The following is a 250,834-nucleotide window of genomic DNA, read 5'->3' on the forward strand; positions in this document are numbered from 1 at the left end:
AAGAATCTGCCTGCCAATGCAGGGGACACAGGTTTGAGCCCTGGTCCGGGAAGATCCCACATGCCCTGGAGCAACTAAGCCTGTGCGCCACAACTACTGAGCCTGCGCTCAAGAGCCCGCGAGCCACAGCTACTGAAGCCCATGTACCACAACTACTGAAGCCCGCACGCCTAGAGCCTGTGCTCTGCAACAAGAGAAGCCACCACAATGAGAAGTATGCACACCGCAACGAAGAGTAGCCCCCGCTCACTGCAACTAGAGAAAGCCCGCGCACAGCAACGAAGACCCAACGCAGCCAAAGATAAATAAATAAATCTATTAAAAAAATAAAAGAAAACCATTACAGTTAGGACAGGAATTCTGAGAGAAGAGATCAGAGATATAGAGGCAAGAACGGCACAGACATTCAGGACCTGGAAGCATAAGGAGTAAGACAAGAAAATTAGCCAGAAGGATGAGTCTTGAGAAGTATAATAATGTTTTATTTCTAGATCTTTGGGGGCCCCTAATTCATGTCTTCTTAGCTCAGGGAGAACAACTCTGCCTCTCCAAGAGCTGAGCTCCCTCAGTTAGGGTCCCTTCCTTTGTTATCAACTTTCCTCTTCAATTTTGCTTGTAATAATCCCGCCTACAAAAGAATGTCCTATTCTTATACGGGACTATTTCCTTTGGAGGCACATTTAAGAAGGAAGCTATGATTTCCAAAGAACCGAAGGCAAACATCCTGGCGGTAGAATTGTTAAAAATAAAATAAAACCAGAAAAAAACAAAACAAAAACCTCTGACTGGCTCGTGGATGCTTTCCCATATAGTCACCAATCTCCTGTAGCTCTTCCTTCCTTCATTTGTTCATTTAGCACACATTTTCCCAGGCTCTTTTCTATATCAAGCACTATTCTAGAAATGATCCAGCATCGGTGAATAAGACAGCCCTTCCCCTTGAGAAATTTAGTCTAGAGGAAGATAGACTGACACACAGATACTTAAAAGGAGAGTGTGGTGAGAGCACAGAAGAAGAACACTGTATTCATTTCCTAGGGCTGCTGCAGCCAAGTACTGAAAGCTGGGCCGCTTAACACAGCAGAAATTTATTGTCTCACAGTTCTGGAGGCTAGAGGTCCAGACTCAAGGTGTTAGCCAAGCCATGCTCCCTTGAAGCCAGTGGGGGAAAATTCTTCTTTTTCTCCTCCTACCTTCTGGTGCTTTGCTAGCAATCTTTGGCATTCCTTAGCCAGTGTATGCATCACTCCAATCCTCTGTGTTCACATGGCATACTCCCTGTGTATCTCTGTCTTCACATGGCCGTCTTCTTATAAGGACACCAGTCATACAGGATGGGGTCCCACCCTCCTCCAGTAAGACCTCATTTTAACTTAACTAATTACATCTTCAGTGACCCTAATTTCCTAATAAGATAGCATTCTAAGGTACTAGGGGTTAAGATGTCAACACATCTTTTTTGGAGGGAACACAATTCATCTTGCATCAGGTACCTAACTCTTCCTAGGTATATCACGAAGTTTCCTAGAGGTGTGATTGAACTAAGTTTTGATTCCAGAAAATCAAGTAAGAGTGAGCCAAAAGGGTGATTTAGGGGAAGACATTCTTGCGAGGAAATAACGTTAGAAGGGGCATAAATGTACAGAAGGCGCATGAACAGACCAGGGAAGTGTGAAGAGTTTCCTGCAGCTATAGAATAGAATATTCAGAAATAAAGTAGTAATTATGGACATGAGAAGTGCTTGCATCAGATAGTGACAGGCACTAAGATGTGTAGACTTTTTCCTAGTGTCGATGAGATGCTGTGTTTTACTTAAGGACTTGTGACTTACCGCTCTGACCACAGAAAAATGGGGCCCTTGGCTGTTAGTGTGATACAGGAAGAGGAAAGTGGCAGATGGCTCTTTCTCTGTGGCTGAAATGGACTCCTATGGCCCTCCTTCAGTAGAGTGGGCCTGGACATCATCTCTGGACTTCCCAATAAGATACAAATCCCAAAGGAAACAGACTCTGTCTTATTCATCTCTATGTTCCCAGTTCTCTGCACAACAGTTGGTGCAACACAGTGCATGCTGAACTTAGATGGGCTGAGTGAATGGATAGATAGTAAGGTATGTTTAGGGCATGAAGACTTTGAGCAGGCCCTGTTGGCCAAGTAATATACCTAGACTCATGCCATTTACTGGTCCTTGGCAGGTAATAAGGGAAGACTCACAGAAATCTCCTTTAGTAGTCCAGGTTTACTATAAGGCTATGTGGGGAAGTAAAGTAACAGGAGAGCACATGGTAGCAGCAGCTCAATTATTCTGAGTCCAGGAATGCCAGGACTGTGATGCCCAGAGAGGGAGAAAGGGATAATTAAGGAAATAAGTTGAGCTCTCCTCAGTGTCTGCGTGTCCCTAAGTTTGCATTTCCCAAGAAAGGATCTGATTAGGTCTCTTCACCAACATCTGAAATGAAGCATCCCACTGGGTTTTTTTTTTTTTTTTTTTTTGGCTGCGTTGAGTCTTTGCTCCTGCACGCAGGCTTTCTCTAGTTGTGGCGAGCGGGGGCTACTCTTCGTTGTGGTGCGCGGGCATCTCATTGCGGTGGCTTCTCTTGTTGAGGAGCATGGGCTCTAGGCGCAAGGGCTTCAGTAGTTGTGGCTCGCGGGCTCGGTAGTTGTGGCTCGAGGGCTCAAGAGCACAAGCTCAGTAGTTGTGGCGCATGGGCTTAGTTGATCCGCAGCATGTGGGATCTTCCCAGACCAGGGCTCGAATCCGTGTCCCCTGCATTGGCAGGCAGATTCTTAACCACTGTGCCACCAAGGAAGTCCCCCACTGGGGTTGTGTCCCAGGCCCTTTAGAGGGGACTGATGTCCTTCACACATAACCTATACAAGGTCTCCTCTGACCATTGGCGCAATCAACTCCACTGTTGAGCTATAGTTTTTAGATAAAGCCTTAATTATAACTTTAGGGGGAATGAACCACCATCATCAAAAAGGGACAGTGGGCCAAGCAGACCCTTAAATAAATGCAATGTACAAACTTTATTTTACAAAAGTAACAGGTAAAGTCAAACAGGCTTTATATCAAGTCAAACTTACATGAAGAGAAAAACTGACTAGAAGAAAATTTATCTTAAACACCTTACAGTAACCTACTTGCATTTAACTGAGCCCTGTTGCTGTGAAGAATATAGCTCACACACAGGTATGGATGAATAATTTGTACATCTTTCAAGCATTCACTGAATACTATCTTATATACACATGTAGATTAATATGAGAAAGATTTAACTGCCGATCCCTAGATATACTTCTTTTTTGTTGATCTTTTGGAGGGGTGGTCTGAAGAGAAGAACAGGTGGTCCTCACTCATGAATCATGTAATGACTCCAGCCTGAACTCTTCGGATACCAAGTCTCCTGCACTCTTCTCTACTTCAGACATCAGATGGGTAGTGGGTATTTGTTTGGAAAGTTCTCTGGGTAATGTGACGTACTGGTACTTGCAGTGTTTGTCAAAGGACAAGTCTGAGCTGTCAGCGAGTTGCATGTCCACCTTGGGCCAAGGCAACAATTGGACTGCCAGACACTTGTTTTTAAGACCCTTCTTCAGAATAAGCAATTGACTGTATCAGAATGAGATGGTCTGGGTCAGAAATTCCATGGCCCTTGAGGATCCTGCCATTTCTTCAGCATGTGCCTTGTACAGGCTTATGCATATTTTATAGACTGCCTTTCATACTTTTCCTCACACATGAGCCTCATCTATCTCCCCAACCACACTGGGTGATCAAAAGGTTATGAACCTTGCAGTCAGGTAAGGGTGAGTAAGAGTCCCTCCATGGCACTTTACAGACGTGTACATTGTTTAGTTATTCACTTTCTTCTTAACTGCTCAGTCCTCATCTGCAGAAGACGAAATCATGTTTCTTTCCACTTTTTTGGGGAAATATTGTATCAGTCAAGGTTCTCCGGAGAAACAAAACCAATTATATATATTTATTTATTACAGGGATTGGCTCACTTGATTTTGGAGGCCGAGAAGTCCCATGATCTACTGACTGCACACTGGAGACCAAGAAGGAAGATAGTGTAATTCAGTCCAAGTCTAAAGGCCTGAGGATCAGGAGGCTGATGGTATGAATCTGAGTCCCAGTCTAAAGGCCCAGGAACCAGGAGCACCGATAACTGAGGGCAGGAGAAGATGGATGTCCCAGCTCAGGCAGAGAGAGCAAAGTGGCCCATCCTGCACCTTTTTGTTCTCTTCAGGTGCTCAGCACACTGGATGATGTCCACCTGCATTGGTGAGGACGATCTTCTTTACTCTGTCTACTGATCCAAATGCTAATATCTCCCAGAAACACCCTCACAGACACGCCCAGAAGTGTTTTACAGGTTATCTGGGCATCCCTTAACCCAGTCAAGTTGACACATAAAATGTATCATCACAAACATTAAATTAGAAAATGGCGTGAAAGGCTAGGGCCATGATCATTTTCTTTCTCATTTCCTTAAGAGCATAGATGATTCACAAGAGTTCTTTGCAATCATTTTCCCAGAACCGGCATCAGAGCAGACACCCACAGTCTGCTTATAAACGAACTAAAAGCAATTCAGATACATTTCCACAAGAGAATATCTTACAAAGTGTTAATGAATATTACAGCACAACAACACTGAGAAACAAATGCAAAACAGTACAAATTGTTAAGTGTTCAATAAACTGGCACTGCCTTCAGAATATGGGAGAGGAACACATAATTAGTTTCTACCTAACTTTGAAAATGCTGCAGGCCTCTGCAGTTTACTAGACCAGCTGCTTTGTCAGGGTCCTTTTTACCCCTCCATTGATCTTCTCAGCCACTTCCCCCCCACACATATCCCCCAGCCAAAGGATGAGTTATCCAACAGCAAGGTGTGTGGAGGAGGAGAGAGTCTAGAAGGAAGTTAATCTCAGTCCTGGCTATTAAACCTGCCACATCACCTCTTCTAGGAAGCCTGGCTTCATAATGCAGCTCATATTTTTTTTAATTGAAGTACGGTTGATTTACAATGTTTCAGGTGTACAGCAAAGTGATTCAGTTATATATATATAACTGAAGAAATATATATATACATATATATATTCTTTTTCAGATTTCTTTCCATCATAGGTTATTATAAGATATTGAACATAGTTCCCTGTGCTATACAGTAGGTCCTTGTTGTTTATCTATTTTATATATAGTAGTGTGTATATTTTAATCCCAAACTCCTAATTTATCCCTGCCCCCCTTTCCCCTTTGGTAACCATAAGTTTGTTTTCTATGTGTGTGAGTCTATTTCTGTTTTGTAAATAAGTTCATGTGTATCATATTTTTAGATTCCACATATAAGTGATATCATATGATCTTTGTCTTTATTCAGTGTCCTTTTGATGTGATCTTAGCAAGTTAAATCAGAAATGGGAGAAGAGTGATCATAAAGTTCATAGCCCTTAACTCACAGATGAGGCCCAGAGAGGTGCTGTGATTTGCTAGAGGTCACGGGGTGAGTTATTGACAAATTCAGAACTGAAACCCAAGTCCTTTGGCTTCCAGCCAGTGTTTTTTTTCTTAATTAAACTTTGTTGACATGGTTTGCCTATGTTTGTTTGGGACCCCTCTGAAAGCAAATATTGCCTCTCTCTGTTCTTTTTCTGTTATTCCTCTAATGTTCTACAAAAAGTAGGACAATCATATTTGTATAGTCCAAATTGAGACACTTTTGAGAATGAAAACGAGGTATTGCTAATAATTAAGCATGATGCATACTGGTGAATGAGCTTTATTTTACTGAAGTTCTGTTTTTCTTTTATAAATTTTTCTAGGGTGTTCCTGCCCTTCAAGGAGCTTCTGTTCCCAGTCACCATAACCCCAGGGAACAGGGATAGGAGCTCTTTCAGACCAAAGTCCTTCTGTAAACCCACATTTGCTCTTTCTCTATCTCTCTCTGTCTCTTTCTGTCTCTGTCCCTGTCTCTCTCTTACACATACACACACACGCACACGCCTGCTGTGGAACACACCTTGGGCACCAGAAAGATACCTACATCTTAGACTAATTTGGTGCAGAAGAGAGGAAAACACCCCAGATAAGCAAGGGGGACTAGATAGAGTGGTTCTGGATAAAGACAGAGGGAAGAACTAACTTCACCACTTCTTTTTCCCTATTTTGAGCCATTCTTCTTTCTCCTTTCTGCATTCTAAACGAACTCCCTGGGTGCATTCTTTAACATCTCACTTCACTCTTTCCTCTTGCCATGAACATATACACTTTGCAACATATTTAATTCAATTGCTTGTACAGTGTTATAAGCATTTTAAAGGCATAAGCTCCTTGAGGCCTGGAACAAAGATATTTGTTTTGAGTAAAGAATCTTCAACAAGAACCTCTCACTGGAAGAGAAAAATAGGATTTCTGTCATAGCAGGAGGAATCTAGGACAGGTTGCAACCAAGGTAGAACATCCTGACTTTAAACTTCAGGAGATTATTCCTGAGAACACTTGTGAAATTAAATTTTCTAGTTTTTAAACAATTTTCTCATTTTTATGTAAACAATAATATCACGTAATTGGAAAGAAACTTGTCAGTCCAATTCTCCACTAGATCCTTAGTGCCTGCAACAGTGTCTGACCATCCTAGCTGCTTAGTAAAAGTTTATGAAATGATGTCAGGTCGTCCTGCCAATAATGCGGGATTCTTGAGATAAACGCTCACAGTTCGGCCCAACACGTGTAATAAATGTACTAAGTTTTGTGCTACAGAGAAGACATTGAAAGTAAGATAAGTGTCGACATGAGGAGAGCACACATTGTGCAGGAGAAATGAACAAACAGCATGGATTGCGATAATGCAGCATATGACAATAGTGCTATGATAGAGGTTTAAAAAAAAAGGCTTCTTTCACTTACTGGAAGGACAGGCTGATTCAGTCTTGGAAGGAAAATCATTAAGGAGGTGGCATGCACTAGAAAAATGAATGGGTTTTTAACAGAGAGTGAAAATTATTTGTTGGGAGGCAGAATAATCTAATCTGAATATAATTTGGATATGAATAAGGGTTGTAGGAGATGAAGGAGGGAGCATGGGAAGATCAGGGTATTTGAGGAAAAGCAAAGAAGCCAGGGATCCTGGAGGAGAGTGTGCAAGGTAAAGAGGATCCAAGGTCAGGTCAGAGAGGTAATAGGACAGGGAGGAGGGAAGGATGTGTAAGTCACTGGAAGGACTTTATGAGGAAAGTGTGAAGCTGTTAGACGCTTTTGCGCAAATACTGGAGATAATTCTCACTTCACTGCTATGCTGAGAACAGACTATCAGGGATCAGGGATGTAAACAGGGGGACCAGTCAGGAGACTATGACAATAACCCAGATAGAGATGATGATGACTCAGACCAGGGTAGCAGCAGAACTGGTGGGATTCTTGTTGTTGTTTTTTTTGTAAGGCTTTTTATTTGTGGTGTATCATACAAACAGAAAAATGCACACATAGTAAATGTAGAACTCAAGGATTTTTTTTTTTAACAAAGTGAACTTACTTGTGTAATACCCACCCAGATCAAGATATAAAACGTTACCAGCACCTCGGAAGCATCTCTCTGTGCCCCTTCCCAAGTATTATCTCCCCCAAAGTAACTCCTACTCTGACTTCTATCATGAGATTAATTTGACTCTATTTGAACTTCATATGAACAGAATCACACAGTAGACACGCTTGTGTGTCTGGAATCTTTCATTCATTATACTTGTGACAAGCATCCATGTTTTACATGTAGCAGTACTGTATAGTACTTCATTTATTCATTTTATTTTACTCTATCGTAGGTAGACATTTGGGTTGTTTTACCATGGAGATATTATGAATAATGCTGCTGTGAACATTTGTATACCTGTCCTTTAGTGCGCACTATGTTGGCATTTCTGTTGGGTTTTTACCTAAAAGAGGAATTGCTCAGTCAGAGGGTGTGGCTTTAGTAAATTCTGCCAAAAAGTTTTCCAAAGAGTTTTTACCAATTTAAAGAACTGGTGGGATTCTGAATACACTTGGAAGGTTGAACCAACAAAACCTTGCTGATTAATTGGAAAAGAGAAAGAGACTGCACAGGAATGACCTTAAGTTCTTTGGCCAGAGCCCTCAGAGAGAGGGTTATTTTTTGCCAGTGGCAACTGAGATGTGGAAGCCTGGAGGAGAAGATTTAGGGAGAGATAAGCACTCAGCTTCAGACAAGTTAAGCTTGAGATGTCTCTGAGTCATCTCTTGGTGGTATCAAGCTGGCAGTCGGGTATATGGGTCCGGCGTCCAGGGGGTGGTCTGGGCTGAAGATACATACTCGGGCATCACCACTTATTGCAAAGATGGCTTTAGAGTATAATCATATAGAGTTAGATGCAGGACATTAGTATTAGCTGAGTTAGTATAGACTCAGAAAAGTAAATTATAGATGGAAGTTACAAAGCATTGGGATTTCAAAGTCTGTGTTTTGAACCACAATGTTGAATTGCTTTCAAAATGATTATATGTTCTCTGTGCCCTAATGATGTGGAATGTATCTCAAGAAACCTGAAGGGACTGTATTAAAATTATACAATTGACTAATAACTTATCTTAAACTGGTAAAACATAACATTTTTACTACAAAAAATAAAGAAAATAAAAATCAAACACAGCTTACTGCCTAAGGGATAACCAAAATCTGTTGTATTTCTTTCTTGACTTTTTTTCTTAGAATATTTGAAAATGCTGGATTCCACCAAAATTCTATCAAAATAGCCTGTTTATAAAGCAAAGCTTAATTTTTTGCTTTCCATGGCAAGGGAGATCACTATCTTGTCAGAGTCTTAAGAAAGTTTTTTTGTTTTGTTTTGTTTTTATAGAGGGACGGGGGTGGGTGTCGACGTATAATGTGGAGATGTAGTTTAAGAAGGAAGTTTCAATGTGAGGTGTGCAGATGATTAGATAAAGATAATGATATAATAGTTTAGGATTGAGAAAGAAAGCAAGGCAAGGATTATGAAGTGAGAATTTTGAAGTCTTGGATGGTAAACAGTCATTTGATACTATCATTCAATGTACATTTAAAAGTTAGTTTTTTTTTTTGAGCAGAGTTCCTGAAATAAACAGTAAAGTATTTGAAACTATTTCCCTCCTGGGCAAGAGCTTCCTGAACAGGGAAGTCAGGTTAATGTTTACAGTAAGCCGTATGGGTGTAGAAAGTCTTCAGTTCTTAGCATACGTTGCAGGTAACTGAGATCACATTGTGTAGAAAATTTTGTATATTATGTTCTTTTTATTTACTTTCTGCCATTTTTCTATGTCTTCAAAATCTGCTGTAAACACCAGGTAAAAGCTGCGAAGTTTTATTTCACAAATTTACCTAAATTGAATTATTCTGCTGAGCCTAACTGAGTTATTTCCTGTTTTAACTTATATAAATAGCACAGGGATGAATTTACTTATACACAGAGATATTTCTGATTTGAGATTGTTTCCTTTAGATAGATCATTTGAGGTGAAATTATGGAAGATCAAAGAATTGTAGTCGCATCTTAACACGAATGTGGCTTTTTGGTTTTGTTGTGGTTCTTTCCAGATAAGCTCCAATCACGTCGGTCAAGCCATCTCAGTGGGCAACCTCATTCAAGTTCACTCTGCCTATGGGTATTTTATCTCTTTTTCCCCCATGCACAAAATAGTTTAGATTTTCTGCCAAGGGAGAAAAAAAATGAGGCAGATATTTAGAGCTCTCTGTATATATGAGCTTGCTCTTTATTCTCTATAGCTCCAAACTGTCAGAATTTTAAAAGCTAGTGCAATCATGCAACACATTTACCAGGAACAAGTTATTGAATTATCAACCCTCATCAAAAATGGTAAAATAAGTAAATCTGCTGATTTTCCTCAGCAATCACAAACAAAACAAAACAAAACATCTTAGGGTTTCACTTAAACAAATAAAAATAAACCCCTGTGAGTTTACTTATACACAGTATATAAAATAGGTTATGTGGCGCTTTAGAGAAAAATGCACATAAATGCCCAGTTCCCAGTTGGTGCTGCGTTAATGGGAATACAAATGAAAGTCATGTCTGTCTGTCCGCCTAAAGGCACAGCTCAAATTCCACCTCCTACTGGAAGCATTCCCCTGAGCCACAAGACACCGTCTAGAGGCCTAGAGCCCATTTTGCACTCAACATCTTTTTCCTTGATTAAAGTTACCCATATGTGTGAAGAGCCTCCGTTAGACTACGAATCCCTGGAGTCCCTGGAGTGTTCCTATTTCGTTCACGTTTGTGTCTCCAGCACCTTATAGGATTTGAACAAAGAGATATTTGTTGAATGAGATATAATTTTGGATTATCTGCCGTTTGGGATTTTCCACACCATTGCTCCCTACTGTCAATGTTCCTAATCCTGAATTTACAGATAACCCAAGATAGTGTTAGATCAGCAAGTCTTAATTATACAGCATCAGGCATCCCAGTAGGAGAGAGGGCGCAAAGCAACTTCACTGGACCATACTTTCTCACTGATTTCTGTGACTTCAAAGGCTTTCCCTGAGGGGATGGTGGGAATCAGGTTGAGTGAGGGTGGGGGAAAGCAGGGAAAAGAAAACCCTCAAGTGAGGGCTGAGATGGGAAGAGGTGGGGTAAGGGAAGTTTGCCTAAATCTTCCGCAGCTCCCTTAGAAATTGCCCCTGGGAAGGGGAAGGGGGAGGGGAGGGGGTGATGGCTGGAAGCCAGGGAGGGGATGGTGAAAGGCTGACAGATGGAGTGCTCCCTTTGAGGGCTCTCTAAGGACCAACCGTTGCAAAGCTACACAATGTACAGAAGTAAATCAAATTGAGGAACATGTGCACTAAAGAAGGGGAAAGATGGGAGGGGGAAGAGGGCACACAGTAGAGAGGGGGCTGAGAGAGTGAAATGGAGACCCTCTCAGAGCCTGAAGAAGAGGGAGCAGAGCTGGTTAGGGAGAGAAAAAGGAAAAGGAAGCCAAGTCTTGGGAGGCTACTGTTTATCTGGAACAGTTGGGGGGTAAGGGGTAAGATACAGACAGGGAGGGTCATACAGCCACACTATCCCAAGACCTCAGGACACTCGGATGGGCATTTCAATTATTCTCAAATTTACGAAAGACTAAATTTTCAAGACCACCAATGGGTAACTGGGGTGGGGAGAGGGGAAGCAATATCTAGAGAAGGACTCCATCAGCATCCTAAATAATAGGTGGCAACTCTCCCCATGAATTATTGTGGGAGGTTCCTAGAGGAAAGCACAGTGGTTGGTTTTAGCCTGGCCTCAGCTGGTACCCACGGAAAATATTCAGAGCCTTAATTTGGCCTTTAAAGATGTTAAATCCCTTCTAGCCTAGGGGAATAAACAGCTCCCACCCTTAAAGCTGGATTTGGGCTTCTAACTCCTAGATTCATCTGGTGGGAGGAGTGGGGGCTGGCTATCAAGAGGCTGAGCCTGGGGATATTTTTTCATGGGGTCACTGGATGGGGTAGAGAGAGGTTTAGTCTTTGTCTTTGCTTTTTAACCTCTCCTCTCTCACCTCCCCTTTCTCAATTCTCATTTTCATCATCTTTTATTTATAAAGCCCCCACCCGCCAATATCTCCACACCCCTCCAACTCCCCTCATCATGATCCTTTTGAGCCTGGGGAAGGTGTGGGAGTCTTTACCTCTTTGATGGTGGAGTAAACTAAAACGAACAGGGAGAATTAAGGTCCTCAAGTCCAGGAATGAGCAAGTTTGGAGCTTCAATGTAGAGTGTGTGTAGAGTGACCAAACAGTGTACATTAAAGCTGGGATATTTTTAAATGTGAAAAGAGTGCTAAAAATAATTAACTGGTATTAATTGTTCTACATCAGGTGCAAATGGTGACTGTACTAGCAAACTAGAATTTATGGTCACCCTGGATAGGAATAAATTGGCATGTAACCCTATAGTTGTGTTTTGCCTCTGTGTGAGTGTGTGTGTGCACATGTATGTGTCTGAGGGGAGGGCAAGGGTGGGATGTTTAACTTGTCACAGAGAATCCCTCTTTTGTGGTAACTACCTAGGACTGTTACTTCCCTTTATCTAACCAAAATGACTCCTTGGAGGAGGTGGAGTATTAACTTATTCCATTTTTATTCAAATCATCCTCTTGGTGTTTAAGGATTAAAAGGATAAAATAATAATAAAAATAAACAAAAGGGACATAGCAATAAGCAGGCTTTCAAAGTACAGCATTCATTTCCTGGCTGTGTGATCTTGGGCAAGCTACTTGTCCTTTCTGTTTTGTTTGCTGATATATCCCCAGTGTCTACTGCATGTAAGAAGCAGTCAAATACTTATTGAAGGCATGAATTACGGGATCTCATTTTCCTCATCTGTTAAAAAAAAAGTGATAACAATAGCTCCCATGCCAAAGAGTTGTGGCAATTAAATGAAGTAATGTAGGTAAAACTCTCAATTCAAGGTGAACATTCAGAAAATGCTGGCTGCAAGTATTTCTAAAGGAGATAATATATGCAGACTACTGATGCAACAACGGTATGGTACAGACACTTTGCAAATGTGTTTCCTCCTTTATTCCTACCCTTTCCCCACACTATAATTCTGGTATCTTAAAATACTCACCTTTGAACCCCCAAAGGGCTTCTGTATTTATGTATTCTCTGTGTTACCTGATTCCCTGCCTTCCCAGCTCATACCAGGAATTGAAGTGTCAAGAAATAAAGGTCATTTTAGAGGAGAGAATAGGAGAGCAGGAGGAAGGGAAAAATGTCTGAGAAGTTCAGACAGACTTTTGTGGTTGAAAACCATTTATTGTAGAAGCAGAATGCCAGAGGTTGGGAACTGGGCTATGTGGCTGTTTCCTGTATTCTTTTGGTATTTTCCCTTCAAATTAGTGGGAGAAAGAGAAAATTCCACCTGGAAGATGAGTTCCCGGCTGGTGAGTATACAGCCTGCTTCTACAGCTAGCTTCTACAATGGTCTTCTTTCAATGCTCTGGTTGGCTCAAAGGTTTTATGTTTTATTTTCATAAGACAGGTTATTCTCTCTGCTCTGAATTCATAAAATACTGTCTGAGAGCATGAGATCTGGGACAGAGTGGGGCTCAGAGAAGGCCAGTTGAGTGAGGAGTATCCCTTCTATTGTAGGAGCTTCTAGGGACCAAGATGCGACCATCTCCTCATATTGCATTATCAGTTGTAGCGCTAAAAAGTCTCTCCTGAAATTGAATCTCAGGCAAGTGTATTGTGGGCAAAACATGATTCTTCTGAACACGTCCTGAACAATGGGGAACAAGATGAGAATGTCTTTCTGCCAGGTGCTTCAGTCTGAGACAGCAGAGAGGTCACTGTTAATCATTTTACTTTGTGTCCCTCCTGGAGCATCCAGGGGATAGATTCTGGATGCTTAGTGAACTATCAGTTATCTGCTTCAGGAAGGCAATATGGTGTAGTGGACTATTTGTATCCAAATCCCAGTACCATCATTTAGTACGCCATCACTTCCGGTGTGACCTTGGGCAAGTGATTTAACCTTTATGTATTTGATCAGTTTATTTATAAAACAGAGATAACAGTAATAATAATAATAATACCTCATAAAGCTGTTGTGATGATAAAAATAATACATGCAAAGCACTTAGCCTCTAACACATGCTAAATGTTTCATAGGGACTAGCTATAATTACTACAGTTAGTAATTAGTTTTTTCTCATTGACTTCTACCCACTCAATTGATGGATGCTTAGGAGAGGTGACATGATTGGAGCACTGGCCTAGTGGAGCAGACCACTGAAAGCTACTGTGGATGCAAGGGGACTGTCTCCGTAATGGTGCAGTGTCCACTTAGAGTAACTGAGCTTTGGCTGTGATCTGAGACTGCCAAGGGCAATGCTTTCCTTGGTCCTCCCAGAAGACCTGGTGTTATTCATCTCATTACCCTAGTTTTCTTCCAGTAGTATAAATTAAGGCTGGATTCTTAGGAAACCTCCACTGCCCCCACCAGATATTTCTCAGGGCTTGATTGAAGCCTCTTAAATGCAACTTAAAGTTTGCTGCTAAGACCAGGCAAATGTTCCTGGGGCTGAGTGTATGAGGGCAGAGTTGATGGGAACTAGTGAAGCAATCTTTTCATGGAATAGTCATACCACCATATACTCCAGAGTCTGGGGTTGGGGGGCGGCTATAAGATCCTTCAGAAAAATAAGTTTGGCTATTAGTGGGGAATGGGATTTTAAAGATAGCATGTTTTAACATCAATTTTACTTTCACAAGTTATATATGAATACATTATACTTGTCTAAAAAGAAAATCTTTTTTTGATACTTGCCTGACCTCAATCTATTTTATCTCAGTCCTGAGATATTCTGAAAAGAAGACTCACTGTTACCAGTTTGTGTATATCTATTATTTAATGTATGTGTGTACATATTAAAAGTTAAGTGTAACTACAGCATGGCTGAACCTTGAAAGCATGGTCTCACTGAAAGAAACCAGACACGACAGGCCACATATTGAATGATTCTATTTCTATGAAATGACCCAAAGAGGTAAATCCTTGGAGACAGAAAGCAGAGCAGTGGTGACCAGGGACTGGGGTGACAGGAATGAGGAATGACTGCTTATGGGGGGGTGGGATTATCTCTTGTGTTGATGAAAATGTTCTAAAATTGGTTCTGGCGTTGGTTGCACAAGTCTGTGAATATACTAAAAACCACTGAATTGTGTACTTTAAATGGGAGAATTGTGTGATATATTATCTCAATAAAGTGGTTTATAAAAAAAAAAGTTAAGTGTATCATGTTGAACCTATATTTCTAAAAATCATTTTACACTTTCCCCCACAGCATGTTAATACATAAAGTACATTTCTTTTTAGTATATATACACCAGCTCATGCAAATTAAATAGTATTCCGTTATTTAGCTAAACCATTGGTTATGTAACATATTCATAAAGTACTTTTTCGCTATTAAAAACAATACTACAGGGGCTTCCCTGGTGGCGCAGTGGTTGAGAATCTGCCTGCCAATGCAGGTGACACGGGTTCGAGCCCTGGTCTGGGAAGATCCCACATGCCGCGGAGCAACTAGGCCCGTGAGCCACAATTACTGAGCCTGCGCGTCTGGAGCCTGTGCTCTGCAACGAGAGGCCGCGATAGTGAGAGGCCCGCGCACCGCGATGAAGAGTGGCCCCCACTTGCCACAACTAGAGAAAGCCCTCGCACAAGAAGACCCAACACAGCCATAAATAAATAAATAAGTAAATAATTAAAAAAAAAAAACAATACTACAATGAACATCTGTAGTCCATACACGGTTCCTTGGGCACATATGTAATTATGTTGGACATGGAGAGGGATTCCCTGGTGGTCCAATGGTTAGGACTCCGTGCTCTCACTGCTGAGGGCCTGGGTTCAATCCCTAGTTGGAGAACTAAAATCCCACAAGCCACGCAGTGTGGCCCCCCAAAATAATAAAAAAAATCAAAATAAATAAAAGTAGACTACATAAAAAAAGGAAGACATGGAGAAGTGGAGTTTTTGAAATATATATTTATATAATTTGATTTTCTACCTCTGCCACTATACTGAAAGTTGGTTAAGAATGAGAAATTTTAATTCAGAAATGAGAGCCCAGAAATAAACCCATGCATATATGGACAACTAATTTATGATAAAGGAGCAACGAACATACAATGGAGGAATGATAGTCTCTTCAATAAATGGTGTTGGGAAAAATAGACAGCCACATGCAAAAAAAAAAAAAAGAAAAGAAAAGAAAAGAAAAGAAAAAGAAAGTAGACCACTATCTCACACCATACACAAAAATTAACTCAAAATGGATTAAAGACTTGAATGTAAGACCTGACATCATAAAACACCAGGAAACATAGGCAGTATGCCCTTTGACATCAGTCTTAGCAATAACATAACTGATATGTCTCCTCAGGCACGGGAAACAAAATAAAAAAGAAACAAATGGGGTAAGTCAAACAAAAAACTTTTGCACAGCAAAGGAAACCATCAACAAAATGAAAAGACAGTCTACTGAATGGGAGAAGATATTTGCAAATGATATGTCTGATAAGGGGTTAATATCCAAAATACATAAAGAACTTATACAACTCAACAACAGCAAAAAAAAAAAAGATTAAAAATGGGTGGAGGGCAGAATAGACATTTTTCCAAAGAAGACATACAGATGGCCAAAAGGTACATGAAAAGCTGTTCAGTATCACTAACTATTAAGGAAATGCAAATCAAAACCACAATAAGATATTACCAAAAAGGTCTACACATAACAAATGTTGGCGAGGATGTGGAGAAAAGGATATGGGAGGCAGATGGTACAGAGCTTTCAAAGGTGCAGAAATTTCCCAACAGATTACAACGAATGGAAGTACTTTTTTGTAGTTGGAATGAGTCACTCTGTATGCCCTGTGGATGCTCAAATGTACAGGCCTTGAATGAATGTGTGGGAGAAGGTTGAGTCAAATGTTCTTCCCAAAAGAGACAAGGAATCTGGGGAGTCCCAAGAATAGGGTACACCCAAGACTATTACTTGGTTTCTAGATCCACTTTTTTTTTAATTTTTACAATTTATTTATTTGGCTGTGCCAGGTCTTAGCTGTGGCATGCAGGATCTTCATTGCAGAGTACAGGATCTTTTAGTTGTGGTGTGCGGAGTCTTTAGTTGCGGCATGTGAACTCTTAGTTGGGGCATGTGGGACCTAGTTCCCTGACCAGGGATCAAACCCAGGCCCCCTGCATTGGGAGCGTGGAGTGTTAGCCACTGGACAACCAGGGAAGTCGTCTAGATCCACTTTTGTCACTAACTTTGTTACCTTATTAAAACTTGGGGACACAGACTGCACACTTTTGAATGGGCTAGTGTTATTCACCCTCAAAGGGGAATTGTAACATTTAACTGTCATCATCGCTGAATGGAAGAGCTGGAAGGAAGCCAAGAGATCATAATCCAACCTGGTTATTGACTAGTGACATGAGGCCCAGAGAGCTTAGATCACTCATCATGGCTACACAATTAGAGGCAGAACAAGGTTTAAGAACGCAGGTTTCCTTACTCCCAAGCTTTTTTCACCCCACTGCATCACAGTGTGAAAGAATGAAGGACTTTGCAGTTGTAAGGGAGGGTTATTCAATTTCCCAGTTTCTAGACTGTTCAGAAACTCAACTGAAACCTCTGTTTTACCCCAGTCTTTATTCAGTAGAGAGTCATGTCACAAATCACTTTGCTCCAACCTGTTTCACAATTATTTTTTGACCCCGTACCACTTCCCTACTGCAGCACTGAGCTTCTTGAGATCAGGGACTGTGCTTCCTTTACCTTCTGCCCCCATCCCTAGACCACCCCAACCCTGTACTAGTCTTTGGAGAATAGCTTTAAGATCTGCTCAAGTTTTACCCGGAATATGGGCAGCCTGAATTCTCCCTTTCTGGAAGTTCACTGTCCTACTCTCCACAGTCCCTAATTTATGGCTCCAGACTCCGTTTGTTGGTGGTGTTGGTTTTAATTCAGCAAAAGCTAGCCGTCTCCCGAGGGAAGGTGAGAAGGAAGGACATCTGGGGATCTTTCAGAACAGGGTATGTGGCTTGCAGCTCAGCACCCTGGGGCCTAATGTCAGGCATTGGTCCCTGGTCCTCAGTGTCTGGTCGAAGAAGGCAGTTTCCAGCCCCCTTAGGGGCCCTGCAGGCTGGTCCCCTTTGGGGGTCGGGATCACTGGGAATACTAATTAATTCATTAGTGGGGTTGATGGATTATCAAGCTGTCTCCTGGCAGAGGGGCCTTGGGGGAGGGGGGAAGGTAACAGATTGCTGCCCATAAATCTGCCTGTTGCCTCGCTTCTCTCTGCTTCAATGGCTCCCAGCGTCAGGCCTGTGGGCCCGCAACTGAGCGCTGGTTGCGTTTTCTCCGCCCAGCAGATGGTTGTTAACAGGTTAGCTCAGAGCTTTACAAAAAGCGGCAGAGAAAGAAGGAAGGGCTGGGGATTGGCCCTCTGGCCCAAGAACCGTGTTGGGGGAGGAGAAGTTGTACAACCGCCTTGTATTCTGCCCCCACCCCTTGCTCCTGCTGACAGCATCACCACCCCTCCCCCACCCCCGCCCCTTTCTGCTCTCTCCGAGTTGAATAGCCAACCGTATAACCGTCCAGGAGCTGTGATGAGGGTGACCCTGATGAAACCGATTCCACTCCTCCCTCCGAAAAAGGCAACCCTTAAAGAAAATTTAAGAGTTTGCCCTCTTGGACGCCCTACCGAGGCTGCACGCGCAGGCACACACACTACACACAATCGAACGTGTTTTGAGAGCTAATCCTATTGTGTCCAGTCCCTTACATCTGTCAGAGAAAGCAAGGAGCCCCACAGAATGTTCTGTCCCCACCCTCATCTTTGTCTCAATATGTTCACCTTTCTGCTAATCCACTACTCCTCTCTGCCCTCTGAACATTTCACCGGCAGGATCCTAACACCACCAGTATCATCAACTCTCAAACATCCATGGAGGTCGCTTCAAAGGCACAAACAGGGGATCGATCCATCCTATACATACTCAGTGCAGCTGTGTTCTAAACACAAATTACTCCATAGATAAATCTCCTCTGGCTGAGCTGTAGATTCTGATTTGGTTTTTAGAAATCCACCATTCCTAGCATGTGTAATTTAATGACTCTGAAAATGAAGTTTATTTTGCTGAGCGGATATTTCCTGGATAGGGATGCAAAAAAGATTGGTAAAAGCTCAGAGATTTTCCTATGAACTGAAAAAAAGTATTAATTTCTATTTTCTGGTTTTCTGGGAAGGACAAGAGTCACATGACACCTATATCAGAATTTTTTTTAAAATTAACTATTTTAAACCTAAGGTATTCCTTTCAACTTTATTGGCAGTAAACTATCTTTTGTTTTAACCTTTTGCACATTTCCTTACAACAAGGCATATTTACAACTCTTCATCTCTATCACACACATGTGCTTACATTGGTAAAGTGATTTCCAAAAAGCCTGGAGGATTGCCTTCAAGTCAATTTCAAAAAGAGGTTGAGCTTGGACCCAGAATCCTGTCTTGCTATTGATGGAAAAAACTTAAGTGATTAGGTCATTTTACAGATGTGAAAATTGATGCCAGAAGTAGAGTTGAACTATTAAAGATCATGCAGCCAATTGCTTATCCAAGCACCCTTCCCTTCCCTCCTCAGAATCACTAGAAGATTGCAAAATCCTTTACACCTTAAAAAGAACTCACAATTATGTATTTGATCTTGGTAAATTTTTACACAAGGTAGTATTCCAAATTTGACAATCTCTACAATGAAGATTCCACACTTTGACTTGGTAGCCTGGTCCACAGATAGCTATCTGTCATAAAGCATATACATGTATTTTCTTTAAATCTTTCCAGATGTAGTTTTCTTTTTTCTCTTCTAGCAATTTAATCTTACTTCAAAATGCCCCAGGAGTTTTAGGAATTATTTGACCCTTCTTTCCTTCCAAGTTCATTACCAATCAGGAGAACTTTTTCTACCTGAATGCTTAATGATATATTTTTGAAAAACAATAGCGAATTCCAATTTGTAATTTGGGGAGTTAAGTGTCCTCAGAATAAAAGATTTCATTCATTTGCTTTTTGTTTTTAAAATTTCAAACAAACAGAAAAGTTGAAAAAACAGTACAATAAATATAGATATAGCTTTGTCTATATTAAAATGAAAGGGTTTTAAATGGGAATATTTGACAGGTTAGAAAGAAGGGAGAGAAAGATTCTTCTTCCTTCTACTTTTAGAGTTTGGAAGTTTTAAAGCCAAAGACCCCCATCCACATGTGTAAGGTAACAGTCAGTCATGTCGTGTCGTGGGCATGTATCTTTCTCATTCTTTGACTCTTCAGACGTGGACCAATATTTTTATTTGCCCTTATTAGCTCTTATTAGCTCTTATTACCTCTCAACTTCAGCAACTCTCCTCCCATATTCCCCTTCTACCAACCTCTATCCCCATTTAAACCAACCAACCAACCAACAAACAAACGAATGGCTAAGCAGGACCTGACCAGAGGAACCCTTTGAAGTGGGCGTGTCTTTCAGCTGTGGAAAGGGAGGAGTTAGACTGCGGGCAGTATCACCCCTCCCTGGACAGCTGGGAAAGCAATCAAAACTGCTGCAACTCGAGCCTCCGGCCAGAGCGGCGCAGGAGCTGCCCAGAGGCTGTGGTCCTGAAAGCTCCACTCCAGGGAACTAACCAGGGAGAGGAGGTACTGAAGACCAACTAAACCAGCTGCATCAGCCCAAGGCGTCCTGGAGGAGCATACAGAACTCCAAGGAAGGAGTAGAAAACATAGCAGTCAGAGGAACCAGACCCGGGGGCATTCCTAAGGGGCAGTGGCCGGGTTTAACATGGATCGCTAAAAGCACCTCCTCCTATGATCTGGATGGTCAGGGAGACTTGGCTTCTCTGAGTCTCCTCCAGGACACAGATTCACAGAGTTCACGCCAGGGATTGCCACTGACAGAGGTGAGCCAGCGGATGGGGTGGTATGGGGACTCCTAAAGTTTCTGTGGGTAGTTCCTGCAGACCTAGAGGAGTAGTTGGTGTGAGGTAAGTCTCTTCTGGGCTAAATAAGGAGGGAGCAGGATTTCGGAAACTTGAATAGAGAAGCAGAGTCAGAACACTTAGGGACAGATATTAAAATTGTAATAATGTCACTAATTCCCATAGCACCTATCACTCAAAGTGAAACCCAGATACTCTCAATCATTTTTATAAAATAGAGATTACAAATTATACTCCCATTGCTGTCAAGCCCGTTCTTCCATTTTATTAATGCTGAAGAAAAGGACCAAAAAGTTTAACTGCTTTCCTGAGGTGGCTTACCAAATATGTTGAAAGAATTGACCTAATCCACCACTCTGCTTACAGTTTTTTTGGCTCTGCAAAGAGTGAAGGGGGTGGGGTGCGGAGGGAAATGAAAATAGAAAAGGGAATGAGAAAAGATGTTGGAAAGCCATGGGGCATATTCTCACCATTGCCCCCATTTGCTCTGCTAAAAATCCTTAGACATTTGGCATCAGTGGTGGGACCTTTCCTTTTCCTCAGCTCTTTCAGATGGGAAATCAGAAGAGAAAGATTGTCCATATATATTTTTGCCTCCTCTGCCTCTCATCATTCACCCACCCCTAAAAATGTGTTCAGAAAAATAATAATAAATGTAAAATGCCTCCCTCATTTTTTGACAGAGGGACCAGAGATGAAATGCTGAAGAACAAGGAGGGAAAACTGAAGGATTGAGTAACTTCTGTTTGCAAAGTTCACCATTAGGATCTGAGGCTATGAAAACTAAAGTATGACATGTCTATGCTGGATAAGGGGTGTGTGCGTGTGTGTGTGTGTGTGTGTGTGTGTGTACAGGTATTAATCAACAAGGAAAGTGGAGCGTGTAAAAGTCTGAATAGGAAGAGCACAGAACAGCCTAATGACTGTTTCCAGGCAGCACAACTTATGAGCACCCTGGTCTGCATTCTGTCTTCAGTGCAAAGACTTTGTAAATCCAAGCAAGGCATTCAGTCTCTCTGATCCTTAGATTCCCTAGAAACTGGTCTGAATAGTCCCCTTCCTGTTGTATGTAGGATTTAGTCATAGGATCAGGAGGTGAAGTTAGTGCAATCAGCTTTTAAGAGGAAAGACACTGTCTAATCACCACAGACACACACGCAAAAGCTCCTTACTCACTTATTCATCAATTGAAACTTCTCCACAACAACTCAAAAATTAGTAAAAGTGTAGGACGAATTCCAGGACAGCCCCACACAGTAGTAATGCCCAATGACCTCAGCCCTAGTGATGAAAGTATTGGGTCGCCGTAATCATTGCCTCAGCAAACATTTTTTCTAGAACAGATTTTTTTAAAAATGAAAAATATGTGGAAAAAAATTTTGAATTTGAGAGAATCGGCTAAACTTAAAATTTCACAGAAGGATCCTAAAGAAAGGGGAAAATTCTGTTATAAAGTGTAGCTACATAAGGAAATCCAAATTCCAAGATTAAAAAATAAAATGAGCTTTATAGGATCAGAATGTGTTTGGGGGTTGCAGGGGGGCCTGTATTGTGTCTCCAGAGCCAGTACTCATTGACTTTTGTCATACTGGAATGTGCTTCATGTATATTTTGAGAGCTAATTTCTTTTCTAGGAATTGCGGAAACCTAAAAATGGTGTATCAGGATACTTTGTGCAATAGTGCTATAGACTTGCCCATACAGCTTCTATCAAACAATTGCCAACCCCTACATTTACATAATAACTTTACAAAGTACTTGCTTTCATAAAAGCTTCTAAATGAGACATGAAAGACAAAAATATTATTTCCATTTTGCCCCAAGGGTAAAATAATTAAAATAATTTTTCTGTGCTCATATAGTAAGAGAGTGATGGAACAGAGTTTCAGTTTCATGCTTCTTTCAATACACCTCTGAGCTGGTTCATTAACAGGCTGAGATCCATGGTAGAAATGGGTACCTGTTCTAGACAGAGCCAAGTTGGTTTCCTTGATCAAAACTCAGAAGTGCATCACACATACTTTCAACTCTCAAATCGAAAACTGGATGTTTATCTTTTTTTATTTTCCTTCTGCTAACTTTTTAATGCATTGAAGATATTTAGGTGGAAAAAGTCAAAGGAAAGATTTTTTTCTTTATCTTTGAGGAGTCCTAGCTTTTACTTCTATTTGAGAGACTCTTCATTTTTCTCCTCTGAGCTCTGGCTCCTGATTCTGGTAGGAAAATCTTATCCCCAATATTGTTTAATCAGAGACAAAAGGAAAAATGTCCAAGTGCCAAGCATGGTCTGTAATCCACCAGAAACTTCATGACCCTGAAAATTCATGTGACTGAGGAGGAGTCCAGCCAACTGCTGTCTCCCAGTTATAAAACAGGATGCAAGAGGCTAACTTCCTTCTGGAATATGGTGGAAGAGTTTTAGTCAACCCAGTAGAGGCAGCTGATAGAGCTCTGTTTCCTCATCCTTTGTAACAGAACAGGAGCTTTCATATTTAATTTCATTAGGAGGTTGGGGGAGTGGGTTTATCAGGGAATTTTTTGAAATGGCTGTTGAGATGGAGCCATTGGCTCTTACTGGCATAAAATCAACATTAAACATAGAGTGTAATTACACCTATTTTGTCCACTTGGCCAGAAAAACTCATGGTGAACTTTAGGAACAAAACACCTAACACTTACATGGCATTTATGATGTCTGGCACTATTCAAAGTCTTTAAATGTATTAGTTCAGTTTATGCTCACAATAATCTGGTGAGGTAGGGCTATGATTATTCCTATTTTAAAGAGGAGGAGACTGAGGCACAGAAAGATTATGAAACTTGCCTAAGGTCACATACCTAGTAAGCAAATGAGCTGAAATTTGAACTCAGGTAATCTGACTCCAGGGTCTGTGCTGTCTAGCCACACTGGGGAAAAGGGAAGGTTATTAGGCAATTATCAGATGATCTTCTGAGCCAATCAGAGGAGGTTCCATACAGATAAGAGACACAGTAATTAATACAGCCTCCTTTTATTATTCACCCATGAGAAATAATTTTTATTTTTGAATAAGCAAATGTGTGAATGAGTTAGATAAGAAAACCCAAGACTAAACAGAAGACTAATAAATATATGGACAGTGTTTTATAGCATTTAAAGTTTACAAAACCCTTTCTCATATTTTTGACTTGCAAAACCACATAAAATATATTGTCTCCCTATTTTATCAAAGAGGAAATGAAAGATCAGAGAGCTGATATAATGTGTTTGAGACCAACAACCAGGAATAAAAAGAATTGGGATTAGAATGTGCATTATTCCAGCTTCTATGCTTTTGAAACTACACTACATATTCATGGGATTCCCTCAGAGCTAATGGACCAGTACCTATGGGAAAAGAGAAAGTTAAACTGGAGCCATCTACATCCTTTCCATGGTTAGTAAGAGAACAAAGATGAAAACTGGTTGCCTTTTATATTGTTTTAGCCAAAGTCATTTGGTTCTTTTCCTTTATACCTGCTGTAAATCTGATTTGAAAGCAGCTCTTTGACTCTTACAGAAACCATTACATTGCGTTAAAGGCAAAGGGTAGTCTACTCTGTTCTCTTAATCCCACTTCGTGATAGACGTGAGGATTGACAGAGCTTGGCTAGTGTCCAGAGGTACGGAGGTGGGGATGATAAAAAAGCTCAAATGCAGAGGCTAGGTTGGTATTCAGTTTCAGGGGCAATTCAGGGGACTCTCCTTTCCTCTCCTGCTATCCTTTCCATGCATGTACGTACGACCCAGTGATAATGATGATGATGAAGAGGAGATGAGAGAAACAGAAGGAAGAGGCAAAGGAGAAGGAAACAGAGTAAAACAGGAGGGGGGGGGAATAAATGAATGAAAGCAACAAGAAAACAATTTGAAAGAGGAAGGAATCCTGGAATATGAGAGTTAAAAAGCAGAGAACACTTAAACTAGCCTCCCTTTGGATGAGGATCGTTTCCTGGTGACTTGCTCTACTGATCCACATCTCCTGAAGCCAGAGTGCCTTTCTTTCTTCCCCATAGCTGTGATGGAGAAAAAAAGGAGAAAAAAAAGCATAAAACCTAGTATTTGGAATCAGAAGAACTGGTGTTATGTCCTGCTCTACCTGCTGTATGTCTTAGCATTTCCAGCACTTAATTTACCTGACCTGCAGTGACCTCGACTATAAAATGAGCATAACAATCCCCTTTTCCCTTAAAGTTTTGCTCTAAGACTACACAAATGTTATTATAATGACGTGTGGAACATTAGGTTTCCCAAGCCCACTCCATCCTCTTTGGCCTCAGAGTGCACCTGCCTCTGAAAGGTCTGTGTTACTTTAACAGAAAGTTAATTAGGTCTTTCACCCTCCCTCTGGATATCTGCCTGCGTTAGAAGTGCAGCTCAGCACACAAGCTCCATCATCCATATTAAAAGTGGGATTTTCTGACTTGGCCTGGCTAGCCAGTTGACCAATAGGTTCCAATGTGTGTTTTCAATCAAGCTGCTTACCCAGGAAGCCTTATTAAGTGAGTAAGTCAAGCTGACATGATTTCCGTGCTGATTAACATGAACCTAGGCTGTTTTTGCAATGCAGTCACATTAATTATTTATAGGAGGTAAATGAGGTTACAAGGAAAACAAGCTCAGATTACCAGAAACAAGTCAAATCATATATTTATATTTTTAAAAGCTATGTACTAATTCCTGCATTCATTGATTTGAGGCTCAAGCCTCAAGGATCAAAAAACATTTATCATGCTCTCCCCTTTCTGATATACAAAGGTGACGGAGGGTTTAACATTTCGAAGACTAGCTGGTGGAACTGGGATGCCCCAATGGAGTTTATTAGATACTTTTATTTGGTAAATTGTATACCTATGAATCTCTCAACAAATCTCAAAACAATTCAGGCTCTTCCAGAATTGAATGCAAAATATTGACTAAACCACCAGTCTCTTTTGGTTTTCAAATAAGTTTTACAATTGCAAATTTTTCATAGAAAATTCTGACTAAAGAGTATCTGTTAGGCAAGTGAGTTAGTCAGACTATTTGCATGTTTGTCTGAAATAGTCTGCGCTATGTTTGCAGTCACTATGTTCTGTGAAGTTTAAAATCTGTTCCAGATTTTCCATTTTTAATGAAATCTTATAATAGTTGCACTAAAATAATCTTAAATAGGTTTGGCAGACTTCTGGCTTGTAATTCGAGCTGCTGCTGTATTCTTGTCTGAGGGTGTGAGATGCATGTTCAATGAAGAGTTCTCACTTTTAACGTATGGGTGGATTTGAAAGATAACCAGTGGTGACCGCCTCTCTTTTCCTGATCCTTTCTAGACACCATGTTACTAACACCTCTAACACCTCTAACACTAGACAGACCACAAGGCGCTTACTGAAAAACAAAACGCTCTTCTGGTGATGGTGAGAGAAATATTTCATGATCATGTTGTGTACCAGCAGAGTCAGTAGGAAACAAGGGATGTTATGAGTCAGATGTGTGTCTCTAAATAGAGATTGAGTAGTCCTTTGGAGAACATGTACAAAGTCTGAATGACCTCATTACAGTTTTTCACTTATTTTGTGGTATAGTTATATAACAGTTTTCTTATGTTATTGTTTGATATTCTTTTAACATTTTGCAATATTACAATTATTGTTTACATATTATTTAATTATAACTACTTTAGCATCTTCTTTCCCTTTCAGAAGTTTCTCTATTTGGACGATAATTTATATGCTCACCTTAGCTATTTCCTTTTATGATCTGAATTCTGGGAAGAAAGAAAAACATGTTTTGAGTGGTATATCAGTTATTTTTACATAAAATATCCATGAGATAAAGAACCTGAGAATAAAAAGAGTTGGGTATTGACTCTGCAATGAATAATCAAGTCAATTTCCTTTTCCTATAGTTTATTTTCTTATAAATGCTATAATTAAGTGAGTGTCCTGGGCATTTATCTGAGTTTAGATTAGTTATTTATAATGGAGAACTTGGGTTAGATAATTATAAGTTGAATTCCAATACAAATTCTGTGCTTTACGTCTAAGACACAAAAAGAAAATTTAGTTTTAAATCAAGTCAGATGTTCACAGGCACTAACCATTGCTGTTTCCTTTTCCAGAGTCTGGAAATGGCAAAAACTTATGTGAAACCCAAGGAGATGACAGAGTTGGTGAACACACCATCTTGGATGGACAAAGGTCCGGCTTCTCAGAATGAGATAAAGGAGGAGGAGAGAAGACCAGCTGCTTATGGGATGCTTGGCAGCTTAGCTGAAGAGCATGACAGTATTGAGGAGGAAGAAGAGGAGGAAGAAGATGGGGAAAAGCCTAAGAGAAGAGGTCCCAAGAAAAAGAAGATGACGAAAGCTCGCCTTGAGAGATTCAGGGCTCGAAGAGTCAAGGCTAATGCTAGGGAACGGACCCGGATGCACGGCCTGAACGATGCCCTGGACAACCTGAGGAGGGTCATGCCGTGCTACTCTAAGACCCAAAAGCTCTCCAAGATAGAGACTCTTAGACTGGCCAGGAACTATATTTGGGCGTTGTCTGAGGTCCTAGAAACTGGACAGACACCTGAAGGGAAGGGCTTTGTGGAGATGCTCTGTAAAGGGCTCTCTCAGCCCACAAGCAACCTGGTGGCTGGATGCCTCCAGTTGGGCTCTCAGTCTGTCCTCCTGGAGAAGTGTGAGGAGAAATCTCCTATTTGTGACTCTGCCATCTCTGTCCACAACTTCAACTATCAGTCTCCTGGGCTCCCCAGCCCTCCTTATGGCCATATGGAAACACATCTTATTAATCTCAAACCCCCAGTATTCAAGAATTTGGGAGAATCATCCTTTGGGAGCCACCCACCTGACTGCAGTACACCACCTTATGAGGGCGCACTTACTCCACCCCTGAGCATCAGTGGGAACTTCTCCTTGAAGCAAGATGGCTCCCCTGACCTGGATAAATCCTACAGTTTCATGCCACATTACCCCTCTGCTAGTCTAAGCTCAGGGCATGTACATTCAACTCCCTTTCAGGCTGGTACCCCCCGCTATGATGTTCCCATAGATATGTCCTATGATTCCTACCCCCATCATGGCATCGGGGCCCAACTCAATACAATCTTCACTGATTAGGGCAGTCAGACCAGCATTTCAGAGGAAGATGTGGAGACATTTCCCATAACTCAAATGGTTGAGCTGAAGACTCAGTGACCTTAATGGAACCCTATAGATACATATCAAACAAACATATCAAACAAAATAGTCCCAGTCTGTTTACACCTTCCTACACCTGTCTCTCTTTTCTCATCAACTTCTCATGTTGTATTGATTCCTTTATTTAGGGTCTTAAAGTGAAATTATCTGACTCTTTACAATCATGTGAAAATAGAACAGAAGCCCTGGATCCTATCTTAGTGGTGCCAAAAACTCACTGAATGATCTATGCCAATTAATTTTTCATTTCTGGCCTCTGTTTAATTACTGGTAAAATCAGTCAATTGTTCTAAGTCTAGATAATTTCTAAAGTCCTTCATAGTTCTGAAATTCTGTGACTTTGGTGATCACTCCTATAAACTTCTTGAAAGTGGAAGGATTGAGGAGTAATAGGAAATGGACACCGTGCGTGGAATGATCAAATGGAATTGCCAAAGGAGCACCAGTTGCGTGTCTCTCGGGGACTTGATGATAGGACTTCTTTGCATTTATCTAAAAGTAGCTTCCAGAGGCTAACATTCTAACTTGGCTGTCACTGTGAATAATGTTCTTTAGGAGATTAGCTCTATTTCTTGTTGGGCTGAAAGCTGAACATATCTTCCATAGTAATTTGAGAACCATAATAGAGATCTCATACCAACTTGATTCTTGATGACATTTCAAAAGCACTTTTTTCAGTACTAGAGGTGGGGCAAGCAAGTCACTGAAACCTCAGACTCCTACAACCAATGGGACTTGGAGAAGTCATCTAGACCATTTCATGGCCTTCATAACCTGAGGGCCCTGGAAATTCTGATGAAGCTCAGGTACTTCTATTGGAATCAGCAAAAAACCCAGGCCACATTCAAGAGCAATAAAATGGCTGTTGGATACTACCTAACCATCGTTTGGGGACTCTCTCCAGCTCACACCCGCCCATGGGAAAACCACTAGGTTTTCCTTGGCAAGATGAATTTCATTTGGTTAAGAAAAAAATGGTTAAAACCACTAGCTTTTGTCTACACATATTTTCTAGAAGCACAAGCCCCAATCGATTTATTGACCAAACTTGAGTTTTTCCAACATACATAAAATTCTTTATCTCATTCCCACTTTATCTCATTCCCACTCTTCCTCACTTCTAAAATATGTTATTACATATTGTAGATAACATTTCAAGTGACCAGACTTAGGGATGCAGAAATCAAATCCAAGGTCAGTGAATGCTTTTACCAATTTATGTCTTCACCACAGGTTTATCCTGATTTGCAGGATGTTTATTTTTCTTCATGTAACTCTTCTTTCCTTTATATCAGCAGTAATTTTGTCAAGTTTATTTTTTTCCAGAGAAATGTGATCTGAGAAATTTCACTGTCCTGTTCAATCTGCCAGGACAATTATTTAAAGCAAACCAAAAGCCTAAATGGTTTACATGATAGTGGATCACATCCTGCTGCTGCCAGAGAGGATAAGTTTAGGAAGCAGGCAGGGTACACAAATAGGGCCAATGAATAAAACTGATAAGGCAGATTAGTATGTCATTTTCTACAGCTTAGCTATCCCCTAAAACCTGCCAAACTATTTGTGTATCTTGACTTTCTTTACCCTCTTATTATCTCCTTACAGTCTAAGTCATTTTCTTTCCATTTTGCTTGCAGCACTAATCCTGCTGTTTTTGTACCCTTGGTTTGTAAATCCACTTGAAAGTATCCTTGAAGAGAGCTCTTAAACCCCATAAGCCACCAAAGTGGTTCCCCTCACCACGATTTGCCCTAGAGGGAATAGACAAGTAAAATGATTTATGAAGCCCTCCTATGTGCTTTCTGAGTCTATACTGGCACTTACCTTCCTGAGAGGCTATGGGGGGATCTATCCTTGAAGCTAGCATTTTGTGGCATTTAAGTTTGTAGATAATGAATGTTGTCTGAATTATTTATTAGTTATTATTTATTTAATTTATTTCTCCATTCCATGCAAATTCCTTGGGTTCTAAACATGTGCTTGCAAACCCACCCTAAGACTTCATTTGGAAAGTAGCTCATAATTTTGCTAGAAATTCCTGAGTTTTGGGGTGAGGGCAAAGGAGGAAGTTAGTGCAGAGTTATCTATAATAATTTCATAAAAAGCAGCAATAATTTGAATGGCTATGCAAGGTAATATTTTTAGATTTTTTTCCTTCACTCTAAGATGAGCCAGTTATTTTTTGGGAATCTGTTGTTTATGCTTTTGGGGAGTATGGTACCCATGAACCAGTGTGGGATTGTTCAGAGAGACTTTATAATTGAATAAAATTTGGAAATGCAGTGTAATTGGAAAGAACCTACTCTCCAACCCCAGATGGTCTTTTTCTTCTGGGGCCTTTATCCAATAATGCAAAGCAATTGCTTAAACATTTTGTAAAAAAAAGTTTTCCCTCTTTTCCTAGCAGAAATAAAGCTGTGAGTCTTCTTAGACATTGTGTTGCATTGTCAGTCTTCAAAGTTTTTCTTCACTCTCACCTATTAATTTTCTTTGACTCTAAATCATGCGAGCAGCAGCAGAGTACAGGCTGGCCTGTCAGGAGGATTTACACATCCCATATTTCAACTGATCTTGACAGAAGACTTGAAAGGTCCAAACCAAGTAGCTACAAGCCTAGATGCACTCTGCTACTCACATAATCAACCACGCAATTGAGAAAAAAACAAATCTAGGGCTTTGAGCATTCTAAGCCATCAAACAGGTAACTTAGATGACTTACAGAGAGGTGGACCACAGGAAGATGAACAATTATCCAAAATTTAGGTGGGCCTACCAACTCTTCAAAAAATTATGAAGCATGTTTTTTGGCAATAGCTCCAGCTCATGATTTTTTTCCTTCAGATTTCTCCAGTTAAAATTTTCCAGGGTCCCTTTTTACATGCATAAACTGCTGATGACAAAGAAATAATAATGATGATGATGATAAAAATAAACTTTAATAAAATATTACTGGTTAATCAAGGGAGAGAATTTGTTTAAAATAGCTAAGAAACAAACATTACAGAATGAAAGTCATTCTCCCACCCCATCCTCCATCTGTCCAGTACCCACTCTCCAACTAGAAACCACTTTTTAATTTTTAGTTTACTAGTTACCAGAGATCGTTTATGCATATATAAGAGAATATTAGGTACATTAGGTACAAATATGAAGTTAGATTATCCTCTCCTTTTTTCTTCTGTTTTTGGTAGCATAATATAACACGTTTCTGCATACTTTATTTCAACACATACGTTTGAGTAGTTTCATATATCATCAAACTTTCTTAATTCTTTGTTATAGCTAGTTAACATTTTAAGTAAAAAAAACCATAATGTATGATATTAAATTATAAAATTCGGATTTTTCCAATTTTTTGCAATACTGAATGAATAATAATGTACGCATCATTTGATGCTTATTAAGAGAACATTTAGCAAAGAATATTCTAGAGGAATACAGAGAAACTGCCAGATACCAGCCACAATCACATCTAGCTGTTAGAAATGCTTACTATGTACTGTCACTTTTCTAGGTGATTTACATGTATTCCTTCAATCTAAAACAGTCCCTCTAAGGGAGACACTGTTATCAGCCTCATTTTACAAATTATGAAGCTAAGGCATAGAGTAACCTGTTCAAGCTCACACTGCTAGTGAATGGTAGAGCCAGGATTTGAACTAGATGATTTATCCAAAAGGTTTGGTTGTTTGGCTGCTTGGCTGGTAGGTACATAATGTTGTCATATCTACAAAAGGCTAGAGCTGGTGGAAGAGGAGGTACTTTCTGACACCCCTCAAATTGTCCATATGACATATGGCACCCTGTTGTATCTGTGACCCAGGCTGGCCCATACCCAAGGTCTGAAATGGAACCTGAGAAAAGACTCTCTTTCCATTGACAAAAGCTCAGCTTTCAATTGTACATTGTCTACGTAGATATAGGTTGGCTCACAGATCAATGCTTTGTTTCTTGAAAGTGCCCATCTTTCCGAGGGCTTAAATCCATTTCATGGCTGTCATCTTATATATCTTTAGAGTTTTAGAAAGAAAGCTTTAACAGGGAATTATCGATATGAAAATAATAAAATCTTTTACAACATAGGAGCAGTCTATCTTCAAGATTATTTTTTTCTGTCTATCTAACTTCAGAGTATAGTTTGGTGCATTAATTGCAAGCATTGGCTTTAGGATCTAATAAATGATATTTTAGTTATGTAACTTACTAGTTGAATAACCTTTATTAAATTGATTACCTTGCAAAACCCTCAGTTCCCTCAAATTTAAAAGGGCAATAATAGCAATGACTTCCTCATAGGGTCATTCTGATGAATTAATTGAGATAACATGTCCAAAGCACATATTTAATAAATGGTATTTATTACCATTCATGTTACTATTCATTATTCTTTGATTACTCTCACACTGACTTTTCTCTTTGTCTCTAATAATATGACTAGGGAGTGCTGATGGTGACTGCAGTAGGTTTATTTAAGGAGTCCATAGAGATCTTTAGTTAAGAGGGTTGAATCAGACAGACTTGGGTTTGAAGCTAATGGGCTGAGTTCAAAGCTAACCAGGCAATTTATTTAACATCTCTGTGTCTCAAGTTCCTTCTTGACAAAAAGGGCATAAAAATTCCACCGAATTCATAGAGTTGATATGAGAATTAGAAGTGATGATAATGCCAATGAAGGGTTTATCTCAGGTTCTGGCACAAAGGAAGTAATATACTATTATTATTCTTATTGTTATTGTTATTGTTATTATTGGGAGTAGACGGGAAGAGATGAGGAAATTGAGAACAAGAAAGCAGAAAAGATCCTTTGAATTTATACAGTTGATCATTGAGTGGGGCCGATATCAAAAGCCAAGCCTTTTGACTAGTACTCCTTACGCTGGAATGTGCTGTTTTCTAACTCATCAGAGGGACACCTTTAACAGAAATCCTCAAAGGCAAATTTCCTGAATTTGGGAAATAGGAAGCATTGTATTTTTCTTTCTTTTCTAGAAATTGGCCTGGAGCTAAAAGAAGACTTGTGGTAGCATTTTGCTGTCATCTGACCTAAGACGATGTAGGAAAGGAATACTATTATCTCACAAATACATAGTACTATGTATTTCTTTTCAATTCAATTTTGCAAATAGTTGCGGAGCACTTCTTCTGGGCCAGGCACTAAGCCAAGGGCTGCGAATACACAAATGAATACATGACTGTGCTTTGTAAGTTTATAGTTCGACAGAGTATACATTAATAAAGCATTTCTACCCAGTTATCATTCAGTGTTGACAGCAAGGTGAGGCAAGAAGTTCAAGTATTATAGATGCTGTTTAACAGAGGAGGAAGCTGATACTCAGAGACATTTACTGATTAGCTAGGTCAAGCAATTAGTTAGAAGTTAAGTCAAAGACTATCTGATTACAATGTTTTGTTGGTTTGCTTGTTTTAGATAAGTAAAGTCCTGCTTTATTTGTGGTTAAATAAAACACATTTTCTGGGATGAGGTTAATGGATTATTATGACAATTTTGGGTAACTTACTGGTTGAATAACCTTGGTTAAATTAATTAACCCCTCAAAGCCTCAGTTGCTTTGCTAAAATGGCTAAAATGAATTACTACAAATATGAAATAAAGCAAAGAAAATTGTAGCCAAGGTCCGGTTCAGATGCATAGTAACCAGGGAAGTAGTTGATCATAAAATCAAAGGAATCCCATTATGGCTGTCATAATACATAAGAAAATAAAATGTTTGACCAATACCTCAAATGTGTGTTAAGTAAATGAATTAACTTGCTAAATGTGAACTGAAGAAAATTTTAGAAAATAATGGCTAAAGCCTCAAGGAAAGGAAGAAGAAATTGCTGTTTATTGGGCATCTAAACCAGGTATAAGTCCCAAAGTAAAGTTCTTAATGTTAAGTCAGTCTTCAAAATAAACCATTTGAAGGAGGTTCCAGATATTGTAAAAACCTATTTACACATTGTAGAAATGTGTAAATAAATATGACACCACGGCAAGTCATATAAACTCTGAGCTTTTGTTTTCTCATCCATAGGATAAGACGACCGTGCCATTAGAAACCTGAAGTTGCTCTCATCTTAATGTTTTTATGAGCAGTAAATGTCCATTTTCTCTGACCGATTACACATATTTTGAAAAAAAAGAGTGAATGATGATTGAATAAAAGATAATAGATGAAGAAAAAGTGGACTACAAAGCATAAAATCAAGGGGGTGCTTTGTGTGGTTTCCTAATTACTAGTCAGCTATCTTAAGAAACTGGGTGCCTTCAATTTATCAATTTAGACGGCAATTTTCTAGGCCATGAACTTATTCTCTAGCGATAACCGCCACAACATGTCTGGCAAGCCCGTAATCTACATTTAGCTAAAGTAAACTTATCAAAGATCAAATTGAGAAATTGTGTTATTCCTAGAGTTGTGCCCTTCCCCCCTACTCTGCCCCTTAAGTGGGAAAGAATAGGAAGATGTTGATCATGTTGTTTACTTGATTGCAAATACAGCATGTTCTCTGTTATCCATATGGGTAATTCATGTTGTAGATGACTGAAGAAAAATATTTCATATGAAGCTTGTTTCTCCATGCCAGTTTTATATTCCTAGTTTTTGGTGTGTGTGTGTGTGTGTATGTGTGTGTGTGGTGTGGCGTGTGTACACACACATATTCATGTATCTATATTTAAACAAACATATCAAGGTATGTATGTATATATGTGCATATATATTTGAAGGTATGTGTATACATATATTTTAATTGAAGTATAGTAGGTTTACAATGTTGTGTTATTTCAGATGTATAGCCAAATGATTCAGTTATATGTATGTGTGTGTGTGTATATATATATATATATATATATATATATATATACTTTTTCAGATTCTTTTCCATTACAGGTTATTACAAGATATTGAATATAGTCCCCTGTGCTATACAGTAGGTCCTTGTTGTTTATCTATTTTATATATAGTAGTATGTGTATGTTAATCGCAAACTCCTAATTTATCCCTCCCCTGCAAAGGTACATATATTTAACACGTATAGATTATTACATGTTGAAAACACACACACACACACACACACACACACACACACACACACACGCCTTTGAATGTACTCTGAAGTCAAATGGAACACTTTTTGGATCATTAAATTTTTTGGCAAGTCTATAGCCTGAGTCTTTCCTTCATTAACATAATGCTACTAGTAACTGAGCTAGGTTAGACACGGAAGAGAGGAGGCCGGCCGAGGCAGAGAGGCAGGAGGCTCTAGCGTTTCCCGCTGGACCTGGAGGGGCAGCCGGATAAAGGTAAGTGCTCTCTCCTCCTCTGAGAGCTGGCCTCTGAGCTGATGCAGATCCAGGGCAGGCGGGCACGTGGCTGCCCTCAGAGGGCCGGGCACAGGCGCAAGCTGCTCGGGGACTCCTGGGGCAGACGCTCCCCTGGCTCCTGCTCAGCCCACTGCTGCCAGCCGGCGGCTTCCCTCCTGCCAGACCCCTGGGCATGCTGATGGGAATGGCACAATTACCTAATCCCTGCCCAGGGAGATCTAGGACACATGCAGACAGATGGAGGAGCAGGGGGATTCAGAACTGTTCAGGATTGGAGGAGCAAAGGAGAAAAGCGCTGGGAGAGGTTTGCCTAATGGGCCAGACTTGAAAGGAGGTTCTAAAGTCTCCTTGTCTCCAAGCAGCTCCCGGGCAAGCTGTTTTCTCACCTGAACAGAAGCTCTGGAAGGAAGGACCTTGGCCTTCCCCTCACTGCTGGCAAATACGCTGAGAAAAGGCATTGACCCACAATGTCTGGGTTTCCAGAAGGAAGAGGAAGGATAGATGGGTATGGAAAGAAACAGAATCTGGGAGAGTCAGAGCTCCAGGAAGGCCCACTGAGAGAGGCTGACAGAGTCAGAGATACAGAGATCAAGACAGCAGTGCAAGCGCTCACCGTGTTTCCTTCCTTACTTCTTCCCTCACGCATTCTCACCCTCACTGCCCACTTAGGGCCCTCAGAATCTATCTGTCTGGACTCCTGCGACAGTGTTCTTTTAAACTTCCAATCTTTTTGCACGCAATGTTTCTTTTCTTCATGAATCCATCCTGATTGACTGACCACCTTAAAGTAAAGCCACAACCATGTCATTTCTTTGGTCAAAACCCTGCACTGGTTCTTCAACCACTATAGAATGAAGTCCAAGATTCCCAAGCCTAACATTTAAAGCCCGTGCACCACAACTGGTCTTGGTCTACATTTATATATCACTAATGATATATATATATATATATGTATCACCCCATTCCCCCCACCTTCTTACCCTCCTACCTATACATCTGTGTTGCCTCTCTGGATTACTGCTCCTGTAATCAACATGAAGTGAAGTTGCTCCCCTGCCTTTGTTCCTGGCAATGCCTTTCTCCAGAGTGCTCTCTCCTCCATCTTCACTTGCTGAAATTGTATTTATCCTTCAAAGCCTAATTGAAATTCGTCCTTCATAAAGCCTTTACCAGATATCCCTATAATAATTAGGACCACCTTCTTTATTTTATATTTATTTATTTATATGTATTTTATTTATATTATTGCCTCCTTCTTTCTTTATATTTATTTAATTATTGCCTCCTTCTTTTTGAAGTTTAGAGAATCATGATAATTGATCCTACAAGTGAAGTTACTGTTTCCACTTATGTCTCCTTTACCATTTAAAAGCTTGAGAAGAGAGGCTGTTTTATCCTCTTGCACTGCTCCCGGTGCAGTCCTTTCCATACAGTAAGGAGAAGGTAAAGCAAATTTTTTTTCGGAGCACGTGAACACGTGCTGGGAATTGTGAAGGTAACTTTACATTCCCATGAACTCATACAACTTTGGGAAAAAAACTTTTTTTCTTTTTCCGTTTTACAGATGATCAAAAGGAGGTTCAGATAATGTCCAAGTCTACTCAGCTCATAAGAAGGAAGTAATGACCTGTTGTCAGAGTGATTTTTGCACAGTAGATGTGTCAATGAAAAAGACTGTAAACATTTCCTGAGTTTTGTCTCCTCAATGTCCATTATGCTAAAGAACAAAAACTTGACTATAAAAAATTTATTTAGACAAAGCCAGACAGGCTGGTTGAAATAATATGGAGTTAAATACAAAGACCAATAAAAGCTATTGAAGGAGTAGAGTTTTAAAAGCAAACAAAACCAGAGGAACAGAAAAAGGGCCAACATATAGGCTAAGTGAGACAGAGAGAAGGGAAGGAGACAGAGGAAGTCTAAATGAACAGAATAAAGGCAAGATAAAAGGCGCGTGCGTGCAATTTCCTCAAGTGGGACATCTCAAGTATTTTTAGATGTTGTCCCAGAGGACCTGGGGTCTCCATGGAGTTGGGGAGGTAGGTCCACTTCAGGAAACAGCCAGCTGCTGCCTCTGTTGTGCCTCAGGTAGGAGCATGTGTATTGATTCCTGCTGCACAAAAGGCTGGGCACCACCACGATCTCCACCAAGCCTCCCTGAAGATAGTCCCCGGTTACGTCTTCAGAGCAATAGAAATATCACCACAATAAATCGTTCTGGAGAAGAGCAAAGACTACAGGTCTCCCAAGTCCCCCCATTCACCAGAAGACTTATGTCACAACATGAAAGTTTCCTTTTGGTCATTGGATATATCTTCTTTTTTTTTTTTTTTTTAATAAATTTATTTATTTTATTTATTTATTTTTGGCTACATTGGGTTTTCGTTGCCGCGCGCGGGCTTTCACTAGTTGTGGCGAGCGGGGGCTATATTTCGTTGCGGTGCACGGGCTTCTCATTGCAGTGGCTTCTCTTGTTGCGGAGCACGGGCTCTAGGTGCGTGGGCTTCAGTAGTTGTGGCATGCAGGCTCAGTAGTTGTGGCACTCAGGCTTAGTTGCTCCGCGGCATATGGGATCTTCCCGGGCCAGGGCTCGAACCCCTGTCCCCTGCATTGACAGGCAGATTCTTAACCACTGTGCCACCAGGGAAGCCCTGGATATATCTTCTTTAATGACAAGGTACAGCGAACAAAAAATGGTTTACCGATGATGTGGGTGGATCAACTTCTCTAGCTCACAGAGCCATTGAAATCTCACGATTTGTTTTGGGTTTGTGATCTGGACAAACTCTACGTGAATGCCTGGCTTCCCACATACTGTAATTGACTTTGGACAAGATTCATAAACTCCTAGAGCTTCAAAATCTTTATCTGCAAAATGATGACAATATCTTGCAAGATTTCTGTGACATTAAATATAATGATTACCTTACACGTATCATGAGGCCTGGCACATTATTAGTGATCAATAAGTGGTACTTTGTCATAGTCATCATCATCAACATCATTCCCTCCTACGCAGGTGCGACCTCCATCACATTGGGCTGATGGAAAGAGAGACCAAAGAAGAGGCAGAGAAATGAGAAAAGGGGACCCGTGGGGGTACAAGTAGTACTGGGTGATGACTGAAGCCATCAGAAGGAATTACTGGCTTGCAGTCTGTAGTGTGTGACTCAGCTGGAGCCTGAGTACAAAGGGTCCCTAAGCAGAAGCATCAGGGACAGACAGGGGGCAGCTGACACCGTGTCCACCGTTGGCACAGTCCGACAAGATTTTCAAGGATAAGTGAAAAAAATGCAGTCCTGAGAGGGAGCACCGCTGAACCATGCTGCCCTGTTTTGGGGCAGCAGCTGCAAGCAGGGATAGCAGCTGCAGTTGTTCTCAGCAGCCTGGATTCCCAGGGAAAGTGGGCATCAGGCAAAGCAAAAGGGGGGAGAGATTAAGCGTGGGGCAATGCTCTGGGTTCCCAGGATGGGACATTCCATTGCACAGAAATAAGGGGCTTGTGGTGACAAGGAAAGGGTGCTCTGAATGTGAAATGATGCTCAGTGTTGACAGCAGGCTGATAGATCTTTGGAGAGAGCTAGACTGGGGGTCAAGAACTTTCTAACCATTTCTGCTCCTAGACTGTTGCATAAACATGAGCAGATAATAATCATAACAGCTAATATTAATTGAGTGCTAACCAGGTGCCAGGCAATGTGCTTCATTTTTTACATATATGAAATAATGTGATTCCTAGTACGATACTACGAAATCGGTGCTAGCACTGTCTGCATTTTACAGATGAAAATCTGAGGCACAGAGTGGGTAAAGCAGCTCTACCGGTTCACATAACAAGCAAGTGACAGATCTGAGATTTAACCCAAACGGTTTGGCACCTGAGCTTGCATTTTTATCCACCACTCTCTACCAGCACTGTCCAATAGAACTGTCTGCAATGAGGGAAATGTCCTATAACATCAAGCACTTGAAATGTGGCTGGTGAAACTGAGGAACTAAATTTTTAAATTTATTTAAGTATAATTAATTTAAATTTATATAGCCTCATATGGTTAGGTCCTATACAATGGATAGCACAGATTTATATTATCTCTCTAAGGAGACAGATCTCTATCATTTTCAGTTATTATTTTTTTCCATCTAAAAATTTGGGGTTTGTACACAGGGATGGAAAATATGTGAAGTGATTTCCACCACTTCCTCCATGCCTGCCCATATGGATGTCATTAATCAAGCAGGACTCTCTTTCTTACTGAACCTGGACCTTCCTCAGAATCCATCACAACACAAGACTCTAAGCAGTCGCTGTGAAGGACTTAGACTCTTCATTTGATAAGAAAGGGGTCTCCATCTCTGGACCCTAAACAGTGTCCAAGGAAAGTACTAGGTTTAGGCACTGGAGGGAAAGAAGACATCTCTTCCAGCTCTTTGCATTCCAGCAGCACTGGTTTCTTTCCTCACCATCAGTTGTACCCACACCAAATTGCTTTTCACCCACATAACATCTTTCCCAACCCTTAAGCCTAAATCTGGGCTGCCCATCATTTGCAGTGCACTCAAATATTTAACTGGTTTTCTCTGAAGACCTGATCCAAGTCAGTGTTTGCTGTACTGGATGTCTATTGTCTTATCAGCAAATATGAATGGAGACAAAGGAACACTTTTTTTTTTCCTAAATATATTTCTGAAGAAGTCCTCTACCAGAATCCATGGTGCATCTCTGCATAAAAGAGAGAGATTGGCAGATCAAAGACAAGGGAGATGCTATTTCTTGCAAACGCAAGGGAAGTAACAGCTCTCCAGATAGTTCTCCAGCTAGAATTTTTGTTTTGAGCCTTGAAATCACCTGAATAACCTACCCTTGGCATCAGCCTGAGCCTCTGGAAACTCCAAGGCCTTATTTGACAGGTTATTTTCCTAGTTGATTCCTAACCAACTTATTCTCTCTTTGCCGAATGATCTTCCAGCTCCCCTGCCTTCCCTTGGTCTTTTGCCTGACAAACTCCTACTTACATTCAAGATGCAGCTCGGATGTCACGTGCCCCGGGAAGCTTTTTTGATCCTGCTCCTAACACACACAGCTCCCAGGCTGGACGAGGTTCCCCTGCTCTGTGAGCTAATAGCTCCTCTGCTCACTCCCACAGTGTTACCCTCCCACCTCTATGGAACATCTAAGTCACTCTGCTGTGCTCCTGTGCTCCTAAATCCATCTCCCCTGAAGACTGTTGGCTCATCAATAGTAGGAAGATAAATTACAAACCTCTGTCCCTAGCACCTCGCAAAGAGCTTGATATATGGCAAGAGTTAATACATACTCACTGAGTGGACAGAAGAATAAATGACTGAGCTAGAGAGAAGATCAGACTCACGTGGTAGAGGAGATCAGTGCTACTGACAGACCAACCCCAAGGTCAGGAGCAAGGGAGCCTGTTCCCTGGCCAAGCTGACCTCTTCTGTTCTGAACAGAATAATCAAGGACAGACTCTCTCTTCCTCGTTCCCTGACACCCCCATAAAATTCCAGTCATTCTAATTTTATCCTCACATTTGCCTCCCCCCTTCCAGCCCCCAATCCTGCACAGTTCCAAAACACTTGGCTTCTCTCTCCCTCTGCCCCAATTGTTCCTCTTTCTATAGCATCGGAATCTCATTGTCATGCCTGCCCTATTCCCTCCTGACCTCTCAACCGCCCATTGTTAGATGTCAGGAGGGCCCGGGTGGCAGCTGGGCCCCAGCAGGGCAGACCTGGTGTCCCCGGGGCATCCCTGGCAGGTGCTGGAATACTCAACAGCCGGGCCTGATGTCACCACCCCCATCCTCTTCTGTAGGTTCCCCGCCCCCTCCCACCAGCTCCAACCCCCTTTCTCAGGAACTGTTAGAGACTGAATGGTCAGCATGGCCAGGTAGAGGCTTAATCAAAGAAAACAGTTTGATTTTTTCTCTGAAAAAACTTCAGGCCTGTCCTCTGGGCTATTTGTACTCTTGTGCATATCTTTACTCAGTCAGACCTCCTGTGTGCTATTAGCCTAGGTACTATTAGCTGAAAGCATCCCCAAATACCAGATTCCAACTCTGAACGTTTTTGGTTACCTCTGTCTGCAAAACTCTCACTACCACATCTTCTGAGACCATCAAATGTTGGTTCAGTCATTCAAAGCTATACTCAGTGCTAATCTTACAAGATAGCCTCTCCCAATTCCAGCGTCTCTCTTCCCTTCTGTGGCCCCTTCAAGCACCTTGATGTTCCTCTGCCACATCCTGGGTCCACTGTTTCCTCACTGTAGACAGTAGTATGCGGGGTATATCCAACAAACCTAGTTCAGTGCTTGACACATAGGAACTAAATACTATGTACCAGTTATAATCCAGTTATGAAGTTTACCCTCATAACTTCATTTAGCTTGAGTCTCACAATAACCCACTGCAGGGATATTATCATCCCCATTTTACAGATTAGGAAGCTGAGACTCTGCACTTATCATTTGCCCATAGTTATACAGCCTGTTGGTGATAGAACCAAGGCTTGGTTTTTGTGGTCTTACATTACATGATTTTCTACTTAAGTTCATTAAATATTCAATTAAATTTTATTGATGGAATTGTTAAGGTCTAGTGATAACACAGATGCCAGGGACACAGACCGAATAGGAGAATAGAGAGGTTCATATATTAGGAAGAATTTTCCCAGTTTTAAGAGGGAATACTGTTTATCTTCCTGAATGCCAAGAAAGGAAAAGGAAATTCCTATTTACATGGGCTTGGATTAAGTAGACCTCTAAGAAGGTAGAGAGATGTATGGAAAGATCAGTTTTAAAATTCTTTCACTTCCTCATTTAAATTCTTTGTAACCATGTCTTATCCTCACCTCCAATGACATCGATACCAATGCCAAGTAATAAATGACACTCATACTCAGCAAGAGAGCTTTTCCATTAAATAGAAACTCTGTGCACTTTATTTTGTCCTACCTTCATCTTACCCTTTACACCCTGCACTCTGAAGTCTGTAGGCCTTCGTATTTGGCAAAGGTGATACTCACTAACATGGATTTAATCCCTGAAGTGTGTCTGGTTTATAAGCTGTTCACTCCAAGCCTCCTCAAGGCACTAATGTGTGTGATTAAGATCGTTAGTCGGGATTCAACTCTAAACTTTCAGTCTTGGTTGGAGACTTAGTTATCCTTCTCCTCACCTCGCTCTTTCACCAGAGGATTCTGGCTGATTCATTAAGGTGTGGGGCATGTGAACAAAGGAGGTTTCTGCTGGAAATGAAGAAGATGAGACATCGAGCGCGGTGGTTCTCTTCCAGTTCCCAACAAAGAGGACTGTGGGGTCTTAGTCTCACCTGCATATTCATGTTTGTTCAAGGAGGTAGTGACGCAATTAATAGGGTAATTCCTCAATAATTTGTTCTCTGGGGAAGGCTGTTGCCTCACTTGGGGCTTCCGCAGTTAAATGTTCAGATTCCACTTTTGCATTTGAATCATTCCCAGAGCTGGGAAACAGACAACTTGTTGAGTCCCTGGGGCAAGAGAATAGTTTTTTAAAGACAGGTGATAGCTGGAAGCTAGTGATTCTGGTCAGAGGACATATAAACCCTTCACAGCTAGGAGCTGCTCCCCTGCCAATGCCTTGCCACCCCCTTAGGTCTTGAAGTATAGCTCTCCTCCCAGATACTCCCCATTCCTACACCAGCATATTGTAGATAAATGTAGTTTTGTAAACCAAGTTATGTTTTTAATAAGTGGCAGTTAATTTGTCACTTGAATGACTAAGGTATTGGAAAAATTTTTAAACGCAGAATCTTCTAAAGCCAACCTTCCTTATTTTCCTCTTTTGTTCCTTTCTTAAAAGAGTAATTACACATTGAGGCTTCATTAAAATGAGTCAGACCTTTATATATGTAATTATTCTGACATGGCTTTCTAATTTTTAAAACTTCTGTTATCAACAATTAGTGATGCCGGTTGTATGCATATCATTGTCCATTGCTTCAGTTTCCATATTGGAAAATAGCGGGGGGATGAGTCTCTGTTCCTCCATACCAAAGAAGACTAGCCCAATAATCATTGTGCATTCTTCTAGAGAAGGGGAAGGATGCTTTTCTAGACAGCCAGGGATGATCTTTATACTAGGGATGGACAGCTAGTTAGATCAGGGAAAATGTCTGAGGTTCAGAGAAAAGATTGTGGTGCTGTTTCCAGCTGCCCTTCTGCTTCCAAACAACCAACTCACCTGTATCCATAATATTCATATTACATTTTGATTTCTAGCATGCAAGAGATGGATTCTTATGATCCATGTTAATTAGTATGTAGCAACAACTAACAACAGTGTTTGACATTACCAGCCATCTTCACAGTATTTGATACCTATTAGGTGTTCAACAGTATTTTTTGAATTAATGGATTATATGGTTAATTTTTAGTTCTATTCAAATACATTTTTCATTGATGCAATGCTCCCTCCTTTCCTATTTATTTTACCCTCACGATAACTCTGAAAGATAGGCAATGGATATGGGCTATTCAACTATCAGCCCTGAGTACTGCCTGGCACATGATTCTTCTGGCACATGGTGAGTTCTTTTCTGTCCTGGATGGCACACTGTAGTGTATGAGCTGATCAAACCAATAGCATCACTAAAATGCCAGTTTTTTCCCCTCTAAAAGGCCTCATTTTTTTCTCTAGGACATGTATAAAATGTATAAAATGAAGGTAGAGGAGATTACTTCATATCCCTCTGCAATCATCCTCCTAGAAATCATTCCTCAGGATTATGTTCTCTTCCCAGCTCATCCCAGTTTTGCAATGGGGCATCTCTCATTTTATGGGACTCATGGATATGACCTGATGCTGTTCCTGAAGATTGATATCAGAGAGCATGTAAATTGTCACAGGCTATACTCTCTTCTACTCTTGAGTATCTTCCTCCTAAAGCCACCCCCTGAAGACTTAGGTAAATTAAAATCTATATAATATTAGAGAAAAAAATTGAAATTATCCTCTACAAATGAGTGTTCTTATAGGCCACGGGAAAAATACTCCAAAGCACGTCATCAAATGCCCCCTTCTCAATGTTCCTAGTTTCTAAACTCATTCCCTGGAGAGAGGGGCTGCCTTCCCTGGCCTAGGCAAAGGGAGAGAACATGATCCGTATTGAATACCACGCCAATTGACTGTACTACTCTCCGGAAAACTTTGCTATTGATTTGCTTTGCAGAGCTTTTATAGAGTTTACTTTACAAGACGTAAACTACTTCCTATCCACATTTTTCTGGGGGGGGAAATAAAAAAATGGGAAACTTCTGGGGAAGCATTTAGGTAAGGATGAGAAAAACAGGTTTCTTATGAAAGGACTACAGGCTGCATCCATCCTCTCAAAGCCAGTATAGATCCTCCTTTTCTAACTGCTTTAACAAAGAGACATTCTATTCTTCAGACAGATTCTAAAACTTCTGACTCACCAGTTGTGATTTCTTTTTTCCCCTGAAGCATATGCTAAACTTGCTCTTTATTTTCATGTTCAGCCATCTACTGAACACTGTAGGCTTTAGGCATACACAAATAATGATCAGTTTCCTGACACTGATGAACCACTATCCCCTCTGGCCTACTCCTTCTCTAATCCCCAATAATCAAAATGTCTGGCATGTGGTCTGTCTTCATCAAATCTTTGTTGCTAGGATGGTCACAGGATGGCTGGCATAGGTCTAAGTGCTGTGTCCTCCAAAATTCCACCCATAATCTGGAAGGAAATGGGTTGTGGGTAGGGAATAATGCTCTTCTTTACTTTCTTTTTCTCTTTTAAGGCATAAAAAGACAAATCCAGGAATCTACCCGGCAGAATTCCTTTTATGTTTCATTGGCTAGAATTGGATGATCTACCCATCCCGAGCTGGAAGACAGACTAGACCCTTGTATTTTTAACTCTGTGTCCCCTGAGGCAGACTCACATGATTGGGAACAAGGGGAAATGGGAGTAAAGACTGAGTAGGCAACCAACAGTATCTGCCAGAGTAACATTCAACCAAAGCTTGTGATGACTTTATAGTTTATAAAGGATAGTAAGTTTTTCATTTATGAATTTTTTTATTGAAGTATAGTTGATTCACAGTGTTGTGTTAGTTTCAGGTGTACAGCAAAGTGATTCAGTTGTACATATAAATGTATATATATAGTTATTCTTTTTCAGGTTCTTTTCCATTACAGGTTATTAAAAGATATTGAGGGCTTCCCTCGTGGCGCAGTGGTTGAGAATCTGCCTGTCAATGCAGGGGACACGGGTTCGAGCCCTGGTCTGGGAAGATCCCACATGCCGCGGAGCAGCTAGGCCCATGAGCCACAATTACTGAGCCTGTGCGTCTGGAGCCTGTGCTCTGCAACAAGAGAGGCCGTGATAGTGAGAGGCCTGCGCACCGCGATGAAGAGTGGCCCCCACTTGCCGCAACTAGAGAAAGCCCTCGCACAGAAACGAAGACCCAACACAGCCATAAATAAATAAAATAAAATTAAAAATAAAAAAAAAAAAAAGATATTGACTAGAGTTCCCTGTGCTATATACAGTAGGTCCTTGATGTTTATCTATTTTATAATAGTAGTGTGTATGTGTTAATCCCAAACTCCTAATTTATCCTTCTAGTAATTTGTTCATTTTATCAGGAGAATTATTTTTTTCACTTGGGAATTTTTTTACACGTACATTTTCATAAACTGTGTTAATTTGATCCATTGCTATTTAAATTATGTAGACTTTTCTATTAGGAAAAAAATGTCCTCAGAGACCTGGCTGTATTTTATTATCTTTGAAGTAAAATAAAAGTGGGCTAGTAAAACAAAAAGTGGTTATTGCAGACTTAAATCCGAACACAACTGGTTTCCTCAGCAGTTGCCCCGGGAAACAGATTGAATAAGACAGGGTAAAAGAAAAAGAGAGCTGTGAGCAGTGCCATCCATTTTCCAACACTGTTCTAGAAAGTGAAGTTCACTAGCTATGGACTGCAGAAAATTTTTTCTTCTTATGAAGATTGTGTTAACATCATCTCATTGCTGAAGTTCCTTAAATATTACGAAGAACAATTCACCAGTCAGATTTTAAACTTTACTTGGCACCGTGATGTATACTTTGTCTGGGTCTGGAGGCTTGAGTTCATTTAACACAATTCAGTGTTCTCTTATAGTCTTTTTTCCTGTTATGAACTTTAATTTCACCTTCAAACTTTTTATTTTTCTATACTTTCCAGACTGTAGTTCTTGGTGGAGCCATCAGGAGTGGCATTCTGCCTTCTCTCTGATACTTGTTAACATTACTACATCTTCACCAAGCAGTGTCTTCTTTATTTATATTCTTTCTCAAAACTTAGCTCATTCTCAGTCTCTTTTCTACATTTATGGTCTATATTTATGGCCATAATATTCTTTTGTGAACAAGCTTAACTATAGGTGCTTTATTCCAAATGCTATGTAGATTTCTTTTGCATTTTTTCAAAGGATTTTTATCATCATATTGTTTCTTTGTAAACCTAGAGAAGTGGAATTGAGGTTTGTACCCTTAGAATTAATACTTGTTCTGATACATATTAGATCTATAATCTTGGTTGAATCATTGGACATTTGTTTATCAGTTCAGTCTTTATAACTTGTTTTTTCTTTTTTTGATACTATAATGATTTGAGATCATTTTAAAGTTTTCCTTACAACTGTGTGGGCTTCTACGGTCTAGGATTTTACTCTTTATTGTAAACAATTCAAATACAAAAATGCGTAAAGTAAAAAGAAAAACTTATAATCCAATGCTCATTGCAGATAACTCGGGGGGCGGTGTGTGTGTGACTGTGTGTGTGTGTGTGTATGTGTGTGTGTGAAATCAAAAGCAATCTATACATAATGGTCTAGTATTTAGGGGAACTTTGTATTATTCTCTATTTCTAATGATGGCTTTAGGATTCCTCTTATTTGTTTTTTGGAGTCATTTTGTCTTATGTACCCTTATAGCCAACTTTCTTCTCCTCTCCCCTTTACTGACTGTCAATAATCATTTTCCCTTAGCTTCTGTGAGTTTACCTAGTTTAGGATTGCTGACTCAATTTTGGCTGGGGAGTTTGGGCTCTCTGACCCATGGTAATCCTTACCTGGTCTCTAGCTCTCCTTGGCCATGCCTAAGGTCTCAATCCTGGATCTCTCCCCTTCTATAGACAAGCCACTGCCTTACAGGTCTGATATGACAATGACTTCCCCAGGCAATAATACCCCACTTCCCATCCCCATCATGGGTTTCCCATGGGGGAACATATTGGGCATCTCAAGTAGTTTAGAGTCAGGGGATACCTTAGGGATAAAAAAACAGACACAGAGAGTTTAGGTTATTTATCAAGAGTCACAGATGTTATGAGTGGGAGAGCTGTGTCTAGACTGACGTTTCCAGGACTCTTCCCATGCAGGCCCTGCTGATCCTGAGTATATGTGGGCAGCAAGGTGAAGGGTAAAGGCAGCAGCGAGGATGCACTACAGTTACTAACGGAGCCTGTATGCTAGGTGTCTTCTGTCACGTTTACCTTTTGTTCTCATACTTTAACCAGGATATTTTAATTTAGGAATTCCAACATGCTTCACTTCTATAAAATGTATTTCCTTTTAAAAATATTTGTGTGTGTGTGTGTGTGTGTGTGTGTGTGTGTGTGTGTTTCATGGTAAGGGCTAGCATAAAATGAGAAAGCAGCTAAGCTAAGTCCTCTGACAAATAGAAAGTACCACACCAGATATAAGACTGGACAGACACAGAGGAGGTGAGATCAGGTGTGACTGCTGTTATGGTGAAGCCATGACTCACACCTTATGCTACATACGTCAAAGTAGACAGTGCTAGACTCACTGTGAATGTTTTCTGCACATTCAGGAAGAAAACTTAGTAAAACCAGAAAATTGGGGGCAGAGGGATGCTCATTTCTGTGAGATCAACTTTGGAGACTGTCATGGGTTCTGGCATTAGAACTCTTGGGTTTGAATCCTAGATCTGTCCTTTACTGTTTCTTTTTGGACCTTAAGCAAGTTATGTAATATTTCTGGGACTCAATTTTCTCATCTTTAAAATAGGTGTAATAATAGTACCTCCCTCAAAAGGCTATTATGGCAATTAATTTAACTAATGCATGTAACAGTTAGTTGGTGAACTATTGCTGTTATGACTCACAGCGGTGGTGAACAAAATAAAGGAGAATTTATCCTGATTCTATTGGAATCTTAGGAACTAATTATAAATCCCTTTATTTTACAGATTACAGCGCTGAATCCCAGAAAGGGGACATAATTTTTCCAAATTTATTCTGATAATTAATAATAGCATTAGCTCAGGGCATTTTTGTTACCTAATTCATTCTTTTATATAAATTAGAATAAGTTTGCTCTGAGAGACATGTCTCTGGGCAATTATCTTCCAAAGAAGGTCAGTCCTTTGAAGTAGGACCTATAAAATTGGGGACTTCTGTATTAAGTAAAGCAGCCCTCTCTGATTGAGTTCAACTGGCTAGTAAAACTCTTTCACCTTGCCCCTGAGTTTCTCATCTTTTCTTGAATTTAGATTAGATAATACATACTTTTTTTTTTTTTTAACGGCGTTCTGCCTAGGAATAAGAGAGATTTGAACAAGATCATGCAGGTCATCTCAGTCCTAGGTTGTTTGTGGATAACAGCCCATATAAACTTTTGATGCAAACCTGTAACAGAGCTGGAAGAGGACCAATCGGCTTAGAGACCCAAAGAAAGGAGTAAACATCACCCAAAGTCAGGGGATTTAGAACCAAATGTCCTCATTTCTAATTCACGTAAAGTCCTACCTTGTTCTCTGCCTTTTTACCTTGAACATCTTTGTTTACCTAGTTTCCATTCATAGGCTTCCTACTTGCTAGACTCTGGAATCAGATCTGGTAACAGTCAAGAACAATAACGGACTCTCTGTGTGTGTTTTCCATTGAGTTAAGCTGGTTGGGAACTTCTTCTGTTTGGGGTCATCTGATTGAAAATACTTAAAACTAAGTTTTCAAATACCTCTGTATTGCACCCAATTTCTTAGGAACATCAGTTTTCTGCTCTGTTCCTCAATGATCAAGTTTCTTTTCTGGGACTCCATTCCTCTGATAGTCACTGTGGCTCCAGAACTATTGCTAGACCCTGCCAAGGAGGTCCACCAGAACTGTGGAGCCAACTGAATGATTGTTAATTGAATATCCATAGATAATTTACCTACCCACCAATTCTACTTGTGTACACACTCTGGGACTTTGACTCAATTTAAAACTTAGTGTGCATGTGTATATATACATCTTGCTTGTTCTTTCTGCTGTAAATGAATGATCTTTTGAAGTCTACCCTATGGTTGTACTCATATTCCTGCTTACTGGTCCCTAAATAATCAGTTCCATCTGTCTTCCACAGTCCTACCTTTACCTTCACCTAATCTTATAGGTCTTTCTAGGTTCTTAGCCATTTTCCCCACTAATCTGATACTTCTGCTGGGTTTTTAATATCAAGTTATAAAATCTCATGGTCTTTCTATCCCTCATATGTAGGAGGTAGAAACCTAAGGCATCTGTGTAAGTTTTGGGGATAATTTGGAGAATTTCATGTTCCCACTGTGGATGATACAATGGTGTCTCTTTAAGAACCCCCGATCCCTGTTTATTTCTTTGTTTTGTTTCATTTTGTTTGTTTCTCCTTCTATTCTTATAATATTTGCTGTGCTAAAAAGTTCGTATTTGGACGTACTTGTTCTTATTTGCTGGCTCCTTTTGTGCTTACTTAAAGTAAGTTTAACAGATGAACACAACCTTTGTATACACAAAAATCTAATGGAGCTGTAAAATATTCCTCCCACATTCTCCTAAAATTAAATTCCTCTCAGTCACTTGGAAACCCAAGAGAGGAGGGAAGTTGGATCTTTCAAAGAAACTGGATTAGGAAAAAGAGAACAGTAGGTTGCATCCTCATATTGCCTTTAGGCTCTGTTGGCTCTAACTTTAAAACTACAACTTCAACTAGGAGGTGGTAGCATGGACATCAACATAGTGCTTCCCAGGAACTTCAGCTTCCACAGGTTCTGTGGAAGGGTCATATTTACAAAGTCATTGGTAAAGGAGGGCATCCCCTATCTCTCCACACTGTGCCCATTTTATACACAGGACTCCTTCAGCTCATCTCCAAATCTTACTCTAGTCCCTGAATTCTCTGTGAGGCAAACAACTTGAGGCCTATCCAAGACTGAGTTTAATGTTTTTATTTTGTGTGTGTGTGTGTGTGCTCTGTTTTCACCTAACCCTTAGGGAGCATGGTTTAGAACAGCTTGTTGTGTATACAGAGCCTTCTACACTTAGAACAAAATTAATTCTACCAGATGTTAATGAAAAGGTTGTTGTAACTCCTTTAGCATTTAGTTCCTCTCCTTGGATTAAGGTGAAGGCAGAGATATGGTTTATTATTATTTTTTCATATCTCTGTATTTCTCTGGTTCTAGCAAAAATCTGGTGCAGAGAAGTAATATGTAGTTTATGAATTCAGTAAACAATTGGTTAAGTGGGCTTTTAGGCATTGCCAATGGAGGCTAAGTGGAGAAAACCTTGGCCTGACCTCCAAAGCATCTGTCATAGATTATACCCACCATAACTGTATGCAACCTTATTTTGTAATAGAAAATAACCAAGCCAGAACTTAGATCAAAGCCTGATGCATCATAGATGTTTAATAAATGTTTGTTCAATCATAAGTTTGATTTGCATAGCAAATTTTAAACTCAAAGTAGGAGAAATGGAGTGGGCTGTAGCAAATGTGCTGAAGAGGTTGTCAAAGCAACAGTTGTATTGGACAAAGTTAAGCAGACAAGGAAGTTTTTATTCGAGGCTACTGTAATAGAGGAGAAAGGCCAGAACTCAGTCTGAACTCAATTCTGCTAAAACAAAGGGTGGGAGGGTTTTTAAACACTGGGGTGATCTAGTGGAAAAGTAGAGGGAGACATTAGGGGGAAGTCATAAGCCATCTGTTTGCTAATTAGCTTTATCCAAAGTAAAAATAAGCTCTTCATATCTCTAAGAAAATAGTTTTGCAACGTAGGGCAAGCAAGCCTCCCACTGAAGTAAGGCTCCTACCTTCTTCCAGGGACTGGGAAATAGGGGTACTATCTTCCTTGATGACTACATTTCAAAGAGATGGCTTCCAGGTCCTTAAGAAAGACAGTATTCAATGGTAAAACTAGGCAAGGGGCCGTTAAAAATTATATTTACATCTCAGAGGGCAGAAAAAGAATTTACAGTTATAAGTTTTCTAAAGAAAACACTAAGAAAATGGAGGTCAGGGGCCTAGGTTCAGGAAGAAGCCCGTCTAAACTTTAGTCAAGCAGATGGGAAAGTTAAAGCTGTCTTGTCAAGGTCTCAAATAAAACCCATGACTTAGTTGAACTTGCCCTGTTTTGAGTGTCAATCCTGCTGGCTTTTAGACACAGCTCCTTTTTAAGTCCTTTTGTAGCTCTGGCCATGTCACTTAACTTCTCTAAGCATTCTTTAGGACAGCCAAGAACCGCAGTAACTGTTCCAGCTCCTTCACCGGTCTATTGTGAGGATCTCATCCCACGGATCAGAGAATGCTTTGTAAATTAAAGTGTTGCACTGTTGTACTGGGAGGAGGGGGCTGAAATTATTCTATTTTCTTAAGATTTGGGAAGTCTGTGGCCCTATCTCAGAGCCCTCAAGTGTATTTTCTGCATTATGGGAATTTCTACCTGAGCCTTTGCTTGTGTCACTCATGAATCAGAGAAGTCACCTTGAGATCTCCTTGTCAAACCTCATAATTTTATGTGAGTGGAGACCTAGCTCTTTAACAAGGAAGGAACTTGCCCTTGGCCATACCTAAGTCATAGCAGAACCTAGGACTCCTGACTCTATTCACTGCACAATAATGTGTAAAATATTCACTGAAAAACTAAGCCTTTTCCCTCAGAAGCAGCTCTGAACGCCCCACTCTCTAGTAAGCCACCTTTACTACCCTCCAATCTTTGTCTGATTGCTGCTTTGACAATGTTAAATTGTTTCTGCTGCCAGTTATCCAAGGTTGCCTTTCCCGTGTCTCTGTGTCCCGCTGTGGCCTTGGATATCCAGAAACAGGGCAGACTGGCCACACAGAAATGGGATTGCTTTTCTGGGCTCTAGGACACTGATCTCTGCTTATCTGCCATGGTTTTCCCCTTCATCTCCCAGATGAGAGTGACGATTTGATGATTTGGAGGGCCTGATGAGAGAACTGCAGCAATCTGGACAGTGTGACCCCGAACTTGATCCCTATAGGCCCTGCAGGCTAATCCCTACCTCGGCTTTCCCGGTCCCCATCTCAGGAGGTCAGGCAGTGAGGTTGCTGATGTTGGTGTGGGAGCAGGATTTTGAGCTTCCCTCTCTGTCAGCTGGTGTCTGTTTTCACGACAGATGGTGGGTGGTGACGTGGCTCTATTGTCCTCCCTTGCCTGCCCTGGAGGGAGATTTCCTTTGCCAGCAAACGTGCTGTACTTCCAGAGGAAATAGCATCTGCCTCTGAGGACAGGTCCAGAAGGCATCCCTACTCTCTCTCCACCACATCCCTTGGCCTGAAAGTAACTCTTCACTCATTTAAGGCCCAAAGAGTAACCTGTTGTTCTCAATCAGCTTTCATGGCTGCAACAAAGGAACAAGTTTAACCTCCCAAAAGAGTCAATGAAGTTAGGTGTGAGGAGGGATTTTTTGAATGTAAGGGTTATTAGATATGACTCAATGAGCTCAAAAATTTCAAATTTGTTCATAATCAAACCTGCTTCTCTACTACATATTCTTCTTTTCTGATACTCTCTCCTCCTGTCCTAATACTGCTGTAGTTTCCCCTAAGATTGTTCAGAAGAATTTTTAATTTTAGATAGTGGAAAATGCGAAGTATTTTATGGAGAACTTTCAGAGAGCTCAGTAGTGCTTAAATTTTTGCACTCATCAGAATTGCTTGGTATGTGCTTGTGTGGAGTGGTGGGGGGAAGGTAGGAGAGCTTGCTAAGATGCCAATTTTAGGGCTAAAACCTTAGAGTCTTATTTAGTAGGCATGACTACTCTGGCATGTGTATTTTTGGTAAGAACAACAGTGACGATAAAGTTGAAAAATATTTCCTAGGGTTTCAGACTGAGGCTATTCATTTAGCGGATTAAAAAAGTATATTGAGGGAGAAGAAAATGGAGAAATGTTTGCAAGGCTTGTTGCTAATGGAGGATAGAGGGAAGAGGAAAGAGACACGTAGTTAAATAAGAGAAGAAAGAGGATTTTGCGAACTAAAGGGCTCAACCGCTTGTGAAAAAAGGAAGCCCTGGAGAGCTTAATTAAGATGAAGACTGAGGTGGAGGAATCTGGCAGTCCCCACCTAATGTAATATACTTAGGATGCAGAGCCATTTCAAAATAATACTATTAATGTTTTCTTTGGCTCAAACTAGAAAGAAAATGAGAACTGTCCTGGTTTATGGAAGATGCTGAGCTTAGGGCCTAAAACTTGGAACTCTACTTCAGGATCATGTAGATCATAGGGCTTTGAGATACCCCTGCTCTCACGCAGCTACTGGAATAATATTAATGAAAAAAAATAATTTATACTTACAGAGTGGTATAGTAGTTAGGATATCAGCTTTTAGTTACTGTATCAAATAAGTCCAAAATATTTGTGACTTAAGATAGAAGGTTATTTTTCCTTTACAAAAATTCTAGGAAGTGTGACCAAGAATAGTAGGGTAACCACACAGTTTTCAGGGACTCAGGATCCTTCTCTCTTGTTTTGCTGCCATCCTAAATGAGCAGCTTTAAAAAAAAATTATTTTATTGAAGTATAGTTGATGTACAATGTTATGTTAGCTTCTGGTGCACAGCAAAGTGATTCAGTTATACATATATCTAATAGTTTGCATCTGCTAATCCCAAACTCTCAATCCATCCCTCCCCCACCCCTCCTCCCCCTTGGCACCCACAAGTCTGTTCTCTATGTCTGTGAGTCTCTAAACATGCAGCTTTTATTCATCTCTAAGATGGTTACTCTTGCTTCTGCCATCATTGTCACATTCCAGCCAGAAGGAAGGACAGCGATGGTGGGGGGGTGTGGGTAGAGAGAAGAAAAGGTGGGCACAAGCTTGCTCTTGGAGAATGATCTGTAAGTTACATACACCAGTGACCTGAACTTAGTCACATGGCCATGCATAGCTGTGACGGATGTTGAGCCACATATGCCCAGCTTCACCTTATATTCTAGGTAAGGACAGAAAAACAGATATTGGTGAATTTCAGTGGCTTTTTTTTTCCCCACAAGCAGGTTATAGTTCCTAAAACGTAGCAAATGAATCATATCTCATTCTCAGTGTGAGACAAGTAACATGGTCAGTATCATTTTTCTTTTCAGATGAGAAACTAGGCATAAGTGACAAGTGGCTGATTTTGACTTTGAACTCAGACAAGTCTTTTGATTACAAGTTTCCTATTCTTTCCACTATGTTGGGATGTTTTCCATTAAAACAACGTAAAGGCAGAGCTTTTCTGACCTTTCTGATTGTATCCAGTAATTAATTACAACTTCTAACCCTCCAGACACCTTCTAATTCAGGCAACCCCTTTTACTCTCCTCCCTACCCCACCTCACACTCCCATCTCTCCAGACCCAGCTGGAGAGAGATTTCCAAGTCCTGCACTTCGAACTCAACAGCTGCCAGGAACCGGAGGGCTATATTTTGTGGTTATTTTAATACAGGTTTTGGGAGCAGCCTCTCAGTTTAATCCTTGGCAGATAAACTCACAGTAGAGAGATTGGGAGTTATTTACGAAGACTTGCTGGCTGTAGGAGATTGGACAGTTGTTAATCTTTTCAGCTGAGGTTGAGGGAGCCCATTTTCATCAGAATTTGTTCAGGAATAATCCTTTCTTTAAATTCTGGCCCAATTCCTCCAATAATTGCAATCAGGGCAGTGCTCTTTGGAAGACAGTATGTTAATACGGAGTTTAAAGGAATCAAATAGGCAGACTGAAATAGTCCCAGAAAAGAACCCAACAAGAGCTCTGTTTTTTGCTCTCGCATAATTTAAGGCTGCCATGGCGGAAGGGGTCTAACAACCACTGTGCTTCCACCTGTGTCTAGGGAGGACTTGTCTGAAGTTATGCCACATGTGACCCTGGGAAATGAAAACAAACTAAAGACCCTCATGACTCACTAGAGAATTTTACTCCAAGAAAGAACTTATAAAAGAAGGAAAGATTATGTTCAAACAAGTCTATAGTGGGGACTTCTTATGATAGTGTCACTGAGTAAATACATAATTATGTTTCCTTGGGGAAGAAGGTATCACTCAACTGTAAACCAAGAGACCAAGTATGTTAATTTGAAATCTTTCAGAAGCAGATGCCAAGATATGATTAGATCAGCAAGAGATTCTGGGGGGAGAAATGCCTATGAAGGATTAAGGGGACAGGGGAGAGAACAGGAGTAGGAAGAGAAATCCCTCAGATCTTGATGCAGGTCTGATACCTATGACAGGAGAGGGGAAGGAAGCAGGATTGTATAGGAAGAGACTCAGAATGCAGCATAGTTGTAAGAAAGTTTTGGCGGTGTTATTGGTGAGTCCCTGAGCCCAAACGGCCTGTTGGAGGAATCCTGCATATTGTAGGGCCTGTCTTGTGGTTAGTCATTAACAGGGAGACCACAGGGGTAACATGGCATCCATGGTGGTGGAGCTAGAGGGATGTCAGCCAGCTGTGCTCCTTGCAGTAGGTTCTTTTGCAGAAGATCCCAGTAGCTCATTTCCGTGGTCATCACACCTGGTTTCCCTGTTGTTTGGCTTGAGTAATTTCCTTCCCTATCTGGGCTTCAGTTTCCTCATTTATAGAACAAAATGGCCATGGCTAGATGATCTTTAAGTCCCATGCATCTCTTTCCACCTCTGATTTTACAGAACCTCAACCTTTAATCCCTAAAGGGTGGATGTGTGCATGTGTTGGGCAGGGGCGTGAGCTGGGAGAGGCTGGAGTGGAGAGAAATGTGTTAACGGCTGTGAGGAAAGATGGATCATTCTGTCAGGTATCTTCTTCCTGTCTCAGTCCTCTCCCTTTTCTGTTCTCTGTGCTCCAACCTGGGCGATGTCTGGGCTGGCCACAGCTTCAGCCTAATCTAATGTATCAGAGAGGTAATGAACTATAAAAGTGTGGATTCAATTACAATTAGAGGGGAGTTTTGTGTTGGCTGGAGTCTGCTGCTAGCCAGAGAATAGAAATGCGGGCTAGGTTGAAAGGCCCCATCTGTGCTAGCAGGGCCTGCCGTTAGGGGCTGGGCAAAACCTGATTGAACACAGTGAGGAAAGAACAGAATTCATATCAATGATTTTTTTTAAGGGAGAAAAGTATTTTTATTTTTATTCATTTATTTTTAACATCTTTATTGGAGTATAATTGCTTTACAATGTTGTGTTAGTTGCTGCTGTATAGCAAAGTGAATCAGCTATACGTATCCACGTATCCCCATATCCCCTCCTTCTTGTGTCTCCCTCCCACCCTCCCTATCCCACCCCTCTAGGTGGTCACAAAGCACTGAGCTGATCTCCCTGTGCTATGCAGCTGCTTCCCACTAGCTATCTATTTTACATTTGGTAGTGTATATATGTCCATGCCACTCTCTCACTTCGTCCCAGCTTACCCTTCCCCCTCCCCGTGTCCTCAAGTCCATTCTCTATGTCTGCGTCTTTATTCCTGTCCTGCCGCTAGGTTCATCAGAACCATAGAGAAAAGTATTTTTAGATTTTGTCTTTTTTCAGGACAAGACCAGAGGAAACAAAGTTTTCTTTGATTTTCTTACCCTAATTTCTCAGGTAGAGCCCAGGTATACCCAGAATCTTTATGGCTTTGACTCTCTTTTCTAAGACTCCTGAATCTTCGCCTCTCACCGTCTCTCTTCTCTTCCTAAGTGGTAAAGCTTTAGGCAATGGAATAGCCTGTCCTTTGGATTTCAAGAAAGATCTCATTCTGTTGGAACCCATACAAACTCTGCCAGAGAGCCTTAGAGACGTTCATTCTTCTTTTATTTCTTTTTTTCTTTTTTAAAATTTATATATTTAATTTATTTATTTTTGGCTGTGTTGGGTCTTCATTGCTGCGCCCGGGCTTTCTCTAGTTGCAGCGAGTGAGGGCTACTCTTTGTTGCAGTGCATGGGCTTCTCATTGCAGTGGCTTCTCTTGTTGTGGAGCACAGGCTCTAGGCGCGCGTGGGCTTCAGTAGCTGTGGCTCGCGGGCTCTACAGTCCAGGCTCAGTAGTTATGGTGTACGGGCTTAGTTGCTCCACAGCATGTGGGATCTTCCCGGACCAGGGATTGAACCCGTGTCCCCTGCATTGGCCAGCAGATTCTTAACCAGGGAAGTCCCCTTCCTTTATTTCTGTAATCCAAAATTGTACCCATCTTTCACAGTCTAGCCTTCTGGCATTTCCTAAGAATGTACCCTTAGAAGAATCTCAGAGAGTTGTGATCTGTTTTTCTCTCCTAAACCTCCATTACACAATGGAATTCTCCCAATGAAATCTATCCTAGTTTGCCTTGCATTAGAGACATTTGCTACTTGTTTTTGCTCATTTTTCTTCTTTACTGTGTTAAATCTCTTTGATTTCAGGGATTTTTTTCCCCCCACTAATCTCTATATCCTTTGCCCTGAGCCCATCTTTAATTAATGTATAATATTCATTAAATACAAGCTTACTGAGAAGAATAATGTATTCTCAAGAATAAATACTTGAGAAAGATTGTCTTCTCTGTCCTCGTTTATATCTTCGCTACCCTATTTTCCTGCTTTGCTTAATTTCCTTTTCCAAAGGGAACACTGAGCAAGCCAGTTAAAAAATAAAGTGAATTTAAAAAAGCAAAGTGTTTTTTTTCCCATGCTATTTGCATGGAAGGGAAGACCCTTGTTCCTTGACCCAATTATAATTATTCTTACCTGAAATGTTATAATTTAAAGTATAAGTTTGGGTAGTCCCACTGCAATATATGGCTTTCCTGAAATTCTGCATGAACTTAGTCACAAAACTGTTTCAATATTCATCCATCTATATGGCAACGTGGCAATATTCTTTATATATAAATATTTTATTTTTACTTTTCACTAAACAAGTAATAAAAGCATCCTTTATCCCAGTTCTGCCTCTTACTAGTAACATAATATTGGGCATACAAAATTTCTCTGTGCCTCAGTTTTCTTATTTTTAAAACAAGTATAATAATGGTATCTTCCTCAAAGATTTTTTTGTGCAAATATTATGCCGTAAAGCAAGTGTTATTTAAATATTTGCTGTGTTTATTACTGTTACTGTCAAAAATTATTAAAAACAGAGAAGCAAAATTAAAAATGTATCTATCAATATAAGAGTCATTCATAATCCATTACCATGTATCCAGATTTCTTTGGAGGAATTTTTTTAAGTGGCTAAAACTTTTCTTTCTTCTTTCAATGGACACATTTGTGTCAGGGACTGAACCAATAATATTTTGAGGGTTTATAAAATGTCGAAAAAGAGAGCTGGACCTGTGTCCTTACAAAGGTTCTCACATTAGACCGATCTAAATTGAATTGTAGAACACCTGGGTCATGTAGGGAGTAAGAATTCATGCACTGTATTAGGGGGTGGGAACCATACACGGGAGGGCTTCTATTTTAAAATCAAGCAAATAACATGAAAATCAGATGCAAAATAAAACCCAGATTAGCATATAATCACATTAGCAGACTAATTGAGTCAGAGCGCAGCACTTTGGGTAATAAGGTTGCATCCTTCAAAGGGAGAATAAGACAAAGTCCAAATTGTTTATCCATCCTTCTATTTCAATGCAGAGCAGAGGGTCCTGGGACCAGATGTGGCCAGGGTCCCATCCGGGCACTTAGCACAGTATCACTTACTCTAGGGGACCTATAAGAGGGGATTAGGGGTCATAGACTGAGTGGGGCAGCCCCCTAAGGCCTGAAGGATTAGCATTTAATGCAGCCAGCTTTGCAGAAAATCGGGCTCAGATGAGGCTCTAACCTCCTTTATTTATCTTTGTTTTTCAAAAGCTCCAAGAGTGAGGGGGTTTCCTTCTCTTTTCATATGGTGAGGTTTTTTCCATCCTGAGAAGCTGGGGTGGGGACAGACACATTGGATCTCCAGGTATTTGTCAAATCTGAAATAAAACTTATTTTCCTTCAATCCACACTTCCTGTGTTTCTTCTGGACTTTTGTTCTTTCTGCCCAGTTACCTTTTATCCATCCTCTCCTCCTAGATACCTAACCCCGAATATTTTAATTGGAATTAGTTCCTTTACTCCTCTTAAGTCTGAATGGAAACAGCAAAATAAGTCCTACCTTCTAGCCCCCACAATGTATTTGGAGCAGTCGTTAATGTTGCTACGTTTGCCTTCAGCCATTCAAAATTTATCTGTATAGTGCTTACTACATATAGGCCAGGCTCTTCTAAGCTCCCCTGCCTAAATCATTACAATATAATGGAGAACACTAGAATAAAATAGACTAAAACCTAATGCAATTATATATCTAGATTGACTACAATTTCATCTAGTTCAAGTCCTTCAATTTTACTGATGAGTAGGAGAATATATGAGATATTTAGCAAGGTGTTCATGACCCCAGGTCTAGATATTGGATGACAAAGCCACATCCAGGGTCATTCACTCTCATAACAGTGTTCTTTTCACTGTACTCCCTACGTACAATCACAGTTGACCCTTGAACAACACTGGAGTTAGGGGTGCTGACCCTGGTGAGTCGAAAATCCATGTATAACGTTTGACTCTCCCAAAACTTAATTGCTAATAGCCTACTGTTGACTGAAAGTCTTATCAGTACATAAACAGTCAATTAACACGCATTTTCTATGTTATATGTGTATCTACATATATTTTATGCATTCATGACATACCTAATTTAAATTTTTTTTGATATTCATAGGCTATGCAGTTTGTGAGTTTTTTCAAATTGTTGCAATCTCCAAAAAATTTTCCAATATACCCATTGAAAAAAAATCCACGTATAAGTAGATCTGCACAGTTCAAACCCGTGTTACTTAAGGGTTAACTGTACTTCCTTTTTCAGTTTCCCTCTACTATTTTTTCAACATCTCATAAAGTTGCAATACTTATAACTTATCTGCAGAAAATGAGTTTCATCTGAAAGTGGAACATTTTGTCCCCATTTATTTTCTCCCTCAAATTTGCATTACACATTATCCAAAGGGATCAGAAACTTCTATGAAATACTCCTGTTTCCTACCTTTTTCTCTGAGGCATAGGAAAAGCACAATAGCAGACCATACAGAACAAATTTCTTAGTAAATCTGCAAGCTAATGAGATGCATAGAAGTTCTTAGGCTAAGCTTTAGAGTTAGACCAGGGCTCCAATGACGCTTTGTTGCCGAAATATCAGCTTTCTTGTGCACTGATGCCGTACAGAAATACGGAGACAGAGATTTTGGAGGAAGAGAGAGATGGCTTTATTTTTCTGCCAGGCAGAAGGGAAGACACAGCAGGCTAGTGCCTCAAGAACTGTGCCCCCCTGTCTTGGGGAATTACAGGGGGTCTTATCCTGGAACTCGCAGTCCAGGATAAGTGATAAGGATCGAAGCGGTGAAGGTCTTGCATTCTTCTTCTTCTTGCAGTATTTTAAAACAGTCACTGCTGGTGTAAGGCAGCCTGGTAATTGGGTCCGTTCATCTCTGGGTTATTGGGTGAGACCTTCTTTCTGAAATGTAAACAGCTACAAGGGGTGATTTGCTACAAGAGAATGCAGCGAGAAAATGCCAGGTGCAGGGTCCAATTCATATGGAATCAGAGAGTAATTAGCTTTGTTTAGCTTTGTGAAGGACCAGTCTAGATACAAGTGTTTGTTAGTAGCAACAGCTAAAGAATAACCAAGATTGCTTAACTCTTTCAGGCCTGTTTATGCTGTTTCCCCAGCCTGTTCATTGTTGCTTATTTTCCTTGTTTATCAGAAAAGTCTCATTTCTATTTTTGCTGCAACAGCTTCTGATATTTACTACTCATGTGGCAGTGGGCAAGCTCCTCCCTAAGCTTCAGTTTTCCTCATCTATAAATTGTGAGAAGGTGTGACCCTTACAGGAGGGTTTTTGAGAATAGAGAGGGCTATATATGTAGAACAACTGGCACATGGAAGGCACCAACCAAATAGTAGTCTGTAAGCAAATATATTTCTTAAGCTGTCTTATACTTTGTGGACCTGGCATGGAGGTAAAGGGAATTTAAAAGAAGGAGAACGCAATGCAATTTATGCTCCAAAGACATCTAAAATCTCAAGAAATGGCTGAAATCCAAAACCGCAAGTTCATAGGTAGAATTCTAGTTTCTGGTTCCTCATGTAAGGAGCTTGGGAGTTGCCACTCTGTCTAACAAGTAAAAAACTGCGAAGACTGAAAAACTAACAACTCTTCTCGGATTCACAAGAGAGGGAAGGACACAAGGCAAACCACCGCCCCCGACATTGGAGAGACAGGAGAACACAGGTCATCCGGTTTACCAGAGCAGAGGCTCACAAGTGGCACCTCTGTGGGAAGCAGGGGCAGGGCAGGGTGACCTGCTCTGTAAATGATGAATTGCTGGAGGCTCCGTGTGGACGCCTCTGAGAGTTAAAAACTCCGGGGGGACCCATCATGGGGGGTGAGCACAGTTTTGTGATTTACTTCTAGGAGCTTGAACAGATTCTCACAGCAAATATCTGAGAAAAAATCCCTGCATGCTTCAAGCAGTTGGAGGGGAAGAGGAACAGTTCTGAAACACTTTGGAGAGCTCTGTTCTTAACAAGGCCTGCCCTCTGGAGAAACTAGTTCAGCAGAGCCTAACTGACGAGAGGGTGGGAAATGCCCCACACCAGCCATCTCCAGCTGTTGTGTCCACCTAAGGCAGGGAGAAGAAAACTGAGAAGCTCTTGAGAAGTTCACAGTCCAGAGGCACAGGCTCATTAGAAGCCAGAGGCCTGATCACAGGACTACACATGCTTCTCCTCTCCCCACACCTCACAACCACGTCACTAAAGGTCTATCTGCAGCAGTTCCGTTTACCCAGTACAACATGTCTGGTTATCAAGAAAAAATTGCAAGGAATACCAAAAGATAAAAAAAAACCACAACTTGAAGAGACAGAACAAGCATCAGAACCAGACATGGCAGCAGTGTTGGAATTATCCAGTTCATAGGCACTTATTAAAAGTGTCTCCAGGATCTAGTGTTGGAATAAAAAGCGTAAGATGCTGCCCCATGCTTCAAGGGCATTGATGTCTAGGGAGAGACAGATATTACATTGCCACAAAATATCTGCTATTTGCTAGTATGAAAGGATCGATCCAGTACTACATGACACAGGGAAAGGAAATTTGTATAGAGAGAAGACAGAAACTGTTAGAAAGACATTTAAGTTATGCATTAAGGGGTAAAAGTAGAGAGAAGCATTCCAAGCAATGGGGATGCCTGGGCAAAGGACAAGCTTGAGAGTAATTGAGGTGTCCTGGGAATAAGGAATGTTCTAAGGGATCAGTGAGTAGTATCGGTGGGTGGTGATGCGTGTGGAGGGGGTTGGTTAAGGATGAGTTCAGGTAAACTGTAACCGAGTAGTGCCAGCCTAAAGTGTTTGGACTTGATCCTACTGGTGATAGGGAGACACTGGCATTTTTACACAGAGAAGCAGCAAGATTCAATGTCAGTGGCTGGTATCCTGACATGCGACCAAAGTGGTCCATTTTGGAGAAGGTTGCTTAACAAACCAATGTATCCTGGAGGAATTTTTGTTCAGTCTGTTAGGGTGGTATATTTTCTCTGAATCAGATTTAGGGAGACACAGATTGCTGAGGGTGTCCTTGATAAATGGGGAGTGGATCAGAGGCAGAAATGGCCCATTGATGTTCTGTCCCCAGACCTGGACTCCTCTCCCATCCCTCCAAGGCTCACGAGAAATTTTTCAAGGTGCCAGTCTGGTATTCATACCCCATCTGTCACGAACCCCGTCGCAGTCCTGCCTCTCATTAGAGGGTGGGCAGCCCCTTTCCCAGCTACCTCCACTGCCCTCTCACCCAGCCTCTACACCAAAACAATCGGATCAGAGTCCCGCGGATTGTTTCCTATGGAAATCAGGCATGTGGAGCCCCAGGGGGAATAGCTCTGCTCTCTTATATTCATTTTCTTCCAGAAAGGAAAGGGATTGGGGAGGGCAGTTTCTAGGCCTTCACATATGTCTGAGAGAAAGGGACTGAGAGTGGCTTAGGGGAGAAAAGGGTAATGGGGTAGCAACAGAATTGCTTGCCTAGATCACAGACACTTTTGTTTGGGGGAGAACTTCAGATTTCTAGGGTTCTGAAAACTGAGAGAGGTAACTTCATATCCAACTATCCTAAATATTAGTATATTAATTATATGAGGATAATAGCATGATAGTGGGATAAAGAGACACCTCATTGGTTTTGCTATTACACCAAGAATTACATAAGCAAACAGGACATCATCTAAGGTTACAGGTCATTTGTTTATTTTTGTTCTGCTGGCCAGGGCTGGATAAAATTATTTTTTTTCTTTTAAATTGGTTACTCAGTGATGTTCAAAGAGTCAGAATGTTATTGTTGTGCAGATAAAACATCTGCAGGTTTGACAATTGTTTTTAGACTTCAGCTGGATATTAGCTTTTAATAATCCTGCATTAGACGGGAATAAAGACACAGACCTACTAGAGAATGGACTTGAGGATATGGGGAGGGGGTGGGGTGAGATGTGACAGGGTAAGAGAGTGTCATGGACATATATACACTACCAAATGTAAAATAGATAGCTAGTGGGAAGCAGCCGCATAGCACAGGGAGATCAGCTCGGTGCTTTGTGACCACCTAGAGGGGTGGGATGGGGAGGGTGGGAGGGAGGGAGATGCAAGAGGGAAGAGAAATGGGAACATATTGTATATGTATAACTGATTCACTTTGTTATAAAGCAGAAGCTAACACACTATTGTAAGGCAATTATACTTCAATAAAGATGTTTAAAAAAAAAAAAAAAAAAAAAATAATCCTGCATTACTTTCCAACTAAACTAGAACTGCTTCGCAATTAGCCATCTATATCTATATTTATATCTGTATTTCCTAGACATCTTGTTATACTTTCAAAATTTTGTTAAATGTACCTTGTCTATAGCCCTTACTTTTTACCTCCCTACCCCAAGTTTTTGCAAAGAAAACAAACATGAATTACTACATAACTATTTTTTAAAATTCCAAATTGATGTATTTATTAGAGAAACTTTGAAATTATGACATCAGGAATATTCCTGCCAATCTGAGACATTTGTGTAAATCTGAGGCTGAGCTAGGCGCAGGGCCCAGGTGTTCTCTCCAGGGGGCAATATGGGTGGATGACGGGGGTTGGGAGTTGGATCAGAGGGTGAGTGAATGGACAGACTCAGACAGCTGAGGTTTGTATTTGATTTGATTTGATGTGAGAAACTTGATTCTTAGACACAGAATAAACCTGTCCCTTTTTTTCAGTTTGCCTAGTGTTTATTTTTGATAGCATCTTATTAGAACACTTCCTTTTTTAGAAATTATAAGAGATTTCCCATTTCTTATTGAATTAAGTAGTAACACTGAGAACAGTCTGTCATTCAAAGCTTCTACCAACAGCCTCAATCTACCACTCTAATCATTTACCCAAATACTTCTGATTACGAACTTTATACACTTGCCAAAACAGACCACATTTGTTTTTCCATTAGTGCAGACTCTGCTTTTGGACTTTCCTAGACATGCTTTTGCTCCTATGTGTGCTGTTGCTTGGAATTCTTATCATCTACCCCTCCCCCACTTCTCTCCTCCCAAGAGAACTTGATTTGTGCCGATTTCTTGAAATCAGCCAGATGGATTTGGCTCCTTCCTTTAACTCTTCAGGACAGTTCCTACCTCATTGGTGTTATTTGCAGGTTTTTGTATTAACTTTTTTAAAACCACATTTATCAATTTCCCAACTGTAGTCCAGACACTCATTAGGGCAGTGGGTGGCCTCCTTATCCTCACCCCCATCTCCATCTCGCCAGATCCCTATACCTATACAAATATATTATCCCTCCTACTAATTTGAGAAGAGGTAATACACATTTTAAGTTATATATGTATATATATGTGTGTATGTATATATATATATACGTATATATACACATATATATACATATATATGTATATATACGTATATATATATACACACACACACACACATATAGTGTGTGTGTGTGTGTGTGTGTGTGTGTGTGCGTGTGAATATCAGTACCTTTGCATCTTCCAATTTTGGATCTCTATTTATTCAATGTAAAGTTAAAGGGGTTTCATTCAATGATCTTAAACGTGTATGATTGATTGATAAAGTGTTACAGATTCTACAGTCCTTCCTAACTCCTTCATTAAGGGCATACTTTATGATTGTTGGGGGGCAGGGACTAACCTTTAAAAAGGGTGTCTTACAGAATCTGTCTTATAAATATTTGTTTATTTGAATTAAAAACAAATGTCTAGAGTCTTTACTTTGTGAAGTTCAAATCAAGCCTCTTTCTTCCTCTGTTCCCTCCCCAGTTAGCAGAAATCCTGCCGTGACTGCAGCATCCTGTCCCTGGGCCTGGGTCACAGCTTGCTGGGACTCAGCTTTCCGGAGGGGGCTGCAGGCGCTGGGGGGTGACAGATGGCTCAGCAGCAACAGTTTGAGGAAGGAGTCACCAAGGGGAATCTGAGAAGGGCGTGTATCAGGCCTTCCTAAGAGGTAGAAGAAAAGACCCAAGGTGGGTATAAATACCAGGGGTTGTCTTATAGAGAGGCTTTCGCAAACTTGGACTAAAGAAACAAGCACAAAATAAAGAGCTTCTTCCTTGGGCAAAGACTTATTTTCCCATTTTTCCTACCATCTTTAGAAGCCTCTGTACAGGTTACTGTGCCCCTGTTGTCTCTTTCTGGTCAGCCTCTTTCTGTAACTTCAGATAGGGTCCTTTTCTGATTCAACAGGTTTGGGGAAGGGGTCAACACCTCCCTCTGGCCCAGGCTAAGGCCCTAACTTGACACCTGAGCTGTGAGCCTAGAGTTCTAGAACGCTGAACTTTCAGGGCTGGTGGGATGCTAAGGAGCCACTGAGATGGGAACGCCAAGGCCAAGGCGCTGAAGTGGCAGGATGCCCAGGGTACGGACAGGACATGCGTCCACTATGATTTTATTTCCAGTTTATCTCTGGTCAAGTGATTAAATCTCAGGGCTTAATCACCATGCTGTTCACTCACGTGCAGCCTTGGGGAGAGCCCCTCCCTCTGGGGCCGTTAATTCTGGAAATCCTCAACCTTCTAAACCTATTACACCAGCACCTCGGGATTAGACGGGGTGTCCACCTAGTGGCTGCAGAGGAGAACAGCAGCTTGGAAGAGCTACATTCCTTAATTACCTCTTTAAGAGGCTGGGAGAAGAGGAAGCAGTGACACCAGGAGACCAGTCATCCATCTCACCCTCACCAGGCCGAGTCCAGTGTCTTATAACACTTCGTTCAGGCAAGTTCTTCTGAAGGACCAATCATATCACTTTCGTGAAAGTCTAAACCTATTAATTTCATTCAACACACTGGGGATTGGTTTTAGCGTCCTTTTCAGAAAAACAGTGATCAAGTCAGTGATTTTCTGGTCAACGATATTACACTTGAGTGTGACTTGGGCAAGTCACTTAATTTGTTGAACATCCATTTCCAGATTGGTAAAATGAAGATGACATTTTCTGCCTTACAGAATGATTATAATTAGTGCTTAGTGCTTTACAGTTTATGAAAGTGGTTTACAAAAGCTACAACTTACATCACGTATAGTGCTATAGTAGATGGTCATGAGAGATTAGTGATATGAAAATGTAAATTATACTAATAGGAGGATTTATACAATTAAGGATCTTAATCCTAACATAATTCTGAGGGAGACTTAAGGTGATTCTACCCATTTCCTAGATGGGAAATCTGAGGCACAACATGAAAAATGATCACAGAACAAATCAGGGTCAGAATGAAATTAGGTTCATCACACTGTTTTTCAATCATTCTAATATACAGTTGGCCCTCTGTATCTGCAGGCTCTGCATCCATGGATTCAACCAACTGCAGATCAAAAATATTTGAAAAAAATTCCAGAAAGCTCCAAAAAGCAAAACTTGAATTTACCCCGCGCTGGCAAATATTTACATAGCATCTACATTGTATTAGGTATTATAAGTAGTCTAGAGATGATTTACAGTATACGGGAGGATGTGTGTAGGTTATATGCAAATACTATGCCATTTTATATAAGGGACTTGAGCATCTGCTGATTTTGGTATCCACAGGGGTCCTGTAACAAATTCCCTGTGGATACAGAGGGACGACTGTACTCACATATCAAATGATCGTAGAGATAGTATAGCACTAGTTTCTTGAACATGCCTGAGCCCAAAGTGAGTTCAATTATCCTCTGACCTCAGAGAAGTAGAGATAGGATATTCCTCCCACCCTTTCCTACCTTCTTCATCAAGGATGTTGTGTGGGGTTTAAAAGACAAATTATTCCAAGTCTTAAGGGAGGTAAGGGGGAAAAGAAACATTATTGCACATTACTGTGTTCTGGTCACTGAGATAACTGTGGGGTACTTTACATTTGTCATTAGAAGTTTAAACCCAGAAATAATTCTGAGAGAATGTAGTGAAAGAACCCAAATTATTCTACAATGGGAGAGACACTGGAGAATTTTCTGACATGAATTGTCAAACATTGGAAGAAGTGCTAAGTGGCACTTATGCAATTTCCTGCCCAAACCCTTTAGATCTTTAAGGGGCAAATGAAACATGTTTAGTGATTATTAGTGCCAAACATTTTATATATCTCATTAAAACAACAACTCTCTGGTGCAATTATAATTATCCTCATTTTATACATGAGTCAACCGAATCTTAGAGATTTAAAGCTAAAAATGTCACTCTAGTCCACACAGCTGGCGGCTGACTCTAATGCCCTTTCTCTTTTTATTACATTACACACCTTGTTTTATTGCACTTCCCTGTATTGTACCTTGCAGATACTGCAATTTTTACACATTGAAGGTCTGTGGCAACCCTGAGTGGAGCAAGTCTACCGGAAGCATTTTTCCGAGAGCATTTGCTCACTTCGTGAGCAAAATCTTCATTTTTATAATTCTTGAAATATTTCAAACCTTCCCATTAGTATTATATTTGTTATTGGTGATCTGTGATCAGTGATCTTTGATGTTACTATTGTAATTGTTTTAGGGGGCCATGAACCGCACCCATATAAATGGTAAACTTAATTGATTGTTGAAATGACAACAAGGGATTTAGAATATAATGCAAACTTAGTTGAAAAAACAGTGACAGGGTTTGAGAAGATTAACTCCAAATTTGAAAGAAATTCTTCTGTGGGTAAAATGCTATCAAATAGTATTGCATGCTACAGAGAAATCATTTGTGAAAGGAACAGTCAATTGATGTGGCAAAATTCATTGTTGTCTTATTGTAAGCAGTTACAATAGCCACCCTACCTTACAGCAATTACCACCCCAATCAGTCACCAGCCATCAACATCAGGGCAAGACGCTGCACCAGTAAAAAGATAACTACTCGCTGGAGGCTCAGATGATGTTTTAGCATTTTTTAGCAATATTTTAAAATTCAGGTATGTACACTGGTTTTTTTTGGACATAATGCTATTGCATACTTAAGCGACTACACTATAATGTAAACATAACTTTTATATGCACTGGGAAACCGAAAGATTTGTGTGACTCGCTTTATTGCGATATTTGATTTATATTGTGGTGGTCTGGAACCGAACCTGCAATATTCCTGAGGTCTGTCTGTATGTTGATGTAACACACCAAGACCTTTGCTGTCCACTAGTCACAGACAGATATTTAAATTTAAATTAATTGAAATGAAGGAAAATTAAAATTCTGTTTCTCAGTCACATAAGCCATATTTCAAATGTTCAGTAGTCACAGGTGGCCAGGGGCTACCCTATTGGACAGAGCAGATATAGAACATTTCCATTGATGCAGAAAGTTCTAGACAGAACAAAATCCCCTCTATATGAGAAATGGTGTAATGAAGTGAATGAGGGCACAGGCTCTGAGAACCAACAGATTTGGGCTTGAAACCTAGCTTTTCCACTATGAATTGTATAATCTTAAATTACTTATCTTTTTTAAGCCTCAATTCACTGGTTTGAAGCATGAGAACAATAAAAGATTTTTTCTCAAAAGGTTATTATGGGAGCTTCCCTGGTGGCGCAGTGGTTAAGAATCTGCCTGCCAATGCAGAGGACACGGGTTCGAGCCCTGGTCCGGGAAGATCCCACACGCCGCGGAGCAACTAAGCATGTGCGCCGCAACTGCTGAGCCTGCGCTCTAGAGCCCGCGAGCCACAACTACTGAAGCCCGCGCGCCTAGAGCCCTTGCTCCACAATAAGAGAAGCCACCGCGATGAGAAGCCTTCGCACCGCAACAAAGAGTAGCCCCCGCTCGCTGTAACTAGAGAAAGCCCACGTGCAGCAATGAAGACCCAACGCAGCCAAAAATAATAAATAAAATAAATAAATTTTTTAAAAAAGGTTATTATGAGTCAAATAGCAGAATCCCAGGAAATTGGCAAGCACTTGGCAAAAGTTAGCTATTATTACATACATTCTAGTTTTAAGAAAATGACTAGGTTTTGTTAGAAATAAGCATAAAGATGGTTTGATTTACTGGAGTTCTAAAATAAACCAGGTTGGTGTGGGAGCTTCCCTAAAGCGTGTACAGTAAAAATGTTGCATTCTGGGAAACCCCTCAGGCCCAGGCAAACTAGGAATGACTAGGAATGACTAAATGACTGCATTTAGCCTGAAGGAGAATGATTGTAAAGTCAACTTAAAGGTTTATCTATTTCTATAGCCTAATATTACCTTAATTTGAGCAACATCCATTCATTTTACATTTAAAGTAAATATATGAGGTTCAGCCAAAAAAATGAATGAGCCTATTGATACCCAAATCACTCCCATTTTGTGGGGAGGGGTTAGAAAATGGGAAGGTACCAAAAGGAGATCTTTAGGTCAGGGGGAGCTGGGACTAGGGAAGGAGGAGAAGTCCCCACGAAAAAACTGCTTGCTGCTCAGTTTACGTATTTTATTCCATAGTATCATTTCTCTTAGCGATAACCGTCATCTGGAGGCTTTGGGGTAGAGAAACGCCCCGATGAAGGGTTTTTACCATCAGGGAGTGTGCCCTGGGGGCTAGAAGACAAGGTTCTGATCCCAGTTCTGTCCACTAACTGCTTGTTTGACTTTGGAAAAATGCCTTAATTTTTCAGAAATTAGGTTTCCTCTTTGGAAGGTAAAGGGAAACTTGGGCTAAACTGATCCTGAAGTTCTTCCTAAAGTTAACACTTAGGATTTAATGGGGACATCTCACTCAAGGTTTTCTTTCTGACCATGGACAAGTCAGTGTGGAAGTGTGGAAGTGTTATCATGGGGACGTGCTACCACCACATGGTATTTTGAGTTGTCCGCGTTCACTCGTTTCGAAAATTTCTGATTTGATATTACATTTTAATACCGGAAGTGTGGAAGTGTTATCATGGGGACGTGCTACCACCACATGGTATTTTGAGTTGTCCGCGTTCACTCGTTTCGAAAATTTCTGATTTGATATTACATTTTAATACTGGTTTCTCCTAAAGGAATACAGATATTTGCTTAGCATTTGGAAGCTTTGGGATGCAATACTCTACAGCTGAGCTTGTTTCTACTGACTGACCCTATAAGTTATCACATACCACATCTATACACATAATTTTTTTTTTGATGAAAAAGATGAATCCATTTTATGAAGTTATGAGATTTAAAGTCAGTTATTTCTTAAACTTAGGATAAAAGGTATTTCTGTCATACACATAAGCCAATTTTTTCCTGAGTAGTTTTTAGAAAATACATTGTTCAGTACCATGCACACATGTCCCATTATATAGAGAGCTTTGCTAGCACAGCGCCTTACTGATAGTGAGCACTCAATCAGGATTTATTGTATGAACAATAATGAACAGTTTCAGTATGTACCCCTTTTATGTTGTCATAGGTACTTTACAAATATTGCTTTAAAAATATAGGTACTAAAGTATAGATCTAAGCACTTTGGAAATATATTTGGAAATGTATATGCTCGTATCACTTTTATCTTGTACCTCTCTTCTTCAAAGTCTAATGAAGCTGAAGTGGAGCTCTGGAGAAGATAGAACGGTGTAGCTGTTCTTTCAAGTCTGGGTCTCAGTCCTTGGAGCTCCAATTCCCATTCAGAGGAAAAGACACCTCTGATGTTTTGCTCTGTATAAAGTCACTGTGTCTTAAAAAAACGTGCATCTTGAGCAAAATTCGCTGTTTTTAGTCAACAGCAATTGGTTGATATGTGTGGGGAGATTTTTGAGTTTGGAAGAGCTGCTGGCCACTTAATGGTTCATCCAAGCATGTGGTGAAATTACTCTTCCAAACTACAACACAAAAAGAGAAGTAAGCGGTAAGCTGGAGTGTAAGATTAGGTCAGCAGGTAGAATTTGGGATTGGCTGATGTCAACTTATTCTGACCGGTATCACACGTGGGTTAGCAGCTAGAGAGAAAGGAAAAAAGTGATTTCGTGTGTCACTCAAGGACCAGGGAGTCAGGACAGAGAGTAAGCCTGTGCTCATTACTTTTTGCTGAGACAACCTCTCATTATCTCTATTTCAATTTTTAAAACAACTAAAATACTTCACCGCTGTGGAAAGTACTGAAAACAGTGTAATATATGGCCATCTAGGAACTACCTCAATTTAGCAAATTTAACATTTTCTGTTTTTGCTTCAAAGCACCCTGTTTTTAAAATTAAACAATACAGTGATACTTACATCACTAAAATCTTAAACCTCTGGCATTTTACCCTCCTTTTATGCATAGATTTACTTCTGCTACTTAATGTTTAGATCCATGGATAATACATAATGTATTCAGTATAATTAATACATTTATGAAATGTATCATATGTATGTATAATTAATACAATTTATGAAAACTATGCCTTTCCATATATATGATTTAACAAGTTCTTTTCATCATTCAGCATTATGTTTGCAATATGTACTTATCTTGATATATATATACATATACATATATATATCTTGTTTATTCATTTAAAAAGTCTATAATATACATAAATAAATCTCTTATCTAATATCATATTAATTAGAAATTTGTTTTTAATTATTTTAACATCTTTACTGGAGTATAATTGCTTTACAATGGTGTGTTAGTTTCTGCTTTATAACAAAGTGAATCAGCTATACATATACATATATCCACATATCTCCTCCCTCTTGCCTCTCCCTCCCACCCTCCCTATCCCACCCTTCTAGGTGGTCACAAAGCACTGAGCTGATCTCCCTGTGCTATGCAGTTGCTTCCCACTAGCTATCTATTTTATATTTGGTAGTGTATATATGTCAATGCTACTCTTTCACCTTGTCCCAGCTTACCCTTCCCCCTCCCTGTGTCCTCAAGTCCATTTTCTACATCTGCATCTTTATTTCTGTCCTGCCCCTAGCTTCATCAGAACCATTTTTTTTTTGATTCCATATATATGTCTTAGCATACGGTATTTGTTTTTCTCTTTCTGACTTACTTCACTCTGTAAGACAGACTCTAGGTCCATCCACCTCACTACAAATAACTCAATTACGTTTCTCTTTATGGCTGAGTAATGTTCCATTGTATATATGTGCCACATCTTCTCAATCCATTCATCTGTTGATGGACACTTAGGTTGCTTCCATGTCCTGGCTATTGTAAATACTGCTTCAATGAACATTGTGGTACATGTCTCTTTTTGAATTATGGTTTTCTCAGGGTATATGCCCAGTAGTGGGATTGCTGGGTCGTATGGTAGTTCTACTTTTAGTTTTTTAAGAAACCTCCATACTGTTCTCCATAGTGGCTGTATCAATTTACATTCCCACCAACAGTGCAAGAGGGTTCCCTTTTCTCCACACCCTCTCCAGACTTTATTGCTTGTAGATTTTTTTGATGATGGCCATTCTGACTGGTGTGAGGTGATACTTCATTGTAGTTTTGATTTGCATTTCTCTAATGATTAGCAATGTTGAGCATCCTTTCATGTGTCTGTTGGCAATCTGTATATCTTCTTTGGAGAAATATCTATTTAGGTCTTCTGCCCATTTTTGGATTCGGTTGTTTGTTTTTTAATATTGAGCTGCATGAACTGCTTGTATATTTTGGAGATCAATCCTTTGTCAGTTGCTTCATTTGCAAATATTTTCTCCCATTCTGAAGGTTGTCTTTTCATCTTGTTTATGGTTTCCTTTGCTGTGCAAAAGCTTTTAAGTTTCATTAGGTCCCATTTGTTTATTTTTGTTTTGATTTCCATTTCTCTAGGAGCTGGGTCAAAAAGGATCTTGCTGTGATTTATCATTATGTGAACACATAGAGTATTCTGCCTATGTTTTCCTCTAAGAGTTTTATAATGTCTGGCCTTACATTTAGGTGTTTAATCCATTTTGAGTTTACCTTTGTGTATGGTGTTAGGCACTGTTCTACTTTCATTCTTTTACATGTAGCTGTCCAGTTTTCCCAGCACCACTCATTGAAGAGGCTGTCTTTTCGCCATTGTATATTCTTGACTCCTTTGTCAAAGATAAGGTGACCATATGAGTGTGGGTTTATCTCTGGGCTTTCTATCCTGTTCCATTGATCTATATTTCTGTTTTTGTGCCAGTACCATACTGTCTTGATTACTGTAGCTTTGTAGTATAGTCTGAAGTCAGGGCGCCTGATTTCTCCAGCTTCATTTTTCTTTCTTAAGATTGCTTTGCTATTCAGGGTCTTTGGTGTTTCCATAGAAATTGTAAAATTTTTTGTTCTATTTCTGTGAAAAATGCCATTGGTAATTTGATAGGGATTGCATTGAATCTGTAGATTGCTTTGGGTAGTATAGTCATTTTCACAATATTGATTCTTCCAATCCAAGAACATGGTATATCTCTCCACCTGTTTGTATCATCTTTAATTTCTTTCATCAGTGTCTTATAGTTTTCTGCACACAGGTTTTTTGTCCCTTTAGGAAAGTTTATTCCTAGGTATTTTATTCTTTTTGTTGCAGTGGTAAATGGGATTGTTTCCTTAATTTCTCTTTCAGATTTTTCATCGTTAGTGTATAGGAATGCCAGAAACTTTTGTGCATTAATTTTGTATCCTGCTACTTTACCAAATTCACTGATTAGCTCTAGTAGTTTTCTGGTAGCATCTTTAGGATTCTCTATGTATAGTATCATGTCATCTGTAAACAGTGACAGTTTTACTTCTTTTCTGATATGGATTCCTTTTATTTCTTTTTCTTCTCTGATTGTTCTGGCTAAAACTTCCAAAACTATGTTGAATAATAGTGGTGAGAGTGGACAACCTTGTCTTGTTCCTGATCTTACAGGAAATAGTTTGTTTTTCACCATTGAGAATAATGTTGGCTGTGGGTGTGTCATATATGGCCTTTTATGTTGAGGTAGGTTCCCTCTACGCCCACTTTCTGGAGAGTTTTTATCATAAATGGGTGTTGAGTTTTGTCAAAAACTTTTTCTGCATCTATTGAGATTATCATATGGTTTTTATACTTCAGTTTGTTAATATGTTGTATCACATTAATTGATTTGCATATATTGTAGAATCCTTGCATTCCTGGGATAAACCCCACTTGATCATAGTGTATGATCCTTTTAATGTGCCATTGGATTCTGTTTCCTAGTATTTTGCTGAGGATTTTTTGCATCTATGTTCATCAGTGATATTGGCCTGTAGTTTTCTTTTTTTGTGACATCTTTGTCTGGTTTTGGTATCAGGGTGATGGTGGCCTCGTAGAATGAGTTTGGGAGTGTTCCTCCCTCTGCTATATTTTGGAAGAGTTTGAGAAGGATAGGTGTTAGCTCTTCTCTAAATGTTTGATAGAATTTGTGAAGCCTGTGAAGCCATCTGTTCCTGGGCTTTTCTTTGTTGGAAGATTTTTAATCACAGTCTCAATTTCAGTGCTTGTGATTGGGTCTGTTTATATTTTCTATTTCTTCCTGGTTCAGTCTTGGAAGATTGTGCTTTTCTGAGAATTTGTCCACTTCTTTCAGGTTGTCATTTTATTGGCATACAGTTGCTTGTAGTAATCTCTCATGATCCTTTGTATTTCTTTGTGTTTCTGCAGTGTCAGTTGTTACTTCTCCTTTTTCATTTCTAATTCTATTGATTTGAGTCTTCTCCTTATTTTTTCTTGATGAGTCTGGCTAATTTTGTTTATCTTCTCAAAGAACCGACTTTTAGTTTTATTGATGTTTGCTATCATTTCCTTCATTTCTTTTTCATTTATTTCTGATCTGATTTTTATGATTTCTTTCCTTCTGCTAACTTTGGGTTTTTTGTTCTTCTTTCTCGAATTGCTTTAGGTGTATGGTTAGGTTGTTTATTTGAGATTTTTCTTGTTTCTTGAGGTAGGATTGTATTGCTATAAACTTCCCTCTTAGAACTTCTTTTGCTGCATCCCATAGGTTTTGGGTCATTGTGTTTTCATTGTCATTTGTTTCTAGCTACTTTTTTATTTCCTCTTTGATTTCTTCAGTGATATCTTAGTTATTTAGTAGCATATTGTTTAGCCTCCATGTGTTTGTATTTTTTACAGATTTTTTCCTGTAATTGATATCTAGTCTCATAGCATTGTGGTCAGAAAAGATACTTGATAAGATTTCAATTTTCTTAAAGTTACCAAGGCTTGATTTGTGACCCAAGATATGATCTATCCTGGAGAATGTTCCATGAGCATTTGAGAAGATTCTGTTGTTTTTGGATGGAATGTCCTTTAAATATCAATTAAGTCCATATTGTTTAATGTATCATTTAAAGCTTGTGTTTCCTTATTTGTTTTCATTTTGGATGATCTGTTCATTGTTGAAAGTGGGGTGTTAAAGTCCCCATACTATGATTGTGTTACTATCGATTTCCCCTTTTATGGCTGTTAGCATTTGCCTTATGTATTGAGGTGCTCCTATGATGGGTGCATAAATGTTTACAATTGTTATATCTTCTTTTTGGATTGATCCCTTGATCATTATGTAGTGTCCTTCTTTGTCTCTTGTAATAGTTTTTATTTTAAGGTCTATTTCATCCGATATGCGAATTGCTACTCCAGCTTTCTTTTGATTTCCATTTGCATGGAATATCTTTTTTCATCCCCGCACTTTCAGTCTGTATGTGTCCCTAGGTCTGAAGTGAGTCTCTTATAGACAGCATATATACGGGTCTTGTTTTTGTATCATTCAGCCAGTCTATGTCTTTTGGTTGGAGCATTTAATCCATTTACATTTAAGGTGACTGTCGATATGTATGTTCCTATTAGCATTTTCTTCATTGATTTGGGTTTGTTATTGCAGGTCTTTTCCTTCTCTTGTATTTCCTGCAAGGAGAAGTTCCTTTAGCATTTGTTGTAAAGCTGGTTTGGTGGTGCTGAATTCTCTTAACTTTTGCTTGTCTGTAAAGGTTTTAATTTCTCCATCAAACCTGCATGAGATCCTTGCTGGATAGAGTAATCTTGGTTGTAGGTTTTTCCCTTTCATCACTTTAAATATGTCCTGCCACTCCCTTCTGGCTTGGAGAGTTTCTGCTGAAAGATCAGCTGTTAACCTTGTGGGGTTTCCCTCGTATGTCATTTGTTGCTTTTCCCTTGCTGCTTTTAATATTTTTTCTCTGTATTTAATTTTTGATAGTTTGATTAATATGTGTCTTGGCGTGTTTCTCCTTGGATTTATCCTGTATAGGACTCTTTGCACTTCCTGGACTTGATTGACTATTTCCTTTCCCATGTTAGGGAAGTTTTCAACTATAATCTCTTCAAATATTTTCTCAGACCCTTTCTTTTTCTCTTTTTCTTCTGGGACCCCTATAATTTGAATGTTGGTGTGTTTAATGTTGTCCCAGAGGTCTCTGAGACTGTCCTCAGTTCTTTTCATTCTTTTTTCTTTATTCTGCTCTGCAGTAGTTATTTCCACTATTTTATCTTCCAGGTCACTTATCCATTCTTCTGCCTCAGTTATTCTGCTATTGATTCCTTCTAGAGAATTTTTAATTTCATTTACTGTGTTGTTCATCATTGTTTGTTTGCTCTTTAATTCTTTAGGTCCTTCTTAAACGTTTCTTGTATTTTCTCCATTCTATTTCCAAGATTTTGGATCATCTTTACTATCGTTACTCTGAATTCTTTTTCAGGTAGACTGCCTATTTCCTCTTCATTTGTTTGGTCTTGTGGGTTTTTACCTTGCTCCTTCATCTGCTGCATATTTCTCTGTCTTCTCATTTTGTTTAACTTACTGTGTTTGAGGTCTCCTTTTCACAGGCTGCAGGTTCATAGTTCCCATTGTTTTTGGTGTCTGCCCTCAGTGGGTGAGGTAGGTTCAGTGGTTTGTGTAGGCTTCCTGGTGAAGGGGACTGGTGCCTGCTTTCTGGTGGGTGGGGCTGGATCTTTTCTTTCAGGTGGGCAGGGCCACGTCCGGTGGTGTGTTTTGGGGTGTCTGTGAACTTAGTAGGATTTTAGGCAGCCTCTCTGCTAATGGGTGGGGTTGTGTCCCTGTCTTGATAGTTGTTTGGCATGGGGCATCCAGCACTGGAGTATGTGGCTGTTGGGTGGAGCTGGGTCTTAGCATTGAGATGGAGATCTCTGGGAGAGCTCTCACCAATTGATATTACATTGGGCCGGGAGGTCTCTGGTGGTCCAATGTCCTGAGCTCGGCTCTCCCACCTCAGAGGTTCAGGCCTGATACCAAGCCAGAGCACCAAGACCCTGTCAGCCACACGGCTCAGAAGAAAAGGGAGAAAAAAAGAAGGAAAAAAATTTACTAAAGTAAAAAAAATTTTTTTAATTATTAAAATAAGAAAGTAATAATAATAAAAAAAGAGAGCAACCAATCCAATAAACAAATCCACCAATAACAAGCGCTAAATACTACACTAAGATAAACATAAAAATCAGAAACAAATCAGTTGCAGACAGCAAACCCCAAGTCTACAGTTGCTCCCAAAGTCCACTGCCTCAATTTTTGGATGATTTGTTGTTTATTCAGGTATTCCACAGATGCAGGGTACATCAAGTTGATTGTGGGGATTTAATCCATTACTCCTGAGGCTGCACAGAGAAATTTCCCTTTCTCTTTTTTGTTCGCACAGCTCCTGGGTTTCAGCTTTGGTTTTGGCCCCGCCTCTGTGTGTAGGCCACCGTCAGGAGTCTGTTCACCGCCCAGACAGGAGGGAGTTAAATCAGCGGCTCATTAGGGGGCTCTTGCTCACTCAGGCCAGGGAGAGGGAGGGGTATGGCAGTCGTAACTGGAATGTGGGGCGAGCCTGAGGTGGAAGAGGCCAGCATGACGTTGAAACATCCTGAGGTGCACCGTGTCTTCTCCCGGGGAAGTTGTCCCTGGATCTCGGGACCCTGGCAGTGGTGGGCTGCACAGGCTCCCGGGCAGGGTGGTGGTGGTGGTGGTGTGGATAGTGACCTGTGCTTGCACACAGGATTCTTGGTGGCAGCAGCAGCAGCCTTAGAGGTTCATGCCTGTCTTCGCTGTCCGAGCTGATAACCGCAGCTTGCGCCCGTCTCTAGAGCTCGCTTAGGTGGTGCTCTGCCTTCCGTGGGCAGACGGGGAAGGAATCCTCTCTCCTCACACACCCCGAAACAATGGTCTCTTGCCTCTTAGGCAGGTCCAGACTTTTTCCCAGACTCCCTCCCAGCTAGCTGTGGCACACTAGCCCCCTCAGGCTGTCTTCACGCAGCCAACCCCAGTCCTCTCCCTGGGATTTGACTTCCAAAGCCCGAGCTTCAGCTCCCAGCTCCTACCCGCCCCGGTGGGTGACCAGACAAGCCTCTCAGGCTGGTGAGTGCTGGGTGGCACCAATCCTCTTGCAGAAATCTCTCCGCTTTGCCCTCTGCACCCCTGTTGCTGTGCTCTCCTCCGTGGCTCTGAAGTTTCCCCCTGCCCACCCCCCATCTCCACCAGTGAAAGGGCTTCCTAGTGTGTGGAAACTTTTCCTCCTTCACAGCTCCCTCCCTGAGGTGCAGGTCCCGTCCCTATTCTTTTGTCTCTGTTTTTTCTTTTGCCCTACCCAGGTATGTGGGGATTTTCTTGCCTTTTGGGAAGTCTGAGGACTTCTGCCAGCGTTCAGTAGGTGTTCTGTAGGAATTGTTCCACATGTAGATGTATTTTTGATGTATTTGTGGGGAGGAAGGTGATCTCCACATCTTACTCCTCTGCCATCTTGAAGGTCCCTCAGGTATCTTTATGTTAATGAGCTATCCTAGAGTCTCTGTGAAAACAAAGCTGGATTTATAGTGATTTAACAAGTGTACACCTCTTAAATTAATTAATAGATCTTCATAAACCTTTAAGGAGGCATTACCAAGCAATCTTGAAGTATTTCTGTTCAAAAATTATTTCAATGAACACCTAGAAGGCAGCCAAGAACATTTTCTATATGATTAAAATACATTTTTCTTGAATTTCAAAATATGCTGTGCCATGAGTGAAATATTATCAAGATGAAAGTAAAGCCTGATAATTCATATTTCATTGCTTTAAGGAAGATCATGGTTAAATCAGACTGGTAATATGATAACTGATGTTTAAAATACAGTACTAATGATGTGTATTCTATGATCTCTTTTTTTCTCTCTTGTTTCACTTCTTAGAAGAATTCAAAATTATAAAAATCCTCCATTGTCTCTATTTTTATTATTTCTTGCCTAATATGGACTCTTTATAATTCTATGAACAGAGATGAATCTTTTCTTAGTCTATATTCTATACTTTTGTACAAAAGCAATATAAATGATATTACTCTATTATATTATCCTAGGTTAGGTTATCCTTGAAATATTAATATGTTACTTTTATTGATATAGCATCAAAAAAGTAACATTTGACTTGGCTTAAGAACAAAATTTCTTCTCCTTCTCCATCTTCTGCTCCTTCTTCTTCCTCTTCTCCTCCTCCTCCTTTTTAAATAGGAGCAAAGTGTAAGGCCTATTAATCTTGTGTCTCTTTGCAGAAAGAAGTTTTGTGAAATGTTTTTAGCATGTTTCAGAAGCGCTTTCTATTCTAAATCTTCTTTTTCTGATTGCAAACCAACACATGACGGCTGATGCTTGAAACTGCTCCCTTCAGCTTTATGCCTAAAAAGAGTCATTCTATTAGTTCTAAAATAAAATATAATTGTCTTCATGTATGTTAACCTGTAAACTTAATTCATTCCCTCATCCCCCAATAAAACCAAACTGCTATACAATTATTTGAATGGATTTCAAATATGTAGTAGAGCAGTGGAGTGAGGATGGAGACTGAGAATATATTATTATTTTGTTCAGCCATTTCCCCCCTTGATTTGAATTTATATGAATTAACTTTACGTCCTTTTTTTTTTTTTTTGGCCACGCAGTGCGTGGCCTGTGAGATCTTAGTTCCCCGACCAGGGATCAAACCCAGGCCCTCGGCAGTGAAAGCGTGGAGTCTTAACCACTGGACTGCCAGGGAATTCCCTCATGTCCTTTTTTGAGAAAGTTATTGGGAGAAACAAGTGAAAGAAGCAGAGAAGATCATGAAGGCTTTAGGATTCAAGGGATTTTTGCAGACCAGAGAAAAACAAAAAATAAAAGCTCTTACAATTGAGGGAATTTTGAGAGTCAAAAAGAAACTCAGCATACTCTCTAATTTTGATTGTTACTATATCATTCATTTTAATTTGGTAAAGACATTTTGTGGATCGTTTGCTGGTTTTTATTATCCATACCACTCTCTGGAAGGATAAATGACATTTGGTTTAAATGCCATCTAGAAGAAAAGATGTGTAAGATTATCCTTAATTGCTAGACAACTTAATTGACAATGAATGTGATTGTTTTATAGAGAAATAATAGAAATATTTCAAATTAACCAAAGTTGTCTTGGTTACTTAACAGGTCACCCAAATTCAAACAGGTTAATTTGGATGCTCCTAGGAAATCAATATGTATTTGTTCTTAAAACTACTGAGCTCTAACCATCATATTAAGAGTTCAGAAAAATTTGCTAATCTAATATATTCTTTTACACAGTTAACATTTTTGATTGGTTCCTTATAATGAAACTTCAATTTTTTTTCTCTTATTTAGAAAAGTTTGAGATGACATGGATGTCTTGACAGATTTATGTAGAGAAAACCAGGATCAATAAACGTCACAGGATAAAAAATATAAAGGTATCACTCACATTTTGCTTTTGCACTTAAATAAAATTAGACTAGTTCCAGAAGTTCAAGACTGATTTCATTTTAAAAGATCTCCAAGTATGACAGTTAGTTCTTTAGTAATGTACTTGCAGTTGTAAGAGCTCTTTTTGGTAGAAAGTTCATATTATCTTGGAATGTACTTTTAGCTTCCTTTTCCTTCATTTATTTTTTATTACTGAATTGAAGCAAAGTATTACAGATAAAGATGAATATTAAATGATAAATTGAAATTTAAGGAAGTGTCTTTTTCTTAGTACAAGTTTATCAGATTTTAATATTTTGAAATCACAGATGACATCTCACAAAACATCTCATTTGACAAGGTAGAGAGATATAAATAAGTGTCAAGTTATGTTGTGTTGTAATTAACCCTAGACTTGAATTCAAAATATTTCATCTTGAGTCTAAATTCCATTTTTAACCAGGTGTGTTACCTTAGGCAAGTCAAACTATCTCTCATTTTCCTTTGGCCATGTGTGTAAGCTTCATGGGATAATAGATATGAAAGTATTATGTCAACTATAAAGTCTTTTTATTTATTTATTTTAAAATTTTTATTTATTTATTTTTGGCTGCGTTGGGTCTTCGTTGCTGTGTGCGGCCTTTCTTTACTTGCGGCAAGTGGGGGCTACTCTTCTTTGTGGTGCGCAGGCTTCTCATTGCGGTGGCTTCTCTTGTTGCGGAGCATGGGCTCTAGGCACACGGGCTTCAGTAGTTGTGGCACAAGGGCTTCAGTAGTTGTGGCTCGTGGGCTCTAGAGTGCTGGCTCAGTAGTTGTGGCTCGCAGGCTCTAGAGTGTAGGCTCAGTAGTTGCGGCGCACAGACTTAGTCGCTCCGCAGCATGTGGGATCTTCCCGGCCCAGGGCTCGAACTAGTGTTTCCTGAATCAGCAGGCGGATTCTTAACCACTGCGCCACCAGGGAAGCCCCTAGAAAGTCTTCTTAAATGTGAAGTGTTATTTGTGATAGTGGAGAAAGAGCAGAAACTTTACTTGTTGACTTTCTCTTATGCCTTTAAGCAGAAGTTTGCCATGGGTGATAAGGGAGGAGACAACCATTCGGAAGTGACTGACTTCATTCTTGCAGCATCAGGGTCCGTCCAGAGCTCCACAGTCTCCTCTTCCTGCTATTCCTGATTGTTTATGGGATAGTCCTTCTGGGAAACCTTAGTATGATCGGCATCATTGTGACTGATCCCCGGCTAAACACACCAATGTATTTCTTCCTAGGCAATCTCTCCATCATTGACCTCTCCTACTCCACTGTTATTGTACCCAGAGCCATGGTCAACATCCTGTCTCAGAAAAAGACCATATCCTTTGCAGGTTGTGTGGCTCAGCTGTTTCTTTATGCACTTTTCATGGTAACAGAGGCCTTTGTCTTGGCAGCCATGGCCTATGACCACTTCATTGCCATCTGCAACCTGCTCCTCTATACTGTCCGCATGTCAAGAAGTCTCTGTATCCAGTTGGTGGCTGGTTCTTATCTCTGTGGCTGGGTCAGTTCCATTCTTCAAATCAGTGTAACATTCTCAATGTCTTTCAGTGCCTCTCGAGTCAGTGATCACTTCTACTGTGATTCAAACCCAATTGAGAAGATCTTCTGTTCCAATGTCTTTATCAATAAGATGGTGTCACTTAGTTTGGCTATCCTCATTATTTGCCCACAATAGTTGTTATTGTAATATCTTACATGATATTGTGTCCACAGTTTTAAAGATCCGCTCCAGCGAAGGAAGGAAGAAAGGCTTCTGCACTTGCAGCTCCCATCTGGGGGTTGTAAGTTTGCTCTATGGGACTGTCTCCTTTGTCTGTCTCACACCGCCAAATAACCCGGAACTTCGTAAAGTGGCTTCAGTATGTTACATTTTATTCACACCTATGCTGAACCCTTTACTCTACTCTCTAAGAAATAAGGATGTTAAAGATGCCATGAGAAAAGTCGTATGGAAGAAAAAAGTTTTACTCTAAATATACTTCCACTTGACTTACTGTTTCTTGCATCATTTGATTTTGTCCTCCGAGTCTCCTAGACTTATGCATTTAAAGCTCAGGTTTTAAAAACAATAAAAGCAAAACCAAAAACCCCAACTGTTTTATTCAACAGCATTAATAATAATCCTATAAAGAATGCTACAAATTCACTTTTCACTATTTACTTTTCATTTTTCCTCAAGGCAATGTTAAATCTGAAAGTTCTGGACACCCATGAAAATTTGCTGTATTTCTAAAGAGATATATTTCTCACTCTCCAGGTAATAATATGTATGTAAATGGAGAAGTATAAAATTGTATTGTTTCTCTTCCCTGTATGCCTAAGTAAAATTTAGAAAATACGTAGTATAACAATTCACTTGGAAACTGTGTGACCCAACTGGTTTATATGCAAATGACAGTATAAATGCTAGTGCTGTGTTTTGTTTTTGATGTCATGTCAAAGATGTGAGGACATGTGTATATGATGAAGAGGAAAAGGAAAGATAAAATAACCAGTGATCTTTGTTGAATTAAAGGGGCCAAATAAGAAGAAACATGGGAAGATTGCATTGATTTGGTTTACATTATGACATTTTAAAATTATGACATTTTGGTTTTCCGTGAATGGCACAGTCTTCCTACTTTGCTCTCATATGATGAGAACATTTTATGATATTTATGATGTTTTACAGCTCATGTCCTCTATCTTTTGGGTAATACAAATTATTGGTAGTGAATATGCAATAAAGGAAAGCACTGTGTTGAAATAAAGTCAGTTTGAAAATCTCAGTTAAAAATATCACAATCCTTTACAATAACCTCTATGGATAGCTGGATTATATGTAAATGTACATACATGTTTGTGTGCATGCATGTGTCTGTCTGTCTATGTATGAGTGTGTTTGGGTTATTTGAATATGGGGTAATTTTAAAATGTGATTAGTCCTAAATATCAGATGTCAATTGAGAAGGGAAGGGTGGTTAAAGCAGCATCCCACAGATTTGATAGGTATTAAGGGAAGCCAAGTTCTAGAGAAAGTCGTGCCAGAGTTATTATCTTTATAGTTGATATAAGTAATGCCTTAGTTAAACAATTACAATGCCTAAGTCAGGACAACATTAAATTCTAGACAAGAACTAAACCTAAGAAATAAAATATAATTACCAGTTTTGTCCGTACACTTGGCGTTGTGAAAACCTAAAATATGGATCTTTGATTAGGTCTTCTATTTTTCTGTTTTTGTTTAGATAGCAAAGCCTCCTATGATGAATGCACAACTGCATACATCTTTATGGGTTAATGTTTATTAGCGTAAGAGATTTGAGAAATAAATATTCTTATTGAATAAAGAGAGAAGCTAAGTGACAATAAGTCAAGGTTGTATTTATCTCCTTCTCCCTACACCTGTGGATCTACCATTTTTCTTGGTGCTCAGATTCTACCATTTTTCTTGATATTCAGAAAAATGTCATTTGAGGGTAGAATACGAATCCAAATAAGCTTGGGAAACTGAGCTTTGGCACTGATTATTATAAGTCTGGAAATACTCTTTTTAGGTTTAGGTTTTACTTATTTCCATTGCATGTCTATTACCCTTAGAATGTCACTCTTTGATGTATCTAACAAGTGTGGGTTATGAAGGACTATTGGGAAAAGGCAATAAAATATTGAATAAGAATATAGCCTAGATTAATTCGCTTTAGTTTTTAGTCTGGTGGATTATATTTTCTGTTTTGTAGCCATAACAGATTACAGTATTCTTGTGTATAACCTCAAAAGTGGCATTGCTTAAATCACTCCAAATGTTGGAAGAAATCCGGGAAAGCTGAAAATCAAGGCAGATTGCTTTCAAACGTGTTAAATTAAGCTCTCTCTTACTTTCTTTTAATTGTCATAAACATTTTTCTTGGTAAATTTTTTTCTGGGTTCACAGGCCTTATATGAAAAGTAGTGCCTAATTTATATCTCTCTTGTTACATGTGCCATCAAGATTCCATCAGAACAACCCAGTGTCTTACCAAACTTTTGTTGGCTTTTATTGACAAAGTGTGTTCTTTTTCAATGATGCATGGATTGCTTACAAAACGCTGTCACATTCCAAGGGAGTCTGAAGATTGTATTCTGCATCATGTACATCATAAGTCGTTACTTTGAGGGGACTTGAAAACTGTATCCACATGGAGAAGTGTTTCAATAGGGATGTGATCTTGAGAGGCTGAAGATTGCATTAGACGTCTCAAACACTTAATTTGTTTGTACTGCATTGTCTCACCTTCCCTGGTTACAAATTTTTGGACATGCATGTATATTGATTGTCCTATAACATCATGTGCTGTATTTTGTCTTTAATTTTTTTGATTGTTAATGTTTACCTAATGTTTAGTGTATTGATGCAGAAATTTGGTGAGGGCGTTTATACTAATATTTTCTATTGCTAGGATGCTAAGATTCTGTGACTCACATAATTGCAAATGATAATTCAAAAATTCACAAATGTAAGTTAAAATTAGTAAATTAAACATCTGTTGGACAAACACCCAAAGCTTGCTCCATTTGTGTTTCCTTAGGATAATTTTAACTCTTATTATGAGATTTAAATTGTTGTGGTGATTGGAATAGCTGAACTGATTAGATATTGCAGAAATGTTGAAATTTGAATATGTATTGGACTGTTATTCTTACTCTTGTGAAGTATGAGATGTCACTTTATCCTATCCCATAATATCAGTATAAGTCATAAAATCAATAAAAAATTTTGAGTGTGCATAAGCTATTATATAAGTGATCTCAGTGAGTATAAAGCTACTTACTGTTAAGGGCTGGAGAGGGAGGGAGGGGAAGAAGAGGGAAAAGATGGGATAAGAAAAAAGCAAGGTATCCTGAAACTGAAAAGGGAATCCATTTCAACATCATTTCTTTTTTCTTTTTCTTTTCTTTTTTTTTTCAGTTGAAGAACAGATTTTCTTTTCCTTTCTTTAAAATTCTTTTTCAAATTCTTTTCCCATTTAGGTTGTTATATAATATTGAGCAGAGTTCCCTGTGCTATACAGTAGGTCCTTGTTGGTTATCCATTTTCAATATAGCAGTGTGTACATGACAATCCCAAACTCCCTAACTATCCCTCCCCACCACCATTCCCCACTGGTAACCATAAGTTCGTTCTCTAAGTTTGTGAGTTTGTTTCTGTTTTGTGAATAAGATCATTTGTATCCTTTTTTTTTTTAAAGATTCCATATATAAGTGATATCTCATGCAACTTAATATCAAAACAAACAACCCAATCAAAAAAATGGGCAGAAGACCCAAATAGACATTTCTCCAAAGAAGACATACAGATGGTCAACATCATTTCTTAATTATTCTAATTTGTAAAAATAAAAGACAAACGCCCCCAAAACTGTAATCAAAGACTAATTTTTATATTTCTTACTTTTACAGACTATGACTTCTAGATTTTAAAAATAGTTTCTTCTTTGCTTATCAACTTGTAAACAATCATTCATTTATTCACATTGTTTGGCACTGTGATGATGGGTATCAGTTTCCTCAATTACATGTCTTATAGTTAGGTTTCTTTAGTGGCAACCCACAAAACTGAACTTTGGATGACTTAAGCAAAAGATGAATAATTAGATATATAAAATTTTCTTTTGCTCTGGTGGCACATACACAATGATAAGGCTGGAGAAAGTGAGTCCCTAGGCAGCATTCTAGGAAGTTAGAGAGTGAAAAATAGGCAAAGAACCTTCAAATAGGATCCAAACTTGTCAAACGTCACACTATTAGAAATATTTACTTCAAGAAATTTCAGGCTCTTTGTCTCTCTGCTGGATAATTCTGAGACAGGGTCTAAATAGCTCTAAAAGTCCACAAAATGTTTGGGCATATACTTTTCTTCAGTGTTTGGTCACCCAAAAATTAGACATAAATATTTAAAGAAGGTTTGTTGGAAGGATTTCAGTTCATATCTTACTCAAGAGTATCCAGCCTTCTCTTCATTCCAGTGACTCTTTGTGAACCAACTCAGGTCTAAGAATTGGGAGATGGGTATGATCTGAATCATGGTGGCTCAAGTCAGCTTTCTGTTGATTGGAGAGAGCTAATCTTTCTTTCTCTCTCTCTCTCTCTCTCTCTCTCTCAGAAGAGTGTCCACTTTCTTTATTCCTAGATACTTCATGATTACCTAACCTTAGGTGGAGATTACTATACCACAAATATATATATTTGGACTAATAAGCTAGAGTTGCTACTATTATGTTAACCAAATCTCCCTTTGCTCTCTCAGTCAGAGGCCACAGTTTGAACTCTCTCACTCCTCTATTCTCACTGATATCAGGAAGGCCATTTTAAGTTTAATGTCTGCCACCAACATCCTTAGAGAGAAGCATCCCAGCTGCTTTGAAAGTTGCTGGCTGTTTCCTTTGTCACTGGTGAAGGGAAGATTTTCTGACACCTCAGGGGCATCTAACCAGGATATATGAGACAAGAACTTCTATGGTTAATCCTCCTTGGCACTGCTATCTCCTAAAGATACTGAATTTCTTTTTCTACACTTTTCCCAAAGTGTTCTAGTGTCTTAACTTCCTTTAGAGATATCCAGTATTAGTTAATGAATTGTATTCATCAACCCAACCAACTATTAGACTTTGACTTATTTACATGAGCTAGCACACTAATTGTCAAAGCTTTGGTAAGTAAGAATTCTGCCCAGTATCTTCCTCCCCCTCAAGTAAAAGAGCCCTAAAAATTCATTCACACCAAAACATTTTTGCTAATATGTATCCAAAAAACACTCATAATTTTAAGCCAGTCTTCCACAAATTCTGCATCTGCCTGGGAGCAGTATTCATGTCTCAGCATGCTGGGTTCTGGTGCTAATAATCGAGCTCATAAACTGAAAATGAGGAGTGGAATGAAAGGGGAATTAGCTTCTTCCTTCAAGGGAACTTCCCCAGCTAAAGGAGTAGCAGCATCTTAAAGTGAGCAGGGAGTAACTCTGTCAGGGAGGTAGGTCTGCTTTCTTGTGCAAAGGTGGTTGGGGTAGAGTTTCCAAAAATGTCAGAATTTTGAAAAGTTTTAAGTAATGTTACAAACCTAGGAATCCTCAGTTAACTGTATGAGAGATATTGAAGGAATGAATCAACATACTTTGTGTTCAGCAAACCAAAAATTTACACTCTGGGTTTAGTTTTCTGCAATTTCATATCTGCAGCTGTAAAATATAGATTATTTTGTTATGGTGACAAGTTCCCTATCTAAAGAGAATGTAAGAATCTGACCTCAATTTTTGCTTTAAATTGTCAGAAGTACTCACAGCATGTTGCAGTCTTTGAATTACCCTTGCCATAATTACATCTCATAAAGGTAACTCTATTGGTCCATCAAATTCTTTCTTTCAGTGGGTATATGATTCCATTTAACCGTGTGGTAAGTTATAGACATTTTTGCCACAAATTATGCAAACAGCTAGGTTCTATTCTTAATATAAAATAAAGTTTCTTTTTCTTATATCATATTTTTGGCCAGATAAGCAATTAGGCCCAAACCCTAATTTTCCCTGAAGCAATTACATCCATGCATTCCCTGGAACTGATTTTGAATATTTGTTTAAAGTTTTGGATACAAGTAATGAAACTTAGTTAAGTAACCTAGGCAAAAAGTTATTTATTAGAAGGGTAAGGGTATTGGTTAACACACAGAATTGATAGGAAGGCAGAAGTTTCATGTTTAAAACAGGGTAAGACCAAATACATTGCAGAAAACGAAGAAGCAAGATATATAGGAATGGTCTGGCAGGGATCCATCTGAAAAAAAGTGTCACAAGTTGGAAATATAAACTTCAAGTATTATCATTCTCTGAGTCACGCTGCTAAAACTTCAAATTCCAGTGAGGAAGCATTCTATTGGCCTTTCTTTGGTATGGGCCTGTTTGCCAAGGGAAGATAAGACACCTAAATTGAGTCCAGGAGACTGTATCAAAATGGAATTTCCTAATGCCTCAAAAATAAATTAGGTGTTTTTAAGGAAGGGGAAATGGAAACCAGAGAGCAAAAAAGCAATACATAGCCACTATACAGTTTGTATTTCATGAAACAGTTCATGAAAAAGAGACAAGATTTTTTAACATATATATATTCATTCTTTTTCAGATTCTTTTCTATTATAGGTTATTACAAGATACTGAGTATAGTTCCCTGTGCTATACAGTAGGTCTTCGTTGTTTACCCATTTTATATATAGTAGTGTGTATATGTTAATCCCAAACTCCTAATTTATCTCTCCCCTGCTCCCCACCACTATCCCCTTTGGTAACCGTAAGTTTGTTTTCTACGTCTGTGACTCTATTTCTGTTTTGTAAATAAGTTCATTTGTATCATTTTTTTTAGATTCCACATATAAGTGATATCATATGATATTTGTCTTTGTCTGACTAAACTTCACTTAATGTGATAATCTCTAGGTCCATCCATGTTGCTGTAAATGGCATTATTTCATTCTTTTTTATGGCTGAGTAATATTCCATTGTGTGTGTGTGTGTGTGTGTGTGTGTGTGTGTGTGTGTGTGTACACACATACCACATCTTTATCCATTCATCAGTTGATGGACATTTAACGTGTTTCCATGTCTTGGCTATTGTAAATAGTGCTGCTGTGAGCATTGGGGTGCATGTATCTTTTACGAATTAGAGTTTTCTCTGGATATATGCCCAGGAGTGGGATTGCTCAATCATATGGTAACTCTGTTTTCAGTTTTTAAAGGAATCTCCATACTGTTTTCCATAGAGGCTGCACCAAATTCCATTCCCGCCAACAGTGTAGGAGGCTTCCCTTTTCTCCACACCCTCTCCAGCATTTATTGTTTGTGGATTTTTAATGATGGCCATTCTGACTGCTGTGAGGTGAAAGTAAGCACCCCCGGCCTTCAAAGCCAAACTTTCTGGAGACTTATCTTCTCATCTTCCTAGCACAGGAATCCTGTGCTGGGGATCCTGATATGAGCCTCAGACCCCTCGCTCCTTGGGGAGAACCTCTGCAATTGTAATTATTCTCCTGCTTGTAGGTCACCCACCTGTTTGTGGGTCACCCTGGAGTATGGGTCTTGGCTAAAGTGAGACTCTGCCCCTCCTACCCTTCTCGTTGTGGTTTCTTCTTTATACCTTTAGTTGTAGAAGATATTTTCTGGTAAGTTCTGGTTTTACTTATAAATAGCTGTTCTGTAAATAGTTGTAATTTTGATGTGCCCCTGAGAGGAGGTGAGCTCAGGGTCTTCTTATTCTGCCATCTTGGGAATTCTCTGCTCAAATTGCTTCTGCTAATACTGGTATACCCTATTAGGACTCAACAAGTGTCTTATTCACTATTATGCCATATTGCACTAGTGCTTTGGTGCAAGGCACTCACTTTACAAGAAGAGAAGTAAGGTGATGCACTCACACCCATGAAAGTCAATAGAATTATCATGCAGCTAGTCAAACAGAGTCAGATGAATTTATGGAATGGTGGAATCACTTACTGAAGACTCAGTTGTTGAACCAATTGGCTGGCAATACTTTACAAAATTGGGTTATTGTCACCCAGGATATGGTCTGTGCTCTGCATTCAGAACCAATTTATGAAGATATTTCTTTCCTAATCAGACTATGGTCCAACTACAATGGGTCAAAGTGGGAATGCCAACCACCACCATAAAACCTACTAACCCACTCTCAACGTTTTTTCTTCACTGTCTGAGACGTTTGACTTCGTTGAATTAGAACACCTACTACCCAACAGACAGATGATTTTACTAGGGGACACAGCAATTGCTCCTGCCTCCTGGGCATACATTTCACTGAACCACAGGTAAACAAAATGCTTTGTATTCTTTTGGGTAACTGATACTGATTAGCAAAAGATATTAATAGAAAGGAGAAAAGGAGGAGTATGGTAGTGACCCAGGGAATTTTCCAGGATGCCTCCTAATACTAATATGAATGAACAACTACAGCAATTCAACACGACAAGACCACAAGGGCTCAGATCCTTCAGCAATGAGGTTTGCATCACTGCACCAGGTAAACAACTTTTGGACACTGTGGTTATTGTTGAGACCAGGGGGAATATGGAAAGAAAAATACCAACTATTGTCTTCAACCAGTTGCACATATAAGGACTTTATGAGCCACCATTATGAGCCACCTTTTTACCTATTCTCCTTCCCTTTACCTTTATGAGCCACCTTTTTACCTATTCTCCTTCCCTTACTATGTTACAACATGTATTTATGGCAGTTAGCTTAATAATTTAATTTATATCAAATACAAATTGGGATTTTCTTGACTGGTATAAAACAGTTTAAAAATTATTTTGAAGTGTATATAATGACTGTTGAGAAATTAACTTAATACATGACATCTGGATAAACATCTTTGAATCAATTAAAGTTACAAAGTGAACCTATCTTTAGATATAGTTAATCATTATCTATCCTTTACTTAACCAATTAGGGGGCACTTACTGGGCTTTGCCCCACATCTTAGTCATGCTGCTGTACTCTTTATTATCAATTATTATTGACACAATGTATCTAAAGAATAAATATGGAGAGTTTTGAGTAAAAATGAAATGAACTTTACGGATAGGAACAAATTTTCCCTGTAAGTTATGTTTCATAATATAATATTTCCTTTCATATCTATTTCTATTTGCCTACCAAAAACTTTGCTGAAATGATAAATTGAAATGCTCCTTTTCAGTGAAGAAATTAAGACTGAAAGATGGTTTTGGTCCCTCCCAAAGGATTCTCACAATAAGAAAACAGCTCTTGTAAGTATTTTGACTCCTATTAGGCTTAGGCTCCTTTTTGTTCCCATTTTCTTTCTTTCTTTTCTTCTTTTCTTTTTAAAATCTGGAGTCTCTGTGTTCCTCATGGACCTTGGCTCTGGAGCCTAGGTATCTTAATAACTAATTTATGCTTCTTTCTTTCCCAGGAGGACTATCTCCCAGAAGGTGAGGGGAACCTCAATGCTGTAATTATTTGAAAAATGTGCATTGTTATGTCAAAACCAAAGCCATTATAAATAACCGCTGCTGATATTTTGGCAGATTATCAGAGATTCCAGATGATTCAGGGCCTCTACTTGGATATCTAAGACAATCTATTTTCCTTCTTAAAAGCGTTCAAGCACCCAAGAACGCAGGAGAGAGAATATCCTGCAGATTGATTCCTCAGGTTCACTTTGCATAACTACAGAATATAATTCCTGGAAATATTTCAGAGTTAGCCCAGCATCATTTGGAAAATTCACTTGTTTCTCTTTTTACAAAGGACGATAACATTTTCCAATATCAACTACTAAAGGAAAGGAGAGTAGTTTATATAGAGCAATAGGGAAAATAACTTTATTTTCTCTATGGGAAGAATATGAAACTGGGATAATGAACACACCTTTGGAAATTTTTTTGGGGGGGAAGGGGTTCATTTTATCTTGACATAATGATTTTTCATTACTTGTAGTTGTAACATAGTCATTAATTAACTTTATGTTTACTCTTTCTAGAATTAATAACAAGACAAAAACATCAGAATTCTGCTGCTTCCTTTTACAGAATATGACAAATTACCCAACAATATAAGGTAAGAGTAAAATTTCAAATGTGAGTTTTTGACAAATAATAAATCACAAACTGACTACTTGTCTATTGGCTACCCTGGGAAAAACTCTCCCTTTTCCAGGCATAAATGGCTTCAGTCATAAACTTATTAACATTGGAATGAGTTTGATAGGAGTAAATCTCAAAAATTAAAATGATCTGTTTCCTTGCCCCTAGGCAAGATTAAAGAAATATAAATAAAATATATCATTTTTCAAAAAAGATTTCACAACTACTTTAGTTTCTTTTCACTGCCTAAATAGCTTATACTTCCTCAGACCCTAAGTATGATCTTTTTAAAATCTTGCTCCTTTATAATTATTTGAATATTTAATTTTTGATGGAGTTGGCGCATAACAAAAATGTATCAAGAAGACATCATGCCATTTTCCTGGAAGTCATCTTTTTTTAGGCAAAATATTACATTTCTCTCAGATTTCTTTATCAAAGGCGATAGATATCACATAGTGATTAAGAGCATGGATTCTGGAGCCAGGTTTCTTGGCTTCAAATTCCAGTTCTGACCCTAGTATGTGGCTTTCAACATATATTATTTCTTGGTACCTCATTTTCCTTACTGTAAACTGGGGACTATAATAGTACTCAGCTCATATTATTGTTGTATGTATTAAATGAGCTACTATGAAAGCATTTAGAAAAGTAGCCTATAAAAGGTGCCACATAATGTTTGCTATTATTATTGTTGTCTAAGCAGAGTCATGCATATAAAGGCCTGAGGGGAGAGAAAGAGGGACCATGAGCTCAAAATCTTGTTTGAGCTGTCTAGTAAATGAACTAATGATGGCTGTGAAGGTTATATCCAGGGTAAATAAGAATTCAATCAAAAATTTCTTCATATGTATCTTTTGTTTAGTATCCATTTCTAAAGAAATTCTTCTGTCTAGTCAGTGTAAGGCTTTTTCTTTAAAAACTATGAGCTGTCAGTTGAGGAAATGCAGGGAGATTGTATTTATGAAAGGGGTTTTGAGGCTCATCTGGAGAAATAGCATGCAAGTGCTAATAATTTTTGTGCTTGGTTGTGCACAACTTTTTCTTTGTAAGTATATAACTTACATCGGAATTGAAAGTTTCCATTACCCACAAAAAGTAATTGCACCTTTTAAGTAGTCTTAAAATTCAGTCACTTTCTTTGTATCTGCTGGTACTTAAGCCCTCCAAGCTAAGTTTTCCTAAACTAGACAGCTGAAGCCCCTAATATCTCTAAACCCAGACACCAAAATTGCTTAAAAATGTCATTTATTGAAATATTTGTGCTCTCTCCCAATCACCATTTCATGACATTAAATTTATTGCATAAATCACAAATTGGAAATATATACAGAAGTGATACTTGCAAATGTGAAAGGTATTTGGATGAAAAGGCATGGCATTAGACTCAGAGGAAAAAGCTCTAATTCCACCACTTGTATGAATTAGGACATAAAACTAACCTTTTGGTTCCTCATCCGTTGCAGCTGGCTTAAATTTAAGTCACTGCAATTTTTAAGGTTAAAATAAATAATGATTTTAGAATAGCTTTGTGAATACTAATACTGTAAGAGATTATTTGTAGCTAGGATGAAAGCCAAGAGTTCATTTGTTTATTTTGCCTTGTGCCTCTCAGCAGGTTTCTGGCATGGCTGACAGGGGAACAAGCAATCGCTCAGAAGTGACTGACTTCATTCTTGTAGGCTTCAGGGTCCGCCCAGAGCTCCACATTCTCCTCTTCCTGCTATTTCTGCTTGTCTATGCCATGATCCTTCTAGGGAATGTTGGCATGATGTTCATCATTATGACCGATCCCCGGCTGAACACGCCAATGTATTTCTTCCTGGGCAACCTCTCCTTCATTGATCTCTTCTGTTCATCTGTTATTGTACCCAAGGCGATGATCAACTTCTGGTCTGAGAGCAAGTCCATCTCCTTTGCAGGCTGTGTGACCCAGCTCTTTCTCTTTGCCCTCTTCATTGTGACTGAGGGATTTCTCCTGGCAGCCATGGCTTACGACCGCTTCATTGCCATCTGCAGCCCACTCCTCTACTCTGTCCACATGTCAACACGTCTCTGTGCTCAGTTGGTGGTTGGTTCCTATTTTTGTGGCTGCATCAGCTCAATTCTTCAGACCAGCATGACATTTACTTTATCCTTTTGTGCTTCTCGGGCCATTGACCACTTTTACTGTGATACTCGCCCACTTGAGAGACTATCTTGTTCTGACCTCTTCATCCATAAAGTGGTTTCTTTCTCCTTATCTGGCATCATTATCTTGCCTACCATCATAGTTATTATTGTTTCTTATTTGTATATCGTGTCCACAGTTCTAAAGATACCCTCCACTGAGGGACGTAAGAAAGCCTTCTCCACCTGCAGCTCTCACCTGGGAGTCGTGGGTGTACTGTATGGTGCTGTATTTTTTATGTATCTCACTCCTGACAGATATCCTGAGCTGAGTAAAGTGGCCTCATTATGTTACACCCTAGTCACTCCCATGTTGAATCCTTTGATTTACTCTTTGAGAAACAAAGATGTCAAAGAGGCTCTAAACAAACTTTTGGAGAAGAAAAGTACTATTCTGTGATTATTCTTTCTCTTCCACTAATGATGTTGTGGCTGATTATTTTGTACTCCTGGCCATCGATGAAACTTATTCTCCCAAGTATCATAAAAATATTATTGAAAGCTTTTTAAGGTAATGTATCCTTCCCATATATTACTTTTTTTTTCCATCTGAGACATTGTCAATCTTAAATGTCCTGGATATTGGAGATGTTCTGGACATTAGAGAAGCATTTTTCAAGGTGAATCTTCACACTGTTCTCAAATAACATTTTATTTCACGGAATTGATTTCTATTTATTTTTATGGCATACTGCTGAACACTATTTTTATATATTATTATAGCGTTTAAGCAATTATTTTGTCTGATGTTAGTCTCTGGAATTGCTCCTTTGCTTGCACATTTTGGTCACTGACAGAAGTGTTCAACTTATTTTTTAAAGTAAAATATTTCTCAATTTTATTACTAGTTTCTCTAGCATATTAAATGGTGTTGACCTGAAACAAAAAGACTGCCAAATATTTCTCTAGCAAAGGTGGGTTTATTTGGGATCAGCAGAGAATTGCAATTTGTAGTCTGTAATCATGGTGAGCCACACACAAGTCCCTGCACGTCAAGGGAAGGAAAACAGTTTTATAGAGGGAAGAGGAAGTTGGGAGGGCTATAGAGAACAGAATGCCTGGCTTTTCATTGGCTGAGTCTTTGCCAGGGAAGAAGAGGAATCTTCTTCTTGTGTAGCCCTTCCAAAGGAATAGATCAAAGGATGAAAAACACAGCATCATTTTAGAGAAAAAAAGCCCTGGTCCTGAAAGAATGGGTTGAAGACTAGCCACCTTAGGAGAAGCAGCCCCCGTTCTGCAGGGAATAGGCTGAAGGCTAGTCAGTTTCAGTGGAACAGTCTGATCTCAAATCTTACCAAAGTGCCAAATGAGTACTAACCTAAAGAACAACGCCTTAACCAGAAAGATAAAACCTTTAAATAGATCCCAAATAAAGCCTAGAGATCTTCAAATGCAAAGAGGGTGAAAGCTCAGATCCAGGAGAAAGCCACACATTCAAACTCCACGGTAGGTGAGAAAAACAGTAAGCAACAATGGGCTCATATGAGGGTACTGCACCTGTTTGCTCACCTGTCCCAGAACTGTCGGGAGTCTTCTCTGGTCCCTGTATGGGCCACCGAAATGTTCCCCTGAAACAAACAGACTGCCAGGTATTTCTCCAGCAAACATGGGTTTACTGGGGAGCAGCAGAGAACCGCAATTCAGGGTCTGCAACCATGGCAAGACACATGTAAGTCCCTGAATGGCAAGGGAAGGAGAACTCTTTTAAAGAAGGAAAAAGAAAGATTGGGTGCTATAGTGAACAAAGGGTCCCTGGCTTTTCATTGGCTGAGTCCTTGACAGGAAGGAAGAGGTGTCTCTGTCCTTCCTGCTGGGCTCTGTTTTTGTTGTTGGGCGTGACAGCTCCCCTCTCTCTGAGCTTCCAACTCTATTTAACTGAGGTTTCTGTTGACTCATTTTTTTACAATCATTGTTGAATTTTCACTATTTTATACATGTTCTATCAAGAAGAAGTAATAAGAAGAAACAAACAATAAATAATCTTCATTATAGGCATTAACTTGGGAAATTGTATATTGAGTGTGTCTGAGGCCCTGCTTTGTTGCTTGATCCTAATATAAAGAACCAAAGTGGAGGACAGAGATATACAAACATTTGTGAGCAATCATTCCCTCAAATGGATCTTCATAATTCTTTCCTATATTAATTATTTAAAGAATTTTTAATAAAAGTATAGAAGTCAGGCATTCATCAAAATAGACTGTGACCCAAAATTTACTATGTCTCTGTATCTTCATTCATTCGATTAATTTTATTTACTCTCTGTGTAATATGTTCTGGTCTTGTGGTAGGCTCAGGTATAAATAACCTTATTCTTTAGGGAATTTACAATTTAATGTGGGAATCAGATCCTTGGACAATTAAAATCTGGAGATTTTATTTTATTGTTTATTGTAAGCGAACAATAAACATAGAGATTGCAAGGTGGGGTGCCTGAGAGTGGGTGTTGGTGATCAGGGAAAGTCTTCTTAGGGTTATATGGAAAATATATTTAAAGGACATAAGATTGGAGTCAGGGAAACTGCTGTATCACTTTATATTATTGATGGGGCTTGAAGTATGCCAATGTAAATTTTAAAAGGCTTATTTAAAAATGACAGGTGAAATACACAGAACATAATAACTGATTAGTATGAGGGGAGTGTACCAAAAGAGGTGTGTCTCATCTTTTTTAACTTGAATGATGTGTGTGGTGATGGTACAAACACATAAAAAGTAAAGGAGCTCTTAGCAAACTACAAATAGAAGGGAATTTCCTTAACTTGAAAAGTAACATCTACCAAAAACCTAGAGCTAAGATCATATTTAACGGTGAGAAACCAGAAGCTTTCTTGCTAAGATTAGGAACAAGGCAAGGAAGTCCCCACTACAAAACCTTTTCAACATCCAGCTGTAAGTCTTAGCTAATGCAATAGACAAGAAAAGGAAAGTGTTATGCGCTGAATTATGTTTTTCAAAACTCATATTTTGAAGCCCTAACCCCAGTACTGTAGTATATGACTATAGAGTTGAACCTTGAACAACACGGGTTTAAACTGTGCAGGTCCACTTATACACGAATTTTTTTGTTCAATAAATGTATTAGAAATTTGTTTGATATTTGCGACAAAACTTGCAGACGTACTATGTAGCCTAGAAATATTGAAAAAATTAAGAAAAAGTTAGGTATGTCATGAATACATAAAATGTATGTAGATACTACTCTATTTTATCATTTACTACCATAAAATATACACAAATCTATTATAAAAAGTTAAAATTTATCAAAACTGAGGCACACACTTACAGACCATACTTGGCACCATTCTCAGTTGAGAGAAATATAAAAAACATAAAGATGCAGTATTAAATCATAACTACAGGAAATTGATTGTAGTACATACTGTACTACTGTAATAATTTTGTAGCCACCTCCTGTTGCTGTTGTGTTGAGCTCAAATGCTGTGAGTATCCACTTAAAAACACCATGTGACACTAATCATCTCCGTGTGAGCAGTTAGTCTTTCCAGTGAACTGGGTACCACAATAAAAAGTGATCTTTCCCAGTTCTCATGTATTTTTCATCATGTTTAGTGCAATACCTTGAATAACTTAAATAACACCATGGGACTCCTACGAAATGCCACTAGTGATGTCAGAAGTGCTCCTAAGAAGCAGAGAATAGTCATGACGTTACAAGAAAAAGTTGAATTGCTTAGTATGTACTGAAGATTGAGGTCTGTAGCTATGACTGTCTGCCATTTTAAGATGAATGAATCCAGTGTAAGGACTACTATAAAAAAAGAAAAAGAAATTTGTGAAGCTGTTGCAGTAGCTATGCCAGCAGGCATGAAAACCTTGCACTTTTGTGAAATACTTTATCTCGTATTAAAAATGCAGCTTTTATTGGGTGTAGGATTGCTATAAGAAAGCCATATCTTATAGACTCTGATATGATTTGAGAAAAAGTGAAGTCATTACACCACAACTTAAAGCAAAAGGAAGGTGGAGGATCTAAAACTGGAGAATTTGATGCCAGCAAAGGATGGTTTGATAATTTTAGAAAGAGGTTTGGCTTAAAAAGTGTCAAGATAACAGGGGAAGCAGCTTCTGCTGACCAAGAGGCAGCAGATGAGTTCCCAAATGCCATTAAGAAAATCACTGAGGAGAGAGGATGTTTGCCTGAACCAGTTTTTAAAGCAGATAAAAGTGCCTTATTCTGGGGGAAAAATGCTGCAAAGGATATTTATTAGTAAGGAAGAGAAGCAAGCACCAGGATTTAAGGCAGGAATGGATAGGCTCACCCTACTGTTTTGTGCAAATGCATTCAGGTTTATGATCAGGACTGTCCTTAGCTATAAAACTACTCACCCCCAAGTCTTAAAGGGAAGAGATAAACTCTAGCTGCCAATCTTTTGGTTGTACAGCAAGAAGGACTAGACAAGTACCCTCTTTTTCTCTGGACTGGTTCAGTTGATGCTTTGTCCCTAAAGTCAGGAAGTACCTTGCCAGTAAGTGTCTGCCTTAAACTTTTTTTTTTGATATTGGACAGTGTCCCTGGCCACCCAGAAACCCATGAGTTAAACACCAAAGGCATCTACTTGCTCCCTGAACACAGCATCTCTAATTCAGCCCCTTGATTAGGGGGCATATGGATCTTTAAGGCTCATTATACGTGATACCCTATGGAACAGATTGTCAATGCTATGGAAGAGAATGTCGACAGACAGAGCATTATGAAAGTCTGAAAGGATTACACCATTGAAGATGCCATCATTGTTATAGAAAAAGCTGTGAAAGCCATCAAGCCTGAAACAGTAAACTCCTGCTGGAGAAAACTCTGTCCAGATGTCGTGCATGACTTCACGTGATTTATAACAGAGCCAATCAAGAAAATCATGAAAGATATTGAGGATATGGAAGAAAAGGTGGTGAGGTGGGTCAAGTGTTTCAAGATATGGATCTTGTAGAGAATTGACTTGAGGACACGGGGAGAGGGAAGGGTAAGCTGCGACAAAGTGAGAAAGTGGCATGGACATATATACACTACCAAATGTAAAATAGATAGCTAGTGGGAAGCAGCTGCATAGCACAGGGAGATCAGCTCAGTGCTTTGTGACCACCTAGAGAGGTGGAATAGGGAGGGTGGGAGGGAGATGCAAGAGGGAGGGGATATGGGGATATGTGTATATGTATAGCTGATTCACTTAGTTATACAGCAGAAACTAACACAACACTGTAAAGCAATTATACTCCAATAAAGATGTTTAAAAAATAATAAATAAATAAACATGGGAAACACACATTAAAAAAAAAAGATATGGATCTTGGAGAAATTCAAGAGCTAATAATTGAAGGAGAAAAGCCATATGATCATCTCAATAGATGCAGAGAAAGCTTTCAACAAAATTCAACACCCATTTATGCTAAAAACCCTCCAGAAAGCAGGCATAGAGGGAACTTTCCTCAACATAATAAAGATCATATATGACAAACCTACAGCCAACATCATCCTCAACACTGAAAAACTGAAACCATTTCCACTAAGAGCAGGAACAAGACAAGTTTGCCCACTCTTACCACTATTATTCAACAGAGTTTTGGAAGTTTTAGCCATAGCAATCAGAGAAGAAAAAGAAATAAAAGGAATCCAAATTGGAAAAGAAGAAGTAAAGCTGTCACTGTTTGCAGATGACATGATACTATACATAGAGAATCCTAAAGATGCTACCAGAAAACTACTAGAGCTAATCAATGAATTTGGTAAAGTAGCAGGATACAAAATTAATGCACAGAAATCTCTTGCATTCCTATACACTAATGATGAAAAATCTGAAAGTGAAATTAAGAAAACACTCTCATTTACCATTGCAACAAAAAGAATAAAATATCTAGGAATAAACCTACCTAAGGAGACAAAAGACCTGTAGGCAGAAAATTATAAGACACTGATGAAAGAAATTAAAGATGATACAAATAGATGGAGAAATATACCATGCTCTTGGATTGGAAGAATCAACATTGTGAAAATGACTCTACTACCCAAAGCAATCTACAGATTCAATGCAATCCCTATCAAACTACCACTGGTATTTTTCACAGAACTAGAACAAAAAATTTCACAATTTGTATGGAGACACAAAAGACCCCGAATAGCCAAAGCAATCTTGAGAAAGGAAAAAGGATCTGGAGGAATCAGGCTCCCTGACTTCAGACTATACTACAAAGCTACAGTAATCAAGGAAGTATGGTACTGGCACAAAAACAGAAATATAGATCAATGGAACAGGAGAGAAAGCCCAGAGATAAACCCACGCACATATGGTCACCTTATCTTTGATAAAGGAGGCAAGAATATACAGTGGAGAAAAGACAGCCTCTTCAATAAATGGTGCAGGGAAAACAGGACCACTACATGTAAAAGAATGTAATTAGAACCCTCCCTAACACCATACACAAAAATAAACTCAAAATGGATTAAAGACCTAAATGTAAGGCGAGACACCATCAAAGTCTTAGAGGAAATCATAGGCAGAACACTCTATGACATAAATCACAACAAGATCCTTTTTGACCCACCTCCTAGAGAAATGGAAATAAAAACAAAAATAAACAAATGGGACCTAATGAAACTTCAAAGCTTTTGCACAGCAAAGGAAACCATAAACAAGACCAAAAGACAACCCTCAGAATGGGAAAAAATATTTGCAAATGAAGCAACTGACAAAGGATTAATCTCCAAAACATACAAGCAACTCATGCAGCTCAATATCAAAAAAACAAACAACCCAATCCAAAAATGGGCAGAAGACCTAAATAGACATTTCTCCAAAGAAGATATACAGATTGCCAACAAACACATGAAAGAATGCTCAACATCACTAATCATTAGAGAAATGCAAATCAAAACTACAATGAGATATCATCTCACACTGGTCAGAATGGCCATCATCAAAAAATCTACAAACATTAAATGCTGGAGAGGGTGTGGAGAAAAGGGAACCCTCTTGCACTGTTGGTGGGAATGTAAATTGATACAGCCACTATGGAGAACAGTATGGAGGTTTCTTAAAAAACTAAAAATGGAACTACCATATGACCCAGCAATCCCACTACTGGGCATATACCCTGAGAAAACCATAATTCAAAAAGAGTCATGTACCACAATGTTCATTGCAGCTCTATTTACAATAGCCAGGACATGACAGCGACCTAAGTGTCTATCAACAGATGAATGGATAAAGAAGATGTGGCACATATATACAATGGAATATTACTCAGCCATAAAAAGGAACGAAACTGAGTTATTTGTAGTGAGGTGGATGGACCTAGAGACTGTCATACAGACTGAAGTAAGTCAGAAAGAGAAAAACAAATACCGTATGCTAAGACATATATATGGAATCTAAAAAAAAAGAAAAGAAAAAAAAACAATGGTCAGAAGAACCTAGGGGCAAGATGGGAATAAAGATGCAGACCTACTAGAGAATGGACTTGAGGATATGGGGAGGGGGAAAGGTAAGCTGGGACAAAGTGAGAGGTGGCATGGACATATATACACTACCAAACGTAAAAGAGCTAGTGGGAAGCAGCTGCATAGCACAGGGAGATCAGCTCAGTGCTTTGTGACCACCTAGAGGGGTGGGGTAGGGAGGGTGGGAGGGAGGGAGATGCAAGAGGGAAGAGATATGGGGACATATGTATATGTATAACTGATTCACTTTTTTATAAAGCAGGAACTAACACACCATTGTAAACCAATTATACTCCAATAAAGATGTTTAAAAAAAAAAAAGAGCTAATAAACACCACAACAGAGGAGTTAACAGAAGATGATTTGACGGAGATGAGTGCTTCTGAACCAGTGCCAGATGATGAGGATGAAGATGTAGAAGAAGCAGTGCCAGAAGACAAATTGACATTAGACAATCTGGCAGAAGGGTTCCAATTATTTAAGACTGCTTTTGACTTCTTTTAGGACATAAACCTTTCTATTACACAGGAACTGAAACTAAAGCAAAAGATGGAGGAGGGATTGCTACTGTATAGAAACATTTTTAGAGAAATAAAAAAGCAAAACTGTCAAACAGAAATTATGATGTATTTCTGTAAAACTACACTGAGGGTGCCTGCCTCTCTTGCCCCCTCTTCCACCTCTCCACGTCTTCCACCTCTGCCACCCTGAGACAGCAAGACCAACTCCTCCTCTTCCTCCTCTTCCTCAGCCCACCCAACGTGAAGACAAAAGGGATGAAGGCCTTTATGATAATCCATTTCGCTTAATGAATAATAACCATCATGCTGTACAGTTAATAAACTTATCTGCTGTGTATGTATGTCTTTGTGTGAAACTCTAATAACTGTACAGCAAGAACTGTATTAGTTGTTTTTGTGCCATCATCATCATCATTGCCTAAGTATTCATCATACAGAATGCTGTGTGCAAAACTTGCATTGAAGTGGATAGCCTATCCTTACATAGGAATAAGGTGAGTGATATTTAATATAGAATTAGTAATGTGTAAATTTTCTTACTGTTTTATAACTTTGCTTTCAAAGAATTACATTATGGTACAATACGTGTATCTCTCTCTCTTGTAATTGGAGAAACCGCACATTAGCATCATAGGTAAGTGGGTTTTAAAAAATATAACAATGTTTCTGATACTGTATTATGAATATGACTATAATACTGTATGTCATAAAATGTTTATAATGATTCATTCATTAGTTGTGTAGGTTAGGACACCATGAAGCAATTCTATCAATTACACAGTTTTCATAAAGCAATCATATTGCTGCTTCTTAGTTATCAGTAGATGAATCCTTAAATAAATAAATCCTAAATAAATATGAATTTCTTTTTCACATGTCTTTTTTTTGAATTTTTGAGTTTTATTTATTTTTTTATACAGCAGGTTCTTATTAGTCATCCATTTTATATACATCAGTGTATACATGTCAATCCCAATCTCCCAATTCATCACACCACCACTCCCACTCGCTGTTGCTTTCCCTCCTTCGTGTCCATACGTTTGTTCTCTACATCTGTGTCTCCATTTCTGCCCTGCAAACCGGTTCATCTGTACCATTTTTCTAGGTTCCACATATATGCGTTAATATACGATATTTGTTTTTCTCTTTCTGACTTACTTCACTCTGTATGAGAGTCTCCAGATTCATCCATGTCCCAAAAAATGACCCAGTTTTATTCCTTTTTATGGCTGAGTAATATTCCATTGTATATATGTACCACATCTTCTTTATCCATTCGTCTGTTGATGGGCATTTGGGTTGCTTCCATGACCTGGCTATTGTAAATAGTGCTGCAATGAACATTGGGGTGCATGTGTCTTTTTGAATTATGGTTTTCTCTGGGTATATGCCCAGTAGTGGGATTGCTGGGTCATATGGTAATTCTATTTTTAGTTTTTTAAGGAACCTCCATACTGTTCTCCATAGCGGCTGTATCAATTTACATTCTCACCAAAAGTGCAAGAGGGTTCCCTATTCTCCACACCCTCTCTAGCATTTGTTGTTTGTAGATTTTCTGATGATGCCCACTCTAACTGGTGTGAGGTGATACTTCATTGTAGTTTTGATTTGCATTTCTTTAATAATTAGTGATGTTGAGCACCTTTTCATGTGCTTCTTGGCCATCTGTATGTCTTTGGAGAAATGTCTATTTAGGTCTTCTGCCCATTTTTGGATTGGGTTGTTTTTGAAATATTGAGTGGCATGAGCTGTTCATATATTTTGGAGATTAATCCTTTGTCCATTGATTCGTTTGCAAATACTTTCTCCCACTCTGCAGGTTGTCTTTTTGTCTTGTTTGTGGTTTCCTTTGCTGTGCAAAAGCTTTGAAGTTTCATTAGGTCCCATTTGTTTATTTTTGTTTTTATTTCCATTACTCTAGGAGGTGGATCAAAAAAGATCTTGCTGTGATTCATGTCAAAGAGTGTTCTTCCTATGTTTTCCTCTAAGAGTTTTATAGTGCCCAGTCTTACATTCAGGTCTAGAATCCATTTTGAGTTTATTTTTGTGTATGGTGTTACGGAGTGTTCTAATTTCATTCCTTTACATGTAGTTGTCCAGTTTTCCCAGCACCACTTATTGAAGAGACTGTCTTTTCTCCATTGTATATCCTTGCCTCCTTTGTCATAGATTAGTTGACCATAGGTGTGTGGGTTTATCTCTGGGCTTTCTATCCTGTTCCATTCATCTATATTTCTGTTTTTGTGCCAGTACCATATTGTCTTGATTACTGTAGCTTTGTAGTATAGTCTGAAGTCAGGGAGTCTGATTCCTGCAGCTCCGTTTTTTTCCCTCAAGACTGCTGTGGCTATTCAGGGTCTTTTGTGTTTCCATACAAATTTTAAGATTTTTTGTTCTAGTTCTGTAAAAAATGCCATTGGTAATTTGATAGGGATTGCATTGAATCTGTAGATTGCTTGGGCAGTAGAGTCATTTTCACAGTATTGATTCTTCCAATCCAAGAACACGGCGTATCTCTCCATCTGTTGGTATCATCTTTAATTTCTTTCAACAGTGTCTTATTGTTTTCTGCATACAGGTCTTTGTCTCCCTAGGTAGGTTTATTCCTAGGTATTTTATTCTTTTTGTTGCAGTGGTAAATGGGAGTGTTTCTATAATTTCTCTTTCAGATTTTTCATCATTAGTGTATAGGAATGCAAGAGATTTCTGTGCATTAATTTTGTATCCTTCGGGCTTCCCTGGTGGCGCAGTGGTTGAGAATCTGCCTGCCAATGCAGGGCACACGGGTTCGAGTCCTGGTCTGGGAAGATCCCACATGCCACGGAGCAACTGGGCCCGTGAGCCACAATTACTGAGCCTGCACGTCTGGAGCCTGTGCTCCGCAACAACAGAGGCCGCGATAGTGAGAGGCCCGTGCATCGCAATGAAGAGTGGCCCCCACTTGCCACAACTAGAGAAAGCCCTCGCACAGAAACGAAGACCCAACACAGCCATAAATAAAATAAATAAATAAAATTTGAAAAAAGAAAATGCTCCCTATAATTTTGTATCCTTCAACTTTACCAAATTCATTGATTAGCTCTAGTAGTTTTCTGGTGGCATCTTTAGGATTCTCTATGTATAGTATCATGTCATCTGCAAACAGTGACAGTTTTACTTCTTCTTTTCCAATTTGTATTCCTTTTATTTCTTTTTCTTCTCTGATTGCCATGGCTAGGACTTCCAAAACTATGTTGAATAATAGTGGTGAGAGTGGACATCCTTGTCTTGTTCCTGATCTTAAAGGAAATGCTTTCAGTTTTTCACCATTGAGAATGATGTTTGCTGTGGGTTTGTCATATATGGCCTTTATTATGTTGAGGTAGGTTCCCTCTATGCCCACTTTCTGGAGAGTTTTTATCATAAATGGGTGTTGAATTTTGTCAAAAGCTTTTTCAGCATCTATTGAGATGATCATATGGTTTTTATTCTTCAATTTGTTAATATGGTGTATCACATTGATTGATTTGCGTATATTGAAGAATCCTTGCATCCCTGGGATAAATCCCTCTTGATCACAGTGTATGATCCTTTTAATGTGTTGTTAGATTCTGTTTGCTATTATTTTGTTGAGGATTTTTGCATCTATATTCATCAGTAATATTGGTCTGTAATTTTCTTTTTTTGTAGTATCTATGTCTGGGTTTTGTATCAGGATGATGGTGGCCTCAGAGAATGAGTTTGGGAGTTTTCCTCCCTCTGCAATTTTTTGGAAGAGTTTGAGAAGGATGGGTGTTAGGTTCTTCTCTAAATGTTTGATAGAATACACCTGTGAAGCCATCTGGTCCTGGACTTCTGTTTGTTGGAAGATTTTTAATCACAGTTTCAATTTCATTACTTGTGATTGGTCTGTTCATATTTTCTATTTCTTCCTGTTTCAGTCTTGGAAGGTTATACCTTTCTAAGCATTTGTCCATTTCTTCCAGGTTGTCCATTTTATTGGCATAGAGTTGCTTGTAGTAGTCTCCTAGGATACTTTGTATTTCTGCGGTGTCTGCTGTGACTTCTCCTTTTTCATTTCTAATTTTATTGATTTGAGTCGTCTCCCTCTTTTTCTTGATGAGTCTGGCTAATGGTTTATCAATTTTGTTTATATTCTCAAAGAACCAGCTTTTAGTTTTATTGATCTTTGCTATTGTTTTCTTTCATTTATTTCTGCTCTGGTCTTTATGATTTCTTTCCTTCTGCTAACTTTGGGTTTTGTTTGTTCTTTCTGTAGTTCCTTTAGGTGTAAGGTTAGATTGTTTATTTGAGATTTCTCTTGTTTCTTGAGGTAGGCTTGTATAGCTATAAACTTCCCTCTTAGAACTGCTTTTGCTGCATCCCATAGGTTTTGGATCATTGTGTCTTCATTGTCATTTGTCTTTAGGCATTGTTTTTATTTCCTCTTATTTCTTCAAAATAATCTCTTGGTTATTTAGTAATGTATTGTTTAGCCTCCATGTGTTTGTGTTTTTTTACATTTTTTTCCCTGTAATTCATTTCTAATCTCATAGCATTGTGGTCAGAAAAGATGCTTGATATGATTTCAATTTTCTGAAATTTACTGAGGCTTGATTTGTGACCCAAGATGTAATCTATCCTGGAGAATGTTCCATGCATACTTGAGAAGAAAATGTAATCTGCTGTTTTTGGATGGAATGTCCTATAAATATCAGTTAAATCTATCTGGTGTATTGTGTCATTTAAAGCTTGTGTTTCCTTATTAATTTTCTGTTTGGATGATCTGTCCATTGGTGTAAGTAAGGTGTTAAATTCCCCTACTATTACTGTGTTACTGTCGATTTCCTCTATTATAGCTGTTAGCAGTTGCCTTATGTATTGAGGTGCTCCTATGTTGGGTGCATATATATTTATAATTATTATATCTTCTTCTTGGATTGATCCCTTGATCATTATGTAGTGCCCTTCCTTGTCTCTTGTAACATTCTTTATTTTAAAGTCTATTTTATCTGATATTAGTATTGCTACTCCAGCTTTCTTTTGATTTCCATTTACCTGGAATATCTTTTTCCATCCCCTCACTTTCAGTCTGTATGTGTCCCTAGGTCTGAAGTGGGTCTCTTGTAGACAGCATGTATATGGGTCTTGTTTTTGTATCCATTCAGCCAGTCTATGCCTTTTGGTTGGAGCATTTAATCCATTTACATTTAAGGTAATTATCGATATGTATGTTCCTATTACCATTTTCTTAATTGTTTTGGATTTGTTTTTGTAGGTCCTTTTCTTCTCTTGTGTTTCCCACTTAGAGAAGTTCCTTTAGCATTTGTTGTAGAGCTGGTTTGGTGGTGCTGAATTCTCTTAGCTTTTGCTTGTCTGTAAAGCTTTTGATTTCTCCATCGAATGTGAATGAAATCCTTGCCAGGTAGAGTAATCTTGGTTGTAGGTTCTTCCCTTTCATCACTTTAAAATGTCATGCCACTCCCTTCTGGCCTATAGAGTTTCTGCTGAGAAATCAGCTGTTAACCTTATGGGAGTTCCCTTGTATGTTATTTGTCGTTTTTCCCTTGCTGCTTTCAATAATGTTTCTTTGTCTTTAATTTTTGCCAATTTGATTACTATGTGTCTCAGCGTGTTTCTCCTTGGGTTTATCCTGTATAGGACTTTCTGCGCTTCCTGGACTTGGGTGGCTATTTCCTTTCCCATGTTAGGGAAGTTTTTGACTATAATCTCTTCAAATATTTTCTCGGGTCCTTTCTCTCTCTCTTCTCCTTCTGGGACCCCTATAATGCGAATGTTGTTGCATTTAATGTTGTCCCAGAGGTCTCTTAGGCTATCTTCATTTCTTTTCATTCTTTTTTCTTTATTCTATTCTGCAGCAGTGAATTCCACCATTCTGTCTTCCAGGGCATTTATCCGTTCTTCTGCCTCAGTTATTGTGCTTTTGATTCCTCTAATGTATTTTTCATTTCAGTTATTGCATTGTTCATCTCTGTTTGTTTGTTCTTTAATTCTTCTAGGTCTTTGTTAAACATTTCTTGCATCTTCTCGATCTTTGTCTCCATTCTTTTTCTGAGGTACTGGATCATCTTCACTATCATTATTCAGAATTCTTTTTCTGGAAGGTTGCCTATCTCCACTTCATTTAGTTGTTTTTCTGGGGTTTTATCTTGTTCCTTCATCTGGTACATAGCCCTCTGCCTTTTCATCTTGTCTATCTTTCTGTGAATGTGGTTTTTGTTCCACAGGCTGCAGGATTGTAGTTCTTTTGCTTCTGCTGTCTGCCCTCTGGTGGATGAGGCTATCTAAGAGGCTTGTGCAAGTTTCCTGATGGGAGGGTCTTCCTACCAGCTTTATAAATGGTTGATCTACTACTTTTAATATATGTTTTTCTTTGCCAATGACATTTTTTCTTTCAAAATATTCCCATTTCTAGTGTAGCCTTTTCTTCTCTGCTTAGAGAAGTCCCTTTAACATTAAAGCCAATTTAGTGATACTTAATCCTTTTAGCTTTTGTTAGTCTGGAAAAATCCTTATCTCTTTTTCAAATCTGAATGATTACATTGCTGGGTAGAGTATTCTTAGTTGTAGGTTTTTTCTTTTCATCACTTTTAATATATCATGCCCATGCTACTACTTTCTTTCTTTTTTTTTTTAACATCTTTATTGGAGTGTAATTGCTTTACAATGATGTGTTAGTTTCTGCTTTATAACAAAGTGAATCAGCTATACATATACATATATCCCCATATCTCCTCCCTCTTGCATCTCCCTCCCTCCCACCCTCCCTATCCCACCCCTCTAGGTGGTCACAAAGCACTGAGCTGATCTCCCTGTGCTATGCGATTGCTTCCTACTAGCTATCTATTTTATATTTGGTAGTATATATAAGTCCACGCCACTCTCTCACTTCATGCTACTCCTTTCTGGCCTGCCTATGTTCTACTAAAAAGTCAGCAGACAGTCTTATACAAGTTCCCTTGAACATATCTAGTTGCTTTTGTCTTGCTGCTTTTAAGATTCTCTCATTATCTTTAATAGTTGATATTTTCAGTTTAATGTGTCTTGGTGTGCATCTGTGAGGTCATCTTATTTGAAACACTGTGCTTCCTCGACCTGGGTGTCTGTTTCCTTCCCCAGGTAGGGAAGTTTTCAGCCATTATTTCTTCAGATAAGTTTTCCACTCATTTCTCTTTCTTTTCCTTCTGGGACCTCTATAGTGTGAATATTGGTATACTTGATGTTGTCCCTCATTTTTTAAAATTTGTTTCTTTTTCCTGTTCATCTTGGGTGATTACCACTGACCTGTCTTCCAGAGCACTAATCCATTCCTCTGTATGATTGAATCTACAGCTGATTCCTTCTGCTGTAGTTTTTGTTTCAGTTATTATATTTTTCAGCTCTGTTTGGTATTTCTTTGCATTTTCTAACTCAGCTGAAATTCTCACTTTGTTCATCCATTCTTCTGAATTCAGTGAGCATCTTTAGATCATTCCCTTCAACTCTTTATCAAGTAGATTGCTTACCTCCACTTCATTTACTTCTTTTTCTGAGGTTTCATCTTGTTCCATCATCTGGAACATATTTCTCTGTCTCCTTATTTTGCCCAATTATCTATGTATTTTTCTATGTACATCAGGTACATTTCCCAATCTTGGAGAAGTGACCTTATGTAGGAAACATCCAATGAGGCCCAGCAGCACCCTTTCCTCTGGTCACCAGAGGTATATGCTCTAGTGTTGTCCTCATATGGGATGCCTGCACCCTGTTGTTATGGCAGGGCTGACTATAGTAGGCATGCTGGTAGATGGGGCTGACACCCAGCCCAGTTGGCTATGAGGCTGTGCCTTGTACATTGGCTTTGGGCCCACTGGAGGGCAAGGTAGCTTATCTGCATGGTTGGTTGTGCAGCCAGGGGTGGTAGGTAGTGCTGCTTTTGGCCCACTGGAGGGCAGGACTGTGTCACCATGTAGCTGTCTGCTTAGCCCAGGGGGAGTCAGGGCTGGTGCTGGCCTGTTGGAGGGTGGGGCTAGGTCCCTGAGTGGCTGTCTGCATAGCTCAATGGAGCTTGGGGCTGGATCTGACTTGCTGGTGGGTGGGTATGCTCCCCAGTGCTGACAGGTTAAAGAGAAGTTTCCAAAATGACACTTGCCAGGCTGACGTTATTGCTGTAGAATGAGGTCCTCCAAATGGCTGCTTCCAGTGTTCCCTTCCCAGTGGGGATCCCCAGTTACCTTCTGCCTCTCCAGGAGGCTCTCCAAGATTAGCAAGTGTGTCTGAGGCAGGCTCCTTTCAAATTACTGCCTGTGCACTGGAACTCAGAGTGTGTGAGATTTTGTGTGCACCCTTAAAGAGTAGAGTCTCTATTTCCTATAGCCCTCCAGTTCTCCTGAATAGAAAGCCTGCAGGTTTTCAAAGCTAGATGATCTGATGGCTTATCTTCCCTGTGCTGGACCCCCAGGCTGGGAAGCCTGATGTGGGGCTTGGACCATGCCATTCATTGGAGAGGACCTCTACAATTATGATACTCCTTCCATTTGTGGGTCTCCAACCCAGAGATGTGGGTCCTGACTATAATGTGTCTCTCTGTTCCTCATATCCATCTCATTTTTGTTTCCTCTTTATGTCTTTAGATGTGGAAAATCCTTTCTGATATTCCTTAAGTTCTTCATACAGATAGGTGCTCTGTAAGTAGTTGTAATTTTGGTGTGTCTGTGGGAGGAGGTGAGTTCAGGGTCTTCCTACTCCACTTTCTTGGCCACAAACCCCCCACCCCCATAAATTTAACTGCAAAAGACCTAAACAGAATATTAACAAATAATATGGTTCAATATACAAAGAATAATAAAATCTCACTAAAGAGCACACTTATACTACAAATGTAAAGATCTCTTAACATTGAAAAATAATGAATTTAAGATATTTCCACATCTATTCATGAAAGAATAACTACTATAAGATCTGCCTTCCATTACAAAGTTAAACTCTGTAGAAATTATATTAACTAACCACTTTTAGATATTGTCCAATAATAATAAGCTGTGAATGACTGTAATTCCCGAGCAAAAGGAAATACTTCAAGAAGATTTTAAACATGAATACAAAGCAATGGAAACAAATTAAACATAAGCATGGAGTTAAAAGGGAAAAAAGTAACAGTCAGTAATAACTGAGAAAATATTACAAATATAATTGGAAAAGGAGGGGCCAGAAAAGTATTAGAAACTATAATGCGCAGAGTTTTTTTTCAAAGTGGATGACAACTCTAGACACAGAGATACAAGAAAATTCACAGAAACCCAAGCAGGAGAAACAGAAAGGAAACTGAATGAAGGCATGTGAGGATAAAATTTCTGAAAATGGGTGAAAAAGAGAATATTGTCAAGGCAGCAAGAAGGAAAAAGAAACATTACATATCCTCAAACAAAAATTAAAGCATAGACTTTTTGTCAGAAAAATTCAAACCAGAATACAATGGAATACCACCTTTAACGTGCTAAAAGAGAGGAGGAGGGGAGACCAAATGAAAACGCTATACCCAGGAAAAACATACTTTAGAACTGAAGGCAAAATAATAAACTGTTTAGATAAAGGAAAACTAATAGAATGCATTATGCCAAATTTGCACTATAAGAAATGTCAAACAAGTTTTTGTAGCTAAAGGGAAATATTATTAGGAGAAACTAGGATCTCAAGGAACATTTTGAAATGGAGAGAACATAACTGTGGAGTCTTAAAAAACTTTTATGTAAGATTTCTTCTTTCCCAACATGTTCGTTGAGGAATCTTTGTATATTCTAGAGTAGTGGTCATCCAACCATAGCCTGTGGGCCAAATCCTTGCACTCATCCATTTACCTATTGTCTATGGCTACTTCACACTATAAAGGCAGAACTGAGGTTGTAGGAACAGAGGGTATTCCTTTCTCTTTCAATATCTCCTTGGAGTTTTTCTCTTTTTGGTTCTAGCACCTAGTGGGCAAACCCCACCATGGTTCCCAGTTTTGATGTGATTCCCAGGCTTCTGAGATCCTCTAACAGCACCTCTTCTTGTGCCTTGGAAAATTATAGATGGAGCTATGACTGCCTGATCTTGCTAATACCTATGTTACTTCAGAATCACCCCCATATTTCCCCCAGCTCTTCCATTGACTGTTTAGATTATTCTCTGTATTAATCTTAATACAAGCATGATGTACTTACAGTAGAGATAAGAAATGAGTTTCTAAAACTAAAGGTTGTAATTCATTCAAATGAAAAATCATGAACGTCCCTCTGCGTAAATCATGAAAATTAAAAGAGAATCAAGTGCTTCTCATCCAAATGCGTTTTTTAAAATTATTTTGTTCTGTAAGTTGAACTTTAGTTCTTATGTCCTCTAGAGAAAGCTTCTAACTTTCTAACGATCTTGTGAGTTTACTAATAAATAATTTCTTCTCACATTTTTCTTTTTGCATTATGATATAAAATACATTGTAGATGAGAAAGGACTTACTCCCTGATGAATACCTTGCAGAGGGAATGCCCATCACCCTGGCTTCTCTCCCCGTCAGAGAATTTCTCTCAGGACCCATTTCAGGTATATTTGTTGGTTTAATCAATGAAAAGTACAGTAAACGAGAGAGAGAGAGAGAGAAACTACAATTTTTGCTAATACCTGTTCACCTTAGCAATTTGAGTCATGATCTTAACAGTAAGGAAATGTCTCCATGTTGCAGAAAAACTTCCTGTTAAACAAAGCTTTGCTTCTTTTCATACTTTGTTTCTTCATGAATGTATTATACAGTACATATAGTAGAGGTTTTACTAAGATGAGAAGTAGTGTCCATTCTTGAGAATACATTTTATATTTAAGTTGTTTGTTCTCAACACTCTTCTCTTTTAGATAACTTTCTTTACATCATTCTTTTCAATTTTTCTGTTGAAACCAGAAACTTTATATAAAATATGAATTTTAAGGAATGTACTCATTTTGTAGCTGACAGCCCTGCCAGAGGTTATTTTGACCATTCCTCTGCCTCCTAAAATCTATCAGTCAACATTTCTATTAACCTTTAATTTTTTCAAAAGAATAAGATATTGTAACTGCACCAAGTTGATTTCAATATACTTTCATAGTCCCAACTAGTCTTAAAATAATGTCACAATTAATAAAACCATAGCAAAACCATAGCAAACAAAAATTATAAGAAACCTTAGGAGACACTTTATAATTTAGATCATATATAATTTTATTTATTTACTATAAGTATGTAATTTATATACGAAATTATAAATTTTTATAAGATTATAAAAGACATTTCTATAGTATGTGAGTTTTTATCATTTGTCAGTTTTCTTTTACATTTTATGATAGATTATTGAATAATAAACCACTATGCTGCTCAAGCTCATGACTCTAAATAAGCCTCTTAAATCTGTTTTTGTCTGAATTTCCCCATTCATAAAATTAGAATAAAAACTACTTCCTGACTTTACCTCTCACTGTATTTTATCTAAGGACATTTTATGGTCATAATAGCATAAACCTAAATAAATATAGTGCAAGCTTGTTTAAATACATATTTTTTCTTTTGTAGCTATCTTTAAATTGTCCTATGTGCTTTCTATCCTTCATAGGCACAGATCTTTGTATTTCTAATTTGTCTGTTTCTGAAAAGACAGAAAAATCTCCGTCAAAGATCTTAGAATTCTCCACTTGCATTCCAATCTGCAAAATCCAATGTAAGCAAAAGGGAGAAGAAAGGAAGGAAGGAAGGGAAGCAAGAGAAGTTTGATTTCATTGTGTTTTGCAAATATAAGCAAGAATCATTCTGTTTTTAGCAGACAAACTGTGCCACTAATAGTGTATGTTACCATAGGGAAAAAAATAATCGAAGAAATAAGGATATGATGTTAATGTGTAAAAGCATCATGTTTTGTCGGGATCTGAAGTCTTTCTCCTAATATAAGAAAGATAGATACAATACTTATATATTACTTTTCTACAGTAGATAAGCTAATCATTTAAAATAAAACAAGACCATGAATTGAACAGATTTTATTCCAGGTAAAATCTTAAGTGGATTATAACATCTGTGAGAAATATCATCCACTAAGGGAGACAGCTTTCAACAGCAGTAAACTGTTAATAAATCAAGGGGGGAGAAAAGGCTCTTATTTCCAGATATTTTCTTAGAGTCTCCACTTTCCCAAAGCACAACTGGAGAGCAAATCTGCACTATTTTCTAAATAAGCATATTTGAAAAAGGATAACCAGTTAGATCTAACTCTTCACTAGGAAGACTTTTTAAAAATGGTAATCTCTTTATGTTCATTGGTGCTTTTTAAAATATTGGGAACAATACAATATGAAATGGATTTTTTTCTATGCTGGTTCCTACTTATTTTTACTATAACAAGTATTCTGATCATTCATTTCTTTCATGTCACCATCTCTCCAGTCCTACCTATATCTCAGCTATGAAGAGTGAGTTTAATAGAAATTTCTCAGAGGTGACTGAGTTTATTCTGCTGGGATTCAGAACCCATCCAAAGCTACAGATCATCCTGTTTCTAGTGTTCTTACTGGTCTATGTGGTCACTGTGGTGGGAAATATCAGCATGATAATTGTCATTAAGATGGACTGTAGACTTCAAATGCCAATGTACTTCTTCCTTAGAAACTTGTCCTATTTAGATCTCTGTTACTCCACAGTCATTGCTCCCAAAACCTTAGCCAACTTCTTGTCTAATGAAAAGAAAATTTCTTACAAAGGCTGTGCAGTCCAATTTTTCTTCTTTGCCCTGTTTGTCACCACTGAGTGCTTTCTTCTGGCTGTCATGGCATTTGATCGATTCTCAGCCATTTGTTCCTCATTCCTGTACCCTGTGCACATGTCCCAGAAAGTCTGTGTTCGATTGGTAACTGGCTCCTATATCTGTGGCTGCATCAACTCTGTAGTCCAAACAGGTTTCACCTTCAGTTTGCACTTCTGTGGGGAAAACAGATTGGACCACTTTTTCTGTGATGTCCCAGCCCTGATCAAGATCTCTTGTGTCGACAACTTTGTGAATGAGATTGTACTGTTTATTCTGTCTGCTCTCATCATCATCACCACCACAACTATCATTCTGGTTTCCTATGCGTATTTCCTCTCCACTGTCCTAAAGACCCCCTCAACCGCGGCAGGAGTAAGACCTTCTCTACCTGTGGCTCCCATATAGCAGTGGTGAGTTTATTCTATGTGACTGTGTTCTTCATGTATGCCCAACCTGGGGCCATCTCCTCACCAGAGAAGAACAAGGTTGTAGCTGTGCTCTACATGCTTATAATACCAATGCTAAACCCTCTAATATACAGTCTGAGAAACAGAGATGTGAAAGATGCTGTGAAAAGAAAATTATACAGGAAATGATTCTCTCACTGATATTTGTAAAACTATTATATAATGGACAAATTGTGTTTTCTAAGGGTCTTAGTTACCCTTGTTTTTGTAAAATTACTACTATATCAAAGATATTTATATATCACAACAAATATTTTTCTGTTTTATAAAATATTTCTAATAATATAGGTATATAGATCATTATTTTATTTGCTTAGAATGTATGAAAACATTGTATGTTCTCAACTTGTGATGTTATAATAATATTTTCATTTCAATATTACTTTGATTAGGGAGTAACTATTAAGAGCTTCTATTATTCATTAAAATAATATTATATCTGTGTGAATAATATTATAGTTCACACAGATATGACTATTCTTTAATTCAGGAGAAAAAAACACTTTTTATTCTACAACGCAAGTAAACTGATATTCGTTTGGACAAGATAACTGCCCCATTGTGTAAGTGGCAAAATTGAATAGTAATGGTTGGTTACATAGAACACTTTTGATAAAAGGTCTATCCTTTTCCAAAGATCCAGGTTTTATTCTGAGGAGTATCATCCACAGAGTTGCTACTCCTATAAAACGGAGGCCCATAATATAGTATTTGAGGAGCAATTCTTCACATGGAAAATGTGTCAATAACGTTCTACCAATTTTTATTTCATCATTTTCTTCTTAATATAAAATGATATATTTTATAATAATAAAAGCTGATACATAAAAAATAGGTCCTATATGCCATATATCATTTTTAATCACCATTTTCAAATGAGGAAATTGAGACTAAGCAACTTGGTGGAGTCAAAACTCTACACCAGTATGGCTCCACAATTCTAATTACCCAAATATATCTTCCAAAGCATGTGCATATTTTAAAAGTGTAATCTCACAACCTAGAAACAACCATTTCTTAATGGAGGTATCGATACGGAACCAGTCTGGGAACTATAACAAATTTGAGCATTCTCCTTTTATTATGTGTGTAAATAATATTCTGTATTTCTATTTCAACATTTTAATCAATTTTTTTTTTTTTTGGTGTACAGCAGTACAACATTTGCATACAATTCTATTTATTGGTCTTTTCTCTTTCAAATTATTATGTATATTTTGCACTGAAAATCAAATACTTTCTAATGTTAACTTTTATATATTATTTTAAAATATTGGTTAATATAAAATGCTTTTTCTATATGATGTGGACTGAGGTCTTTACCTCAAATTTTTTTTCTACCAAGTAGCCAATTTTTCTAACATTTAAAAAATATAGAGAGGGGCTTCCCTGGTGGCGCAGTGGTTAAAAATCTGCCTGCCAATGCAGGGGACACAGGTTCGAGCCCTGGTCTGGGAAGATCCCACATGCCGTGGAGCAACTAAGCCCGTGAGGCACAACTACTGAGCCTGCGCATCTAGAGCCTGTGCTCTGCAACAAGAGAAGCCACGACAATGAGAAGCCCGCACACCGCGATGAAGAGTAGCCCCCGCTCGCCACAACTAGAGAAAGCCCGTGCACAGAAACGAAAACCCAACACAGCCAAAAATAAATAAATAAATTTATAAAAAAAAAAAAAAAAAAAAGCTTATCCAGCATGATCATACCTTGGTGAAGTGAGTCACACTAGCAAGCTAGCCTGAACCTGCATTATAAAAATATATATATATATAGAGAGAGAGAGAGAGAGAGAGAGAGGAAATGAAAGTTTTTGCCCTCCTTTCTCTTCTTTTATTTCATTTCTTTAAAGATATGTGACTACTAAATAAGAATCCAGGAATCTAATCAAGCCAAATGTATTAATGGGAGTGAACCACTTGTTTTAAAATTTTATACACATGGTTTGTCACTGTTCTGACACTTACCCACGTCATGTCAGACCAGAAAGGTTAGTTCTTTCATTTCTCTTCCTCTCACACATGGGTTGTATTCAATTTCATAGTGGCAAGGTTTTTTTTCTCTTTGCCTTAACTAGTATTAATAATTGAATTTAGGCAGAATAAGAATTACTTCCAAGACCTCATGGCTTCCCCAAATGCTTTAGTTCAATTTGACACTCAGTTCCCACCAACTAAAAAAAAAGTTATACTTGCTTCCAATTTGCTACTGTTACTTCTGGCAAATAAATCCTACAGATAATTCATGATAGGATGCACAGCCAGGCAGGATCAAGAAATTACTGGTCTTCTAGTAAAATATTAGTGAATAGGGCCCAAATTACATCAAAATTTCTAATAAATAATAATCTATTTTAGTTTATGAAATTTATTGTTGTGATCATATAGTACATTTTATATATACTAGATGCATTTCAAATTTTTTGTTTTCTTCCATTGATTTGCTTGACTCTTTGTGCTGGTATAGCATCCTTATTGCACAATAGGATTTAATGCCTGATAGGGCTACATCTTTTTAAAAAATTTCTCAGCTAATATTACTTATTATTTCAGTGAACTTCAGAATTCTTTTGCATTAAAAATAATTCTTCTTTGCATTTTAGCAGACTCGCATTTAGTAAATCACTGATTTGTTTACAACCCTCATTTGTAAGAACAGGGTAAGAGTATTGCTTCTGATTATCAGAGAGGCTAGCTTTAGGGTCCTGTACTGCCACCAAGCACAGATTTTGAGAAATTTTTGAATGGCATTAAGGTTGAATGAACACTATCAGTTTCCTTACTTCATTCAGCCAATGTAAGGATTACATAAAATACTATAAATCAAGCTTCTGGCACAAGACAGTTTTCAATTAATAGTAGCTTCAACTATTATTATTACCATTATCATCATCTATTTTTAAATTTGTTTTTTATTGAGGCAACATTGGTTTGTGACATATTATTATATAAGTTTCACTTGTACAGCATTATATTTCTACTTCTGTACACTACAGCATGCTCACACCAAAAATTCAGTTTCCATCCATCATCATACAGTTGACACTCTTTACTCATTTCATCCTACACCCTCCTCCCCCAACCTGTTCCCCTCTGGTAACCACTATCTGTTCTCTGTATCTTCATGTTTCTTTTTGTTTTGTTGATTTGTGGCATCACCTTTTTTACAAGACTTAGCGATGAAAAAAAAAAAAAAGACTTAGCGATGCTGTAGAGTTTCTATATTTGAGAGCCACAAGTTTTTCCGTAAACATATTATTATACATTTCATGTATTAGTTGCTATTGTGACAAAAATCTTCATTAGCTTTTGTTTCCTAATGGATAATTCGACCACTAAGAACTTTAAAAATTACTGTGTATTTATTTTATATGAGCTCAACTTGCTAAACTTTCATTCAATACTTAGAATTTTTAAATTAAATATGGATTTGAGGCCTGCCTAGAAAAAGAGTCAAGTTTTGAAAACTTTCCATCAGCACTTTCTCAGAGTTGATATTAATGAAAAATACTTTCTATATATGTTAGGTACTGTATAAAGTACACATGTATTTCTTTACTCCTCAAGTCAGACTTATGGTGAAGGCAACATTATAGATATTAAATGTATAATTTATATTAATATGTCTTATGAGTATAGAAATTGTGTCTTAGAAGAGTTAAGTAATATGCTTGATGTCACATTGCCAGTAACTACCAAGGCCAGGGCTGGACCCTGATCTTTCTGACTCCAAAGCCCATAGAGGTAAAGATTATGTGGCAGTGGCTCAGAGACAGTTTTTTGGGGTTTTTTTGTTTTTTTGTTTTGTTTTGTTTTTTCACACACACACTGTGCTTTATTTTCACAAGAGATAAATAAACTGACACCAAGCATTGTAAATGGATGACCACAACAAAAGCAACAATGACTGCAATTACCAAACACGAAACACACTCATACTATGTCATAATATTGACATTCAGTCCATCAGAGAGTTTTGTCCTCTATAGGTTCTCATGTTGTAAAGGTATTTGTTAACTAAAATGTATTAATAATTTTATTCACATCTCATTAACATTTACTTTCTTGATATATCATAAACTGAATGTGTTAAAGTATTGCTTGGGTTATTTTGGTCATTCTGTCCATTGCAATAATTTTTGTTGTTGTTGTTGTTTTTGTTTTTTTTTTTGTTTTTTTTTTTTGAACATCTTTATTGAAGTATAATTGCCTTACAATGGTGTGTTAGCTTCTGCTTTATAACAAAGTGAACCAGTTATACATATACAATATGTTCCCATTTCTCCTCCCTCTTGCATCTCCCTCCCTCCCACCCTCCCCATCCCACCCCTCTAGGTGGTCACAAAGCACTGAGCTGATCTCCCTGTGCTATGCGGCTGCTTCCCACTAGTTATCTATTTTACATTTGGTAGTGTATATATGTCCATGACACTCTCTTACCCTGTCACATCTCACCCCACCCTCTCCCCATATTCTCAAGTCCATTCTCTAGTAGGTCTGTGTCTTTATTCCCATCTTGCCACTAGGTTCTTCATGGCCTTTTTTTTTTTTTTTTTCCTTAGATTCCGTATATATGTGTTAGCATACTGTATTTGTTTTTCTCTTTCTGACTTACTTCACTCTGTATGACAGACTCTAACTCCATCCACCTCATTACAAATACCTCCATTTCATTTCTTTTTATGGCTGAGTAATATTCCATTGTATATATGTGCCACATCTTCTTTATCCATTCATCTGTCGATGGACATTTAGGTTGCTTCCATGTCCTGGCTATTGTAAATAGAGCTGCAATGAACATTTTGGTACATGACTCTTTTTGACCTATGGTTTTCTCAGGGTATATGCCCAGTAGTGGGATTGCTGGGTTGTATGGTAGTTCCATTTGTAATTTTTTAAGGAACCTCCATACTGTTCTCCATAGTGGCTGTATCAATTTACATTCCCACCAACCACTGCAATAATTTTTGCTTTATTGTATTATATAATATATGCCATTTAGTTACATATTTTATTAATATAGATTCATTTTTTGTCATATTTATCATTGCATTAGCCAGAATTCTACTTTATTTAATATCGATACGGCACTAGACTTATTTTAAAAATCTTATCCAGTATATATTATTAAAACATTAATTTAAAAAAATTTATATAGCTTTTTATAGCTGTGACTTTTTAAATCTCATCAATGGAGATTCAAACATATGCATATCAGAAAGGACAATTACCATAAATCAAAATATGAATGCAAGAAGAAATATTTTGTTAAAAATATGGTAAGCATTTGATAAAACTATTTGTAGATATGACTGAATACACAATCATATCTACAAATATGATTGAATCATAGGGTATTTCTCAACTTTAGAAGATAACAAGTCATCTCCAAACAGGTTTTGGCAAATTATATTCCCATCATCAGCATATAAAATGCCACATTGATTCTCATCTTTGTCAAGAGCTGGTAGCAATCACATTAAAAATTTTTTTACACAATCATGGGTCATGATATCTCATTGTATACTTACTTCACATTTCCCTGATTTTACTGAAGGTGACAGAATATGCCAACCCCAAACATGCCACGTTGTCATAAGGATTATTTTGACCTAAAGGTACTTTAACAAAATGAGCAGGTGCAAGAGGGTCTCTGAGTCTCCTCTTTTTCTTCCTGGAAGCAGGAGATAAAACCCTCATGACATTCTTATCATCAAGGATGGAGAATTGAGACTGAGAGAATTCTGTACAACACAGACCTTGTTAAAATAATTCTTAACTTGTTTTAGCCTCCCCACTTAGTTTAGTTACTTTTCCACAATTGACTCTATTTGTTCAACTTAGTATAAAGCATTTAGGATTTGCCCCTTCTTTGGGTCTTCATGCCTTTATAAGTGCTCCTGTGTCACGTTAGACATATTAAATAAATTTGTATGCTTTTCTCCTATTAATCTATCTCATATCAATTTAATTATCAGGCACAGGCAAAACCCTAGGAGACAGAGGTAAAATTTTGCCTCCTCTACATTATCAAGTGTGTTTTATGCCTTTTTTGAGTTGATACAATGATTTTTCCCCCTGTTTTCTATGAGTGTGGTGAACTACATTAGTTGATTTTCTAATATGAAACCGACTTTGCATTCCTGGGATATAATCAACTTCGTCATAATATTTTATGCTCTTTATATACTGCTGAATCAATTTCCTAATGCTTTAAATTCTACTTTAATATGATAGAAGGAGTTCCAAAATATTTTTTTCCCTAAAAGTAAGTACCTAATTATTGTGAAGTCAATGATACGATCCAGGCAAGGACGTGCAGAACCGCTCAGGATTCCTGGAGGGTTCTTGCTACAGAAGCAAACGTTTCATGCAGCTGCAGTTTGCCGCCATCTGGTGGCTACTGTCAACTCTGACTAAATCTAAGGCAAAGATTCTAGGTACTGTGATAGAATGGAACTTCCAAAATGGTTAATTCCAATTACTTCCTAGTTACTTGGTTTCCATCCCCATCACATAGTCCTGAGGGGGGGAGGTTGGCTGGAAATAACTAGCAATGTGCAAAGCCCCCAACACCTCCCTGTCTCCCGAGATAAAGTTGCCTCTGGCATTGTCAGTCCTGTTTTTCCTCCCCTCCTTCAGTTCTTGCCCTCACCAAAATGAGTCCTGTAAGATCTCATCCTTGTTTCAAAAAAGGGATGCACAGAATGTATATCTCAGAAATAACTAAATTTCCTTGTCAACTGCATTATTATGAATTTTCATTAAATCTTTAACCGTGGTTATTTTTAAGTCTTTTGTCATTTACAGACAGTTCTGGGTGTACTCTGATGCTTTTGCAAAAATGTTCCTATAAAAGGGTTTCATCTTCAAGGAATTCATGGAAAAGACTCTGACAAGTACAGGTTTCTGGTAACTGACTATATGCTGAACTGAATGAATAAGCATTTTCAGAACTCTAATGGAAAACTGATGAATTCATAAAACTGCTAACAAAAGATCAAGATGAAAAAAAAAATTAATTACATGGGACTGAGTGAACTGATGAGGATGATTATAATTTTTGTGACTTTCTGTTTGCATAAAAAAAAAATCCCACAAGGACTCAGAGGCAAAAAATATAAAAATCAATTATCACTGCAAAGTAAAGGAGCTGTTACAGTGGAGGATTACTGGACTGAATGTCAATATTATGACAGTATGAGTGTGTTTCGTGTTTGGTAATTGCAATCATTGTTGCTTTTGTTGTGGTCATTCATTTACAATGCTTGGTGTCAGTTTATCTCTTGTAAAAATAAAATACAGTGTGTGTGTGTGAAAAAAAAATCTATAAATATCTGGGCATCACACAAAAAGACAAATGAAATATATCAAAATAGAAACTAAACAGTTGTTTCTGGGTGGTAGGACTAGATATAAGGTTTTCCTCCTTTCAGTTTATCTATGTCTGTATACATTATCCAAATGATCTGTAATAAGGATGTTTACCTCTTATATTGAAAAAATTTTGGGTCGTTGAAAATGTAAACGTGTAAGGAAAAGAAAAAAAAAGAAAATAGAAAATATTTGCCAATTATATCTGAATTTGTCCTGAGATACATTTTCAAAGGGTTTTATTGAATTTTATTTAGAATTATTGTGTATATGTTCATCATCAAGACAAAGTATTATTTGGTTTCCTCATACTAATCATGGCACATTTTGGACTCCAGCTTGTCTTAACATCATTAAAAGACAGGGAATTTTTTTCTCCTTTTTTTATTCTGAAAAAAAGATCTTATAACATTGAAATTGTTCCCTCTTTCAAGGTTTGCAAGAACTGACAGGAGTTGCCATATGACAAAGTGTTTTTTTAATGAAAAGAATTTTGACTTATGATTCAATTGTTTTAGTAGTTACCAAAAGGGGTGATGATCAAAATATTTAACAGCTTATTCAGTAAGCATTATATAAAATATAATATATATATATTATATATATAAAGATAAAGCAAAGGTTGCTGTTTTAAGTTGATAGCAACTGAAGCTTGAATGCATTCTAAATAAATTTTAATCCACCTCACGTGTTATGTTTTTGATGTTGTATTTTACATCTTTTTATTTTGCATATACCTCAACTAATTATTGTAGTTATTGTTCATTTTACTATGTTTGTCTTTTAATCTTCATAGTAGCTTCACAAGTGGTTAAACCACTACTTTTACTATATATTTGCCTTTACCAGTGAGATTTTTACTTTCAAATGTCTCCTTTTTACTAAATAGTACTTTTTCTTTTCAGTTTAAAGGAGTCCCTTTATTTATTTTTTATTCTTTTTCATATTCTTTTCCATTATGATATATTATAGAATATTAAATATAGATCCTTGAGTTTTTCTTTTTTTTTTAATTAATTAATTTATTATTTATTTTTGGCTGTGTTGGGTCTTCATTGTCGCACGCAGGCTTTTTCTAGTTGTGGTAAGTGGGGGCTACTCTTTCTTATGGTGCGCGGGCTTCTCATTGTGGTGGCTTCTCTATGTTGCGGAACATGGGCTGTAGGCGCACAGGCTTCAGTAGTTGTGGCAGACGGGCTCAGTAGTTGTAGCTCACAGGCTCTAGAGTGCAGGCTCAGTAGTTGTGGCACACGGGCTTAGTTGCTCCACGGCATGTGGGATCTTCCCGGACCAGGGATCAAACCCGTGTCCCCTGAACTGGCAGGCGGGTTCTTAACCACTGCACCACCAAGGAAGGCCAGATCCTTGTGTTTCAAAGTAGGACCTTGTTGTTTATCTATTCTATGTATAACAGTTTGCATCTGCTAATCCCAAACTCCCCATCCATGCCTCCTTCCCACTCCCTCCGCCTTGGCAACCACAAGTCTGTCCTCTAAGTCTGTGAGTCTGTTTCTGTTTCATAGATAAGTTCATTTGAGTTACATTTTAGATTCCACACATAAGTGATATCATAAGGTATTTGTCTTTCTCTTTCTGACTTCACTTAGTATAATAATCTCTAGACCCATCCATGTTGCTGCAAACGACATCATTTCATTTTTTTATGCTGAGTAATATTCCATTGTATATATGTACCACATCTTCTTTCCATTTGTCTGTCGATGGACGCTTAGGTTGTTTCCATGTCTTGCTTATTGCAAATAGTGCTGCAGTGAACATAGGGGCAGATGTATCTTTTTGAATTAGAGTTTTCTCCGGATATATGCCCAGGAGTGGGATTACTGGATCACATGGCAACTCTATGTTAGTTTTTTGATGAACCTCCATACTGTTTACCACAGTGGCTGCACCAATGTACATTCCCATCAGCAGTGTAGGAGGGTTCTCTTTCTTCCATACCCTTTCCAGCGTTTGTTATTTGTAGACTTTTTAATGATGGCCATTCTGACTGGTGTGAAGTGGCGCCTCATTGTAGTTTTGATTTGCATTTCTCTAATAATTAGCAGTGATGAGCATCTTTTCATGTGCCTATTGGCCATCTGTATGTCTTCTTTGGAGATATGTCTGTTTACGTTGTCTGCCCATTCTTTGATTGGGTTTTTGTGGTTGTTGCTGTTATTGAGTTGTAAGAGCTGTTTGTATATTTTGGAAATTAAGCTAAAAGAGTCACTTTAACACTTCTTGTAGGTCCAGTTTAGTAGTGATGAATTCCTTTAACTTTTGCTGGTCTGGAAAACCCTTAATCTCTCCTTTAATTCTGTATGATAACCTTACCAGGTAGATTATTCTTGGTTGGAATTTTTTTCCTCTCAGCCCTCTGTGTATGTCATGCCATTCTCTTCTGTCCTGAAAAGTTTCTGCTGAAGAAATCAGTTGATCATCTTATGGGGGCACCCTTGTATGTAACAAGTTGCTTTTTGCTTGCTACTTTTAAGATTCCCTCTTTATCTTTAGTTTTTGACATTTTAATTTTAATGTGTTTGGTGTGGATCTCTTTGCATTTATCTTTCCCGGCACTCTGTGCTTCCTGCACCTGGATGTCTGGTTTTTTCTCCAGGTTAGGGAAATTTTCAGCCATTATTTCTTCAAATAGTTTTATTCCCCTTTCTCTCATTCTTTTCCTTCTGGGACCCCTAGAATGTGTATGGTATTCTGCTTGATGTTGTTCCATATGTCCCTTAAGCTTTCTCCACTTTTTAAAATTCTTTTTTATGGTTTTTGTTTGTTTGTATTTGCTGCTTCTTTGGATGATTTTTTTTCTGCCCTGTCTTCCAGGTGATTAAATAAAATTTATATTTAAAGGCAGGACAAGAAAAATTAAACATAAAATTCTCTCTCTGTAACTATTTGGCCTCCTCCCTCCCTCCCTAATGTGCAGTGTGCACCTGCATTACACATTAACCAGAGCTCCTAAAGATGGGAATGCCTGCTTGACCATAAAGATCATCTTCTTCCTTTCTTCTGATGCTAGCAGTGCAACTGCTTAAAAGAACAGAGTTTTTTGCCAACTCTAGTCAAACATATATTTATTATAAGAACTAAGCATCTCAATCTTCAACATTACCAAAGATAAAGGAAAACAAGTCTAGGCAAATACATATGAACATTCATACCAGCTTTATTTACAATATCTAAAAACTGAACACATATCAATTGCCCATTTATTTAAGAGTGCATAAACAAAATTTGGTATATGTGTACAATGGAAAAATGGAATACTACTCAGCAATAAAAAGAATGAGTTACTTATACGTGACAAAATAAATAAATCTCGGAATCATTTTACTCAGTGAAAGAAGTCTGACAGAAAAGAGCACATAATGTATGATTCCAATATATATCATTCAGATCATTGGTTATCTGAAAATGGATTTGGAGGTGAGCATGGACTGGAAAGAGGCATAATAAATCTTTGAGAAATGAAGGAAATGTTCTGTATCTTGATGTGGTGGTGTTTTCATTTAAGCCAAAACTCACAGAATTGTGCACTTTGAATGCATACTGTTTATTTCACACCAATTATTCCTCAATAAAGTGTTTTGGGAAAAATAATGAGCAGATCTTTTTTTAGATCCAAGGATTTGCGTTTTAGAGCAATGACTCAGAAATATCTTTTTTTGAATGAAGCTTTAATTTTCACCTAAAAAACGATAAGCTACACAAGGAAATGCAAAATTTACTTATTTATAATAATTATACATATTTATTATTTAGAATAATAAATAAGAATAGTTATTATTAACTAATTTATGATAGATATTTCTTATATAAAAATCTGAATGTTAAAAGTAGGCTAGGGGCTTCCGTGTTGGCGCAGTGGTTGAGAATCTGCCTGCCAATGCAGGGGACACGGGTTCGAGCCCTGGTCTGGGAAGATCCCACGTGCCGCGGAGCAACTAGGTCCGTGAGCCACAATTACTGAGCTTGCACGTCTGGAGCCTGTGCTCCGCAACAAGAGAGGCCGCGATAGTGAGAGGCCTGTGCGCCGCAATGAAGAGTGGCCCTCGCTTGCCGCAAGTGGAGAAAGCCCTCTCACAGGAACTAAGACCCAACACAGCCATAAATAAACAAATAAATAAATAAAATTAAAAAAAAAAAAGTAGGCTAAAACTTTTTAATATAATTGTTGTCGGTGTAGCAGCAGCTGAGTGAGGATTAAATACCATGAACACTATCATTTAAATTAAGAAAATCTTATTAGTTATGACACTACAATCAGCTATAATTATAAATGTAATGCGATGTCACAAGATGAGTTTAAAGAAGTAATAATATTATAGACCAGTGTGGTCTTTAAGTTATTTAGACATATAATACTAGCACTCCTTTGGGTGTAAAATACAGAATCTTTCATGCAGCACTCCTATAATGGAACAAACCTTCAATGAAAGTGGTTCGTAATTGTTTTTAGTTCCAGCTCACCTAAATCCCAGGTATAGGGTCTTTGCCCACTGGACATTAGTAATCTTACATTAAACTGAGAAACCAGAGTCGCTGCAAAGTCAAGACAGTTGACTGTCGAGCACATAGGCAAAACCAGAATTTGAAAGCTCAGTCTGAATCTTGAGCTTATTTTCTTAACTCTTAATGATTAACTATTATTATTCATATTTTCCTCCTCATTTTGTGAGGCAGCATTTCCCCAATGAGAGATGCTCAAACATTAGAAGTCATCATGGACTTCCACCCATTTCTCATTTTATCAACCGTCAATCAATATTCAGCTTAGATTACCTGTAGTTTTAAAGGTAGTCCCTCTCTTCACTGTCTCGTGTAAGACTGCCATCATTAAAGCCACTGTAACCTCTTACTTGGACAATCACACACTTTCCATGATTATCTACTTCTTCCATGAATATCTATCGACCACAAATTACCAATGTGATTTTTATTAAATTCCAATTTGAACACAATATATCCTTTAAAAAAAAATCCCCAGTGGTTCCCCACTTCCAACACAATAAAGGACATCTTCCTTTTCTTGTTATATAGGTCTGCACGATTTCCATGAATTTCCTTATCTCTCACTCCTCTTTTGTACTAAAAATCAGGTATTAAACTTCAGGAAGTTTAACATGTAGTTATTTAATTTCCTTTGCACAGAAACTTTTCTATTTCACCTTGCTCAATTCCACTTATGTTTTAAAATGTACTTACAAAGTTTACCCTGATCATTTAGATCAGTCATCTTTAGCAGCTGCACTCTCTGTATTTTCTATACATGCCTTTATTCACTGGGTTTACCATATGAATGCTAGCTCTCTATTCAGCTATTTTCCCCTCAATTATTGTGAGCTCAAGTACAGAAATTATTTCTACCTAGGAATTTTTATAGGACAAAGAGTACATCAAAATTCAGTAAATATTAATTTGATGAATGAATTCTCACTAATGCCTATATAATAAAATATGAATTATCTTTACTCTTGTTTATTTTTATTATAGTTTTCATGTGAAAAGGGAGAATTTTCAAAAATACTTTGTCAGTTTAGTAGATATTCAAATGAGGGAGAGAAATAATAATGATTCAAGTCAGAGAAACCATGAAATAAATGTGTCACTCATTTAGCCTCTGGACAATTAAGAGTTACTTACATGTCACCCTTCAGACTCTGTGCACTGCAGAGTATCTGATTCTCTCACTAAGCTTTCACGAAGATGGCTTCAGGAAATCTGATATTTTGTTCTGTCTGGCTTATTACATCACGTTGTGTTACCTCTACCAATTACCTACATATCCACATAACACGTGTAACTGACCCAAGATAAACAATACATCCCAACCAATAACCTCAAAGAGTCAGCAGCAAAGTTGGAATATATTTTCCTAAAAGCAAAATTACATGGCAATCATTATCTTTACCCAAAATGAAGATGATGTGCAGAGAAAGTCACTCCATTCCAAAATCAACAGCCAGGCAAAATATAGTCCAAATGTATTCTTTGGCTGTAATTTCATGGAATTCAAATAAATAAGCTCTCTAAGATTAAAATTTCTAAGCTCAATGGTACATTTTTTTTGAGTCAGTGTTTCCACAAGTTGTTATAATGCCCAGGTCTTTCAGTTATATTACTGTTCAAATAGAATTAAATAAAAATATCTTTTCCCCCAGGATCTTCCTCAGAGCCTCTTTGACATCTTTGTTTCTCAAAGAGTAAATCAAAGGATTCAACATGGGAGTGACTAGGGTGTAACATAATGAGGCCACTTTACTCAGCTCAGGATATCTGTCAGGAGTGAGATACATAAAAAATACAGCACCATACAGTACACCCACGACTCCCAGGTGAGAGCTGCAGGTGGAGAAGGCTTTCTTACGTCCCTCAGTGGAGGGTATCTTTAGAACTGTGGACACGATATACAAATAAGAAACAATAATAACTATGATGGTAGGCAAGATAATGATGCCAGATAAGGAGAAAGAAACCATTTTATGGATGAAGAGGTCAGAACAAGATAGTCTCTCAAGTGGGCGAGTATCACAGTAAAAGTGGTCAATGGCCCGAGAAGCACAAAAGGATAAAGTAAATGTCATGCTGGTCTGAAGAATTGAGCTGATGCAGCCACAAAAATGGGAACCAGCCACCAAGTGAGCACAGAGACGTGTTGACATCTGCATAGAGTAGAGGAGTGGGCTGCAGATGGCAATGAAGTGGTCGTAAGCCATGGCTGCCAGGAGAAATCCCTCAGTCACAATGAAGAGGGCAAAGAGAAAGAGCTGGGTCACACAGCCTGCAAAGGAAATAGACTTGCTCTCAGACGAGAAGTTGATCATCGCCTTGGGTACAATAACAGATGAACAGAAGAGATCAATGAAGGAGAGGCTGCCCAGGAAGAAATACATTGGCGTGTTCAGCCAGGGATCAGTCATAATGATGACCATCATGCCAACATTCCCTAGAAGGATCATGGCATAGACAAGCAGAAATAGCAGGAAGAGGAGAATGTGGAGCTCTGGGCGGACCCTGAAGCCTACAAGAATGAAGTCAGTCACTTCTGAGCGATTGCTTGTTCCCCTGTCAGCCATGCCAGAAACCTGCTGAGAGGCACCAGGCAAAATAAATGAAATTATGGCTTTGATTCTAGTACCATCAATACTCTCTGAAATGTAGAAATACATTATTTACACCTTAATGAGATATTGCATATAAAAGAATTTTTATGTCAAGAAGATGCAAGAATTGGGGTTACGTATCACCTGGCTTCTGAAACTGTTATTCTATTAAGCAGTGAAAGAAGTTCTTTGGTTATTTTATCTAAATCATATTTTTGCAAGGAAGTCAGTAAGAAAGTAGCATATTTTCTCGTGTAATTTTACTCACATTCTGAATTTCTATTCTTAATATATTTATAGTTAAAAATTATGTGTATCTAAAATAAGAGTATTACATACAATCTAAATTAGGAATATTCCATATTATCTAAAACAGGAGTAGTACATATAATATCAATGATAGTGTTTGAGTCATTATGATAGCCAAGTCCATGTCTGAATCACAACACAACAGTAATAACAGTAATAAATATATTTAAAATATTTTAACCTTATTACACCTCAATTTATTTAGTTTCCATTATAATTGTATCCATCTTTGAAAACAGAATAAAAATAGATGTTATTGGTATGTTAAAATTATTAACATCAAAAAATCGCTAAGACTAGATAAAACAAAATTCTCTAAAGCTATTTCCAAATATATGTTCATTTTCTCAGATCAAAGCCACTCCCCCAAATACATGCATTTTTATTGCCTCATTATAAATATTGAACTTCCATTAGTAATTGTTTAATTAAAAATATCAAAATCATTTAGCCCTCTTTTTGAATCAGAGAGAGAATCTGTTGACCATTCCAATCCTTACACTGCAGTGAATGACTTTCTACCAAAGCTGCATCAATTCAAGGGATCTCACTCTTTAGTCAGGGTGAGTAAACTTAAGGAAAGTACAGAAAGGAAAGTTCCTCTCCTGAATTCTAGTATGCTTCGTACCACTTAAAATAAGGATAATGGGGGTACTCTTGCATATTTAAGGACCATGGCAACCTTGTGTTGTCCAGAGTCCATGATCATGAGCTAGAGTATCAACAGTGGTGTTTATGTGGGCCTTAGTTATTTTCACTCCTGTGAAACCTTCTTCAGGATATTTCAGCATTGAGGTTTTGCTCACCCTCGGTAATGGATTCCACTGGGAGAGAAGTAATCATAAAGTCAATTATGAAGACATAAGTGCAGACTCCAGGGCTGTTATCCATGAGGACATCGACAAAGAAAAACTTTGTGGTAACTGTCACAGCAGCCAAATTGATAGGCAGAGAGAAACAGACTGAAAAGTCTGTACTATATGAGAAAATTTTATATAAACAAATATTTAATATTATGTAGTAAATTACATTTGCTATGATTTTAAAAGGCAAAAATTCACTCCAAATCATGGTTTTCCTGTATTTCTTGATGCATATATATTTCATGGTACACAAATTCCATCTAAATCACAAACTCAAAGTCAGATAATGCTTTGTTAATTTTACGCTTTCTTACATTTAAATGCTAATCAGTTAGAAAATATCATGGAATAAATGATAGTATTCAATAAAATTATTTTTTAAATCTCTAGCAAAAATATTTATGAGATCAGGACTTATATTTTAAAATTCCTTAATAGCTACTGTTTGACTGCAAGGGTAGATTAAAACCAGAGACATTATACTCTATTTAACAAGCCTAATATTATAAGGATGTCATTTTTCCTAAATATTTCCATAAGTTAACTGTAATCCTATTTTTAGAAAATCCATTTTTAATTAAAAATTATTTTTAGACTTTATTTGGAATTTTTTCAGTATATAGATTGAAAAATGATATGGGGCTAGAGCTTCTCTTTATTATAATATAGTATTATTAAGAGTGTAGGAAGAGAAAGCAGTTTAGGAATTTTAAACAGGAAAATGTTAATAACTAAGGTGAATAGAGGCACATGAAATTTGGAAAGGCTGGAGGAACTTCTAGCCGAAACTCTTGTAATGACTCTTAGAACAATATAGAATTAATTCACAAAGAGAGGCTACCATTGTAGGTAAGATTTAAAAACATAGTACCATTGACTGTGATCCAAGGATCAGATACACAGAAGCAAAACTATGTCACTACTTTCTTATCCATCAAAATAGCTTCTCTAGGAAGTTGGAGGTTCAACAAGACTTCAGAGAAAAACCCACATGTTTCCATGACTTCCTAACCGGTAGAAAAGTCAAAATGAACAGAACATTGATCCTGAATACACTGTGCCCTTCCAAATTCTAACTCTGTATGGATCTAATTGGCATAGTAAAATCTGCGTCAAGAACCTTAGTAGCAGGAGACATTTTAACTTTTTAACATCTCCATCTAAAAAGCACCTGGAGAGGAGCTTTGGTATATCCAATATACTTTTTCTCATTCCCTAAACTTCTCACAATACCATTAGCAATAACAACATGCTAATGATTATAAATACACAAGAAACACTTACTGGCATTCACAATAAGTGGGACGAACCCTCAACAAATTCAAAGACTGAAATCATTCAGTATATGTTCTTTGATCATGGTCAACTTAATATAGAAATGAATAACAAATAGATAACTAGAAAGCATGGACATTAAAAATAAACACTGCTTAAAAGTCCATGGATAAAAAGGAAATCAAACTATCTTTTTATTTAGTTTAAACCAAACTGTAATAAATTATGATATATCTAAACATCTGGGGTGCAGAAAAAGAAGTACTCAGTGGGATAAATAAAGCCCTATAAGTAACTGTTATAAAGGAGAAAGGCAGGAACATAAATAGACTAATTGTCTATCTTAATTACGTGAAAGAGAAAACAGCCAGTCCAAAGAAAGTAAAATAAAATAAAAGAAGGTAAATAATATAGGTAAAAATTAGTTATATAGAAATATACAGATAGTATAGGATATTTACATGGCTTAATATTGAGTTTTTGAAAGATTAGTAAGATGTATGAAATCCTAGCCAACTTAACAAAGGAAATACAGCAACACTGAATCACAAGTATCAGGAATGAAAAGGGGATAGCACTACAAATCCTCCTAATATTAAAAAAAAAAGGCCATAGTAAATAATATTTTTTAACCAGAAATGATTTTTTTAAAATAAACGTATTTTAAATAGAATGAAATGATATATAAATGATAAATATGAATTTTTAAATGTCAATTAATTTGCTGATATAAACTACTGTATATAAAATAGATAAACAACAGGGTCCTGTTGTAACATACAGGTAACTATATTCAATATTCTTTATTACAGGATTGGGGAGGGGGGAGGGGAGAAATTGTTGAAAATACTTTTGTTTGAAAATCGCATCAGTTCAAAGTGATATACCTGACTTTCTGGTGTTTGGGGTTGGCGTGCCTCAGTTTGCCCCGCTGGATTAGAGCGAAGAGCATCCTAATCCAGACTTTAGGCAGCGCAGCCCAGACCTCTATCAAAAAAAGCAACTGGGAGAAAGGTCCATTTGCATCCGCATTCACAGGTCCACCAGGCCCAGCCCCTGTGAGGGATTGCCCGCAATACAGACGGGCCACCTCCCGCCACAGCCACTTAGGACTTTTAGGGCACCTCAAGAGAGGACTACAGGGTCACTGTTCCCCGGACCATGAGCAGGTGCAGCTAGACACTGGCTTGGTTGCAAACCGAAGCAATCTGTCTGTCTAAACCGCAAACCGAGTTTCAAAGAGAACACTGCTGCCTGTTTGGCAAAACCCCAAGAGGTCCTTATCTTTTTTTGTGAGGAGCCTTGGAAGGAATATGGATGACAAAGATTCTGACAACTGTTGAGGCCGACTGTGTGCAGATCCTGACCTCCCTAGACCTTGCATGGATAAAGGGGGCACTACGGGTTTTGCCCCACTTTACAGAAGAACAGAGAGAGGCTCAGGGAAGTGAAGTAACTTGCCCAAGAGAAGAGGAAGAGTAGAGATTTGAACACAAGACAGCCTGACCCCTCTGGGTAATGGGGTTATCAAGCATCTTGCTCAGTGGTCACCAGTAAGGAAGTGACACTTCCCAGGATGGGAGAAGGAGGGCAAACCTCGGTCAGGAATCAAGAAATGGGGAGTGACCAGTGTCTGCTGATTAATATTATCCGCCAAAATGACAATGAGCCAGAGATGCAAGCCAGCCCATGGCCTGAGCAGTAGAGGACCCATGGGAGCACCCCCACCCCAGGCAACTGGAACTGAGACATTTCAATCTCAGGTTTTTTCCAGGAGATGCTCAGGACCTCTCTGAGCCTCCACGTGTTTGGCTGTAAAACAGAAATACTACTGCCTTCCAGGGTTCCTGTGAGGATGAGCTGAGAGCAAGCACGTAAGGCACCAGCCTGGTATTTGACTCCAGCTTTGCCGGCACCCAGACGGAGGCTTGTCAGCTTTCTCATCTCCAGCTTGCTTTCCACTCACCTTAAAACTACAGGTCCAAGTACAGAAAAGTGGTTTCTAAGAGAAGGGCCTCTCCTTGTTTCCAGGCATTCTACTCATATTGTTGGGAAAACATCTCAAGGCCACATAGGACTTTAAGAGACAAAACTAAATGACAGCAATCCCATCTGTAACTGAAGTTTGTGGTAATAATGCTGAATTTTTATTTCACCCCAACACAAAGCTGTGCCACCACAAAATCTGCGGCAGCCTCGTTCCGAGCGTGCATGGGACTAGGGGGAGCGTGGATTCTGCAGGAAACCCCAGAGCTCCACCCCGCCCACTGCCTAGTGGGGTGGGAAACCTCAGGTGGAGCCCAGTCCTCAACTCCTGCACCATTGACCGCGGCAGCAAAATCCTGAGCCAGACAGGGTCTGCGTCTCCTTGTCCAAAACATGACACAACTTGTCTGCAAATATGCTCTGACACTCCGGCACTTCAGTGGCCTGCAGAGAATCACTCTCGCCAAGTGTCATCGATGACACAGCTGAAAACCAGAAAGAGTTCCTTTCCTAGCCACAGGACTACTGCAATCCCCTGCTTCATACTGTACTTGGGGAAACCGAGGCCCAGAAATCTGAGCCTCACAAGGCCCCCCAGAAGGTGAGGCCAGAGAGGCTGGGACAGGGACTCCTCACTCCCAGACCATGCAACTCTAACAAATTAAACCACTTCACTTTGAGCTACTCCCACTGGCCTTAAGGAGCCCGCGCTGGGAGGTTGGGGTGTACACAGAGTTATAAAGAGAAACCCAAGTTGGAGCCTCAGATTGCTAATCAGTAGCAAAATATCCCTCAGACCCTAGTCCTGCCCTGAACTCACAGACTGAGAAGGTAAAGGAAGAACTGTGCCGGGCTAGCACCCGACCTTCCCGGGCACAGACCCCCGCCCCCACGGCAAGGCACCTGCAGAGGCCACTTGGCCATCGAACCAAACAGAGAGGGTCCGGTCCCCACCCCATCCCCAGGCTGTCTCTCTGGGGAAGAACAGTCATTTAAGATGACGAGATACATTTTCTCTGAACTAGGAAAGCCTTCAAAGAGAACCAGAAAGGGCTGTTTCATCTCCATCTTCAGGCACATATCCAGGCAGCAGCAATTGCCACCAGAAGCAGGAGCCAAACCACTAAAAATGTGGAAGGACACGGAGGCAGGAGAGGGGCGAGGCAACAGGGAGGAGTTACTGATCAGAGGGCTGGGAAATGGGGCCCGGCTGCTCCGCTCCTACAGAGCCCTTTGCCCTGGGCCGGACACTCACACGGGTGTGGGAGACGGTAACCGAGTTTTCCTGAGGCCAAAGGTCCTCCCACACACAGCTGGCCGCCCGCAACCGTGGCGCTTCCCGTAACGTGACCAACAGTTTACAAATCCCTTCAGAGGCTTTTATCCACCTCAAATCCAGGAGGTAGGATCATCGTCTCCATTCTACAGAGAAGGAAACTGAGGCACGCAGAGACGAAAAGCCAGGATCCATTCCAAGCACATATTCCTCTGCGAAGTCTTACAGCCTCGGTTGAGAAAGGTCCCCGGACCCTGAGAAGGGCAGGACTAAGAGCCCAACCAGAAAGGCTCTTAGCCCTGGTCCTCCGGCCCAGCTGCCTGTGCCCCTTCCCAGCGGGCAGGCAGCACGGAGAAGCCCGGGAGGAATTCCAGCCCCAGCACACACGTGAACGCTGCTCAGGTTTGGGGCTGCCTGTTGTCCCAAATAAGAGGGGAAATTTCACTTTTGCGCAAAAGGCCTTTCGGGGGTTTTGTTTTGTTTGTTTTTTCCATGAAAAACTTCCCGCTCCCCGACAAGGGTTTCCAGGCTGGGATGCGGCGCCTCCAGCCAGCCCCACAGTTCCAGCCCCTAATACTCATAACTCCGCCGGACAGAAACTTTTCTGGGGTCTGGCGGGTCCCGGGCCCACTGCTGATTCCACGCCTCCATCTCTTAACTAGAAAATCACCACCCAAAGCCCCAATGCAGGTGGGCTCGGGATCTCCCTGCTCAGAGCCGGACGCCAGCTGGAGGAGGGCTCTAGAGTGGCGGCCACCCGTGGGGGAAGGGGTTGCGCGCCCGAGACCCGCGCTGCCCGGCCGGTGCCTTCCTTACCGTGCAGGCCATTGGGGATGCTTCGGTGGTGAGATGGCGCCAACAGGTCGTCAGGGACATGCGAGTGGCGACGGCCTTGTTTGCCGGCCCTGTGAGGTCCAGGGGGCAGCAGCGGGGCCAGGAAGTGCTGGTGGGCGTCTGGGCTGTTGCAGTCGCCCATGTCTCCCGCCGCGCCGCCCGCCATTGGCCCGCTCAAGCCGGCCTGGCCATCGATGGAGCTGCGGGAGCCGCCGCCGCCGCCGCCGCCCGCGCCCCGCGCTCCCGGTCCAGCAACAGCAGCTCCAGGTTCTCGCGCAGCAGGGCCTCCAGGTGCGCCTCGAGTTCGCGCAGCTTCCGCGGCTCGCGGGCCACCTCGTGCCACACGGCGCCGGCTGCGTGGCGCCCCAAGGACTGCCACAGGGCGCGGGCCTGCGCCCCTTCTGCCGGTCGTCATCCAGGAAGCAGCAGGCTCGCGCAGTCGCCGGTTTTCATCCCGCAGCCTCCAGTTCCCGCCCTGGAGGCCGCGGATATCCGGCGGGTGCTGCCGCAGCTGCCACTTCACATCGAGCATCAGGCCGCCGCGCTCCAGCACGAGGCCCACCTTCTCGGACGCCGGGGGCCAGCTCCTCCTCGCTCCAGGCAGCGTCGGAAGAGCTGAGCCAGGTGCCGGACCAGGAGCCCTTCTAGTTTTCCAAAGGTCGGGTGAGTTTACTAATTAATAATTTCTTCTCTTATTTTTCTTTTTGCATTATGATAGAAAACACATTACTGGTCAGAGAGACATTTAGGTCCCTTGCAGAGGGAATGGCCACTACTCCGGTTTTCCTCCCCAGGAGAGAATTTCTCTCAGGACCCATCACGGGTATACTTGTTGGTCTAATCAATAAAAAAGTACGGAGAACTAAAGAGAGAGAGAGAAGCTACATTTTTTCCCTAGTACTTGTTCATTTTAACAAATTTAACTCATGATCTAAACAGTGAGGAAATGCAATCCACCTTGCAAAATTACTTCCTGGTAAACAAATATTTGCTTCTTTTCATACTTTTGTTTATTCATGAATTATTTGATTTCATAGTTGGTAGAAGGTTTACTCTACTGTAAGGAGTACAAGGAATCATATCCAGTCATGAGACTGTCTCAGATTCTCCAAACTCTTTTCTTTTAGATGGTTTTAGTTACATTTCTGTCTTTTAAAAGAAAAATGTTTCTGTTGAAACCAGAAATGTGTTTATGTAACAAATGAAGTGGTTTGAGTTTCGTTTCTGGAGAATTGTCATTTTAATTTCGTGCTACTGTGTTACTGTGGTTTTTCATGGTGTTTAATGAGTTGTTTCTCTGCTGGTACATTTGAAGTAGTGAACACCTTTCTTCTTTAGGAAAAGCTGCTTTAAAAAAAAAAAAAAAAACTTGATTACAATGATTCAACAGGTTAGTAATTAGTGGTCTTTCTCTTGTTTTCAGTAGGTGGTACTATAGCACCAGTTTTTGGTTCCTCTTACCTGAGCTGCCTCTGGTTATATTAGAGATTTGACACTTTCCACCCTCCACTACCTCTGCCAGAGGTACTTGCCTGGTGCCCTCATTGTTGTTGCTTGTGCATCCAGGGTCACTGGTGCCTTACTGCTGCTGTGGCGAATGTCACCACCTGGGGTTCTGGGATGGCTGGCATCTCTGCTACCTTCGGGGTCTCCTGGGATGCAGGCTCCACCACCCCAGGGGGAAGGCAAAAGTTTCGGGGAAGCTGTGGTCACGGGTTCCTCTTCTGCATCTGGAGTTGCTGAGTTCACAGGTGCCGCTGCTGTGGGCAAGGGGCCAGAGTCACGGGTGCCTCTAAAGAAATGGAGTGTCAGGCTCTGCTGTTGCCTGATTTCTTGTGGCTCTGGTCGCTATTGCATCCTGCAGGCCTGAGTCATGTGTGCCACCTTCCCTGCAGCCACCGGCTTCTCTGGGACTACAAGCTCAGCTGGGGGTCTGGGACCACATGTGCCAACTCTGCTTATCCCCTGGCTCTGCCTCCTCCGTGTTTCCAGCCCACCCGCCCGCCCCCGCTTTAGATGTGCAGATGTGTGGCATTCTCTGGTGTCCTGGTGTGCTGGGCAGAGGTACCTTTGTTGAATTATGGATGTTTTACTGGTTGTAGATTGAAGGGGAGAGACAAAGAGAACGTCTCACATCACTATGGTGCTGACTTAAAATTTTTTATATGGTGTATCTTATTAAAACTTTGATTTTTAACTTTTTTATGTAGCATTTTATAGCTGTGACTTTTTAAAACTTCAGCTTTTCCCCCCACTCCCACATATATAGTAGGCACCATATTTTGAAACGGGAGGGATTTATCTCATTTACATTGACCCTAAAGATTGTTCTTTACTTTTGCCATTTTAATATCTTTGTTCTATGTTCCTTTTTTTTTGTATTTTGCTTTTAAATAAATAATTACCCATTCACTTTCATCTTTGAGAAATATAAGCTTAAATTATATGCATCACTTATGTTTATATAGAGGAATTTACTCTCTGTTTATGTTTGTTTACCCTCTCTTATTTAAAATTGAATTTTCTTAAATATTTGATCTATATATTATACATTTAGAACTACAGAAGACTGTATTATAATTTTTCTTCAACCACCAAACATAATTTAGAAAACTCAAGAGAAGTCTATTATATTTACCCACAGTGTAGTATATCATCCACAATATATTATATATTATGCTTTGAATTTCAGTTTTTCTATGAAATCTCTTATAGCTGAGATTTTTATAAATCAGATTTCCTTTTCTTTGTCACAGATGTAATTCTCTTAAAATAAAGGTAGTATATCTCATTTACATTCATTGTTAAATCTATTTTACTTCACTTTTGTCATTTTTTATATTTTCTTATTCTATGTATGTTCCTTTTTTGTACGTTGTTTTAGAGGAAATAACACTTCTGCTGTTTCCATCTTTGAGAAGTATAAGCCTATATTACATCACTTGTGTCTATAGTTAGCAAATGTATCACATTTTTACCTTTCGACTTTTAAGATTCAACAAATTATTAAAACTCATCTTTTACTTTTAGAAATAGTATTGTTCTCCGAGCCTTGTAAAATTACACATATGTCAGTTGTTCTTATATGTAAACAAATGATTTGGAATGTAACAGATTTTTTTCCAGAAAATATTATTGTATCATTTAACAGATGAGAAATAGAGGTCATTATAATTTTATAGATATTTAACTTATATACTTTATATGCCCATATATAGAAATATTTTAATTTTTAAAAGTCAAGTAACACTTATAAGAATCATATATTTCTCTATGCTGTGTCATCTTTTCTGTTGCACTTTAAATGGATCGTATTTGTTTATTTTTGTTTCCTGCAGCAGCAAGTGAATGTGTCCTTAACAAAGACTACATCCTATTTTCAGTGACTCTTTCTAAGGGCTTAGAGTCTCACTTTGACTGAAAACTTCGATTCCTTTAAACAGTTAACATTAGTAAGAAAAAGAATTATAAAATATGAGGAAACTGATTAAAAAATAAATAGAATGGTATGATCCAGCCAAGGACGTGCAGAACCGCTCAGGATTCCTGGAGGGTTCTTGCTCCAGAAGCAAACACTTGATGCAACTGCAGTTTGCCACCATCTGGTGGCTATTGGCAACTCTGACTAAATCTAAGGCAAAGATTCTAGGTACTGTGATAGAATGGAACTTCCAGAACGGTTAAGAATTCCACTTATTTCCTAGTTACTTGGTTTCCATCCCCATCATATAGTCCTGAGGGGGAGAGGTTGGCTGGAAATAGCTAGCAATGTGCAAAGCCCCCAACACCTCCCTGTCTCCCAAGATAAAGTTGTCTCTGGCATTGTCAGTCCTGTTTTTCCTCCCCTCCTTCAGTTCTTTCCCTCACCAAAAATAAGTCCTATAAGATCGCATCCCTTGTTTCAAAAAAGGGATGAACAGAAAATGGAAAATATTTGCCAATTATGTTATATCTGAATTTGTCTTATTTTAAAATACCTTTTCACGGGGTTTTACTGAATTTTATTTAGAATTATTGTGTATATGTTAATCATCAAGACACAGCATTATTTGGTTTCCTCATACTAATCATGGCACATTTTGGACTCAAGCTTGTCTTAACATCATTAAAAGATGGTGGATTTTTCCTCTTTTTTTAATTCCGAAGAGGAGATTGTATAACACTGAAATTATTCCCTGTTTCAAGGTTTTCAGGAACTAATGGGAGTTGCCATCTGACAAGGGGTTTTTATTATAGGAAGAGTTTTGACTTATGATTCAGCTACTTTAGTGGTTACCAAAATGAGTGATAATCAAAATATTTAACAGCTTGTTCAGTAATCATTTATATAAGTGTTTGTATATCAATAAATAAATCAATAATAAAAATAGTCCCTTTTGTATACTTACTAAACTTCTTACTAGTGATGAAGTTTTTAACACAAATCATTCTAAATTTTTCTAAACCATTTATTGATTATTTTTGCAAATTGTTGTGGGAAAACTTTGGTTTGACATACTATCACTAAATGCTGTCTGAACCACAGTTTGTATTCCCCACAGTTACCAGAGGGGACTAGACGACGCCAGACATTAAATTGAAAGTCATTAGATGATGTGATATTTGAAAAAGTACAGTCTTCTTTCAACAAAATTGTTCATAATGCTGAATACTCTCCTGGCTTCTGCTAAACTAATATCAGTTATATTTACAATTTTCTAACTCTTTGTCTCGTTCCTGAGCTTCAGGTAAACTCTTTCAGACTTTCATCATTAAGGGTGATGTTACCCCTAGATTTTTCACAGATGCCTTTTATCAGGCTGAGGAAAGTTGCTGAGAATTATCAGGAATAAATGTCTGGATTCGTGTGTACATATTCTCCTTTCTACATTGTTAACATAGTAAATTACATTATTTTTGAACACTAAACCAGCTTTGCATTCCTGGGATAACATCTACTTGGTCATAGTGTATTATCCCTTTGATCCTTTGTTGGATTGAATTTACTAAATTTTTGTTTAGAAATTTTGCATTAATGTTCACAGCAGATATTGACCTGTAGTTTTCTTCTTTTGTTCTGTTTCTGTCTGGTTTAATGCCAACTTTTTACTGGCTTCATAGAATAAATTAGGAGGTATTCCCTCATTTAAATTCCATGGAAAAGTTTATGTAGAATTGTTATTAAGGTCTTACTTATGTATTTGGTAGAATTCAGCAGTGAACTGGAGTTTTTCTTTGTGGGACAGTTTTTAACTGTAATTTTAATTTTTTGAATTACTCAGTGAAATAAACTTGGACAATTATTGGGCTTGCCACATTTAAAGACATTTCAGGAATCACTGTCCTTTACTGCCTACTCTCCAATGTCTTGAAAAATATATATATATATATTGGTATGTATATGTGTGTCTATGTGGCATATGTATCAGAGGGTAGAAGGAGAGAGGGAGGAGAGAGAGAGTCAGAGCGAGAGTGAGAGAAAGAGACTCTCTGTTGTTATTGATTTAGAAAGTGGAGTAAATCTGGTTCCTTTTACTTTTTCTTGGCCAGAATCAGAAGTCAACTCCTTTATTTTGCAAATCAAATTGAGCTTCTTTTCCAATCTGCCTGAGTAGTAGAAAAACAGTGATTTTAATTATGTATAAATGTAAAGAAACTAAAGGAATGCCTGGGAATTGGGGGTGAACTTGGTTATATAAGCAGCATTTAGTGATCTAGTTTTGGTATCCACTGGCATCAGAAAAATAAGAAATGAGTTATATTTATTACATGTTTGTGTTGAACAGAGACAGAAATTTCTGCAAGTGATATTTGTAAAACAATGCAATGAAGGGTGAAAAATATCCTTCCAGAAGAATATTTATAATTAATAATAACTTTGATTGACTTTGAGTGAGAATATTGCTATTCTGCCAGAAGAAGACCAAATTCACTGGTCCTCAAACTTCTAAGTAGGGACTGACTTCATTAGAGTCAGTTGAGAGTCTTCAAAAATAAATGAATGATCCCTGCACTCGTCTCAATAGACTTTTCAATATTGAGACTAATAAAGAATGAGGTGTGATCCAGGAATCAGTATTAAAAGCGAAACAAAACAAAACCTCCCCAGCTGATTCTGAGGAATGGGGAAGTTTGGCAAACACTGACCTAGTTGACCTCCAGGGCCCTTTTTGCTTTTCAGAAAGACCACACATTTATATATATGTGTGTGTGTATATATATACATATATATATATTTCTAATTTACTTTCTTGTTTGTAAGAATAACTACATGGCTAGATCAAAGGATTTAGAACTTATTATGGTAGGTAATACGTAGGAGGGATTTTTAGTTCGGTCTTTGCATAATATAAAGAGTAGGATATTTCTCGATGTCAAACTGAAGAGTCGATCTAGGATTCTCTTTTGGTTCTAGTAAGTAAAAATGAAGTACATGAGACTTAGAAATAAATAGGTCTACTTACTGAGTGCACTCAGATAGTTGAATAAATCTAATCTATACTGTTGAACATGTTGCAGTTAACTGCACTTTCTTCAAAGCTTCCTTTAAAGGAATAATGAGCTATTAAAATTCTTCAATGAAGCTTCTTTTGGTATCTCCTGGATCTCAAGTAAGGTACTTGATTTTTTAAAATCTCAACTTTTTCTGAAGATAGTTTTCTTAATTTAGAAAAAAAATTTTTTTTCTGTTCAGTCTCTCATATATCCACTCTTTTTTTTTTTAAGGTTTTTAGAAATTTCATGTAATGTCTGAAACATTTATATTAACATATTTCCATACAAATAACCCAATGAAAGTTTAGTATTAGTTGTTTTGTTTGTTTGTTTGTTTTTATACTGCAGGTTCTTACTAGTCATCAATTTTATACACATCAGTGTATACATGTCAATCCCAATCGCCCAATCATATATCCACTCTTAATGAGCACTTTATATTTCCCAGATCCTACATATTTTATTTAATTTATATACATCACTTAATTTAATCCTTTCAATACCATCTTATAGGATAGATGTTCTAAGACATATTTTGCTGATGAGAAAACAGAGTTTCATGGAATATGAACAATTTGTCCAAGACTACTTACCCAGTGAGTGGCAGGACATGGATTAAAACTTAGATTTATGTGAATTAAACGCCACAGTTTTAACTAATAAGACATTTTTGACTTCATAAAAAATAGTAACAGAAGCTAAATTAGTTTCACTTTTTCTGACTCTGTTGTAATTTTGATTTTATAAAAATGTCCAAATTAAAATGTGACTTCAAATATGATATTAATTTCCTTGATGGGAAGATTTTTTTTGATATTTCAGAAATTAAAGATAGTAATGGGCACAAATTTATAACATAGAATTTCTTCTTTTCCACTTGGATTAAATTTTTCAGATATATTGAAAATTATTGATGTTTTATCCACATACATCTTTAGTATTTGATATTAAGCATTGATAGTTATTTTAAAAAGCAAAAAGCAAAACCTGTGCAACACAGATTTTGTTTGCTCTCTGTATTTGTGTTAATGTCTTCTGTTTAACAATGTATACAAAGACAAAAACAGTTCTTAGGAAAGTTAATCTTGTACTTCAACCATAAAGTTTGCTTCTATATATACAGAATAATTCATATATCTGAGATGTTAATGCTTGACAATAAAAGGAAAAAGATGTGCTGGAGTTTGGCTGCCAAAAAGGGAGCAGAGCTACTAGCAATCAGAGTTAAGTAGTAAATGGAGTAGGCAGTAGAGGTTGAAGAGTGTCTGCTTAGTGTAGGAGGTAAGAGTTGATCTATCATTTCAGATGACCTTCTTTAAGACTGGTGCTTCATTCCACCTCATGAAGCAGTAATCGCATGTTTCCTAATGTCTTTTATATAGCAGAATGTTTTAAGACCACCAAGTTAACTGCATCTTATGGTGGGAAAAGGAATTGACCTAAGTTTTCAGCTGATACTCATTCCTAAAACAAAAGTAATTTTTTTAGGTGCTTGTTTGCTTGTTGATTTATTTGACTAACATTTATTATGCATTTAAGGTGTTCTAGTAACTGCAAAAATTGCTTTTCATACTCAGTTTCATATTATTCTCACAACAATCCTATAGTTAGGTATTATTAGTACCTCCCATTTCACAAAAGAGGACTTCAAGGCATTGAAAATGTGGGTAACGATCTTAGATTCTTTTAGACTGAAAGAGGTGAAATTTGGACTCAGTCCATCTGATTCCAAGGCTCTAAACAAATGGCATAAAATGACTCATAACATCACTGTCCCAGATGTCCTTTGTCCATCCACATTTCTCATATCATTGACATTGAATATATTAGGAAAAATTATATATAATATATTTGGGTACTGATACTTCCAAAAGTAAAGTTATTCTGTCAGATGTAGTGCCAAGACAACCTCATCTTCTATTAGCATTTTTTTCTGTCATTTGCAGCAACGTGGATGGCCTTGGAGGGTATTATGCTAAGTGAAATAAATCAAACAGAGAAAGACAAATACTGCATCATATCACTTATATGTGGAATCTAAAAAAATACAACAAACCAGTGACTATAACGAAAAAGAAGCAGACGAAAAAGAAGCAGACTCACATATATAGAGAAAAAACTAGTGGTAGCCATTGGGGAGAGGGAAGGGGGAAGGAGAAAAATAGGAATAGGAGAGTAAGAGATACAAATTATTATGTATAAAATAAGTTACAAGGATATACTGTACAACATAGGGAATATAGCCAATGTTTTACAATAACTATAAAAGGACTATAACCTTAAAAATTGTGAATCACTATATTGTACACCTGTAACATATAATATTGTACATCAACTATACTTCAATAAAAGAAGAACCAAAAGTTGACAAGGCTTTCTGTAGGGTTCGTGATGATCCACTCATTTTCTCAGATAAGTCTCAGCTATGAAGAATGAGCTGAGTAGGACTTACTCAGAAGTGACTGAGTTTATTCTGCTGGGGTTCAGAACATCTCCAGAAGTACGGATTCTCTTATTTTTATTCTTCTTGCTTATCTACATGGTCACTATGGTGGGAAATATCAGCATGTTAGTTGTCACTAAAATAGACTCCAGACTTCATACACCTATGTATTTCTTTCTCAGAAATTTGTCCTATAGATCTCTGCTACTCCACAGTCATTGCTCCCAAAACTCTGGCTACTTTCTTTCTTTCTTTTTTTTTTTTAAGCTGGTGAATTCTATCAAACGTTTATTTTTTTTTTAATTTATTTTTTAACATCTTTATTGGAGTATAATTGCTTTACAGTGTTGTGTTAGTTTCTGCTGTATAACAAAGTGAATCAGCTATATGTATACATATATCCCCATATACCCTTCCTCTTGCATCTCCCTCCCACCCTCCCTATCCGACCTCCCTAGGTGGTCACAAAGCACCGAGCTGATCTCCCTGTGCTATGCGGCTGCTTCCCACTAGCTATCTATTGGACATTTGGTAATGTATATATGTCAGTGCCACCCTCTCACTTCATCCCAGCTTACCCTTCCCCCTCCCTGTGTCCTCAAGTCCATTCTCTACATCTGTGTCTTTATTATGCCCTGCCCCTAGGTTCGGCAGAACCAGTTTTTATTTTTTTAGATTCCATACATATGTGTTAGCATATGGTATTTGTTTTTCTCTTTCTCACTTACTTCACTCTGTATGAGAGACCCTAGGTCCATCCACCTGACTACAAATAACTCAATTCCATTTCTTTTCATGGCTGAGTAATATTCCATTATATATATGTGCCACATCTTCTTTATCCATTCATCTGTCGAGGGACATTTAGGTTGCTTCCATATCCTGGCTATTGTAAATAGTGCTGCAGTGAACATTGTGGTACGTGACTCTTTTTGAATTATGGTTTTCTCAGGTATCTGCCCAGTAGTGGGATTGCTGGGTCATATGGTAGTTCTATTTTTAGTTTTTTAAGGAACCTCCATGCTGTTCTCCATAGTGACTGTATCAATTTACATTCCCACCAACAGTGCAAGAGGGTTCCCTTTTCTCCACACCCTCTCCACCATTTATTGTTTGTAGATATTTTGATGATGACCATTCTGACCGGTGTGAGATGATATCTCATTGTAGTTTTGATTTGCATTTCTCTAATGATTAGTGATGTTGAGCATCCTTTCATGTGTTTGTTGGCAATCTGTATATCTTCGTTGGAGAAATGTCTATTTAGGTCTTCTGCCCATTTTTGGATTGGGTTGTTTGATTTTTTGATATTGAGTTGCATGAGCTGCTTGTAAATTTTGGAGATTAATCCTTTGTCAGTTGCTTCATTTGCAAATATTTTCTCCCATTCTGAGGGTTGTCTTTTCGTCTTGTTTATGATTTCCTTTGCTGTACAAAAGCTTTTAAGTTTCATTAGGTCTCATTTGTTTATTTTTGTTTTTATTTCCATTCCTCTAGGAGGTGGGTCAAAAAGGATCTTGCTGTGATTTATGTCATAGAGTGTTCTGCCTATGTTTTCCTCTAAGAGTTTTATAGTGTCTGGCTAAAGGTCTTTAATCCATTTTCAGTTTTTTTGTGTGTGTATGGTTTAGGAAGTGTTCTAATTTCATTCTTTTACATGTAGCTGTCCAGTTTTCCCAGAACCACTTACTGAAGAGGCTATCTTTTCTCCATTGTATACTCTTGCCTCCTTTTTCAAACATAAGGTGACCATATATGCATGGGTTTATCTCTGGGCTTTCTATCCTGTTCCATTGATCCATATTTCTTTTTTGTGCCAGTACCATACTGTCTTAATTACTGTAGCTTTGTAGTATAGTCTGACTACTATAGTCTAGTCCATTTTTCTTTATCAAGATTGCTTTGGCTATTCAGGATCTTTTGTGCTTCCATACAAATTGTGAAATATTTTTGTTCTAGTTCTGTGAAAAATGCCATTGGTAATTTGCTAGGAATTGCATTGAATCTATAGATTGCTTGGGTAGTATAGTCATTTTCACAATGTTGATTCTTCCAATCCAAGAACATGGTGTATCTCTCCATCTGTTTGTATCATCTTTAATTTCTTTCATCAGTGTCTTATAGTTTTCTGCATACAGGTCTTTTGTCTCCTTAGGTAGGTTTATTCCTAGGTATTTTATTCTTTTTGTTGCAATGATAAATGGGAGTGTTTCCTTAATTTCTGTTTCAGATTTTTCATCATTAGTGTATAGGAATGCAAGAGATTTCTGTGCATTAATTTTGTATCCTGCTACTTTACCAAATTCATTGATTAGCTCTAGTGGTTTTCTGGTAGCATTTTTAGGATTCTCTATGTATAGTATCATGTCATCTGCAAACCGTGACAGCTTCACTTCTTCTTTTCCAATTTGGATTCCTTTTACTTATTTTTCTTCTCTGAATGCTGTGGCTAAAACTTCCAAAACTATGTTGAATAATAGTGGTGAGAGTGGACAACCTTGTCTTGTTCCTGATCTTAGAGGAAATGGTTTCAGTTTTTCACCATTGAGAAGGATGTTGGCTGTGGGTTTGTCATATACAGCCTTTATTATGTTGAGGTAAGTTCCCTCTATGCCTCCTTTCTGGAGGGGTTTTATCATAATTGGGTGTTGAATTTTGTCAAAAGCTTTTTCTGCATCTGTTGAGATGATCATATGGTTTTTCTCCGTCAGTTTGTTAACATGGTGTATCACATGGATTGATTTGCTTATATTGAAGAATCCTTGCATCCCTGGGATAAACCCCACTTGACCATGGTGTATGATACTTATAATGTGCCATTGGATTCCGTTTGCTAGTATGTTGTTGAGGATTTTTGCATCTATGTTCATCAGTGATATTGGCCTGTAGTTTTCTTTTTTTGTGGCATCTTTGTCTGGTTTTGGTATCAGGGTGATGGTGGCCTCATAGAATGAGTTTGGGAGTGTTCCTCCCTCTGCTATATTTTGGAAGAGTTTGAGAAAGATAGGTGTTAGCTCCTCTCTAAATATTTGATAGAATTCGCCTGTGAAGCCATCTGGTCCTGGGCTTTTGTTTGTTGGAAGGTTTTTAATCACAGTTTCAATTTCATTACTTGTGATTGATCTGTTCATACTTTCTGTTTCTTCCTGGTTCAGTCTTGGAAGTTTATACCTTTCTAAGAATTTGTCCATTTCTTCCAGGTTGTCCATTTTATTGGCATAGAGTTGCTTATAGTAGTCTCTTAGGATGCTTTGTATTTCTGCGGTGTCTGTTGTAACTTCTCCTTTTTCATTCCTAATTTTATTGATTTGAGTCCTCTCCCTCTTTTTCTTGAAGAGTCTGGCTAATGGCTTATCAATTTTGTTTACCTTCTCAAAGAACCAGCTTTTAGTTTTATTGATCTTTGCTATTGTTTTCTTTGTTTCTATTTCATTTATTTCCGCTCTGATCTTTATGATTTCTTTCCTTCTGCTAACTTTGGGTTTTGTTTGTTCTTCTTTCTCTAGTTCCTTTAGGTGTAAGGTTAGATTGTTTACTTGAGATTTTTCTTGTTTCTTTAGGTAGGCTTGTATAGCTATAAACTTCCCTCTTAGAACTGCTTTTGCTGCATTCCATAGGTTTTGGATCGTCGTGTTTTCATTGTCATTTGTCTCTAGGTATTTTTTGATTTCTTCTTTGATTTCTTCAGTGACCTCTTGGTTATTTAGTAACGTATTGTTTAGCCTCCATGTGTTTGTGTTTTTTACGGTTTTTTCCCTGTTATTCATTTCTAATCTCATAGTGTTGTGGTCAGAAAAGATGCTTGATATGATTTCAATTTTCTTAAATTTACTGAGGCTTGATTTGTGACCCAAGATGTGATCTATCCTGGAGAATGTTCCATGTGCACTTGAGAAGAAAGTGTAATCTGCTGTTTTTGGATGGAATGTCCTATAAATATCAATCAAATCTATCTGGTCTATTGTGTCATTTAAAGCTTCTGTTTCCTTATTCATTTTCATTTTGGATGATCTGTCCATTGGTGTAAGTGAGGTGTTAAAGTCCCCCACTATTATTGTGTTACTGTCAATTTCCTCTTTTATAGCTGTTAGAAGTTGTCTTATGTATTGAGGTGCTCCTATGTTGGGTGCATATATATTTATAATTGTTATATCTTCTTCTTGGATTGATCCCTTGATCATTATGTAGTGTCCTTCCTTGTCTCTTGTAACATTCTTTACTTTAAAGTCTATTTTGTCTGATATGAGTATTGCTACTCCAGCTTTCTTTTGATTTCCATTTACATGGAATATCTTTTTCCATCCCCTCACTTTCAGTCTGTATGTGTCCCTAGGTCTGAAGTGGGTCTCTTGTAGACAGCATGTATATGGGTCTTGTTTTTGTATCCATTCAGCAAGCCTGTGTCTTTTGGTTGGAGCATTTAATCCATTCATGTTTAAGGTATTTATTGGTATGTATGTTTCTATGACCATTTTCTTAATTGTTTTGGGTTTGTTTTTGTAGGTCCTTTTCTTCTCTTGTGTTTCCCACTTAGAGAAGTTCCTTTAGCATTTGTTTTAGAGCTGGTTTGGTGGTGCTGAATTCCCTTAGCTTTTGCTTGTCTGTAAAGCTTTTGATTTATCCATCGAATGTGAATGAGATCCTTGCCAGGTAGAGTAATCTTGGTTGTAGGTTCTTCCCTTTCATCAATTTAAATATATGGTGCCACTCCTTTCTGGCTTGTAGAGTTTCTGCTGAGAAATCAGCTGTTAACCTTTTGGGAGTTCCCTTGTATGTTATTTGTCATTTTTCCCTTGCTGCTTTCAATAATTTTTCCTTGTCTTTAATTTTTGCCAATTTGATTACTCTGTGTCTCAGCGTGTTTCTCCTTGGGTTTATCCTGCCTGGGACTCTTCTGTGCTTCCTGGACTTGTGTGGCTATTTCCTTTCCCATGTTAGGGAAGTTTTCGACTATAATCTCTTCAAATATTTTCTCTGGTCCTTTCTCTCTCTCTTCTCCTTCTGGGACCCCTATAATGCGAATGTTGTTGTGTTTAATGTTGTCCCAGAGGTCTCTTAGGCTGTCTTCATTTCTTTTCATTCTTTTTTCTTTAGTCTGTTCTGCAGCAGTGAATTCCACCATTCTGTCTTCCAGGTCATTTATCTGTTCTTCTGCCTCAGTTATTCTGCTATTGATTCCTTCTAGTGTAGTTTTCATTTCAGTTATTGTATTGTTCATCTCTGTTTGTTTGTTCTTTAATTCTTCTAGGTCTTCGTTAAACATTCTTGCATCTTCTTGATATTTGCCTCCATTCTTTTTCTGAGGTCCTGGATCATCTTCACTGTCATTATTCTGAATTCTTTTTCTGGAAGGTTGCCTATCTCCACTTCATTTAGTTGTTTTTCTGGGGGTTTATCTTGTTCCTTCATCTGGTACATAGCCCTCTGCCTTTTCATCTTGTCTTTCTTTCTGTGAATGTGGTTTTTGTTCCACAGGCTGCAGGATTGTAGTTCTTCTTGCTTCTGCTCCAGATATTATTGAGGCATCCAATCTTCAAAAATTAAGACCTAACTTGGTGGCTACTCCCCATCAGAGAATGCTGTGGCTTATAAATTCATCTTCCTTATTGTTCAACTACTGTCACAGAGGCCTTTATAGTACCTCCTTGTGTTGGAGGGTCTCCTGCAGAGGTGGTAGGTGGCTGTGGCTCACTGTGGGGACAAGGACACTGGCCATTATGCTTTTTATATGATAATTTTTATTACTATTTCCCTATTGTGGACTGAACCAAGAAATAGTGTGAAGAAGAAAAACATGGCAATTTCTGAAGACTCATTTAACTATGACATCTTGTGCATGACAAGCAGAATTGTGAAACCAGAGTGAGTAATGACAAATCTCTTGTTTTAGATGTTTGTTTTATTTTCTGCAAAACATGATAGGGATCTGGTCATTTGTGTTAAGTATGATTCAAGTCAGGGGAATAGAACAGGAAATGGAGTATGCATTAGTTTGCATGGACTTTTAAACTTCGTCTTTAAAATAGTCTGTGATATATAAAATTCTTCAGAATTTTAAATGAGAAATCCTTAAAACATAGCCTGTCTAGTCCATGTGCACGTTTCTTACTGGTACCAATTCACCACCAGAATCCAGCTCTCTTTATTCCAAATTCCATATTTTTTTTGCACAATACCTTACCCAAACCTAGATTAGGTAAGAGAAAAATATTTCTTAATAAGTAGGTTTTATTCCCCCTAATCCTAAGGATTTGTATATTTGGTAAGGAAATTTTCTGATTAACTTTTTGTTTTGAGGAGAATATCATCTTAATTATGCAAGAGGACAGAATCCCTCTAAGATATCCTTTTCATTTAAAGTGTCTAATGTGCCTTCTGGAGTTCATAGTTAAAAGAAATTTACATCTCTAATGCAGCAAACCCTGGAGACCAATCAAAAGCTCACATAGCACTCTTCTGTTGTTGCCATTAATCACCTTGGTCCTTAGAGAATATTTATACAAATATTTTTAGTTAAAGATGAAGTCACCCCCAGGGTAGCATGTTTGGGGCCAGTCGACTCTGATGATTTCCAAATAGTGTGATTCCCAGTGGATGTCTAAAATAACACTGCATTTTCACAGTTAAGTGTGCCAGTTAGAGAGATACGTAAGAGAGTTGGAATCATGCCTTTGAGGTTAATGAGAAAATGGGACTCCACAGGTCTCAAAGTACAGTTGGGGTGTAGGGTAGCTAATTTCTCAAACTTCCTCTAACAATTTGATCTGTTTTACCATAATTAGCTATAGGTTATACCAGGGCAACCAGATGATTCCCACTGGGGGAATGAGACTTTTGCATCCTGCTATGAATTATCTTAAAGCCCATGGAAAATAACTCACAATTTTAATCTGTCTCATTGGGCCCTATTAAAAAGTAAATTTAGTCAAAGAACAAAATGAGAAAGAACTTTAAGAAATCTCTGAATAGGTGATTACAGGGCAAGATAAGCTTGAAATAGCTTTAAGTAGTACATTACATGTTTAAAAATATAGAGTCAGAGACAAGTGTTTACTTAAGTTTTCATACTTGTCATACACACACAGACACGCACACACACATACTCACAAGAATCTCTTGGGTGAATGTCAGCATTTTTGGAGTAGTTTCCAAAGAGTCCACATGTTAAAAGTAATTTTAGTACATATTCAAACACTATTATTTTCTGACTCCTTCCACAGGGAATTATATCTGCCCTTGACCACATCTTCTTTTAAAGAAATCTATTTGAAAGAGTGATTTGTAGCTTCCTGTTTAAATTCATTTTACATTTCTTAACGTCTGGAAGTTAGTTTAAAATTTATTTACAGTTATTTTTCCTCCAGTGGAAATAGCCATCTTATATTATTCATCAGGTTTAATAAATATAATCTAGAATAAATTGGGGAAAAATAAAAACTCTTTTTCTAAAACTGTTTTCTTTATATATGGACAAATTTGAATCACTGTTTCTCTTCTAACACTCACATGTAAAGTAACATTTTACCCAATTTCTTGGCATTTTAAATATATATATTTACATATGTATTTTAAAAATCAGTTTGAATAGTAAGATGCAATTAAACCATTTCTCCTGAGATGCTATTATTGGGAGAATGAATGAAGATATTTCCATTAGTCAATCAGATAAACACATTACAATCTTTACTTCACTCAGTTAATATACTCATTATTTGTATTCCCTTCAAGGTCACATATACAGATTATAGATTTTATATATATTATCTCAGGGCTATTGTTTGATTGATTAGATTGAGCAGTTGCTTTGAACCACATTAGAAACTATTGTCATATGATGCTCTAGCAATATTCTCAGCTAGTCCTTTTAACCAGAGCTGCCACACAAGAGAATAATAAATTAATTTCACTACTCATGATTTAGGATTTGATATCAACTAAATATCAAAATCATATCACAAGCAACCTGTAATAACAATTACGTATGCACAGGATTTGAGGAATGGCTACCAAAAAAATCCTTGTCCAAATCTTCTCAAAGACATCTATTATACTCGGCCATCTTTAAAGAGTTTTCTCCCTGTCACCCACCAAGAGTTCAAAATAACTCTGGGAAGATAATTATGGGGAGGAATTCTCTATGATGATTAAAATTGGTAAATATGAAAGAAGAGAGTGAAATGGTAAAAATGATGAATCTGTAATCTACATAAAACAATGCGTAGGGTCTTTCTACTTATATTTTCAGAATAATTGAAAAGGAAGACAAGGCACTATGTTAGCTGTTCATCAAAAATAAAACATTTTATACCTTCCAATTGAGGCTAATTCCAGACACTAAATAATTAAGCTATAATTCGAAGGTTTCTTTTACATTTCCCAGAACCTCATATCATTTAGAGGTGGAAGACTTATTATTTTTTAAAAAAAGAGGTAATGTTTAAATTTTAAAGCTTTTCCTTAAAGTAGAAAAATATTCTTGTTATCATTTTTAGTGAAATAAGAGAATTTCAGTTTTGATGATAGGTTATCAGATGATTGTGGGACAGAAATTAATTAATGATATATTTAATTATAGTTGTCTATCTTATAGCATTAATGCATATAAATAATCCCCCCAAAGATTGGAAACCATATTCTACCTGAAGATAGAGGGTGGGATCAGGAAGGAGTGATACAATGGATATTTAAATTTTAGGTACCCTCTTTTAGTGTTTATTTAACACTTTCAAATGCATAATGTTTTGTGTTTTTTTTACGTCAGAGAAGTGCTTTAAATAATTTAATTTAACAGACAGTTCAAAATGAATTCATTCTATATGCTTCCTAAATGAATAACCAATTAGGATACACTTGAATAAGTTTAATCAAATGAGAATTTCATATTTTTGAAGGCAGTCTATTTCATTTTCACATGGTTCTGCTTCTTAGAAAGATTTTCTTCATACAAAGAGGAAAGGTGCTTTCCTGTTAGTTCCTCCCATTGTTTTAAAAGCTACCTTTTTCTTCTTTAAGAATAAATCAGGGCTTCCCTGGTGGCGCAGTGCTTGAGAATCTGCCTGCCAATGCAGGGGACATGGGTTCGAGCCCTGGTCTGGGAAGATCCCACATGCCACGGAGCAACTAGGCCCCTGAGCCACAACTACTGAGCCTGCGCATCTGGAGCCTGTGCTCCACAACAGTGAGAGGCCCGTGCACCGCAATGAAGAGTGGCCCCCGCTCGCCACAACTAGAGAAAGCCCTCGCACAGAAACGAAGACCCAACACAGCCAAAAATTAATTAATTAATTAATTAATTTAAAAAAAAAAAAAGGAAATTAAACCTCTAGTCCTTTTACATGTGTAATGATAATAACTTTGGGTTTCTTGTATAATATTCAGCTTCCCTAACAACTTCAGTCAAACCTTATCTGTCAAGACCAAACATAGCAATCCTGTCCACCCTTATGTTCTTGCTCTATTATTTTACCTGGGTCTTTCAAATGTAGTAGCACTTAAAATTGAACAGAATTATTTATTTATTTATTTGAAAATATTTATTTGGTGCTCGCTTCTTGAAAGATGTAGATAAAGTCTGTGGACTTCTTGGATTGAATATTTTGGAAATCACTGATGACCATGATACGCTCTTAAGCAGCGTATAAGTTATTGTGGAGAGGGATTCCAGGGAGTTATAAATGCTATTGAGAATAATAAAGTTAGGTGACAAAAACAAGTCATATGTGACACACTCTTTCTTTGATATACCCATAAAACAGTGAAGAAGCAAGGGAGGGAGTGATCCTGTTTCTTTGGGTAACTTTTAAATAATTTTAATAAATGTAATACTTTTAATAAAATTGCATATGTCACATTATCTTGAGAGCTAAAATGTCACGAAGCGCCAGATTTTTTTTTTAAAGTGTAAAAATGTTCAGACTTGACTATGTTCAGATACAAGCACTGTAAATTCTGTCCACCAGATGGCACTGCTAGGGAGCTTTTCATGGACAAGTCCTATACTCTATACAGTGAAATAAACTGCCTCTGATCTTAACTAACTGGTAGGATGTGAATATAGTTATATGTCATTTCCTTCCTTACAAGGCATTTATTCAGCAGTTAGTAACTTGGACTGATTGTATTGTGTATATTGAAAACACATATAATTTGGTAAAAATTTGTAAGTATAGAAAATCCTATTCTGGGTTATTATACTTATTACCAGATTGGTCAATGTTGCCAGATCAATCAATAATTATTAACAAACACTTGACATCTGCTTTTCCCTAGTGACAACTGTATATAGAAATTGAGAAAATATTATTTTTTGAGTCTTACCTAAGCATTATTTTTAAAAATTCAAAAATTAACACCAAATGACTGTATGCATAGTGCTATCTAGGAAAGGGTGTAGACACTGATTATATGCTTTGGTCTGTGTATTTGGGAAATTTCTCTTGAGTCAGGTGATCTGGTCCCAAAGATTACTTTTGCATTATGTAATTTGTTTGGCTTTTTCCTTCTGATGAAAGTAGAAAAACTTCATAAAATTAGAAGTCTCAGAAATCCTGCCAAATGGATAACTCTGAATTGTTTATGCTATAATATGTGAGCAATATTTGTTGAAGAAATTTTCATTATTCTGAATTACTCTTAAAGGATATGCACATGTTAGATGGAATAACAACTATCGCGAGAGATATTATAAAGTCAACTAAGATACTGCACAACGCCCAGCACACAGCAAGCTCTAAGTGTCAGCTAGAGAGTAAATGACTTAAGGCCAAAAATATGGTGAGTGAGCAAAGTGAGGGTGGGGAGGAGATTAAGTGTCTGAGCAGTGGGCAGAAGTTTGAGACCCTTTTGCTTAAAGATGAAGATGGCTGGCTAATCTCCATGTATGGGGTAAATGGGGGTGATACAAGCTCTGCAAATCTTGGGAACCCAGACTTCTAAAAGACTCAAGGCCCGTTTCCTGTCTTTGTCCAAATAGTACATGACTTTAAGCAAATAACTTAATCTTTTTGTTCATCAGTTCCCCTGTCTTTATAAGTGGATTCATTCATTCATTTAATAAGTGTTTAGCTGAACACTTGGCATGTACAGGGTACCATGCTAGTTGTTCTGGTGATTCAGTTAGCCTCTAAGACAGTTGATAACAGTCATACAGAGCACAGGAGCTGGAGTTAGACAGGACTGGATTTGAACACAGACTTTCTCAGTGACTGGGTATGTGACTTTGAGAAAGTTACTGTCTGGGCTTCCATGTGCTCATCTGTAAAATGGAGAAAATAAGGTTCCTATGTCATAGTGTGATTGTGAAGATCCAAAGGTTTCATGAATATTAAGCCATCTAGCATAGTGCCTGGCAGGGACCTGGCACTTGGGAAACATTAGCAGCTGTGAAAACAGACAGCCCCTCACTACCTCCCCAACTTGCCCTGCAAAACCTTACAGTGGAGGGCTTCCCTGGTGGTGCAGTGGTTAAGAACTTGCCTGCCAATGCAAAGGACACGGGTTCGAGCCCTGGCCCGGGAAGATCCCACATGCCGCGGAGCAACTAAGCCCGTACGCCACAACTACTGAGCCTGAGCTCTAGAGTCCGCAAGCCGCAACTACTGAGCCCACGTGCCACAACTACTGAAGCCCTTGCGCCTAGAGCCTGAGCTCCACAGCAAGAGAAGCCATGACAATGAGAAGCCTGCGCACCGCAACGAAGAGGAGCCCCCGCTCGCCGCAACTAGAGAAAGCCCGTGCGCAGCAATGAAGACCCAACGCAGCCAAAAATAAATAAATGTATTTTTTAAAAAAAACCTTACAGTGGAGACTCTTCTCTAAAAAGTGCTGGAGACTCTTCTCTAAAAAGTAATGTCTCATGAGAGTACCAGCAAAGGTGCTTTCCTCAAATACTTGAAGGCTGTCTGGTACAAGAGAGCTTTGACGTTCTATAAAATACAAAGAATTTAGCCAAGACCAATATAATGAAGACTTCTCCTACAGGCAGAGCAGGCCAACGCTAGACAAGGCTACCTCAATAGATGGTGAGTCCCCCATGACTGCAGATGCTCAAACAGACACCACACGGCACCCTTCTAAGATGTTGTAGATAACATCCGAGCATTGTCATGCTCAAATATATGACCCTTAAGGTTACTTTTAACCCTGAAATTCCATGGGTAATTATTTCTGACCATGAGGAGCAGAGATGCTACCATAGGGGAGGGAGAACTTGAGTTGAGCTTGAAGGATGAGTGGGATTTTAATAGAATGCATAGAAACATTCCCCGCAGGAGGCCCTCTCTGTGGAAATGCATGGAGGCCTGGGAGAACAGAGTGTGGACAGCTGGTATCGCTGATCACAGGGCCCAGATAAGAGGAGAGTGAAGTACAACACGGCCAGTCCCTGCCCCACTCCCCTCACAAGGCAGGTGCCAGAACCTGACAATCTATGAAAAAGATTCTGCAGAACCCCAAAGCGGGATACAATTGGGCATTATCACACACGCAGTTCACATCATTGCACGACATTCTAAATCCACAGCCCCCCATGGTGATCATTAGATACAGGCTTGGGACAGTCCCTGACTCAGTCCACTGTGGGGGGCTGCATAGTTTCTTTCAGGCTGGGGTTTTGGTCCAAGGAATACAAAGAGGCCTAGGACATAGCAGCTACTCCATCCCTACTCTGTCGAAAGACCCAGAGTACACCTCGGAGTCAGGCCTGCACGCAGGACCCAGAGCACAGGGAACAGTGAGAAATACATGGAATCTCGACTCAGGAGACCTAGATTCAAGTCCATGCCTGCCACTCCCTCCACATACCTCCAGCAAATTATTTAACCCTTCTAAGACCCATGGCCTCATCCATAAAGTGGAGACCCTAACTCCCTCAGTTGATTTGAGAGGGACTGTATGAAAGGTGCTTTATGAAATTACAGGAACTGCTGATTGTTTCTATATAAACGTCTCTTTCTTGGCTATACCATAGGCTCTAGCCTGAAGGGATGGCTAAAGTAAATCAGACTCTGCCTGAATTCCTCCTTCTGGGGTTCTCCGACCTAAGGGCCCCCTCTTCTGAGGGTGCTTCTGGTCTACCTGGCCACCTTGCTGGGTAACTCTCTGATCATCCTTCTCACATGGGCCAGCCCTACCCTTCACTCGCCCATGTACTTCTTCCTGCGCCACCTCTCCATGGTGGAGCTCCTCTACACCACTGACATCGTGCCCAGGACCCTGACTGACCTGGCCTCCCTGCACCCCTGCACCATCTTCTTCCAGGGCCGTGCAGCCCAGATGTATGTCTTCATTGTCCTGGGCATCTCAGAGTGCTGCCTGCTCACAGGAATGGTCTATGACCGCTAGGCTGCCATCTGCCGGTCCCTGCACTCCTCCACCCTCATGAGCTGGCGGGCCTGCATGGCCATGATGGGCATCTCCTGGCTCATGGGCATCATCATAGCAACCACTCATTCCTTCCTCATCTTCACCCTGCCTTTCCCCAGCCGCCCAATCATCCCACACTTCCTCTGTGACATCCTGCCAGTACTGAGGTTGGCAAGTGCTGGGAAGCACAGGAGCGTGATCTCTGTGATGACAGCCACCGTGGTCTTCATCGTCGTCCCCTTCTCTCTGATTGTCACTTCTTACGCCCGCATCTTGGGTGCTATCCTGGCAATGGCCTCCACCCAGAGCCGCTGCAAGGTCTTCTCCACCTGTTCCTCCCACCTGCTCGTGGTCTTCCCCTTCTTTGGAACGACCAGCATCACCTACATCTGGCCCCGGGCAGGCTCCTCTGTTACCACAGACCGCATCCTCAGCCTCTTCTACACGGTCATCACCCCCATGCTCAACCCCATCATCTACACCCTTCGGAACAAGGAGGTGACAAGGGCCCTGCAGCACATGGTGAAGAGGCAGGTCCCCTCACCCTGATGGGACTCAGGGGTTGTCTGCTCACTCACTGACTGCTACTCCTCCCAGCCCTCAGGTGCTGGTTTCAAACCCAGCCTAACAGAAACTATGCAGCACCTCAAAGAGATTAGGCTTCCTGGCAGAAAGCGTTGGCATTAAAACAAAGATAAATCTATATCTTACCTCCTCTCCCACACCCCAGACTCACTACCAGAGCATGAGTTATTAGGATGAGGCAGAATGGAAGGGAATGCTGCCAATGGGGAAGAGCATTTAATCTCTTCGAGGTTGTTCTGGATCTGTGAGCAAGGTGATTGCCATGGCTATACCAGTAGTCAGAGGTCCGTGTCAGTCATGAAGGCAGATGTCTAGGAACTTCACATCCAACTAAGTGACCCACCCAGAGGCCATGGAGGAGTTTACCTGGCCCTTTGACCTAGTTTTCTCCCAGAAACACACTGCAGTCTTATGCCCTGGATGCCTTTTTTTTTTTTTTTTAACATCTTTATTAGCATCTTTATTGCAGTATAATTGCTTTACAATGGTGTGTTAGTTTCTGCTTTATAACAAAGTGAATCAGCTATACATATACATATATCCCCATATCTCCTCCCTCTTGCGTCTCCCTCCCACCCTCCCTATCCCACCCATCTAGGTGGTCACAAAGCACTGAGCTGATCTCCCTGTGCTATACGGCTGCTTCCCACTAGCTATCTATTTTCCCTGGATGCCTTTTAGAAAAGAGGGAACTGTTACCCCCTTGAAATATTCCACATGAATATTCTTCCCTGCCTTTCCCCATCCTTGATTTCTGACATCATCCTTAACTGGTGATAACACATCCAACTGGACAAGAGCATCTCCCCGGATTCCCTATTCTTATCCCAACGTGTGTCATAAGCTTGATCCCGTACCTCCTTCTCTGGCATCTCAGACTGGGTGAAACCCTGAGGCCATCCTGGATGGGAACTAGAGAGTAGACACTTAACAGTCACTGTGGCCACCCAGCACTTGACCCTCCCTCCTTTGGGGAACTCTCCACTTTAGAAGTCTGGTAGGGAGAAAAACCATCACCCTCTGTAAGCTAAGAACATGTCCTAGCCCCCTAGGCATGTGACCCGGTTGCACCAATCGGATGCACCCATGCCTGACTTTGAGTAGCAAATGCCCACAAGTGGCAGAGAGCTGCCCTTGCTCTCTGGCAACAGCAAAGAAAGCTGCAGCAGCAAGTTTCTGATGTAGAAGTGGCATCTGGTCCCTCATGGAAGCACCAACCGTTTCCTCAACTGACCAACTCATGTTTGGGAGTTACCCCTGGTTAATGATTGATTACAGTTTAGAAGTGTTTCTGGAAGGCTCCCTGGAAGAAGTGACTTGATGCAGTGTTTCTAACCTTCCTCACATCATGGCACACATAGAAAATGCTAATATTTGAATGGCACACCAGAGTAAACTGAAGGGAATTTGGAGGCATCTAGATAGGACTTGATGGAAAAAAATTCAATGCACTCTCTTTTTACTGTATAATTATAAGGAAAATAAGATATACAACAATATGGAAGTTTTTGAATACTGGTTTTACATAAAACTTCCAAATAAAATATTTAAATTTTTATACGAAACTTGAGCTTGCTTCCGTGAACATAAATTTTGTATTAGCTTTTGTACTTGAAAAATGACTAAACACCTCCTGATCAAAATTTTTTATTTATTTTTTAATTCAACTATAGTTGATTTCCTGATCAAGATTTTTAAGTATTAATTTCTTTTTTTAATATATTTATTTATTTATTTATTTATTTATGGCTGCGTTGGGTCTTCGTTGCTGTGTGTGGGCTTTCTCTAGTTGCGGCGAGCAGGTGCTACTCTTCATTGCAGTGTGCAGGCTTCTTATTTCGGTGGCTTCTCTTGTTACAGAGCACAGGCTCTAGGTGCACGGAATCAGTAATTGTGGCCCTCGGGCTCAGTAGTTGTGGCACACGGGCTTAGTTGCTCTGCGTCATGTAGGAGCTTCCAGGGCTCGAACCTGTGTCCCCTGCATTGGCAGACGGATTCTTAATCACTGAGTTACCAGGGAAGTCCCAAGTATTAATTTCTTAAAATAAATATCGTCATCACAAAAGAAAACTATTCACAGAAGTGGGTGATAAAAAAATGTAAAATCCTTTTTCAAGGTCATTCAAAATTTTGCAAGAGTTTAAATTATAGGTAATTATATATTTTTTTATTTACTAGCTCTTCCTTTTCTTTCATTGACAAGGGTAATGTTGAAAATTCTTGTTGATGATGAAGAAGAATTTCATATCCAATCATACTTTTCATGCATGCAGAACATGTGTGCATTTTTAGCACAGCCTCCGTGTGGCCGGCTTAGATACCATGATAGGGAACATCAACAAGCAACTGAAGGACGATTCAGGACCAGTAGAGAGCTGGACTCTCAGGATGCCCCTTGGACTCTTCACCCTCCTACCCCTGAGGGCCACACCTTGGGCTGTTCACTGTGTGCCTTGGGCACAGAGAAGCCCACCTCCTCCACAATTCCACAGGCTCCTCATCCACACTGGGCAGCAGGATGCACCGGAGCCGGCTGCAGGGAGTAGGCATGGAGGTTGCAGAGCACATCACGGGCTGCCTTCCTCCCACCGAGGCCAAGCAGTGGCTACCGCTCATTCTTCTCAGCAGCTGCGGGAACCTCAGGGTGTATCACCAAACCCCACTCCTTTGGGGCTTGCCCCTGAGGAGTCTCAGGCCAGGCTGCTTATGGCCAGATGCAATGGGCCTGGCGTCTCCGTCTATTCCAAGAGCCCACACATCCAGAAACCAAGGGCTAAGAGGATCACTCTCTTACAGAACACCTGCAATCCGGGTGGTCTTCCTGCATGCCATGATACACCCGTTGGGAAACTCAAGTTTAATACACTCACTCAGAAAACACAATTGACAAACTATGTCCCAGAGATGTGGGGCAAAAGGGAATAAAACACAACCTAATGGGGGAGAGAGGCCAATTAACAGTCAACTACAATCTTACAATTTTATATGAGATGTGTACCAAAGATAGGACAGTAAAGGGAATTCCCTGGCGGTCCAGTGGTTAGGACTCTGCGCTTTCACTGCCGGGGTGCAGGTTCAGTCCCTGGTCAGGAAACTAAGATCCCGAAAGCCATGTGTTGCGGCCAAAAAAAAAAAAAAAAATAGTATGGTAAGGAGCACAAGGGAAATGTCCCAAATCCAGCCTGGGAGGGAGAGAGACAGCTTCATGGAGGATGAAATATCTTAACTGAAGATAACTTAACAAGGGAAAGAAGTAGGAAAGGGAACAGAATGTGCAAAGGTCCAGAGGTGATAAAGAGCATGGCACACTCCAGGAACTGCAGGGCGATTATTACAATATGTAATAATTTATATAAATATAGATATATAATAGACATTATAGATATATAGATATATGATGAGCAACAGGGAAGTGACAAGAGAGGAAACTGGTGCAAGCAGTGACCAAATTTGTTGGGGTATGAAAAGGTCCAGTTAACCACACGTCTCTCCCTTTTGGGTTCTCTACCAACTAGGAAAATACACTGAAATTAGGTAGAAAGCCCAAGATCAGCCTTATTACTAGTCAAGCTGACTTGGAGGGTATGTCTTGAACCCAAGGTCACAATGAGCTTCCTCCTCCCTACATTTACCCCCAGTAACAGGCAGAGGATCTGTACACATCACACATCCCTCCAAGCAGGCCTGCCCCCAGCTCACCAGCTAAAGGCAAAGAGTGTGTGCAACCTCAAGCGGGCCAGGCCAAAGAAGAAAGCTAAGGAAGGCTTAGGCCACGCTGGGCAGAAATGCTTTCTACAGTATCATCAGTACGTTCACTCCTCCTCCCCTGAAGAAGCGAGTGAGGGGCTAGAGGGAACGGCAGGTGTTGTTTCCACCCCTGTTCTCTTCTGGGAATGGAATAAAAAATCCTCCATCTTGTGGAAAACCCAAGGAGCCGGGTAATAGATGTGCTCCCACCTCCACACAGTACAAATCATGAAGGATGTAGGGGTCACTTTAGAATCTGGGGACTCATCCTGAGTCACAAGATCAGATTTGAGTTTTTAAAAAATCATTCTACTGGTATGAAGAATAGATAATAGTGGCAGGAAAAAGAGACATGGAGACCACTAACCAGTTTATCAGTAACGGTGCCTAGTGGCAAACAATAGATTCCACTCTGCTCATCTTAAGCAGAGAGGAATTATTCAAAGATTGAGCAGTGCACGGAGCCTCCGAGGCGGGGGCAGGGAGCCAGGGTCCTCAGCGGTGCAGCAAGGATGACACTCGACACCCCACAGGGGCAGCCTCAGTATCCACACTACTGCCACCAGGAGCTCGGTTCATACAACCCTGCCCAGTGCACACTGACGGCACTCGGGACAAGACATCACAGCTCTACCACAGCTGCCCCCAGGAGCCAATCATCTCTCCCACATGCTCTGTGGACTGTAAATTCTGCATCCTTACTCAGCCCCAAACCAAAGTATCCTGCAGATGAGTCCAACTGGAGGAACCATAGCCACATGCCAGCACCGTAGCTGCAAGGGTAGCTGGGAAAGCAAGTTTTCTGGCTACTACTTTGGGAGAGGGGGTTCATAAGACAGAAAACTTCCCGTACATTAGAGAGCTGTTCAAAAGGTGCTGGAAAGACAGAAAACAAGACAAATGTAGACAGCTACAAATCCCACTGCTGTCACTGGAATCCAGGTGATTCTAGCACACTCTCCATTGGAAAGAAGGGAGAAGAAGTACAGTGCAGTGGGCTGGTAGAAACTTGAGACAAAAAGTAAATGATTAGGGCCTGAACGGGAAACACAAAAAGGGAGTGGAGCCAGGATGAACAGTAATAGTAATAGTTAAGACTGTCTGAATACATACTATATCAGTGTAGTAACACGATACTAACCCCTTTATTACCTTATGTAATTCCCATAAAAACCCTATGTGGTAGATACAGGGATGGATCCCAATTATGTGGGACCTAAAGCTTATATCCTTTGAGAGAGCCCTATTTAATAAAATAAGACAAAAGTACAAATATAAAATTAAGTACAATGTTTATTTTAAATGAAAAAAGAAATGGTTAAAATTATATATTTTTTTTAACTGGCAGATGCCACAAATGAGATACGATCCAGAAGAATAATATATTTTTGTTACTTAACTCCCTGATCACCTCTATGATTCTTTTCCCTTGTTTTTTGCTGTGTACTCTTTGATTGCCTTCATATTCATATGAACAATGATTTTGTAATACACTTTCTGCAAAGCGATTAGGAAGAAAATTTGTCTTCCCCCTAGCATGGTTGATTGAAATTTGTCGTTCTTTTATTGGTAGTTTAGAAAAAAATATATATTTTTAACTTCACCACTCACTTTTGGTAATTTTGTGTAAGTTTTTAGGATTGTCAAATTTAGTCAAACCTCTATCAAGTTTCTTTCATATATTAGCTGTAAATTTTCCCAAAGTTTCAAGTTGTCTTGTGCAATGAATTATCTTAAATAGTCTTTGAACCTCACTCATTAGCCAGTTTGCCCTCAAGGTTTCCATTGCAGTACCGTATTAAATTTGTTTTCTTCTTTGATGTCAGTATTTTATGTCTAATCAGCAGGACATCTAAATCTTTTCCCAGTGTGTTTATGTGAGTCACTCCTCTTCATTAACTGACTGGTGTTCAGGTTGACTATTGTCGCATAACAAACCACCCCAAATCGAGTGGCATAAAGCAATAGACAGTTTATTGTGCTCGTAATTTCTGTAGGTCAAGAATTTAGACAGAGCACACCAAGGATGTCTCATCTCTGCTGCACAATGTCTCTGTCATCAGCTGGAAAAGACTCAGTAGCTAGAAGTGACTTGAACAGCTGGGAGCAGAATCATCTAATGGTTTCTTCATTCACATGTCGGGAACCTGTAATGACTGAGTTTATTGACCTACACTTGATCTCTCCATGGGGCTTGGGCTCCTCACAGCATAGCAGCTGGTTTCCAAGAAGGAGTGTTCCAAGAGAAAACATCCAAAGTAAGCATTCCAAGAGCCAAGACAAAAGCTGCAAGGTTTTTGACCTAACCCTGGAAGTCACACAGCATCGTTTCCACCATTGGTTATAAGTGAGTCACTAAGGCAAGCCCAGATTTAAAAGTAGGAGGTTTAGAGTCCACCTCTTGATATAGGAGAGTGACAAGGTCACATTGCAGAAGTGCATGTGGGGGACTTCCATGGTGGTCCAGTGGTTAAGACTCCACACTGCCACTGCAGGGGACACAGGTTCGATCCCTGGTCAGGGAACTAAGATTCCACATGCTGCACAGCATGGCCAAAAGAAAAAGAAAAAGAAAAAGTGCATGTGGGATGGGAGATAATGCTGCTGCAATCTTTGGAAAATATTATCTGTCAGAGATAGATTATCAAGTAATCCAAGAGCCTATACTTCATGCAAAATCTATCTATTCCTCTTAATGGATTACTGTTTTTAATATAATTTGAAATTTCTATTATAATTCACTTCTCAGTATAAGAATAACTTCATCATTTGTCTTTATTGCTTTTGTTTCATATTTCATCATTTTCATCTAGGTTTTCTCTCAGTTCCTTTATAAATAAATCTGAAGATGACAAAGGCAGGTAACTTCATATACATCCAAGTCAATTAAAGGTGTTTTTGATTTCTCATTTTTTAACTGAAACACTCAAAACAGCTTTTCAAATTTCAGTTAAAATGAAGCATTTGAATTTAATCAAATACTCCATTCCCATTTTTTAAAAAAAAGAAGAAAATTAATGGTGTGTTTGTAATTATATGTGTTCCTGCATTATCAAGTACCTTTCTGATAGGAGAGAAATTTTTTTACTTAGAGGATGAAAACCAAATCCTGCTTACAACATTACACATGTGATGATTGGAAGGTTTTTTTGCCATATACTAACTTCTCGATCCATACATTTCCAACCTTGTTTCTCCTCTACTTCCCATATTTTTTCAGTGCCAGGCACCATCAGACACATTTTGACCATAATACATCTGGTGCTGTACTCTGTGTTGTAATGCTGAGTGTTATGGCACAGTGGGTAGACGGCGCATTCCTGGAAGTCATTCCTGCATCAGGACAACTAGCAATAACTTAACTGTATTCAAAATTAACTGTGGGGGCTTCCCTGGTGGTGCAGTGGTTGAGAGTCTGCCTGCCAATGCAGAGAACACGGGTTCGAGCCCTGGTCTGGGAAGATCCCATATGCCGCGGAGCAGCTGGGCCCGTGAGCCACAACTACTGAGCCTGCGCGTCTGGAGCCTGTGCTCCGCAACAAGAGAGGCCGCAAGAGTGAGAGGCCGGCGCACCGCGATGAAGAGTGGCCCCCGCTTGCCACAACTGGAGAAAGCCCTCACACAGAAACGAAGACCCAACACAGCCATAAATTTAATTAATTAATTAATTAATTAATAATAAATAAATAAATAAATAACTGTGAACCACATAAACCCAGATGGTACTATCCCACCAAACTCAAACTTTATTTATCCCCAACTCAACTTTGCCCTAGATCCAAAAACTGCCATGGCCACTTCAACAGCACCCATCACAAGGGGAAATTGGGCAGAGGAAGTCATAAAGGAGAGAGACAGAAGTTACAACAGACTGCAGTTAAAATATATCACTTTGCAATTTTTATAAAAATATATGAACATAGGACCACAATTGCTAGAACTTCCTGGCCCTTTTATTGAGCCCATGCAAGTGAAGGGCCCCAAAAGTTTAAGCTTCACAGTAAATCTACCTCTAAGTAGACTCTTATTATATCAGTTGCAACAAGATGAGGAAACCAAGGCTCAGAGATGTTGAACAACTTTCCCTAGGTAACACAGCTAGGAAATAACAGACTTGAGTTTCCAACCCTAGAGCCCACACTTTAACTCTCTACACCATTAATTCTCCCTCTGATAATGTGAGTTTAGAGAAAGTGGGAAGATGAGCGCAGACAAGGAGCTAAGGAAAATAAACAGAGCGAAAGGTGGAAAAAGGTTAGTGGCACAGATGAGGAGAAGCAGGACAGCCTGGACCGCCAGAAAGCCACTTCTTCTCACCTGGGCTACGTATGCAAATATTGAATAAGAAAATGCATTTTCCCCTGTCTTATTACGTGGAAAACAGTCCAGAATCAGTATGCTTTCTCCTGGAAGGGACAGAAGTTCACCTTTCTCGACTTGCCTCAGAGTTACACCAACTCTAGCTCTATGGCATCATTTAATCCACAGGCATCTTGATCATCTCACCATCCTGTAGGACACCACATGGCCCATTATAATGATGAGACTATGCTGACAGCACCTGGAGAGAAGCAAATGGCAGGCACTCTAGATGCACATTCATACCAGAGAGTAGGAGATAAGTCCCACCAAATTTAGGGACCTGTCACCTCAGTGAAGATTTTCTGGGGATGTCAAGACATCTCCTCAAATGTTAAGGACAAGTTGCCTCACCTTTTTCTCTCTACGGTAAGAAAAAGACCTCCTATGGGTCTCTGGATTTGGGAAACAACACATAGCCCATATGGATGTACTGCTTCAAACTACTTAGCAGGTGTCTTACAAGCCAGAGCAAGAAAAGGCTCTCTAGCTGGTCCAGGCTACAGTTCTGCCATCTGGGCCTTCTGAACCACCCAGAAGACCCTAAGATGTTCAGTGTCAGTGGCACTGAAATCTGTGTTAAGTCCAAGAGGCAAGCCCAGGTTTGGGAAGCAAACCCATGTTTTGAGAGCCAAGGCCTTCCCCTTTGGGGCAAACAATTAGTGTCTTATTGTGAAACTGTCCTCGGGCTCCTTGTAGGCAACAGTATATACTAAACACCTGACCACTGAACACCAGGTGACTATTGAACTGTACTGCTCACCATAGATTGGATGTAACTGATCCATCAGCCGAAAATTAGATATTTCTAGTAGCACTTCATCAACGAGCAGAAGTGCTAAATTTAGGTGGGGCCCAAGCACACCCTGAAGACACCTTGCATCTACCCCTTTCCTCAGCAAATCACACCCAGTTCACTCTTAATGGGGCTGTGAATAGAATAGCCATAATGGCAGGAAAGGAGGCCATGTATGAACTCAACAAAAGGGGCTTCTCTTCATCAGCCGACCCACTTATCCCCACTGCTGAGAATTCACTTGCCATTTACTTTGATTTGGTGGTTAAGAGCTTTGTGGGAAACAGAACTCCACCCTCCTCTACAGAAGCCAATAAGGCCAAAATACTGGCTTTCCCTAAACTCTTGGCAGCCAATGCACAGGTCTGTGACCTTAGCTAGTCCCGGTGGATGTATCTGCCTAAGACTTCTTTTTTTTTTTAATTTATTTTTGGCTGCATTGGGTCTTTGTTGCTGCGTGCGGGCTTTCTCTAGTTGCAGCGAGTGGGAGCTACTCTTCGTTGCGGTGCACGGGCTTCTCATTGCGGTGGCTTCTCTTGTTGTGGAGCACGGGCTCTAGGCGCACAGACTCAGTAGTTGTGGCACGCGGGCTTCAGTAGTTGTGGCACGCAGGCTCTAGAACGCAGGCTCAGTAGTTGTGGAACACGGGCTCAGTAGTTGTGGCTCACGGGCTTAGTGCTCCGTGGTATGTGAGATCTTCCCGGACCAGAGCTCGAACCTGTGTCCCCTGCATTGGCAGGAATATTCTTAACCACTACGCCACCAGGGAAGTCCCCTGCCTAAGACTTTAAATCAGGTGCAAGTGATGCAGAGAGTAAAGTTTACAATTCATTTTGGTGATGGCAGCGGTGGCATCCAGGACCCAGAGGCAGCCGCATCACACGGTGCCAGAGAAGTCACCAATAACCAATGGTGGCAGTGCCAACAGCATCCTAGCCAGACCACCCCTGTGGTATAACCTTGACCGTGGTTCTGATCTCTGAGTTTCTCTTGGTTCTTGATGATTTTCTAAGCCTGGTTCTCCAGGATTCCTACCAACACTGTGAGCCACCAGAGGCAGTTTTTCTCCGCCCCAGAACTGTTCACTTGCTACCACTTTCCTTCTCTCCTAAGGCCCATAGGGAATGGCCCATCTGATCCCTTCTGAGTTATCCCCACTCACATCTTGTGTGAGGATTTCCTCATTTCCAAATCCCCTCTCTTCAAAGTCCCACAGACAGTTTCTCCCTTACCTCTCTTCAACATACATTTTAGATTTTCCAGCAACTTTAGTGAAATTCTTTTAATGAAGAAAGTTCCCAAATTTTTAAGATGTCTAAAAACATCAATGAACGTTTTCACTGAAGTTCACAGAAATGCAAATGATAGCAGTACCAATCATACTAGTAATCAAAATAAACTATTTAACACTTTACTATTTGCCATGCACTGTGCTGAGCAGTTTTTTTAATATTTATTTATCTATTCAACAAACATTTCTTGAACATCTACCACGTGCCAGGCACTATTCTAGGCACTAGGAATACACTAGTGAACAAGACAGGCAGCATCCCTGCCTTTATAGGACAAGTATTTGAGTGAAAGGAGAGAAACCATAAACTAATAAGTTGATTTCAGATGATGCTAAGTGACCATATAGCAAAGAACGACTGGGAAGCCTACATTTTATCCTCACGGCCATCCTGTGAAGCATAGAAACGATGGAAATCATTGTTTTACACATTAGGAAAAATTAAGGCATAAAAATGTTAAGAAACCTCCCAAGATCTCACAGATAGTAAATGGCAGTCAGAATTGGATCTTGGAGCTTTCTAGCACCAAAGCCAAGCTCTAAACCACTGTGCCATAGTGCTATCTATAACCAGCCTTCTGGTAAACCTTCCTTAGCCAGCTCCATATTCTCCACCCCTAGACTTTCTAATATATTAAGGAACTCTATTCCACTCTTTAATGCCCCTTATTCCCAAGGACAGACATGGACTCCTCCATCCCCAGCCTTCCATATCCTCTTTTGCACTTACAGGAAGACCAGCATTCACACAAGTACTAAGAGTGAGTTTCTGCTCAAACAAAGGACTCACGTCAGAGGAAATTACTCTATTTCCCAAGTGGCTTCCTTCTTCCTAAATGGAGATGATCAGAGCTTTCTACTTAGATCCTCACCTCCAACTGCAGTTCCAGCCCTGCTTGAATAGCACCTGGGGATAGAGTTGCCAGATGTAGCAAATAAAAATATAAGACATCTAATCAAATTCGATTTTCTGATGAACAAAGAATAATTTTTTAACGTACGCATGTCCCAAATATTGCTTTCTCGAGAAAGATAAAATGGTGCTAAATCCTTCTGGCCAAATATTTCACAGGACACACTTATACCAAAAAATTACTTGTAGTTCATCCGAAATTCAAATTTAACTGAACATCCAGTATTTTTTTGGCAACTCTGTCTGGGGTCCCTGAATATAGGGGGACCTCAGCCTCCAGAGCTGATGGTCACCACCTCAGGTGAAAGAAGCACGAAGCCACTTAGGGCTGAGCCAGTCCAATTTCAACACATCCTCCTCCTCTTGCCTCCACCCTTAGCTCAGAACATGAGGAAAAAGTCTCTCCACTTGTCTTGTTCGGATACCAACTCTATCAGGAAGTCATTCCTTGAGTCTAACTTTGATGCCTCATGTTGCACTCTCAGTCCAAGTATGTCTCAGCCAGTCCTTGGTAGACTGAGGGAAAGTGAGTTCATGCCCTTCTCATCAGGTCTTTTCTGCATTGCAAGATCCTAGACATCCATTCCTTCCCCACCCTGTTCTTCCCTGGGCTATCTAACCCTTCCTGACTCTTAGTCCATTTCCTTGCCCTGAAAATTGGACTGCCCTCAGTTGGACTGTAAAACAACAAAAATTCTTTTGGAGGGCAATTTGGCAATATGTTTCAAAAGCTCTAAAATTGTGCGTATGTTTTGACTCAGCAATTCCATTTCTAGAAGTTTGTGCTCTGAAAAGCATAAGTATACAAAGATATAACTGCAATGGTATCTATCTCAGCAAAAGCAATAACAAAAATATTTAATTCCAATAATAGAAGATTGCTTTAAATTTTAGTATCCAACTATATAGATATTAAAATAATGCTTTAGAAGCCTACTTGTATGGTAAAACGTTACAATATAGTTTGATAAAGTGGAAAACAAAAGTTGTGAGCAATTCACACAATATAATCCCATTTTTTTAATTCTTAAAAATATGTATATATACATATACAGAGGGAAACCAGACCACAATAATTTCCCAAGGGCATTATTAACACCAAAGTATTAATAGTTACTGTCTTTTCTTCTGGATGCAAAATCCCCTGCAATTAACAGTGTTACTTTTGTAAATTGGAAATGAAAATCAATGCTATTTTAAAGGCCCTCATGTACTGTGCCTTGAGAGTGATTTTCCTGCTTATATTACACTGTCCCTCTTGCAGCTTACTGATAAAGGAGAGTTTATAAACAAGCAAGAATGGGCTGCCCAAGAAAAGTAAAATGGTGCTAGATCCTCCCGGCAGGCAAATTAAGGTGGCTTCAAGCAGAAATAGTGGACAATTTACAAGAAACAAAAGCATCATCGTGGGAGTCCAGGAGCCAGACCAGACCTTCTGATCAGAGTCAGAGTCTAGAGATGTATGTGCATTTCTACCCTAGGATCAGAGGAGATGAAGAGGAAGTCAGTCCATGGATGAGAAAGAAGCTAAGTAGAGAATATCAACATCTCAGGGATCCCGGGAGAGAACCTGTAAGTCACAACAAAGTAACTAGACAGATGCTTCCAGACCTAAAGCAGCACCAGGCAAGACTCGGCACCTGAACCGCCAAAGCCAGGTCAACCATTCCCTGCCCTGTTCCTAACCCCAGGTCAGACCTCGCACCTGAAGTAAAGGAGCTCATGTGGTAGTGGAGGTGACTGATGGGAAAGAGAAAGGCTTGCAGTGAGGAGTCTGGGAGAAGGGGGAGAAGCACTGTCTACAGGAATCGTAGCCCCAGGAAGGCGCCCTGAGCCTCACGAAAGACCAGAATTGCTCAGTCATCACACAAAACGGGCACCTCCTCAACCTCCCCCAAGCGCATGTCTCTCCAGCTTTGTACCTACAAACAAGTCAGGTCAAGGCCGTAAGAACAGGCCCCAGAAGCCGAGCTCTGAGCAGCAGGTCGGAGCCCTGGGCCCTCGAGCTGGCACCCACACCACCCAGGGACTCCAGCTGCACCCTCCTCCTTGAAAATCTCCAAGGATCAGGCCCTTATCTCCAAGAACTTGAGGGGGTCAAGGGCTCCAGACGTATCTCTTCACGAGCCGCCTCATTGTCCCTGTGACCTCCTTGTTTCTCAGAGTGTAGACCAAAGGGTTGAACATGGGAGTGACAGCTGTGTAGAAGAGGGCAAGGACCTGGCCCCCGTCCTGGGAGGAGCCTGCCCTTGGCCTCATGTAGGCAACAGTCCCCGTCCCAAAAAAGAGCATGACCACAAGTAGGTGGGAGGAACAGGTAGAGAAGATTTTTCGATGTCCCTGGGATGTCGCGACCCCAAGGATGATGGCAAGGATACGGGCATAGGAGGCTACAGTCAGTGAGAAGGGCGTCAGGATAAAGGCCCTCGTGAGGGCAAGATTGCCCACTTCACCCCAGAAGGTGCTCACGCTGGCCAGCCTCAGCACAGGCGGGATGTCACACAGGAAGTGATGGATGGTGTTGGCACCAGGGAAAGGCAAAGTGAAGATGAAGATGGAGTGAGTGGTGCCGGTGATGATGCCCACGTGGTAGGAGGTGCCCACCATGCGCACACACGTTCCCTGGTTCATCAGGGTGGAGTGACGCAGCTGCCGGCAGACGGCGGCACAGCGGTCATTGGCCACGGCCGTGAGCAGCCCGCACTCAGCCACGACAGAGAGCGAGAAGTACAGCTGGGTGAAGCAGCCGGTGGGCGGGATGGTGGGGCCGGAGGAGAGGAGGTCGGCCAGCATCCTGGGCACGATGGTCTTGGTGTAGAGGAGCTCCGCCGCAGAGAAGTGGCGCAGGAAGAAGTGCATGGGCAAGTGCAGGGCAGCGTCTGCCCGTGTGAGGAGGGTGATCAGCGAGTTTACCAGCAAGGTGACCCGGTAGACCAGAAGCACCCCACAGAGCAGAGGGCCCAGAGGGAACCAGAACCTGAGAGCCCCAGCAAAACAAACTCAGTTACCGCTGTGACATTGCCACCTGCCATGTCCCCAAGGCCAAACTGGGAGAAGGAGCCAGGAGGAAGCTCAAGCAGCACAGGAGGCAGCTGGGCAAAAACAGAGGCTCCAGCAGCAACAGGAAAGGCATGAAACGGTCCACAAGAACATCCCAGGGATCAGGAGTGAGATGGGTCAGCACCCGGGCTGCTGGCACTTCCCTCCCAGAAAACGCCTCAGGACAGAAAGAAGGGAAACCAGGGGAGCAGAGCGGGACAGCAGGCCCTCCTTGAGGCTGGAACTTGAAAGACACGGGGATGGTTGGCTTCACTCACCAGAGTTCTGGGTTCTGGGAGCAAAGCGCTGGGACAGATAGAATAGCTCCCCTTTGAGAAAGTGGTGGAGGATATGGGCAGAAAGGTGGGTGTGCAGTCAGAATAAATAAAGCTGGCAGAAGGAGACTGGAAGAAAAATGGATCCAGCATGAGGCAGGGGCAGAGCTGGAGTGAGAGCAAGCGCGGGAGAAAGAGAACACACGGGATCAAAGGCTTCAGAGAGAAGGCAGGTGGGGCTTCTACCTGCACGTGGGTCCCCATGGCCCCCAGGATGGCCCTCCTGGCAGCACATGAGGGAAGCTCACTCCCCCCAGAGCCTGATTCCCAGAGCAGAGGCGGGGAAGCTGAAGTAGGCAGAGGAAGAGAGTTCTGCCTGGTGATGGGGCAGAAGGAAGCAGCACCTAAGCCTCTCTAACTCCCTGCTGTCAGGCCTGGGGTCTGGAGTCCACACCCCAAGGACAACAGAGAGACCACAATGTAGAGGAGGCTGGGGTGTATCCAGGGTCCCTCAGCGAGACCTGAGTAAGCTGGGCCCAGAAACCAAGTGTTCCTGCTCCCTGGCCAACATCTACCTGCTGAACTGTTCAGCCCACTGCCCCAGGGGCTGCCCTCTGCCGGTGGCCCGCTCCCAGAATTAGTCCCTAGGCTTCTCCTTTCAGCGCCTGGAAAGCAAGGGAAGCACTTTTTCAAAATCCTTTCGTAAAACAGTGCTAATACTCAGAGAAAAGAAATTGCTGAGACAGCAACTTCTGACTTCTGGTAGAACTTCCCAACCCAGCCCGGGGGTTCAACCCACTCCCCAGCTGCTGAGGGAGATGTTAGAAATAGGAAACAGCTCTCAGCTGGGGTAAATGACGTCCCCGACAGCAGGGGGTGACAGAGGTGACCAGAGAGGATGCCTCAAGTCCCAGTGGCTCAAAGAATAAGGACCAGAGAGAAATTCTAGTCCTTAGAAAGATGCGTACCACTTAGCCAGGAAAGAAGCCTTCTTTGCCACAGGTTCACCTCCTGTTTGGGGTTCTATGAGATCCTCCTAATTCAAGGCAGTCTCTTGTTTATTTGGGTCATTTTCTATTTTAGGTTGTAATATATTTAATTATTAAAAGTTTCAAACAACTTATGTAGATAATCTACCCTCATGGAGGGAAGCATAATTCCCCACTCCTTAAGTGTGGGCTATACATAGAACTTTCTGGAAAGAAGGGGGAAAAAAGAGTAACTTTACAGAGGAGTAGCCTGACAAACACCACTTCAACCAGGTGATCAAGGTCAATGTCAGCAGTGTCAAATCAGGTGATAGTGTATTACCTTTGATCTGATGTGATGAGAACAGAACATCACCTCTGTGGCTTCCCTCCTAAAACCCCTAATTCCAGTCTCATCATAAGAAAAACATGAGAAAATTCCAGTACAGGAACAGGCTACAAAATATCTGACCAGTACTCCTCAGACTTTCAAGGTCATCCAAAACAAGGAACATCTCAGAAACTAAGGAGACATAACAACTAAATGTACCAGTATCCTGGAAGAGAAGAAGGACATTAGGCAAAAACTAAAGAAATCTGAATAAAGTATGGATCTTAGGTAATAATAATGTATCAGTATTGGTTCACTAATTGTGACAAATGTATCATACTAATTCAAGATGTTACTAATAAAGGAAACCGGAGGTGGGGTATATGAGAGCTATGTGTATTATCTTTGCAATTTTTCTGTCAATCTAAAACTATTCTATTTTTTTTTTTCATTTATTTATTTATTTTTAGCTGTGTTGGGTCTTCGTTTCTGTGCGAGGGCTTTCTCTAAAAGAAAATGTTTATTTTTAAAAGTGAATTTATTTACATGGAAAGATGTTCACAATGTATTATTAAGTGATAAAAAGCAAGGTAGAAAACAGTAAATTCTCAATATAAAATATATATTTAGATGAATAAACAGATGCATAGGTAGTTAAGACAGATATACACCGAAGTATTAACAATAATACGCTCTGGATGGAATGCACTTGGAGTGTCTACTATGATATCTTTGCTTTGTGGGTTTTTTAAGTGTGTTTTTGATCCGTTGATCACACAATAAGAAAAAATCATATATGAAACATTAAAAGAAAAAGATGGAATTTGTTTTAACATATTTTGGTATTTTTAAATATCTGATTTACTTTCAACCAATTATGCCTACTTGTGCCTTTGGAAATGTTTTTATCAATAGTTTAATTTTGCAATTTGGTGAATAGTGAATGTTTCCGATTGTCAGTGCACATTTTTCAGACATATGCGTCATAGAAAGGCTCTGAGAAGAACACTTAGGTTGTTTCCAGATTTACGATGTTGAGCATTTCTGCAAGTTCCTGTAAAGTTCTGTAAAATTTTAAGTTCTCTTGATTGAAGCAAAATTTCTGCAATCAATCTTAACCACAGAATGCATTGCTTCATTCTCAGAAACTAGATTTTAGGTAGATTAAGAACTTCTTTAAAATCTCATTTAACACCAAAGTCCTGGCTGCCTTAGGTATTTTTGCTCTACCACTTTAAAATTTTTAAGTGAAATAAAAGATAGTATTTGAATAAAATAAAATAGTTATAAATAAAAAACAGGAAGGAGGTGGTAGAGAATCCGGGTAATGGACCCAAAAAGGCAGACTTTTTTCCGTAAGAGCAGTGTAAATCTGGAGGTATTCAAAATGGTATCACATCGCCCCCGTGTGGTGAATCTCTGAGTAGCCACGTTCCAGGTCATCCCCTCTCTCTGAGCTGTGGGTGAGGAGATGGTAAAAGGAAGGGGACTTTAAGGATCTACTTGTCCAGACTCCAGTCTACAGAGGAGGAAACTGAGATCTGGGAAAGCTCATCTGGTTCATCCTGGATCATTCAGTGAATTAAGGGCGGAGCCAAGCACGCCTGACAGGGAAGAGCCCACTCTCGCCTCAGGTAGGATGTTTCCATCAGGTCCATAGGTAGGTGAGGTGATTTCCGCCAAACCAGATTTCACATTCCTGGAATACACCTGCTTGCCGTTCCCCTGCCTGAGCACCTTTCTCCTCTTCTCCTCAAGTTTGCGTCCTGCCCACCTTTCCAGGCCAAGCACAGACACACCCCCTCTAAGAAGTCTCCTCTGCTTCTCCCAGAAAAACCACATCCCCTCCACAGCCTTCCATGCTGTATCATTTCAAAACTTAGTAACTTAGAACAACAAGCATTTATAAACTCAATGTTTCTGAGTCAAAAATCCGAGTGTGGGGGGCTTCCCTGGTGGCACAGTGGTTAAGAATCCGCCTGCCAATGCAGGGGGACATGGGTTCGAGCCCTGGTCTGGGAAGATCCCACATGCCATGGAGCAACTAAGCCTGTGCGCCACAACTACTGAGCCTGCATGCTGCAACTAATGAAGCCTGCGCGCCTAGATCCCGTGCTCCACAACAAGAGAAGCCACTGCAATGAGAAGCCTGAGCACTGCAACAAAGAGTAGCCCCTGCTTGCTGCAACTAGAGAAAGCCCGCGCGCAAAGATGAAGACCCAACGGCAGCCAGATAAATAAATAAATTAAATAAATTTTTTAAAAAAATATCTGAAGGTTGACAACTGCAAAGTAAAAACATTTTAAAAAAAGAAAAATCTGAGTGTGACTTAGCTGGGTGCCTGTGGCTCTCATAAGACTGCGGTCAAGATGGCAACCAGGCTGCCCTTATCCCAAGGCTCCCCTGGGAGAGGGGCTGCTTCCAAGGCTCACTCCCGGGGCTGCTGGCAGGTCTCAGGCGCTCCCTGGCTGGGGACACCCATTCCTTGCCATCAGTTCCAGCTCATGCCGCGGCACAGCTACCTTCTCTCCGAGTGAGTGAGCGAGGGAGAGAGTGAGAGAGCGTGAGCCAACAAGGTGGAAGTCAGAGGCTTTTTGGAACCCAATCTCAAAAGTGACAGCCCATTACTTTTTTTTTTTTTTCTTTTTGGCCGCACCTTACGCGACAGGTGGAACTTCCCCACCCAGGGATCGAACCCGAGCCTCCTGCAGTGGAAGCGTGGAGTCTTAACCACTGGACCACCAGGGAAGCCCAACAGCCCATTACTTTTGCTGTGCACAATCACTTAGAAGTAAGTCCCTAATTTTAGCCCCAAAAGGTCCAGGTTACAAAAGACCGTGCCTGTGATCTTGCTCACTCTCTCTCACGCTCCCTCACTCGCTCAGAGGAAAGGCATCTGCCACGTTGTGAGCCCCAACGTGGCAAGGACCTGGTGTGTCCGTTTACTCAAGGGCAGGGGATTACATGAGGGCCTGAGCGCCAGGAGGTGGAGTGGCTGGGGGCCAGCTGTGGGGCTGCCTGCCACACGTGTGCAGCTCTGCTACAGTGGACATTGCCCGAGCCACTCTGTTGAGTCTAGCCCTAGTTGAATAATCACTTTAGTTAAATCCCATCATCTGCCTAGTGAACCAGGCGTTATTATTATCTCTTTGCAGATGAGAAGGCTGAGGCCGGGACATGTGATAGGTGTGGCTTGCCCAAGTCCCATTAGTCAGTAATCGAGCCAGGATCCAAACCCAAGCCTCTGACCCCAAGTCCAATGCCCTTTCTACCTCAGCTGCCTGCCACTGGTCACTCTCCAGGTTGGACTCCTGGTTTCACCACCAAGCTGTGTGACTCTGACCTCTCAGAGACTCGGTTTTCTCATCTGTAAAGCAAAGATAATTCCTACCTCATAGGGTTGTTGTAGGTATTAAATAACATGATGTATGAAAAGCACTTAGCACAGTGTCTGGTATATAATAAAAGTCAGCATTCTGTCACATGAATCAGGGGAGAGGGAGGAGGTGAGTTCACCATGTCCATTTCCACCCTGGTCTGGGAAGGCAATAAAATTTCAAAACCAAAAAAAAAGCTACCCAAAGGATACCAAGGTTGAAGAAAGTATGGGATTGAAGGAAAAGTACCTTGAAAGTTACTACTTTGAGTAGAGGGGAGCTTTAGGAGGCCCTCCGCTCCCAGCCTCTAGGGCAAGGAGCGGGCTTTCTTCATCATGTCCTGTGACCTTTCTCATAACAACATTTTTATTCAGATGAAAATAGAAATTGGTTGCCTGCAGTATCTGGGGTGTGGGTTGATGGGTGGACATGAGGGGAGACAAGGAGAGGGAAAAAGAACTGAAGAATAATAAAAAGAGAAACGGGATCTTTGGCTGTCAGCCAAGCCCACAAAGATTAGAAGATGAAACGGGTCTCAAGTTGCAGCTGAAAACATCAGGTTAGACCCAGGGAACTAGAACTATAGTGGCCTCCACCCTAGAGATCATGAAGACACACGTAAGTCTAGGAAATCCATGTATCCTGAACCCCAGACCTTCCTGACTCTCCTGGGCTGAGCTTTCACTTCGTGGGGAAAATGGATAAGCAAAGATCTCACAGGTGCTAAGAGCTCCTGAGAGAGTGAGCTTGGGGCAGGAGACTGGCTCTCCAAACCCCTGAGATCCTTTTAGCTCTGAAAGTCTAAGGAGTGTTTTATGTACATCCACGTGCAACTTAATGATTAACAAATACTTTCTCCTCTGGGTTGCTGTGTAAGTTTTAACTAATTCCTCGGGGTCAGCCAAGTCTCCCTCAGGTCTGCCCCCCAGTCCCGCAGACCCCAGAGCCTTGGCAACAGTAATGACCTCAAATGAGAACATCTCCACAAGTACAATGGTAATCACAGCCACAATAACTGAACAATTGATTTTGTCCCTCAACATTAAAAAAAAAAGAAGACAGAAAGAAAAAAGAACACAGGGAACTATACCCAATATTTTGTAATAACCTGTAAGGGAAGAGAATCTGAAAAAGAATATATATATATATATATATATATATATATATATATATATATACATACACACACTCAGTTATATATGTGTGTGTGTGTATGTAACTGAATGACTGTGCTGTACACCTGAAACTAACATGATACTGTAAATCAACTATACTTCAATTTTTATAAGTAAATAAATAAATAAAAAGAAAAAGTTTGCAACCTAGCAATGAATAGAGCACTTCAGCAATTTCACGATCTCATTTGGTCCTCGCATCAACCGTAGAGACAGGCCTAGCAGGTATTACTACCATGTTTTAGTAAAAATGGAAAACTAAGGAGCTACGACGTGACTGCAAAGTCACTTGGCCAACGAGGGTGGAGCTGGGACTTGAAACCTAGAAGCCAAATCTCTGGCTCCTGGTCCAAGACACCCTAATACACCACCCAGTCCTGCCCAGCTGGGAATCCCTCCCTTACCAGCTCTGTCTCCACATCTGTGACTTGTCCTCTGAAAGCCCAGCTCCTTCCAACATCAAGAGGCCACAATGTCTTACACGGCAACCCAGGAACAGCTGACCTCCTCTAAGAATCCCCCTACTTTCTCACATCCTGCCCCCTCACCATCCAGCCAGGCTTCTGGAGCAAGGAAGAGGGCATCCTTTGGGGAGGTCATTGGCCCCTGCCCACAGTCCTCATGATGCTTCTGTAACCTACCCACCACTCTGCCCTATGAACTTCCATCCCAGAGCTAAAGGGAGACTCGCTGTTTATATTTGTTAATTTGGTGTTTCGTTTCTTGTTGCCCAGCATAAATAACTTACAAAGACATAACAAACACACCAAAAAAGGGGGAAAAGTAGGAGCAAAGGAAATAAAGAGAAAGAAAATAAATGTTTACAAAAGAAAAAGAAAGTTAGGGATATAAAATAGAGCCAAGAATGAAACTTTAAAATACAAAATATAAGACCTATGCCCTTCCTAAGGTTGGGCCACAAGTTTGGCTCAAAACTGTTTAGCAGCCAACCCAGAAAGGAAAGTGCAGTCAGTTCCAGAGTTCACAGTGTCCATGAGATAAAACAGAGATAGACTACTCAGGGCAGTATAACTGTTCTTGGAACTAAGACCAGACAGAAGTCTCTCCCAAGGACACCCCTAGAGAGATGACTGTGGTTCACGTCCTTACCATTGCTTTAAAAGGGAGTTTCTTGGGATGGATTCTAACGACTGCCCTCAACACAGGCGATGCCGTTGCACCAAAGGACCTTGGCAGCTGTGGGAGGGACCGGGCGCACCATGTACCCAGCTCTGTCCTCATGGACCTTGATCTAGGGCAGGATTTCTCAATCTTGGTATGACTGACATTTGCGGCCAGGTCATTCTTGGTTGTGAGGGACTGACTGTTCTTGCCTCGTAGGACGGGTAGCAGCACCCTTGGCCTCTGTCCACTAGATGCCAGTAACACCCTTTTCCCCAGTTGTGACAAAGTGTCTCCAGACCTAGTCAAATGTCCCTTCCGGGACAAGACCGCCCCCGGTTGAGAACTACTGACCCAAGGGTAGAAATCATTGCTTCTATCTTCTTTTTAATGTGGAGAGACAAAAGGAATCTGGTTTTATTTTTATTATTTTTGACAGCTCTATTGAGATCTAATTTACGTAATACAAAATCCACTCATTTAAAGTACGCAATTCTTGGGAATTCCCTGGTGGTCCAGTGGTTAGGACTCGGCGCTTTCACTGCTGGGGCCCGGGTTCGATGCCTAGTCAGGGAACTAAGATCCTGCATGCCGCGTGGCACAGCCAAATAAATAAATAATTTTAAAATATATAGTTTAAAAAAAAATAAAGTGCACAGTTCAGTGGGTTTTAGTATGTTCACAGGGTTGTGTAACCACCACCACTACCTAATTTTAGAACATTTTCATCACTTCAAAAAGTTACTCTGTACCCCTTAGCGGTCACTTCCCATTCATCCCTCCCCCCAGTGTCTCTCAAATGGATTTGCTTCTTCTGGATATTTCATATAAATAGAATCATGCAACATGTGGAGTTTTGTATCAGGCCTCTTTCACTTAGCGTAACATTTCCAAGGTTCGTCCATGTTGTAGCATGTATCAGTTTATATCCTTTTTGTTGCCAAATAATATTCCATTATATGGATATATCATATTTTATTTATCCACGCATCAGTTTAAGGGCACTTCGGTTGTTTACACTTTGGGGCTACTATGAATAACTCTGCAACAAACTCTCACAATTTTTTTTGAATTATAGTTGATTTACATTGTGTTAGTTTCAGGTGTACAGCAAAGTGATTCAGTTATACATGCATATATATCTTTTTTTTCAGATTCTTTTCCCTTATAGGTTATTACAAAATATTGAGTATAGTTCCCACACGTACAAACTTTTTTTTTTTTTAATTTATTTTTGGCTGCGTTGGGTCTCTGTCGCTGTGCGCGGGCTTTCTCTAGCTGCGGCAAGCAGGGCCTACTCTTCCTTGCATGGGCTTCTCATTGTGGTGGCTTCTCTTGTTGCAGAGCATGGGCTCTAGGCACGTGGGCTTCAGTAGTTGTGGCACTCAGGCTCAGTAGTTGTGGCTCGCGGGCTTAGTTACTCCACAGCATGTGGGATCTTCTCGGACCAGGGCTCGAACCCATGTCCCCTGCATTGGCAGGCGGATTCTTAACCACTGCGCCAGCAGGGAAGCCCACGTACAAATTTTTGAGTGAATATGTTTTTAGTTCTCTTTGGTATATACCTAGGAATGGAATTGTTGGTATGAGCTCTATGTTGTGTTGTTGTTGTTGTTTTAAAAGGAAGATGGGGCTTCCCTGGTGGCACAGTGGTTGAGAGTCTGCCTGCCAATGCAGGGGACACGGGTTCGAGCCCTGGTCTGGGAAGATCCCACATGCCACGGAGCAACCGGGCCCGTGAGCCACAACTACTGAGCCTGCGCGTCTGGAGCCTGTGCTCCACAACAAGAGAGGCCGCGATAATGAGAAGACCGCGCACCGCGATGAAGAGTGGCCCCCACTTGCCGCAACTAGAGAAAGCCCTGGCACAGAAACGAAGACCCAACACAGCCATAAATAAATAAATAAATAAATAAGTAAAATTTTAAAAACATAAAATAAAATAAAAGGAAGATGTATTTATTTATACTCATTTTTTAGATTCCACACATAGGTGATATCATATGATATTTGCCTTTCTCTGTCTGACTTCACTTAGTATGATAGTCTCTAGGTCCATCCACGCTGGGCAACTTCAATCTTAAAATATTGTCACTGATTATTTGACCAATGCCCTGATGATAGGGCTTTCCTCACTGACCAGATAAAGACAAGGCCTGTGAGTGGGGCTTTTCCAGGGATCTTCCAGAAAGGTCAAACAGTGACAATTCTCTGGGGTTCTGCTCTTTGGGGAGTGCTTCAGGAGCCCGGCAGGACTGGAGTTGCTTGGGTGTGGAGTGAGGTCACAGCTTTCTGTGATATTAATAAGTTGGTCCATAAGACTGGCACTCACGGTTTTCCATTGTTTTTAGTGCCTTTCTTGAAAGGGGAAATGCAGTTTTCGCACTGTTTCAGAACATACGAAACCATGAGTTAACTTTCTACAACTGTCATAACTGATTTCACATTCTATCTACAAACTGCATGTGGCAGGCAAGGCCACCCAAAGAATGAGAGAGGGCTAGTCTTCTTCCATTTTTCAGACTGTGGGTATATTAGAAAATGAATAAGTGCCAGAACAGAGTTACTAAAACATTGGTATTTTTTTTTAACATCTTTATTGGAGTATAATTGCTTTACAATGTTGTGTTAGTTGCTGCTGTATAGCAAAGTGAATCAGCTATACGTATACATATATCCCCATATCGCCTCCCTCTTGCATCTCCCTCCCACCCTCCCTATCCCACCCCTCTACGTGGACACAAAGCACTGAGCTGATCTCCCTGTGCTTTGCGGCTGCTTCCCACTAGCTATCTACTTTACATTTGGTAGTGTATATATAAAACATTGGTATATTTTTTATGTTTATTTTTAACCAACCAAAACTTCAAATACAATCAATAAATGCAAAGACAATGTGACCTTATTGGCAATAATAGCAAAATCTATACTTGAGGGCCTTCATGAATACAAGGCCCAGGCCAAAAAGCTCTCCTGGTTCCCTGTGTGATAACAAGAGCCTTCCTTTCTGTCCTAATGGGAATTTCTCTGCTCCCCATGGGAGGAAGGGAGTGAGAATTCAGATAAGTCAACCTCAAGTTCTCTCTTACCAGGAGAGCACCTGTAGCTCAGTAGGTCTAAGTGATGCCTCCTCCCAGCAAACCCAAGGAGGTGGGGAGAAGTTCATCCTCCCCCATCCATGGCCATACCGCAGCCTCTGGCAGCATCCTCCTGCCTCTCCAGGCTTCCCGAAGTGAAAAAAAATCACTCCCAGTGCTATAATGGAGATTTACACCATTTCTTTCCTGTCTGGCCAGGGAACTCTGGACAGAGCAGTCCGGAATAAAAGGACGAGACTGCTGCTTTATTTAACTCATCCCTGTATCACACAGCAAAGGAGTCCTTAAAGACCCAGGACTTAAGAAGAAAAAGGTTTCTTCTTCCTCTTTCTCAACCCATGTTCAAGCTTCAGATTTTAGCCAAATGCTGATAGACGTTTTCCTCTGTCCAGATTTTACCAGATCCAAAGTGGGGAGGAACTCTCTGATTTCATGAATGGAGTAGGTTTGTGTGCGGTAGCCAATTTCCTCACAAGTTATCTAAAAAACAAGCACACCTCACCATAGCAAGGATTAATTTTTCTCTAGCCAGTAAAATCTGGTTTCACATTAAGAATATATTGCCCCTCATGTTAAGATTTGGATTCTATTCCTTACAAAATGATAACCTATGCTAAGGAACACGTGACTTCTTCCCAAGCCTGCATTAGCTCTGCTAGGTCACGCATCCCTTCCCAGGTCAGGTGCAAACTTCAAGTTCCCATCCACAACACTCTCCCCTGAGAGAAGAAAAAAGGAGAGCTCAGTAAAAGCAGCTATCTGGCTTTGATTGAAGCTTTGCTCTGATCTTCCACCTCTTGATGTTTACTAGGCAAAATAATAATAACCATACAGTGATATCTTATCTCTGGATGATGCAAGTGGTTTACAAAGCACTCTCACTTGCATTATTTCATTTGAGCCTCATCTGAGAGGTAGGCACAACATACTTTTCCCATGGAACAAAGGAAGAAACTAAGGCTCAGATAAATGACAGGCTACGTAGCTTGCAAATGGTAGAATGGGAACTAAGTGCAGAATTTCTGACTCACAGTTCAGTGCTTTTTATATAGCATATCATTGTTTATAGAGTGTTACTTCTTTAATATTGTCATGTCTTTTGGATATGTACCTTCATCTTCTTATGCAAGTTGTAAAAAATCCAATAAATGATATTATTTCAAGATGAGGACAACAACAACAGAAAAAAAGGAGAGCTCAGTACTTCTTAACAAACATCATAGTTGGCATGTTAACTCATATCCGATGGCTTCCATTATTTTTGCTGTGAAATACCAAAGCATTATATGGGAACATAAGAGGCTGCATGCAGAAGTTACACAACAAATATATGTAACAAGAAGAGCACCCTGGGTTGCTGGAGGGCACACACTCTTCTTGCCACTCCGCTCATGCTCCTTGTGAATTGTCCTTGTGAACAGAGGATATCTAAGATGAAAGTCTGCCAACTGCACTATAAAGCCGGGCATTCTAGCACAGCCACCCCTTCAGAAGGTGAAAATATTGCTTAGGATTGCCGAGAATAATGTTTACACTAGACATTCTGACCCCTACTCCAACCCTGAGCCTCTCCTCATTCCCGAAGCTGAGGACTCAGCCCCGGTCCCTGCCCCAACCCCAGGAACTGTCTCATCTGATCCTCTGGCCTTGACCAATGCTCACTGACTAAGCCTCTGCCTGTCTCCCCTACCAGTTCCATCCAAGTCTACCTCCTGCCTCACCCTGCCCCGGCCTGATCCTGGTTGGACTCCATTTGGGCTTGCTTAGCCAAGCCCAGTCCCAGGCCCCAGGCAGCTCCTGTCTGACCCTGCCTGTGAGGCACTGAGTCTGTAGATCTGCCCATGTGGGCACAGCTTAGACTGAGGCCTTTGCCACCACCCGTTCCTGAAGTCAAGCTCTGGAATGTCCAGGCAGCCCCACAGAGCACTGCCTCTTGGAGGAACCAGAGGGACCAAGGACCCTGAACTCACAAGCTCCATCCCCCTTTTCAGCCAATAAAGTGGTTTCTTAAGACAGAACTTCTCAAACGTAGATGTATAAGAACCTGCTGTATAAAAAAATAAATAAAATAAAATTCAAAAATTCCAAAAAAAAAAAATGTAGATGTTCATATGAATGACCTGGGGGACCTTGTTCAAAATGCAGATTCAGATTCAGTAGGTCTGGGGTGGAACCCAAGACTCTGCATTTCTAACAAATGCCCCGGTGAAGCCAATATCGTTGGTCCAGGGAACACACTTTGAGGACCAGGGTTCTAGAATACTAATTACTGTGGTTCTGCAAAATTTAAAACAAAGAAACCACACACGCAGTTCACAGTAACAATGGCCCTAATCTCCACCAAGGGAAGAGAAGTTATTCCCTCACAGAATGCTCCAGCCCACAGAATCTAGAGTCTGTCGCTGCATATTTTGCACTAATCACATGCAGCACTGCTTTGCGTTTCACTTAACAGTTTCTTATAGGTGTGTTTTGTTTACTACTCGTGCACTGGTTCCTTTACAGCACTCATCCATTCTGCAAACCTTATTGATCTTTACTGTGTTGGTGCTATAGCGGAAGTTATAAGACCGTCCCTGTGCTCAACAGGCTCAACAGGGAGACAGATCTGTAAACCGGTATCTTCGGCACAATGTGATGAGCACAATAATAGTATCTGTAAATAATGTGAGGGAAAAGAGGCCTAGAACCCCATCTCGTCAGGGACTCATCAGGAAAGCCATTCCGGGCAACAAAGAGCCTGAAGTGAATCTAATAAAGAGAGGAGTGAGCCGAGCTAGGTGCAGGGGACCTGCCAGGCAGAGCACAAAACAGCCGGAGAGGGCTTCCCTGGTGGCGCAGTGGTTGAGAATCTGCCTGCCAATGCAGGGGACACGGGTTCGAGCCCTGGTCTGGGAGGATCCCACATTCCGCGGAGCAACTAGGCCCGTGAGCCACAACTACTGAGCCTGCGCGTCTGGAGCCTGTGCTCCGCAACAAGAGAGGCCGCGATAGTGAGAGGCCCGCGCACCGCGATGAAGAGGGGCCCCCGCTTGCTGCAACTGAAGAAAGCCCTCGCACAGAAACGAAGACCCAACACAGCCAAAAATAAATAAATAAATAAATAAATAAATAAATAAATTATTATTAAAAAAAAAAAAACAGCCGGGGAGGAGGGGCTGCACATGCACACACTCCAGCTTGTGGGACCACAGTTGGCAAGGGATGAAGCCTCAGAAAAGAGGCTGGGGTTTCTTTCCATCAGGGGCCGATCACAGAGGGCCTTGCCTACCACATCAAGGGGCTTGGACTTTTTCCTGCAGACAATGAGGAAACAAGTCAGATTTTTAAATAAGGGTGTGACATGGTCATGTTTGTGTTTTTGGTAAAGCATATTTGGTGACTGTGTGGAGAATGGATTTGAAGGGACCAAACTAAAAACAGGGGGTACCCATTAGGAAACTGTTTTCATGGTCCAGAAACCAATGATTTGTGCCTGAACTAAAGCACTGGTGGTTTGGATAAGAAAGAGGAGACAGATTCAAGATATGTTTAGAAGGTATTTGGAGCTACATGGCAAGATTTAGTGATTTATTGAATGGGGATGGAGACAGAGAACTGGAGGGTGAAGAACGGCTCCCAGTGCTTGGCTTGGGTCAATTTCGATGTAGCCAACCAAATTAGAGAGGACAAGAAGGCTTGCTTGTCTGGAGTTCAGGACCAGATCCAAGCTCTATGCTAATAGGTCTCAAATATTTATCTCCAGCCTAAAATGTTCTTCAAAGCTCTAGATTCACCATTTAACTGTTCCCTGAACGTATCACCTCAAAATCAGCACGCTAAAACCAAATTCACCATCTTTCAAAAGAAGAAATCTCCTTATTCTGGTAAATTTAATCTAGTGACCAGAATCAGAAGCATCAAAGTAATCTGCTAAGAATTATAAATGCTTAGCGGCTGCCAAGAGCTCTAGGGGAGTTAATGTTTAATGGGTACAGAATTTTAGTTAGGAAGATCGGAAAGTTCTGGAGATGGATGACGGTGATAGTTGTACAATAATGGGAATGAGAGACTTCCCTGGTGGTCCAGCGGTTAAGACTCTGTGCTCCCAATGCAGGGGGTCCGGGTTCCATCCCTGGTCAGGGAACTAGATCCCATATCCCGCAACTAAGACCCAGCGCAGCCCAATGAATAAATAAATAAATTTTTTTTAATAAATAAATAAATAGACCTAGAGACTGTCATACAGAGTGAAGTAAGTCAGAAAGAGAAAAACACATATCGTATATTAACGCATATATGTGGAATCTGAAAAAATTGGTATAGATCTTATTTGCAAAGCAGAAATAGAGACACAGATGTAGAGAACAAACGTATGGATACCAAGGGGGAAAGGGGAGGGTGGGATGAATTGGGAGATTGGAACTGACATATATACACTATTGATACTATGTATAAAATAGATAACTAATGAGAACCTACTGTATAGCACAGGGAACTCTACTCAGTGCTCTGTGGTGACCTAAATGAGAAGGAAATCCAAAAAAGAGGGGCTATATGTATACGTATAGGTGATTCACTTTGCTGTACAGTATAAACTAACACAATATTGTAAAGCAACTATACGCCAATAAAATAAATAAATAAATAAATATTTTTAAAATTTTTAAATTTAAAATTAAATTTAAAATAAAAATAAATAAATAAATAATGGGATGAACTTAATGCCACTGAACTATACACTTAAAAATGGTGTAGGGCTTCCCTGGTGGTGCAGTGGTTGAGAGTCCGTCTGCCAGTGCAGGGGGCACGGGTTCGAGCCCTGGTCTGGGAAGATCCCACATGCCGCGGAGCAACTAAGTCCGTGCGCCACAACTACTGAACCTGTGCTCAAGAGCCCACGAACCACAGCTGCTGAGCCCGTGTGCCACGACGTCTGGGGCCCGCGCGCCTGGAGCCTGTGCGCTGCAACGGGGGAGGCTGCCGCTATGAGAGGCCCTCGCACCGCGACGAGGGGTGGCCCCCGCTCACCGCAGCTAGAGAGGGCCCGCGTGCAGCGCCAAAGACCCAGCGCAGCCAAAAATAAATAAATAAATAAATGAAATAATTTTTTTTAATGGTTTAAACAGTTACTTTTGTGTTATGCATATTTTACCAAAAAATTTTTAATGAAAAAAAGGGATTATTAGTGCTACCTTCTTATAAATTTCCTGCATAAATCTCCTCCTCTCTGTCCCCACCTTGGTTGTTCCAAATGTCATTATCCCTTTGACCATTGCAAATCTTCTCTCAACTGGTCTCCCAGCCTCCAGTCTTTTTTCCTTAAATCAATCATCAGAGAGATGCTTCCAACAAGCCAATCAAACCATATGACTGCTTCCCATTACCCGTAGGATAAGATCCAAACCCCTTAGGTTGGCATAGAAGGCCCTCAATGATATGGACCCTTTTCTCAATGATCTGGACCTTTTATTCATCCATCCAATAGATACGTGTTGAATGGTCCCTGAGACATGCACTGGAAATGACCCCTAGGGCATGGCAGTGAAGAGGAAAATATGCTGTCTGGCACTGTAGAGCTAACTCACTAGAGAAGACAGCAGTTTTTAAAATATAGACCAATTTTTTAAATTACAAATTGTGATGAATCTATTGGTCGTGAGTTTTGTTTGTCGTTGCTGTTGTTGTTTTGGGCTCGGCATGTGGGATCTTAGTTCCCTGACCAGCCGACCAGGGATGGAACCCGTGCCCCCTGTGCCCCCTGCAGTGGAAGCACAGAGTCCTAACCACTGGACCACCAGGGAATTCCCTACTGGTCGTTTTTTTGACACACACGTTTTCAGTGTTTACTACTTGCCAGGTACCGTGCTAGGTACTGGACATGTGGTGATAAGGAAAAAAGACACAATCCTTGCTCTTATGGAATGTATTAACAGACACTAATTAGATAGCAACAGCAATAAACACTAATTACAAGCTAAGCTAAGGACTGTTGTCCTAGATGGGGGAAGGAAAGCGATGCTTGATCTAAGATCTCAAAGGTGAGTAAAAGGTAACTAGGCTGGAGGGAGGAGGGGACTGCTGAAGAGAAAGGAGCATAAGAGGCAAAGGAGGGCTTCCCTGGTGGCGCAGTGGTTGAGAGTCTGCCTGCCGATGCAGGGGACACGGGTTCGAGCCCTGATCTGGGAGGATCCCACATGCCGCGGAGCGGCTGGGCCCGTGAGCCACAACTACTGAGCCTGCGCGTCTGGAGCCTGTGCTCCGCAACAGGAGAGGCCGCGATAGTGAGAAGCCCGCGCACCGCGATGAAGAGTGGCCCCCGCTTGCCGCAACTGGAGAAAGCCCTCGCACAGAGACGAAGACCCAACACAGCCAAAAATAAATAAATAAATAATAATTTAAAAAAAAAAAAAAAAGAGGCAAAGGAAATGACCAGCTCAAAGGCCCTGAAGCAAAAAGGAGTGAGCACAGGAGGAACTGTGTGAAGAAGACGGTATGGCTGAAGCCTGGGGGCAGGGAGAGTAGAGAGGTGGGCAGAGGCCAGAGCAGGCAGGGCCTCTGGGCCACACTAAGGAGTTTGAATTTCATGTTAAAGATAATGGGAATTCACTGAAGGATTTTAAGCAGAGGGTGGAAGTGGGGAGACCAGTTACGAGGCTGTTACAGTGCGGCAGGCAGAGGAGGGCCGTGGCCTGCTCTGGGGTTGTGCCAGTCGAGATGATGGAAGCACATGAGATTGAGATGAATCGAGACGTAGAGCTGAAAGGATTTGGAGATGGCTTAGATGTGGGAATGAGGGAAAAAGAAAAATCAAAAGTGAGTCCAGCTTTTAAACATGTTTGATGAAGAGCTTTTGGCTGGTGTTGTAACTGTGTATCATGACTGGTTGTTTGTTTGTGTCTGTGTTTGTTTATAAAACGTTCTCTAAATATAATTACTATTCTTTGTAACCTATTTATTTAAAATAAATTTGAAAACCTTTTAAAAAAAAGAAATGAGTCTGAAAATTACGTTACACTTTTTCAGGTGTGATAATATTGTAGTTATATTTTTTTGTTTTGTATCTTTTAAAGGTGTAGACTAAAATATTTAGAGGTGAACTGAAAAGATTTGCTTCAAAACAATACTCGGGGGTGGGAGGGGAAAGTGGATGAAGACGTGGGCAGAGCAGGACTAACCAAGGGTCAACGTTTGTTGGGGCTGGGGACCGCACTGGTGGTCCAGGACCATCCACCCTCCCATTGCAGGGGGCCCAGGTTCGATCCCACACGCCGCAACTAAGACCCAGCGCAGCCAAATTAATATTTTTAAAATTTAGGAAAAAATTCCAGAAGGTTTCAAAAAGAAAAAAAAGTTGTTGAGGTGGATGACATATACATGGGTGCATTGTACTATTCTGTTAACTTTTGTATATATTCAAAATTTTCCATTATACAAAGTTTTCAGAGAGAACGATAAGATGGAAGAAGGAGGAGGAAGAAGAGGAGAGGGGGAGGGGAGATTGAAAGGGAGAAGGAGAATAAATTAAGTCCTAGGTTTTCGCTTGAGCAGCTGATGGTGCCATTTACTGAGCTGATGAAGAGAATGGGCAGAGAGTGGAACACGAGATTTAAGGAGTATCATAAGTCCCATTTTGGACACTTTAAGTTGGACACATCCAGGAGGCATGCTGAGGAAGATGTCATGTAGACAACTGGATATGCAAATCTGAATGAAACTCAGAGGAAAAATCTGCACAAAAGAGATAAATATGTGAATAATTAGCATATACACGGTGTTTAAAACCATGAAAATGGATGGAATTACTTAATGAGAGAATGTAGACAAAGGGAGATCCAAGACCAAATCCAAAGAAACAAAATTTAGAGGGTTGAGTAAATGAGAAAGGAGTCTGAGAAGTAACACCTGGGGAATGGTATAGAAAAAGGAAGACCGTTGTTGGGATAGCCTAAAGGAGATAATATTTCAAGGAGGAAGTAGTAGCCAACTGAAGCTGTTAAGGGGTCAAATAAGGTAAGAACAGGGTCAGAAAGAGAAAAGCAAATACCATATGCTAACACATATATATGGAATCTAAAAAAAAAAGAAAAAAAATGATTCTGAAGAACCTAGGAGCAGGACAGGAATAAGATGCAGATGTAGAGAATGGACTTAAGGACATGGGGAGGGGGAAGGGGAAGCTGGGACGAAGTGAGAGAGTGGCATGGACATATATATACTACCAAATGTAAAATAGATAGCTGGTGGGAAGCAGCCTCATAGCACAGGGAGATCAGCTCAGTGCTTTGTGTCCACCTAGAGGGGAGGGTGGGAGGGAGAGGCAAGAGGGAGGGGATATGGGGATATATGTATACATATAGCTGATTCACTTTGTTATACAGCAGAAACTAACACACAATTGTAAAGCAATTATACTCCAATAAAGATGTTAAAAAAAATAAAAGGGTAACAGCAGAGAATAGCCACTGGATCTGGCAATGTGGAGGTCATTGACAGCCTTGATAAGAACAGTTTTTATTAGAGCAATGGGTTGGAAGGGGTGGAAGAGCTAATGAAAGGTGAGGGAATTTAGATAACACGAGCAGGTGACTCAAGAAGCATGACTGTGAAGTCGATCTATAAAATGAGGTTAGCTAAAGGGAGATGTGGAGTCAAGAGAGAGCTGAGTTTTATTAACCTGACATATATTAGAGTACATTAGTATGTTGAAAGATGCAAGAAGGGGTAGAGATAAATGAGTCAGGAGAAAGAGGAGATAAAACTAAGATTAGAATCCATAGCAGCATTGTTCATAATACCCAAAAAAGTGGAAACAACCCAAACGAACATCAACTGATGAATGCATAAACAAACAAACTATAGTATATCATACAATGGAATGTTATTTGGACATAAAAAGGATGAAGCATTGATACATGCTACAACATGGGTGAACCTTGAAAACATTATGCTAAGTGAAAGAAGCCCGTCACGGAAGGCCACGTATAGAATGACTCCATTTATATGAAATGTCCAGAATAGGTAAATCCATAGAGACAGAAGGCAGATTGGTGGTAATGGGAAAGTTGGAAGAAACAGAGAGTGACTGCTAATAAGCACAGAGTTTCTTTTGGGGGTGATGAAAATATTCTAAAATTGACTGTTGTGATGGTTGCCCAACTCTAAATATACTAAAACCACTGAATTGCATAATTTAAATGGGCGAATTTTATGGTATGTGAATTGTGAATTATCTCAATATCTCAATAAAATTGTTATGTTATATGAGTAATAAAAAAGGTTGGGCTATAATAGAGACCTAAATAGAGAGATTAACCCTGGACAGGAGTAACAACATAGCCTCCGTTATAATAAAGCAGGAAGGATGGGAGAAGATTCAGATAATCTGTAGGTCTTGTGATAGAAAAGAAAGAAGTTTACATCTGATAGTTTCTATCATAAAGGATGAGATAAATTCATCAATTAAGAGTAAGGGTAGAAAAGAGGTTATAATAGGTTTGAGGACAGAGGATTTGGTATGAAACATTCATCTCAATACTTATTTAACACAATTAAGTATTTTTATCTCAACCCCAAAGTTCACATCATTCTTTTTTTTTTTTTTAATTTTTATTTATTTATTTTTGGCTGCGTTGGGTCTTCGTTGTTGCGTGCTGGCTTTCTCTAGTTGCACCGAGCAGAGGCTACTCTTCATTGCAGTGCGCAGGCTTCTCATTGCAGTGGCTTCTCTTGTTGTAGAGCACAGGCTCTAGGCATGTGGGCTTCAGCAGTTGTGGCACGCAGGCTTAGTAGTTGTGGCTCGCGGGCTCTAGAGCGCAGGCTCAGTAGTTGTGGTGCACGGGCTTAGTTGCTCTACAGCATGTAGGATCTTCCCAGACCAGGGCTCGAACCCGTGTCCCCTGCATTGGCAGGCGGATTCTTAACCACTGCGCCACCAGGGAGGTCCCCCACATCATTCTTAATGGGTACCTTAGCCAAGGTACAGTCAGGCAGTTTCACTCTAGCAGTTTCAAACAGAAGCAGTGTAAGGTAGAAAACTGGTTTAAAGGGAGAAGTTAGGAAGGTTGGACGAGCGGAAGGAAGAAGGGGTGATACCCAGAGATCATAAGCTGAGAGCACCCTTGGGCTGGATCCCACAAACCCCTGCTGTGTCTGCTGTGGACATTGTCACAACATGTTCTCCATTTGCCAAAGAGGGCAGAGCTGAAATTGCTGAAAAAGTGCAGCCTTTGGCTCAGGCTGATGGAGCCTTGAATCACCCATCTCCACTGCTGCTACACAACCACCTCTGCCCACAACAGCCATCCTGTCCAGCTGAAAGCAGGAAGATGCTCCCTTCCTCCCACAGTCTGACCTCCCTCGAATGCTTACTATTGGCAGAACCCACAAGCACGGGAGCCAGGTAATTGTAGTCTGCAGACTCTTCATCCCAGCAATATAGAGCATAGTATAAAAGGGTGGGTGAAAGCCTGAGAGAAAATAGGTATAACCTGTGGGAAAGCATTAGATGTATTCCCATTAATTTCAAGAACAAGGAAAGGAATTTAGTGTACATACTACTATTTAACATTGTTCTGAAGGCATAAGTGAAAACAAGTAAGCAAGAGAAAGAAATAAAAGGTATAAAAATTGGGAAGGATGGAAAGAAAGAAGTAAAATTATTATTATTTACACAGATCATTTTATACCCAATAAGTCCAAATAATTAAATAGAAACAATTATTATAAACAATGAGAGAATTTAGTAAGATGACTAGGTGGAAAATGAACAAACATAAATCAAAAAAGATGATATATATATGCAAATGGCAACCAATTAGAAGATACAATGAAGAACAGACTCCCTCTTATATTAACCAAAAAAGTAAAATAACTAGACAATAGAAATGTTCAATATCTTTGAAATACTGCTGAGGGGACAAAAGAAGATGTGAATAATTGAGAAGACATAGCATACTCTTGGATAAAAAGACATGTCAGTTCTCTCTAAAATATATTTAATACAATCCTAATAAAATGCCCACAGCAAACATCATACTCAATAGTAAAAGACTGAAATCTCCTTGAAGATAAAGAACAAAAAAAGGATGACCGCTTTCACCACTTCTATTCAACATAGCATTAGAAGTTCTAGCCAGAGCAATTAGGCAAGAAATATTAATTTAAAAGTATCCACATTGGTGGGACTTCCCTGGTGGCACAGTGGTTAAGAATCCGCCTGCCAATGCAGGGGACACGGGTTCGAGCCCTGGTCCGGGAAGATCCCACATGCCACAGAGCAACTAAGCCCGTGTGCCACAACTACTGAGCCTGTGCTCTAGAGCCCGTGAGCCCCAACTACTGAGCCTGTGTGCCCCAACTACTGAAGCCCACGTGCCTAGAGCCCGTGCTCCACAACAAGAGAAGCCACCGCAATGAGAAGCCCACACACTGCAACAAAGAGTAGCCCCCACTCGCCACAACTACAGAAAGTCCGTGTGCAGCAACGAAGACCCAACACAGCCATAAAAATTAAATAACTAAATAAATAAATAAATAAATAAGCAAATCATTTAAAAAAAAAAAGACTCCATGCTCCCAATGCAGGGGGCCTGGGTTTGATCCCTGGTCAGGGAACTAGATCCTACATGCATGCCCCAACTAAGAGTTTGCATGCCACAACTAAGGAGCCAGTAATCCACAACTAAGGAGCCCATGAGCCACAACTAAGGAGCATGCCTGCTACAACTAAGACCCGGTGCAACCAAATAAATAAATAAATCTACATTAAAAAAAAAAACAGTATGGTATTAGATAGGGAATTCCCTGGTGGTCCAGTGGTTAAGACACTGCACTTCCACTGCAAGGGCCATGGGTTCAATCCCTGGTCGGGGAACTAAGATCCCGCATGCTGCGTGGCCAAAAACAAAAAACAGTATGGTATTGGAGTAAAGACAGACATATAGAGCAATAGAATAGAATAGAGTCCAAAAATAAACCCTCAGTTACATGGTTAAATGATTTTTGACAAGGGTGCCAAGACCACTCAATGGGGGAAATGGAAGTCTTTTCAACAAATGGTGCTGGGGAAATTGGATATCCACATGCAAAAGAATGAAGTTAAGCCCTTATCGAACACTACACACACACACACACACACACACACACACACACACACACACAGATTAACTCAAAATGGATTAAGGACCTAAATGTGAAACCTAAATCAAAAAACCTCTTAGAAGAAAACAGGGAAAAACTTCACAGCATTGGATTTGGCAATGATTTCTTGGGTAAGACAGCAAAGGCACAGGTAACAAAGAAAAAATAGACAAATTGGACTTTGTGAAATTTTTTTAATTTTGTACATCAAAAGACACTATCCCCAAAGTAAAAAGGCAACCCACAGAATGGGGGAAAACATTTGCAAATCATATATGATACCAGATTATTATTCAGAATAGAAAACTCCTAAAACTCAACAACAACAAAAACAAACAACCCAATTCAAAAATAGGCAAAAGACCTGAATAGACATTTCTCCAGAGAAGATATATGAATGGCCAATAAGCACATGAAAAGATGCTCAACATCACTAATCACTAGGGAAATGCAAATCAAAACTACAATGAGATAGTCCCTCAAACCCATTAAGACGGCTACCATCAAAAACAAAACAAAACAAAACCCAGCAAACAACAATTGTTGGCGAAGATGTGGAGTAAACAGAACACTGTTGGTGGGAATATAAAATGGTACAGCTGCTGTGGAAAACAGCATGGTGGTTCCTCAAAAATTCAAAGATAGACTATCATACGATCAGCAATTCCACTTCTGGGTATATACCCTTTAAAAGAATTGAAAGCAGGGAGGGTCCCAAAGGGATATTTGTACACCTGCTTTTTTTGTCTTTTGGCTGCACCATATGTGGGATCTTAGTTCCCCAACCAGGGATCAAACCCCCAACCCCTGCATTGGAAGCACGGAGTCTTAACCACTGGACCACCAGGGAAGTCCCCCATAGCAGCATTATTGACAGTAGCTAAAACATGGAAGAAACCCAAGTGTCCATTGATAGATGAATGGATAAGCAAATGTGGTGTATACATATAACAAAATATTATTCAGCCTTAAAAAGGAAGAAGTTCTTCAATATGCTACAACATGGATAAGCTTGAGGACATTATGTTAAGTGAAATAAGATAGTCACAGGAAGATAAATACCGTATGACTTCACTTACATGAGGTACTTAGAGCAGTCACATAGAATCACAAAGACAGAAAGTATAATGGTGGTTGCCAGGGGCTTGTGGGGGGAGGAGAGAATGGAAAGTTACTGTTTAATGGATACAGAGTTTCAATTTTACAAGATAAAAAGAATTATGGGGGTGGATGGCGGTGATGGGTCCACAACAGTGTGAATATATTTAATACCACTGAACTGTACACTTAAAATGGTGAAGTTTTGTTATGTGTATTTTACTACAACCGATAAAACAAAAAAGAAGAAAGAAAAAAATTAAATGATACCGCCAAAACAAAAGAATAATTACACATTTTAAATAAATGAATAAATAGCCATTCCACATGCAGGTATTTACACACAGGAAATACAAGCATATATCCACACAAAGACATGGACATAAAAGTTCATAGCAGTTCTATTTGTAATAGACAACAACTGGACACAATCCAAATGTCCATCAACAGCTGGATGGATAAATAATTTATGATAACCCCATAAAATGGAATACCACTCAACAATAAAATGAATGTTGATTTTCTTTTCTCTAAACAAAACTTCCTTCGGCCACTATGCATGGGCACTCTACAAGAGGGAAAGTCCAATAGCCTCAAGTCTCACGAGGAGCATTTTCCAGGGCCATTGGTGGCCTCTGGGGGAGGACGACTTTAAACAAAGTTCCTGGTTGGGGCGGGTGCTCTGTCCAAGTCCACTGCCTCTGTCCTGCCAGTCAAACCCACTGTGCCCCAGCCAGCGCGGGGCTGAGGGATAAGGTCTGGGGACAATTCCTGAGTCAGGCAGGGATGAACTATCTCAGGAAAGTGTCTCCCACACGGCGCTGCTGGAGCCGGGGCAGCCCCTGTGCTGCTGCCCAGCAGAGAAGTCTTGTGACCTCCCCCCCCACCACCCCGGGGTTGACACATCCTTCTCTGTGTTTGGCTTCTATCTGGGGCAGAGGCATGTTACAGTTTACAAAGCCCTGGGGGTGTTCCAGGGGCACCCAACCAGAATTTCCAGTTTGCATAAACTGAGCAGAACCTGAGCCCAGAATGAGGCCGGGACATGCCGCAGGAGTCCGCTCTGCCCGGGCATTTGGCCCCCATGAAGCTGTGATCTGAGACGTAGCTCCCCTCCCCCTTCCCGCGTCTCTCTGAGACGATCAGCACACACCAGCCTCTTCAACTGGGCACAGCGCCCCAGAACTCAGGACACACTGGCACCACCTGTTTCTTCGCCCCCACGTAATAAAATTGGTTGAAGAGCCTACGGGATTTTTGGGACCAGTGCCCTCTGGAGAGATTTCATACATCAACTCCACCCCGGCAAAGAGGAAACTGCCAAGTAGGAGACAGGGAACAAAGTCCTATCACGGGGCGAAAGGAGACTCGAGTCTGCAGCGGCGGAGCAGAGAGACAGGCCAGTCACCCAGGGGAAGCTCCGCTCAGAGCCAGGCTACCATGGACACCCTGGTCCGACTCCTGCAGCTGCTGGTGCTGCTCCTGACCCTGCCCCTGCACCTCATGGCTCTGCTGGGCTTCTGGGAGCCCCTGTGCAAGACCTATTTCCCCTACCTGATGGCCGTGCTGACAATCAAGTGCAACCGCAAGATGGACGGCAAGAAACAGGAGCTCTTCAGCCAGATAAAGGGGCTGGCAGGAGCCTCGGGGAAGGTGGCCCTGCTGGAGCTGGGCTGTGGCACTGGCGCCAACTTCCAGTTCTACCCATCTGGCTGCAGGATCACCTGCCTGGACCCGAACCCCCACTTTGAGAAGTTCCTGACAAAGAGTATGGCCAAGAATAGGCATCTTGAATACGAACGGTTTGTGGTGGCTTTCGGAGAGGACATGAGACAGCTGGCCAATGGCTCCATGGACGTGGTGGTCAGCACCTTGGTGCTGTGCTCGGTGCAGAGCCCAAAGAGGGTCCTGCAGGAAGTTCGGAGAGTACTGAGGCCGGTGAGCAGAATGGGAAGTGTATGGGACAGGGCAACAAACGTAGCATCAGGCACCCCGGTGTCCAGGGCACCCAGGATGGGGAATCTCAGGCACTAGTGCATTAGACACCCGCCCACCCCCACCTGCTGGTGAACAGGAGATATGACCAGGGCCTGGATGGGGCAGAATAGGGCGCTGTGGAAGCACACAGGTGATCCACCTAACAAAGGGGGAAAGAGAGGTGAAGGACACCTAGGGATGTGGTGTTTAAATTGAGATCTGAGGGATTAAGCAGGGGGTGGAGGGAGCGGCGGAAACAAAAGAGTGTTCTAAGTAGAGGTATTAGGGGTAGTAGAATCCATAAAGTTTGGAACCGGGTGTGGACAGAAAGGAGTTTAGGAGGATTTCCAGGTTTCTGGCGTGAGCGACTGGTGGAGGGAGTGAGGGAGGGTAGAGAGAAGTGCCATTTGCAAGATAGGAGAAACCTGTTTTGGGCTTGTTAGGTCTGTGGTGCCATGGAGACGGCCAGGCAGAAAACCCAGAGGCACTTGGAAGTCCAGATCTGGAGGTCAGAAAAAGATGTAGCCTGGAGATTTAGATTTGGAAGTCACCAGCTTGTAGCTGGTAAATTCCAAGCACAGGGGTGCATGAGATCACCTAGGGAGGGTACAGTGAGGAGGGAAGAGCTGGAGGAAACCCAGCTTAGTCAGGAGCCCAGTGCAAGCTTTCCCTGGGATGCTGGCTGAGAAGTCCGGGACGCATGCGTCTTGGTCTCGGGAGAGGGCTCAAAGCGAGCATCTCTGTATCCAATGAGATCTCTGCTCCTGGTTCTCCACCTCCCCATCTGTCTGCCCTCGGCTACGCTGTCCTTCAGGTCATTGTTTAAAAATGTCTCACCAGTCATCGCCCCTAGGTCACAGGAGGCTCTTCACACTCGCTTTGAGTTGGGGGGGTAAGAGCCAGGGCATGCAGAGAAAGTCACAGAGCAGGATGATCGCCCTAAACTCGCAGGCCAGCACCTCCCACTCCACCAAGAGGTTTTGACCAGGCTTGGTCAGCGGGATGGAGGTGAGAGTAGAGGAAGGTTGCGGAATGGAGCAGGTAAGTGACGCTCTCTCTTCTCTCCCAGGGAGGAATGTTTTTTTTCTGGGAGCACGTGGCTGAGCCGCGTGGAAGCTGGGCCTTCCTGTGGCAGCAGGTTTTAGAGCCCACCTGGAAACACATTGGGGATGGCTGCTGCCTCACCAGAGAGACCTGGAAAGATCTGGAGAATGCCCAGTTCTCTGAACTCCAGATGGAACGACAACCCCCTCCCATCAAGTGGTTACCTGTTGGGCCCCATATCATGGGAAAGGCAGTGAAATAAGCCCCTCCTTCTCCCACCTCTGCGGGGGGAACCTCTAACTTCAACCCTTCCTTGTGCAGTGAAAAAGCTCTATTCCCATCCTGACTACGGGGAGAAAACAGTTATACCCTGTTATATCCTTAACTGCAAATTCCTGGACTGGGTCTCCCAATTTTTGCCCACTACCCCTAGGACAGCTCCCCGTCCCTTCCCCGTGTTCCCCCCACTTCTGAGACCACACCCACGTGCCCCCAGGACCTGGTCACAAAAGTCACCAGTATCCCTGCCAGGCCCCCCGGGCTCCCTCCAGCCACCACCTTTGTCCTGGGCTGTGGGGATGCAGAGAGAACCAGTCCTCTCTGGAGACCCTGGGCACGAGGGAGCAGGACTCAGCAAAGAAGCCAGAGGTTTTGTCCTCAAATAGTTTTTAATAAATAGACAAAATCCACTGATTGATGCGGCAAACTAAGGTCAGAGGCGAGGGGAAGCTAGGGAGGGAAGAGCCCCTGAGTCAGCGACATAACCTCCTCCCCACCCTCTGGGCTTAAGGCACTTTCAGGGAGATAGGTCCTTGGGGTCTCATTATACAGGGTGAATGGGAGAGGGAGGGATTAGGGTCCCTTCTCCCCACTTTTGCACCAGGACACCACTGCCCTCCTCACCCTCCCCCACGACCCATCCCTGATTTACCCCTCTCATCTCACAGCATCCTAAGGGGAGGTTTGGGGGTGGGGGGGGGTGTGGTCCTCACGGGGAGAGAGGTCTGCGCCCCTGAGGAAACAGATCCTGCCAAATCCTGATGGGACACCAGCAACCCAGCCTGCCCTCTTCATCCCCAGGAGCCATCTCTGGGGAAGGGGCGCAGGGGACCCATGGGCCAGGCTGGGAAGGAGGAGGCTAGGCAGTGCCTGGCACAGGTTGCCCATCGGAGCCCAGCTCCGGGTGCCCATCCCCAGCCAGGATGGGGTGAGCATCGGGGCCCTCCCGCCGGGGGCTGCCCCAGTTGTTCCTCAGGATGGTGCCCGTCTTCTCCTCCTTGAACTGCTGCCGGTCTTCCCGTGGGATCTTCACCGCGTGGTACTGGGGCACAGTGGCTTCGGGGTACCGCGCTCGCTTGAAGAATCCCATCTGGAAGAACAGCAGGCCAGACATGAGGAGGCTGCGGGGCTGAGGTCCCTGGAGCAGATGCCCAGCACAGCCCAGCCTCTTGCCTCCACCGTCCCTGGGACAGAAAGAACCAACAGCAGCAGAAAGGGGCTGGCTGGGCAGCAGCTCGTGCAGTAAGCAGCCCTCACAGGTGCCACCGTCAGTGCTGGGTCCCCAGGTTCTCATGGGCAGCAAGAGAAAGACCAGGAGGGGCCTGAGGTGCAGGACCAAGGACATCTCCCTTGGTGCCTGAAAGAGGGGGTTGAAGGTAGAACATCAGGACTGCTGACCCCAAAGGTTTCCACACCCCCAAGATTTTTAAGAGACCCAGTAGCATCCCCTAGAACACAAACAAGAGCAGAGGAAAAACATGGCTTCCTAGAGCCCTGCAAACTCCAGAATGATTCCTCTCAAGCCTCCTACGCACAACCCCTGTGTACCGAGCAGCGTGGCCCTTAGGGCGGGCCCTCTCCTCTGTGAATATGGTAGCCTGGCCCCTCCCTAAGTCATGAACATGCTGGCCCTTACCTACCAAGACAGAAATGTGCCCCTTGCACACTCACACTCAGGACTTCCCAGGACTCCTACATGCTGGACTGCACGGCACCTCCTTGCACGTGTGTCTCTGCACACTCATGCCCACAGAAAAGACATGCACGGCACCTCCCTGCACTCCCCACGTGCTCACAACTCCAGGAGCCCACCCAACCCTTGTGCATGCCCCAGGCTGTGCACACTCACCCTTATGACCTCACCCTGACAACCACCTCCCCTCAGTTCCTGGAACTCACACCACCCTCATGCAATCTCCTTTCTACACCCTGCACATTCCTGGTCCCCTGAATGCTGGGAGCTCGACCTACGCTCACATACATACCCACACACGCGCGCACACGCGCGCACACACATGCTCACACACAACAATTACCCCACGGTCCCTGGACCCCCAGCTTCCGCAGCTGAGGGCTGCACGGCCAGCCGGGCCCGGTGATAGTTGGTGGGGAAAGATGAGCTCTGGCTGTTCCGATGGAAGAAGCCACACTGGCACGGAAGGGAGGAAGGGAGCAGAAGAGGTGGAGGATGGGTCCACTGATGGCTCACATTTGCCAGAGGGTGTGCTTGGTCCTGGGGAGGGGGCGCAGTTCTCCATAGGGCCCCAAGGGCATGCATGGCTCCACATAGCCCAGATGTGGCATGTGGTTCAGGGGATGACCGCTGGTGATGGATGTGATTCTCTGTACTGACACGCGCATGAACGGGCTTTTAATGTGGAGCCCCAGACGCACACGTGATTCTGGCTACACTCTGTGTGTATGAGAATGGTTCCATGTAGAGCCTGGTATGTGGCGGTTCCGAGTTCAGTCCTGGCAACAGTTCCCTGCAGGCAGTTCTCCACACTGGTTGGCTTTCTTGGCCACAGTTTCCTTCCCAGCCTTACCCGCCATGCTCTAGTTAATTCAGACCCCACTTCCCTGCCTCCATGACTTTGCCTCTCATAGTCCTTCTGAAAGGCCCAGACCCACCCATCCCTCTCCCCACATCCAGATCCTACCACCCCACCTTCTAAGGCGCAGCTCCAGGGCCACCAGCTCTCGAGCTTGCCCTCGCCTGAATTCCCACTGCACTTTCTTGACTTAGTCCACTGCCTCGTCCTTGACTACTCCCCTCCCCAACTAGACTATAAAATCCCTGAGAACACGATCTACATCTGACTTATCTCTGAAACATCCAGGGCCTGATAGAGACCCTGGTACACGCAGGGTAAGTGCTCAATGCAGATTTGCTGAATAAATGGGAGACTGGGTGAGAGAACCACACCATGAAAGGCCACCTGCCTGACAGGGGAGCCCTGCGCCCACTGGCGTCACCCTCCCCAAGCCTCACCTTCCACATGAGCAGCACCAGCAGCGCCAGCACCAGCAGCCCGGCCAGTACAGCCAGAAGGATGACCCACCAGGGGACTCCTTCTGCCACCACAGCCACGGGGTCCAGGTATACCATCACTGGGATCTGGGGAGCAAGGGGTTAAGGGAACAAGGGCTGGAGCAACAGGACAGAAGAGCTTCCCCTGATCCACCTCCCCAGCCCGGCAGCTCACCACTGTGGAGGCATCTCTGAGCAGCAAGTTCTTGATGGAGGACTTCACGGTGATGTTGGCTTGGACAATCACTTCCAGGGACTTCACAGCCGAGTACTCCTAAGGGAGCAAGGAAGGAGACCCTCCTCCTAAATGCCCCCATGCCCCCACCTCCCCCCAGCTCCTGAAGTTTGTAAAGGGAATGGTGCCCAACACGGAGGGTGTTTCTGCCTGTCTTGGGTTGAGAGTGTGCTGCATTTGGACAGGAAGGAGGAAGAAGGAGAACTGAGCCCCAGGGCAGGTGTTGGGGAAGAGGATGCCCAGCCCAGTGCCCCAGCCTGACTCTCACCTCCAGGAAGGTGCTGTTCCAGAGGCGGCCCCAGACATGCAGCACAGCTGCACGGTCAAAGCTGTAGAGAGGGCAGCTGAACACCACGCAGCTGGCCGTGCCCCGGGTGCAGTCCTGGGGACCAGGACAGGCAGGGCTCTGAGCTGCTTGGCCCCAGCCCACTGAGCTGCCCAGGGCCCTCACAAACGTGGTCACACAGACACCGTCTACCCAGAGCCTTCCCTCCATCCCTCCATGAGCCCCCATTTTCCCCTGGCTCTTCGTTCAATATCTCTCCCATTTTCCTTACCTGGCTTCAAACTCCCCTCCTCCAAGAAGTCTTCCCAAACTAACCCTGTGGTCCAAAATAGCAGCCTAGCCCAAATCTGGGCTATTTGGCTTTGAAATGCTTGGGGAGCAGGGAGGAGGTCTCTTGACAGCGGCAGGCAGAGTATCTTCCCCAGTAGATGCTTATGTTACCTAATGACAGTCCCATATATTGAGCATCTATCTGCAAAGTACTTATCTCACTTAAATTCACAACTGTCCTGCAAGGTGCATATTATTATCATCCCCATTTTTCAAACTAGGAAATTAAAGTTCAAAGAGGCCAGGTGACCTGCCTCAGGTCACACAGCTAGCAAAGCTGGAAAGAGGTGGAGCAGATACTTGAACCCAGGTCCAGAGTGGGCAAAGCTGCACTCCTTTGCGAAACCCAAACTCACTGAAGGAGGAGGATGCCCCAGGAGCTGCTGGGGGGACAGGGGACTTAGGCCCTTCTCCTTCCAAGCCTGCCCTAAATCCATTTGGCCCAATCCTACCTAATGGCCCATTTGCCTAAAAATTAATGTTCTATTCATCACGCTGCCTATACAGAAGAATGGCCACTTTCGAGCAATTCAAGAATCCTTGGTCAATTTGTCTAAAAGTCATTTTAAGTAAAAGAATCCATTTCAAAGTTCTTATCAAAAAGGGTGGCCTTTCAGAAGAAATCAGTCACCTGGAGAAAGCAGGACTATCCATGTAACAGGGAAACAGCAGTTACACAAGCTCATACCACCCCTGAGGTGCCTTCATTTGCTTTCCACCATGCTCTCAGGGGGGCAGGGAAGCCGAGGGCCCCCAGGAAGGATGGACTGTGGCAGCGGAACTTCCTCCCAGACAGATGCCACCAGAGCTGGCCCAACTGCTGCCCTCCCCCTGCCAAGGTCTCTTTGCCTCTTTTTGCCTCTATTGCCCATCCTTTCCACACCTGGGATTCACCTTCTGCCACCAGGCCAAGCACCCCCCCCCGATCTGTGCCCCCCCCCCCCACTCTCACTGCCAGCGCCATCCTAAAAGGGACCGTACACAGAGTCTGCGCTAATCTGCTCAGCGAGCCCCCTCTGGAACAAAACCGTGTGAAACAAGGAGGAAACGGGGAGGCAAAAGGGCTCGAAAAGGATAGGCTTAATGAATCACATAAATATACTATCGATTTAATTATTAGAACTTTTAAAACCTTCAAGTGTTTTTTGACATTGTGAAAATCAAGCAGGTTTCCTTATGCAAATTGACTTTCTGTCCTAAAAGAATTCAAAAGGATAACAAACAGATCTCAGAGATGGCTAAAACCACCCCCCTATAAAATGTGACCTTTCATACAAACGCAGGGAGAATCAACTGCGTGGGCAACGGGCTATGGTAAGTGCCCTGCTCTGGAGTGAACACTTGGTGGGCACAGGGGAGCTGCGGCGGCGGCAGCTGCTTCACAGGTGTGATGTGAAGTGCCCTGTCACCTTGCCCCCGGTGTCCGTGACCATCACAGTTGTTGACAGGCCACCCGGCACCCTGAAGCTCCCTGCCCTCCCCTCTCCCCGCCATCCTCTGTCATACCCCGTGCCCCACCCCATCCTGCCTGGGCCACATCTGTCCCGCCCTCACCAGGGTGACGTTTTTCTTCTTCTCAGCAGAGGACACTGGCCACCAGGACGTGCTGGGCTCCGGCTGCTCATGAGGCTCCTGCGGCTCCGGCTGCCCCAGCTCCCGCCGCCTCCTGTCCCTGCTGTCCACATCCTGAGGTGGGGGAGGGGCCCAGTGAGGGTCCCTCCAAACGCAGCAAGGACAGGTGGCACCTCCTCCCCAGCACCCTCCTCCTGGCCCCCCAACCAGCCACAGACCCCCAGCCCCATGGCATCCTTCCCAAAGTCTGACCACGCCCCACCCTGCTTCCGCCGCCCCACCCACCCCGCCTAAGCCTCACCAGGTGGAGGATGTTGGGCCTGGGGGAACAGAGTCCCCTCTGCCCCGGCCCCTGCCCGCCCTCCAGCTCCACCCGCATGGGGTACAGCAGCCACTTCCCGTTGGCAATCTCGTGGGGCCACATGATGTTGAGGAAGGCCGAGCCCAGGGTATTGAGTGACTGGCCTTGGTTGGAGACCTGTGGGCACGAGAGAGTGCGAAGGACAGGTTCTAAATCCCCAGAGATGGAGGGGACAGGGCTGCGGGGAAGCATAGCTTCAACAAAGACTCAGGATCCGAGATCCAGGCACCATTCTCTGCCCACCCCAAACCCAGGAAAACCCGGAGTTGTCACCGGGAAATGCGGGGAGGCCCCAGCCAAGCAAGGGCAGGGCTCTGGGGAGAGACATCAGCCCTCCCCCCATGTCCCCGTCCCCCAGCAGAGGCCCCTGGGCCCTCATGGCCTCCCCAGACCAGCAGGTGGGATGTCCAGTCAGGAATGAGCAGGAAATGGTCAACTGAGGCCTCAACACAAACACCTGCACACAGCCAAGGCCCAGGAACTGGGAGAGGTCTCGAACTCGCCGGACCACCAGGCGCCAGATGGGAGAAAAGCCACAGCCCTTGGGACATGTCTCAGCTTCCCCTCTGTGCCAAGAAGGGAGGGACCTCACCAGGCCACTTACCGTAACCTCATACTTGACCTTGCTGCCCACATCTCGCTCAGACTGCATGGCGCTCTCGCCCCGCACCACGCCGGAGAAGAAGAGCTGCTGGGGAATGGCCACCCTGGTGAGGAGGGGTCAAAACAGGGGCTGAGGAGGCCTGGGGCCTGATGGAGGGCCAGGCCAGGTGAGGCAGAGCCCAGGCCTGGGTTTGGGGTTAACGATGCCCACCCCTCTGGCGGAGGTGCCCACCTGGACAGGGCTTACCCCGTGATGGACAGTGGCAGCTCGATGAAGACACGGGCTCGGGCAGAGACCGGCTGCAGCTCCTGCTCGCTGATCCTGGCGTGTGGCAGGGGCAGGTGTGGGCGGCGGGCACAGGCCCCGCCCCAAGGGACCAGGTGAGGACAGCAGAGCCCTTTCTAGGTGGACTTCAAGCCACTGCCCCCACCCTCACCCACCCTGCCCCGCCAGCCTTACGTGGCCAACAGCAGCTCCACCTCCAGCTCTGTGGTCTCAATGGTGATCCCTGAGGTGCTAAGGATGAGGTAGAAGGTGACCTAGGCAAAGTGTGAGCAAGGTTAGAGTCCGGGAGGGCGAGGGCCTTGAGGAGGGGTCAGGGGTGAGAGAGCCGCTCGGATAGGGATAAGGGCAGGTATGCCGACCTGGGCACCTCTCTTCATGGGGTTCCCCAGCTCACACTCGACATGGGAGGCGTTCTCATTGGACAGGCACAGCGGCTTCTCCTGGAGTGGGGACAGAAGGAGAGATCAGCTTGGGTTACTGGAGCCCCCAAGACCCCATCCCTGCCCTGCCCCGGGTCCTCACCGCAGGGTCCAGGGCCCGGACTCCTGAATAGTGCAGAGAGGCAGGGAGGGTGACCAGGAGCTGGGCTTCATGGGCGTCATCCCCATCAGCCTGGGGCTGGGCTGGGTCCGAAGGCAGATTGGTGACCTTCAGCTCCAGGCCAATGACTGGCTGCCCACTCAGTGCAAACAGGGCTGTCGTCCCATCCACATCCCTGGGGGGTCAGATGCCACTCACTCTAAGACCTGAACACCTGCCCCCGCCTCTCCCTCCCTTCCTCCTCCCCCCGCCAGTGCACGCTGCCTGCCCCCACTCCCTGAACCTCTCCTCCCACCCTGGCTCTCCCAAATCTCCGCACACACCAGTCCAAGCCTCAGACTCAAGAGAGTCAAGACTGGGAGTCAGGGGACCTTTGTTTCTGGCCCCAGCTCCAGCACTTACTGACCCTGGGCAAGTAATTTAACCTCTCTAGGCCTCCGTTCTCCATCTCTAAAGTGGGACTAGTAATATTTCCTGCTTCATGGGGTTGTGAAGACTTAACAGTGAGATGTATGTGAACTGTATAATTTTTTTTATATGGTGAAGGATTGTCACTCTCTGCCAGAGGAACCCCTGTGGGCCCCTCACTGCCCTCATCCTGCAAACTTCTGAGCTCTCAGCAGGTCCTCCCCACCTTCCACCTTCCACCCTCTCCCTGCAGGCTCAGCCCCCGCTCCTGCTGGCCCTCCCAAGGGGACTTCCTTCCGTCCCTTGATCTCTTGCCTTCCCACCCCACCTGCTCCCTCGCTCCCCCTCACATGGGCAGAGGCTGAAACTCCGTGTCACTGACACGGGCGCAGAACCGGGCGTGGACCAGCTGCAGATTGCTCTGACACACCTTGTCTTCACCACAGCCTTGCTTCAGAAAGTGGATCTGGGGAGAGATTTGAAGAGGGGGTCATTCCCAGGGGGTGAATGTATCGCCAAGGCATATGGCGGGGTAGAGGATCACAGGAGTAAACAACCTGAGTTCAACCCGCAGACCTGCTGCTTCCTAGCTGTGTGATACCCAGCTGGTCACCTAACCACTCTGAGCTGTGTCCTCATCAGTAAAATGATGGGAGTATTACGATGCCGTGGTAGAGACCAGCAGGCTAGTCCACAGCGAGGCCGCATTTCCTCGGCCTTTCTTGCATGTAACTAAGTCCCAGACTTAGAACGTGAAGAGAAGTAAAAAGCATCACTTCTGGACTGGCCATAAGAACCATACAAGGAACTCCCCGCCCCCCTCCAACTGATGGGGATAGAGGTGACCTGAGGACCTTGGAGGCCACATTTGAACATGGCAGACCCCCACCACCCTGGGCCCCTGAATGACTGCCTGTCCCCTCTGACTAGGAACACATGATAATTTGGGCCATTTTACATCTGCGGTCCACCTGTTACAGCATCTAGAGATATGAAGAACAAGTGGTGTAACATGAAATAATTTTGCAAGCTATGAATGTCACTGGCGAGGGAGTCATGATCCCTGTTCCTCCCAGCTTCTTCTCCTGGGCTAAACCAGAACGCATGCTCACCTCTGTCCGCTGGGTGCTGGGCTGGTGGGCATTGAGGATGGGGGCCACGGGGGGCAGCCCCTGGCCAGGAGCCTGTCGCCGGAGCCGAGGGGTCTGGAGACCATAGGACAGAGTCACCACGATGGCCCGAAGCTTGTCTTTGACATTCTCCTGGGGAAGGGAAAAGATAGACGTGGATACAAGAACAACCCCCAGACCCCAGCCCTGCCCAAAGCCCCCAGCCAGACCTAGGACAGATCCTGAAACCCGGAAGGAGGCTCAGGGAGACGAAGGAGAGAGGTGGAGAACTGGGCTAGCGGGGGGAGAGCAACTGGGGTGGAGAAGGGAGGACAGCCAGGATTTAGGGCTTCGGGGACCAGACGAGAAGATGGAACCTGCCATGGCCATCTCCAGGGCGTATAGAACTTGACAGGAGATGCAAGAAAACAGCAGGTAAAAGAGAGGCCCAAAAGGGAGCCTTCCCAAAAGTCGAGATCTTAGACTGAGGTGTGAGTGTGTTTGGGAAGAAGATGAGAGGAATCCAGGAAAAGAGAAGATGCGATGACAATGACCCTCAGAGGCCAAGGGGTCAGCGTCCACCTGAAGCTGAAGCATAGTGTCTCCACAGACTCGGTCATGCTGGTGTTTCAGCCACACGGTGCCTGAGGCCTGGTGCTTGGGGTCATCTGGGCCACGGCTCAGGAAGGTCACACGGGGCACCTGGCCCCGGAGCCTCCGGTCTGTGTCCCCATCTAACGTGTAATCCAGGGCTGTGGCAGGTGGGAGAGGAGGGGCCGGTGAGCTGCAGAGCAGCTCCAATGGGCCCTTCTCTGCACCCCGGAGTGACCCACCCTGACACCCAACGGGGCGGGCGTGGAGGGGCCTCACTCACCCACAACGGGGCTGTAGCTGCTGGGCGATGCAATGTAGCTGAAACAGACCCTGAGGTCCATGCTGCGGGGACAAAGGCAAGGCTGACAGGCCCGGGCCACACCCCAACCCTGCCCACTCCTTCCCCAGCCCCAAACTGGGCAGACAGGGGAGAACTGGACCCTGGAGGCTCCCCTCCACCCTCCCCTCGGACCCCGCCTCACCAGACCGAGTGGCCACTGGCGCAGTTGGGCTGTTCTAGGTCGATGTTTCTTGGAAGAATAGAGACCTCGTGGGAGACGTGGAGGACGGGCCTGGCCCTGGGGAAGGGGGAGTCCAGGGCACAGGAAACATGAGAACATGAGGCTGGGAAAGAGGGGAGGCGGCAGATCTGGCACTGCAGAGCGGCTCCGGCCTTGGGGAGGGGGAAGCCAGCAGAGAGGGAGGGCTCACCTGAAGAGCACGGCAGTGTCGGCCAGGGAGCCCACCAGCAGGTCCGGGTAGCGGTTCCCATCCACATCCAGGCCGCCCGACAGAGAGTAGCCAAAGCTCTTAATGCCCACAGCCTCGCCCTCCAGCACCTGCGGCACCAGACCATCAGCCTCCCCACCCATCACCTCCCAGCCTCTGCCTCCCCCGCCCTCTGCTGTTGTGCCCCCCAGGTCCCCCAGACACCCATTCCCTCATCCCCACCACTCCCCTCACCTGGGAAGGTTTGACGACAACCCCCAGGCTGCTCCCGTGGTAGATAAAGACTTTCCCATCCCCGTCGAAGGGAGCCCCTACAGCAAGGTCTGCAGGAGTGGGAGAAAGGCAATCAGACCTGGGGGCTGGGGGTGGGAGGCATGAGGTCCAGGCCCCTACTTTCCCTCAGTCACTCAGTTCCATGCCCTGTGTTTTCTATTTTATTGAGAGGCTACTAAGTCCTGGGCACCTTACACATGTCATTTTTAATCCTTTCAGCTACTCTCTGCAGGTATCACTTGCTCAGAAAGGGGACCTGCCCAAGGTCACAAAGCTGGTAAATGGTAAAGCTCAGACAGGAGCCCAGGTTGCTCCTCTCCCTGAGCCCTCAGAAGACCTTCCCCTTGACCTCAGAGGCACTTCCGCACCCCTGCCCCTCACCCCTCCCTCCCCCCCTTCCCCAGCCTTCCCTGTCCCCATTCACACCTGGGAAGCCATCTTGGTTGAGGTCCCCCAGGACAGCCAGACTGATCCCGAACATGGAGTCAGGAGAGCCGCAGAGCCGGAGAGGGGAGACCCCAGCCCAGTGACCCCCCTGGTTCATGTACACATACACGGCACCCCCCAGTTCTTCTTGGCGCTCAAAGTAGTAGGGGGCACCCACTACCAGATCTGTCCAGCTATGGAGAGAGGGAGACAGCCAGTGGAGTCAAGAGGAAAGGCCAGAGGCCCCTTACCCCTCCTAGACCCAGCCTCCCCCAGGCTCCACCCGCCTCAGCCCACTCTCACCCGTCATTGTTAAGATCAGCCACCGCCAGCGAGTAGCCAAAGCCAGAGGTCAGGCGCTCCCCGGACAGCATAACTTCAGGCACCAGGCGACTGGCGCTGTCTTTGCGCAGAATGACCACAGCACCCTTGTGGTTGGCACGGGGGGCCCCTGCCACAAAGCTCAGCTCCTCTGCTCGCACCAGACTCTTCCCCGAGTCGATGGAGAAACCTGGATGGGGGCGACTCACCAGTGAGCTCTCCCCACCAGACTCCCAGCCAGGGTAGGTCACAGGTCCTCCCACCCTGCCCCTCCCTAAAAGGTAGAGGTGCCCTCTGAGGTATCACCACCACAGCTGGACCACTCCTCCTCCCCTCCAGAGGCCCGGAAGCCCTCCCCACCCAGAGACTAAGGTCTGGCACAAGAAGTGCGATGAGGTCAGCCTCAGGGACTGGGGAGGAAGGAGAAAGGCAATGGCTGAGAAGGCCAGGCCGCTGGGCTGGGGGCTGAGGCGCCGGCAGGAGCTGGGCCAGGGCGCCCCCATATGATTCCCTGGAACTGCTCTCCTCTCTGCACACCCAGGAGGCCCCCATCCCATCCAATGCACCTTCTTTGCCCCCTACTCCCACCATCCTGGCAGGAAGAGGAAGACTTCACATGGACGGGAGAGGAGGAAACGGGGGAAATGGGGAAGAGCTTGATTCACGCAAGCTTCTCCCAGGCCTCGCTTCCTCCTCTTCTGCGGAAGGATGCGGATGAGAAAGGAGAGGGACTTACCAACACAGCTGGACCTTTCTCCGCACATGCCCACCATCCATCCCTCAGAGAAAGTCCCCCAGAGGTCTAGCCTCCTTCCTTCCCAGTACAGCCTCAGCCCACCTGGATCGTCCTCCATGGAGACCCCCGTTCACAGCCCCGAGGCTTCACCCCTGGGCCTCTTCTCCTTGGGCCTGGTTACTGGGCTCAGCTCTTGTCTGTAATCTGGGCCCAGTGGGTGTTTCTCTGGGTACATGTTGGGGGGCAGGGCAGGAGAGGTGGGGAGGCCAGGCCAAGCCCCCAGGGCCCAGGAGGACGTGGAGGGGAGCTTACAAACCTAAGTAGCTATTCAGGGCCAAGTCTCCGGCTGGTCCTGGGAGCCGGTCAGCAGGGTCCAAAGTTTTATACACCAGCTGGTCAGGGTCTGAGCTATCAATGTTGGTCACAAAGAGCAACCCTGCGGGGGGCGGGGCGGGGGAGACACCAGGGAAGGGACATCCAGAGGAGGGGCCACAGAGTGGGGAGACAGAGGCAAACAGAAAGAGGAAGACGTGGAGAAAGAATACGAGAGAGACAAACAGACCAGAGAGATAAGAATCAGAGACAGAGACAGAGTGAGGGACAGAGACAGAGACGGAAGGATGGGAGCATGGAGAGAGAGGACAAGAGAGGAGCAGAGGGTTAGAGCAGCTCCGGGCCAGGGAGGGGTCCCTACCAAAGTAGCTGTTGGCAGGGACCGGGATGAGGCGGGGGTCCTGCTCCTTCTCACCCCCCGCCTCGTAGGGCCCGTCGTCCAGATGTGCCAGGTCCGCTGAGCCCTGCACACAGAGCTCCACCCTGGCCGTGCCTGCAAGGACAGACCTGTTAGTGCCCAGGGCAGGGAGCAAGGAGCACCCGCAGGCCGGGCGCTAGTTAGACAGGCACCCAGGGAAGCCCCTCCTCTCCTTTCCAGCCCTATCTCCACCCCCTCCCGGCCCAAGCTGCCTGGGGTCCCCCAGACTTGGCATCACACTCACCGAGTGTCAGCCCGGCCAGCGGCAGCGTGCGGAGATGGGAATGGGAGTGATGAGGTGTGGGCTGGTGTGTTGGAGCATGCGGGCCCCGGCTGGGCACGTGGGAGCTCATGCCAGCATGTTGCGGAACTCTCAGCCATGCGGAGGAGAGGCGATGGCCCCATTCGTGTGCGTGCTGGCATGGCTGTGGTGAGAAGCGTGGCAGGGCCCCAGGGCTCCACGGCAGTGAACATGTGGGCGTGCTTGGCCACATGCTGCCCCCAACCCCCTCTCTGAGGTACTGGACATTTTGGTTCCCTTCTCCCCTCCCCAGGGAGTCACTCACCCTTCCAGTTATAGGTTCCCGGGGCCCCAAAGAGGAGGTAGTGGCTGTCGGGGGAGAAGGCGGCGGCCGTGCCCTGCTGGCAGAACCCAAATTGTTCGTGGCCCTGGGGGCGTCCCTCACAGAACTTCCACTCCCCGCCATCCAGCTCATCGCGGATGGCCAGGTCCTGGCTTAGCACAAAGCAGCGACCAATCACGTCCCTCGTCTCCAGGATCTGGTCCACACGCTGCCGCGCCTCGTATCGGTGCGCACAGGTCTGTGGGAGCAAAGGAGAGGGGCTCATTCCACTGTGAGGGCCAGGACCCTGCTTGAGCCACGCTGCCCGTGTGCAGACATTTGGCAGACACTGGTTCACTTGCACACAGGTGCACGCGCGCGGGTGCATACAGGCGTGCACACACGCACAGACACATCTGCCAGCATCACTGGGGCACCGCCCCCCAGCCCAGTGTAAGGCAGATATATAATATAATCCCCTGCCCTATCCTCTCTGCACCCACTTCTTCACCCACAGCACAACTAAGCCAGCACCCAGAACTCACGTCTCCTCGATCCCGCCAGATGGGACTATCCCCAACATGCCCGGCTTGGTACTGCCTCTGAACCCTTCTAAGCGCTGCCACCTCGTCTGCAAAGAACTCCCTCCCTTCTCCACACTCCAAGTGTTGCTTATTCTGGAAATCCTGGCTCAAATCACCCCACCTGCAGGAGTCTTTGCTCTCCACTCCTCCCTTGAACTTGTATGGACTGGGGACCATACCACTCACTTAGCATTAACCATATTCTGCCCCATAGGGACTTATATTACTGTTTGTGCATGTTAGTGATGACACAGAGAGAGAGAATGAGAATCTCTGGAACTATGCAGGAGGCTAGCTGAGAACCAGGCTTTTCCCTGAGTTTACACGTCCTCTCTCAGTAACTAGCACAATGCCTGATGTTTAAAAGGTTCTCAGTGAGTTTGACAAATCAGTGGATGGATGAACGGTTAGACATTTTTAAATTTATAAGGACAGGGACCATGTCTTACACCTTTTTGTATCTCTCTGAGGTCCTCGGAAGCGGACCATCATACCATATTGCCAACCTGAGTTCTGTAAGCACATCTGTGCATATGCACACACCATACACACACACACACACATACACACACCACCCTTGCATAAGTGACAAGAAGTGGTACTCATTGCAATTATATTACTGTTACAGAGTCAAACTGTTTTTCCTTTTTTTAAAAATTAATTTTCATGACCTTTTTCAATAAAAATAGTAAATATTAAAAGTCAAAAAAAAAAAAAAAAAGATATGGTACTCACAACAATCTTGCCCCCAGGTCCCTGGCTCCGAACACTGACTCCCAACCACTGGTTCTCCTTACTCTCCTTCTGCACGTCAGCTGGAGGCGGGACACTGGGAATTAGGGGAGGAAAGAGGAAGCCAAGTCCTCCCCTCCCCTCCTCCTGTGCCCCCCACCCCACCCCCACAGGGCCCTCACCTCCCCGGTCGATGTCCACTCTGTAGCAGTCAGTCTCTTCCAGGCTCAGTGGGCAAGCGAAGAGGCCTCCAGTGCGATTCGCCTGCTGCCCAGGCAGGGCCAGAGCCTGGGGAGCGCCCACCAGCAGCCTGCATGATGGGGCAAGGGCAGGAGTTGGTGGCCAGAGTGCTCCACCTCCCCAGAGCTGCCCAGGCCCAACTCCTCGGTACCAGGCAGAGTGTTGAAGGACTAAGGCAAAGGGCCAAAAGCCAGTTTTCCCATGTCCTGATACGGGCAAATTAACACACTTGGCTGTGCAATCATCACATTACGCATGCACATACTATCTGGATGAAGAACCACATACATAGTAGATACACACACACACACACACACACACACACACACACACACACGCTCACGCCACCCAAGCAGCCTGGCCAGCACTGCTGGTTTGAAAGAACCGCCTGTTCCCAGCACCTGTTCCTGACCAGCCCTTCCTACCCCCCACTCCCTGGCCCCATCCCCAAGCTCTGCCCTCCTCCCCAACCCCAGTTCAGTCGAAACCTTCCAAGAAATGCCAAAAATGCTGGGAGCAAAAGTAACAGCACCATGAGGTGGTCCAGGGACCAGCTTTGCGGGGCCAAGCAAAAGACTAGATATGGGTCCACCTCCCTCACCCTCTCATCGGGGATCCATCAAAGACCCACCGCCCAGTAACCGTGCCAGCCCAGGATTCTATCAGTCACGCCGGCTGGCATGGAGGTAGGGGCAAGTTTCTCTTTCTGTCTCCAATCCTAGCCCCGTTCTCCCCATACATCCTGAATCCCCTTCCCCATCCTTCCTTCTGCTCCCCCGTCCATGATTTTCCCCATTCTGCCCCCCGCCCCACCCCCACCCAGCCTTCTCTCCTACCTCCCCCTCAGACGCTTTCCCAGCTACAACTTTCTTGGCAGGACAATTTTCCATGATCACAGCCAAGGCTTCTTCCCCAGGGGAGGACTGTGCTGGGAATGGAGGCTGCCTGGGTCCCCTGGGGAGGACCCCCAGGCCAGGAGTGAAGCAGAGAGAGAGGTGAGGTGATTGGCACCCAGCTGGCTACAAGGATCTTCTTTTCGCAGAGGGAGACTCAAAAGCGTCAGCAAGACAAACCTCAAGGCCTCTCTCCCCCACTCTTTTCCTCCATCGCCCTCGCTGGGGCGCGAGGCCCAAAACTGTGTGGGGCAATATTGCAGACAGGCATCTGTGGGGCACTGTGCCAGTTCTGATGGGGCACAGAGCCAGTCTCCCTTCCCACAACTCCTCCTCGTCTCTTAGCAGCTGTCACCCCATGTCAGAGCCAATGTCACGAGAGAGGGGGGTGGGGAGTGGAAGGGAAGAGAGCATACACTGGGCATTCTTTAACAACTATTTATTGAGAACCTATCATCTGCCAAGCCCTGTGTCAGGCACTGGTGAGACAAGGAAGTGATATTTATTCAGCACCTAATATGGGTCAGGCCCTAGGCTAGATGCCAGGGATATGAGGAACTAACGTTTATGACTCTCTACTAGGTGCCGGGCACCGGGCTAGGCATGTTACCTGCATTATCTCATTTAACCTGCACAACAATCCTATGTGAGGATTCTTTGCTTCTCTTTCAGATGAGGAAACTCACTCAGAGACATTAGTTGGATGCTGGAATTCAAACCCACATCTGCCTAATTCCAATATCTGTGCCTTTTCCACCCAATGACTGGCCACCTTCAGAAAAGGAAGACAGGGATGAGGAGAGGAGGGTACCCAAGCAGAAAAAGAAACTAGGTGGCATGGCCAACCTTCAGACAAGTCCATGGTGCTCCCACCTCCAAACACAGAGATGGAGAGCCCTTGGAGGACTGGGGCTGCCTCATTCATCTTTGCATTTGCCCCCTAGGAGGTGTCCATATGTGTTTGCTGGACCCACACATTATGCAGACTCACAGAGACACACAGTGTCTCAGCTGGTCAGCGCATAACTAAGCACCAGGAGAAGCTAACAGTCGTGTTTAATGCTCACATCTCCCCTGGAGGTCATGAGTAGGGAGTAGAAAGGAGGGGAGGGGTCCATATGGAGGAAAGAAGCTGAGTGCATAGCTATGCCCAGCCCCACACTTGGTGGAGAACAGACCAGACCATCCCACCTGCAACAAGAGTTCCCACACACAGCCTCTCCAGTCCCTCCACCTCTGCCCCAGCCACACACTCCCTCCTGGCTTCATCCCATGATCCCCAGCCACCCCAGACCTCTGGACAGAACAGTCCACAGATGCAGCCACTGCAGAGAGAAAGGCAGCTAGGAGCAAAGGACTCCCTGGGAGCCTGGCTAAGTGGAGGTGAAGGAGTAGCCCAGTACCTCTGCACTTCTCAATTCCCCATTCACTCCAGGCTCCAACCCAAGTCCGGCCCACTCTGACTCTCTCAATCTGGGTGGCCCTGTGGGGAGGGTGCTTGGCCTGGAAGGTTGGCTCAGCCCGGGGGGTGCTCCAGCCAAGCCTTTGGATCCAGGCTCCCTGTAAGGCACTAAAGCTACGCTCCAGCTCTGTGGATCACCATACAAGAAAAAAGGTACCAACACTTTCATAGCACCCACTGTGGGCCTTGCACTATTCTCAGCATTTTACATGTGTTAACAACTCTTTCAATGCTCACAACAACTCTATATGGTAGTACAGTTGATGGTATTACAGCTGATGGAAATAAAAGAGGCTGAAACCACAGAGCAAAGAAGGTTACACTTCAAAGTCTCATCTGGGGCCAGATTGAAAGACATCAAAATTGGTGAGGTCTTTCGATCAGCGAGTGCTGGGGAAGGTGACCTGCAACCCCAAAGCCAGGGACTTAGCGAGGTATCTGGCCTCTCACAGGCCACGAGACAGCAGAGCGCCCCCTGCTGGAACAAGAGCAGGGTGAGGGGGTCAGGCCCCTCTGGGAAGGCCCCCAATTTGGCTTAGGGGCCACCATCAGAGACGAGGGGGAAATGACAAGAGACCAAGCTATTAAAAATAACCTAGAATTTGCCTGGAAATAGCTCAGAGAGCTCAGCATGTCCTAAAAAGGCCTCCAGTCCTAGAACTCTAGCACATGGCGGGAGGGGGGAGGGAGGGAGACAGAGATGAGGGAGGAAGTAGACAGAAGGCTGAAGAAGAGATGAAGTCAGTAGCTTTCCATTGCTCCCAAAGTTTGGGGGACCGCTTGACCCCGCTCCCTGATGACAGGGATAATGGAAGAAGAAGAATCAGAGCTAGCCCCTCCTCCCTGAGCAGGGAAGAGAAATGAGCTCTCGTCCCTACTCTCTGCCCCCAGGCCAATAGCAGTGGGGAGAAGACAGTCCCAGTGGACAGCACTGATCTCAGTAATGGACACTTAGTGTGGCTTAGGCACTGGCCTAGGAGAGAAAAGTCCCCTGGCAGGAAGGGGTGGGCCGCTTTCTTCCCCTTCCTGCCTCTCTTTTTAAAATCGTATAAGGAGCTGGGGCCAATAGTACAGGAAGCATGACAGTCACAGGCCCCATAAGTGTGTCTTTCTCCTACGGGTCCCGAACTGATTAGAAAATAACCAGAATTGTCCTCTGCCCCTCACTCTCCCTGCCTCTCCCCACTGCTGAGATTCCTGGAGCTGGAAATTTCCTGAGGAGGAGGAAGGGGAACAGCCTGGCCAGCATCCTTCCTGGATCTCTCTCACTGCTGCTGCTGCTACAACTTTGGAGGCTCTGTTTTCTGCCACCCTCTATCACCAAGCCACCTAGTGCAGACTGCCAGACCCTCCCAGGTCCTCTCCCAGCCTTCCTGTGGTCCTGAGCCACAGAAGCGGCAGCCCAGCGTCCCGATGCTCTCTTTCCATCCCATGGCAAATGCCCTGGCAGAAAGTTATTTCTGGAGTCTACCCTCCATCCCTTCCATGGCACCTTCAGCCTCTCTGTCCTTTCCCTCTCCTCCTGACCTAAGCAGAGGCCAAATGCTCAATCTCCCTTCCTGAGGGAGTTCAGCTTCCAGAAGGAGGGGAGCCACAAGCACTGGGACTGGAACAAGAATGCAAGCTGGGGTGAAAGTTGAAAGGAGATCGCTCCCAGCCAAGACAAGAACCTTGTTCTCCAACTTATCCCCAAAGCAAGATCCTGGGTCTCAGACCCAAGACAGGCAAGGCTCCAGGCTGGGGTGTGGGTTATCTGTAGGCAGCCTGAGTCTTGATGGGGTTGGAAGATTGAGAGATGGGGCGGGCCGGGGGGGCACCTGTGGCTCGGGCACGGGGATTCCGCGCGGGTGTGGTGACTCACCAGCTTTGGGGTCCGGGCTGCAACTGGCGATGCAGAGCCACAGAGAAGCCGAAGAGGCTCCCTGGCTCGCCCTCCTTGCGCAGGGCGCCCATCACGTCCAGATTGAAGGCGACAGCCCCTGGGAAGAGCAGTCCGGCAAGCAGGGAGCCAAGAAGGTAACAAATCCCAGGGGCCCCCCATGGATCGCGGCCCGGAGTCCCTGCCATGGGGCGACCCCCGCGCGCGCTCCGGAAGAGCGCAAGGAAATCCGCTCGCCCCCCGAGTCCCAGGTCTCCCGGGGCGGGTCTCTGGTCTCCGAGTCTCGCTGGTCCTTCAGGGGGTCTCCCAGTCTTCCGCCTCGCCACCCCTCTCCCGCCGCTCCGCCGCCCCAGCACCAGCCAGGACAACTGCAGCGGCCGCAACCCCTGGTCCACTCCGGCTCCCGCCTCCGCTCCCACGGGTGGCGCCCCGGCCCCGCCCTCGCCCCGCCCCTCGGGCCCGCTGCAGGTGGAGGCCGCCGGAGTCGCAGAGGGATGCCCAGGAGGGTGGCTCCGGGTGGGAACCCTCCCAGTCCCACCCCACCTCGGGCGCCGCCCCCGCCAGCGCTCTCCCTTTCCCCCCACTCCTGCCCTACCCCGCGAGCGGTGGAGGCGGCGTCTGGGAATGGGGAGGGAGTGAGAAATACGGATAGAAAGGCGCCGAAAAAGAGGAGCGGCGGAGGGCGGGACGGGTAAGAGATGGGAAGTGGATGAGGCTAAAGGACAGTCTGGGAAGAGAGGAATGCAGAGAGAAAGATGCAGATGTGTCCGGTGTGGTCCCTTAATGCTACCTTCTCCCCATGGACACACAGAGCACCTCTGCTGCTGTTTAAATCAAACCATTTCCCACCCGATCCCATCCCACCCCACCTCTCAGAGTCCGGCAGTGGCAACGGCTCTGCTAGACACATACATCTTCAGCGGTCAGAGAAGCAGAGGAAAAGACTGGCGAGAAGAAAGAAAAACTCAGCAGGCCTGGGGAGGGGAACAAAGGAGGCAGGTAGAAAGAAAACTGAAAGAGAAAAGAGATGGTGAAAGAAGGGTAAGAGTTTGATCAACAAGGATGGAATGAAGGGAGAAAACAAGGAAAAGACTGAGGGTGATATAGGAAGAGGAAATTAAGCTGGGGGGAAAGCATGGACTGTCAAAGAAGACCAAAAATGTGAGAGATTGGCCCCAAGAGGCAGAGAGATGGGAAAGATGTCTCCGGCTTCCAGATCCTTCCCAGAACCGTACATTTCCTACCCTCCAAAGGGGAAGGGATTGGAGGGGAGAGGGTCCTGCGCTGGCCCAGGCAGGATCGGGGTGGGGCTTCCCAGGGATGTCCACAGGGACTTGTCCCTCTGCCTCTCCCTTCCCCCCAGGCTGAGACAAAGGCAAAGGGGGGGAGGACATTTTCCAACTGTGCTATTTATAACTCTAATCCAGAAATGGGGCCAAGAAGAGAGATAGGAAATAATTTGACACAACTGGAACCTCACTTGCTGCCACATCCCGTTCCTAGTTCTCTTTCTTACTGGGTGTTGATCTTGGGTATATCCATCTGTCCATTTTTCTCCCTTCTCGCTCTCACCCTCTGGTTTTGTCTCATCCCCAGCTCTGTCTTTATCCCCCTTCTTGTCTCTGTCACTTGGAATCTTTCTAGACTATTTCTCAATGTCTCTAATGTTTCCTTTGCCCCCCAAACACTATCATATCCTTAAGACTCTCTGTTCTCCCTCCCTGTCTTCAAAGCTCCAATATGTGTTCTCCCTAATTCCTCTTCCCATGTTCCCTTTGTCTCTCTTACTTCTTCTTCCAGGATTATACTTAAAATTTTTTAAAAAAAATTTTTTTAAATAGGCTCTCACTCTGCTGCCCAGTGGGACAATCCTTGCCCTGTGTAAGTTACGATACATTTAAAAGTTTAGGACTTCCCTCGTGGCGCAGTGGTTAAGAATCCGCCTGCCAGTGCAGGGGACACGGGTTCGAGCCCTGGTCCAGGAAGATCCCACATGCCGCAGAGCAATTGAGCCCGCGCACCGCAACTACTGAGCCTGTGTTCTAGAACCCATTAGCCGCAAGTACTGAGCCCGCGAGCCACAACTACTGAAGCCCGGTTGCCTAGAGCCTGTGCTCCACAACAAGAGAAGCCACCACAATGAGAAGCCTGCACACTGCAGCAAGGAGTAGCCCCTGCTCGCCACAACTAGAGAAAAGCCCACGTGCAGCAATAAAGATCCAATGCAGCCAAAAAATAATAATGAGAAATTTAAAAAAAAAAAAAAAAAGAAAGTTTGGGCCTCCATTTTTGCGACACTACACTTGTGGCCAACCCCTCCAGGGGACCAGCACACGTCTAAACAGGTGCTGTCCAGGTAATTCAGCAGGCTGGCCCCGAGATCCTACTTTTATTATCCCCCAGATATGCCCTCTCCATTCCTTTTCTATCTCAGAGCCCAGACAATGGAGAAGAGCTGATAGGAGAATGCAAAGGAGTAAAGTCAGGATAGAGCCCGGACTCCTGACTCTCAGCCCAAACATCCGACCGGGGTCAAAATGCCTTCAGAGCCCCAGCTGCCTCTCTCTCTGCACCTGCAATCCTTGCCTCCCTCCATCTCTACTCCACTGGCTCCTGCTAAATCCGAGGCTGAAATCAGACGCCAAGAATCTGCTTCTGACCTCCTCTGCCCAAATATTTGAGAAGTCACCTCACCCACCACAGGAGGAAGGAGCAGGAAAGAAGAGAGAGAGACAGGCCACCCAAAATTAGCCTGGCTATAAATAGCCGGGAAAGGGAGGGCAGGGAACATGAGAGAGTCCCAGACCAGCCTAGTAAATGTAGATGTGTAGATTTTCCCTAGAGGAGAAATGAATCCAGATTGTTGGAGTGGGGAGCAGTATTTCAGGTTAAGGGGGAATGAAGAAGCCAGAGGAATCCAGAGAATGGAACAAGCTTAATAGTCGAATAAACAACCTGCCAGAGAACTTTTGTATTTGAGTTCAAAGTTCGGGAATTCATTAAACTAAAACCAATGCTGGGAATTCCCTGGTGGTCCAGTGGTTAGAACCCCGCGCTTTTACTGCGGTGGGCCCGGGTTTGATCCCTGGTCGGGAAGCTAAGATCCCACAAGCCCTGCAGCACGGCAAAAAAAAAACAATACCAAAACACCAGTGCTGATACTATGTGTTTCCACTAATATAGCAAAACTGTGGAGATGAAGAACAGATTGGTGATTGCCGGGGGACAGGGATGGGGAGGTGGAGGTGTGAATATAAAAGGATAGCATAGGGAGTTCCTTCCTGGGGATGAAGAGTTCTGTATCTTGATTTTGGTGGTGGTTATCGAATCTATCCGTGGGATAAGATTGCATAGAACTGCGCACACACACAAATGAATGCATGTTTAAAAAAAAAAACTGGGGAAACTTGAATAAGGCTTGTAGGCTAGTTAACAGCATTGTACCTATGTCAGCGTCCTGGTTTTGATATTGTGCTACAGTTATATAAGATGTCGCCTCTGGGGGAAGCTGGGTGAAGGGTACACAGGATTTCACGCACTATTTTTTTGCAGCTTCCTCTGAGTCTACAACTATTTCAAAATAATTTCAAAACCTTTTAAAAATTGATGGATTCCAGACCCAGCAAAGACTTTGGCCCTTGTCTGGCAGCCCCTCCCCGCCTCTAACAGCCCTCTTCCCCTCTGACAGGGATCCCTGTTTTTCACCTCCTCCAGATCACACATTTCCCAGCTGCCATCTCTAGCTTAGGAGCAGACACTTCCAGGACACACACTGCAGGGTTAACTTCTCCCTGTACCTCATCTGGCAGCAGAGCCTTGGAGCATATGTCCCAGGGTCAGCCTCTTCCTCCCCAACATACATGAGGATTTTCTCACCCCACCCACTTCTCCAGCACTGGAATCCTTCTGCTAGCCTCTGAATTCCGGCTGGAACCAAAGTTCGAACTATGGGAGTGGCTGGGAGAGAAAGAATATAAACATGATTGAGGACAGTCAGTGGGGAAATGACTTGACCGCTCTGGTCTTCGAGGATCCCAGGGAAACCCCTTGCGTCTTGGGGAGAAGGACTGGGAGGTCACTTCCCACAGTGAGCCATTTAGACTGTCTTGAGGGCCCCTTTTCTTTGAGCACTGGCTTCAGGCCAACATTTGGAACTTGGCCACACCACCAACGGCCCCCTCTTGAAGCCCAGCCAGATTTCCCAGAATGAGAAGCCTTCTCCACTCACACCATGTCCTCCCTCAGTCCTCACCCAACTCCTAACGACTCAGCAGCATCCGGCCCTAAGGCTTGGCCCGGCCAGTCAGCTTGGAGCTTGCTAATTAAAGCTATCTGAAAGAGACCTCAAAAGAACAGGGAAATGAGTGGACAAAAAGAGTATGGAGTTGCATTCATTTATTCTAAGAGAAAAATAATCTGAGTGAGAAATTGTAAGCAGAGGCGGGCAGAAAGAGATTTCAAATTTCAAGTCATTCTCCGGATATTCATGCAGCCAGTGTCCACCTCTACCAAAGGCAGGTGGAGCTGAGTTTCAACCACAGTAGACACTGAGGTTAGACAGTGAGCAACAAGGGCCCAGAAAAAGAGTAGGTGGAGGATGACCCTGGAGAGATCAGCTGGAGTCCTCAGATACAGGCACCCATGTCCTCTGCCCAGCTCTAGGGCAAAGGAACAGCCAGTGTGTGGGAGAGGAGGGCGGGGCTGATGTCCGCAGAGTCCTGGCAGCCTCTGTACCGTTGTGAAATGCCAGGCAGTTGTACCAACGGGGTGAGGGTAATATAGGATGAGCCTGGCACTCTCCGTGAGTCATCCTAATCTTAACAACACAGACTCACCACTGAAACCCCCAACACCAACCCTCCCTCGTTAGCTCCTGCCCTCTGTTTCACGATCCACTTGTCACCATTCTCTGGCACCCCTGCCAACCCCTGCCTTTCTCTCCCAGCTTTGCGAGTGAGGCACCAGGCATCTTCCAGTCTGCCTCTATTTTGCTTGCTCACTGCGGTTGGAAGCGAAAGCCAGAGTGGGGGAGGGCTGGGCCAGGCTGCCCTGCAATGGAATGCTCTCACTCTTCCCACTTCTACTGATCAGCTCCTCTCTGGAGCGGAGCCTCTTCCCGAACACTCCCCCGCTACCAGGATTCCCTCCAACTGATGCCCCACAAGCATAGAGAGGTATAATGACAAGAGACATGGAGCCGTCCCCAAAAGTGCTTCTGGGCCCCCCCCTCCTGGGTTCTCTCCCATGGTTTCTACAGTATAGTACAGTGGTTACACTCAAGCTCCGGCATCAGATAGCCCAGATCTGTATCCTAGCTAGACCACTTATGAGCTCTAGTACTGCACTGCTCTGTACCGCAGATTCTTCCTCTGCAAACTGGGGATGACAGTTATTATACTTCACATGATTGTTCTAGGAATTAAATGAAACAATACACGTAAAGTGATTCACACATGGTAAGCACTCAGGATATGTTGTTAAAGAAGTACACATATAAGCAAAAACACATAAACAGAGTATCCAACGCTTTTTATTCAGAGTTTTTATTTTGGCACTTAATGTTCTGCTTTATGCTGCCACTTAACCATTTCACTCACTAATCCTTTGAAACTTGTACACCTCCCGGGATTTAAGATGCTACTCTGCAAAGAGTTGAATGAACTAATAGTAATCTTCAACTCTGACTCAGAAAATTCAAGAATGTTCTATTCTAAATCAATCAGCGGGACTTCCCGGGTGGAGCAGTGGTTAAGAAGCCTGCCAGTGCAGGGGACACGGGTTTGAGCCCTGGTCCAGGAAGATCCCACATGCCACGGAGCAACTAGGCCCGTGCGCCACAACTATTGAGCCTGCGCTCTTAGCCCACGAACCACAACTACTAAAGCCCGCACACCTAGATCCCGTGCTCCTCAACAAGAGAAGCCACCGCAATGAGAAGCCCACGTATCGCAACGAAAAGTAGCCCCCGCTCACCGCAACTAGAGAAAGCCCGCGCACAGCAACTCAGACCCAACGCAGCCATAAGTCAATCAATCAATCAATCAATCAGCATCCATTTCTCCTCCCCCTGCAAGTAGATGTAATAAAATCAATTTCCAACTATGTAACTGAATCACAAAGTGAGAGAATGCCAAAGTTGGAAATAGCCTTAGATATGGTTTAGTGCAGTGATTCTCAACCTTGGATGCACATTAGAATCACCTGAACAGGGCTTCCCTGGTGGCGCAGTGGTTAAGAATCCACCTGCCAATGCAGGGGACACGGGTTCGAGCCCTGGTCCAGGAAGATCCCACATGCCACGGAGCAACTAGGCCCGTGCGCCACAACTACTGAGCCTGTGCTCTAGAGCCCGCGAGCCACAACTACTGAAGCCCACGTGCCACAACTACTGAAGCCCACGCGCCTAGAGCCTGTGCTCCACAACAAGAGAAGCCAACACAATGAGAAGCCTGCACACCAGAACGAAGAGTAGCCCCCGCTCACAGCAACTAGAGAAAGCCCGCGAGCAGCAACGAAGACCCAACACAGCCAAAAAAATTAATTCATTCATTCATTTAAAAAAAAAAAAAGATCACCTGAACAACTTTTTAAAAAATAATTATACCAGGCCTCCACCCTCAGAGATCTAGTTAATTGGTCTCTGACCAAGGCATATTTTTTAAAACTTCCCCAGATGATTCTAATGTTTAGCCAGGGCTGAGAACCACTGATTTAATCCGATCTTCTAATTTTACTAAGGAGAAAACCAACACCCAGCGTGGATAAGCAACTTGCCCAAAGTCACCCGGCATGTCAGTGCACAGTGCACCAAGAAAGAATGTTGTAATAGCAAGAATATGTTGCTGACGTTTATAATTTTTTCTTGTTGGGGTTAATCCCAGAAGCATTTCTCTTTAGTTCAGAGAGGTGTTATATAATTTACCTTTTACTTTGGCAGCAGCTTATTCTGCTGGTAAGACTGAAATAAATGGGTTTGCATTCCCTAACCACAAAAGGACAGAGATGGAATTGCACATTCACCACACATAGCCAGCCAAATTAGCAAAGCTCCCTAGGAGGCCGCTGGAAGGGCCTAAAATGTTTCTTCTCGACAATGATCACCCAGAGCTGAGGGACTTTGGCGGGGTGGTGAGAAGAGAGAGAGCTGGCAGAGAGAGGAAAGCATTCCCCCCCTAGAGGGAGGAGCTGAGGATCAACTGAAAACCGACCAGAGCTGCCAGGAGGGAACGGCCAGGGAAGGAAAAGAATTTCAATGAGTCCTGGGAGCCTCTGCTCCCGCAACAACCGAACCGTGATGGACAGCCTGGCAACAACAACCCTCCTGGGAGCCTGAGATCCAGAGGAGATTAAAAACTGGTTCTGCAATGTGGGTACGAAAGAAAATTTCTTCCCACACTCACCAAAAGTGAGCTCCCAATAAAGACAGGAGCTCACCTGGCCCTACTATCCCCTCCCTTCCCAGCCAAGATCCTCACTACCTACCACCCCAAGTCTCAAAAGGAGGGCGGTTCCGGGCCTCACGTGACACTGCAGCCACGTGACCCCGGGCCCCGCGGGAGCCGATCAGCTCGTTCCAGTTCCGGGAGCCGGAGGGGGCCGGGCGCGCCCTGCCCCCAGCCCGCCGCGACCATGCTGTCCCGCCTGCTGAAAGAACACCAGGCCAAGCAGAATGAACGCAAGGAGCTGCAGGGTGAGCCAAATATCCAGTCCGCCGTTTTCTCTCCCACCGCGGCCTAGCCTCAGCCCGGAGCCTGGACCTTGAGTAACGGCCCAAATCCAAGGAAGGGCGCAGGCCAGTGGGCACGGGCATGTGGGAGAGGGAATTAGAGGAGCTTTTGGGGGAGTTCCGTTCTCTTGCCAACGGGCCCTGGTCTCTAGCAGCGCTCCCGTCCCCCACGGCAACGCCCCCCACGCTAAGTCTCAGCGGCATCCTAGCCCCGCCCTCTGTCACGGAACGCTGTGCCGATTGGTCCAGGGAGCCGCTCATCCTGGAAATGGGAAGGAACGCTCCTGAAGGGTTGGGGACCCGGCAGAGCTGGGATTCTTGGAGGCCTGAAACCACCGAAATGGGGGTGGGGCCCTTGTTTTCTGAATCCGGGCTGGGAATCCCGGAGTTACCAATCCTAAGGCCAAGACATTGGGAAAAGCGTGCCTGAGAGTCTGGAGTCCTGGGCGCTGCCACAGACTCGTTAGCGTCCCTGGGCGAATCGCTTCCCTTCTAAGGGTACCAGTTTCCTCACCGCTAAAATGAAAGGGCTTGCTTTATGTTTTGCAAGGTCCTTTCAGCTCTGGCACTCTGAGATTAGTTGAAATGTTCCCACAACTAGCAGAATAGTAATGAATGGGTGAGGGAACCTTAAGCACCACCCCTCAGAAAACCAAGTCTCCAGTCTAATCCCTTTTCCCCCTCCACCCAGAGAAGAGGAGGCGAGAGGCTATCACTGCAGCGACCTGCCTGACAGAAGCTTTGGTGGATCACCTCAATGTGGGGTATGAACCTCTTCCCATCAACACCAACCCCGCCCCCCCAAGTTTAGGCACTGGCAAGGTCTAGCCCTCAGACTGCTCTTGAGGGGATGAGATGTCCCGCTCATTCCCCTATCCTCCCCCCACCCAGCTTAACTTTTATGGAGAGAGGCTTGAGCCAGCTCTGACCCCTAACAAGGGCAGGGAGGAACAGCTGCGGTGGTTGGAAAAGCAGCCAGATTTCCCCTTCCCAACAATAACTTCCCTGGTGCTCACAACTTGATGCCATCTGGCCACCTCTCTTCACCCGTCCAAGTCCAGCTGTCACTTCCAGCGGGAGGGAGAGCACCGTCCTTCACCACAACTTCCCAGCCCCTCCTTCTCCACCTCCCACCCTCTGGCAGACCTGGAGAGCAGCTGGCAGGAAAGAGATGACACAACTGGTGAGGGTGAGGGCAGAACCTATGCCAGCAGCCACCTTAGAGCCAGGCTGTCACTTCCCTTCCTTCTGGGTCTCCAGAGACCACCCCTTGCTTTGGTCCTAAGTGAGGATGCCAGTAATGACCAGAGACTTGGGAAGGAGCAAAGAACATTGTCTCTTGACCCTGAGTGACCCAGAAAAGTGGAGAGATGATGATCTGATAGCCAGGCCATCTGTTGGGAGAAAGGAGGCAGTATGATGCCTTCCACCCCAGGGCAAGTCGAATAGCTTGGTTGTGAATTCAGAGACTGAGTCACCCAAGTGAGCCAGGCAGGAACTGTCACCTTCATTGCTCATCACAGGAAGATTAGGGGGAGAGAAGGCTGTGGTTGGGGCCTCTGATCTCCCTTCCCTCCAGGCCTCTCCCTCCACGCATTGTGAATGAGAGAAAGCAAGAGGTCAACAGGGAAAATGAGGATTTCAGGAACTCCCAGGGGAATCTTGAAGCATTGGGAGCACCCTGCTATGACTGTTTCAGCTCCTACCACACCCCGTACCGTGACCCAGCTGTCTCCCAGAGAGAAGGGACAGGGTCTGTGCCTTCCCTCCCTCCCACATTGGCGCCTCCTGGGCTCTGCTCTGTGGTTGGCCCAGGCTTCTCCTGCTTCTCTTCCTTTGCTAGGGGCCACCCCACTTTCAGCTTAAAGGGCAGCTAAGCCAAAGCCAGATTAGAAAGGGTTTTGTGTTGCTGCCCACGGCTCCTCTCATTCCCCGGAAAGGAAAACAAAGGCTCAGTCTATCTCAGCCCCTGTCAGGTGTCCTTCCCACTCTCTGGACACCCCCTGCCCGTCCCCTTGTCCCCTCCAGTCCCCACAGATTCCAGTGGGTGGGGGCAGCGGATGTGGAGTCTCTCAGCTGACCCAGAGCTCTGGGGTGGGGAATGAAAGATTTATCAGCCAACAAGGGGGAACAGTTATTGCACAGTTATTGCGGGGGCGGGGGTGTGAGTGGGGGGGGGTGGGGGGTGGGGTGGGGATAGCAGCCTTGGGGCAGTAATGTAACTGCAGGCAACCGTGATCGAGGAGAAAAGAAAACCTGTTGCCTAGAGCAGAAGGGAGAGAGAGAGAGTGTGTGTGTGTGTGTGTGTGTTCGTTCATCTGTGTGGGCGAGAGGAGAAGGACCGGGAGAGAGACAGAGCCAAGAAGCAGCCCTTGGGATATCTTCCCTTGACCCTGAGTTCCTGGGGAGGGGGTTGCTCTCCCATCCCACCCCAGATTCAGGGAGGAGCCCAATTTCCCTTCCCAACTTCTCACACAGATCCCTGGCCTTCCAACCATTGCCAGATGTGTCCCTGTCGCTGGATTTCCCAAGCTTCCCCACGCCCCCTTTTCCCTCCCAGCTTCTTCCTCAGTGATACCCCCCAGCCCCACCAGGTTAACCCTCCCTTTTCTCACCCAGCTTCAAGAACTCCTCTGGGAGTAGGAAGTGGTATGTTTCTGGTCAGCTCCCAGCTAGGCTCTCCTGGGAATCCTGGGAGTGGAAGGAAGGGACCGGGTTCATTTGCATGTACTTTGTAGTCATTTGCCTCATATCCAGGAATGGCCAAAATCACACGGTTTTCTCCAGCCTGACTCCTGACTGGCCTCCCACTCTGGCAGTGGGGTATCAGTTCTGGAGACCACTCCCCACCTGCTGGGCGAGTTGACCTCCTTCCTCCTCCAACCTCTAGCGTGGCCCAGGCCTACATGAACCAGAGAAAGCTGGACCATGAGGTGAAGACCCTACAGGTCCAGGCTGCCCAGTTTGCCAAGCAGACAGGCCAGTGGATTGGGATGGTGGAGAACTTCAACCAGGCGCTCAAGGTAGGCCACGCTCCCTATGTCTCCAGCCACATCCTGCGCCCCCATCGGCTGCCTCCAGCGGGGTCACCTCAGGCCTGGGGTTGAGGAGGAAGTGGGGATCGTCCCAGAAACCCCAGAAATCTATGGCCCCAGTGTCACAGAAGCTAGAGAAGTAAAAGCAGCTGGTGGGTCCACACAAAGCCGTTTCTAGGGGATGGAATGAAAGTGCCCCCATCCATCCCCTAGAGCCACACCCCGCCCACCCTGACTCCCGGGCTCCCGCACCCCACCACCACCTTGCAGGAGATCGGGGATGTGGAGAACTGGGCTCGGAGCATCGAGCTGGACATGCGCACCATTGCCACCGCGCTGGAGTACGTCTACAAAGGGCAGCTGCAGTCGGCCCCCTCCTAGCCCCACTGCCCTCCCCTCCCCCACTCCTCCTACCTCCCCCCAGGCGGGCAGGAAGGAGGGGGACAGGCTATGAATAAAACACAAGCCTCCATGTCTCTGTGTTTGTCTCAAGGAGCTACTAGCTCAGTGTGGGGGGTAGGAATGGAAGGTTCGAAGGCTCTTCCCCTGAGCGATGGTACCTTTTGGGTAGAGGCTGGAACTAGCTTCCTCTTACAAGCTCAACTCTCTTCTCCTCCTTGGACCTGGTACCTGACGCAGGTACTGTTGGGTAAGCAGAGGGTGGGAGTTTCCCACCCCTCCCCAGAGAAGAGCAGGGGGCCCTGTCCCAAGCTTCCTAACCCAGGACTTCCATTTCCCGCAGAGGAGAAACAAGACAGGGAGCAGGCCTGGTCCAGCTCTGGCTCTCTGCCTCTCCACGTGCTCACGGCCTCTCCCAGCCTGGTGCTAAGCAGTGTCATGAGTCTGGACCAGTTGGGAGATTAATTCTTGGGCATGGGAGCACTTCAGGGCAGGGAAGGGGGAGGAATGACAGGTCCAAGGTCACCAACAGAGAGGGGCAGCTGCCATCCTTGACAGATCCCTCCTCTTAAGAATCTGTGACAGGACTTCCCTTGTGGCGCAGTGGTTAAGAATCCGCCTGCCAATGCAGGGGACACGGGTTCGAGCCCTGGTCCGGGTAGATCCCACATGCTGCGGAGCAGCTAAGCCTGTGTGCCACAACTACTGAGCCTGCGCTCTAGAGCCCGCGAGCTGCAACTACTGAAGCCCGGGCACCTAGAGCCCGTGCTCCACAACAAGAGAAGCCACCACAATGAGAAGCCCGCGCACCGCAACGAAGAGTAGCCCCCGCACAGCAACGAAGACCCGACGCAGCCAAAAACTAAATTAAAAAAAAAAAAAAAAAAAAGACTAAGCCTTGTGGAATTCAAAAATTTAGAAAAAAAAAAAAAAAAGAATCTGTGACAGAGGTGGTCAGGAAGCCCCACTGGAAAAGAGAGCCAAGCAGGGCACTGGGCACTTCTGGCCTGTACCAAGCCCTGGCTTCAACCCACAGGCCTCAGCTTCCCTGGCTCCTCCTCCTCCTCCTCCACCCCGCCCCACACGCACTTAATACGTCTGGCACCCAGTCCACCTGCCTCGGACTTTGGCCTCAGTGGTAGCTAGTGTGGGAGCCTGGGAAGCCCTGGAGCAAAGTTTCTCAAGCAAAGCAAAAGAAGAAACTTCAGGTGTTGTAGTGCCTGCTAGCTTTCCCCTGAGAAGGTAAGCAGGGTACTGGGAGCTCGGGGGCTATGAGAAGACAGTCAAGATATTCATGTATTGATAACTCAAAGCCTAAAGCTTTATCATGTGCCGCCTCGCACTTTATCCCCTTTGATCCCCCGCAGGTCCCAGGTGGGCATGCTGGGTGTTAGCCCCACTTGGTAGATGAGAAAACAGGTTCAGAGACACAGTGAGGTGCTCAGCCTCACACGGTAAGCTTGGAGCCAGCAGGACTAAAATGCAGGGGCTCCGTGTGTGTCTCCAAAAACAAGGCCCAGCTGGTTTAGCAGGAGGTAAGAGGTGATAAACAAGATCCCTCTGCTCCTGTGTGGCGGGTCTGCACACAGGACCCAGCTCATCTGGTTTTAGTTGTTACCCACAGATACAGGGTCTGCCCAGATCTTCGCTTTACTTAGATGAACTGTAGTTTGCCAGTTATCTACCAAGCAGATAATTTCTTAGTCTGCTCAAACCAGAGACTTCCAGCTAGGGGGAAGGTATGAGGGGCGAGGGCTGGTGGGCCAGAGTAAGCTAGACAAGTCTCCCTGCCCAGCCTCGGCTGCCACCTGCAGGTCACGTGGGGTCCGGCCATGTGGCTGCCTCTGCTTCTGGGAGTCTCGCTCTGGGCAGCACTGTGGTTGCTCAGGGACCGGCAGAGCCTGCCCGCCAGCGATGCTTTCGTCTTTGTCACCGGCTGTGACTCGGGCTTTGGGCGGCTTCTGGCACTGAGGCTGGACCAGAGAGGCTTCCGAGTCCTGGCCAGCTGCCTGACCCCCTCAGGGGCAGAGGACCTCGAGCGGGTGGCCTCCTCCCGACTCCACACCACCCTGCTGGATGTCACAGATCCCCAGAGCGTCCGGCAGGCAGCCAAGTGGGTGGAAACACACGTCGGGGAAGCAGGTGAGTATGGCAGGGGGCCACCGGGAACGGGGCGTAAGGTGTGCACTCGCAGGGGCTGTGGGAAGCTAGAGGGGCTGCGGGGGAGGAGCAGGGCTCAGATCCTCCCGGAAAGGAGAGGGGCCATTGGAATGCCTCACCTACCCCGTGCCTGTCTCACCTCCCCACAGGGCTTTTTGGTCTGGTGAATAATGCTGGCACGGCTGGCATCATCGGGCCCACACCTTGGCAGACACAGGAGGATTTCCAGCGGGTGCTGAATGTGAACACACTGGGTCCCATCGGGGTCACCCTCGCCCTGCTGCCCCTGCTGCGGCAGGCCCAGGGCCGGGTGATCAACATCACCAGTGTCCTGGGCCGCCTGGCAGCCAGTGGAGGGGGCTACTGTGTCTCCAAGTTTGGCCTGGAGGCGTTCTCTGACAGCCTGAGGTGAGGGGTGCCGGGCCCTGGTCCCAGTCCAGCGGGAGCCCACTCAACAAGCAAATTAGCATCTGCCCTGCAGAGCTGATGAAAACAGCGCGTGGTGCAAACTTAGAGACAGTTTAGGGCTCGAGTTTGTGGGTTCAAATCCCAGCTTTCTCTCATGTGAGCTTGGTGACCTTAGGCAATTACTTCTCTTTTCCCCAGTTTGTTCCTCCTCTGTTAAATCAGGATGAGAAGGCCTGCCTCATGGGTGAGTAAAGTGAGGTACATGTGAGGCCCCAACAGAGCCTGGCACATAGAAAATGCCCCCAAAAGCCCGTTCTCATCTTATTAATGTTATTATTACTAATAACAACTATTACTTACCACGAGCTAGTACCTCTACTGAACACTTTCTCATTCAGTTCTCCCAAAAATCCTGTAAGGGTAGGTGTTAACACCCTTAGGTAACATAAGTTACCCAAGACCACATGATAGTTAGTGGGAGCGCTGGCACGTATTCCCCGGGTCTGCTTGCCTACAGACCCTGGTCATTACATTCTCCTGCCCCTCATCTTTAGACAATAATGTTCGAAGTCCCACGAGAGCACAAGGGAGACTTAAGGATGACACAGGAACAGAGTTCGATTCCCCCAAGCTGGGCCCACCTCCTGAAGGAAGTCTTCCTCTGTCACCATCACTCAGCAGATAACGTCAATATCTACTTTTGTCCCTATGCCTCAGTCTTTTAATTTTCCAATCAGCATCACGGAACACATACTCTATACTTGGACTTCTGCAATCTCCCGCCTTCCCCCAGCAAATACCAGTCTACACCCTCCATATCCAGCACTTGGGGCTCAACCCTGTGTTTTGGGATCTAGGGAATGTGTTCTTCCAGTTCAGGAGTCGGCAGATTGTGGTTCTCAGGCCAGATCTCGCCAGCTGCCTACAAGCTAATAATGGCTCTTACATTTTTAAATGGTGACACTGTAAATGGTTATATAAGTAGCTACATAATATCATTAATTTTAGATCTGCAATGCGAAAAATATTTACTGTCTGGCCCTTTAAGAAGTTTGCAGGTCCCTGCTCTAGATGCTAGAAGAGAATACAAAGGAAAACAAACCTCAAAAATACCTCCTTCCCTCTGCCCCACTTGCCCCTCATCCCAGGGCAGCGGGGATATCCCTTCCTGTCATGACCACTGACCCTGTGATGCTTTCCCATCTTAGCCTCCCTACCCATGTCCCTGAAGTCCTCTCCCTATAAAGACAAGAACCCAGAAACCTCCCGCTGCCCCCACTCCAGGCGGGACGTGGCTCCTTTTGGGGTACGAGTCTCTATCGTGGAGCCTGGCTTCTTCAGAACCCCTGTGACAAACCTGGAAAGTCTGGAGGACAACCTGCAGGCCTGCTGGGCACGGCTGCCTCCAGCCACACAGGCCCTCTACGGGGAGACCTTCCTCACCAAGTGTGAGTGATGATGGGCCCACGCAGGGGCATATGAAGGGAAATGAGAGTGCCACAAAGGCCAGGCCTGCACCAGCCTGCTGGGAGGAGGTGGGTAGGGCAGTCAGGGAAGGGGTGAGGGTGAATGGGATGCCATAGGAGAACACCCAGGCCATGTGCAACCTGCCCACTCCCCAAACTGGGGAGGGGACTGAGGACCCCTCTCACCTCTACTGGGCAGCAAGCCCCAGGACCCAGGAGATAGGGCCTGAGGTAGGCTGGAACGGGACAGGGACACTGATTACAACCGTCCGCTGGGCTGCAGATCTGAGAGTGCAGCAGCGCATCATGAACCTGATCTGTGACCCGGACCTGACCAAGGTGAGCAGGTGCCTGGAGCATGCCCTGACTGCCCGTCACCCCAGAACCCGCTACAGCCCAGGCTGGGACGCCAAGCTGCTCTGGCTGCCAGCCTCCTACCTGCCAGCCAGCCTGGTGGATGCTGTGCTCACCTGGGTCCTTCCCAAGCCTGCTCAGGCGGTCTACTGAACCCAGCTCTCCAGCAAGAGGTTGTTGTTCAAGGCAAGGACTTTGATTTATTTCTGTCCCCCACCCTGCACTGCCTGGTACAAAACAGGCACTCAATAAATGTGTACTGGGGCTTCCCTGGTGGCACAGCGGTAAAGAATCCGTCTGCCAATGCAGGGGACACGGGTTAGAGCCCTGGTCCGGGAAGATCCCACATGCCACGGAGCAACTAAGCCCATGCACCACAACTACTGAGCCTGCGCTCTAGAGCCCGCGAGCCACAACTACTGAGCCCGCGTGCCACAACTACTGAAGCCCGGGCACCTAGAGCACATGCTCTGCAACACTAGAAGCCATGACAATGAGAAGCCCGCACACCGCAATGAAGAATAGCCCCCGCTCGCCACAACTAGAGAAAGCCCGCACGCAGCAACAAAGACCCAACAGAGCCAAAAATAAAAAATTAATTAATTAAAATGTGTATTGTTCAAAACAAAACAAAACGCACTGTAGGTGGGCAAAAATGAAGGTGCCCAGTGGAAGACCCCATGTAACTCCTAACTAACCTAGGCTGACATCCTCCAGGGTCTCTGGCCCATTTAGTACCTGCAAAACAACCAGCACCCACTGGGGGGCGCAAGGGGATTGTCTTGCATCTGTAAGGCATCTTTGAAGCTGCACCTGGAGGGGTGGCCACTAGAGGGCACTGTTGGATGTTTCCTTTCTACCTGGAGTAAGGTTGAAATTCAGTGTTTGGAGTGGGAATGGGGGCATGGGGAGGTGATGAAGAGGGGTCAAGGCCAAGCTGGGTGGTTTTCATGGGAAAAAAGCCAATACCCTCTTAAATTCTTCTGTTATCTAACATAAGTCAAGAAGGATAGACACTGGCCACACAGGTGTAAAAGCAACTTGTCACCATCCTGAAAGGAGCCAGGCCCCCTTGAGGGTCAGTGTGGCAAGGAGTTGCTGGGCCCTCAGAGGTGGGCAGAAGGCCAGAAAGAAGATGTCGACAGTGGACGTGGGCTGGTCTCTCCCAGGTAGGACCTTTGTAGAGAATCCCTTTGACGTGGGAAATGGCTTCACAAACCCTTCAGCACTGAGCCTGGTAGCACGAGACTAGGAGACAGGGAGGGCAGTGGGCCTCAGCCTCCTCAGGATCCCCACTTCCACTGCCAGCCCAACGAACGCCTTCAGCACAATCCTCCTTTCCCCCAGACACCCCAAAATAGGCTTGCCTTTCCAGAGGTGCAAACAGAACAAGGTCCCAGAGGAGAGGAACATGGATGAGGAGGGGGAAGGGATAAAGTATCACTCTTTAAGACAAACTGAGACTCTCTCTCTTTTCGGTCTGAAAAAATAATCCGTTTAATTGAAAAACCTGGAGTATACTACCCACTCCCCTGGATGAGGGGGCTGAAGAGACTAGACCCCCTACATCACCTCATAGCCACTTCGGATGCTCTTCACAAGGCAGCAGGCAAAGATGATACCCAGGACCTAGAAAGAAAGACAGAGATGGGGGTGAAGAGGAGTCAGGAAGGCAAGGTACCCAGGACCCACCCAAGAGACCCCAAACACAACCAGGGCTCCCCTCCCCAGGCCAGCACCTCCTGCTCAGCACCCTCCCACTGCCCCTAGATCCCAGATGCTCAAGGGCATCTCTCACCTCCACAAAGGCAATGCCCAGGGCTGCTGCAGCCACCACCACCATTTTGTTCCTCAGCCAGCCCCCGATCTTCTCCACACAGCCCTGAAGGGTGGCAGGCACACAAGACACCATCAGAAACTTCCCACCCACCTTCCTTGGACCCCCTGTCTCTCCCCCACCCTCTGTACCTTTCACCCCACCCCTAGCATTCCCAAATTCCCTCCCCATCCCTGACGCCCAACTTCCCAGAGCCCCAACCCTCTCCACCTCCACCCCGGGTCCCTCTTTCCTCCTGAAACATTTCCCAGCTTCCCCAAGTCCCCTACTATCTCAGCCCCCTCCCTACCTCAGTATGGATATCCTCCACGTTGAAATTAATCCCACAGCCCTGAGTGACATTGACACAGCAGGAGTCAGGGACTCGCTTGGTCACGATCAGGATCTTCTCCCAGTCTGTGTAGTTAGCCGCCCCGCAGCACTTAAACTGCGGAAAGATATGGGGGGAAAGGCTGTTAGGTGAACCTCCATCTTCAACATGGAGATGAGAATCTCCCTCCCCCATTACCCCTGCTCCCAGCAACCCCACTCACGTCTTCCTGCATCCTGTCCAGGATCAATGCTGTGTGGTTGTTTTTGGGATAATTCTGCATCTGCTGCCGGAAATCCTTATTAAATTCTGATATCACCTGGGAGTAGGGAGGAGCACTGTTGAGGCCAGAATTCAGGGCACCTGGGTCCCAGAGTATCCAGACCTCTGAGGCAAGGCCCTCCCCTTACTCCCTGCTTACCTTGTCTCTAAACACATAGCCAGCAATGGCTGCAGCCACCTCCACCAGCATGATAAGGGACAGGAAGATGGCAAACTGCAGATGCAAAGGACGGGAGTCACGTTTGGAGTCTGGGTGAGAGGGGCCTGCTGGTCTCGGGAACATTCACCAAGGTTTCCCTCACCCACCCACCCTGACAAGCCCCCTCCAGAGAAATGCCCTTCCGCAGTCCCAGGCACCCAGGCTGGCCCGCACCCACTCACCGTGATCATAAGACAGTAGTTCTCCTTGCAGGCTCCACAGCAGCCCACGAAGGCCACCAGGAAGAGGAAGGCACCCACTGCGATGATGACCACGGGCAACAGGGAGCCAGGGGTGGCCCCCGGGGTGATGGTCTGATTCAGGACGAGCTGGGCCCCTATGCCCACGGCGATCAGCCCCACTGCAAAGGCCTGGGAAGAGGGCAGGTCACGATTCAGAAGACCCACAACCCATCAGCCCTCCACGGTGGAGGGTGGCGGGTGCACCCAGGACACAGGCGGAACCGCGCGCCAGAGAGACCGATTCTCACAGCTCCAGGAAACTTTTGACTACGGGGGACAAGGAGGACGCGTCCTTGCCCCACAGTGAGGGCTGGGAAATTGTTCAAGGCTCTCTGGGAGAAGGCAGTCAGGAGGAACCACGCCTTCCTTCAAGCAGCTCCTCACCAAAAGCAAAAAGAGAAGTTCCCAGAAAGCCTTGACCCCAAGGCACATAATCCTAACAAAGAGTAGTGCTTCCTTTGAGCCTCTTCCTATGGGCCTCTAGGGCTCCCAGAACTGCTCTCTCACTATCCTCCAATGCCCACCACATCCTCATCAGCCGTGACTAGGGTTCCTCAGGCCAACTAGGCCAGGGAGGAGAAGGGAGGAGGAAAAGGGGGTAAAAGTAGCCTGCCCCCTCCTGGACAAACAGTAGCCTCTCCAGCCAGGAGCCCAGGACAGGAGCAATTGAGGTGGGCAGAGCCCTTACCCACCCCAAGCAGCGGGGAGGGGTGATGAGGGAATGGCGAGAAATGAGGGAGTGGAGGGGGTGAGAGGAGGGTGGCGATAGCATCAGGCGGTTGGCTGGTTGCCCCACTGCCCCATATCACAAGAGATTGGGTCACCAGACAGGAAGGGCCCGGAGGGGTTACGGGGAGGGTGGCCGGCCACTGTCGGTCCAAACCAGCCTCAGAGGTTCCTAAAAGCTGGAGGAGGAGAGGACGGCCGCGCTGGCCTCGGTCGTTCCCCGGGCTTTCCTTCCACATCTGGTCCCCAGCTGCCTTCATTCCTGGCCCCTCAGCCCTCACCACTCCGGAGCCAGATCTCCCCGCACCCTGCCAGCGCGCCCTCACCGTCCCCGCTCCCCACTCACGCAAAAGGCCAACAGAAGAACGTAGAGCAAGAACTTGACACATTTCATTCCTCCTTCCACCGCCATGGCTGCCTGGCCTGGGGCAGAGGGGACGGCAGGGGGATCAGAACCGGTCGAGGGGGGATCTCGGCTTCCGAGCTCCCTGCCGGCCCTCGAAACCTTCCCTGCGGGGCCCCCATTCCCGGCCCCTCCCACCCGGAAACCCGCGGTCAGATCCACGTCTCCCAGCCCCCTCTTCTCCCCGCAGGAGAGGGGCGGGGGCGCCCGCCGCCCAGCCCGGACCCCGCCCCGCCGCCTCCGAGGCCTGGGACCCAACCCAGGGCGCCGGCAGGGGCCGGGGCCGGACGCCCAACCTCGGCCCTCCAGCCCCCAGGCGTTAAACAACCCCTCCCCACCCAACTAGTCACGAAAAACAGTCCTCAGCCCCAGCCCGACCCCCAGGCCCTTTCCCCTGGGTTCTAACCACCGCCAAACAGAAGCGCGGCCGGCGCCCCCCCGCCCCGGGCCTCCGGAACTTTGCAAAGTTGCAAGGGCCTCGGGAGCGGCGGGGAGCGCGGCGGCTCTTCGGAGACCCGGGGCAAGCCCCTCCCCACCCCACGCGGAAACCGGCGCGAGCCCCGCGGCCTCACCTTGGCTCCCCGAAGCTGTGCGCTGCTCTCCCGCCGCGGTTCAGGGGCTCTCTAGCTGCGCCCCCCGGCTCTGGCCCCGCCCGGCGCACGGCCCCGCCCCGGCTCCAGCCACAGCCCCCTCCCCCGCCGAGTGGCCCCAGCCTCCCTCATGTGACGCGGGAACAGCTGCGGCCTGAGTCACCCAGCCCGCGTGGGGAAGGCCGAGCCCCCAGCCCGGTCGAGGCCACGTGGCCCCTACCCGTAAGACAGCGCCCACCCCCGCAAAGAGAGAACGCCCAGGGCAGGACCTCGGGGTGCCTGGCGCCCTTCTGGCGCCGCCAGAAGGGTGCTACCTCGGGGTAGGAGAGCGGGACCCGGCGCCGCCAGGTTCTCTCTGGCTCAGGGAAGCGGAGGAGACGTGTGAGAGCCAAAGGAGGGATGAGCGGCCCGAAGTTACTCTCTGAGCGCCCGGCCGGGCGGCAGAGCTGAGTCGAGGTGACAAGATGGTCTTCAAGAGGCCTGCATCCTCCACCCAGAGCCCACTCCCTTCCTCTCGCTCCAACTCCGTTCCACCCCTTCCCCGAGTCAGCAGAGGGCGCTGCTGGCTCTCTGGAATCGGGTAGGGGCAGAATAAACTTTCAGAAAGTCCCCAGCCTCACACCCTGGGAGTCCCCCAGCGTCCTAGAGTGGGTGTTCCTGTCCCTCTCTCTTAGTCCCTTCTCCATTTTCTAGGGCTCCTGAGTAGTGAGCCGAGAAGTGGAGGAAGCCCTTCCCAGCACCATTCCACCCAATCATGGCACGTCAGAGTCAGGTCCCTCCCTCTGGGAGAGGATTGCTGAGGTCAGCTCCCACCCCTCCTGGATCAGCCTGTTAACGGTGGAGGCGTGGGGAGGACACTAAGGCGGGCATGGGATATATCCCCTGGATTTCCCCATCCCATCCTAGCGGACAGCCGAGAGGGCAAGGCCAGGAGAGGACTGGAAGGTGAGGGGGTGGTCTCAAGCTGCCTCCCTCCCTGTGGGCCATGGTGGTCCCAGAAGGAGCTGTGTGAACAAGCAAAGGACAGAACCAACCACCACACCCCTGCCCCCCTGGCCTGGACCCCACCCCTTACGTTCTTCTGGTCCTGCCTGAAGAACCGTTTCCTGAGCCTTCGGTACGTGTACACAAGGAAGGAAACTGTAAGAGCAGAAGGAAGGAGATCTGGGTTGGGCTGAGAACCAGTTTCCAGGATCACAATCTTCCAGCAAGACACACCAAGCCCCTTCTGGACTTTGCTTCCCAGTTATCACGGCAGGCAGGCTGTGGAGGAGGAGCAAAGATGCTGAAGAAAGGAGTATTCATCTGTTTCTGCCAGGCACGTGCCGGGCGCAGGGCCAGCGAGGTGAGGCAATTGGTGGCCCTGTCCTCTGCCAGCAGGCAGAACCGAGCCCACACTGTGAACAGAGGCAGAAACCCCTGGTGGCAGCTGGATGAGCTCAGAGGGAAGGACAGGTGGTGCCTCTGCCCCAGAGAAGAAAGAAAAAGAACGGATTTCACAGAGGTGGGTGGTGCGCTCCCAGGTGACCTTAGACAATAAAAGGGTAGTCGCTCCGTTCCAGGGACAAGGAAAGGGCCAAGTGTAAAAAAGGAGTAGTTTTCAAAGTCCATGGGGACTTCGGTGGTCCAGTGGTTAAGACTCCGAGCTCCCAATGCAGGGGACCCGGGTTCGATCCCTGATCAGGGAATTAGATCCCACATGCATGGCGCAACTAAGACCCGGCGCAGACAAATAAATAAATAAATATTAAAAAAAAAAAGTCCATGACACATTGGGGTTGGCCAGCTCACAGGGCTGAGGAAGGATGTGGTGACAGATGGAAGTGGGGGAAGGTGGTCTGAAGTCAAGATGGAGAAACTTTAGCTACCTAACCACCAAGTATAATGCTTGGTCTTTGACTGAATCTTTGCCTGAACAAACTGACTGTGAAAGACATTTTGGGAACAGCTAGGCAAATCTGAATATAAACTGAGGATTAGACATGAGAAAATAATTTTGTTAGCCGTGATGATAGTATGATTATATAGGAAAATTATTTTTTAAAGATGCATACTAAAATATTTAAGGGTGAGATGTCCTGTCTGTAATTTATTTTGGAATACTTCATAAAACAATAGATGAAGCAAAAAAAGAAGACAGTCTGGGTGACAGGACTGTTGAGAACCTAGTGGCTGTGTGGGGTGTGTTCTAGAGGCAGAGGGGAGAGAGTGAACTCTCTTGGGATTGGCCCTACCGTGAAAGGAGGGATGAGTGCCTGGAGGGTAGCTGGCACATCATGGTCCAAGGGAGAGCTGATGAAGGCCAGAACCAGGGAAAGGAGGGGAAAATCCTTGGAAAGGCCCTTCAGAGGGAAGATCAAAGAATGGGGTGACTGCTTACCTGTGGGAGCAGGAGAGGAAGTGGGAAGAGTCTGAGATGACTCAGAGTTTCCAAACCTGGACGCCCAGGGGAGAGGTGGTTGTCACCCAAGGCAGGAGGCACACGAGGGGCAGCTGCGTGGAGATGTCCCACCTGGAATTGGGGATGTGAAACTCGGGAGGGAGGCGTAGTCAGACTGGAGATAAAAAGTGATTTCTAGGACTTCCCTGGTGGCGCAGTGGTTAAGAATCCGCCTGCCAATGCAGGGGACACAGGTTCGATCCCTGGCCCGGGAAGATCCCACATGCCGCGGAGCAACTAAGCCCGTGCGCCACAACTACTCAGCCTGCTCTCTAGAGCCCGCGAGCCACAACTACTGAAGCCCACGTGCCACAACTACTGAAGCCTGTGCGCCTAGAGCCCGTGCTCCGCAACAAGAGAAGCCACCGCAGTGAGAAGCCCACGCACCGCAACGAAGAGTAGCCCCCGCTCGCCGCAACTAGAGAAAGCCCACGTGCAGTAACGAAGACCCAGCGCAGCCAAAAATAAATAAAATTTTAAAAATATATATATATAAAAAAAGTGATATCTAAATCCATAGATGGGTGAAGGCCAGAGCAAGAGAAGAAAACAGAGACAGAGTTTTGGGAAACCCTTATGTTTAAGGAACATGGGGGAGTAAAGGAGCTGAAAGGGAAAGGAAGTTGCAGAGCTGGACCGCTGCACTCTGCCAGGCACTGTGCTGGCCACTCAGAGCCATGAGTTCATTTAATCCCCATGACAACCCGGTGAGGTCCGTATGATTTGTCCTGTTTTAGAGATAAGGAAACTGAGGCTCAGAGACAGGGAGTGATGTGCCCAGAGTGCAAGCAGGTAAAGGGCAGTGTTAGGATTTGAACCCATATCTCTGGGGGTTCCAAAGCCCGTGCTTTTTCCTCTCTCTCTCTCAGAGGCCAAGAGAAAAGAGAAGTCCATGACAGGAGGAGGGGACAGTGGCCAGAAGCGCCAAATAGTAAAGAAAGGTGAGATGACAGAGAAGGCCACTGGCTGGGGCGGCCTTTTCCAGAGCAATGTCAGGGCAGGATCCCAAGCACCTGCTGAGCGGGGAGTGGAGGCATCCAGGTAGGCAGGGGTGGAGCTGAGGTGAAGGTCAGGAGAATGGGACCCTCCTAGAGGAACGCCAGGGGGAGGGCAGGGAGCAAACTGTGGCCAGTGCAGAGTACTGCAGCAGCTTGGTCACGCAGTGGGAGAGAAAGAATGGGGCCAAGGAAGATAGGAAAGGATGGGGCCAGGGAAACCCCGGAGAACAGACCTGTGTGGAGCTGCAAGGGAGAGGGCAAGAAAAGTCCATGCCTGGTCACCTTCATAGAGACAGAGAGTAGTGTGGTGGCTGCCGGGGGTTGGGAGGAATAGGGAGTTATTTTTCCACTGGGGATGCAGTTTCTGTTTAGGAAGATGGAAAAGTTCTGGAGGTGGATGGTAGTGACAGTTGCACAACACGTGAATATACTTAGAGCCGCTGAACACTTGAAAAATGGTTAAAAGGGTAAATTTTGTGTTATGTATACATAATTTTTTTTATATTTTATTTAACACAATTTTTTATTGAAGTATAGTTGACTTACAAAGTTGTGTTAATTACTGCTGTACAGCAAAGTGATTCAGTTATACATATATATACATTCTTTTTTTATATTCTTTTCCATTATGGTTTATCATAAGATATTGAATGTAGTTCCCTGTGCTATACAGTAGGACCTTGTTGTTTATCCATTCTATATATAAAAGCTTGGGGAATTCCCTGGCGGTCCAGTGGTTAGGACTTTGTGCTTCCACTGCAGGGGGCACGGGTTTGATCCCTGGTCGGGGAAGTAAGATCCCACATGCCTCGATGAGGCCAAAAAAAAAAAAGTGAAAAAAAAAAAGCTTACATCTGCTAACCCCAACCTCGCACTCCATTCCTCCCCCGACCCCCTCCCCTTGGCAACCACCAGTCTGTTCTCTATGTCCCTAACACAATTTTTTTAAAAAGAATGGCCTACCCCGCTAGCCTGGGAAGTAGGCATAGAACCCTGTGTACCTCTGAGTGGGGAGGAGGCTGACCTCAGACTTGGCCTTCACATCACATCCTTCAGAGCTTTCAGCACCAACTCCAAGTGCTAGTGTCCAGAAATGCCACCAAGCCACCTGATTAGCTCAGGCTTCTGTACCTTCAGCGCCTGGCACTGGCTGGTGGTGGGTGAGCTGGAGTGGGCTTGTCCCCTGCCCACACAGCAGAGCCAGGCTGCCCTCTAGCTCTCCAACCAGGGCCAGCAGCAGGGCATGGGGGCCTCAGGTGTCCCAAGCAAGGGTGGTGCCATCTGAGAGCATGTAGGCATCGGCCAGACCCAGTGCAACACACAGTAGCTTGTAGCCAGCGCCCAAGGCCTCCCAAAGCTCAGATCTGTACAGAGTCCAGCGCCTGCTGCAGACACCTTCTCCCCTCCACTCAGCAGGACCCCTGCCTGAGCCCCACTGGGAGGGGCCGGCTCAGAGATAAGACGCAGGCGCCCTGGTAGTAGAGGCCCCAGTGAACTGGGAACTTCTACCTGCAGAAGCCCTTGGGGGCAGGGGAGCATGGTAGAGGAGCCAGGAGGCATGGGGAAGGAGAGGAGGAAAGAGAGGGAAGAGTTGAGGAGGGTTGGAGAGGGGCACAGAGATACAGGAGCAAATAGAGGAGGGTGGAAGACAAGGGAGAGGTTGGGGGATAGGAGAGGGGAAACAGACATGAAGGAGGGGGTGGAGAGAAAGAAGGGGAGGAGACAGGGATGGGAGAGAGAAAGGAAAAGGGTGCATCTCTTCACTAGGGAAGGTAGGAAGGGTGATGCTGGGACTTAAGGTCAAGAGGTTGGGTCTGAATTGGGGGCCTGAGATTTCAATCCAGAGGCCCAGCTTTGGATATGAGGGAGGCATGGGTGCTTGATGGCAGCTCCCAGATGGCAGGGTTAGATCAAAACAAGGGCAAGGTTGGAGATGTTCTGATTGTTGGAGTCTGTGGGCATAGAGAGGGGCCTCCAGTCACTGTGCGGCCAACTCCAACTCTGGGCAAGACTAGGTCAGCGCGCCGTGGTACCCAGGAGAACATCATCATTGCCAAAGTCAGCTTACCTCCTCACTGTGAGGAAAGTAAGGCTCAGAGAGATGAAGCCACTGACTCAGGCACCACCTGCAGATGAGAAACAGGGTCTTGACACACCAGCTCCGGTGCTGGGTGCACCATGTTCGCCGTCAGCAAGCAGCGCCCTGAGGTCAGAAGCCTTGGTGAGAGACATGTTCTGCCCCACGTGAGTGGGTGACTTGGACTAAACTCTTGCCCTCCCTGAGCCTCAGCTTTCTCCCACTTAGGCAGGAGGGAGACTACTCCCTTCCTCACCTCACAGGGCAGTTGTGAGAGGGTCAGAAGAGAATGAAGGGGATCAATTTTGTTACCTTAAGAATGATAAAGTCTCGATCATACCCTGTTTTTAGACTCATGGGAATTAAGATGATTTCACTTTGAGAAATATCTGGACGCCACCCCACTTGAGATGGCCAAGGAAAGGGTTGGGAGAGACAACCCAGCCTCCTTTAGCTCCTCCTACTCAACTTGGCCTTGGCCCAGAGTTCCAGCTCCAGCCCCACCCCACCCCCACCCCCACCCCCACCCCCACCCCGCTGCCAGGCTGGATCCTCAGCTCTCGCCCCCATTCTTACCCATTCCTTTCACTGCTCCTGCGGCCCCCAGCCCCTGACCTCTGGCCCGTCCTCCTCCCTACCCTTGCCTGACTCCCGTCCCAGCCTCCCCCCAGCCCGTGTCACTGTTACAACAGGGTCAATCCAGATGCCCAGCTGGTGACTGGGCAGGACAGGCAGCTGCAGCCCCTGGCCTTCCATGAACCACCTGGACCAGGAGCTCGGCTGCTGTGTGATTCTGGACCAGGACCTGCTCGGGAGTGCAGTGGTCTCCACCTGAGAGTCAGCATGACTAAGGTTTCTCCTGAGAGGGAGCAGACAAGAATCTGGGAGAGGGACTTCCCTGGCAGTCCAGACTTTGCCTTCCAGGGCAGGGGGGTGCGGGCTCCATCCCTGGTCGGGGAGCTGGGATCCCACATGCCTCGCGGCCAAAAACCAAAACGTGGAACAGAAGCAATATTGTAACAAGTTCAATGAAGACTTTGAAAAAATGGTCCACATCAAAAAAAAAAAAATCTTTAATAAAAAAGAAATGAATCTGCGAGAAAGGAGAAAGAGGCAATGCGGGGCGGGCTGGTTAGCCCAGGTTTCTGTTCCTTGAGGCTGGATCAGCACATCTACCACGGGTCTGAAGTCCCTGCAGAAGCAGACTTTGTGCTCAGACCCCTCCTTTTCTTTGACCAACAGCTGGAATAGTGGTGCCTCCTGCCAGCATAGTTGGGCCATGGGGCCAGCCTTGGCCACCGCTCCCAGCAGGACCCCACCACGGGCCTGGAGAAGGAGCAATAGGAAAGAAAGACAGGAAGAGGTGGGCAGGCCTGGGGAGACCAAGAGTGAAGGTAGAAAGAGGGCACACCCGAGGACTGAGAGGGCTGGGCCTGCCCTGAGAAAGTAGGGGGAGCGGATGGGGGCAGGGGCGCTGGAGGAAGATGTGAGTCCTAGTGATTCTCAGGGTTCCCCACTTGTATCCCACCCATCTCCACCCCCTCCCTCCAAAACACTAAGTCTTTGGCTCCCTCTTCCCAACCTCCAACTTCTCCTAGAGGGCCTCGGGGTTAAAGAGGTTAACAGGCCTGCCAGGCAATACAGGCAGGATAATTATAGGGTTTAGAATAGTGGTGTAGGAGAGGATGGTAATTACACAAGGAGGTTCTCTCTGAGGGCTTCAGGGTTTGTGGGCAGGGACCTGGGAGGGACCCATTCCACAAACATACTCTCCCCAGCCCAGAATAGCCTCCCCACACCACATTCCCTGAGGCTCCTGCTGGGAGGGCCAGGAGGGGAAAGCCCCTCCTAGGGAAGCCCCGCTTCCCAGCTGCTTCTCAATGGCCCAGCCTTTCCCCTCCTTGGAAAGACCTGCAGTGCCAGGGAATGAGTCCACTGACCCTAGTAACAGGGTCTTTAGGAGGACGAAGCAAGAAGAGATGGGATTAGAGGTCATGAGTTACTGCCCACTAAGCCCAGCTCTGATGGACAAGGCAGTTTCAGTGCATGGTAGCAGTGCAGGATAGCAGGAGCCCCTCCTCCTCACAGTGGCTCCCCTTTGCTGGGGTCTGCAGCCCTGAAAGTGGTCCAGGTGTCTCTGGCCTCGAACCCTGGTGACCAGCACCTGGGACCTGCAGTTCCTTTTCTTGAGGATGTAACATAAGGGACCCTCTACCCAGGGCTACACAAGCACCTCTTGCCTACAGCAGCTCTTGAAACCTCATCCCTGCTTCTCTCCCAGCAGCTCACACCCTTCAAAGCTCAGTGCCTCCCTTACACCCCAACCCACATTTGCTATGAACCAGTCAGGACCTTGAAGGAGGCGGGCCTGAAGGTTGCCTGGGTAACACCGGGAGAGGGGCACCCTTGGCAGGAAGACAGTTGCCTGGGAGACCAGGGCAGTGGGCGGGGCCCTAAACCCTGGTTAGCTAGTGTTGTGATGAGGAAGGATCTAAATGTCCACATCTCTCCAAATTCCTTTTCAGTAAAGCCATCAGGGTCCCCTCCTCGGGACTGGGTCTAGGGCAGCTGGAAGTCTGAAGCTCCTGAAAGAGACCTCCCAAGGTTTACCTGCAACTCAAGGGAACCCAACAGTACCGAGCCGGAGGGAACTCAAGGAAAGAGGCAAGATCTAGGAGGGGGTGGAGAGAGAAACAAGGCTTAATACATTATGATATAGAACTTCTTGAACTAGAAATCTAAAGTGAAAATACACAAAGTATGCAAAAAAAAAAAAAAGTCGTTTTAGACCCACCTCCAAGCAGAAATTCCCGATTCGACCACCAGATGGAAGTCTTGCCCACTCATTGGATTAAATGCAGTCCTGTAACCCGCGGGAGGAAGCCAAGAGGCAGAAAATCCTTTCTGTCTCACAAGTTCCAGACTCTTGCTCTCTAGTATTTGGCAGATACCCATAACTCCTTATGGCGATAAATACACAGTTTTCTTTCACTAACCTGGCTCTGACCAGAGCCAGTGAGCAGGGTTCATTCATTCTTTATTCAAAGCCGTTAAGGAATACTTTGGTGAAAAAAGCTCCCGCTCTCTTGGGTCTCACAGTGTGAGGCTGATAAGTTGGGTAGTAGTAATGACTAATTATCTCATTTAGAACTGTGTGTCAGGCAGTTAATCTTCATAACTTTATGAAAGAGGTACAGTATTGTTATCTCCACCTTACAGATGAGGAATCTGAGGCATAGAGCCAAGTTCACACAGCCAGAAAAGGGGGAGAGCTGGGGCTTGAACCCAGGCAGCCTAGTTTGAGTTTAGAAGCTATGTGATTAACCTCTGTGACACACAGGATGGTGCAGGTATAGCTAGGAGTAGCATCTACTCTAGTCTTGGAAGTCAGGAATGGACTCCTGGAAGACATGTCCAGAATCTCATCTATACTGAGACCTGAAGAAAGAGTAAATTGGGGGGGGAGGGAGGGAGTGGAGGTAGGAAGGGGAGTTGTTCAAGAAGAGGAAACAACTTGTGCAAAGATTCGGAAATGATCAAGAGAAAGAGGGTGAAGGCTACATCCAGGTTTTTGACCTGGATGACTGAGTGTCATTCACTAAAACAAAACAGAGCAGGATGGGGGCACAGTTCAGGGGAGAGAAGTTCTCTGTTTACCATATTTAAACTATGATATTTGAGGGTGTGTCCAGATGGTGATATCAAGGAGGCATCTGGCCCCTGAAAAAGGGGGCCAAGTCTTACTTATCTTTGCATCTCTCATAGACCTGCCGCTAGCTACATGTTTGGTAGGGAAGTGAAAGCTGGGCCACCTCCTCTGAGGGAGAAAGAGGTGACACCACCTCTGCTCTCAAGGAGTTTGCAATTTTGCTGAGGATATGACATCAGAGAAACATTTTGGAGAACAGGGTATGCCAGAATATGTGGTGAAGGTAATCACTGCTCTGGGAAATCAGAAAAGAAAGCAAATAATCATGAAAAAGAAGCCCATGAAGGCCACTATTAATTGATTGTTGTGTAATCCTCACAGCCAGTTGAGGGCAGGCAATGTGATCCTATTTTATAGATGAAAAAACTTGATGAAATGTTGAGATGCTCGTGTCTTGGAGGGAACCAGCTGTCTAAGATTTTTGGTTTTTTTGCTTTTTTTCATTCTGCTGCAGTCTTAGTTCCTGCTCTCCATGGAATGGATCATCTCTTCAAAGCTCCCCAGCTTGGTCCTCCTCATCCCTACCCAACCTTCTTCCTTCACACCTGGACCCCCAGTTTCTAACCTCATTCCACTCCAGCTCCCCAGACCAACTCTGTCCTTACACCCAGTGCTCCATCTAATGCAAAGCGGAAACCAATGTCTCTCTGTTCTGCCTGAGAAGCCCAGTAATGTTCATCCACGTATTCAGTAAACATTGTGTGTGCCAGGAAACAAGCAAGATCTGATCTGATCCCCTCAAATATTTTCAATCTACTGGTTATTTGTCTATTGACCTCTAGGGCTTTAGACTCAAGAAATCAGCCTGAAGAAACTGAGGTCTGGGAAGAGGTATCCAGAACCAGAAGTTAAGCACTTCAGGGGCATTTTAATACCTTGGCACTCTTATACTCTGCCCTCTGGCTGTACCCAGGGTTACACCTGAAGACTAGGGCTGGTCCTACATCTGGGTTTCTCCCCTTGGGACTTACTTTCTCCAACTAAGGCATCTGAAGGCAGACCTCCCTCTCATCCTCACCCCTGCAACTACAAGCCCCTTCTCAGACTTCCAAGACCCTGCAGATCCAAAAATCCAGAGG

General features: G+C 43.0%; 12 protein-coding genes, 1 long non-coding RNA gene and 1 pseudogene across 29 annotated transcripts; 8 read left to right on the top strand and 6 right to left on the bottom strand.

The window, feature by feature from the left end:
• The first annotated feature begins 26,691 nt into the window (after positions 1-26,691).
• Positions 26,692-44,503, top strand: NEUROD4 (neuronal differentiation 4). The gene has a single exon (XM_082351162.1). It carries the CDS (start codon positions 26,701-26,703, stop codon positions 27,694-27,696), a length of 996 nt encoding a protein of 331 aa, XP_082207288.1. The 5' UTR covers positions 26,692-26,700; the 3' UTR covers positions 27,697-44,503.
• Positions 44,504-45,637: 1,134 nt separating this feature from the next.
• LOC309609491 (coiled-coil domain-containing protein 85C-like) lies at positions 45,638-139,422 on the bottom strand. 8 transcript variants are annotated; one of them, XM_082351096.1, is made up of 3 exons: positions 137,559-139,422; positions 65,712-65,936; positions 54,402-60,891 (listed from the first exon to the last, which is right to left on the bottom strand). In XM_082351096.1, the coding sequence occupies exons 1-2, from the start codon at positions 138,106-138,108 to the stop codon at positions 65,722-65,724; spliced, it is 765 nt and encodes a 254-aa protein (XP_082207222.1). In that variant the 5' UTR covers positions 138,109-139,422; the 3' UTR covers positions 54,402-60,891; positions 65,712-65,721. The 8 variants fall into 8 exon arrangements, with proteins under 8 accessions (XP_082207220.1, XP_082207222.1, XP_082207225.1 ...); XM_082351094.1 differs by lacking the exons at positions 54,402-60,891; positions 65,712-65,936 and adding an exon at positions 45,638-54,382; XM_082351099.1 differs by lacking the exon at positions 65,712-65,936.
• On the top strand, positions 79,580-83,648 carry LOC309609467 (olfactory receptor 9K2-like; annotated as a pseudogene). Its single transcript has one exon. The product of its transcript is annotated as an olfactory receptor 9K2-like (transcript).
• Positions 91,741-97,934, top strand: OR9K2 (olfactory receptor family 9 subfamily K member 2). The gene is made up of 3 exons (XM_082351076.1): positions 91,741-92,728; positions 93,057-93,133; positions 94,775-97,934. Exon 3 carries the CDS (start codon positions 94,787-94,789, stop codon positions 95,726-95,728), a length of 942 nt encoding a protein of 313 aa, XP_082207202.1. The 5' UTR covers positions 91,741-92,728; positions 93,057-93,133; positions 94,775-94,786; the 3' UTR covers positions 95,729-97,934.
• LOC309609470 (olfactory receptor 9S13-like) lies at positions 107,964-116,861 on the top strand. The gene is given in 2 exon segments (XM_082351027.1): positions 107,964-116,442; positions 116,445-116,861. Coding segments are annotated over 2 exon segments (1,026 nt in total). The 5' UTR covers positions 107,964-115,649; the 3' UTR covers positions 116,678-116,861.
• Positions 129,019-137,045, bottom strand: LOC309609473 (olfactory receptor 9K2-like). Its single transcript, XM_082351047.1, has one exon. It carries the CDS (start codon positions 131,097-131,099, stop codon positions 130,056-130,058), a length of 1,044 nt encoding a protein of 347 aa, XP_082207173.1. The 5' UTR covers positions 131,100-137,045; the 3' UTR covers positions 129,019-130,055.
• Positions 139,423-157,039: 17,617 nt separating the features above from the next.
• On the top strand, positions 157,040-162,151 carry OR10P1 (olfactory receptor family 10 subfamily P member 1). Its single transcript, XM_082351079.1, is given in 3 exon segments — positions 157,040-159,541; positions 159,543-159,831; positions 159,835-162,151. Coding segments are annotated over 3 exon segments (924 nt in total). The 5' UTR covers positions 157,040-159,476; the 3' UTR covers positions 160,405-162,151.
• On the bottom strand, positions 162,150-176,578 carry LOC309609485 (olfactory receptor 10P22-like). The gene is given in 2 exon segments (XM_082351078.1): positions 162,150-174,509; positions 174,512-176,578. Coding segments are annotated over 2 exon segments (933 nt in total). The 5' UTR covers positions 174,579-176,578; the 3' UTR covers positions 162,150-173,643.
• Positions 176,579-197,277: 20,699 nt separating this feature from the next.
• On the top strand, positions 197,278-201,864 carry TMT1B (thiol methyltransferase 1B). The gene is made up of 2 exons (XM_082351109.1): positions 197,278-200,088; positions 201,197-201,864. The coding sequence occupies exons 1-2, from the start codon at positions 199,591-199,593 to the stop codon at positions 201,431-201,433; spliced, it is 735 nt and encodes a 244-aa protein (XP_082207235.1). The 5' UTR covers positions 197,278-199,590; the 3' UTR covers positions 201,434-201,864.
• ITGA7 (integrin subunit alpha 7) lies at positions 201,821-220,807 on the bottom strand. 8 transcript variants are annotated; one of them, XM_082350909.1, is made up of 27 exons: positions 220,377-220,807; positions 216,103-216,230; positions 215,924-216,003; positions 214,608-214,863; positions 213,985-214,116; positions 213,607-213,726; positions 212,537-212,744; positions 212,234-212,427; positions 211,769-211,857; positions 211,517-211,644; positions 211,288-211,383; positions 211,086-211,147; positions 210,794-210,963; positions 210,215-210,364; positions 209,453-209,568; positions 208,677-208,869; positions 208,514-208,594; positions 208,329-208,408; positions 208,116-208,190; positions 207,870-207,972; positions 207,206-207,382; positions 206,887-207,018; positions 204,985-205,098; positions 204,657-204,755; positions 204,443-204,568; positions 203,487-203,599; positions 202,479-202,807 (listed from the first exon to the last, which is right to left on the bottom strand). In XM_082350909.1, exons 1-27 carry the CDS (start codon positions 220,580-220,582, stop codon positions 202,741-202,743), a joined length of 3,495 nt encoding a protein of 1,164 aa, XP_082207035.1. In that variant the 5' UTR covers positions 220,583-220,807; the 3' UTR covers positions 202,479-202,740. The 8 variants fall into 8 exon arrangements, with proteins under 8 accessions (XP_082207037.1, XP_082207040.1, XP_082207038.1 ...); XM_082350910.1 differs by having other exon boundaries at positions 202,479-202,540; positions 220,377-220,806; XM_082350911.1 differs by lacking the exon at positions 203,487-203,599 and having other exon boundaries at positions 201,821-202,540; positions 220,377-220,658.
• Positions 220,808-227,842: 7,035 nt separating this feature from the next.
• BLOC1S1 (biogenesis of lysosomal organelles complex 1 subunit 1) lies at positions 227,843-231,627 on the top strand. 2 transcript variants are annotated; one of them, XM_082351159.1, is made up of 4 exons: positions 227,843-228,084; positions 228,812-228,884; positions 231,011-231,143; positions 231,426-231,627. In XM_082351159.1, exons 1-4 carry the CDS (start codon positions 228,024-228,026, stop codon positions 231,534-231,536), a joined length of 378 nt encoding a protein of 125 aa, XP_082207285.1. In that variant the 5' UTR covers positions 227,843-228,023; the 3' UTR covers positions 231,537-231,627. The 2 variants fall into 2 exon arrangements, with proteins under 2 accessions (XP_082207285.1, XP_082207284.1); XM_082351158.1 differs by having other exon boundaries at positions 227,907-228,084; positions 231,369-231,627.
• Positions 228,990-231,004, bottom strand: LOC309609542. Its single transcript, XR_014233483.1, has 2 exons — positions 230,736-231,004; positions 228,990-229,277 (listed from the first exon to the last, which is right to left on the bottom strand). It is a non-coding gene; the product is annotated as an uncharacterized lncRNA (long non-coding RNA).
• Positions 231,628-231,771: 144 nt separating the features above from the next.
• On the top strand, positions 231,772-236,551 carry RDH5 (retinol dehydrogenase 5). The gene is made up of 6 exons (XM_082351065.1): positions 231,772-232,796; positions 233,369-233,696; positions 233,864-234,122; positions 235,407-235,570; positions 235,872-236,128; positions 236,252-236,551. Exons 2-5 carry the CDS (start codon positions 233,387-233,389, stop codon positions 236,093-236,095), a joined length of 957 nt encoding a protein of 318 aa, XP_082207191.1. The 5' UTR covers positions 231,772-232,796; positions 233,369-233,386; the 3' UTR covers positions 236,096-236,128; positions 236,252-236,551.
• Positions 236,552-237,414: 863 nt separating this feature from the next.
• On the bottom strand, positions 237,415-240,661 carry CD63 (CD63 molecule). The gene is made up of 8 exons (XM_082351111.1): positions 240,514-240,661; positions 239,885-239,961; positions 238,753-238,941; positions 238,511-238,585; positions 238,313-238,408; positions 238,069-238,206; positions 237,741-237,824; positions 237,415-237,571 (listed from the first exon to the last, which is right to left on the bottom strand). Exons 2-8 carry the CDS (start codon positions 239,948-239,950, stop codon positions 237,506-237,508), a joined length of 714 nt encoding a protein of 237 aa, XP_082207237.1. The 5' UTR covers positions 239,951-239,961; positions 240,514-240,661; the 3' UTR covers positions 237,415-237,505.
• Between the last annotated feature and the right edge of the window lie 10,173 nt (positions 240,662-250,834).

This window comes from Balaenoptera borealis, assembly GCF_965194805.1.
Source record: "Balaenoptera borealis genome assembly, chromosome: 13".
Lineage (NCBI taxonomy): Eukaryota > Metazoa > Chordata > Mammalia > Artiodactyla > Balaenopteridae > Balaenoptera > Balaenoptera borealis.

Excerpts from the sequence above, each read along its gene's own strand:
- TMT1B (XM_082351109.1), top strand. The coding sequence starts at position 199,591 with ATGGACACCCTGGTCCGACTCCTGCAGCTGCTGGTGCTGCTCCTGACC. Across the intron at positions 200,089-201,196 it reads TTCGGAGAGTACTGAGGCCG|GGAGGAATGTTTTTTTTCTG; the intron begins GTGAGCAGAATG and ends CTTCTCTCCCAG.
- RDH5 (XM_082351065.1), top strand. The coding sequence starts at position 233,387 with ATGTGGCTGCCTCTGCTTCTGGGAGTCTCGCTCTGGGCAGCACTGTGG. Across the intron at positions 233,697-233,863 it reads AACACACGTCGGGGAAGCAG|GGCTTTTTGGTCTGGTGAAT; the intron begins GTGAGTATGGCA and ends ACCTCCCCACAG. Across the intron at positions 234,123-235,406 it reads GCGTTCTCTGACAGCCTGAG|GCGGGACGTGGCTCCTTTTG; the intron begins GTGAGGGGTGCC and ends CCCCCACTCCAG.
- CD63 (XM_082351111.1), bottom strand. The coding sequence starts at position 239,950 with ATGGCGGTGGAAGGAGGAATGAAATGTGTCAAGTTCTTGCTCTACGTT. Across the intron at positions 238,586-238,752 it reads ACTACTGTCTTATGATCACG|TTTGCCATCTTCCTGTCCCT; the intron begins GTGAGTGGGTGC and ends TTGCATCTGCAG. Across the intron at positions 238,207-238,312 it reads TGGACAGGATGCAGGAAGAC|TTTAAGTGCTGCGGGGCGGC; the intron begins GTGAGTGGGGTT and ends ATCTTTCCGCAG.
- LOC309609473 (XM_082351047.1), bottom strand. The coding sequence starts at position 131,099 with ATGTATTTCTACATTTCAGAGAGTATTGATGGTACTAGAATCAAAGCC.
- BLOC1S1 (XM_082351158.1), top strand. The coding sequence starts at position 228,024 with ATGCTGTCCCGCCTGCTGAAAGAACACCAGGCCAAGCAGAATGAACGC. Across the intron at positions 228,085-228,811 it reads TGAACGCAAGGAGCTGCAGG|AGAAGAGGAGGCGAGAGGCT; the intron begins GTGAGCCAAATA and ends CCCTCCACCCAG. Across the intron at positions 228,885-231,010 it reads GTGGATCACCTCAATGTGGG|CGTGGCCCAGGCCTACATGA; the intron begins GTATGAACCTCT and ends TCCAACCTCTAG.
- OR9K2 (XM_082351076.1), top strand. The coding sequence starts at position 94,787 with ATGGCTGACAGGGGAACAAGCAATCGCTCAGAAGTGACTGACTTCATT.
- ITGA7 (XM_082350911.1), bottom strand. The coding sequence starts at position 220,582 with ATGGCAGGGACTCCGGGCCGCGATCCATGGGGGGCCCCTGGGATTTGT. Across the intron at positions 208,870-209,452 it reads GAGTTTCAGCCTCTGCCCAT|GGATGTGGATGGGACGACAG; the intron begins GTGAGGGGGAGC and ends CTGACCCCCCAG. Across the intron at positions 208,595-208,676 it reads TCCGGGCCCTGGACCCTGCG|GAGAAGCCGCTGTGCCTGTC; the intron begins GTGAGGACCCGG and ends TCCCCACTCCAG.
- LOC309609491 (XM_082351094.1), bottom strand. The coding sequence starts at position 138,108 with ATGCTCGATGTGAAGTGGCAGCTGCGGCAGCACCCGCCGGATATCCGC. Across the intron at positions 54,383-137,558 it reads CATCCCCAATGGCCTGCACG|AATATAAGGTGAAGCTGGGC; the intron begins GTAAGGAAGGCA and ends GTCCTTACCTAG.
- NEUROD4 (XM_082351162.1), top strand. The coding sequence starts at position 26,701 with ATGGCAAAAACTTATGTGAAACCCAAGGAGATGACAGAGTTGGTGAAC.